Source organism: Rhipicephalus sanguineus, chromosome 7, assembly GCF_013339695.2.
Source record: "Rhipicephalus sanguineus isolate Rsan-2018 chromosome 7, BIME_Rsan_1.4, whole genome shotgun sequence".
Taxonomy (NCBI): Eukaryota; Metazoa; Arthropoda; class Arachnida; order Ixodida; family Ixodidae; genus Rhipicephalus; species Rhipicephalus sanguineus.
Window position 1 is genome coordinate 119,935,955 of NC_051182.1, and position 280,530 is coordinate 120,216,484.

The 280,530-nt window shown below is 45.2% G+C and overlaps 2 protein-coding genes across 7 annotated transcripts; both read right to left on the minus strand.

Moving 5' to 3' along the window:
* Positions 1-70,478: 70,478 nt before the first annotated feature.
* Positions 70,479-85,547, minus strand: LOC119400872 (uncharacterized). Its single transcript, XM_037667772.2, has 5 exons — positions 85,400-85,547; positions 80,011-80,171; positions 77,094-77,173; positions 76,237-76,323; positions 70,479-70,663 (listed from the first exon to the last, which is right to left on the minus strand). Exons 1-5 carry the CDS (start codon positions 85,502-85,504, stop codon positions 70,521-70,523), a joined length of 576 nt encoding a protein of 191 aa, XP_037523700.1. The 5' UTR covers positions 85,505-85,547; the 3' UTR covers positions 70,479-70,520.
* A 25,147-nt stretch (positions 85,548-110,694) lies between these two features.
* LOC119399802 (uncharacterized) lies at positions 110,695-239,699 on the minus strand. Of its 6 annotated transcripts, XM_037666650.2 has the most exons (8): positions 229,477-229,683; positions 229,240-229,417; positions 227,372-227,466; positions 143,063-143,136; positions 137,482-137,645; positions 133,580-133,659; positions 127,765-127,851; positions 110,695-111,027 (listed from the first exon to the last, which is right to left on the minus strand). In XM_037666650.2, the coding sequence occupies exons 1-8, from the start codon at positions 229,550-229,552 to the stop codon at positions 110,837-110,839; spliced, it is 945 nt and encodes a 314-aa protein (XP_037522578.1). In that variant the 5' UTR covers positions 229,553-229,683; the 3' UTR covers positions 110,695-110,836. The 6 variants fall into 6 exon arrangements, with proteins under 6 accessions (XP_037522578.1, XP_037522582.1, XP_049273804.1 ...); XM_049417847.1 differs by lacking the exons at positions 229,240-229,417; positions 229,477-229,683 and adding an exon at positions 239,429-239,699 and having other exon boundaries at positions 110,698-111,027; XM_037666655.2 differs by lacking the exon at positions 229,240-229,417 and having other exon boundaries at positions 110,698-111,027; positions 229,477-229,677.
* Positions 239,700-280,530: the final 40,831 nt, after the last annotated feature.

Consider the following 280,530-nt stretch of genomic DNA (forward strand, 5'->3'; position numbering starts at 1 on the left):
AGTGCAGAAAACTTCGGAGGGGTGTGAGAGAGAATCGATACATCGACTGTGAAGAAAAAGAAAAAGAGTGCTTTCCCTTTCCAGTCGCCTCAGGCGAGCGCCTCAAAGACCCTGTGAGTTTTTAATCAAAAGGTTAAGGGAGGATAAGATGCTTTGGTTCGAGGCCACGTTTAAATGGAATTGCTGCCTGGTAGTTATTGATAATATAGAGTAAGAACACTTTTATCGCAGCTATCAAAAAAAAAGACGGGGAATAAGGCTTTAGCTCCCATTCACAAACCTAAGTGTAAGAAAAAGCAGGATTTCTTGTGTTTCCCATCAAATGAGAAGATGGAAGTGAATGGGGAAGTTCAAAAATTATTTTCTTCCTTAAAACAAAAAATTGTAATAATAAAGGTTGCCATATAAGAATAGGTATTTATTTGCTTTCGATTGAGCTATAAAGCTGATTTTTAATTGGAGCACCAGGTGGTGTAAGCTGCGTCTCAATGTGGACCAAAATGGTGATTTTCTAAAGTTTGTGATTTTTTGTCGTAAAACTTAGAAACACCTGTGGTCTGAAAATATTTTTAACGTTAAACATACCTCATGCAGAGTAAGTATTCCTTACTGCGATATTGATACATAGCGCTACATTATAACGGGAAAAAATGCAAACATGAAAGATTTTGACGAAATATCTGGAGGCGTATATGGGAGAAAAATTGCAGTAATATTACTGAGCTGCAAACACTTTACACAAACGTCATTGCTTAATACATAAACCAAATAGGTTTTGAAAGAAGAAACAGTATTCGCAGAATAATTTTTCTTACAAACCACACTCAGACGATATCGGAAGGACCCACGCAATGACCCACGTGATCGGAAGGACCCACGTGACCAAATTTTTTTTTCTATGAAATATCCTAACAATTGATTGTTTTCAATTAGAATAAGCAGATTTTTTGTCGAGTACATTTGAAATGGTCGCCGAAATGGCTGCGACGTTTGGCGTGGATTGACCCAACAGTGATTGAGTGGTCCCAGTAATCAATCTTAATGGCAATAGGACAACAGCCACTCTACGGCACTCGTTCTGCGTTGTGAAAACGCGGGAAGCGTCTCAACACGCCACCTTGCCACGACAAAACTGCACCAGGAAATCATCAGCGTTGTAAACACGCCAACCGTAAGAACTCGCTTGTATCCCGTGAGAGATTTCTAATAGAGTGCTATTGTTCCAGGCAACACATACGGCTGCGTTGCAGTCCTTCGCACATCATGTTTCGGGCTTCGATGTACGGTGCCCGAAGTGTACTGCGTCCGTATCGGACCTGCGTTCCCATCGACTTTGTTTCTCGCGCTGGGAAACATGGAATATGCGGCACAAACTAGCAAAATGCACAATCGCAGTCAATTATCTGCACCGGAATACACCAATCATCATCGCACAACAGCCCTGCGCCGCGGCAATGCGTTTTCAAAGTGCTTAAAAGCGAATTGTTGGCAGCAGCTACGCATATTATTATTGGGTGGTTGGGTTTTCTTTGATATTGTGGACTACTGAAGATACTCCATCTACGAAGAATTCCTAGAAGCGTAACACGTATCGGTGACGAACAGTTATCCCATCGCCAGTCAGGGCCTATTCGTCGAATTGGTTTATAATTTTAACATTGTTAGCGCATGCACTTCTCTCTGTCAGCCAAATGAACGTTCTTGTGCAATCGTCGACCAACGCTGTTTTGGACTAAAGCGAATGCGTTGTTTTATTTCTCCCTTCAAACCTATGTGCAATTTGCTGCAAGGTGGCTGTATTTCAAAACTCTCACTCGGTGTTTCCATGACAATGCTGGAATCGTCGATCTAAAAATCCCACGCTGAAGGCCTTCGCCACCAAACATTGACTCGCGCTCAACTAAGCGAGTTCTATTCATAGATGCAAGCGTAAAGCTAACGGCAGATGATACTCTTCAAAGATTCAAGCAAACAAACGATACAACGTTTTCATGCGGGTGTCCGCTTGTTTCCAAATAGAGGCACCAAGTTTCGCTGCAATATACCTATGTCCCGTGGTAAAGTTTTCTCAAAAAGCGTAAAAGCGCATTGTTTGCAGCAGCTCCGTACGTTAGCGGGCGGTCGAGATCTGTTTGAAATTGTCGGCGACTGCGGGAACTCTATCAACAAATGAGTAATATAACGATGATAAATATCAGTCCCGAACAGTTATCGCTTTCCAATCTGTTCTTATTCATCGAATTGTGTTAGTACTTTGAACGTAATAGCGCATGCATTTTGTCGATCAACTTAACGAACCCTTTCCTCCGATATAACATTCTCATCTAACCGTCGACCAGTGCTGTTATGGCCTAGAGTAAATGCGTCGTTCGGCGTCCGTTTTCAAACTGTACATGCTTCTCAGGAAGGAGCCTGTATTTAAAAACTACAACTCGATGTTTCCATTAGTGTATCGGGATTGTCGATCTAAAAACAGTAAGTGGAAGGCCCTTGCCAACAAATATTTACTGGGGCTCAACTATTTAAACAGTTATATTCAGAGCTGCAAGCTTAAGGCTAACAACAGATAATTCTTCTGAAAGACTAAAGCAAACAAACACGACAGTGCTTTCATGCGGGTGCCGGCTGTTTTTGAATGGAAAACTCACAAACTCGTTCACGTGAGCGTCTTCAAGAAACTTTTGGAAGATTTTCTGAGAGAACGCACTCGGGAAAGATTGCTTGCAGGTATTACAATACTGCGCCTCCGTGCTGAAGGAACGCCGTTTCATTAAAAAAAAATCACAGCATATCCACGGGGTGAATGATGATGAGTGGGGCGAAGCTACGGAAGGAATCATCTGTAAACCGTGAAACTCTCCCGTGAAATGCGCCCAGTACATAATATAAAGAGTGTGAAACATCGTGTATATATTAAACATCAAATTTTTATTGTACTGTTGGTTTACGTGGTCCCTTCATTATCACTTGTGATCGATGAAATGCAAGGAAGAAGTCCGCTCCCGAGCGAAAGAGCGCCAAGAGCGACCGCATTCCCCGCTCGCCCTGTGCGAATTAAAGGCAAGGCTAGAGGAAGACAGGACGCGCGTTCCACGACGCGAGGTCGGCGAGGTCGGTAGCAGTGGAGTGACATACCCATAGGGCCAATGGGGACGTTTTTCCGCTTCCGGCGACGGTGGCGGTTCCTGGGAGCGGCGGGGATTGACTGGATTTTGGATTTCTGCTGGAGGCGAGCCAATCCGAAAGGAAAAAATCCAATATGGCCGCGCCCGTTCGCGGTCGCTTCCTCGCTCGTGGTGCCGCCGGCCCCGCGGCCGCGACGTCGCTTCGAGCGTTTGCGCACTAATTGCTACTGCACTGTCTTCTCTCTTTATTGCCGATGTACGTACGTAATGTGTGTAGTTGTTTTTCTGCTTCGTTGTAGCCTCTGTGGTAGCATGGCGAATGGTGGCGAGCGGCGCCGTCGCAGCTGCATAGCAGCCGCTTTCGGCGCTCTCTCGAGAAGCAAAAAGCGCATATAACTTACTTCACATGACATTTTATTGAAGGAAACGTAAATTGCTGCACGTTTAGGCAATATTTGGGCTATAATATCGGTAACAATAACAAAAGAAAACGAAAAAGATTCGAAATACTGCTGTGGTAAAACCTGAATACAGGAATGCGTACATCGAGCACGCGTACAATATAAATAGGATACGAAAACGCATAATACAGCATAATACAATCACATAAGCAGGGTAAGCATATAAAGTGCTACATCAGCGTAAATAAGTGTACACATACGAGTTGTACAGATTATGACTAGCAGCATGAAGCGAAACAATCCCGCGCATTGAAATATATCATAACAAAACAAGTTGTTCGAATGGTTGGTGCATACTGTGCAAAAGATAATGACGCAACGCAAGCCGAAGAAAACAAGGGGTATAGGAAAAACACCCTTTCCTGTACTTTTTTTTTTTACTGCCCTGCGTTGTGTCACTCCCTTTTGCACATACACACAAACACATACTTTTGCATATATGTACACAGAAAGTGCACCTAACAGTCATAGCCTTTGGCTCATGTAGACGAACCCATGGAGCATAAGTAGATCAATAGTCATAATATGCTGCAGTGCTACAGCATATTATTTTGTAAAAGCAGTGAGACAAATCTACCGTTTGGCTCAGCTATCCCTGATCATGTTTTCCTCCAGGTAAATGTGTTGCAGGCAAGCTCACGTGATGTGAACAAGACACGCGATGCTTTAATTTTCAAGTAATAAAGGGAGAAAAACGCAACGAAGAATGGTCTAGACTCAGTTGCAGAGGTGACCTTTGAAATTTGTGGAAACATTGTGGTTGTGACTGGTGAACAACAGGAATGATCACAGGTCATTAGTCAAGTTGGAAGTGGTGCGAAATACTCAAGGTAACATGAAATATACACGAAGATAAGCATCTTATCAAAGAAATAAGTAGAGTAAAGTGCAAAGTTGAACGCAGCTTCCCTATTATTTTTCTACCAGGTATCATGTTGGATCCATCACAATGTCAGAAGATTTTCTGAGCAGTACTTAAATTGCAGATGGGGAACGCTGCACAGTTTCATCATAATGTGTCATTAACTAGAACTGCATCGCTTGTCATTCGTTGGTTCAGGAAGTGGAATGTCGGAGTTTGCAGAGTTTAGTTAAACAAGAAACACAGTTGCTCTACACAAACAGTACGTTGTGAATAGTTTCAGTGAGTATGGATGCATGCTTCTATTTCAAACTAACATGCATGTCAACCGAGTCGCAGCTTCTGCACAAACCCCTCTGGAATCCTCACAGAGCTGAGCACTTCATCAATGTATCTTTTATGCCTGTGAATAGCTGACACCATCAGTTCTTTGCAGTGGCACAACAGTCATGACCAGAGGTTTGTAATTGAAAAGTGACAGAGCCCCTGGGTGCTGAAAATCTTTTGGACTTGGCGAGCACCTGAATTCATGCATGCTTCAACCTTCGTGGCCCGTCACAGTGGTCTAGTGGTTACGGTGCTCAACTGCTGGCCCGAACGTAGTGGGATTGAATCCCGGCTGCATATCAATGGATGCAATACGCTTGAGGCCCATCTGCCTAGATTTAGGTGCACGTTAAAAAAACGCCAGGTGCTCAAAATATCTGAAGTGCTCCACTACTGCATGCCTCATATTCGTATCATAGGTTTTTGGACATAAAACCTCCACATTTTTTATTAATCAACCTATTTTTGCAACGTTCATTGTGAATTAATCACACTGTTACTGTTTGTAAAGACTGCTTCAGTGTAAAACGAGTCGTCAGTATTATATAAATTTTGGCATTTTTTGGGAGGCTGGATGTTTGATTGCCTTCCAAACCATGTCAAGCAAACAGAAAGAAAGCAGAACGAGCAGCGTTTTCCAGTGCATTTTGGGAAGTGTTGGCATTTCCCAATACTAAAGCAATCCAGAACCTCTGGTTGTAATACTCATGCTGATAGGGGCACACAAGGCTTCAAAAAAAAAGTTAGTCGGTTAAACTTGTATAATACAAAAGTAACGCAGCAGGAGCAAAAGTAGTCAATGCATTACATACAACCACAGCAGAATTATAAATACACATATATAAATATATACCTACATAAAATATACATATATACATAAAAATACGTACATATACACATAAAAAAAGAAATAGTGCAACACATCTAAAAAATGGATAGGAAATGGGTGCAGAAGGCTGCACTGGAAATCCAATTTACATAATCATGTTCTAGAAAGGCACAGGATAAATTTAGCCTGCTACTTTACGTTATTGCTGGCAGAAGCACTGTGCCTTGACTTTGTTTCTCGTGTGTTTTTGTTTACAAATGTAATGTGCCAATGTAGCCTTGTGCGGCAGAATATTAAGAAATTTCTCAGTGCAGCCAACTGAACAGAAAATAGCTTGCCGGATTGGCATCCTTTCCACCAGATTTTTGCACACATTGGAAAAATGTGCACAATAGTTGATTTCATGTCTGAAGGCCGAATCTAATTCCTTTATGTAATTCAGACATGATTCAGAGGTTACTGCAATGGAACCGAGGAGTTTCTCGGGTACACCACTTTCCTTGAGTAGTGCAGAGAATTGGTGTCGTCCATGGAGAGAGCCTCCATCCACTTCAAGGAGTGTTCTCTCACATATGCACTCACTAGTCCTCAGTTCAAGAAAGCTGTTCACAAGAGTACCAGCGACATGGTACACAACATTTTCATACACCATGTCGGTCGCATCTTGTGAAGATGCCTGCACATCAGATGAATCAGAGGCCTTCTGCGTGCTGTGGCTTGTGGTTGGTGTGCTGCTATAGTTGACAACAATGCAGATGCACTCTCCAAGTTGTTGAGGAAAGCAATTGTTGTCACCTCACAGTTTCCTTGAGAAAGCTTGAAGAGCTTGCCAATCCAAATATGTTTTAGAGCCGCCACGAATTGGTACACATTTGGTGTCTCATTGCAGCCATGTTTTTGACAAATGATTCCAAAAAAGTTTTCTAGGGGATCTTGCTGCAATCAACGTGTGAAAAGATGAGTGAAATCAAAGTCCTCTTTTAAACCAGTCCACAGCAACAACAAGGCTTTGATTCTAATCTGCCAACCTTTAACAGTGCGCGGCTGCTTGTCCCGAGGACTACCAAAGTGCCATTGGGCAATCCAACTGATGCATGACTCAAGGGAAGCACGGTGTTCCGACCCATCAATCATTGCATACCGCAACTTATCATCCTGATTTTTTGGGGTCGAACTGTTCTGGCTGTCAAAAATCTTATCCATTCTTTCTGTGAACAGAGCTGTAAATTTAGCATCAAGAGGAAGCTCTTGAATGGCAATGAGAGTGGGGAGTGCCACAGAGACAGATTCACTGAATACTTGTGTGGCATACTTCACTCTTATGTCAGCCACGGCCGCTGGATGAAAAAGCGCACTTTTTATCCAGCGGCCGTGTGTCAGCAAAGGGCATCTTGTAGATATGTTGCTCTTTGAGCTTCCTTAGCAATCTTTCTTTTTTAGATGTTCAGTTGGTGTGTTAGAGGCGTGATTTGCGAGTATTTTTGTAAAAGGTTTCAATGTACGCCCAGTCAACAACCTCGGAGCCAATCGTGAGCTTGTGTTTTCTCAAATTATTCCGCGTGCATTTTATCAGGTGTGGGATGTCAAACATGAAGTATAGTTTGCAGTTGTTGACAGTAAAACATGGTTCATGAAGAGAATGGATCAGCATTCTTGACAGGCTGACATTGTTTGACCCTTGATCATAGATGACCACTTTTACCAAAAGACCTTTTTTTTTTCAAGCTGCATAATTACATCTAATAGCAGCTTGTGCATTGCAAGAGCTGACGTTGCATTGCGGGACACTGCAAAGGCTACTGGCTGCATCCAAATTCTCGATATGCCAGACACAGCCATTAGAATGGCTGCATTTGCCACACGAGAAGTCCTTGTGTTTCCATCATATGTGTAGCCAATCACTATATCTTTTGATTGATCGTACATCAAATGTCTTTTCAAGGCTATTTAATCGAATAAAAGACAGCATGCTTTGTCTTGCAGAGGCCAAGCTTTAATGATTGATTCTATTGCATCCATGGCACCTGGAATGATACCAGGTGTCATTGGGATGTCTGCCAGCCAGCACCTGGGTGTCCGCACATGTGGCAAGTGAAGCATTTCTCTGAGGAAGCGTGAATTGAGAGTGAATTGTTTCATCCATTTGGACCAATGTTTTTTTTTGGGGGGGGAATGTACCAAGCCTGATTCGTGCTTTAAGCAGTTCAAAAAAGGTCCTTTGACAAATCCGGTTCAAGCTTGTTTAAAACCTCCTGCTGCGTTACTCGCCTCGCCTCGTCCCTTTTTTTCATCTGACCGACTGCCTTGCGGTACCTTTCACTTCGTGAGTGAAGTGTTAGCAGCTTCTTTTTGGTGCGAAGGGTGTGCACAGAGCTGCGTTTTCTTCGCCCACTTTCTTGGCGTTTCTTGCATCTGCTCCGCGCTGCTGCCCTCCTTGGAAAATTGGAGGCCGCTCGGACTAGGCTCAGCTGAAAAAAAAAGACATGGAAGAATGCGAAGGTATAGGCTTTCATCAGTCTTGTAGAGAAAAAAAAATCACGATTAAGCTATCAGGGCGCAATCACAGGGCTACTAATATACGGACCACTATGTGCTGCCATGCCATTTTTCATTGGAAGCAATGTGTATTCTGCGACTGAGACAGGAATCATAATTGATTTATACATTCCAAGCATTTTATCTTCAAAGAATCATCCATGATTAAGGAAATATCACAAAGCATTGCAAAAATGAACATTTCATGAAATGCTGAACAGAGGCAATGACATTTACAAAGTGGAGGATTTTGAATTATTCATCTCATAAATAGCTATCTGGGCTGCATAAGCCACATTTACATGAATGCACACCTTGATTGTGCATCATATTCCGCTGGCCTATCTCGCAGAGCTACGCTCATCACAACAAATCGGACAGCACAATTTTCAGTGTGAACTATGTAGGTCCAACTGCACCCACCTTATATTTGAAATATAAATAATTGCGTGAACTAAATCACGGGTTGCAGGCCCTGAACTATATGTATGGTTTTGTCAACATTATAGGTTGTGACAATATTACACAGGCTTAGGTGTCCATATCTACTAGGAAAACATCAAGACTACTGGTCCATGCTTCCTTATGCAGATGCAGGATGTGTACTTTGCAATAATTCTCTCTCTCACTTTTTGCACTTACCATCACTTGGTGAAACCTGTGACGGTGGTGTGGGCCTTCTTGTGGTTGTGCTTGGCGAAGCGGCTGTTGAAAAAGAAATAAATATGCTATAAAAGGCTGGCAAGCAGGTATTTTAATACCCTCACTTTGCATTGCACGTGTGAATACTGAGCAACAGACTTATGGAGCAATTTTCACATGTGCCTGAGGAAAACTACTCAGTGTTTTCATCTCTATGGAATGAGCTCAACAAAGAAAGCACTGAGTCTATGCACTGATGTAGAAAAAGAAAAGATATCTATACCACGCAACAAAGTTTTCTTGCAGGGAGGTTGGTTTGTTGTGAACTCATACCGAGCTCCACAAACACTAGAGGAGTAAGGACGGAAACAGGACAGAGTACAAACTATTTATACTGTGAGATGCCAAAAGCCATTTTCGCTGCTCTATCTCCCTGTTTCTTCATTTTGCGTTTGTGCAGCATGCTATCAGTTCATCCATACCATGCAAACAGTGCACTCAGACATTCTTACTGGAAAGCATGCAAAATGATACTCTATGAGTGCAAGCAACAACATTTTTTTTCCCCTAGAGTACATTTCCTGCATTTAAGGTTTACGTACAGCAATTGTTCTCATAGCACTGGTAATTGAAAAACAGCTGTGGCATTTCTACCTACTGTTCTAATTTCAGAGAACAATCTGCTCGAGTGTGCAGGTGTAGAATACAAAATAGTACCGCTCTTTGTTTTTATTTTTTGCAAGCTATTCGTGCAGTATTACAGTGGCACCACCAACCAAATATTCTGTACCCTTTCATTCCAAGCAGAAAGGTGAAACAGATCCTTGTTCGGTACACCTACCTTCCACACTAGGGGGGCAGTCTCAGCAGCAGGGACGGCAACTCGCTTGCAGTAAACTGGTTGTCTGCAATTAAAGTACTCGAACTTAGTCACGCTACGGTGAAAAAACAGCTGGTAGAGTAAATACACTTGCAAGCTTTTAAAGGCATGGCACTAAGCTTAATAAATGTGCTTGCTTTTAATCTCCACTAAATTATAATTACAGATAATTACATATATCCCGACAATATTCTCTGAATTAAAACTTGATATATGAAACACAACTCGATCGAGTTCTTGTTTTTCCACTGCTTTTGCGAGTCGAAACGATATTGAAAGCTTATAAGGAATTATGGTGTGTAAACGCTAAGCGCAAACAGCGCATTGAAAAAAAAATACAGAAAAGTGAAAGGGTGGCGGTGGGGATGGGTCCAGATTAGAGAGGGGAAAAAAAAAGTGGCCCCGCGCGATAAGCGCGGCCTGTTTCATGAACATCCAAAACCGAGCTTGGCCATGCCTTCGCCCGTTGGAAGCATCACGAGGGAGTAATGAAGAGATAAGCGAAACTGTTTCCGGTAGCTTCCCGAGAGCGAAAAGGGGCAGGTGGGTATCACGCTTGGTTCAAGGTCCCCCGTCGAGCAGCGCGGCAAGGTACGCCGAAGGGAAGGAATGCGGACAATTTACGGCGACAAAAATCCGAGCAGGCGGTCGGTGTGTAAACAGACACACAGATGAGGAACGCGGTGGTTTTCACTTGTGCAACACCGCAGCACACATTCGAATCTGAGGGCAGTGTCCCGAGTTCGCTACTGGGGCCTCCGCAATAACTTTGCGAGCGATACTTTCGTCGGCTGCGAGCACCACCCATAAACTACACGGACATGATGTATACGCACGCATTAAAGCGCTTAAAAAAACAGCTGCAGCGAGCACAACAACTATCCCACTCCGTTAATGTTACTAGCACGCATAAGTTAAAGTAACACGTAACAAAACACCCTGAAGACACGGTTGCATGACACGGTAATCCGAATTGGTTAGATTTCATGAGATAGTAGAGGTAACGTCAGGCAGTGAGGCACGCACATATATACTAACGTGAGCAACCATAACTAGCGAACAGCTCCGCTTTTGAGAGGTGACGCGCGTCGAGCCACAAACTGCAGCCCGCCCACTAATTTTAACTTATTATCGTAACCATTTCTCAAACAGATAGCTGCAGCAACGAATGGCAGCAAGAAAACTCGCTGTTCATTCAGCAGTTTCAAATCATAACGGTCAACGACAGTCAAATCAAAACTTTGCGAACATCTTGGGAAATATATAATAGTGAAAGTATAAATACCTGTGGTCAGCAGGGATTCTGAAGAAGTGTTCGCCTTCATTCCCCGAGGAATCGCACCACTTCACGCCGCAATAAAGGTGCGACATCGCTGCTCCTCGCTGCGGTGGTAAAGTTTGCGTTTCTATGCGCTCTCGTGCTTGCTTGCGCGACGTCTGCTTGTGCGCTGCGCAGGCGTGATGGCGGCGGTACCTAGCGGAGCCACGCACAGTCATGTTTACAAAACTTCTTTAAAACTTTGCCTTCTAATACTCGTGGCTGGTTATAGTTTAATGCAGAAGCACGTTTTTATTTACTACTGTGTACTACCGTGGCCGCGTTATTTTATTTTAATTAGGCTTACTGAGGCCTTCAATCCCCGCCCGTACCAGGTTCGCTGCAATCGTTTCGACGGTAGCGACGCCCCATGGCTCGGACGCCAAACTGCCATCATGCCTCGGGCCTGTCGGTAGCATGCCCAACGAAAGCCAACGGAACGCGATCGTGCAAGTGCTCCGGCTTCGCATCGCCTCATGGTTCCATTTAGCGTCCCAAAACCAAACATAATGCTCAAGGTGTGCCTTGCGTTTTTCGTAGAAATAATTTCTTTATCATGTACATTAAGACGAAAAGTTGAAAGCTCACTAGAGTGTATCGCCCGCAAAGTATGTCTTTTAGTGTGATTTAACTCTCGTACGGCAGGGTCCTCGCGCCGTTGCCGGTCCACCTCGCCCGTTGACGATCGGGCGAGGTGGCTACATATAACTACTACTACTACACTTTAAGAAAAACATCTGGCGTTCTTTCGTTCTGCTTTTACAAAACATCTGGCGTCTTTCGTTGGTTTATTTCATCAATCAACGGCGTTTTGAACAAAATTTTTATTGTTTAATCACGCACAGGAGAAATCTCACCAGGCACTACCTTGGAGGTAAACAATGGCTGCTAATGGCAATGAGAGACAGAAGAAGTCGGCTTTTAGCTAACACTTACACTTCTACTTCTACTAACGTTTCCTACTGGAACATGCCAATGGCTGCTAATGGGGAATGAGAGACAGAAGAATTCGGCTTTTAGTTAACGCGCACGCTGCGAATTTTTTATTGTTCAACAACGCACAGGAGAAATCTCCCACCGGCACCACCTTGGAGGTCAAAGCGTAAGACCTAAAATATCGAGACGGCGCACAATACTGGTAGGGTTTTTGCGAAGCTACGACACAATTTGTGCATCAAAGGGTTAATTACACTGAAATTCGAATAACACGTAAAAGACATGTTACACGAAGGCAATTCTCCAGAACACACGTGACTTCATAGATGCAGCGTACTTTTAAAATCATTGTTTAAACAGCGCAAAAAGACGAAGACACGAGAATGAGGACCACACAGGACAGGCGCTGGACTAACAACTGTTGGGTTTATTGAGCAGAAAAGAATAAATACACGTAATCCGACTGCGCGCGCATCATCGCATTACAGATAATTGTCACTTCTTTCAAGCAGGCTAAATTCGCAGTCATGCAGACAGATGGATGGGGTGGAAATGCAAACATCATTGTTGTACTTAATGTGAAAGGCTTCTATGATTTCACGAGACCTTTGGTCAACGTGCCTGAAGATGATATGCGTGCGATTAAACAACGGTTTACACCCACAGGAACGACAATGAGCTGATAAATGTGAAGTAGGCGTGAAGTTGACCAAAGGTCTCGTGAAATCATAGAAGCCTTTCACATTAAGTACAACAATGATGTTTGCATTTCCACCCCATCCATCTGTCTGCATGACTGCGAATTTAGCCTGCTTGAAAGAAGTGACAATTATCTGTAATGCGATGATGCGCGCGCAGTCGGATTACGTGTATTTATTCTTTTCTGCTCAATAAACCCAACAGTTGTTAGTCCAGCGCCTGTCCTGTGTGGTCCTCATTCTCGTGTCTTCGTCTTTTTGCGCTGTTTAAACAATGAAGTTAAACCAACTAGCCCAATTTTACACACTGTTGCACTTTTAAAATATTTGGCATTAGAGAATAAAGCACGCAACGTCGTGACAGTGTCACACAGCTCACACTTCTGGAACTGATACATTTGTTATTTTGAATACTGTTCCATTGTGCACGCGGAGTTCAACGACCGGCTGTGTTATCATATCGTTGATTGAGAACACGGCCATGCACTCTAAGAAAAAAGAGAGTCAAAAGAGGGTCATGGAACCGTGACTCTCTTCGGGTGTCCATCTGACCCCTTTTGGAAGGTACAGGCAGAAAAGAAGAGTTCGCATTTGGGAAGGAGTCACTGGACCCTCCTGAAGCGCGTTTCGATTGGTTTCGGTATACGGAAGAGCCGCCGTATACGCCATACATATCGCACGCTCGCCCTATGGCGCCGTTGTGGCGCCTTGCTCGGCGACGCAGACGGGGTTGGCGCCGGGGTGGCGCGCCGCTCTCCTCTCTCAGTCGTCTCAGCGGCCGTCAGCGGTCTCAGTCTCCTGGTCTATTGGAATGCGTTGCGTGGATGAGTTGGTTGCGCGTCTTCGGTGGTATTGACGCCGGCTCCGTGTACGAAGTGACGCTTGGAGGGCGGAATATTCATGGAGTTGCAGACACCGACAACGGGCGCCAGTTAACGGTGAGTGTACTGCTTTCATAAGTACTAATTATACAGCTTTAGCTGGGCGTCTGCAGCAGCTCTGCGGAATCTGCCAGCCATTTCCAACAGTAGCCTGTATCCGCGGGGCTGTTGCGGATGCCCAACTAAAGCTGTCAGTTAACGAGTTGCCACCGTTATGCGCGTTGCTGTACAAGCTCCCATAAAGTGAGCGATGCAAACAATAATCGAGGGTCATTTCTTGCTGATCGCACGTCGTGTCTGCACTACTGAAGGTGCAAGATGTCGTTTTGAGATGCACTTTAGTCTACTTCATAATAACATTTCCATCGACCTTGAGTGTGCGGCGTGCTTCCACGCGTGGGAACGTGAAAAAAAAAGCCTGTGTACAGAACGCTCAGACGCACTATATGTAATGGTTTTTGTTGGCTTAAAGACGGTAGTTTGAGGTGCAGATATAGTACGGTGGCTTCCAGAATGTACGCGGTAGTCATTCAAGTTGGACACGCCTCACCGGTAAAGTGAAAAAGCTCTAGACTTTCGACGACCCGCGTTGTTGCGGCCGCCGGCGTGCACTCTTTTCCCTCGTTTCTGTTTGCTGTTTTCGTGGTTTGCATACACTGCGATGACGTTGGGCGCTATAACAGAATCGAATCAGTGTACGTGATTGTGGGAGTTATGTGCGCTAATTCTAGCATATGTCTGATCTCGACGTAGACGGCGTACGCACGCGCTGGGTGTCGTTCGGGCCCTAGTACTCGCATCTGTTTATCTAAGTATTTAAGGATGGGTTACGTTTGTAAAACGTGCGGTCATTAACCGCTCACGGCATGCCCCTGGCTGCCGGAGGATGTGCTTTGTTGTTTTGTTGTTAGCCTTTAATATGTCTGTGTGAACCACTTATTGTGTAGGTTTTGCAAACCTTTACTGCAATTTCATTTTCTCATCATATATCACGTTCTGCTTTTCAGATACCGTTTTTCATGGTGCTCACGCTGGACAGGAGGGACAACCTAGCAAGCCACAAGTCTGATGCCTCAAGCCGTCACCACTTTTTGATTTATTCTTAATCACAAGGAATAAATATGGAAACATGATGGCGATTTCTGCTGTTCATTTAGCACCATATGACACTGTGCACATCACAGTCACACACTTTAGTTGGCTATACTCATAGAAGCATGTAAATGAGGAATACCCAAACTTCTTAATTGGAAATCACAGACCATCTTTTCGCGCTTTCTATATAACTTTGTTGGAAAATATGTGTTGTTTTGACGAGTTTTATTGAAGTAATGCTAAAACTGAACTATTCTTTTTTACAGTCTCTGGGCAGAACGGCAAGTATTATTGGACTTGCTTAAAATGAATACTCCCCTATTTTCAACAGTAGTCGCGCAAAAGTAGAGCAAGGATCAAATGAGTAGCTTAAAGTACTTGTGGAGTCGCTTGATGCTTCGGTTTGGGTCCCTTGACCCCCCTAGGAGCGTTACCGGCAACAGTCGTCTGACTCCCTATGAGTGGTAACGTGATCCTCCCGATGAGAGTCTTTGCACTCTTCCTAGAGGGTCAGGGGACTCTCCTAGAGCGAGCCGACCCTGACCCACCAAGAGAGTCACCGTGACTATTTAAAGAGAGTCCTATACGTGGCAAGTTAGAACTCTCCGAAAAGAGTCACGCATACTCTTTTTTTTTCTTAGAGTGTGTAATCAGCCCAAACACTAGTTCCACAAGATGCCTTTAGGTAAGTCTAGCTTGTACTCTCCGGACAATTACGAGTAATAGGATTTCCACAAAACATTATGCTGTCCAATGCGAAAGGTCGACTGAACGTAGACTTCAACGTTAAAACGACAGTCGGGGACGCCATCTTCAAGGGACCAGAGAGGACAGCGTTGGTACTGCTTTAATGGAATTGCCCAGCAGTATTAAAACCATAACTGCCGGGAGTGCCACATGTTTTCCGACGTAGAAAACACAGCTGTGCTTTTTCCGAATTCGCTGAAGCCGTACAAAGTTTTATTCACGCTTCTTGTTCATGCGTACTAAACTAGCAACAGAGCTTCCGATGAGCGGCGGGCTTTGCAGCATGACGTCACAAGGGAGGTGCATGAGAGTCTCGAAGCAGTCTGCTGAGTACTTTGCTGGTCACTTTGCTCGGCACTGTTTTATTGCTCCAGCCAACACCTCTTTAACAAATAAGCTGTTAACAACAGCCCCCTCTTTGCCACAGTTCTGGATAGGTCGTAAGGCTTCGCAGGACTTCATCTTATTTGGAGATCAACGTTACACGCATCTCGTGCGGTGTTTTCTCTTGGCTGTTTCGCAGCTGTCTTCTTTGGCGCTTCATTTTGTCTCAGCACTTGAAGAAAGCGTGACTACACCCGGTAGCGCATGCCCGCAGCAAGCTCTACGTCACGGACGGCCGCGACGACTATTCAGTGTTCGTAACATTCAGCCTACCTTTCAAACGTTAAATAAAAAAAAACATAACCTGAGCCGCGGCGCTCACGGAGCGTGATCTTGCCGATAGCAGCGCGCTAGACAACGCATCGTGGCCGGTCAGGTGCATGAGCATTTCATTTCTTACAGGACACGAGCTCGTGGGCACCTTCAAATTTGTGTGCTGCAGGGCACCTCGGTGCTCGCATACAGCCTCAGCGCGCCTCTGCATGGTCCTAAAATTTCGCAGGCAATTTAGTTGTCTCGTTTATGCTAAACCTGAGAGTCAAATTTGTGAAGTACTATGGTGATAACGACCGCACATTTGATTAATAATGAGCGCTTACCGGCTGTCTTTTTGGCTTCTTGCGAAGGCAGAACGTTCAGGCTGCAGAGGTTTGGGATGGCCAAAAATCTAAGACGTCGGATGACGCTTCCTCTGCTGTACTCGCGGTCTTCCACCACCAGCTATGCCAAAGTCCAGCGAGAAACGCACGCTCGACTTGCGTCACTGCTCTTCATAATGCGCCGAGCACGGCCTCGAGTGTTCCTACGAAGACCTGTTGGAGCGAAGAACGGCGGCAAGCCACATCGCCCGTGGAATCTTGTCGCCGGCAAGCTTGTGAAGAGCCCCGTCGGATGAATCCATAACACACTCCAGAACACAATATGGTCTTTCTCGTGATGCAGCGTTAAGCAATAAACCAGCCTGGGCCGCTAAATTCACAACAGAACAAAAGAGTTGCGCTCGCGCAAATCCGTACGAGGCAGCATGGCACTGCCGTCCGGCTCCTCGTCATAGTCACGTGTGATATCACGCTCGCTGTTGTCAGCGCGTTCTCTCGTTTTCGCGGGATTTTCAAACAGCACTGAATTTCATTTTTATTTCAGGATTTATTATGCGTCTGCCTTGTCTCTACGAGCTAACTTACAATATTACCACAAGCTGACTTGCAAGCTGTTTCTGCAAGCTGAGTTCAAGACACACTCTTTCTACTGCGACGATTTATTTTCGTTTGAAAAAAAAAGTCACAGTTTCGCAGCAAGGGCGTAGCAATCAATGTGATAGCAAGAAACTAATGCTATACGAAGTGAGGCTCGCCAATGGATACTCTCAGTTTGAACAGCGCTCCTGTAGCGAAGTAAACTAGAGTGCTTCAAGTGTCGAGCTGTGACACTTGATAGTTCGCGCTCATCTTCTGTTTGTTCGTTTAGCGGCGTCCCTTGAGCTCGAGTGACTTTCGTACGCTCCGTAACATGAGCGCGGAGATCATGGTGAAAGCTTGAAACATCCCTCTTCCCCTCACCACGAGAAAACCGCGCGAGCAGGCAGCGGAAGGGCAAGGTTTTCCCTGCGCAAATATAAGAAGCGAGCGAGCGAGCCTACGACTTTTAAATGCGCCCGTCGCGCTCCTAGCGCCATCTCTCTGGTAATGAAGAAACGCTTATAAGCGCCTGCCGTCTCTGAGTCCGCCCAGCGGTAAAGGGTGTGTATATAACGCTCGCCGTTTGCTACGTGGAGGATCTGCGTTTCGTGGCGTAGTGGTTAGCGCCACTCGCTGCGGAGCAAGAGGTCCCTGGTTCGATTCCGCGCTTCGGAAGCATTTTTCTGAATTATTTTCTTTGGGGTTTTTATATATATATACATGCTTATACATCTACGGTGCATGACGGCGACGGCAACATTCAGCCGAGACTGTCCATATAGTTGATATCGCAAATAAAATTTCCACACAAATAACTGTTGACGACTGTGTGCTTCAGATGTGGGGATTACAGGGCTAGAACTAAGTCACATGAAGAAACGAAGAAGCAAAAATGTTTATTTATTTATTTATTTATTTGTGTATTTATTTATTTCTAATAACTCCAAGGCTCCTGAGGGCAGGGGTTTTACTTGAGCTCTTCTGTGATGTGTTTGATTTGTCAGCGTTTTCCGTAGAGCAAGAGAGCCACCAAATACGGCCGATTCCAATGCAAACCCTCGTTTGCTGGTTGGCTGAGCGTCAACGTGGCACCGAAATTGCACTCACTTTTCGCACTATATAACAATGTGAGGCACTTCCCGATAGACCCCACACTACGAACCCTTAAGACATGGATCAGTTGGATTGTTATTATGGCATGTGGGAGTGCACATGGATAACAAGGACGACACACAAACTAACTAACTAACTAACTAACTAACTAACAACTAACTAACTAACTAACTAACTAACTAACTAACTAACTAACTAACTAACTAACTAACTAACTAACTAACTAACTAACTAACTAACTAAGTGACTGACTGACTGACTGACTAACTAACTAACTAACTAACTAACTAACCAGTACTAATCAATATTCCGGATGTTCATTGGTCTCTCCGTTGCATTATCAGTAGCCGCGGAATCATTATTAGGGTGTCGATAAGTACACGTGGACGCAGAAAACGCGACATGCGTAAAGTTGTTGTCATTGCTCCTTTAAGGGAAGCTAATACCCGTGCCACACGGGCACAGAAAATGGCATTTGCCTCCTGATGCCTTCAGATTTAATGCCATTCGCGCGGTGCCACACGGACGAACGAAATGGCATTCGCCCAAATGCCATTCGTCACCTAATGCCATCGCCAGAACTCATTCAACTGAGAAATGCATACTCCCGACGGCACAGCTGACGAAGTGCGATATACCTAAATTATATAAAACGGCATTCTATACAGCTAAAAATAAAGTTTTCACGTCTTTCATTTACACTAATCACTTACACAAGCGCTTCAAACGCTGTATTTTGGATGCGACGGGCGCCAATTTCTTTTTACGCTGTGGATCGGACTAGTGTTGGCTTAGGTTGCTACGGTCAGCTGCAACGTCGTGAAAGAAAGCAACGAACTCAAGCTTACGGCAGTGTAATATGCTTATTTCTACATTTAATTATTCTCGGAGGTATATGAAGCTTGCAAACGCATGTTTATTTTTTTATAACTACTCAACAATTGCTCACTACAGAAGATGCTGCGATCGACATCATCAAGTCAAATGTCATTCAGTTTGGACGTGTAGCAGCTCCGCCGAAAAAAATGTCATTCGGGAACTGAATGCCTTCACTACTGAATGTCATTTTCTGTGCCCCTGTGGCACGGGTGTAAGCTATGTGACCCAGCCAGGCATCATCTGAAAAACACCGGAGCATTCATCGAAAAACTCTGAAGTCGGCGGCCTCAACACGAATGGTACCAAAAGTCGCGTGTGGCACATACCAACGTTCCCCGGTTGAGAATTAGTGCTTAATAAAGAAGAATCACATGCGTATTACAGTGGATGAAAGTGACCCAAAGAGATCGAAATGTCAGTTAACAGCCGCCCAGAGTTAGAGTGTTAGAGGGAATTCAAGAAAATATAGCTTGAATTCACAGTGAACCAAGGGATAAAGCGAAATCAATTTGAATGAAATTCGATTTAATAGTGGGAAAGGAGAGAGCATATGCTTTCTGATTTGCCCACTTCAGAGTAAGCTAAAGTTCTTGCCATTTTTATAGAGCTGCTTACGGTCGGCAAACCCCCGTGGAGTGTTCGCAAAAACTATCATCATCATGCCGGAGCGCGCTCTCTTCGTCGACTTCTTCACCTTCTGCTTCGCCCTTCGAACACGAGCGCCTGGCGCGCATCCTCCTGCTGCGCCGATTTGTCCGGTGTAGGATATAATAATTCGGATGGGGGAGAGTAGGAGTAGAGAGAGATAAAGAGAGAGAAAGAAAGAGAGACAGAGAGAAAGAAACAGAAGAAGAAAAAAAAAAGTAAAAAGATAGAGAAATAAAGAGATGGAAACCCATACAAATAAGTGATAGCGAAAACAGTGGGCAAGACAAAAAGTAAAAAAGAGAAAGAAAGAAAGCTTAGCTTAGATTCGGCCTCTTTTGCGCGAATACCGCGGTTGGCTCGGCGATGGTATCCCCGTTCCCGCGTCAACCCTCGCTGAGGCTCAGGTCGGGAAGCTTCTTCCTCGGGAGCAGTCATTACGACTCGGGAGCCTCGGTCCTTATGAGAGTGTACACTGACAAATAACCAACGCCCTCCTTTACACTCCACCGAGGCAATCACTGACCTACTTGTCGCAAAACGGCTGGCTTCCTCACTGAGCCTCACTCTCGCCTCTCTTGACGCGCCTCACTGGCGCACTCTTTCCGCGAGGTCTCTACCCTTTCTTTGCGTCTATCTCCTTGGCTCACTTGTCAACCTTCTTCGTCCGGCTCAGCCTTCCACTTCTTACGGAGCCTCACTCTCGCCGCACTGCGAGGCCACGTGATCAGCGCTAAGCTATCGGGCAGGCAAGCCTACACTAAGAACAGATTCGCTGTTAAAGAGAACCTACATTGCGACATGCTATGGTGTCAGCTGTAGCGAGACAGAAATTGCATAGAAGGGGTTTCAAAGCGAGCTTGTTGGTACATGATTACTTTGCTTCGCCAAAACTGCAAGGAAGAGAATAGAGACAGACGCGAACGCAGTTGGTGTCTTACTCCCTTCAACTCGTTCCTAGAACAATTTTCCATGAATGAATGTCTATCCGAGCTTCATTATACAAACTGCCTTTTTCCTAGTCTGTACCTAAACTCAGATGAATACAATGTTCTTAACGATGTTCTTTAACAAGATAAAGGGGCGGGCTGGGTGCAACATGGGAGCCCACACAACAAGCTTTTTGCGGTGTGTTATTTAGGAAAGAAAAGAATAACAATAAAGAACACGCGGGGCGTTTTTTTTTGAAATGTTCTGATTTGTTACTAGGGAATTTTAGTACAGCGGGAAACGCTTACGTTGGCGTTAGCGTGCGCCTCAACGCTAACTCTAAAACGGAACGCGCTGCGTGCCAACTGGTGGTCTTTTAGTACAGCGGAAGGCATTCCCGCTAACGCTAACGCAAACACATACGGCGCCATCTAGACATAAAAACAATAAATGCACTGTAGATTCCACAAAAGCGCCACTAAGTCGATCTGATCCAATGTCACCGTTGTTGCGGCTCCATGCCGCGTTTGCACAAGTGTTCAGTTCTGACGACTAGAAACACATCGGTTTCTGCCGACATGCCGCGTTCGAGAATTCTTCAAGACCGCTATTACGTGATCTTTTTAAGCTGGGACGCATCACGCATCAGATTCGTGCACTGCCGCGTAAAACATGAGGGGAAACGAATCTTGACATGTCTCGGCTTGAGTTGTGGCCGTATCTTGAAAAGAGGCGACTGAAGACAGCGTCGCCATCTCTGCGCGGCTACAGAAAACATGAGCGGACCTTGTAAACAACTTTTGTTAAGCCTTCTGCACCGTAAATACATTTTGTATCTCAAAAACGCAGCTATTTTATTGGCGGTACACCGCTGGCGAAGCCTCATTAGTCAAATCTAAATCAAATGCGAGCATTATTTGGGAATGAATGAGTTTTATAACGCAGGACGACGACTAGAAAGATTCGAAGTGAACGGCTCTCGCTTCAACAGGCACTGCGATCTTGCCCGACGTATGGGATCTCTTGCGTGCGTTCGCGTTGAACGCTATATTCCAGAGATAGCGTTCGCACGTAAGAGCTCGGGCTACGTTTACGTTCTGCTCATGTGCAGTTAGAAGCACGCAATGCTAATGCTAACGCGAAATCCTTGCTTTTTTTGTTTTCCGCTATGCTAAAACTCGCTATATTGAGTGCTATTTATGAGGGGCCAAGCTAAATATAGCAACCAATAACATACGTGATATCCTCTGTCATAAAGGGAAAACCTGTACGGAAGTGGACGCTCTAGAATTCAGGCCGGAACTTAGAGACTCCCGTGGAACGAAGGAGTGATAGCGATGCCTTGCGTTTAAGAAAATGAAATAAACTGAAATAAAATTAGATTTAGAGTGGTTGGAGTGGAGCAGGGGGTATTTTCTTTCACAAGGATTAGAAAAGTTTGTCGGGCATGACAGCCTGTTCGACGTTTTCTTATAGCAGTAGTCACGCTACGATGGCGTGCAGAAGAACAATTGGTTACTCTGTTTAACATTCAAGCAGAAAGCACGAGAATTCTTCACGATGCAAATGCCGGAGCACAATCAAGGAGCGATGTTGGCAGAAAATTTATTTTTATTACAAGAATATCAACTAGGCAACCAAGTCAGGGTGTATTCATGCGTGCTGGGACGCTATTGTTTTACGACTACTGTTCAAAACAGTAAGAGAAGGTGCGTGAGATTATGCGAATTCTTAAATTTTTAATAATTGCATGTTATAACCACGGCGCGTCGTGGGAAGCACTGCAGTGCTACGAAGAAAATACAGAAGAAGCCTTCTCTCCGTATACGCTTAACAACACCTAAAGGAAAACAACCTCCATATATCTAGGGATTATCCCTCGTACGGAATAACAATGGCCGAGAAATCGTGGTAGACTTATTTAGGTACAGTTCTTATCAGAGTACATCTTCTAAGACCTTGTGACCTATATACTCAGTCAAATAACAATCAAGACTTTCGACGCCATGCATATGCCTGGCGCTGTTTGCGTATTATCGGCATCAGTTTCTGGGAATAAATATATTATGAAAGATATTCTTGTTTCTTTTTCTGTATTCACAGCCACGCCTAACTTATAAAAATACGCAGTCTTGCTGCCTGGAAGTGAGAAGGTAGATCCCTGTCCTTTTTCTGTTTTCTGCTATATTTCTGTGGAAATGGCGAGAATATTATTGCAAAATGAACGTCCCACTGGCTTCATTCGCAACACAAAGTCGCGCACAGTGAACAGAGAAGAGGAGTCAACAGCTTTACGGACGGATTTCTATCCAAGCTTCTTCAGGCGCGACTTATATTGAGGTCGTTGACCCAGTTTATCTCGCCCTAAGCACCGATCCCATTTGCAGAAATTGAAAAACGAAACAAGAACGGAGTTGCATGAGTATGGAAGACAAAATTGAGATGCAGCAAAAAAAAAATTGGCCGCGTATCTGCGTGCTTCGCTGCAAATGTCGTGTAAAGACGATAGAAGAGGCGCTGTGTGAGATATGGACGCCATCTGGCAATACGTCGGGAAACATGAGTGCTGTGTTGCGTGCTGGTAGTCCCGGCGCAGCAGCAGGCGAAGACCGGCGGTGACCAACGCGACCGGCGGGGACGCCAGCCAGCCCGAAAACGCGGTTTGGCGCGAAGCGCTGAAGCAGAGAAACGTCCGCACTCAACGTGTACTCTCCACACACTCTTTTATTTACACGTCGCCTGGGTAAAACAGGAACGCCAGAGCGGCGCCCACAACCGGCAGCCTGAAGGCCGCCCACAACGCTGCTTTTTCATTTTTTAAATATTTTTTTTCACCTTCTTGGCCGTCTCAAAACTAAAGTTTTTCAACACCAACCCATGGCATTCGTACAGTGCAATACAGAACCGAAACCGAAACACAACCATGAGCTCGTGCGAAGGGCACGGAGGAAGGCAAATTTCAGCGCAGTCGCATTTTCAGCTTTGTTGAAACAGCGCTCACTAGACGACGACGAAGTAAAAGAAGGCGCAGGACAGGCAGCGCCTGTCCTGTGCCTTCTTTTACTTGTCGTCGTCTAGTGAGCGCTGTTTCAACAAAGATGAACGCATACCAACTCGCTCAAGCTTCCATTCTTATGCATTTTCAGCGCAGCTTAAGAAACTAGGGTCCTTAAAATTACGTATGTATGCATTTTCTATTAAAGGAACACGCCACCTAATACTTACTTAGTGATGTTGCACCTCAGATATGCATGATATTTATTTTTGATCGACAACGTTCACAAGTATGAACAGCCGTACCAGTTCAAGACGGCTGGCCCTTGGGCAAGTGGTTCAACTTTGGCCGAGTGGCTGAATCGAGGGACGTGCCGACAAACAGAAAGACAGACCAAAATTTCTGCGTTTAAGTTCCCCAAGAAAGACTATCGTCTTTAAAAGTGAGCAAGAGTACAGTCGCAAGAACTAATGACTCGGAAAGTTCTGCGCCTTGAATGCAGATGATGTGAAGCAGAATAGCCGACCAAAAAGAAAACAAGTAAAAACCTTGCGGTGACTGCTACTCATTTGGACGTCTGCTGCATTTCGCTCACCAGAACATATCAGAATTACAAAAGGCAAAAAGCAGCAGCACGTCACATATGAATCATCAGTGTGCAAATAGAGTTGAAGAATACAGGCGCTCTCATATTGAACTGGGACGAACCTACTCGGACGTTGGAGAAGAAGAAGCGAACCGGAAACTGACTTGAACGTGTGTGTCCATTCTTCCTTGGTACTCTACCAGGCTGTATAACAATCCATAGACAAAGCTTTCCTTCGAAGGACAGAAAGTTTAGATAATTGGTATGGATTTATTGTAAAAAAGGGTAGTGTGCAGACGCACAGGCCAGAGAAAATATTGCCTTTGTGTTTGTGTTCTTCTGATCAATGTTTGTGTTGTTCCGATCTCTTCTCATGTGTTCATGTGTCTACGCCTACCTTCTTATAACGTGAAGCTTCCCTTCGTTAGGGCAAGGAGTATTTCTGTTAATGTTTTGGAAAAGGCTTGTTGTGAAGATCGGAACGCTGTGGAATTCACTTCGCCTGCTATGCTGGAGCATCGTACGAAGAAGAAGACATCTTCCGTTGTATTTGAGGAATTGTGTTTGTCTGGTAAAGTGTTTGTGTTAGAGATGACGATGGGTGAGGAGATGTTGCCATCGTAAGTGCTAGACAGATGAGCGTCTTCTCTCTCACCTCCTGCTGTCGCGTTTGAACTGAATCATTGAGATGTTGTATAATGTGATCCGCATGCCATAGCTGTCTGCGATGATCGGTGTGGAAGTGTTGTTTATTTTGGCTGATACAGAAGCAACCGGGCGTAGTTGATATACGTTTTTTGTGTGTTTTGTCAGGAATGTATTTATAGGTGGCGCTGCAATCAATATGTAGCCAGTTCGCACTGACTGTAATTTTTTACAAATGATGTTGGGTATAACAATTGCTTCTGCCGGCGTGAGAGTGGGCCATCAGATCAGTTTGGTAGGAAGGAATTTAGACGGATGATGGGAGCAGTTGCTGGGTTTGTGAGAGTGAGCAAAGCATCTTAGCCGCTTCGAAAACGACAGGAATGGAGCGACGTCGTCGCCTGTGAGTGAAAGGGGCTATATGGGATGGACCAGCTTTGCGGTGAGGGAAGCTCAGAGCAAAATAAAGTGCGAAGAGAGGCTAAGGAATATGAGAGAGAGTAGACGGGCAGAGTGGGTGTTCCGGTATTTGTATATTAAGAGCGTTGACTCACAGTGGAGAAAAATGTTCACCGACGATGCCTATACTGAGTAATGCGAATTCTAAGCGCAGATTCTTGTTCGGGCAACGGCAACTCTGTTTGAAGTTTTGGCTTTCAGCAGTTGTAGCAATGTAACATTCCTTACATGTTGACACAGAACTTGCCGGCGCTCGAGTGCTACACGTTCGCTTTTTTTTCTCCTCTGTCGCTCTATCGGTTACGCCGACTCCGCTATACACAGGAACGGGTGCCGGAGAGCTGCGCTCCAGAACGCAAAGCTTGCACGGAACGCGCAGCACAGTCCCATTGAAAGCTGGAAGAGCGGCCTTTCTAGAGCGCGTTCTAAACTCTTTTGGGGCTACGAACACGAGCACATATACAAATATCAACTACGCCATAAATCATATTATTTCTGAAGTAGGACAGCACCCACTACTCCATTATTCGGTTTTTGCAGATAAGCGAGGTAATCGATGCCCATCTGTAAGGTATTATGGACACTTTTCTGATGCTGCATGTGGCTGATGACGATGAAGAAATATGGCTGAGCACTTTGCAGTGGGTGGGAAGCATTAAACCACACACTCGTTGTGCAGTTAGCAACATGTGATGCCTAGTTATTTTGCTCTTCTGCCACGCTATATTACATAGGTTAACGGGGTTCCTTGCCCGATGTGACGCCTTTATAAGTTTTTTTTTGCAAATGAGTTTCAGACACCAGCTTGGCTCTGGGGTAGAATACTCGACGGCTACGCAGAGGGCCTGGGTTCAAATCCTATGGGAATCTGGACATCTCTTTTTTTTTCATTTTATTTCTCCATGTCTATCGGTTACTTCACAGGCGGTGAGGCGGCTCAACACACAAACGGGCGACTAAGAGCTGCGCTATAAAAGAAATAGGAGGCTCACCACCAAATATACGCCTGGCAGTGTAGGGAATAAGGCTATAAAGCGGGTTACTTAAAAATGAGAGCTGCGGAGAGGATTTGGTGGATGGCAGCGATGAAAAAAAAAACGACTCTGAGTATCTACCGAATGGTAGTTACTCAGGGTAGACGCTTAAATCTTTAACTTGTGTGCGCGAGCTGCGATTTATTTATTTGTATCAGCGCCACAATACGGACCCAACTTGTAAAAAGGGTGAGGGTGAGTGGATGCCCCCAATGCGCATGCCCACAAACCCCTTTTTTTGCAACTTAACTCCGTCATATGGCGCTGACGAACACAAGTCGTCGATGAGCACGCTGGGTAAATTGTTTGGCGACTGTACAAGGAACAGTAGTACGTCATGTGCACGCATGAAAGACTCGCTTACCCCCAATTTCTATACGAGGGAAGGCTATTTAACTTTATATCATTCTCTCGCGTTAACCATAGGTGAGTCGTAATGCCCGCTACATCTCTATGGGAGAGCAAGATAAAGCAAATTGGAACTGATGCTATCGATGGAGCCAAACGCAAGTGCAAGTTGGTAAAATCGCCTACCTACTAAGCCACCATTATTGCTCTGGGCGCTGCGGAAGTTTTCTCCACAATATTTAATTAGCGTCATCTGTTCCTGCAACTCGTGGCAAACATATTTAAGAATCGTCATCTTTCCTTTGCATCTTTTAGGAGAATATAAAGGTATACATAATACCGATACGAATAGCAATGGAACAACTTATTTCAGATATACTGCCAATTTAGTCCACCAACCCAGTCTTTTGCGACACCTATTCCATTCCGCGGATGTGTGGCGAGGGCGCAAGCCTTAGATGCCTCATCGAATGTGAAAAGTGACCGACCGAGTGGTGCGAAAGAATCATCCCGTCATGACGTCACATTCGCCAAAGTTTGTGCCGTCATCACGCGGTCATACCTCACGCCGCGTCATTACGTCATCACATATGACATCGTCGTTTGGTCAAAGGTGGGCCTATCCTATCGACACTGTAAAACGATGTGAGGTGAAATAAAGCTTACAATGCCCCTAATCGCAGAGGTAGTGCAGAACCACGTTGGGTGCAGAAAGCTTACGGCGCTGCGGGGGAATCACTACAAACGACTGAGAATAAGAAGGTTGGTGTTGCGTTCGGGTCGCCGTAGCCTAATGCATCAGGTGGCGAGACACTTTTCACTGCAAGGATGCATTTCATCTTGCATATGCTTAGGGACATTCAAGTGAAACACCTTTTCAATTGAGGAATAAACTATTGCTTTAGAGCATTACCGTCGTTTCTTTCGCCGTCATGTGTGTAACAATAGAAGAGAAGATCTTGGCAAAAGTTTAATTTTTCAACTTCGGTGCAAAATCTCTGCCGAGGGTGTCAGCATTACGTGACGGACGTGAAATCTGTTTTTCCCGTTCGGCCCAATGGCGGCTGAATAAGAATTCTTCAGTTTTAGTAAGCGTAGTCTCTACTCCCTCAAAACACAATCTACGCCATTTTTGCTGATTAAGAACTATGCGGCTCACGACAGACTCCGTCAAAATTTATGATGTCAGTGCGAGTTACCACGGGAACGTCATAGCAGCTCCACTGCTGCCTTTTCTTTTTCGCTTTCTTTGTCGCTTGCCAAGTGTCAACTCGCGGCAAGAGTTGTGCTTTTGCTGTTGTGAGACGTTATTTTCGATTACGAGAAAAATTGGTTTTCTCCTTTTGCTCCCCTTTAACAAAAACGCGCCTACTTTGTACAGCGTTCACCAATAATACTATCACGTGAAGCAAAACAAACCCACAATCTCGCATCGGCACCGCTGTCAGTATCAGCCTTCCGAGAGTGGTACCTCCGTTTTAAAGAAAAAAAATTAAATCTCCTTTCTTAATTAAAGTTGGTTGAATGCGAAGGTTTCTGTCATGCAAACTGAATGAAAATCCAAGTCAATAGGTAATGACCACGCAACAAACCAAACAAATGCTTAGGATCCCGATGCGATGCATACGCCATTTGTTTGCTTTGTTTAGGATTGTACTTTATAACAACGAAGATTTATGAAGACAGATGACGTTTACTTGCGTAGCCTTTATTTTAGATCATGTAACCGTTGTTTAAGCAACTTACACTTTCACGGACGACCGTACACTTTCTCCTTGTTGTCTTGTGATTGCCGAGGTAGACGGGTAAATGCTCTGCCTCTGCCATCGTAGCGTGGCTAACAGCCAACGAGGTCTGTGGCAAGATGCCTACCTTCAGGATTAAGGAAGATAAAGCAGCGCAAAAAAGACAAAACCCAAAGAAAGACGCACACACACAGCGCCGACTGTTACTTTAGAACCGCGAAGGGTTTCGTGTGCCCTCCTATGCTCAAAGATCTACCCAAGCTGAACGGCGTGGAGGAGCGACTGGTTGCGCCTCGACTACCGTTCATGTGCATCCAGTGCCTGAGTTACAATAGCAGTCGGTACGGCATCGAGGGGCCGATCATCCATGATTCACACACATGAATACGCATGAACGGCAGCCGAAGGCACCTGAGCTAAGCGAGATATCTTAGACAAAAATGACGTGCTTTTATTTGGTAGCAATCCGAGTATTTATATTGAGAGAGAGAAAATACTTCTGTTTTGAACGAGATCAAACTCTCACGGCTCTCTCAATGATGTGATGGGTAGGCGCAGAGCGGTTTGGTGGGTGAAGCCTTTATTTTACATGCGAAAGTTCTTCTAGGCGGACTGGACGAAATAAAGGTTTGCCCCTGCCTTTGAAATGTACGACGAATCGCTGTAAAGAAAGAAATGTTAAAAATAAAATATTTCTTTTTGGCTGCGATCGGTTTCGGAACTGGGGCTCCTCGTGCGACTGCGAGTATCCTACGCATTCGGCTAAGCAACCTCTATTGTTTTATGGGAATATGAATGAACGATATGAATGCGGTGTACCGGTGCTACAAAACAAATGTAAGAAGGTAACTCTTTCTACGAACTTGTCTTTAAAATCTGTCGAAGTGGTGGAATAAAAATCTGTAGCCAATATTTATTCGTTACTTATCCGTCTGGCAGTTGCACTCGCTTGTCGGCATTCGAGTGCCCTGGTTTACTCTATAGGTTAACGTGGTGTTATGTGCGACACCGAAGCACATATCAGAGGACACGTAAAAAGAAGTGCTTGGCTCAGATTGCCTCCGTCAGGTGCCGCACCGAATTCAGCTGCACACAATCTTTCAAAGAACAGGTTTAATTATTTGTCATAAATTAAATGGACATATAATTGGCAATTACATCAAGTTCCGATATCGGGTGCTTCGATATGATGTCTGTCCAATCCTTAGCAGAGCAGAACGATGGATTTAGAATTTTTAGAAGACTTCTTATGAATATTAGGAAAACCCGACACCGCCGGGTTTTGTTTTACTCAGAAGACCATATATGAGGCTGTCACACTAATGCGAGGTGAGTCAGTGCACTCTGGAGGCCAAAGGGAGTGCTGGGAGGAGCAGTGCCGAAAAACCAGCAGCATGAAGCGAACACTGCTCATGGAGCCAAACTCAAAATCCCCGCGCTAACACTCCAGTTCCGTAGAACCACCGTTATTTCTCCTTGTCGCCTGTGAATTCCATTGGTAGTAGTTAATTAGCGTTGTCGGTTCGCGCAACATCAGGGAAATATTTTTCAGCCGTGTTACTCTTCCCTCACATCCTTTAGGAGTAAGTCACGAAATACTAAGTACTAAATACCAATGGCCGTTCCTTTGCAACTCCTATTCTTATGTCGATGACATGTTATTGCTTCAAGAATACGCTTATTCTTGCTTCTCATAAATGAAACGAATTTACTGGGCTGAACGTTCACCGCCCATAGTGGTATCAAACGAAATAAACAAAGAAAAAATATCACAGGGGAGGAGAAACATCTGGCGTCTTTCGTTAAGCAACTGGCGTCTTTTCGTTTTGCTTTAGAAACATCTGGTGTCTTTTCGTTTTGCTTTTAGAAAACATCTGGCGTCTTTCGTTGGTTTATTTCATCAATCAACGGCGTTTTGAACAAAATTTTTATTATTTAGTCACGCACAGGAGAAATCTCACCAGGCACTACCTTGGAGGTAAACAATGGCTGCTAATGGGAATGAGAGACAGAAGAAGTCGGCTTTTAGCTAACACTTACACTTATACTTCTACTAACGTTTCCTACTGGAACATGCCAATGGCTGCTAATGGGGAATGAGAGACAGAAGAGTTCGGCTTTTAGTTAACGCGCACGCTGCGAATTTTTTATTGTTCAACAACGCACAGGAGAAATCTCCCACCGGCACCACTTTGGAGGTCAAGATCTGGTACTAGCGTTAAGACTGGTTACGCACTACGACGGGGACGAACGGGTGCCGCTTTAAGGAGCTTCGCCCCTAAAAGATGGCTGATCCCTCGGTCATAGGAATCGAAAGTTAAACTTGTCGTAACAGAAGTAGCTGATTATTTATAATGCGTTGGTGTATGAGAGCTTGTACAATGTCTTCTGTTGTTTCGCTGATATAGCACCGCTTGATGCGGACGCACTCACGCTGACTCCTATTTGCACATTTCCGTCCCGACGGCTAACGCCCATGAACATGATTTATACCTTGCGGTAGCTGAACTTAACGTATACGTGGGCACTGCATACGAAAAAGCCCGCACATATATCGCATCACCAAGCACACTGTAAACTCTGATGCTCTATATGCACTCCTTCAAAGCGTCATGAAACGCGAAGAAAAACGCTACGCGAGTCGTGTCTTCCCTCTAACCTGACCTTTAATTCTCACGGGGTTCGGAGAGCTAGCGAGCGTCGGAGAGCTATTCTTCGATATGGACGGATGCTATGAGCGAGGCTTTGGCTAAAGTCACCACGTCGCGGTGTGTTAAAACGTTGACGAAATTACACTTTATTGGAATCGTACCCAATCGGATGGACGTAGCAATGGCGCGTTTTTCATTTTTTTTCGAGCCTGGGGGCACAGATGCCACCGCCATGTTATAAAGGTGACGCTGATAGCATCCATCCATCCATACAGGAGCACTGAGATGAAAGTGTGAAAGATAAAAGGCGCGTTCTTGTAGCGTCCGTTATGTATTTGGCGGCAGCTCAGTGGGCTAAACGCTCGCCAGCCATCGTCGCGGACCGAGTGGTCATTGTTTCGACTCCTAGAAACGGAACTTTTTAGGGACGAAGCTCCTCTTAAGCTAACCTTGTCCTGCGTAAGGCGTCCGGCGTAAGGCGTAAGCGGCAGTATACTACGACCCATCACCGATCCTTTGCAAACTGCCGACTACTTCGTCTTTGCAAACATCCCACTACAATCGATCACCGATCCATCACTTCACCGACCATAAAGCCGTTTTAATGAAGGGGGAGCGGAAGCTACGTCTAGCTACCACTTACGATTAATAAAATTTTTTGTACAAATATATACAGTGCTTGTCACAGTGTTTGTGACGTCTTTGATGATGTACTGGGCTATCGCTTTGATTACTGCTAGGCGAAACCACGGAAGATTGCACGGTGTAATCATGATTACTTCAGGAGCTTCGCCCAATCTCTTCATCATTCACCCGTGGCAGGGCTGGGCAAAGATACTTTGAAATTGTATCGCGATGCGATACAAGATACTCAGGCAATACGTATTTGAGATACAGATACAAGATACCACAACGCCGATTGTATCCGATACGATACATTCCAAGTGTATCTAAAGATACTTCGATACATTCGAAAATCTTTTATCATATATCGGTATTTACGGTAATGCAGCACTAAACGTCCATGAACAAAAATGTTCGCTTCATTGTTTATTAACCGCGACCAATTTTGTTTCATTTGAATGAAATGTCTGTTAGTATCTCCAATGTTTTGTATTTCTTGCTGAAGCTATATTACTTTTGTTTCAAAACAACTTATTCGGTTTGATCTAGCTGCTTACCATGACAGCTCTTTATACACTTCGCTGATAACGGTTTTGCTTGCCGCTTTTGTAATTGAGTGAAGTCGATTCTCTGCTTGCCGACCAGCTAACGGACTGCCATCTTCAATAAGATGGCTCCGCACAATGGTGAAAATGCCGTTGTTAAGTTCTACCATGCCCGTAAACATATCATGGTTTTCGCAATACCCGATCACCAGACAGGTGTGCATCAGCGAGAACGCTGGTAGCGACATTCCTTGCTTGTTTACGCAGAGGACATAAAACTGCAATTACTTTTATATTCTACTTATTTGCTGGCGTAAAGCGTTCGTTAGCGACGTACTCAGTAATGCGCGATCTTCTAAGAATTTTTCTTTGATGAGAGAACATCTGCAGCCCAGAAAATGTGTCAGACGTGTTTCAAAGCTGCATGAAGTGCCGCAGGACACCGTCGCTATTCACACTATATCGCCAATTAAGCTCCGATTACCTGGTGATTATTAAAGTAAAAATATTTAGAGAAGACTAAGAAAGAAAAACAAATATAACTAAGTAAACCAGAAAAGCGGTTCTGTATCAAAATCGGGGAATAAGTATGGGAACACGATACAGGCGGAACTCCCAAGAGCTAATAATTGTTGAGTTTAACGTCGCACAGAACCACAATATGATAATGATATACGCCATAGTGGAGGACTCCGGAAATTTCGACCACGTGGTATTATAAAACTTAAATGTAAGCACACGGGCATCGAGTTACGACTGCCGCAACCTAGGGTGAGCCGTCGGTCGGAGACTCGGAGGACGCGAAAACGAGCTCTCACTGCGCCGTCTCTTACAACGAGCATCTCGGGTGCGCACACGCCTGCTTGGTAGCCCCGCGCTCGTGACCGCTTCAGTGACCAAATAATTTCAACATTAACGTCTTCAGTGCCGACGACACCTTTTTCGGTACTGCTAGCCTTTTAATAAAAAGAAATTCAATCGTGCCTGCATTTTATATACTTGCTGGGCAAGAAGTCGGAATTGCCAATCCTTGCCTAAGTGTCTCATTGGAGGGGCCGTAACTATTAGTGCAACAAAATTATGCAATAAGTTTTCAATGACTGTGAAATCTGATGTGGAGGAGAATAAGTGGACAAAGTTTAAGAAATATAAAAAATTTTTCTTTTAATTGTCAGAACTTTCCTTTGTTCGGTGTTTTCTTGAACTTAGCCCAATCGTATCTCTTTACTGAAAAAGTATATAAATATAAGATTCGGCAGTTTGGTAGATAAGTATGCGAAAAACGTAATGCGGATTTTTTGTCGCTCTGCTACAAGGCTTTTTTGAGATAAAGACCTTCAAAGTAAAGAAAATAACGTTTCCTGGACCAATTTTGAGGTTTTTTATAAAAACATTTACATTACACATAAAAACTAAAAATACCTGAGCAGAAGCAAAATCATGCATCTATTTAGTTAAAGAAATTTCAGCTACTTAACTTTAATATATTTTGAGCAATTCATAACGAAGGTTGGCCAAAACAGCAGAGCGGATAAGCGCTCCACTCCACTTCTTCGTCATTATTGATTTCCTGTGCTTCGAAAAAAAATTTTGGCGGCGAAACAAATTGCGGATCTCTTCTTTCCACTCATCAGGCAATAATATATGAAATTTTGAAATAAATTTAAGAGGTCGACCAGCCATCGTTTGTTCGATCTTACGTGGAATCACCCAGCAGAAATGACGCAGACAGTTAAAACTAGGAATAAAGCAGAGAGCTTACCTTAGCAGCACGTTAAAGGCATATTGCAGTAAGCAGACCGGCCGAAAAAAAATATAGAAACATAGGTAATGTATGGGATGGACAGCTAAGAAAGAACGTCTGCTAACAATCAAATCATGATTTTAAGAACTCTCAATAAAATGAAAACTGACGTACGCCAAGATAACACCTGTTAGGTGAATGCTTATTCTGTTAAATCCAGCATCGGCACTGTTGGTGCTGTAACTGTTAGAATCTTACTTGCCTATAAGTCAATCTCGTCGCATGTAATGCAAACTTACATCCACGAGATCCTTCAAATCGCCGATGTGTGAAAGCCACGAGACGCAAAGCAGCCCGCCATTCTTGCATGCTTCAGACTTCGTAAAAAAGCACCACACAAGAGGAACTTCGATAATGACTCCACAGGGTCATCAGCATGTGTGCGAAAGGCGCCGCACGCATTGTAGTACGCGGTACAGGAGAGTGGCTAAGTGGCAAGTGTCATGGCACTGACAAAACTAAAAAAAAAACAATTGAACAAAAATTCGGCTGGGCGCAGACGTTCGCGCGCTTGTCTGTCGATACGACGCGAGCGCCACCTCGTAACTCTGCTCAACCGGTATATAGGGACGCTCAGAGCTTATCGCCTATCCTCGTTGGAAAACTCTTGCGAGGAGATAAAATAATGTCACTGCCTTTAGTTTTATTTCGGTGACTTAGTGGCAGCAGTATCAGCTCGCGAAGCTCGAGCTGAGCTAACGTTTGTTGCTTCGCACGGTGGGGGGGGCGATCGCAATATCTTGTATCTTAAGATACACGATACAATCTTCGTTGTATCTGAATACAGATACTTGTTTTGCGAGATGTATCGCGATACAGATACAAGATACCCAAAGAGTATCTAAGATAGTATCGAAGATACATGTATCTTCGATACTGCCCAGCACTGACCCGTGGATATGCTTAACTCCTTCATATGGCGCTGAGGAACACACGTCGCCGATGAAGAGTTTGGTGACTGTACAAGGAACAGTAGTACGTCAGGTGCGCACATGGACGCTTACCCCAAATTTCTTTACAAGGGAAGGCTATCTAATTTTATATTAATCTTTCGCCATAATTATAGGTGAGTCATAACGCCCGCTCCATCTGTATGGGAGAACAAGACGCGGCACAGCTAAGCGAGCCTATGCATGGAGCCAAATCCAGGTGCACGTTGCTAAAATCACTTATCTACTGAGCCACCATTACTGCACAGGGCCCTGCAGTAGTTTTCTCCACAGTATTTCATTAGCGTCATCTGTTCATGCGACTCCTGGCAAACAGATTTAAGACACGTTACCCTTCCTTTATATCCTTTAGGAGAATATGAAGAAATACATAAGAAATGCTTGCACGAATAGCATTGAAAAAAGTTATTTCCGAGATGCTGCCAATTTTGTCCGCCAACCCAGTTTTTTGGAACTCTCAATGCGTTCTGTGGATATGTGATGAGGGCTGAAGCCTTAGATGCCTCATCGAATGTGAAAAGCGATCGACGGAGTAGTGCGAACAAGTCATCCCGTCATGACGTCACATTCGTCAACGTTTGTGGCGTCATCATATGGTCACCGTAACTGACGCCGCATGATTACGTCATCACATATGACATCGTCGCTTGTTCAAAGGTGGGCCTATCCCATAGGCACTGTAAAACCATGTTAGGTGAAAAAAAAAACCACAATGGCTCTGATCACGGACGTAGTGCAGAACCACATTGGGTGCAGAAAGCTTACAGGGCTGCGGGGGAATCTATACAACCGAATGAGAAGACGAAGATTGTTTTCGCATTCGCGGCGTCTTAGCCTGATGCATAAGGTGGCGAGACACTTTTCACTGCAGGGATTCATTTCATGTTGCATGTGTTTAGGGACATTCAAGTGAAACATCTTTTCAATTGAGGCATAAACTATTACTTGAGAACTCTATCGTCGTTACTATAGCCGTCATATGTGTAATAACAGAAGTTCTAGGCCAAAGTTTAATTCTTCAACTTCGGTGCAAAATCTCTGCCAAGGTTGTCAGCAGTACGTCACGGACGTCAAAGCTATTTTCGATTCTCGCGTTCGGCCCAATGGCGGCTGGATAAGATTTGCTCAGTTTTGGTAAGCGTAGTCTCAACTCGCTCAAAAGACAGTGTACACCAGTTTTGCTGATTAAGAACTATGCGGGTCACGATAGACTCCGTCAAAATTTTTGATTTCACTGCGATTTAGCAAGGGAACTTCAAGGGGGCTTCGCTGCGTGCCTTTTATTTTTTTGCTTTCTTCGTCGCTTACCGAGCGTCCACTCGCGGCAAGAGCTGTGCTTTTGCTATTGCGAGAAGTTATTTTCGATTACGAGAAGAATTGTTTTTCCCCTTTAGCTTCCCTTTAACATAAAGGCATCTACTTTGTAGAGCGTTCAACACTAATACTATCACGCGAAGCAAAACAATACAAAAATATCGCATCCGCACTGCTGTAAGTATTAGCCTTCCGAGCGCGTTACCTGCGAAAAAGAAAATTAAAGCCCCTTTCTTAAATAAAGTTGGTTTAATGAGAATGTTTGTGTCATGCAAACTGAATGAAAAATCTGTCAATAGCCAACGACCACGCAACGAACCCAAGAAATGGTTAGGAACGCGATGCGATGCATACGCCATTTCATTGTTTTGTTTAGAATTCTACTTTTTAACAACAAAGTTTTATGAAGACAGATTACATTTAGTTGCGTAGCCTTTCTTTTAGATCACGTAGCTGTTGATTATGCATTTACACTTTCACGGAGGACTCTACGCTCGCTCCGTGTTGCCTTGTGATGGCCGTGGTACACAGTCAAAGGGCAAGGAAGGGCGACACACACAGAGGGCTGTGTGCGTCGCACAATGCGCCCTTTCTTGTATTTGTCTTCTCTTGCGCCGTATTCTCACCGATGTCTAACCAACATGCCCAAGCTTCCATACTAAGTTCCTTGGGGCCGTTGCAGGTGCTGACGAACACTTGAAAGAAGGTCAAAGACACCACGAAAATGTCGCCCGCTAAACGTTCCAGAAAATGGCACAGGCGAAAGCGTATTCTGTCATGGGACTCTCATTAAATTACCGCACTCCCATATGAGGCTCTTTGCACACATCATTTGGGGTCAGCCCACATATGATCAGGCAGCGATTGCACGCCACGACGTCGCTATACGAGCTCGTGCATTAAACGTGGGAAATTTTGTTTTTCGTGACGTTTCTTTGCATTATTCGTGTTGGCACCGTATACGCCGTGTTTTAAGGGCGAAGCTCCTTAAAGCGGCACCCGTTTGTCCCTCGTAGTCGTAGTGCGTAACCAGTCGTAACGCTAGTACCAGATCTTGACCTCCAAGGTGGTGCCGGTGGGAGATTTTTCCTGTGCGTTGTTGAACAATAAAAAATTCGCAGCGTGCGCGTTAACTAAAAGCCGAATTCTTCTGTCTCTCATTCCCCATTAGCAGCCATTGGCATGTTCCAGTAGGAAACGTTAGTAGAAGTAGAAGTGTAAGTGTTAGCTAAAAGCCGACTTCTTCGTTCTCTCATTCCCATTAGCAGCCATTGTTTACCTCCAAGGTAGTGCCTGGTGAGATTTCTCCTGTGCGTGATTAAATAAAAATTTTGTTCAAAACGCCGTTGATCGATGAAATAAACCAACGAAAGACGCTAGATGTTTTCTAAAAGCAAAACGAAAGAACGCCAGATGTTTCTAAAGCAAAACGAAAAGACCCCAGCTGCTTAACGAAAGACGCCAGATGTTTTCTAAACCGATGGTTTTCTAAACAATGAAAATTCACAGCGTACATGTAAAATTGAAGTGAGCTGCAAGTCGTCATAACTCTCATCGAACCTTTAGCATAAATGCGCCCGATCTCACGTCGGTGATGATGTGCTGGGCAGAATTCACGGAAGATTCACGGTTTACCGATAAACCTCCGCAGCTTCGCCCACTCATCATCATTCACTCCGTGGATATGCTGTGATTTTTTAGATGCGAAGTATCTTAAGGCCGAGCTCAATCCGGTGGTGGTGGTGTGCGGCGTGACCACCCTTACTGCGCATGCGCATACCCTCTCCACACACCTCCTCTCCCCTTCCCCTCTCCACTTTCCCTCTCCCTTACCCCTCTCCACTTTCCCTCTCGACTACCCCTCTCCCCTTCACGTCTCCACTTTCCCTCTCCACATTTCCTCGCCATTTTCCCTCTTTCCACATTCCCTCTCCCCTCCCCCTTTCCACTCTTCCTCTGAAACGCGGACTAGACTTGCCGAAATTCTCTCCTGCGCAATGCTGCGATGAGCTCGAGCGCATGCGAGTCCCCTCGCCTTCTCTCTCATCTCCTACGCTGCCCCCCTCTCGCCCACCTGTCGACCGCGTTCCCCGCTCGCCCTGTGAGAATTAACGGCCAGGCTAGATGGAAGATACGACGCGCGTAGCGTCCCTCTTCGCGTTCCACGACGCGAGGTCGGTAGCATGCCCAACGAACGCCAACGGAACGCGATCGTGCAAGTGCTCCGGCTTCGCATGGCCTCATGGTCCCCTTTAGCGGGAGATCGTGTATTTAACTCAGAAGAGGCTGTCACACTAATTATATTTGAATTAGCACTACAGTTGTGTTGAACCACTATTGTTTCTCCGTGTCGTCTGTCAATTTATTGGCGGTAGTTAATTAGCGTTGTCGGTTCTCGCAACATCAGTTAAATATTTTTCAGGCATGTTACCGTTCCTCTATACCCTTTACGAGTAAATCACGAAATGTATTATATACCGATGACCATTGCTTTGCAACGCCCAATCCAATCTCGTCAACATGTTATTGCTTCAAGCATACGTTTATTCTTGCTTCTCTTAAATTAAACGCTTCTACTGGGCTGAACGTTCACCGCCCATAGTACCAAACGAAATAAAAAAAGAAAAAGAGAAACAAAAAAATCACAGCATATCCACGGAGTGAATGATGATGAGTGGGCGAAGCTGCGGAGGTTCATCGGTAAACCGTGAATCTTCCGTGAATTCTGCCCGGTACATCATCACCGATGTGAGATCGGGCGCGTTTATACTAAAGGTTCGATGAGTTATGACGACTTGCAGCTCACTTTAATTTTACATGTACGCTGTGAATTTTCATTGTTTAAAAAATCATTGCTTTAGAAAACATATGGCGTCTTTCGTTAAGCAGCTGGCGTCTTTTCGTTTTGCTTTAGAAACATCTGGCGTTCTTCCGTTTTGCTTTTACAAAACATCTGGCGTCTTTCGTTGGTTTATTTCATCAATCAACGGCGTTTTGAACAAAATTTTTATTGCTTAATCACGCACAGGAGAAATCTCACCAGGCTCTACCTTGGAGGTAAAGAATGGCTGCTAATGGGAATGAGAGACAGAAGAAGTCGGCTTTTAGCTACCGCTGCGAATTTTTTATTGTTCAACAACGCACAGGAAAAATCTCCCACCGGCACCACCTTGGAGGTCAAAGCGTAAGACTGGTTACGCACTACGACTACGACTACGAGGGACGAACGGGTGCCGCCTTAAGGAGCTTCGCGCCTAGAAGCTGTCGGAGTGTGAGTTTTCGAGCAATGCTTTTTTTGGTCACAATATAGCTTCCAGCGCTATATAGACAACACCTGACAACAATGCTCCAGGAAGGCTGGAACCCATAGAGTTTCCCTATATAAACATTTAAGCTTAAAAAACTCAGAGATCATATTCTGCACGTAGATTTTGCTTAAGTTGCATAGTAATAAAAGGGGGGCAGTAAGCTGTCCACTGCAAATAAATTATGCAAGCATTCCTAAAAAGATCCGCGTATACAGACCGCGAAAATTAAAAGAAATAATTATTTCATTTTACTTAAGGGCAAACCCATCCTTAAGACTAAGTGAAAAGAACGACAGATCTTGAAAACAGCGAAAGTGGTTGCTTGTTTAGATGTCAAAATATTTGCTTCAGAAACATTGACTTTCTCACACAAATGAAATATTTATTGGCGTCTGCTTAGGCGCGCATGCGTTTAGTCTTTGCGATGGAGCACTTCTGAAGCGTTAACCACGAGAATGTTCACGTTATTCTCCCTTTCATTAGACACTTCTTCAGGATTTAACAGCGTGCGTAAGCACTGCTGAGTTGAGGTATGGAAAGATTTTACGCTCATTTTTATTGCTTTATAAGAAGGAGAATGTTATCAAAAACGAATGGGTACGAAAAGACGTTTCGGCTGTGAAGGGGGCCGAGACGTCTTTCGCGTATTATCTTGTGGCCGGTATTGTTCCTGCATTTTTTTTCCCATGATGCCTCCCATCAAGACGGGCTTCCGTCTGAATCTTGACTTTTTTCAACCGAAGACTGTTAAGAGTTAGAGATTTTGGTGGCGGTGGCGGTCGCGGCGTTGTACGTGAAAATCCCGGCGTCTTTGATAGTGCAGACATGCGGCCCTCGAGGGCGCTCCGGTCACATGCGTATTCGTATGCGCCATTTTCCAATACCTGATGCTGCCTCAAGCGTGGTTATGTCGGCGTTTGTTGCGTCTGACGACTGTGGGCGATGATGTCCTCTGATGTGGCAGTCTGATCTTTTATTGAGGTAACCTGTCATTTCACGTTGCCACATTTCATTGTTGCCAGGGTATGAAAGCATGACCGTCATTGTTGCCTGCAACAACTGAAGTGTTGCGCTGCTAAGCACGTAGATTAAGGTCCAGTTCCCGGCAAGGAGGAAGGAACCAGTTAGGAGGGAGCATTGCGCAATACAATATCATGAAAGAACGGAAGAAAGAAAGAAGTAACGGAAGAGAGAGAGAAGGAAAGAAACACAAAGGATTTTGCGCACCTTGCACTAAGTCTCGCAAGGTTGGGTCACAGCAGACCTGCTGGGCACTTTTCAACTTCCCTTGTTAATCATCTCTTCAGAATGCTTAGGCGGTCATTAAAAGCCTGCCACTTAATGGTGATGATAAAGTTCTATCTACGGCACAGGGCAAACCTCAACTATAACAGCTCTGTGTGAGATCATAGACCCCGATACACATATAGTTATGGGACTGCTGACGTGCTAAACGAAGCATCTCTCGCCCATGGTTGTTATTCCACCGCAGGGTGGACAAGTCGGCGCACGTCTTCTGGGAGCGAAGCAGATGAGGAAGAAGAGGATGAAGTTGAAGAAGATAACGAAGAGAGCGCGTGGTGGTTGATGTAGATGATAGTTTTTCTACGCCGCAAGACAAACTGCACTTGCTATACTGTACCATACGTAGCTATGCTTCCTCGTTTTTTTTCTGCTTATCTTTCTTTCTATGTGTTTGTTTCTCTCTCTTTCTCTCTCTGTGTAGGCGGTCTCTCGCCTTCTATTTCTTTCAATGTTTCTGTGTTGCTTTCAAGCTGTTTAGAAACAGAAACAGGTAAATAAAGAAAGGCAAGAATCAGAGTAAAAGATAGAAGGCGAGAGACCACCTACACAGAGAGACATAGAGAAACTAAGACATAAAAAGAAAGAGGAAGAGAAAAAAGAAACAAAGAAAGAGAAGGAAGAGAAAAAGAAAGTCAGAGAAAGAAACAGACAGAAGAGTTTGAAAACAACACAGGAACAGATAAAAAGATGGAAGGCGAGAAACCGACTGAGAGAGATGGAGAAACGGAGACATAGAAAGAAACACAAAGAAAGAAAACAAAAGAAAGGGAACATAATTGGAAAAACACAGAAAGACACAGAAAGAAAGAGACAGAGATGGAAAGAGAAAGAAAGCAACAGACCCCAAAAAGAAGATAGAAAAAAAGAGAGAAAGCATAGCTATGTATAATACAGTATAGCAAGTACAGAAAAACTATTAGGGCGTAGAAAAACAATCATCTTCGTGAATCGGCACGCACTCTCTTCGCTATCTTGTTCAACGTCGTTCTTTTCTTCCTCTTCTGTTTCGCTGCCAGGAGACGAGCGCCGATGTGTCCACCGTGGGATACAATAACATTGACGGGCGAGCTACGGTACGTTTAACACGTGAACATGAATTCCGGTGTGTCATGAAAGATGATCTGACACACAGCCGTTATGGTCGAGGTGTGCCCTCTGTCGTAGACGGAAAATTATGATTTCTACACGCACTCAATCAGCGCCTAAGCATTCTGTACAAACATTTGATGAGAGAAGCTGAAACGTCCCCAGCAGTCAGTCAGTGAATGAACTTTATTTATAAATTGTCCTGAGAAGCCGATTCTCCACAAGAGTGAGGGTCGGCTGCGGGACGCACACACGTGCGGACAGGAAGAGCGAGATCCTCCACCAAACTGCACGCCCTCTCGACAGCCCGGATTTGGACCTCCCGGTCCGAGCTGGCGATTGCCGTCCTCCAGGCGGCTTCTGTATTGAGAGGCTCGCCATCGCGCAGCGCTGTGCATCGCCAGAGGATGTGGGGTAACGTGCATCGTCTCTCGTCGCAATGAAGGCAGTGCGACTTTATGTTGTCGATAAACTTGCTGTACACTAAAGGCGACGGGTAAGTACCCGTTTGCAGCATTCTTAAAGTGACTGACCGGGCCCTAGAGTGTTGCGGGTGCGGCAGCGAAAGCGACGCCTGGCCAATTGATAGTGTTTGCAAATTTCATTAAAGGTGAGGAGTGAATCAAGCTGCCGTATGCCATCCCTAAAATTAGATGCCGAGTGCCCGTCACGGTGGGACAGTTCGCGTGCGCGGGCATGGGCAAGCTGCTCTGACGTGACCCAGCCTTGCGCGACTAAGTGCAAGCTGCGCTAATTTTTTTAGACATAATGGGGCAGTTTGTCAAAAACGTACACACGAATGAAGAAAGAAAGAAAACACGGCCACGTGCCTAACATTTACTGCGTTCAACAAGGACGTAATTGCGGCAAGTCTACGTCAGCTATATTTGTCATTGAATAAATTTAGTTCACTGATACCACCTTCCATACCATGCTGAATGCTCCGGTTCTCGTCCGACGTGATTAAGCTTACGTTTCCTTCCACTTATCATCGAAAGCATCCATGGGAGGTTTGCCTCGTACGCCGCAGGTGTTCGTAAGCGCTAACTGAAACTAAAGAACTTATACACGTTAAGCAAATAAAAGCATGAAGAAGAAAGCCCACCTCGAAAGGCCAATGACTTGCCGACAAAGAAGTAGCAAAACAAAAGAATAATAAAGAAGCAGCAATAAGAAAAACAATGCGTATTGCCTACACACACGGTCTCATATGGATTGCATGGAATAGCGTAGTGCGCTAACTATAACGACGAGTACTCCAGCGTTGTCAAGTGGGTACTTGGTAACGCTGGAGTTGTCAAGTTACTACTGCTAATACTAAGCTACTATTTTCCTAAAGTAGCTTCACAATTAACCTGAATCTCATAAGCCTGATCTTGATAAAATGTGCCGTGTTCGCGTTTTCAGAAAGTGCTTACGTTTAAAGAAGCCGATCAGCATGCATTGTCGAAGTCACATGATTCACTCAAAAGATGAAGATGAGGCAGATTTAAGCGCTTACTGAATGCAGAGTTAACACTTGATAACGCAGACACGACCGGTTACCGCGGTATCATCAATAACACCTGGATGCGAGGACAAAACATTTCAGACTGAAATTCGACAACTGGGGAACAGGTTGGTAAAGTTGCGTGACTTAGAATGAGTAACACGTCAAAACGTCAATGCCTTTTTTTTTTGGTAGGGCTCTGGGTTTTTATGCGCTGAAATTCAATAGGCAAGTCGTTTGAATAAACTTAATGTGCCTGTAGGTCAGTTAACCGCGTGTTTATGCTTGCCACTGTAGAGCAAAGCAGCAGCGACGCAGCGACACCACCTCTTTATGTTGTAGTGTAAGAAGTCAAACGTTATTGAATCGCCGTCATATTATGTTACCGTCACTGCCAAACTGCTTTGCTGTTCTGCCGTGACACAACGCGAATTCTGTAACCATGCGTCACAATGTGAATAGCGCAACGACTGGGTTGAATACTTCCTACCGATTACAGATATGGCTCTGCCATAATTCGTCATGAGGTGCAGTATCAATAAAGTGCGCATAACGCACTTAGAGGTGTTTAGCGGGTACCACAGTTCTCCGCAGAACGACGAAAAATCGCATAGTGGCTGCTTCTCTACTTCACAAGGCTATGTTAATTTATAGCGTAGTGGGTACCTTGTACCCACTACGCTGCCAAGGAAGTTGCAAAGGAAGCCCATAAGGCCCCCATGATTCATTTCCTCAAAGTCTCAATAAAGGTCTTCCCCTCTATCTCTCGCTTTCTTACCTTAACGTTTGTAATGTAGCGTGGTCGGAGAGTGAAATAAGGTCCGGGCGTCACACCATGCAAATTAACTAACTAGTGGGTCGTTTAAAGCTTCCAAACCATTACAAAGGGCTCAGCAGCCGTCGCATCAACAAAGTGCACATAATACCTTACAAATGTCTAGCTGGTATCTTGCTTCTCCGCAGAATGACGAATAATGGCATAGTGGATTCTTCCCTACTTCACAAAAATTATGAGTTACGGCGTCGTGGGTACCTTGCTAGTGTACTTGTATTAGTAGCCCCCAGAGAGTTTACAACGGCCTGTAGAAGTGCCGCTCTTCCAGATTTCGCTGTGACTGTGCTGCGCTTTCTGCGCAGGCCTGGTGTTTCTTTTTGGAAGTAGTGATCGTTTTCAAACAAATATAAAACAAAAACCCACGTGGAATCCCTTTTTGTAATTGCTGTAATGATGCGTAGGCTTAGCGCTCTATTTTAGGATGCTTTGTGGTTACACCCTTCCCTAGAGCGCTGTTGACGAGTAGATGAGAAAACGAGGGGAAAAACATTATTTATTGCAAAATAGGAGGAGGAGGTTGTCGGGAAAGCATATTAGGTCAGCCGGCGTAGTTCATCGCTACCCTCTTTGTTCAATACAGGCTGTGGTCATTGACCTTGGGCGCCGAGCCCGATCTTGGTACCTTCTCTCTGTGTCTTATTATTAATATCATGAGATTGTCGGATGACATCGGCACGGCGTCCTTTTATTGCGATAACAATTATATCGCCACTCTCGACAGCGTTTTGCCGTCGAGAGTGTCTGAAATGGATGAAATGAATGCATTCGTGATTGAAATGGACGCTCGCGCAACGGTACCGAAAACTTGCCGGTAGAATGCGCCCTTGTACGATAAGTGTGTGTTGGACAGGCAAAACCGTAAAATCGTAAGATCGCGGTGCTCTTGTGGCCGGCATGAACATTTGTGAAAGCATACGGCAATATAAATAAAAGGAGCCATGGTGCGACACGCTGTTTACGCGGCGAATGCGGGCGAGCATTACGAAGTTGTTCGGGTAGAGTAAGAGCCTTCGAGGCCATCATAACTTTCTACCAGCGCCATACTCCTCGTCAGTACCGCCTGGAATGGCAGCATTACTTTTTGTAAAGGGGGACATCACAAAATACTAACATAACATCAAAAAATTATTCAAGTTTACTGATAGCACTTCCTTTAACGTAACAATCGTTTGTGATATCTGCACCAAAGGAGAAACGGTTCTCATCTTTGTGTTTCTTTGACGGTTCGTTGTTGGACTACAAGAGCTCAGGAGGAAGAAAAATGCCCCCACATCCCCGAAGGGAATCGTGAGGAAATGCGAATGCATTTCTTGCACCGCGAGTACACGGCGTAGTAATCGCTTCACTCCATTTATATATACGTGCGAGCGAGCGGACGGGAGAGTGGGGCGCAGGGAGGAGAGAGAGCGAACGGCGAGAGAAGGAGCGGCGAAGCACTGCACCTACCCTCTCCTACACTCTCTCCACACACGCGGGAGCTCCGCCGAGCTCCCGCGATGCGAGCGCCCTCACACGCCAGAGCGCGCTCCTCCTCTCCACTCACTCGAGTGGAGGATAAGCGCGCGCGCCCGCAGCTGTTGCTATGGGAGAGGGAGTGAGAGCGGAGAGATAACACCTGCCGGCGCGCGGACACCAAGAGACGCGTGACATGCCCCGACTAAGATATCCATTTCCGTTTAAAAGACGAAAACTAGGTAACACGCCAAGCATAAGAGGCGCACCGTTTCAACTGAAAGCACCCAAATTTTAGTAGCCGTTAAAATACGATAACCACCGAGGCCGAAAAACAGCTAGCAGACGACACACGAGAACTACGCTGACGTGATGTGCGCGAAGGGAAGCTACCGTCCTCGCGCATGCGCGCTGATACTGTGACGTGTCGCCTAATGGCGCTACTAGTACAGACAGCCGCACGCTCCTCTCAGAAAGATTGCGCCTATAGTTTTGCCAAGATAAATGTAAATGGTAGCGACGCTTGCACAGACCCCAAGACGTTCATAAAATGGCGGCCCATGAGCTGCTCATAGGGCTTAGCGCCATCTTTGTGAGGAGGGAACACTTCCTGTGCAACAAAAAATAAAGCGGATGTGACGCTATATTCAGTAAACAAGTCTCATATTGTTGCCACTAGAGTGAATTTTGATCTAAAAATAGTTTTCGTAGGGTCCCGATCGCGAAGGACTCGCGCTGAGGCGAGCCGGCGAGTCCTTGACGTGTGCGCTTCATGTTGACGCCAGCTATAGTAATATCGGCTCACGAATAGACAGTGGCGTTTAAATGTAGAGCCGTTTAATTCGCTTTGATTTTACTAGGGCACCTATTCTCGGAAGGTTTATTCGGCGTTCGTGGCATCTTCCGCAGATGAATTAAAGCAAGCAGCAGCATACCTCTCATATTTCTAGCATTGCTTATTTGCTTCGCACATACGCAGATTTCTAAAATCGCACATTGCTTGTGTGCTTCAGTTCTAAGAAGAATAAATGACGCCTAGTCACGCCAGAATTATGACATTTATGTTTTAGTCAACGGTCGCACTGCTTATAACACCGCACACAATGAACACCAAGTGTGTTAATAGGCACGAAAAGTTCGTGGACACATACATGCACTATAGTTTGCCTGATGCTAAAATAAAATGACGTTACATGTAACGTATACAGGCATGAGAATTGTAGCGCGATAGATAACTTGTCTATCTGCTCACCGATAACAGGAACAACAGCAGGTACTGCGTGTTCACGAAGGAAACTGGGCCGCAGGAATTCTGATTCACGAAAATCCAGCAAGCACAGTACTCCGAACCGTTGCCCCGGTGTCTTACCTAGAAGACATGGGTCGCCAGGCGTCCGTATAGGTAGCTATCGCATCCTCGCTCAGTAGATCGTTTCCGCAGGTACCGAGGCAAGCGCTCGGCGGGAAATGGAATCCGCATCGTCCCGTTGCCAGTTGGACACTGTACTCAACACGTTCACGAACGATGAAAGGCAGCTGACAACTCGGCGCACAGCAAAAATGAAATTCTCACCACAATAATTCAGAGAACGTATGTAAGTGCGCAACACCAAAACAAGTGAGGGGGCGTGTCGTCGCAGACGAAGTCTACGAACGCGCCTTTCCTTGCACCGCAGGGGGCTGCAACTCCACTGAATAGTAAGCGTGGCCTTCCTTCAGAGGGCACTCGGGAAAAGGCTTTTCGTAATAATTAAACGCTGTCATGAATTCTTTGCACACTCTACCTACATAGTATTGTTCCGGAAATAAATATAACTTGTAAAACATAAAGATTTCTTCGCCCTTGAATAAAATTTGGTTTTTCGCTCTTAGTGCCTGTTCCTTACACACCTAGTCGCGCTTCAATCGCAGAACCCATAACTTCTCTTGCTGATGTCGCTGGCAATAGGTTCTGAGCTGTTTTTGGCACGAAGCTTTGCGACCTATTCGGAACGACATTGGTTTTGTTTCCATCGCCTTGAGTTCGTGTCATAGGCTTTCAAAGCAGCGCCAAGCGGCGCCACTGCTCTTCTCGCAACTGGGCGCATCCACGGCCACACCACTGCCGCCACCTCTTCCGCGCACGCGCAGAGCTCTCGGATTGCATCTGATCTGACTGTGCTGTGCTGTGCTGTGCTGACTATGCTGTGCTGCATCTGTGCTGTGCTGTGTGTGGATTGCAATGCTGACTAGCAGTGCTCTAGGCCGATTGAGCAGTGCACGCACGCGCCTGTCGTTGCCACCGCCGCTGTTGAATCTGCCGACAAACCGCCTTCACGGGCAGAGTCTGCCCCCAGTAAAGCATAGCTCACCCCTCGTGCGTCACGCCCAAACTTGAGCTAGGGTTCCTTAACTCGATTACTTTGACTCGATTGCACGCATCCGAGACAACATTACCCTTAGTAGCCAGATAAGCAGTCACATGACGGGGTTATCTCGAGCAGTTGTTCATACCAACTGCTCGGTGTCAGGTATGCAGGACGTTATCAAGCAAGTCTAGCAGACCTTCTGTCCATACTTTCCCTTTGGACTACAATGACTTCAGTCCAAATGACTAAAATAGACGAATCCATTAATAAAACCATCAGGGAGCAGCCCTTTTTGGAACACGCTTTTCTTTAATAACACAGCGTGCTATAGGATGCTCAATTACTAAAAGCAGGCCCTTGCGCCAACAGAACATTAATGGCACTATGCCCTTTCCTGCTGCCACAAAGTATTCTGTGTGTAGTGCGAATGAATATGAAGTTGCTCCATTGCATCGTAAGCAATGCTGTATTGCATGTAAGCAAAGCTGCATACGGTGAGGTTCTGGCGCATCGCGTCCGTCTTTACGTCGGTAAAATGGACATGGCGTAACAGTAAACACAAAGGTGCATGACTTCGTCGACATGGCGCATTGACGTGAAAAATTTCGCCTTAAGGACAGGATCACTTGCATAACAAATGAACGTGATGTCATTTTTTTTCTTTCGATAAAAAGGTGTTCTCATGTACTACCAGATTTCATTTCGATAGGACCGTTGGCCGCCGTTGATGAGGTAATATTCATGCGTAAGAGAAACACCGGGATCTTGGATTGCATGCCCATTTATTCGTTCAATGGAGTCAAGAATGATAATATAAATATAAATATAGGAATATTCACTATACCAGACCCAACAGCTTCGCCGGCTCCTGTGCTCACCGGAGTGGAACGACTCTGTTTTTTTTTTTTTTGTTCTTTCGCATCTTCACATCAGTCCTTTCAGCCCAGAGAAGACGCAACTGAAATAGATCGAAAACTACCAGTCGCCACCACGTCGCATGACCCAGATATACGAATAGGCGATCTCTTCCAGTAGAAGTTTCCATGGCAACTAACCGGGACTTCCGGTATACGTCCATTTATCGCCGTCTGCCAGGAACGCGGAAAACAATCCATATCCACTCGGCGTCACGGATACGGCTGGATTCTCATTTGCGATAATTCGGGAACGGGGCACCAAACAACCAGGGTGTCGTGTTTTCCAGGATGTTTGACTTATTTATTTCTTTGCTCAACGCCTGCTCACGACTTAACTTTACGGTAACGTTGCTAATCGTACAATATTATGCATTGCTCTGTTTTCGTCTGGTTTACATTGTTCTGACAACACAATTCTTTTTCAAATGTTCGCATGTGCACCGTGATTGTTTTGGACTCCCGCAGCTTAGCATCGGTTCTTTGTTTATCGCGGGAAGGCGTAGCGATGAGTACCTGTGACTCGAAATTGAACAACAAGTAATAGCTGCTCTTGCACTGCTTATGATTGCTTCCTTAAAACGACACATGCACAGTCAAACCGTGCGAGCTACAGGTGAGTGTTTCCAGTCGCTTACTGACAGCTAACACACGACCTTACACTGTACAGTAGAACGCTAGGAAATGTTCCTTGATTTGTTAACCAAATAAAGTTAAATTATTGCCTCAGCCAAACAGATGTTGCTAGATTGACACCGCGAAACACGAAATTGGGTTTAAAGTAGTATTCTTGAAAACCTGAAATTTCGTTTCCTTCCTGAAATTTGTTCTCATTTCTTGTTCCGACAATAGCCGCTCGCTGGCCCGAAACCCCTATCTATGCATTAATAATATTATTTGGCCAATACAGCTTGTTTTTGGGCTCCCTGATGCGCCACGTGTTGTGTACAGTTGTTTACGCACGTACGATCAGCAACAATAAGCTCGAAAAGTTGACCGACGAGCACGCTACAACTACGCAACGAACTCTCGCAGGTAAAGCTCAGATTTCAACTATTTTCAATAAGCTTGATCTTGAACGTTACGTATTTTTTATCTTGGAGCAGTTTCTTCGTAATTATTTTGCACGGACTGCAAGAAGCACACCTAGGGAACGCGTGGTCTTCTATTTTTTCACGGATGGAAATAAATCTAGGCGTTTATTCTCCGTTCGTGAGTGGTTGTTTTTATCGGTTTCCTTGCGAGACGTGCATGTCTGGATTCAGTTTCATTCCCAGCGACAAGTCGTCACTTTTAGAAGTCTCAGATGGGGTTTTAGCAATTACAAGTGCACGTTCCTTTTACAAATTCGTCTCGAAAGCATACTACACCACGTGTACATGGATAGTTTTCATTATTTAATTTGGTAACTACCGAGATCTTTTGAAGAAATAACAAATGTATCGAAAGGAGCGAATGCGCTCAAGGTGACAGCATCGTGTTTTTCGTAGTTCATTTGCCGACCTGATAATGTATGTAGGCTACTGTTAATTTGCATTATATACACGCAAATGTACGCAAGAAATGATTCAGTTTAATTACGCTAACGACTAAGCTTTGTATAGCTGGCCAGTGTCAGCAGCAAAACGTTTTTGTGCCCATGGGTAACAGATACTTTTCAAGACATTGCTGCGCGCGCAGTTTTTTTGTGCAGTTTTTTTGACCAATCAGAAGTATCAGAAAGGTGATAAAGCAGACAAAAATATTTATCGCTTTGGTACTAAAAAAGCGGTAAGCTTGGCTACATGTTTCTTGTACTTGTGCGGCACTTGTTTCTGAAAACATGGCTGGCGCAGTGAAAGTGCGGAAGTTTACAGGCAATTTGCATGAGCCTACCGATTCGCGGTGAGAACATATTTTGCTATGTTTGGGTGAACATTATGCTTGCGCGAATATTTGTGTTTTGAACTTCTAGGTTGAGTGAATATTTGCTTGCATTGAAGCACAGGGACAATGTGCGTGCTCGTTCACCCGTAGGCTATATGTATAGTTTTGTGCTTGTTCCACTACATAAGGACGTCAAATATTATGCAAGAAAATAGGAATAGCCGTCGCCACACATTGGGACCAATGTCTACTTCGAACAGTTCATGGAAACTAGGAGGATACTTGAGGTTCGCCTTCAAGAGTAGAACGCGATAGCATATTTGGGCCCCGTGTGCGTTGCCTTTTCAATTGGTAGCCTGGTTTCGGTTCTCGGTGCATGCCGTAACCGTACCGCAAGAAAATGAACGTCTGTGCGCGTAACATTGGCCGTTTCAAACTATCCCAGAATGCCTACTGCAAGTACAGTTGCGAAGTGCACAGTGGACCTTAAATTCCATTTGCGAATTGCAATAGGCCCACAAAGCGTCCGCAAGGCAACACGCGAACCCACGGAGCTGCTCACTTTGTTGATGCTTTTGCTGATGATGATGACTAATTATGCCTGAGCGCTCTGTAATGGATCGGCCTTTAAAACACCCGCTCATTGCACAATTCACATGCTTTGACACCTGGAGCGATTCTACGCTTTTGCCACGCAATATTACACGCGTCAAGAAGACTCCTGCCACTACACGACTTTCATAAAGTACGTTTTTTTTTTTTTTTCGAAGCAGTTTCAAGCAATGGTGCGGCTCTGTGGTAGGACATCTGCTTGCCACGCATAAGGGCTGGGTGCCATTCTCATTCGAGCCGCAATTTTTTATTATTTATTTTATTCGCATCTCTCTTGAGTTTTCTCCACCGCCATTGCTGATTTTTCTCTCACAAATAGCGACGCCGACACCGAAGCCGACAACGGAATTTTTGCGAAATGAGCTCTTTAGCGCCAATGCGTTAAAAAATGGAAGCGACAAAGAAGCGGGCTGATAGAGAGTTCTGAAGAATTAGAACCATGGTGCCGTTGCAACTCTGCACAGTCGTACGTTTAGGAGAAACCGGGGTCGTTGCCCTGAGCTAAGGTGCAACACTATCGCACGAAAGTTGACTGCTTTCAATACCAAGAACTCTAGCCAATGCCAACTGGCGCCATTCCGGAAGTCGTTAGCGCCACAATGATGATATCGATTAGGGCGCATGGACCGTCCTCGTGATAATCGCGCTAGATATTTAGACTGAAGATTAGTGGACCCACGCAGGAAAATCGTTTCTTTTCGGAACGACCGCGATCAGCGTATAGGGTCATCGGCGAGTCGACGAGGGAGCAACGTACTCTACGTTGGCGGGGTTGTAACGTGCTCTTTTATTAGTCGAAGCTCCTGCAAATCACATATTTCAGTGGTAGAATCGTAGGCGAAAAATGCCAGGCCTGCGCGGAAAGCGCAGCACAGTCACAGCGAAAGCTGGAAAAGTGACACTTTTCTAGAGCCCGTTGTAAACTCTCTTGGGTATACTAATACAAGTACACCAGCAAGGCACCCACTACACCATAAACATAGGAGTGCGCACAGGGGTGGCGGGGGGGGGGGGGAAGTGCCCCCCCCCCCTATTCACCTAAGAGGGTGGCGCAAAGTCAGCCCCACACATTGACATAAGAGGGACGGGGTGCTACGGCTCAAGGGGGGGGGGGGGGCTCAAGCGACAATGCATGTCGCTGACATGTCGCCATGTCAGCGACATGCATTGACATACCTGGGAGGAGGTCGCTGCAACGAAGCTTCGCCCCCCCCCCCCTGAAGGGGAACTCCGCGCACGCCTTTGACCATGTTAAGTTGAGAAGCACCCACTACGCCATTATTCGTCATTCTGCGGGGAAGCGAGGTACTAGCTACACATCTGTAAGTCATTATGCGTACTGGGTAGCAAACTGGACGTTTTCTAGTTAACCGCCCTACCTTTCCTATATTCTAACTCTCTCTCGTTTACGCGATGGCTGACGATGATGAATTATTATGGATGATGCCTTTCTAATGGGATGGAAGCTTTAAACGACCCACTAGTTACGTACTTCGCATTGTGTGACGTCCGGTCATTATTTCACTCCTCCACCACGCTATATAACATACGTTAACGCCAGAGAGAGAGATCGAGAGGGAGGGAAAGATCCTTATTGACACCCTGAGGAAATAGATCATGGGGGTCTTTGGGCTTCCCTGGGAACCAATACAGGTGCACTTGAGAGGACCCACTGCGCTATAAATCTTCATAATTCTTGTAAAGTTGGGAAGCAGCCACCATGTCATTTTTCGTCATTCTGCTGAGAACCGTGGTGCCCGCTAAACACCTGTAAGGCATTATGTGCACTTTGTTGATGCTGTGCCAGATGACAATGACGAATCAGGGCAGAGACCTTTGTAATGGGTTCGAAGAATTGAACAGCCCACTCGTTGTGCAATTCGCATTATGTGACACCTGGTTACAGACTTCGCGTGGCGTGATGCCTGGTTATTGTTTTAGTCTTCTGCCACACTGTAATAGATACGTTAATGTGGTTCCTTCCCGATATGAAGCCTGTATAGGGTCTTCTTTCAAATGAGGTTCAAGCACCGGTATGATTCTGTAGTAGAATACTGACCTCCCACGCAGAGGGGCCAGGTTCAAACACCGTTCCGTCCTGGATATTTCTTTCTTATTTCGTGCGACACCGGTTGCGGACACCGGCGGCGGCCGACAACTACGTCGCCAAAAAAGGCCGTTGTTGTGATCTCATAACAGCTTTTGCTGTAAAACCAGGCGCGGCCGAGGGTGTAGAAATGTGGCCCAGAAAGTTGCGATGGTCATGCGTACTTGTATGCGCCGTTCCCCAACAATTGATGCTCTCTCGTTCGTGGACTTGTCGACGATCAGCCGTTTCTGATCGCTAATATGATCTTTTATGGAGGTCACAAATTTCATCTTGCCGCAGTTCATTGTTGCCTGGATATGACCGCATGATCGTCGTTGTTGCCTGTATCAACTGAAGTGTTGCGCTGCCGAGCACGGGGATGAAGGTCCGCTGCCGAAATCTGTGAGTTACGAAAGCTTGGCTTAAAAGAAAGAAAAATGAATATTCCAAGCGATGTCTACGATGCCTACATACATGCTACATCCATACCTTAGGTCACGTTTATCCTCTCTTCCTCATCCAGAGAAGGCATTGAACTTCCGGGCCACGTCTCAGGGGGACGCGTGGACCGCTTCCACAGAAGCGATACGCTAAGCAACGCTCGTCCGGGTCGCTAAAGAAGGCGGCCATGGCGATGTGATTGCGAGTGTTTTGGCGTTGCTTGTCATTGTTTATTTTTTTTTTTGGCGGCGCAATGACCACGCTTGTTTGTATCGGCTATTAGCGTGCTGCGCTCTTGCGTAATGACGAAGATAGTCGATGTTTCTTCTTCGTTGGTGGCTGACTGCCCTTACTCCACTACCTCGACAATGCCGTCATCGACAGATGCTGCAAAGGGCGCTTTTGCGCTATTACAGCCTCGCGAGCAGCGGTCATATGTAGCGTAACGACTTCCTCATCACGCTTTCCAGCACACGCTGAGAGGAATACAGACGGCACAGCAGGAAGTGCTAAGAAGCACCAGCTTCCAGGTTATTTCATCACTGGTTTCAACGTCTATTTATTTATTTATTTATTTATTTATTTATTTATTTATTTATTTATTTATTTATTTATTTATTTATTTATTTATTTATCGCAGTGACAGTCCAATTAGGCGGTACTAAATTGAGCACTGTTGAACGCCCATGCTCCCTTGAAAGAAACAAGCTAAATAAGGGAATGTCTCGGGGGCTTCTGTGTTGCCGCTTACAAATGTACCGATACGCACTAATATATTTATCTCTCTAACTTCTCGTCCGTTTTGTTCCACTCTCTACTGGTATCGTTTTTTTTTCCTACTGGCACCTCTTCACATCTGCATTTACTGATCATGTCAAGCTTCTCCATTTCCCTAATTTAACTCGTCTCCCGTCCCATATGAGTACTTTCTCCAAACTCCCCATTCACCCCGTCCTGTACTTTCCATAGTTTCGGGGCCGGGTGTGAAAATTGAAACGACACTGTTCGCTGTAGGACGCCATTCGTCTTTGGTTGCTAAGTAGTTTCGACCATTCCCACTCACATTCGTCTTCCGCATTCGGTGCTTAACGGTCCCTTGCTCTCCCTAAAATCCGTCCCTCTCTCTTTCTGACTTTTATGCCCGTCCGGTGAATGTTATAAACTGCAGGCTAGCCGCGCATTTCTCCTTGTCTCTCTTTCTCGGCGTCTCATGCAATAAAACGGATCGTTTAGCAGATTACTCGGCTCCCATCCCTGGCAGCATATGACTTCTGAGCAGCCTACGTTCATTGAGGAAGGTCAGCGGCCTTCCACTTACCGTAATTAAGGCGAAAGCCTTCGATGCCTTATAAAACACGCACAGTGACCATCCGCGTGAACAGGAGTGATGCAAAAAATCATTATTGCGCAGTGACATCACTCTTTTACATCATCATGATGTCACAGGTCGCTAAAATATGTGCCGTAGTAAATCATGTCACTCTGGCATCACATAATGTGACCTCCCATGATGGTGTCATCGCATGACATTGTCGCTTGGTCAAACGTTGGCCGATACCAGAGGCACTGCAGAACCATGCGATGTGAAGAAAGCTTCCAATGCCTCCGATCCCGGAGACAGTGCAAAACCACCTTTGGTTCAGGCGGCTTTCGGGAAGAGGAGTGATCGGTACAATCAACTGAGAAGACAAAGAAGAAGAAGACGACCACGTTTGAGTAGTCTTATGCGTATGCAAAAGGGACAGTCTTATTCTTTTTCCTTCGCCTCCCTCTCTCGCCTTTTGTCATTATAATATAACTTCGTATTGTCTTGTATCGTGTTTCATTACATTTGTCCCCATATCCACAACACGGTGAAGCCTGTCGTTTCTGATGCTTTGCCTCTTTTTACTGTAGTCGTCTCACTCGGGCACAGGTTATTTGTGGTTGACTGCTTGCAGTATCACTTCTTTCTTTCTTCTCACACGCTTCATATGAGTAGAGCTCGCGTCATCTTTTTCTTTATTTTATGCCTTCATTCTGCACTTTGCCCCAGTCGAGTTACGCAACATTTTACTCTAGGCGTCCGGTATTGATTTGTCATCAATTTTAAGCCAGAATAGCATCCGTACAGTTACCTTCGGCATCCCTCTATTGCCTGGAGAGTCAGCAATGATAAAAAAAATACGGGCGAAGTAGAGCTCGGCGACAGACAGGAAAAATCTTGTGGTTATATATTTACCGAGGAAAGCGTTAAGTTATATTTGGCAAATATTGTACAGTGTATAGCGGGAATTCGGAGGAGCCGTTAAACATTTAGAAACCGGAGCGTAGGAACAAGAAAGATGTCAATCGATGATATAAGAATTTGCATCAGAACTTTACAGTACGAGAGATTACGCGTTATATGAAGCTCTACGTTGATCGCAATAGTTATTTGCCCTTTAATGTAACATTCCTTTCTATGTTGTAGAGATGATTATTGTTGAACACGGGGTATCGGTGTAGCCAACATTTCGATAAGTGGTCTTTTCTTGTCTTCTTGACCTGGTCGTGTGCTCGGTCTTGTCCTTGAAGAAAACAGGAGCACTCGCGTTGCAGCGACACAAATTCAGGAGCACCGACTTTGCAGTGGGCCCCGCCACGGTGGTCTAATGGTTATGGCGCTCGACTGCTGACCCGAAGGTCGCGGGATCGAATCCCGGCCGCGGCGGCTGCATTTTCGATGGAGGCGAAAATGTTTGAGGCCCGTGTACTTAGATTTAGGTGCACGTTAAAGAACCCCAGGTGGTCGAAATTTCCGGAGCCCTCCACTACGGCGTCTCTCATAATCATATCGTGGTTTTGGGACGTTAAACCCCAGATATTATTATTACTTTGCAGTGACATTACCAGATGCGTACACAAGATTAGCCAACTGTTCTCCAGACTCTCGATGCACGCAAACGGGGAGCCTACAAAATATTCGAACGATGCAAGTTTGTTCAATATGGACGGAGCCTCTTTCAGATATGACGGACGCAGCAACGTGTATGTAGTCAGCTAGAAGTGGCACGTGTAAAAAGTCAAGGTTCCTAAGGATGTACAGAGAGAGCAACAGACAGCGATCGCCTTCCTCCCGACTGCGAAGTAACGACTTCATCCAGTAATGCAGCCTTCGGTATCGTCTACAGAACGTTATTTTGTGTGCGAAAAAAGCACGCCCCACTTTGCGCGTCAGGCTGTTGCCTTGACAACAAAGAGAGTGGAAACACGCATGCACCAGGATACGTATGCCTAGGAGTATATAAAAGCTTTAGCAAGCAATCTCTTCCGGCTTGGTGACTTGCCAACAACAGAGACGGGGCACCAGCATTTCGGTTCGGTTTGTTTTTTATGTTTGGCTTTGATAGTGTTTGTTACTAATTCAGGAAAATAAAAACAAGTCGTACATTTTATGAATACGTTACATATATTTGTCGTTTTATTCACAAAAATGCCAAGTCTCCTAGAAAAATTCTTCTTCCTTCTGGTGGTGCTTAGACGCGCAGGTTTTCAATCGAAGCTAGGGCGGGTAACCGAACCACGAAGTTGTAAGTCGCTTAGTTCTACCGGGTACACGGCGTTACCTATTTAATTGTGCCTATCGTTCTGAAAAGCGCACACGAGCGCCTTTTTCCTCGTGCTTAGGTTGTCGTTATTTAATCCGTTTCCAGTCATACGCTCTTTCTCGCGCCGTCATATGTGATGACGACATAGATGACGTGCTTAGAAAGTGCAACGTATAATGTTTACCCGGTTCAATAAAAAAATATGTATACAGTGTGTTCCAAGAAATGTGTCCGAAAATCATCAAAAAAAAAAAAAGAAATGAGGTATTTGATCTAAGCCTTCATAACTACTTTTTCTGTTGCGGCAGATAGCATAAGATGGCTAGGGACATCAAATACTGAGCATTGCGTTGGTTCGGGCTAATTGGTAATTCATAATTTGTAGCTTTATAAAGCAGAACCTACGCAACAAATTTACAGCGCTTGTACGCGTGTGTTGTAATTTTGTCTGTTGTGTAAATGATGCCCTATAAATCTAGTAACCTCAATTACGACAATAATTAAATAAATTGATGTAATTAACGTGTTCATTGGTGGACACAGGCGGTCGGGACAAATGGGAGAATGGTGGCCCTTCCAGCGAAGAGACTATTGCCGTTTTGAGATTTCCAAAAGGCTGCGCTGGTAATTTTATCAGAGCGATGAATTCTGAACAAAGAAGCGATGGTAGTTCATCCTAACGCACGTTGCCGTCAAATAAGTGAACGCAATCAAGGTATTTGAATTATTACTTACTGGAACAGTTAGATATATGCTGATTTGTTCTTTGCACTGGGATGTAGCTACAGCCATTTGTTCTCTCATTGATACGGAGAGTGGACTGAAGAAAGCTAACACAAGTGAATATTAGGGTATGCAACCTGCGACCTCTTAGTATAGACGAATGGACACAGAAAGGAAAGCACGCTCGGTAGTGGCAGAGGCGTGCATGTGGTGTTGTGGGTTAACTTGGTTCGGATAGGATAATGTTAGCTGGTGCGAGACGAAAATAGCCAGCCGTAATAAGCTAGAGGCTGTCGTCCCACAATGAACCTTAGTAATGATGATTGGTATGATGCTGACGCTACCAAACCGAAGCTTTGTGGAAGCTAGTAACACATGAAGCAAGCTGTTTTTATTGATTATGACACCATTAATAGACAGGAAATTAAAACAATAAATTTCCTGAGACTGATAAATTACAGCCCGAACACTCTAGTGCCGTTGTTTGACCACAATATGTTTATTATTAGATCGAAAAAATCAATGTCGGAAGTTTCACGTTCAATTATCCCGCCGAAACCTTCGTTTGTGACGTCACGTGTTTCAGAGTGTTAATTCATATTCTGCCCACAGTGCCTCAACCAAATTTCTTGAAACTTCATATGTTAAATCTCTGGCTGCTCCAGAGGGCATTGTGCTTCATTGTTGCTGATTATGAACTACGCAGGCCCTATTAGGCGCCGTCAACATATATTACCTTACGGTGACTGGTGCGAGAGCTTCAAGGTGGCATGGCCACCCGCATTTTCTTTTCGTTCTCTTTCTCTCCTCAAGCGTTGTGTCTTTCGGATCGTGAAACAGTAATTTACTACTACGAAAAAATCACTTCTCTCTATATTTTAGTGTCCCTTTGAGCATGTGTAATATTTTGAATGAGCAGAACAGGTTTTCCACGAAACATGATTTTTTGATATCTTGAATTTCTATCGACTAAATTGCAGGGGACGAGTCCTGTATACGTACTCAGAGGCAATAAGAAAATCGAGAATTAACAGATGCTATGTAGTTAGTGCTTGACCGTTTCTATAGTAGCGAGTAACGGACAAACGATAACTCTGCTTGTTCAATTTCGAAGGAAATAAACTCAGTGAGGAGTAGGAAGTCGTTTAGAACGCTTCGAAAAGCTAGTTGAACCCGACGGCCGTTTAGCGTTTTGCCATAGCGAGTTTCAACTCCTCCTGGCGTGCAGAACTGGCATCAGTTATATCGATCTTGAGGTTCGCCCCGCACGAGGGCACCATAGGCTGTCGATGGCGCTTATTTCTTGACTGCAATGCAAGAGCCAAACGAATCAGATGCTTGGAGGAAAATCTCTTGCTGTACACGATAAAAATAACCAGGTCAAGGTAACACAGAGATAGGAGTGGTGGCGAAAATTGATATTCTGAAAGTAAGATTAAAATAAGGAGACGCAAAGATATGGTGGTAAAGGCATTCGGCTGCTAACATGGAGGTAGCGGGTTTGATCCCGGCAGCGGCGCTCGCCTTTCGGTGGAGGCGGAGTGCTAGAGGCGCGTGTACTGCGCGGTGTCAGTGCGCATTAAAGAACACTAGTTGGAGGACATTTCCGGAGCAACTTACCTCGACGTGGTATCATATCGTGGTATTGAGACGTAATATCGCACATATTATTATTATTATTATTATTATTATTATTATTATTATTATTATTATTATTATTATTATTATTATTATTATTATTATTATTATTATTATTATTATTATTATTAATAATAATAAATGCAAATAAAGAGGCCTGCATGAAAGTCTGAAATGTGCGGAAAGTGTTCTATATTTCTACAGAACTGGAGGCCCTCCGCGCCAGGAATTGCACAGAAATTTTTCCAGGAGCCTGTACATTACCGCCTAGTAATCACAAACAATTATGTGTTCAGGAAATAACTTCGATACTGATTAGGCGACTTCAAAAGTAGGCAGAGATATCAAAATGACCAGCTGTTAGTCTAAGGATCGATGGACCTGTGACCTATGTATTATTTCAGGTAAGAATTTCACCGATTTCAATCGCACACGTTTGCCTTGAACCTTGCGAGCGCACTGCGGATCACTTTGGTAGAACGGCAGATTGTGGCAAATCGACACTGGCTTCACGCGTTCATCTTGTCCCAAGAAGAATCTTACAGTCAAAGTAGGAGATACGCTCAATCATGCTGCACCAAACTGTAAGGACGACTGACTTCATTTTTGCTTTCGGTCATCACGTTGAAACCATGACCAATGAAATTAATGACAGGAGATGTATACTGCACAGTCCACATTTATAATCTGCACGACTGTAAAGCAAGCGTCGAAAAAGGAGACGACGGCTGTATGGCCGAATTCCAATCTCATTTCGCTACGGTTTCGTGGGCCGAAACGTATATTTGAGTCATTGACCCAGTTTCCTTTTGGGGAAGGACGGATCGCTAAGGAATGGAAAGAAAAAAAAAGGTCTACACGAAACTACGCCTCTTGTGTGGCTTCTTTAAGGAAGAAGATGAGGCGCAGGAAAACAAAACGACGGTGTGCAAAATAGGGCAAGATAATGACTAGGAACGTGTCATTTTGCGAAAAAAATGAGACATAAAAGAGTAGCATGAAGAATTTACTCACTTCTGATGTCTTTGGCGACACCCTACGTACATCGTTGATAGATATGGAAATCGTGAAACCAAACTGGAAATTAGATGGCAGAAATCTGTGTGAGCAAATGTAGACAAGTAAAACAAATTTACTCAGCTTGAATCTGAAACCACTGAATTGGTGGCTGGAAACACGGGAATCCTGAGGTCATATTGCCTTTTGTTCTTGTACTTGTCAACATTCCAGGCCATACGATAAGCATGAATAGATGCAGCTTTCTGCCTCAAAGCCATGCAGTCTCTTCGGCGACATTTTGGAGGAAAGCGTGGGTGAGTAGCCCAGTTGTGAACACACTGGCTTTCGGTGGGTGTGGGCACTGGTTCGAATACCGCCCTGCCAAAAAATCATTTGTCTGCCGTTGTGGTGTAGTCTCTTCGGGGCCTGGCTGCTTACACGAAGTTCACGTTTTCGATCCCGGCCGCGGAGGTGACATTGCTAGAAGCCTGTGTAATGTTCATTGTCAGGCCACTTAAAATACCTCCAGATGGTGGAAACTTCCAGAGTCCTCTACTAAGGCATGCCTTCTCATCATATTGCGCGACACCTTGGCCGCATTCAAATACCTCGCCCATCACCCTGCATACAGTACACGCTAGCGTGCCGTATTTTCGTGCCGCGCAAAGGCCATCGTGGAACGAGGACCTGGCCGGATCCGGCTCGCATGCGCCACGCGCTCGGAACTTCTCGCGAAGAGAAAGAAGAAGACAACTGAATGACCTCTTTTGTGTTCGACTGACTCACAGTTTTTACGACCTCAGTCACGTAAAGTGGTGGGCACAGGCTCTCCATTAATAAATACGTTTGTTTGACTGATCTGTGCGCTTTTCAGCATCGCTACACTATCATTGGTGTGGCACGTATCAGATATGTTATTATATGCTTATTTTTCATGAAAGACATCACTTGTAAAACGACAATCAAACTGATATTATTCATGATAATGGTCTGTTGGACCTGTTGGTGCAACATTTTGTAAAAATATGAGTGAAACGACAGCAGGTACAGAAAGGAAATAATAGGAGAGGCGCTCGGAAAGGATATGACAGGAGAGGGCGTCTGTCCTGTTATTTTCTTTTTATTCGTGCTGTCTTTCAGCTTATAGGCTTACAAAATTAATGAGAGACTGAAGGGGTGCCTCAATCCGATTGTCATCTTTCCCCAAATGAACTACACCGCTTGTTCTTCTGATCGCGTCGACGTCTCCATACAATGTAAAGGTAACAACGGACAGCTATTGTGCTGGCTCTGCAGGCTCGCTGGTACGTCCATTCATCAGCACCAAGACGGTTTTCCGGAGCCCAAGTTGCGCACCACGATCCACCATGTACTTCCAGCGAGAAGGGTCAATGTTCTTTTTGCAGTCAGCGGCCATTAGTCCCCAGTGTCATTACGGCAACCGATGCAGTTTTTTCCTTCCACTCGCGTCTTTGTTGATTACCGGCTCATCCTTTATTCCCGACGTGCTGGAACCACGTTGAAATAGCCACAAAGAATACATGCTAGTGCGTTACTCAACTCTTCGCAGTACATGCGATTCCCTTGATGCGCACAAACACATAAAAAGCATTGTTGTGAAGTCTTTATCACAACGTATTACGGCGGGAACAGTTACATGAAAACGTTGAGCGCATTCCGCATTGTCAATTTGATCTCGCAAGCACATCCTTCTGCTCAAAATGCGCGAATAAAGTTGAAACGTTAAGTGACCGTCTGGTACTTTCCACTTTGTTCAACGATTTTTTTCTTGAAGACTTGTACACAGTTAGGGCAACACATTATGCGTATTTCGACTTTGGCGTCACTATCAAAATCCATATGTATTTAAACAAGGACGAGCACTTTCATTCCTCTAGTGGACGTGGTCTCTATGTAGAGTAAGCCCTCCACCGGGGTCGTTTTCTGGGCAGTTTATCCCCACAATATCATCTCCCGACTTCCTACTTTTCTCTAGTCCGTCTCAATGTTTTGTTCAAGGCAAGTCTTGTTCCTGGCACGTACACGGAGGTAAATGTGACTTCCGGGAACGTGAAAACGCCGTTGTTTCCTCTGGTCTTCCGTGTCCAGCCTAACCCGCATCGGGGCCGTTTTTTCTTTATTTCCGTCAGCAAACAGCTCGCACCCTTACACGCAGTTTTCAGTTGTATTTGGCGTAGTCACTGAGAGGCTTTGACGCGCTGCTGCTTCTCATGGGTACCCCTCCCCTCCTACTGCCCACACATACGGTTCATTGTCAATTTGAAAGCGTATCGAAGGGAAAACCCTTGTGGTTCGTATATATAAGTGCATGCATTTTACAGAATGTTTATTGACCAAGCTCTAAACTACTAAAAGGATCACCTTCAATATACGTCTCAGTAGAAAGCTGTCTACTGACACGTATATTGTAGGTCCGTCTGTTAGAGGTAGGAAGCTTGTACAGATGAAACAATCAATCACGCTTTAAATATATGAAGAATTTAAGCAGGCAAGCGAACTTAAAACCAGTCTTAATCGAGAACGAGACTGTTCGCTCTTCCTGTTTCTTTTCGACAGGGAGCGCTTCCATTTCGCAACAAAGTCGCTCTCGTGAACCTGCTACAGTGACTCCTTTTCTGCTGCTCCGCAGTCCGCACTGCGATTTATTCAACTTGATACTCTGTATTCCCGTTTATTTCACTTCTTGCAGAGCTGGTCCTTCTTCCTACGCCTATGGTTACCCTTATTTATTTACTTAGTCTTACCCTGACTGAGCTATGCATAGCCACACGTAGGCCCTTTCATGAAACAGCCATCATCTCTCTAGGTGCGCGCCACGTGCTTAGACGGGCTAACAATACAAATGACGTCCCCTAGAGGCTATGACGTGAGACTTCACTCAGTCGCCCTGTGGGGAACCGTCGGTACCTTTCTGTGTAATGCTAGTAGCGTAGCGATATAGATAACGTAATAAAAGTGCGTTGAAAAATCCGCTTAAATTGATTGACTAAAGACAAAGGCCCGAATTCAAAAACCACTCATTCGCAGGTGCCTTTTTCTGTGGCAAGGGGGCTTCGCTAGTGATGTCCCACATCGTGACTGGCTAAAATAATTTCTTACTAAATGTTTTAGCGCTAGGTACCTTTGTAAGCTGGCCGGAATCCGGATGATTCGGTGGTTTAAGTATATGTACTTATGTTGGTTCGGTTTACCTACATGGCATGGTTTACCGACATAGTGGACAAACGTGCACAACGTTTGTTCATACAGATCATGTTAAACATATTGAAAAAAGAAAGACTCGCTAAAACCTAAAGAGACGGAAACGAGTGCCCGAAATTCCTTAATGTTTTTTTTTTAAATGCGTACCCAATATTACTAGTTAAGGCTGTATTCGAATAAAGCAAATGGTTCATTATTGCTATCCCTTTCATTGCTTCACTCTGACGTCTTTGTTTCCTATATATTAACATTTTTCTTTTCACACAAAGATTATATCAAATCAAACGACACGCTTTCTATAACAAAGACTGGACTATATCTATTGTTTTATAACAGGCTCAGCTGTGTTTGTGCTACGAGGGCTGGCAGAAATAGCTGTGTACCAGCAGAAGCTCAAGGAAGGTTTTGCAGGCACAAGCTTCTGGAAGCACGAAGTAGCCGGAACAGTTCATTTCCGTATCCCTGCTGGGAGCGCGCAATAGCAGTGGTCAGTCGAGGTTGTTAGCGTGTTGAATTGGGCTGGTTTGCAAATGCTCATTTTTCAATGAAGAAAGAGCGCTAGAAGAGGAGGTGTCCTCTTTGTGTCCTTTCGTCTTCGTCATATTCTAGCGCTGTTTCTTCGTTGAAAAAAGAGGTTGTTAGCTTTGAGCGTTACTCTCTCCATCCATGTCGCACCCCACACCCCCCGATTCGTGTCGTCTTTGTTCATCCATCCTTCTTCTTTTCTCCATTTCTTCCCTTCCTCTCAACCTCTGCATCCTCTTGCTTAGTTCCTTCTTTTCGATGCGGATGCATTTTCATCCAGGAGGCAGAGCTTCGGGCCATTGAACTCGCCTTGTTATCTACAAAGCATGTGCAGCGCAAAGAAACGAAGACATAGGGAAACGACATAAACGACATAGAATGCGGCTCACATTCAACTACGTTTGGTTAAAAGAACGAAGCAAGCTTTCATACGTGCTCACATATCAACCACTCGATAAGCACTACTTGTGACCAAACAAAAACTGCATGTCTTCAGTTACGTACAAATTTGGAGCACTTACACAGTTAACACCAGATTTTCAATTATGAACAGGCTCTATTATTTGCCTTTTTGTTTTGTATGGTTGATAAAGGTTACACATGCTGAGCATATGTAAATTCATGTACCAGCTAGCCCACCAGCGGATTCTTTGTTGAACACGGCTTGATGCGCTTCCCACGACCTGTAATCTCAAAAGGCATGACTGAATCAGTCAATGAAAGAATGACCCCCTCCAGCGCCTGCTGCTTCCCTTGGAATGAAATGACGTCAGCTCATGGAGTTCTAGACGTCAGCTCGTAGGGGCATTCGCACATTAGCCCTACCATCAACACGAATGATCGCATATTCAGTGGCGAGAAAAAACAGATTCTTTGTTTCGCTTAATTGTCTCTTTAACTATCCGCGTGCAAACGACCATATCAATTGGCCGGATACGCTGCAGCTTAAATGCCACACAACATCGATGACCGTTATGACTGTGCGCTGACGCAGCTGTTGCTCGAGGCAGCGCAAGCGATAAGTGCTGCCATTACGACACCGACAACAAGAGTATTCTGTCCTACCCTTCATGCATCCTCCCTGTCGCTGTAGCCGCCTTCATATGCCGCGCTTGCCATGCAGGCAAGCAACCAGCATCATGTTCCACTCTCAAGGCCTCCGGTGCCGGCTACCTCAAGCGCTTCCACATCCACAGGCGCGCCATTCAATAATTGGACCACGCCGACTGTTTTTTTTTCCGCTGAATCCCTCTTTCTGTCTGATTCACCCAGTTCGTCACGTTGGCCTGTCCCCCCCCCCTCCAACCAAGACTTTCGCACTTTCCCTTCCTTTCTCCCTTCAGAAGGAGAGGCCTGGCCTGAAGCATATACATAAGAGCGCTAAGGAAATCAGTTGCAACCTTGAAGAAGACAAGTCCGCTTGTCGAAACGTCGGCTAGAGCACCCACCCCCTGTTTACGGATTTTTTCATCCCAAGCTTCCATTTTCCCCTTCGTGCCGTTTTATAATTTAGCAACCTATGTTCGAGCGTTGATCTTCTCCGGAGGAATACGCCAACAAAAATTACGTGTGATATTCACACCATCGCACCGTAGCGTGCACTTCTTTTCGGTAGTATTGACGTATATTCTCTAACGTTACTGCTGACGTTATGTCACATGATAAGTTACCCTTTAAACGCGAGTGTTGTCAATGTTCCTGGTAAGAACACGATGTGCACACAACTACTACACTTACAAAATGAAACATTTTTTTGGCTCAAAGCAAAAAAAAATGCCGCATAGAACTACTCGCTGAGTACTTAGCAGGAAACCGATTGCCCCGAGGCGTGGGATCTGCCGAATTTTTTTTTGTGTATTACTTGCATGACGCACCATTTTGATCCATTGCGTACGTTTAATTTAACTTTCGTATTTTAAGGCTGCATCTATTTTACGCACATCTAGTGCGAAGGATTTTAAGGTCTTATTTACGCTACCCTACGTTGTCATTGATCATACATCAGGTAATGCCCTGGCGCTCTTGGTGCATATCTGGCCTTTGCGCCATAAACCATCATATATCATCACCATCTTACCCTCACACCACTCCTCTTCCCATTACTTCTCTTTCCAAACCCCTTGTTATACTATACTATGCATTATTATGCCATTCTTCACCCTGTCCTCTTCTCCTTTCACTCGTCTTTACTCTCCTTTCTCTTTACCGCCCCCTTGCTATAGAATGCTAGCCAAGGCTATGTTACGTTTTACCCTTCCCCTCCAGCGGGCCCACTGGCCAGCACGCCCGTGAAGCATCCAGCCGGCCTGTGAAGAGGCGGAGAGACAAGTCCTTCACGTCCCAACATGGGAGACCTGAGCCTGGGCCGTTAGTCCGCCGGACACTCAATAAAGTTTTGCCATCCATCCCCACCTCCTTTCCCACAACCTCACCCTAGGGCACTGTTCCTAACCCTCACTGCCCTTCCACCCTTTTCTATACGAAACTATGTATGGCTACATTAAAGTATATAGCAAGTGACATACCCGTCTGCGCCCCTATATTCGCGCCGTATTTGCGCCCCTATATTCGCGCCGCATCCCTCACGACAGGTCGTGACAAACATGAGCCGACGCAGCGGTTGTCGCTTGTGTTGCCGCTAGAAAAAACATGCCCCATCACACAGCCACCACAGTCCTCGCTGTGCTGTCAGGCAGCACGCCCAGTCAAGTGCTATCATCGTTTACACGCGCAAGGTTAGGGAGCACTGCAGAGGCGCGCAAGCGGGCATGTCACGTGCTAATTCTTGCATTTCGGGGGCATCTGTAGTAAGGAGAAAAACACTAATAATCAACAGAAGTATAGTTTTAAACTGCCTAATCGGGCGCTTTGCAAACCGATCTACAATTTTTCTCCATAGAGTTTTGGCTAGCTTCGTTGCTTCAGAAGTTAGTAAATAAACATGCCAAATTAGGCAATTAAGTGAAAAACAAAAAAAGAAAAAAATCACAGCATATCCACGGAGTGATTGATGATGAGTGGGCGAAGCTGCGGAGGTTCATCGGTAAACCGTGAATCTTCCGTGAATTCTGCCCAGTACATCATCACCGACGTGAGATCGGGCGCGTTTATACTAAAGGTTCGATGAGAGTTATGACGACTTGCAGCTCACTTTAATTTTACATGTACGCTGTGAATTTTCATTGTTTAGAAAACCATTGCTTTAGAAAACATCTGGCGTCTTTCGTTAAGCAGCTGGCGTCTTTTCGTTTTGCTTTAGGAACATCTGGCGTTCTTTCGCTTTGCTTTTAGAAAACATCTGGTGTTCTTTAGTTTTGCTTTTAGAAAACATCTGGCGTCTTTCGTTGGTTTATTTCATCAATCAACGGCGTTTTGAACAAAATTTTTATTGTTTAATCACGCACAGGAGAAATCTCACCAGACACTACCTTGGAGGTAAACAATGGCTACTAATGGGAATGAGAGACAGAAGAAGTCGGCTTTTAGCTAACACTTACACTTCTACTAACGTTTCCTACTGGAACATGCCAATGGCTGCTACTGGGGAATGAGAGACAGAAGAATTCGGCTTTTAGTTAACGCGCACGCTGCGAATTTTTTATTGTTCAACAACGCACAGGAAAAATCTCCCACCGGCACCACCTTGGAGGTCAAGATCTGGTACTAGCGTTACGACTGGTTACGCACTACGACTACGAGGGACGAACGGGTGCCGCTTTAAGGAGCTTCGCCCCTAAAAAACACTCGTCTCTGCGAAGGGAATCCTGATGAGTGGTTGAAGGTCTGTGTATTGCGTGCGTGAGTAACCGTACGTTATGCGAGCGTTGCCCCATATAATGTAAATTGAGTGACATAGAGTGGCATAAAGTGAAATAAAGATTCGACGACAAAGCTAGGTCCTAAGGTCCATAATGTCTACGTTGAAGTCGCCTTCTAGCATAAAGGGTTTGTGTTTGCAGGTGTTTTGTAATGTGTTATCACAATTATGATTGATGTTCGCCTATTGTTAAACCTTATGTTTCGATTTTACATGGTGCTGCGTAAGCACGGACACGGACGCCAAATGGATGGACGGACAAGCCTCGGCGTTAAGGTGCCTCGACCCAGAAGGAAAGCTGGGCAAGTTGGTAGTGGTTCAGCACCAACCCTGTTCCCTTTCTAGCCTCCCTTGTCCTTTGCGTTGTTCAACATCGTGAATTATGTATCGCTATGCTATGATTCACAATCTCCCCCTCTTCCTATCCTCCGCGCCGTCGCATCACACCTCCTTGCCCTCACCTCCCTTTTCCTCATATGTGTCATTAAGTCCTTGTTTTTGATGCACGCTGCCACAACCAATCGTGAACCAACTAGTGCACCAGTACGGCTTAAGTAATATATTGCAGAATCAAAACATCTGAACTGTTCTTATTGAATTTGAAAATACAGACCATGTTAATCATCTTTAAATCTGTTCATGCGAGGAATGGTTGAATGATATCACCAAGCTCGCTGCAAATATGTTGTAAAAATCACCTTTACTGTTTATTATTTCAGACGGTAGATGCTGAAGATATGATTATAGAGATGTCAATCACTAAATGGTGTGCTGCAGCGCAAAGATCAATTTCTGGGTTAGGTATTAGGTACACAATATAAACGAATAGTCGCTTTTCCTCATTTCTCATATTTTCACTTCAGATTACCCCTTGCACTTCAAACACATTGCTGAGTTTCTTTTGGAAGTCAGACAAACCTTGTGTCTACGGGGCTTAGCGCCATCAGTGTCAGGAGGGCACACTTAAGTTCTGAACTTGTGTGTTCAGTCGGTTTGAACATTTCGAGTTCAGCTGCTTAATCGCTGTTCCTGCCTGGACTGTGAGCTCGTATGTGGTTTCGAGCGTCACTTCTTTCTCTGCCAGCAGCCGTTGCTGAAACACCCCAAGTGCAATTCCGAAACGCCAGCGTTCGCGAATCACTTCATCAAGCGGGAGCTTGTCCTCCCCAAAACCACAGCTTCTGGCTGACCTGCACAAGGCGGCGACATAGTCATCCACAGTTTCCCGGTTTTTCTGCTCCCGTGTGCGGCAACACGCACCTTGAAGGGAGTACGAATGTCATTGGCTGAACGTGTTTTCCGGCGGAGTTGATGATAGCTGTCAAAGCTGCATTTCGCGGTCGCAGAGGCTTGATGAGCGTCGCTATCACAGAGTACGTTTCCGGTTCGCAACAGCTTATCAGTACTGCCCTCTTGTCTGCTTTCGTGGTCAACTTCTTAACGGCACCCAATAATTGCATGCGCTCGATGTATTTTTCCCATGCCTATTAGCGCTAACATAAAACTGCAATGCGGGCTCTCGACCCCATCTCGTCAAATCCACCGGCGAGCGTGGGCGAGACCGTGCCTCGCGTCGCAGTAGTAACTGGCGCCTTAGAGTAGAAAAAGCACTAAGAAAGAATGGTTTATTTCAAGAGTCATTTATTCATATAAATGAAGCGACGCCCTTATCTATCTTCAAGGTGGCCGACATGATAACGGCGCATGCTTCGCATGCACACCCCCGCACGTCACTTATTGCGATACCACAATTCGAAGCTCCACATCCGGGCTTTCCTCGCAGAAATTCACGCGTGTTCGCAGCAAATACAATTTCGCAGCCGCTGTCGGCTGCCGCTACGTCACAAGTTTGGATTCAGAAGGACCGACGATTTCTTTCCTCGACTTTGCCAAAATCGCGATTCACCAAATGAATTATTTCAAGGTCATCATATTGTAAAATCGAGTTTGAAGTGTTCTGATTTCATTAGAACGCTGGTTTAAACAATTCAAACCTGAATACTTGAGACTTCAACGGAAGATGACGCTTCTGAAGCGAAAAAGAAACAACATACATATATTTCACATCTCACGGAAATTTATTTCCTAATTGCAGTGCTTCTAATTAAGGTACGAAGTTATTTACGAGCATTTTTGCATGTCGCCTTGTATATCGGATTGAAGTCTCCGTCACAGTTGTCTTCTAGAAATGTATTGCAGCATGAATCCTCCTCGTGACCATCTTCGAGCCAAAGGACACATTTCTTTGTTGCCGACGTTTCTGCAACGCATAGAGAATACGACAATGTGAAAATAAACTTATGACGGAAAATGTCAATGGGCAAATTCAATGTACAATTATGCTCGCTTCTGCTAAAAAAGTCACAGTTTCGCCTTAAAGACGAAGCAATGAATGCGGCTGCAATAAACTGGTATGTCCCGCCAAGAACGGAAGGCAACTGGAAATTGCAGCGCCCTGATCAAGCACAAAGGTTACGTAAAGAACACACACAGGACGAGCGCGAACTAACAACTGTCACAGCTCGACACTAGCAGCGCGCGGCTCAAACACAATGAAGGGCGCACGAAAGGAACGACAGGTGTACACAGAACGAGCGCGAACTAACAACTGCCGCAGTTGTTACTTTGTGTTTGAGAAGTATGCACAACCAACTGCCCCTACTTGGGCTGTTCTAGCTAGCAGCTGACTGCTTTCGCAAACGCGGTGGTTCCAGCGAGCGCAGTGACCTTTGTGTGCTCTGTAAGTTCAACACAAAGCTTTTCGGTAAAAGCACAAGACGTACAAACCGCACCCTCACGAGATAAGGGCGCGCGCACTGGCGACCGCGCCCTGTAGGGCAAAGTACAGGAGATACCGGCAGGAGGCGCGCGCGCACCACAGCTCTGGTGAAAATCGAGGTTGGCGACGACCTTTATAGCACGCCCTTCGCTCCATCTCGCTGGTGACAAAGGAAAATCGCACTATCTCCCGCTAAAGGGGACCATGAGGTGAAGCGAAGAAGCGTTTCGGCATGTAGAGCCCGAGTTTCATAGGCGGAGTGGAGAGGGGAGGGGAGAGGGGAAAGGGAAGTGAAGATGGGGAAAGGGGAGGGGAGAGGGGAAGGGGCAGTGGAGAGGGTGAGGGGAAATGGCAGGGGAGAGGGGTGTGAGGAGGGGGAGGGGCGAGGGGAGTGGAGAGGGAGAGGAGTTGTGTGGAGAGGGCTTGCGCATGCGCAGTAAGGGTGGTCACGCCGCACACCACCACCACCACCACCGGATTGAACTCCGCTATAAGATGCTTCACATCTAAAAGAGGAAATGCTGAAGCGCCGTTTGTATGCAGCAGGGCGTAGGCGGCCATGACGGCGACGGCAAAAACCACCCGAATGTGTTCATATAAGTGTTGTCGCAATAATACATCGCTATCAGTTTTCACGGCATTATTATCAAGAAAGCATTTATTCTCATTCAAGGTTGCCGGTCTCTTTCCGAACAATACCGAAGAAAAAGCTTTTCCTCAACATAACCACATTTATCTCCAGCTATTTCTGCATCTAGTATACGTACACTGCAACGTGTCGTTCAATATTCCGTTCTCCACAAGTTGTGATTTCACCTAATTATCCAAATAATTTCCAACTATTGACATTATGCAACACATTATCTCCGAAACCACGCATTTCAAGCTCAAGGTGTGTTCGTGCTGATTCTCCTGGTGTGACTTTTCTTCTCACCGTGTTTTCGTGGAGTAAGATTATTTAATGTCATGCGTGGATCCGAGTACTCTCAAGCATCACACCGTCATCTGGTTCCCTGCCCATCTCGGCCGGGTGCCGGGCGCCCCGTCCAACCTCAGCGAGATCGCCCACGACGCAGCGCGCGCGCTTACCGACCGCGCCGTCACAGGGAAACCTCATCTCGCCGAGTTAGAAGCCAACCGGGACGCACCCATTACGTATAACGACATCACAAAACACTTTTACCTTGGACGCCGCATTTTTCCGCCCCCGCATCCGAAACTTAACAGGCCGCAGGCGCTAACCCTACGCTTACTGCAAACGCACACATATCCAAACCTCGCCAAGCTTCATGTTTTCTATCCCGACGCGTACCCCAGCGACACGTGCCCCTCGTGCGGACACACGGCGACACTCACACACATGCTCTGGGAGTGTAGAAACGCTCATCCCGGCTCTACCTCACACAAGTGGGAGACGTCCCTCAGAAGCTCGCTTCTCGCCGACCAGCAATGGGCTGTCCAGCAGGCCCACGAGGCGGCCGCCAGGTATTCTCTGTCGGTCCCTACGTGGGAGACGCCCGCTACGCGCTGAGCGCGTTCTGCAGGACGTAAATAAAGTTTTTCCAATCCAATGCTGGACTGTCGTTTCAAATATTCGTTCGATGGGTTTTGATGCGATAGGATATTTCTTGCGCGATAACTCAACGTCGTTTTGATAATTTCGTATAGTATTGCATTTATAGATTTTAGATTATAAGCCACAACCATTTTACTGCATAGTCTGCCCTTAGAGGCCGATATTCGCAGCTTCACAGAAATCACTTACTGATTTTTACTTGGACCAAAGCGCCATACATTGCGTTTAGAAAACAGGTCGTCACGTAGCAAAGCATTGAAAGATATATGTTTGTTATGAACATCTTCATTTTGATGCTATAGCGACAGTCAGTTGAGCTAGGTGCTAGGGTTTCGTGCTATCGAGGAATGCTTGCAAACATGGACACAGGAAATGAAAGCAAGACACGACAGCGCCGTCTATAAATTATTTGTCGCTTGTGGAGGCTTGTTCTCTTCATTCTGTCCGCGCTTGCAGGCCTTCCCTTGCGTGCTCCATATTATCAACTTCATTTTGTCTATCCTTAGTGACACATTTGAGTGATCAGCGTCAAAATTCTTTACGCTGAACTTGTTCGCTGCTGGGATCTGGGACCAAGTAACGTTACCCGAAATGAGATGATATAATACATATGAAATAAAGAATACGGCCTCTAGCCGTCTCTAGCACAACGGTACACGGCAATTAGTGCGGATGTCAGAGGAAGCAAAACTTTGTAACCGACAACTAGAAGGGCCATTCCAGGGGCTAGTTGGTTGTGTGTGTACTACCTGTTGTTTTTCGTGTGTTTTCGTGTTCAAGCAGCGCGTCGCAAATGTCAAATTCGTAACCGACAAAAACTTCCTCCTTGTGCGATTTTTCGATACTCGAAATTTTTTTGACAACTAGAAAACATTCCTTTTCTGTAAAATATTTATGAATTTTTTTGTAGCTTTGTGGTAGAAACGTGTGAATTGCAATTTTCTCTTTCATAAGAGTGGCTTCGCATTACATGATTCCGCACAACTACCTGACTTGTCATAATATGCGGATTGACGGTTCCCTTTTCTGTACTGGCGACGACGAAGACAATGACCCATCTGCTTGGGGGTGTGGAAAAGAAGTACAGGAGAAGCGGTTCCTCCAAGCTTCGGTCTCGGATCTGCATTTCGGCTTTGCCGATGTGTTTGTTTGCTTCCAGCCGCAAAGCTTCTGCACTCAGTGAAGCACGTTAATGCAGCATAATCCTCACTGCAGGTTTATTCCTGCTGTTTTGCGCTCACGCTACGCATTTTTTATGTACTGGGCCATTATTGAGCAGTATTCGATTCATCTATATAGTTGATTAGCATTTGTCACGCGCAAATACAGAATATTTTTGAGATATGAAAACAAGCAGACAATCGGGGTGTGCCTGCGCTACGACTTCCCGCACGATAGTATATGATGCATGTCAAAATGGTCCTCACAATACAAAGTGTTCGATACGTGTAAGGACGTTTTTCGAAGTTTTTAATAAATGGCAAGGTGGTTCTGCAATATCACGAAGTGACGTTGCAAGGTAAGCGCATACCGCAAGGTGTGTCTGTGGAAGATCGCTTAACCCAGTTATATAAGGCGTGAAATAAATTTTCCTGGAAAGAGAGAATGACTCATGCGAAAAAGTGCAGGTAAACACAACGCACATCTGTGGAACCCAGAAATAATTCCTCCGTGAAGCGAGTGATGTCATAGAACGGACGTCTTCTGAAAGCTTCTATCGCTCCAATATACGGCCGGCAAAATAGCATGAACGAGACCGCACCGGATCCGCTACTCTCTTCTACCTCCATGTATTTCAAGCCAATCGTAACCGATGAAAGTGATGTTTTCCCTTGTGGCTTTGGTCAGCGTTTATTGTGGAAGCTTCATGATTAGTTGCATACGTGCGACTAATTGAGCACCTCTTTCCATGTCCAAAAATTTTTACAGCATAGATGTTCTGCTCGAGGTTGGCCGCGTATCGTAGAAACAAAATTATAATCATCATGCACCGGCACACGCTGTATTCTTCATTGTCGCATTGCGCTTTCTCTTCTGCTTTGCTCCCAGAACACGTACGCACATTTCTCCGGCATAGTAGCATTTGACCAATATCTGTGACACATACGTTCTTGCCCGCGGACGGCTTCTTCGTTTTTAGTGGACAAGTGGTGAGCAGCGGAGCTCGCTCAATTTCTGTGGCACCCTCGTGCTAGGAGCTTTTACGGCTGAGCTGCTGAGCTCGAGGTTGGACGCGTATTGTCGATAAAAAAATTCGTCATCATGAACCGACACGCGCTCTCTTCGTTGTCGTCTTCTGCTTCCTCTTTTCATTTGCCTTTAGAAGACGTAAGCCCGTTTCTCCGGCGTAGAGGGATTTGCCAATTTCTGCGGCACAGCTGTGTTGCTTGCGGACTGCTTCTTCGTCTTTAGCTGACAAGTCGTTGGTGGCCAGTTTGTTCAAGTTCTGTGGCGCATACGAGCTAGGAGTTCTTACAGCGGGTACGCGCTCTCTTCATTGTCGCCCTCTGCTTCGTTCTCAGAACGCGTGCTCCCGTTTATTCAGCGTAGGATGCAATAACTCTGTTGGGCGAGGGAACGAGTACGTAGATATATATATATATATATATATATATATATATATATATATATATATATATATATATATATATATATATATATATATATATATATATATATATATATATGTAGAAAGAGAGAGAGAGCAGGTGAACAAAACTATACCCAGAGAGAAACTCTTGTCGAAAATAATTCCTTGGCGAGAGAGCGTAGTAATGTATAGTATAGCATACCAAGGGGTGCGAAAGAGAAAGGTGAAACGCTAAAAGCCTAGTCAAGGTAACACCAGCTAGGTGTCCACCAGCTAGGCTGTGACCCAGCTTAGCGCAACTTAGTGCAAGCTGCGCTAATATTTTTAGTCAGAACTCGTCACAGGTAAGGAAAATTTCCTCTCCATCAAAGTGTCTCTAAGCAGTCCCCACGGGAAATTACGAGTGATCACTGGCAGTAGTAATATACCATCTCGAAGCAGTTTTAACGAAAAACACATTCAAGTCAGTTCAATACTTCACATGGTAGAAGAAATTGAACTGTGTGTTATCACGCCTTTAGGGAACATCACTATCTGTAAAATCCAACGCCCTCCTTTTCCCACCTAAGACCCAGCCGTTCTCGTTCAAGAAGCCGAGCTCAAATGCGAACGCTGCTGAGACGCCGATTTCACAATGCGGCAGGCTTTACAGCGGTGTTCAACAGGTTGCTGGTCGATCATGTCGAAAAGGATGAGTGGTAATTAAATTGAGTCCTTTTACTCAGTTGTATGTAGGATTCGTACATGTGTGTACAGGGACACAGCCACATACGTAGTCTAAAGATCACACGTTCCACGACATTTCAGCACTTCCATGCAATAATTCATACAACATTCGTTTAGAACGTCCCGCATCGTACTTGCTGCACTTGAAAGCGTTAGACTTACCGGAACTAAGGCCTTCTATGTTGTCAACGAAAACTACTGCACAGTGCTCTCCAGTGTACCCAAATTGGTATGTTGCCTTCGGCGAACCTGTAAAGACAGTTATAAGATTGACCGCATTTTCTACTTATTCTCAGAGCGCAAAAAGTCACAGCTATGCTAATGTTCAAGTTTTTATGGCTTTTGCGGATCTTCTAGCGAGCAAGGTTGGCTATTTTGGGTACGCTGCGCAATGAGGAAATTTGTAAAGATCAGTTAAACAACAACGCGTAGAGTGCAAGAAATACAACATAAAAATGGGTAATTATTCTAGAATACACTGGATTCCGTTGTTTCAAGCTTTCTGACTGGCATGTAATAGCTTTTTATGTGCGTCCTAAACAGAAAACTCGCGAATTATGGGTAAGAAAGGCAGCATGGCCACATGCGCTTTTTATTTCGCTCTTTCCACATCGCCTGGGTTTGAAAGAACAGAGCGTGCCATCGTTAAAAAGGGACGTCTGCGTATCCATACAGCCAATACTGTGTGTAGGAATGCACTCTACAACAAGAGAACAGCTCTATTTGCACTGTTAATTGAATGAAAATCTCTTTCTAATAATGTGAGCCCTTACTATCAAGGCACTTTTATGTGAGAGACAATCAAACACGGAAGTGACAAGAAGCTACTAGAAAGCTCCATGCACGGTTTTTGTGCATGTACTGCGTTGCGGTGCATCGAATGCGCTTCATCTGCGCAGTTTCGTCCATTGCCTGTTTAAGGTTCGCAGCGTTCTTTTTTAACCAAAGTTTAGAATCTGTCCGTGAAATATTCCCGGTGGCAGGCTTAGCGAGACTGTCAAAAATAAAACAGCACATACTGGAGTCGTCTGTTGTCGTCATGGTGTTGTATTTATCTCCGGAGTCCAGGTAAAACTGGTAGCGTTGTTCGATGGTAAACCTAGAAGATTTAAGAAAGAAAGATGGTTGATCCTTCCGTCATAGGAATCGGTATAACGCGTAAGTCAAACGTGTCGTCAAAGAGGTAGTTGATTGTTTATAGTACATTGATATATGAAAGCTTGTACAATGTATATTGTTGTTTGGCAGATATAGCACCGCTTGATGTGGACGCACACACGTTGACGCCTAGTGGCACATCTCCGTACCGAGGACTAACGCCCATGATCATGATTTTACTCTAGCGGGAGCTGAAGTTGTCAATATATACCTGCACACCGCATATGGTGAATCCCACGCAAAGATGGCATCAACAAGCACATATAAGTAGTAAACTCTAATACTGGATATGCACTCCTTGATTGCTTCGTGAAACACGAAGAGAAACGCAACGAGCGTCGTGTCTTTTCTCCAGCCTGGACATTAATTCTCACATGGCAAGTGGGGAACGCAGTGCGACAGATATGGATGGATACTATGAGCGACGTTTGTGTTAAAGCGTTGACGAAACTAGACTTCTATATTGGAAACGCGCCGAATCTGGCGGTTCTAGCAACGGTGCGTTGCCGGGGCTAATTGCGGAGGCAATGAAGTGTTTCTCTTTTTTTTTTTTCGAGCCTGGTGGCACACATGTCGGGACGCTCATAGCATCCATCCATCCTTCCAAAAGCGCACCGACTGGAAAGTGTGAAATATAAAAAGGCGCGTTCATGTAGGCTCTGTACTGTGCTTGGCGGTAGCTCAGTGGGCAAAACACCCGCCAGCCACCGCCGCGGACCTAGAGGTCATGGGTTCGACTCCTGTGAACGGAATTTTTTCTTTGCCATCTGCTGGCGTTCATTTTAATAGCGTGTTTCCGTGACGGAAATACGTCATGACAGTGTTGGTGGACCCCGGCAGAAAATACTTTCGTGTTCAAAAGTGTTTGGACATAATAAATGTAGAACGCCAAAATTTTAAGATCAGACACCTAGTCATGAATTTGTTAGCAGTATTAAAAAAGGCACTCAAGAGAGCTATTTAGTCGAAGCGAATTGTAAAATAGTCTTCTCAGCCAAATCGCACTTCTTATTTCGCGTCAAGAAAATGACGAAATAAAAGAAAGCGATCTTTATCGCGCCTCATTGCCTATGCGCTGTAACACGAATACATATATGTTCCTATATCCAGAGCTGTGAACTTTACCGCTTTCAGTCGGTATTACCCAAACACCAACGCACGCATGAAAAAAAAATGTACGGATATACTCGGCATTTTATGAACGCGTTCCTATCAAGACAAAGTGCCCGAAACTGCGAAATCATTCCTGAAGGCACTCATGAATCAGAAATGAACTATCTGCGGCTCTGTCTAATTTGCGCGACAGTACAAAACCTGCTATCACGAGACATTACTGCCTGATGGGTGGCGCTACGTTTACCTTTCTGTGACCAGCTTAAAACGTCGCTAAATATTCAGCAGATCCCATGCCTTGAGGGAAACAGTTCATGCGAAGCAGTCAGCGAGTACTTCTATGCTGTATTTTATGGCTGTGAACCAAGGGTTAAGTTCCATTCCTTCGAAGACCTCGAAGGAATGGAAGCCCTAGGCGAACGATGACGTGCCCGTGGATTTACGGAATGTGCGAACGCTCGGTTTCAGTGCCAGTTTCGATCACAGGAGTTCGTACGTCCGTGTCGTGTCTGACACTGTCTGCGGTTTAACTCCAACTTCAGTGCGCAGAGAAGCAACCTAGAAACAATATAACATCACCTAGCTGAAGCCTAGCAACAACCTTGAGAAGCTACCAGATTAGACTTCAGAATCGTCCAGCTTCACCGTTTCAAGACTTGCGCGACTTAGGGCAAGCTTCGCCATTGTTTTTTTTGCTGGGAGTGTCAGTCGCACGTAGGGCGACGAAGCAGTCACCTCAACTCCGTCGCCCAGTTCGCTCCGAACCCACGTCTTTTTGCGGACATAAAGCACCTTTACGATGCCGTGTCCCAGAGAGTCCTGGCTGATACTGTGCAAGGAGGAATGGAAGAGTATGACACAGCTAATTCTAGAATGACATAAACACTAGTGTCATGGCTCACAAAATTGAACAATATTTCTTTTCTCTGCGCTACATTATCGTAAAACAAAATGATCCGACCTTCGTATAAAATAATAGCGTGTGTACAAAAGAAGAGCGAAGATAAATGCGGTGTTGATGTGATCTGCACAGCACCGGGCAAGCTGATGCGGTTGTGCACAGCATTGAATGAGAAAAGGAGGCCAAGGTGCTCAAAGAAACATGCTAGTAGGTTCGTTGCCTTTGTTGAATTTGTTGTTTACAGCATCCCTTTGCCGGCAGGAAGAGTTACGCAGTACGGATGGGGCGATGCTCATATGACCGGCTAAGGTCATATGAGCAAAAATCACTTTACGTCTAGTCCTCGTCTTGTAAGCATTTTTTTTGTCCCTGTTTAAGTACTGCTAGTGAAATGTATTCAGATGCGGAACAGCGTTCCTAACCAACACCTTGTGGCGAGTGTGGTCGTTTAACTACAAAAAACTTGTTTGTGAAATATAACAGCGCACTGTTCACTCTTACGTCCACGACGAATGAACGGGAACATACACCATTTTCACATTATTATATTTTTAACGATACAGCTTTCGAAATCTACTGAAAAAGTGCTGTAATTTGTTATAAGAATCACTCAACTCGAGAAACAAAATTGTACAATGGTCAAATATAAGGTCCATTTGACGAATGGAATAGTACAATATTTAACTCGCTATTCCGAATTTCAGTAGGCTGGAGCCACATATGTGGCTGCAGGAGACAAGTTAGTGAAATGAAAGACGTCTTACCATTCTCCCGAAGCAGCCGCTTGGAACTGTACCTCTGCATCCACACGATGTTCTGTGTCCTTCTTATGCTTAAAAGTACTGGACAGGCATTGGGTATCAACTATCCCTCCAAGCTTGAAGTTCCTTTTTATCATATTGTACTTCGTATTGTCCTTTACGAACTGCAGCAAGAAATGAAAGTTCGCAGAAATTGGCTGAGGATAAGGTATTGAGTTCATCGCGAGATGATAGGCGATTTGAATGCATCATTACAATATGCTTCACGTAACTAGAAGATAATATTTCTGAAGGTGTTAACTGCAACTGAATGAAACCGATGGCTTTCAGTCATGTGGCGCCCACTAAGAATTTTTTTACAGCGAAAGCCGTTATAACAACACAACCGCCGATTTTGGTAGCGTAGCCACCCTCCACCGCCACCGGCCATGTGTGCAACCTCCGTCGCTCACAATAAGAATCAAAAATCGAGGTTGATGCGGGATTTAAACTCAGGCCCTCTGCGGGGCAGTCGAGGAATTCACCACAAAGCCAAACTGCTTTTTTTCTTTCGCGGTATTTTTTTTACAAATGGGCTTATCTATATACATAGCGAACAAAATACTCATGGCTGCCTCTACAAGGTACAAAAAGTGTTACACAGAAAGAAGTTTCAAATAACACAGTGTTATAAAAGCGTATTTGCGCAGTGCACTTTGTGAAAAGTAAATACCAATGCGGCTGACACTGTAGTTCATAAAAGTAGTTTAGCTGTAGAGCCATTTACGTGAGATGGTACCACCACCATAACTATAGTTCTGCATCCATGTCTTACACATGAACTTATCATAAACTGTGCATACAGGTCATGAGAGCATGTCAATAGGCACGCAACTGCTTTAGAGTGGCACGAGATAACGTAGGCTTAAGAATTTAAATTCAGGTGTTTTTGTTAAAGCCATTTCTAGAATGTCTCCAAAAAAGATGGCGCCCTTAGAGCTGATAAAATTATGCCCTATATTTTCTGGAACTTCAAAGAGGCGACAATTATTTGAAGACACACACACGCACTTGCTCCAGGCTTTTACGGGTGGTGTTTCTGTGTGCGTTTTTTTGAGAAATTTCTTGAATATTGGCAAAACAGGCATTTTCTTCACACAAGCACGTCATGTCTAGGCAATCCATTATACAGTGAGCGTTACATTGCTGCAGGAAACACGATATTTATTATATCGTTATATAGATGTTTTCTTGAGCTCTACAATAATTAGTCCTTAGAGAACCTGAATGTTAAGGAACGCACTGATTCGTGCACTTCATGCATGAGCACTTGGAAACAGGGAGACGATGCAAAATTATCAGACATCACTAAATTTGGTAGAACATCGGTAACATTCATTTGTAAGAATTTTAGAAGCAGCGGATCAGGGCAGAGCCGGAAATATCAAAAACGAGACGCCAATTGTCACACAAATAGGTGTACCAACCCAAGACCCACCAAATTGCACAATTTGGTCTAAAACCTGCACAAAGTGGTCTAAAATCATTCTTACGCCTCATTGGCTTATAGCTTGATGACCAAATAAAGGTAGCAAATATTTGGTGATACTTCTCAGTATAAATTCCGGAAAAATAGAGTCATTGAGCAACGCCGGTGATTCAAACTCGATCGCAAAATAGACCCTATAGAGGCGTTATTTCGGGCAAAAAAACCACGTTAACAGAGGCAATATAGCGTGGTAGAAGAGTTCAAGTACAACGAAGCGCCACAGAATGAGAATTTCCTAATGAGTGAGTTGTTTAAAGCTTCCCACCCTTTACAATGGGCTCCGCCATAATTCTTCATTGTCATCAACCAGAACAGCAACCAAGTGCACATAATGCCTTACAGATCTCTAGCAGGTACCTCGCTTCTCTGCAGAATGATGAATGTCATAGTGGGTATTTCTCTACTTCGCAAATTATGATGGTTTATGGCGCAATGGGTACCTTGCAACTGTCCTTGTAGCAGTCGCCACAAGAGAGGGCTCTAGAAAGGCCGCTCGACCAGCTTTCCCTGTGACTGCGCTGCGTGTTCCGCCCAGGCCTCGTGTTTCTATATTGTGTTTATTTAGTTATTAACGAAAAAAGTTACACAATATGTACTGTTCACATTAAGGCAAAGTGCTTTTCGTTATGTTTTTGAGGGCATTCCAAAACGGTCCTTCCTGTTTTTGTGGCAACGTACAGCCGCCCAAATCCTAACTGGCGTGTGCTGGCGACAATTTTTGTGCACTTCAGCACCGTATGACGGACCCGAGTTTCACAAAGCTCCCTCAGCTGACCACAAAGATCACAAAGCTCCCTCAGTTGAACCCGTCCATGATGTTTCTTAATAAAGCACTAGAGAAATGTGGCACTAGTGTCTATGGAAGCTGTTAAGCTGTGAAGCTGTGATATATATATATATATATATATATATATATATATATATATATATATATATATATATATATATATATATATATATATATATATATATATATATATATATATATATAATACGTCATCTAATGGAGCCAAGAAGCGCATAAAGTGATATATTCATAGTATTTTTGCAGGTTATGAACATGTACTGTGAATCAAATGAAGAGAATTGAAGTAATATCGGCGAAGTATAGTCTGTAAATTTCGGCAAATAATCATTGGCAAGGTAGTATGGAGTGGTGATGTTCGTATGATTGATTGTTTAAATTAGCGTACTACTGTACTTAATCAATCATTCCATTGAGGATTTCAAAAATCATAGGTCACGGGAAAATGCTTTAGTTAGCTCTACCAGGCTTCCGAGCCTATTGAAGTTTAGAAAGATGCAGTGGTGACGTGCATAAAATGCGCATATGAACATAAGTAAAACAACACAGTTGTGTGAATGCAATCATCAAAATAACGCCACAAGTGGAAACAATTGAGTCACGCATAAAAACTTACGAAGAGTCCGCCTTTAACGCTTTCACTCCTGTTGACGAGTATACTCGACATCAAACGTGGCGTTTCTTTTCCAAAAATTGCCAAATGCAGAAACCGAAAGTGTGCTAAATTTCTCGGGAGCGTAACGCGCGCCTAAGTATATTTTACTTCGAAAGCAGCTGGAATCAAAATCGGGCTATTCCTGAGTGTAACGTGAACTCAAAAAGGCAGTTTCGAATAAAAAATGAGCCAAATGCTGCATCTATTTCAAACTGAGCCACATTCATTTAACCAGCGCTGCGTCAACAATCGCGACCAAAACAACCAACGTGGCGTCATCTAATCTGTTTCATTTATGTCCTCGTTGCTTTACGATCGTGTTTATGTTCTACAATTAGTGTTTCTAGTACGTGTTGACACTTAGTGAAGGACATGATGTTGAAGGGCAGAACTCGAATATAAAGAGTAAGAGTTCGACTTTCCTACTTCTTTTTGCCTCTTGGTGTTTCTTTTCGCATTTAGCGCTACAGTGTAATGTCCTTCTTTCTCTCCACGACGGTACATTGGAAATAAAAGTTATATGAAATGAAGATATTGAGCAACAATGTATTCCTTGAAGAAGAAGTGATCCGAAACCGCACGGCATAAAACTATCTCAGAAAAAGAAGAGCTGGAGCACATTTCTAGGCCTTCAGTGAATGCCAAGAACAACAAAACGCTGCCAGCAATCCAGAATAGTGCGTCTTTTGCCAGGATAGACCACTCGCTCTTTATGTCTAGGCATCGTCATTATACGCTCATGCGACGGAAGACAGCACCGAAGGAGGTACAAGGATGGTGTTCATTCCATCGTAAATATATTGCCATACCACATATTCCAATCGTTTTAGACTTATTTTACAAGCTAATTCAAGCCCAAATGAAATGTTCCAGTCTATAAGAGTCAAATACAATGTTTACTCTTCAATACCGACGATAGATTCTAGCCGCAATATAGATTTGAGGTAATTAGGGGACAGAAACACACTGGCAAAATATTGTTGCAGCAGGCGCGACAATATTGGCAGTAGCGAAAAAGTGCGTTGTTCTCTGTTTCAGTTAAGGTGAATTCGGCTCTTTTAGAAAAACAAAACGCCACATATTTTGTACCAAGATGACCGATGACGACGATGCTCGCCATCTACAAAAATTGGTCACACATGCAAAAAAAATGGCGAATACACTGGTCATAGTTGCGTTGCTTGACGGTAGATGGCAACACGCAAATGGTTCATGTTGTGCCATTTGTGTGTCGTATTTAATTTTATAGCCATCTTTCATTGTATATCTATGTGGTGAAGCCATCTTTCAGTTATCTTTTTTGCGCAATTAGTGAAATAAAGGAACCAAATTGAATTGAAACAATCATACTAATTTATTGTGAAAACAAAAGTCACTACAAATTTAGCAAAATATTTTTTCCGTACATTTCGTACAATTTTGTTTTCTTTTTACAGTAGCGGAAGTAAAAAAAAGCCCACACTTATTTGATCAAATAAGCAGTTGGTTTATTCTCTCCACCTGCATGTGGAGAGAACTCAGCAATAATCAAGCGTACTACACAATTATCACGCCCCTTTTTATATTGCTGTCAAGTTATTCGCATCTTTCCATCACACTTATATAGTACGGGAGTACAAGCCTCCCATCAAGCCCAAATTTCCTTACGTACACACATACAGCCCGTATTGAGAGACGGTGGAGTAAGAGGCTAAATTCAATGTCGTGTTTTGAGGGCATTGGATGAGGAAATAAATGTATGCGCCCAAAACGAAGGCGATGTAACGGCTAAAGCATGCAATATATGCCTTCCTGATAATTTTCTGCCGTGCCCAATAATTTAGCATCCTGTGTAACAGAGAGAAACCTATACCCCTTCCCGAAGTTTGTGCGGGCTGTTGATACCAGGGATAAGCGACTTGCCAACATTCACCTATCTCTAAAAAGTGGTTGAAGTTGCAGACCGGCTTGTGAGGCAGACGGTACTGATCACTGCATTGACAGGCCTACATTGATTACGTTACGTCAACATGAAGGGGCTCTTTTGCGGGGCCCGTATTGCCATTTATTTTATAACTGAACATATGGCAGGCCACAATAAATGGGTGTTGTTGATGTGGTCCAAAAAAGCAGGTACAGTAATATCTAGAAAATATGTGTTAAGATGTTCAAGGAAACTGTGGCTAAAACAACGGTGCCATTATCAGTCGCGATGTAAAACTTTTACTCCATGCTAATTTTGCCGCTTGACATTTCTTTTTACCCTGCAGCTAACTGAAGCCACAGAGCGTCATTTTCCGTTGGCGACTACACCTCGTGAAAACTCGCTTGTTAACTCTTCGCGATCTTTTATGTGAGTAAACAGCTGTTGCTGGACAGGTAATATTCCACGGTCACTTCGAATAACTGAATGGCGGATACTTACATCCCACCCATTAGGAGTGCCTGGTGCGGAACAGCTCGCAGCAGATGCGTCCTCGGCCATGGCGAGAACGCCAGCAGCGAAAACGACGAAGGTGGCACTAAGCATTGTTGACTCTAAGTGGAACGACTCAACACCCCTTTCCGGTTTAATACGCTCCAAAGCTTTATATATTGTTAAGGCAGCGGCGAAGACGCTGATGGATGGGTGCTCCTCAAAAAGGAATGTGGATATCTGTCAGTACTATATAATAATATTTATGCTAATTTCCTGTTCGCTGTGCGCTGGCTACACGTAATCAGCGATAATTTTACGTGGTTATAATTCTTTTTGGTTTGTTATTTTTATTGAACGCATCTATCACTTAAGCACTATTTAAAGCGTGAAATTGACACGAGGTTTGAGCATAGATGTGCCACAAGCCATTGCAAAAGTAACGCAAAGAAACACAAAATGATTGACTGACATTTCTTGGTACTCGAAGATGGTAAAAAAACGGCATAGCCTATTCGTGTCTGCATGTGGCTTTGGTAAAGTCTTGTCGCAAAAAAGTAGCGAAATTTTGAAAAAAAAGGCGCACTAAATGACTGATTGCTGTGTGCGATGAGGATGATCTGCGTAAATCAGCGCAAGAGTTGGTTTACGATGTGGGCACCGGCTTTCAGACGATGCACCATGAAAAAGAAAAATGTGCTAAGACATTTCAGCGCCCATCCACTATGTGAAAATTCAAGGCCAGATTGTTTTGTTCAATTCCTTTTCAAAAGTTCTTGCTTGACATAGCCTTATCTCTATCAATGTCATTAGTTGACTCGGTATTGTTACGCGGTCTTGACATTGAACAAAGCAGCAGTCGACGTGTTCAAGACGAAACTCTTTATTCGGAGGAACTTGTACCCAAGACATATTCAGTTGAAGTACAAGCAATACACGCTGTGCACTGATAGCGGCAAGAACTGTTGACAGCCGTCGGTAATCTGATAAGCAGTAAAGCGCGTCGGCATTTTATGCCTGTGGCGTCGAAGGTTCCAGCGTTATCGTTGGGGACCGTGTTAATCAAGAACAAAAGCTACTGGTCTCTGTGCGTGCTTAAGCTTATCAGAATATTTAAAAATAATCTGGAAGGTTCCCAGACACTCGGGCGCGGTCTGCGCAAGGAAGTGGCCATACGTTTTATGGACCGGTTACATAAAAATAAAAAAAATTGCAGTGGCTTAGCTCGGCTATGCCAGGATATACCTAGCGTTAGCAAAGGCTTAGCTGATTATTCTTAGCTTTCCAGATTGTCTAGGATTGTTAGCCTTTTTCTGTTCATTCTTCGTACGCTGAACCGCTAATTGCCAGGCAACTACTTCGGGATCCGACGAGATAAGCTTCTCGGCTCTTCTGCGCCGTTGAGCAGCATTTGCGCTCTCCTTCTCCATGGCGTTACCCATACGCAAACGCTAGTCAGAGGCGCTATCAAGCGGCTACAGCGCAGTGTCAGACGGCGACTGCAGAGCGAAGGCGAATAGCTGCGTGCGCGTCGGCGCCAGTGTGTTTGCAATGGCTACGACGTCACTCCTCGCGAATACGCAGACCAGCAGCGGCGAGTCGCGCGCGGAGGTGGCGGAGACTGCGCCCGCGCCGGCACCAGTGTGTCTGCCGAGGCTGCGACGCCACTTCTCCCGAATGCGCAGACCAGCAGCGGCGAGCCGCGCGTGGCGGTGGCGGAGAGCGCGTGAGATGCCCGCTCCGGGGAGCCAGCTGTGTGACATCACTCATCCTTGCGCATGCGCAGCACGGCTCATGGGGATCCACGCGAAATCGGCTCCGGCTAGGTAAGTGTAGCTAACGCTACAAAAGAAGCGCGCTTGGCAATATTATGCTGGTCACTGCCGTGGGTCAAGCAACGTACGCACATGAACGGATGGCGCGGCGATATCAGCCTTTCCTCTATGGTATTTGCTTTTTTGAGGTGTCCGGTGCGGAAGTGGAGGGGAGAATACAGGTGGTGGTAGCGAAACGGGGCTCGACATAAAAAAGCAACAGAGTCGCGACACGTACCGCACATAGACACTAGCTCAGCGAAGCTCGATGACACATACTGTCGAATCGTTGCCACCGCACAGCCGCTCTGCAAATGGCCACTCACTCTGGAGATGTCGGAAAGTTGTCCGGCGAACCGCAGACGGTCACACACGCCGCTCGAGTACACAAACAGATTCCGGACATACACCCGCTGAAATATTGGCGAGGCTCACGGGAAGTGCTCGTCTGGGTTGTAACGAACTCGCCCACGCGCCGCTTCGATTTCCCGATGCTCAGGGTTATGGCGGCCAATGTATCTGCGCTTAGCGTCGTAGGCCCCATCTTCGTCAATCATTTTAGCACAGTGGTATCAATTGGAATCTCGTTTCTGTTGCTGTGGGGGCTCTAAACGCCAGCGCGATGTGGTCACACCACCTCTTGGAGGCGGCGGAAACCTGCGTCGGTAGTGCGGCGAAGACTTCGTCCCGCTGCCGAGAAGTGGCGCGACAAGGCCGAGCGGATGGTGTGTTTTTGTCGACATCTCGAACACACGTTTGTCCAGAATCTATGCATAAACAGCTTCCCCATAAAAGAAATGCGTCTTAATACCCTGTGGGCACAAGGTAGCGCCTAACCTAAATTATGCTAGTGAAAAGTACGACTGAAAAGCTTTTTTTTTTCTGTGCCACTGAAACTGGGAAAGTGTGTGCCAGGCTTCCCCGCGAATTATTGGCCAGGAAAAATTGTTCTCTGTGAACTGTTAAGGATGCATGCATGTTTGTAAAATGTAGAACTGCTGCAATATACTGTTTGCATCTGTCCTGCAGTAAAATGTACAGTGACTATAACATTTGTAGTGACCACTGCAGCGCGTAACTAAGAGCCTGGCGGCTGCTTGCGAAGCTCAAGAGCGCGCACTGCGCACGCGCGTTCTTTTTGCTTCAATATTGTTCGTTCGTTCGCTTCTAGTGCGCGGACACCGGAACGCCAGTGATAGCGAAAGTTGTCACTTCTGCAGTCACTGCGGAAGCACCGAACGATGATGTCGGGACTAAATTCGTAACTTGTATTGGCAGTGCTCGGTGCGCACCGCACCCTATGTCTTGTACCCATACGCGCCGGGGCACGGTAAACACGTTTTGCGTCAGTTTTTCTCAAATCGACATGTGTGCTAAGATTATCCAACACCTTTCATTCGCCGAACTCATGCATACTGGAATGTTTTGTGGCTGTCGGTAAACGCACCCTAAGGCCATTCATATGCGGTCTGAAAGAAGAAACTAGACATCCGCAGGTTTGTAGCACCAGCCTAAAAGAAAATACACATGGATTTTGAAAAAAAATGTATGCAGTTACACTCAACTTCTAGGCTATAGAAATTGCGGTGCAGTGATTCGCCTTCCCTTCGGCGACGCTGGCGTTCATGGGCAAGCAAGCGCTGGTGCTCCAAACGTGCAGCCTGGAGCCTGCTTGGCGCGCGTGGCGGGAAAAGAAATCATTTTTGATGTGGCATCCTCTCTCCTCCTTTCCATCCCGCTCCCCCTCTCTGCGTTTTCCCATTCCTCGTTATACTACACTATACAATACTATGCTATGAATACTCTGCCCCTCCTCCTTTCCCTCCTACTCACCCTCTCTTCACTTTCGCACGCCTTGTTATACAACACATGGATACGCAGCACAATACAACGCTATGATATTCTTTATCCTCTCCCCTCCTCGTTTCTATCATCTGCATTATAGCTTCCCTTTTCCGCCCCATTCCTATGCTGTACTCTACAGGGCTATGCTGTACAAGATTTTGCATGCATAATGCCAAACGTCGCTATGCTATGCTTTACCATCTACTGTGCTCCTTTCCATTCTCTTCAAACTCAGATCACTCCTACTAACTCTTGTTCTATTAGTGTTCGAGCGCTCTTTCCGTAGGTATTTACAGAGGCAATACATAAACACGAAGAGTATTTTTTTTAGCTGCAAGTACGCAGAATATTCACGCACCGAAAGAAAGCACTTTGGGTAGAGTAGAAGCTGGTACACTTGATGTTGCGGATCGAGACTTCGGAGACAGCAGATTCTATAGTTGTTAACCCCTCCTTAGGCAAACGCCTCACTTCAGGCCTTCTCGAAACTCCTGAAGAAATGTAATTGTGAACCATGTATGCCAACGAGACAAATTAAGCAGTAGCATCACGTAAACGTAATTTCGTCGTCTCGGCACAATGCGAGCTGTGATACATTTAGTCTCAGAAACGCGTGTTTAAACGATGGCGAGTGATAACGGGGCCTAAAATGCAAAACGCACTTTCGAGCACGCAGCCATGTCAGTGACGCAAAAGTTAAACTGCGAGTCTAAGGTGCTTTATTTTTCCTGCTTCTTGGAACAGCGATAATAAGTACAACATTGCGCTCTTCACGATTCAGCCATATTTAAAAACAATAACTCTTGCCCAACTCCAATGAAGCTTTCTATGCGTGGCTGCGAGCGCAAACCGCATGCTTACCTTTAGTTTTTCGGAACGCGGAAGTCTTGCGGAACTTCGCCGGTCTTGCAGTATCGTGCGCCATTGCATAATGTACGAATGGTGCGTGCTGTTGAGCATCACGGTGGCAGTGCATAATACGCAAACATCACAAAAACTGAACATGCCGGCCAACGTTCGCTTTATGTAACGGAACATCCCGAAATATAGTAAATTCACAGCGCGAAGAACACGGGACAAGAGCTTACTGCCAACTACATTTATTGCGCATACCCCATGCTTAAATAACATCGCTGCGTACCACGTGAACATGACGCGACGAAAACGTAAAAGCATATTTCAAAAAATACCAAACAAACAGAGACTGTAGTAACTATCATCGTATGCCCAGATACTTCCTATCGAGACCGGCGGCTTTGACAGGCTCCGATGTGGCAGCCGTGAAAACGACTGCTGGCGCCTACGCGAAAAAAAAAAAATGGGGAAGGGGGGTCCTCACACGGCTACCATTGGCTGCTTTCATTATCCCTCGCGATCGACTCTGGCGCCAATGTCGCCTTCAGTTACTGCACTTCTGGCCGGGGGCAGAACTAGACAAGATGGATGGTGGAGATTACGTCATCACTTGGGGCGCCAGAGCGCCAGTGTTTCCAACTCCAATGGAATCCCAATAACAGTTCGCTGTTGAGTGCTAAACTACCTAGTGATTGGAAGAGGGCTCGTGTTGTTCCCGTGTACAAGAAAGGCAACCATTTACTCGTAGAAAACTACCGTCCCATCTCATTAACGTCACCAATATGTAAAATGCTTGAACATGTAATATCTAAGCGCGTTGTGGAATTCCTCGAACAAAACTCTATACTAACTAATTTTCAGCATGGCTTTAGAAAAGGATATTCAACTGTAACTCAGTTAGTCTCAGTGGTTCATTCATTTGCAGAAACTCTGGATAAAAATGGTCAAATGGACGTCATATTCCTTGATTTTAGTAAGGCATTTGATAAAGTTATTCATCACAAACTAATTACAAAACTCAGGGACATCAATCTACCCGACATATTCATTGCCTGGATTCAACACTATTTAACAGAACGTTCACAGTTTGTTTCAGTAGATGGGAACAATTCGAGCTCTCTTCCTGTAACATCAGGCGTGCCACAGGGTAGTGTTCTGGGGCCGCTATTATTTTTAATTTATGTAAACGACATTGTTAACACAGTACTACCAGGAACTCATATAAGACTGTTCGCGGATGATTGCGTCCTCTTTCGTCAAATTACCTGTTCTAATGATCAACAGAACCTGAACTTAAGTCTTAATAACATACTAAACTGGTGTAATGACAATGGTATGGCACTTAACGCACAAAAAACTGTTTATCTTTGTGTAACACGTTCAAAAACACCTCTTCATTTTACTTATAATCTCGGCTCATCATCACTACAACAGGTTAATAACTACAAATATCTAGGCGTAACAATAACTAATGACCTATCTTGGAACTTACACATAGACAACGTATGTTCTGCTGCCTTCCGTAAGCTGTGTTTCCTGAAACATAAACTTAGAAATTCTCCTTCTAACATAGAACTACTTAGCTACTTTACATACATAAGACCAAAACTAGAATACTCTTGTGTTGTATGGGACCCCTTTACTAAATGTAACATTAGAAAACTGGAAGCAGTACAAAGAAAAGCTGTTAGGTTTGCTTATTCTAAGTTTAAAATTACGGACTCACCGACTGAACTCATGACTGCTAACAACATCGAAACACTTGAATTACGGCGAAAAAGAAACCGGCTTAACTTTCTTTATCTTCTTGTTAATCATAAGTTAGCCCTTGACCCGCATGCATATGTATCTCCTCTGTCCACTAGGCATACACGCCATCATCACGCCCATTCTTTAACCCCGTATTTTGCTAAAACTAACGCGTTTCAGTTTTCCTTTTTTCCGCGTACTGTATCAGAATGGAACTGCCTAACTGATCTTAGCCAATTTTCTGTTGCTTAGAGCTAAAACATGCACTGTTAATTTGTGTTATGTATCCATTTAATGTAATACTTTTGCCATATTATATTTTATGCTTTCTGTTAGTAGGTGTTTCGATTCAATTTCTCGTGATATATTCATATGTTATCACATGTGTTTTTGATTATATCCTGCCTCTTGTACCTGTCCTGCTTGGACCAGTTCTTGGTCTGCAGTATTCAATAAATAATAATAATAATAACTACTCACTCAACTGCCAGGCCGAGGGCCCGGGTTCAAATCTGATCCTATCCTTAATATTTTTTATTAATTTTATTGTTTTCTTATTTCGTGCGATAGTGGTTACGCACACCGGCGGTGGCGACGGTGGCGGCGGACAATTATCCCATGCCGCTGCGATCTGATAACAGCTTTCACTGTAAAAGTTGACTCGTGTTTCTTTCAGACATATATAATCACAGACTTGCCTTGGGCACTGGAGCATAGGCGTCTCCCTTTATAAGCAGACCCACTCGGAACTACTACCTTCTTTCTAGAAGACTAATTTTTGCAAGTGCTGACGATTTCGGTGCTATTTCTTTGCGGAAGCAATAGCTGACACGAATAAACGAACTGAAGGATTTCCCCCATGCCCGTGTCCTGTATAACATTTGCGTAAATATTATCACTTCATGTATTCGTTAGAACTCTTACATAGCCAAGTTGATCAATTTTTCTTAATCCTCTACCTAATGAAGACGGAAATTGTGTGAAAAGCGTATTACAAACTTGTTGCATTATGTTATTTTTTGTAAATTATCGTATGTTCATGGTCACCCTGCGTGGACTTCAATGCCGCTGTATTTAAAAAAAAATATTAAGTTAAATAAATAATCGTCTCAGGTCTACATTCAGGAGAAAAAAAATACGCGTGAATGCTCTAACTATTGCACAAGAAATATATCTTGACGTGCTAGCGCCCAATATGAAACAGAGTTAAACATCAGCACGTACGCCACTGGCTTAATTTGTCCATGCATCCCTTCAATCTCATGGCTACGCCAAGTTCCTGCAGTTAGTTTTGTGTTCGGAAGAGTGAAGCAAATTTTAATCGAGCAAAACTTCATTCACTTTGGTTAAAGCTCAGTAAAAAATCTCGACGAGTCTCAAGAACGATATTTGTTCGAACTATGTCCGAAACATGTACATCGTTTGATCCCGGCCGCAGTGGTTGTATTTTCGATGCGAGCAAAAATGCTAGAAATTCGTGTGCTGCATTAGGTGCACATTAAAGAACACCAGGTGGGCAATATTCCTGGACTCCTCAACTTTGGCGTGCCCCATAAGCACATCGTGGTTTTGGGACGTAAAACCCCCCAAAAATATTATTTCATACTTCCCACCCTTCAGGCGGTGGTTGAGGCGTGTGTTCAAACAGCTCCCCATGTACACTAGCGCATGATTTATCTTTGGTGCGTAATAATACATTACGCGATCGCTACGACAGACACCGGTGGCGTCAGTGGATGACATCGCACCAAAATCGACTGTTAAAGTCGGCTCACAAATTCCTACACTGTAAAATCGAGACACCACGAAACGTCACACTATCGGACCAGTGTGATCGTGCTTCCTACGCGCGCATGAAACCCCCCTGCGACCACTATATTGCGGTTCGCAGCATTCAGTATTATGTCGGCCGTTTGTATACCGTTTCCTTCACACTAAAATCGCTTTGATGTATTGCGAAGCCCAGTACAGTCAAAATTCAGAATTCACGGGACCCCGTGAAGGTGCATGAGCAGCAAATCTTTATCACGTAACACATAACTGGACGAGGGAATACGTATTTATTTTCATCATATAGCAATGATAGTGTCGAACGCCTTCTGATTAGTGTCATATACACGGAGAGAATTGCTTACTAATTGATAGCGGTGCTTGTCCAAACTAAAGTCTGTACACAAACATTGCTATCGTAGTCGAACCACTTGTGCTGACATGACAACTTGAATCAAATTCTGCTAGTACGAAATAGAGTGGAGTAGTGGTGCATTCGAGAGCAGCAGACAGATCTACTGATTGTGCAGCATCTGCTCAATTCTAGCGAATAAATGCAGTGACGGTAATCCTAATTGACGGGGACACATTCTTGCACGTTAGAAGGCGCTGTGCTTCTGTGTAGAGGGCATCCCAACTTTCACGCAGCATGATTTAAAAAGAGAAACAGCGTTACGTGAAACAAATCTAGTATATATTGTTCCCAGTATAGTAGAGCATCCAGCAGCAATTTTTAGATGTGAAGCATCTTATAGCGGAGTTTAATCCGGTGGTGGTGGTGTGCGGCGTGACCACCCTTACTGCGCGTGCGCGAGCGCTCTCCACGCCTCATCACCCTCTCCACTTTCCCTCTATCCCATCCCCATCTCCCCTTTCCCCTCCCCTTCTCCACTTCCCCTCTGCCCTTTGGCTCTCTCCCCTCCCCTCTCCACTCCCCTTCTGAAACGCGGGCTGTACATGCCGAAGCGCTGTTTCGCATCGCCTCAGGTCCCTTTTAGCAGGAGATGGTGTGAACTTTCGTTAATGGGGTTTAAATAATTACTAATAATTGTATTGCTAACTCTACAAGTACTCAAGCAATTAAGAAAATGTCAATGAGGCATATTCAGGCATATTCAAAAGACATCTACAATGCGCTATTTCCAACAACGTACTAATTTCGGGCTCATTTTTTGCTGGTGATAAAGAAAGCCCGCGAAATAGGAAATGTGACACGTGACTAGACTATCTATCTATCTATCTATCTATCTATCTATCTATCTATCTATCTATCTATCTATCTATCTATCTATCTATCTATCTATCTATCTATCTATCTATCTATCTATCTATCTATCTATCTATCTATCTATCTATCTATCTATCTATCGTGGTCGCCTCTTGCATTGGTAAACATCAAAACCAGCGTACGATGGCATGAGGGTGTGACATAAGTGTATGATTAACAGGTCATGGCATGAGTAACATGATATGCATGCCGCGTACGTCATGAACCACTCTGCCCCCGTCACGTATACCTCATACCCGTTCGCCGCAGCTCGTGGTATGCGGGTATGCGTGACACGTGGTTTATAGGCTATATTAACTCAGGAAGAGCGAAAATAAACATTGCAAACTTCATGAAACATGTGTGGGTAAACAAAAGAAATACATTTCATTGAAGTTAGTTATTTTATTGTAGCAGCCAAGTGCTGATAAGCGTGCTGCAACAAACCTTAACCAGCAACCGCGAGGTAGCATCGGAAATGAATGTACTACATCAACGGATACATAATATCAGCTGTAGTTGCCGTGTTGGTTACTTGATCTATGGCAATGTAGTATATATTGCGTATATACTCCTATGCATCAGCAATCTATAACACAGTTTTACGCATAGCCCCAGGAATACACTTCGTACATTGCTTCCATATAAATTTTGATATAAGTGACCCCTGTGGCGTAACGTGAGTGTAGTCGACGTGCCTGGTAAGACAAGGATATGTTAATTACTGAATTGACTCAAATACATCAATCTACTTCACCATAGATGGTTCACAGCCATAAAATGTGTCATACACAGCTACTCGCCGACTGCTTCTCATTAAATGGTATGCCATAATGCGTTGTTTGTGCGGGTAGTTTTACATCGAAGCTGTTAGCTCTAGCCTATGCGTAGCCAGGAGGTTATTTTGGCCCGCTCACATTACTACGTACTCAAAATACGTTAAAAATAAAATGTGGAAATCTTGCACTGGTTGTGCAAGGCTGCACTAAGAGCGGATCTTGTGGCCACCTAGCTTCTGTCGGCTTCTACAAGCTCGACTACGCCGTTGCTAGGTTTGCTTATGTGGAGCGTAGAGAACTATATTGCTTGGCTTGACGAACAATATTTCTTGGCGAAGTTTCGTCGTGGCTATGTTAAGTTAGCGATTAATGAGTATGCTCTTAATAAGATCGGTCTTAATGTCTTTTAGGGGCGAAGCTCCTCTTAGTCTAACCTTGTCACGTCTCCGTTGTCCAGCGTAACCACATTTGCAAACTGCCCACTACTTCGTCTTTGCAAACATCCCACTACGATCCATCACCGATCCATTACTTCAGCGACTATAAAGCCGTTATAATAAAGGGGTAACGGAAGCGACCTTTGCAAACTGCCCACTACTTCGTCTTTGCAAACATCCCACTAAAACCATCACCGATCCATCACTTCACCGACCATAAAGTCGTTATAATGAAGGGGGAAGGGAAGCGACATCTAGCTACCACTTACGATTAATTAAATCTCTTGTATAAATATATACAGTGTTTGTCACGTCTTTGATGATGTACTGGGCTATCGCTTTGATTACTCCTGGGCGAAACCACTGAAGATTTCACGGTGTAACCATGATTGCTTCAGGAGCTTCGCCCAAGCTCTTCGTCATTCACCCGTGGATATGCTGTAAATTTTTTTTAGCTAGGTTTTATTTAGCAAGATTATAGTTAGCATGACCTTAATTACTGAGGTATTCTAAAGAATCAACGTCAATTAGGAAGGTTTTAAGTAGCTGAAGAAGAGCACGAAGAGAGAACGCGCAGGCCGAGCAACCTGCTAGAAGGTACAGGCCGATCATGATGATGATAGTTTTGTTCTTTAGTCTGCATCGCCTAACCTAAATAATGAACAGCTACATGGTTAAATCATAAGCAAAAGGGGAGCTGCCAGAGTGCACTCACGCGTCAAAAATATAGACAAAAAATGAAGACGATGTACGTGGCGGAGCGCGCTCACACAAAAAAATGAAGATTTAGAAAACAATAACTGGAGACGGCGCAGCTGGCGGAGGACACTGAAGCACACAAAACGAAGCATATACAATGTGGCCGAGACAATGGGGCGCTTCAATGCCACAGAAAAGAATGCTTAAAAAGCAGAAATGAGTCGACAGCAGCACCATTAGTACAGACCACGAGTCAAAGCAAGAACATGTCATTAAATGACATCTCTTCAATATTAGGCGTCTCGACACGCAGTTATTGAAATGCGGCTGAAACAAAAGAGCACATTCAAAATTGGTGTTATTTATTGCTAGAAATGAAATGCGTAAGGTCATCAGGAGACATGAATTAACAATTAAGATCGCGTCCTATGTGCAGTCTATTCAACATTCAAAATCCCGAGACAGTGATTAAGTTGTAGCTTACATGATGGCGCACATTAAGCACTGCAGCCATTTAGCGCTTAAAATTGAATCCGCTGACTCATCAGTAGCTTTATACTAACGGTTTAGACTTCATTACTTATGCATTCTCTACGATGTCATGATGCCTTATCAGAGTCAGAAGGCCATGATTGAAATGCGGTTTACACGAAGGCATCCGCGAAAATGTGTCGTTATTTTTTGCACGAAGTGGAATCCGGTGAGTGATCAAATTACATATGCAAAGCATTAAGATAATGACGTGCGCAGTCTATCCACCATTTAAGTTACAAGGCGCTGATTGAACTGTGGCTGAAAAAAACAAGGCTTTCGCGAACAAGTGCAGTATTTTATTGCTCGAAACAGAACTCGATGAGTAATAACGCGATATATATTCACCGTTACAAACCTATCATATGTGTAGTCTGTTGAATATTTATAATAACGAAGCACTTATTGAAGTGTGGCTCAAGCTAAGGCTTCCGCGAACAATTGTCGAAATTTATTGCCCCAAATAGAGTTGGGCCAGTAATCACGAGACACATACTGATCGTGAATTTCTGATCATATGTGCAGTCTGTTCAGTATTAAGAACTACGAAGCAGTGATTCACGTGTGGCTAAAACTAAGGCATCCGCGAACAATTGTCGACATTTATTGCTCGAAATAGATTTGGATGAGTAATCACGAAACACATACTGATCGTGACGTACTTATCATACGTTCAGTGTGTTCAATATTTAGAATTACGAAGCAGTCATTGAAGTATGGCTCAAACTAAGGCTTCCGCAAACAATTGTCAAAATTTATTGCTCAAAATAAATTTGGATGAGTAATGACGAGACACATACAGATCGTGAATTTCTGATCATATGTGCAGTCTGTTCAATATTTAGAATTACGAAGCAGTCATTGAAGTGTTGCTCAAACTAAGGCTTCCGCGAACAATTGTCGATATCTATTACTCGAAATAAAGTTGGGTGAGTAATCACGAGACATATACTGATCGTGACGTGCTTATCATACGTGCAGTCTGTTCAATATTTAGAATTACGAAGCAGTGCTTGAAGTGTTGCTCAAACTAAGGCTTCCGCGAACAATTCTCGATATTTATTACTCGAAATAAAGTTGGGTGAGTAATCACGAGACATATACTGATCGTGACGTGCTTATCATATGTGCAGTCTGTTCAATATTTAGAATTAATTAGAATGTGGAACTATATTGCTTAGCGGAGTTTAATCGTGGCAAAGTGAAGATACCATTTTAATGAGTATGTTCTTAATTGCATCGGTCTTCATTAGCAATGCCTTTTTAGCTAGGTTTTATTTAACAAGATCTTAATTAGCATGACCTTAATTGATGATGTATTGGTGAACAACTAACCTGAACTAGGGAGGTCTTAAGTAAACGAAGAAGAGCACGAATTGAGAAAGCGCCGGCTGAGCAACGTGTTAGGAAGTAGATACCCGTCATGATGATGATAGTTTTTTCTTCACTCTGCATCGCCTTACCTCAATAATAAACAACTCGGTGGTTAAAACATCAGCAAAAGCCCAGCTGGCAGAGCCCGTACACGCATCAAACATATAGACAAAATCTATATCTTTGATGACAAAAATTCTGGAATGTCGTCCTGATAGGTCATCGCGGGTGAAGGCGACGAAGGCAGTGCTCAACTGCTTGAAGACCTCAGACCTGCACCGTCGGTTATAGACTAACGTCGTAATGATGACCGTGAAATCTGTGTGACTTTTTGTGCGTGCGTGCTCTCCTCTCTCTCTCTCTCTATCTTTATATCTCCCCCATCCCTTCCTCCAATGTAGGGTAGCATACCGGTCCTTCTAGACTGGTTAACATTCCTGCCTTTCCTTTCTCCCCGTCTCCTTCCTAGACGAAAATTCGGCAGATGCCACGCCTTGTGGGAATCGGTTTCTTTCGAAGCATTCAACGAGTAGTTCTATGCTGCATATTTTTGGCTATGTGAAGCGTTACGAGGTGGAAGAATGTGTTTTTGGAAATGTAGGAGTTGCGTTCAGATTGTGGCCTTGCCAGGCACGTGCACTACACTGGCGTTTAAAGGATAACTTAATAGTAAATGTGCTCTCGTTCAGAGACTCCTCAGTGGCGGAGGCGGAAACCAGGGCCATCGCGCTGGCCATACATACCGCCGAACGTAAAGGACATGACAGCACCATCGTCACGGACTCCCAGGCAGCCTGTCTTCTCTTATTCCGAGGCAGAATTCCCAGTGGATGCCGTGGTTTAATAAAGCGTCGCGTCAATAACGACCATACAATCTTCTGGTGCCCGGCTCACGCAGGGTTGGAGGGAAATGAGAGGCCGCGGCTCGTGCATTAACTTTCCGAGCACAGGCTCTGGCCCCCTCAGCAGATTTCCGAACCCCCGCGCCTTCTGACACCTACAACCCCACAATCGCAAAAGACCTGCTTGCCCATCTGCGTTTTACCCGACAAGTATACGCCCCTCCCGACAAACGCCTAACAGGAGAGGAGGCAACAAATTGGAGAAAAATTCAAACTGGGGTTTATCCCCACTTAAAAAGATTCCACGCCATGTTCCCTACGTGCTATCGAAGTTCCTGCCCCTGGTGCGGAGGAAGCCCTACACTCTATCACGTTACCTGGGGCTGCTCTAAACACTCCCCACACCTGACACACACAGGCACGATACCAACACACAAGTTTGAGCAGTGGGCGGCGCGACTGTCCAGCTCAGACCTGGCCGATCACCAAGCGCTGATCGACCAGGTTGAACGGGCGGCCAAGGCCAGTGGGGCCCTCGACTAGGGCTCCCCCCAAAAGAATTTTTTATTGTAAATAAAGTTTATCTCTCTCTCTTATGGCATCCCTATTGAAAATCGTGGGTTGGTGGATGCTGGAAATCTTGCTGGACATGGTGGAAGCAATAGTGGACAAGGTGGAAAGAATAGTGGATGTGGTGGAAGCTGTGGTGGTCATGATGGCTGATGATGGCGAGAGTGGAAAAAATGGTGGCAGATGGTGGTGGTGGTGGCGAGCTTCGTTTGGTGTTAAGTGGAAAATGCTGGCTGATGGTGGCGAGCAAAACATGTTTTGGTGGATGACTTGGTGAACAAGCTGGATGACGGTGGCAGGATGGAAGCATGATGGATGACGGTGGCATGATGGAAGTGAACGTGACATTATGTGAAATCGCTGTCAGTTCTAATGTTTTCCTCTTGAATGTGCAGAAATATATGCAGTTCAAAGAACCCAACACCGATTATTAAGCTTTCCAGCACTATTTTTTTATTCATGCGGCGCCAATAACCGCCACAAGGTTTCTGGAGCACAGCAGCCGTGAATGTTTACATTTTACGCACGTACTTATCAGGTTTACATCCGCGATCTGCTGCTGCATTTTGATGTTTACAAGTCTAGAAGTGTCGGTGTGAACAGCGACAGTAACTGTGGTACATCGCCGCGCATTTGCCGAGAAGTAAATCAGTCCTTCCAGCGGGGAGACCAGAAAACAGCTTCCGCTTGATACCGCCACGCTTGAAACGCAACTCTGGCAATTCTTGCACACTCACTTACCTCAGCGGCACTTTAAGGTAATAGTGAAAATGCAGGCAAGGCTAAAATGCACAAACTTTTACCTTCGGCCTGCGTCGAGATAAGCCCCACCAAGTATGACTACCACCATCATATTCTACCACCATGATTGCCACCAAAGGTTAGGCATAGCGTAGCGACCGAGTCCGTCTACGTGTTATCGGCGCTTCTGGTTTCAGTATTCACGATTCCGGTGAGTACGAATGACTTTACAGCACACCTGTGGCATCGGCTAACCTAAATGAAGCATTTTTTTCTTGTGTACGGTGTCCGCACAAGGAGCGATGAGCATAGACGCGACGCGGTTCCAGCAAACGCCTCCGGTCACCAACCGCCGCCGGTCGCACTCGCCGGCGCTTCTCTGACACGTATGCGAGAACATAGACTTGTCAATTCGTGCGCCTTACTGAACCAATATGATGGCATATTTTTCCCGCGCACTGCACTTGTTTTAGCCCAGCTGTTATGCAGTTGTAGCTAATGATACAGCGTCAGATCAGTGCGCTGGCACGGCTGCGCAAAAAAGAAAAAACACATCACAAGACTCAATCAATCGTACGCGCGTATTTATCGAATGAGATTAGAGTCGACAGAAAGCCTCTGCACATGTCGCACTTTGGAAAAAGCGAGAAACGGCTATTAAAACTTCCCAGTAACACCCGTTTGACTATACTCGCGCTCCTCGCTCCACTTGACATATTTCTCTGGAGTTACGTTCTGAATTCTAAAAGAAAGTTAGCGCTGTTGCCATTAGCGACGTGCCCTTCGTTACCGGCAGCAGTTTGTTTGCGTTTAATAACTACGCAAATTTTAGTAGGATGTGAAGAGCGCCTCTGTCTCCAGTATGAGACATACAAAGCTGAAGTCAAACAGTTTATTAGTATGTTGACTAGCCATTTTGCAAGTCTCTGAGCAAGTGTCAGCGTGGCGTAGTGGTAAAGTATTCGGCTCGGGATCCGAAGGTTGGAGGTTCGATTCCCGGTGGCGGACGTTCTTTTTTGCATACGATGGTTTTTATTTTTATTTTTTTTTGTACTAGTGCTATCTACATCGCCTTCTATACAATTATTTATATGTGACGGCTAGGCACGATGGTGCCGACGCTGTAGAGCCGTTTTACGCTCCGTCATTCTCCAGCATCCATCATACGCCAGCATCCAGCATACACCACGTGCCACCATCTTCCAGCACCATAATCCACCATAATGGTGGATGGTGGAATCCACCATTCCTCATGGTGGATGAATTTTCAATAGGGATGGCTAATGTCAGACATTAGGATTATCGAAACGAAGGGCACTTTACGATGTGATGGTGTAATGTAATGTTTATTAGGAGGAAGGAAATGAAGGAAAGGCAGGGAGGTTAACCAGACGCGCGTCCGGTTTGCTACCCTACGCTGGGGGGAAGGGATGAAGGGATTAAAAGAAAGAAAGAAGAGGGAAGAAGGCACTGTCAGGGTACATATGCACCTGTCCATTGAATGCCTACAAGCGGTCGGTTAAGCCGGTCGATTTTAAAAACAGCAGTAATGCTCGCGTCGCTTTGCTGGCCTGCGATGCGTAGGGCCACGATCCGAGGATCTTCTCTTCGGAAAACGGTCTCTCGTCTAACTTGTTCAGCGCATCGCGCAGAACGTTTCGTTCGTTCACAAAACGTCCACAGAAACACAGTAGATGTTCTATCGTTTCGTTGCTATTGCACGAGTCACATTTTGAGGTGTCTGCCATTCCTATGCGAAAAGAGTACGCCTTCGTGAAAGCTACTCCTAACCACAGGCGGCACAGTAAAGTTGCATCACGGCGGGAGAGGTGCGATGGAACTTGGAGCTTCCTCGATGGGTCTAGTTCATGCAGGCGACGGTTCATGCAGGCAGTGTCTGGAATGTTTATTAGACTTCTATAAAAGCGTAGGGAAGACTGGAGCCACAATTGACGTTGACCCAGTATGACGCCTCTATCATGGGACTGCATAAGTAATCTTTATTGTTTTGTTATTAAATTAGATAGCCAGCAGCGCAACCACAATTCACGCTGCACCGACATGAGGCCTTTATATGGTCTCTCTTCCAAAGCAGTTTCAAGACGTGGCGTAGCTCTGTGTTACAATACCTGACTACCCCGCAGAATGCTGGATTTTGATTCCTGCTGAAATCTTGAGTTTTCTTCTTTGCATTCGTCGACTCAATGCTGTAGATGTTGGTTTTTCTTAACGATCACGCTTTTAAGTTACCAATCTCGGTCCTGGCCGTTCCTGGGTAGATATAAACTGTCACTCACCTGTGGCGAATACCCGTACACCGCGGCCCGTGGTAAACGGGTATGTGCCACACGTGTCTGCAGAAAAGGGTTGAAGACGTACGCGACAGGGTTTTCACGTTATTCATGTCATGACCAGACAGTCAAATTCGTCAAACCCTCTTACCTCCCATGCCAATTTCGGTGTACACCAAGCTGAGTTGGCGATCACGAGAGCACCCAGACGTAGGTTGATAGATAGATAGATAGATAGATAGATAGATAGATAGATAGATAGATAGATAGATAGATAGATAGATAGATAGATAGATAGATAGATAGATAGATAGATAGATAGATAGATAGATAGATAGATAGATAGATAGATAGATAGATAGATAGATAGATAGATACGCAAATAGAAACGCTCACGGTGCCTTAGATTCGCTAAGAAATGCGTCGCATTTAAAATGAAGACAGCGCAGCTTATGGAGTGCGCTGACAGAGAAAAATGAAGATATAGACAACAATAACTGAGACGGCGCAGCTGGCGGAGAACACTGAAGCACACAAAAATAATCGTACACAATTGGATTCATACGTGTATAATAGATACTCTCAGTTGTACTAGAGCGATGATGAGCTCGTTTCACTTAAGAGGGCCAAAGTTTTCGTTGTCCTGGGCTGTTTGGAAAGCAGGACATTCGCACGCCCTTTGTGTAGTGGTTACTGCACAGCGGTACGCGGCATACGGGTATTTCTGATCTTCAGGATTCGCTACCATCATTTAATAGAGAGTTTTAGTGCTGGGTTCCCGCGAGCTTGGGGGCGCGCGGGCCCTTGCGCTCTTTTGTATTCTCCGTGGATGCGGCTGGGAGTACAAAGGAACGCAAGAGCGTGCGTACGCAGGTGACTTGGGGTCCCCAGTGCTAAAACTCTCTAATGTACTACCGCTACCGTCGGCTCCGTCTTGTCGAGAATGAACTGCGATTACTCGGTGCGGCCGCAAGAACCCGGCAAAGGCACTCCCACAGCAGGGCACCAAATAGAGCGATTTCGCAGCTTCTCTCTCTATCACACAACAATGTGTTATGGCGGGTGGCGGTGCGCTGGTGGCATGTGGTGTATCGAAGACTGACCTCAACCTAAGACGCGTAGGTCATGTAGGCTCTTGGGCATGACACCACCCCACACACAAAAAAAAATACTCGTGCCTCCTCTAACTTTCGTTTTGAGGTGCCCCCTGAAGGGTACTCCCCCCAATGAATGCAAAGCTGACGCGAACGCTAAACGATGATAGGAGAGGGCGGTGAACGGCTGTATGGGGCTCATTTAACTAGCATTGAAACAATAGAGGAGGCACTGGTGCAAAAAGGCTGAGGCCAGACGCTGTGCCAGCGGTGTTCTAATTCAGAGCTACTACAGCGCGTTCTATCATGCTCATTATATGAATGATTGCGCATCCGGCAAGAGGTCGTCTGGAACTTGTAACGCTGGTTGCTCTGCATGACTAATTTCTCAGCAGAAAAGTATCGCTTTATAAGCTATAAGCAAAAAAGCACGACCACAGGCGATTATACTGCCCCGCGCCCTCCTTTCTTTTTATGTGATCAGCTTCCACTCAGAAGTACTGTTAGCATCCCTAGCCGCAGGTCACACCACTATGATTGGGAAACTTCATAATTGTTTGCTTTTGTTCTTGTAAGACTACGCACAGGATGCGACTAGTTAAGTTTTCGGGTGCCTACGTGAGCACATTGATAATTCTGCATATGTTCGATAACACATGTATAAAAGAAGACCTGTTCCACCGATGATCCTTTCTGCTTGCCCCTATCAGTATACAGTGTGCGTTGCTTGGACTTTCAGTCTTCATTTTTTTGGGTAGAGGTTCGCCCATTAAGGGGTTCCGTATTTACGATTATTTCTGCACCCTTCTACACCGTCACAACTGCGTGACAGTACCCTTGACTAAAGCCTTAACACCTGAATTGATAGCAATAATTTGCTTGCGGATAAACAAGATCTCTTTAAAAAATTTTGCGTTCGCACAATCTGTGAAGAATGCATTTAAAGCTTTTTTAAAAATAATACTGTTACTAACAGCGCAAAAAAGGACGAAGGACCAGGAAGAAAAATAGACCAGCGCTTGTCTGTGTTTCTTCCTGGTCCTTCGTCATTTTTTGCGCTGTTAGTAACATTATGGATCACCAACTTGCCCAACGAATAGCTCTCTTAATTTAAATAATACATTACGGGTGTAGGGTCGGAAAAGCTTTGCCCACCTCAATGCTTGCAATGTAGAAATTCTCGCGATATATTTAATTATTCTTACGTGCATTCAGGCTACACTGTACTTTAAGTGCGGATCACTTTAGGGGCCCGGAGTGGCATCCATCCTTACATCTCATGTGGCGTGAGAACACTCAGAGTAAAGCGCTCAGTACAGGCCGTGGCAAGGCTAAGAATGCTCGAAACCGGGTTAAGGTGGTAGGCCACTCAAAAAAAAAAAAAAAAAAAAAAAAACATTTAGGAGCTTCCAGCGTTGAAATCACTTTTTCTTCAAAACAAGCATGTCTTATCTAACTAATCCAGCAATTTATAATACAAAATATTGATTATTTATTATTTGGGAGGTGATATTTTTCAGATTGCCTTAAAAGTGGTTGTCACGGCAGCAGTGATAAGTGAATAATGGGTAGCTTAATTCAGTAAAGCTTTGGTATTTGTGTAACTAAAGATTGGAGCTGAGCAATGAACCAGGAAAAATATTATGCAGCAATTATCAAGGTAGTAATGGCAAAAAAACCAAAAAGACGGGGAGAAAGAGCTAGTTTAGACAGAACCTTTATGCGAAATTGGCTGTGAATTTAAAACTATTCCATCATTTTTTTTATTCTAGTTCATTGCACAGATATTTACGTTGTAAACTATTAAACAAAATTTCAGTTCGAAGTACGCACTGAGAAAAAAGCTATGAATATTGGCGTCACACGACTTGGAGCAAATTCTCATTTTCAGAAAAACGCAAAGAAAGATTTCCGAGCTTGCAAGAGGTGTGCGTCCCCCTGTGGCCGTTTTTAGAGATTTAAAAACAATTAGAAACACAAAGTTATATTTAATGAGATCCTCTTATGTAACAGTCACAATGAAATCTATAAAGTATTTTGAATGTCATTAATATAGACGGAACAGCACTTACATTCGAAAAAAAAAAACACAATGTCATTTCGGTTTCACTATACAAGCACGGGGTACGTAAAACATGGTTTAACTTGCAAACTAATGATGATGGGAGGATAATTTTTGTTGCAACATATTTTTGAACGTTTGGGCGTTCACAAAAAGAAAAAACTAAAAATCGACCTCTTGAAAAAAATGCGACTTTTGAAGGTGGCCAACCACCTTAATATGAACGCAAAATGTTAAAAATAACCAAGAAGTAATCGTAATAGATAACTTAAGATCGCTAAAAGTATTTCGGAATCCTGCGACTGACTCCGGCGATGCACCAGAGAGGGCGCCACCGCCCCGCAGAGCAAGCGAATGTCCCTGCCCTTGCGCTTCGCGGGCGCTGCGTTGCTGAATCTGATAAGGAAAACAACATCACGGAACTCGCTCCAAACGAGGCGTATCTCAACTGCCGTAACAAGCAAGCAGTTGATAAAGCGCAGCAAAAAGTAGCGCGCATGTCGCACGCCGAGTTTGGGAGTCTCCCGAATAATGGTGAGTTCCATTGGCATATTCAGAGTACATCCGGTAGCAGTTTTTCTACTCCATTGAGAGCAAGTCTGTTTCGTTGGCAGATTGAGAGTGCTCCCTGTGTGTTTCATTGGCAGATCCGGAGCAGCACCGCTACCTGCTGCCAGATTCACTCCACTGTAACTCCACGGAGCAGCTCTCTCAACTCCGCGAAAAGCGGCGGATTCGACCGGAAGTCGCATGCTCCCCGCGCCTGCGCAGAGCGCGGCGTACCGCGTGCGCGGTGCAATGCGCTGTCCGACCGCGCCCGTTCTGTCCGCTCGCGCTCGTGAAAGCGAAAACGGCGTGAAACGCGAGGAATGCTAAGCGCTTGCGAAGCAGGTGTGTGCAAGCACCCCCTACTATTTACTCTGGCGAGGGCGCTTGTGTTCCATTGGCAGATTTCCTTGGGTTGCTCTCCGCCGCAGTGGAGTGCTCAGGTGCAGAGTTCGTCGGCCACTCCGGATCCACAAATGGAATTCACCATAATATTCTACACGTGCCGGCAAAGCCCTACATGTTCACCGCAATCATTGGCGTCATCGACGCTTTAGTAAACGGAGCAGTGGGAATTTTACAAGCGGGAAGCACTGGGTACCCATGCTACGGACTTCCTCAAGTTTCACAATAGTGGAGCTACGATACATTTTACGGTGAAAGCTGTTACGAGTTCACAACAGCGGCCGTTTTTGGCGCCGTAGTTGTCCGCCGCCGCCGGTATCCGTAACCACTATTGCGCAAAATAAGACGAAAAAAAAATCCTTGATAGAACGAGGTTCGAACCTGGGCCCTTTGCGTGGGAGCCCAGTATTGCACCACAGAGCCATACCGTTTTTCTTTCTTTATTGCCTTCTTGACGACAGGTCAAGATAGTCTAACGATCACGCATCACACCCGTTCCGGTGCTTCAAACTACTTTGCAAAAAGACCCTATTCATGCTTCATGTTGGGAAGAAACCACATTAACATATGTAATATAGCGTGGTAGAAGAGTAATATAACAACCAGGCGTCACACAACGCGAATTCTGTAACCAGACGTCGCACAATGCGAACTGCACAACGAGTGGAGGGTTGAATGCTTCCAAACCATTACAAAGAGATCTGTTATAATTCTTCATCGTCATCAGGCAGAGCATCAACAAACTGCACATAATGCCTTACATGTGTTTAGCGGCTACCACGGTTCTCCGCAGAATGAAGAAAAATGGCATAGTGGCTACATCCCTAGTTCACAAAAATTATGATTTATAGCGTAATGAGTTCCTCGCAAGTGAACTTCTATTGGTTCGTTCGTGTATAACAGAAGCGCAAAAAGGACAAGGACAAGAAAGTGCACACCCTTGTGCTTGTCCTTTTTGCGCTTCTGTTATACAAGAATGAATCGGTACCAACTTGCTCGCCTTTATTTTGCTTCATTTCGATTGGTTGACCAGGAAGCCCATAAGGTCTCCATGATCCATTTCTTGAGGGCATAATTAAAGTTCTTTCACTCTCTCTCTCTCTTTCCTTCTCGCGTTAACGTATCTTATATCGCGTGGTGGGGTCTCCATTCATGGATGCCGGTTCCGAAATATGTTAGAACTCATGCAAAAGGAGTAATTCTGCTGAGCGGCTTGCTCATCAAATGTCCCATCATTGCGGAACTATCGAGACAATCTTGAATAAGCGCGCAATACTTACTCATGCGATTAAGCGACAGCTAGAGGGCTGTGGTCCTGCATTTATAAGCAAGTCATTTTCTTGGAGCAGAACATAAGTGAAATAGCGTTCAGCACTTTTCTATTCAATATTTACACCATTTTCGTAAAGAATTACGTAAAAGGCAATGAGACTGTAAGTAAGCGTGTTTTTTTTATTGTTCGCTATTGCAAAGTCAATGGCCAGCCATGGAAAAAAAAAGAAATGGATGAAAGAAATAACAAAGTACAAATATTTTGTGAATGACAACTCGGCAGCTCTGTCTGGGACCGCTCAACAACTGGGTTCCAAACACAGTGTAGACCTCAAGCTCAGTGTGCAAGCAGAAATAATGTAGATTTTATTAGTACTGGTGGCAAGAACAACAAACGAACGCGCTTTTGTTAAATGCTTACATTTTAGTTCGTAATTATATTGTATATGACTGTAAATTACTCCCTTTCCTTCTTTAGTTCCAGGAAATCGGATAGATATGTGCCGTAACTTATCTGGGCTGATCTTTATGCTGCCTTGACTTCCCTACATTTCTCTATTTAACCAGATAATGCTTATTTGCTGCTTACACAGAAATCCGTTTTCTCACTAGGAGCCATTAGCAATTAGGAAGCTGTCTGATGTGTAGGCTGTTGAATATTTAGACTCAAAAGGCGGTGACATATTTGTAGCAGACTCAAGGACGCTCATAAACAAACGTAGTTATTTATTGCATAAAATGGAATTATTTAGGTTAAAACGGAACAGTTTAGAACCTGGCTAATGCGCATTTTTTCAATACATGGAGTCAAAAGCCAGTGATTGTATTCTGCCTTAAACGAAGGCGTACATAAGCGATTGCAGTTATCAACAGCCAAGCCGTTTAGCAAATCGTTCTTTGTCCGGCGTATCAAAAACCATCATCACCATAAACGAATATGTGCCACAGAAATTGGGTAAATCTTGATATTCTCCACTTTATCATCATAAACGGGTATGTGACAGAAAAATTGGGTAAATCTCATTATTCGCCACTGGTACAATAAACATTAAGAAGGCAACAGTTAGGCCTACAAATGGCTGCGAAGCGACGGCAACCCCGAAGCGATGGAAGGTCTACACCCACGACGACGTGCCCGTAGTTCTATGAGATGTGCAAACGCTTGGGTTCAGCGCGAGGTTGCGTCTCTGCAGTTTGGATATCCCTGTCGTGTCTGTGACTGTCGGTGGCGCAATTCGAATGTCTTTGAGCTGAGAATCAACGTAGAAACAACGTAGCATCACCTAAATGAACCCTAGCAATGACCTAGAAGCAACCTAGAAACAGCCTGCATCACCTGACTATAACCTACAAACAACATAGAAGCAACCAGATTGCTCTTCAGAATCGTCCAGTCTTTTTGTTTCAACCTTTACGCGGCTTTGTTGCGTTTATTACTGATATGTACATGTATTGTGTAATTGAGGTTCCATGAGTGGTCTTGTGGAAGAGGTCCTTGGTTCCGACAACCGAATGCCTGATTTCTACTAATAGTGGGATTGCGTTTTGAGGCGATGATGACTGTCTACGAGAGGCGTATTGAAAGATTTAGTTTTCGAATTTTGAGGCTGTGGTCGTTGATGTCAAAAGGCCCTTAAGAGCTGGCGAAGTAGAATCGGATATGAAAGACGCCTTAGATATAGCAACACATTGGATAAAAGCGGCCATGTGCGGCTGTACATTAGGCACATTTAAAGTACCATTTTATACAAGAGATACACGCTGCAGAAGCCGACTAAAGCCAGGTAGATAAATATCGAAAATACACTGTAGCTGAAGTTGAGGTCACTCCTAAAAATATATATATTCAAGTTATGTTTTGCTCCTGGGTATCCCGACTAATATGTCATCGTGTTAGTTCCGTTTGGCGTTATAAAATAGCATTTTAAATATTCTTTGCCAATTGGTTATGAGTGCTCGCTCGAATGTGTTAATCATGACGCTATGGTTGCCAGCGTTGTTTCGTTTCTTTTCTGAATGAATGACTTCATAATTATCGCATACACTGCTAAACTTACGTGTAGATTTGCCATAGAGCTGGCTATAGGGTTGATTTGCTAAGAATAGGGTAGCACATTCAATTTTCTGACATGGTGCAAACAGTTTGGGCAGAGGGAATCGCGCGAATGCTAAAACGCTCGAATGTGGCTAAACGTTAAATAACTCAAGGTTATCAAAGGTGTGCTATCAATGTTTGTGCGTTCAATTGTGTATTTTACAGCTTATAAAATATCTTTTTTCGCTGTAGCAAGAAAGGGCGCCAGCGCACACAGATAAACGGAAAATGCGCATAAACAGAGCTGAATGCTTGGAATAATACTTTTATTAGTACGCTGGTTTACTCAATTCAAACCTGCGTATTTAAATACAAAAAGCGGGATGACGTTTCAAACATACAAAAACAACACGTAGATTTATTTAATATTTGAGGAAATTGTAGTTATTAAAATGCAGTGCTACAATGTTAATTATCTTCAGGCGGGCAACTCGTCTTGTTGTATGTGGTATGGAAAGTACCTCCGCACCTATCTTGCAAGACCTTCCTGCACGGTTCAGCTTCGGACTCGTTTGTTCCATGTTCGAGCCACAGGATGCATTGGACTGTCGCAACTTGCGAGCCATCAGTGCGCGCTTCTGGTAGAGCTTCTTGAGAAGCTGAAATTGTGATAACACACATCTGAGCCAAACATCAATGGGCAACCAGGATGTACTGTTTCCGTACGAAAGTATATCGATGTGTGAACTTGCAAAACATACATCTCTATCAGATTTAACATCATTTTACAGCGAAGCTATAAATGACACACATGAAATAATGTAAGTTTGGGTGTCTTGGTATTCCATTTCAGCATCTAGCGCTTGACACAAGACGGGGACAGGGAGAAGACGGAAAAAATTCAAGCACTTGTCTTCGTTCGGTTGTCATACTGTCCTTGTCTTTTGTATTTCACTAGATGTTTCAATGATATACCCATTATTTTTGGCGTCCTTCCACGAACACAAAAACCCACATGTGCTCCTACGAGAGAGCGATGACGTAAGATAGTGACGCATCACGTGACGTCATCAGCCCAACGGAGATCACCAGTCTGTGAGGCAATTAATTGGTACCTTGAATCTGTCAAGTGTGAGCCGATCCTGAAGCCAGTGCAACACCACTTGAGGCGCAGAAAGCTTAATTAGAGCCATATGCCTTTCGTATGTGTTTCCGCATGTCATGGCAATATAGCGCTTAGCAGGCGTGGTCATGTATGGCAGTGCTGGGCAGTATCGAAGATACATGTATATTAGATACTATCTTAGATACTCTATGGGTATCTTGTATCTGTATCGCGATACGTCTCGAAAGACGAGTATCTGTATCTGTAATTCCGATACATTCGATAATGTATCGTGTATCTTAAGATAGAAGAAACTTCTATCACAGCACAACCATGCGAAACAATAATCGCTAGCCAAGCTCCGCTTCTCAAGCTGGTACTGGTGCCACTAAGCCATCTGAATAAGTCTAAGGGCAGTGACGCAATTTTATTTTTCCGCCAGAGTCCCCCAGTGAGGGCAGAAGATGAGGAACACAAGCGCGCGGACGTCTACGCCCAGCCCACGTACCTATTGTTTGCTTCTTTTCTTTTTAGTTGCGTCAATGCCACGACCCTTGCTCTTAGCCACTGCCATGCGCCGCGTATTCCACTGTGTGCAGCGCCTATCGCGCAAATTCTGATGTTGCTACAGTGTCGTTATTGAAGATTCTCTTGCATCTTGCTCAGTAACGAAATGCGATGCGTGCAATAATGGGGTTGTTTGTGTCTCGTGGATTTTACATATCAGCGATATGAAGGATCTCGTGGACATATCCAGCTTTTGTGGACACATCGCAGCCAGCGCCCCTGGCGGCCCCGGCGCGAAGCTAGCGCGTTTTCAATGGAACTGGCGAGTTTTTCCCGAATAATTAAGTGTAGAGGGTGAATGTTGAAAAACGCAGACAACAGAGCGCTTCTGGGAACCTAAACGCACGAGAGGACTGCAGCGATCATGTTGCAGTAAGCTTCAATTTTGTTCCCAGAGCAGTTAAAGATTGTACAATGGGAGTCTATGGAAACGACGGAAAATGTGGCCTGTTTTTCGAGACAAAACGGTCACTGTCGTAAAACTAAGCAAGTTATGTTAATGGTCAGGAAATCACATGTAGTCCTGACACTCAGCTTTCGTTTAAAGCCATTCTCAACTTGCCGCAATTGGCATAACATTGTTCCCTAACGCGTTTTTTGAAGCGCGGTCGCTCAAATGTTTGTGGTAAATTGATAAACCCTTGCTTACCACAGGCGACACGGCGTCCACCGTGGCCGAGCGAGTTGACCGCTCAAGTTCAGAGCGCGGCATAACCGCGCCGTCATCGGTTCGATTCCTGGCGACGGATCAGCATTTTTTTTTCAGCCCGTGACTTAGTTCCACAGCTTCGCACAGGATGTCGCCGCCGAAACAAAAAAGAGCTTTCGTTTCGGTTTCGGTTCTTGACTGTAATCTTGAGCTGCCGTTTCTTTTTCTCTTTATTATACGACTTTTTTAGTGTATGTTTAAACACTCCACGCGTATCACATCGTTCGGATCTACATTTGTAATTCTTACTTTATTCTTTTATAAACGTCCTAAGGAACAGAACGCCTGATCAAGTTATGGTGAACAAAGCTCTTTCGAACTTTTGTACGCGTATTGTGGTGGAAACTTATTTCTCCCTTCTCATGACGTCGTTACGATCTTCTGAGGTACCTACAAATCAGCAACGTAAAGGAAGCGAACTAAGCTTAGACAAGCGAGGCATAGTAATTAAATGACAAAGTTAGACGTTTTTGCAGTTGCTTTTACTTTAGGGCTAACGCAAGTGTCTGTCGTAATCTTAACGAAGGAAGTGGAATTTTTCGAGGGGTTCTTTTTTTTTGTTAGACACTACTAATGAGACCAACAGATAATTAAGCCAATCAAAGAATAGGAAAAAATATTTGTTCTTTTTCAACAGCAGCGCAATGATTTCGCCTTAACTTTAATGAAATCAAAATTGCTGTCTCGACAAGCATCAGCGGACGGCTCATATACCCTTCTACATGCTGCGCTCTCAACTCAGAGACTGTGCGAAATCCCCTTTCCTACCTGGAGTGGCTGTGTTCTCTTACAGCACCATTTTGTAGAGTTACGCGAGACTGGATCTAGAAGAGATAGCTGCCAGCTTTACTTAATTTGTTGCTATCGCACTCATTTCATCGTCCCTGCGGTGAAACTGGGATTTTTATTCATCTCTTATCATATCTATCGCCCTACGTGAACAGAAAAAAAAACCAGCATGCCTTCTCCTTTAACATCACAAGCACTGTGCGCTGCATTGGATACGTCCGTGTGATATGACGTGTGTGGATCAAAGCTTTCGGGAAGTCCAGGGACTGGTGCTCCCAGTTACAAAACGAAAATCCTGTAATTCAGCAGCTTTTCGCACGCACTCGCAGCCCACCTCAACGTACCTCAATAAGATGCCGTTTTAAACATCTGTAAATGAAAATGTGCGCAGCAGGTTGCGCAAGGCTGGAACCGAAAGCGGAGCTAGCGTTCGACCTTGCTTCTTCTAAGGTTTTGCTAGTAATACCAAGCTATTACTAGAGGTGCAAGGTTTTGCTAGTATAGTATTATAGGATATGGCTAGGCTTGGATAATCTATTCTTCTCAGGTTTCGGTCGGTTCCCCAGAGTACGCACTTGTTGCGTGGTTCTGAAGGGGAAATATCGCGTCACTAGTAGTTACGTGATGGGATTTTAGTCACGTGAGAGAGAAAGTACATCTTTATCAGAGTCCAGTGCAGACGCTGAGGTTGCCCCGCGCACCCGGTTGTTCCGAAGTTTTTGGCGCCAACACGTCACGTCAATAGTTACGTGACGTTACGGGATTTTAGTGGCGAGACTAAATACTTGATTTTACGTGATTTTTAGTCACGTGGCTAGTTGTTACGTGATTGTAGTCACATAAGTAGATGTGCGATGTTACGTGATTTTGGTCACGCGACAATTGCAGGCCTGGTGTACAAAAAATTGTAGTCGCAGGAAACAACAACCCATCATCGATATCACATATATTTTACGATCACGAGAAATTCACTTTCGTTGCTCGAAAGAGCAAGCGAAGCTGCAGTCGTGCACTTTTTATCACGTTTCAAAATTGTTTGGGCTTCTACGATATTTTCTGGAATTTTTTGTATGCTTCATTTGCTCTATTCTTTTTCTTTCCTGGTGAAGAGCGCATATATATTGCTGTAAGTTTGAAAATATAGTCAGTTGTAAGTTCAGCGCTGTGTGTGTTTTCCAATGTCGTCCTCGTTCCTTGCGCTGTGAAACATCGAATTATGGTCTACAGCGCATTTTTGCAAACAGAAAGCAGCTGTTTTCACTTTTGCATTCTGTTTCTGCTCTTTGGAAGGTGGGGACACTTGCAAGGAGCGTTGCAAGGATAGTTTGACCATAGTATCTTTATAATAGCTATCGTATCACGGGCTAGCCGCCGCGCGCTGTGGCTGAATGGGTTGATCATCCGTGCCGGCTGTTTGCGCGCAAGCGCTGGGGCCTTGGTTCGAATCCCAATGCGATTTTTTTCTTTTTTTTTGTCTCTCTCAGAATTGCTTATGTTTGCCGCGGTGGTACAGCGGTTACGGTGCTCGGCTGCTTACCCAAAGGGCACAGGTTTGACGGCGGCTCCAGCATTTTTGAACAAGGCGAAAATGCTAGAGGCTCGTGTACTTGGTTTTAGATGCACGTTACGAACCTGAAGTGGTCGAAATTTCCGCAGCCCTCCTCTACGGCACGCCTCATAAACATATTATGGTTTGGGCACGTAGAACTCCAGCAATTATTATTACTAGTACAACGCTGCTGAAGATTTAGTTGCCTGTTTTTTCGCTGGAGCATTGCACCCAAGATATTTGCTGCAGTTTCGGTTTCGCTTTTGGAAATGGAGCAAGTAAACTTTAAATGTTTTATTTTTATTACCACGCAACCCATTACCTAATAACCAAGAAAAAGAACCCACATTTTAGTTAACCTCAACCATAAGAAGGCAATACAAAACGAAACCAACGGAAGCATAAGGGCAGCCATTTGTAATATAATGAAGCGTTTTAAAGAAGTACTCTACTATTAGAGACGACGCAGAAACGTAACCAGTAATAGTAGAACCAACGCAAAGCTTGTATTGTCGAATCGTCGCCTTTTCTTCTACGGGAGCAGCGTTCTCTGCTTCTGCAAGTAGTGCTGCTCTTTTGCATTACATTTACTTCCCCTCCGAAAAGAGCCATCCTGGCTAATTACGGACAGCTGCACAGTGACAGTGAGGCTTTAGCAGGTCCATATGCACAATCTCATGCCTCGACATTGTTTGATTACAATAAGTCTCAAGCGACTTGACGGCGTATATGAAGTGCGAGGCTTGCTAGACCACACGGTACGGGCCGTGGTACTTCGGAAGAAGTTTCGTAGACCGACCGGGGCCACCTAGGAGTCCAGAGGCCATGCCCGTAGCTAGGGGGTATGCCTGTAGGGCCCGCCTCCGCTCCCAAAAGTTTGACGGAGGCGGTGTTTTACCGACAAGAATAATGAGAATAGGTGTTTCTCTCAAACTGTCAAGGCCTTCAGCAAGTGCCCCCTCCCTTTACCCAACCCCCCCCCCCCTTGCTGACTGGCGCAGCCCGGCGGCGGGGACCGGTGTGCACGGAACAGACGGCGAAACGGTAGGCAAGTAGACTCGGAAGCGAGCGCGCCCGCGCGCGCCATTGCCATAGCAACGACGAGAGATCTTCAACCGGCTGCTTTGCTGCTGGCTTGCGTTTCCTTTCTTGAATTCTCGGCACTTGCCACTTTCCTATGAAAAATGCTGTCTCACGCTCATAACGTGCATGCCATCTGTGACCTGGAAGTGCCGGGCGCGCGGCAATAATGCAATCGAGAGGCATGCACGATATCAGGACTGTTTTTGTGAGGCGAAACGACACCCTTTCAACACGTTCTTTAGTGTACGCTGCTTTCCTGAAAAGCATAGGTAATTTCATAGGGAATATTAGCCGATTACACACTGCCCTTCATGCCACAACGCCACTTCACGCCGTTGAAAGAGTAATAAGAGGGAGTAAATAAGAGGGAAGTCCAGGCATGGACACGTGCATGTTGTCTTTACTGATGACTTTCCCTTGAGAGGTACCCATGATAGCAGCAATGTACAACAGAGTGAATGAAAACAGCGAGGAAGAAGACTTCAAAACTAACTAGCGCTTTTCGCTTTACAGTTCTGCTTACCGATTCAATGAGGCAAGTATTCGACGCTCACTAGATTGCCCTCCGCACTGTGTTCCCGAGCCAAGCCTAATTACGGTTCATCAAACTAATGAACAGATCAAGCTCGTCTTGCTTGTTCGCCTCAGGCTTATGACTAACGTGTCGGTAATGCACTATATATATATATATATATATATATATATATATATATATATATATATATATATATATATATATATATATATATATATATATATATATATATATATATATATATATATATATATATATATAATGTGTGTGCGTGTGTGTAGAGAATGCCTTGCGGGTAGCACTCACTAAAAAAAGAAAAGATGCCTTTACTAACGTTTCAGCCGTGACACCGCCTACGTAGGTCAGTGTCTTGCGAAGCCCATGCCACAGCCCCAGCGGTACGGAATGCCTTTTTTCCGGTTTTTGATGTGTGCTACCTGGAAGTTCAATCAATGTAGAAAGCGCCGCGCGCATGCGCCGTTGCTCGACATGCGTTCACTAGTAGTCGCGAAGGCAACGCCACCTCTCAACGTCAACTCCTTTTACTCTTTTATAAGCACAGAATAAATCGAGAATGCCTAATAACGTGCGGATTCATTTTAAACGCATTTTTTTCTTTAGTAAATAGCAGCGGACTGCGTACAGCATTCTGCACATCTCATTCGTGCACTATGAAGGCTTGCCCGTCAGGCAACGCGACATGCCGTTGTGACTTTCAAAGCGCAGTTCAACAATACAAATCCTAATCATATGGTGAATAAAAAAAGCTCGTTTATGTCACTGTAATTCACAGCCAGGGTCTTGTGACACATTTCGGTCGGTTGTCAGACCCTTTAAGAAAGCACATCGCGAATATATATAGTGATAGAGTAAGTATTTACTCTAAAAATGCGTGACCTCACTCATGCTCACCTCATGTTCCACGATCCCAAATATTTGTCCATAAGTAAATATTGAGAAGGTTACTGTGTATACATATTTGAACTTTCTCACTATCAAGGAGGTAATTTCCGCGTCACTACAAAATCTGCCCTAAATGGTGGCTCTGCGCTGTAAAGCACACGAGTGTGCTGTACAGCGCAGAGCCACCATTTAGGGCAGATTTAGGGCCTAATCTAAGAAAAAAAATAACATGTTATCAGATTCACAGGAATTCAATTCTTTGACCTATTTCCATTCAGACAAAGCTGAGAGGGAATACCATGTCTAGAGGGTGTTTTCTAAAACGCGTGCATCTATGATAGCACTGTGCTATCGATGCGCATTAACCAGACTTTCCACCTGTGTGCAGATATCCCTATTATTAAAGTCGAGGCTACATGCCAGTTATCGTGTCTTCTGAAATATTATTAATTTTTCTTAGTCGCTTTCGCGCGTATTTCTATTGAAACTTTTATGTTGCAGTAAAATTTAATATTGAAATATATATTTCTTACTATCTATTTTACTATGATTTCCTTATCTGCAATAGAGACAAAACTACCCGATACAGTGGAAGGTACTTTCAAGGTGGGCCTACACGTTTGAGCCAAAAAAGAATCCCAGCCAGGAATGTCTTCGCAGCTTTGACATTCCTATCAAGCCAGAAGATTCCAGGATTCAATACGCGGCTGATATTTTGCATCATGAAGTACAAAAAAAAGCTCCGGTTTTGAAGACCCTCGAGCGGAGCTGTAATCATTCTATTCGACATGGGTCATTTTCCGTTGGGCTTTCAGAGGAAGAAGACTACTGCTTGAAAAGCAGTAGATATTAAGGGAAAAAGCAGATTTCGCTAGGCTTTATCTGGCTGAAGACTGGTATTTTTCAGTCATTGCTACGAGTGAAGAACTACTAATCAAAATTCCTGTGCGCATAAGCACCATCGTTCTCTTAAGGGAACCTCCTGGAAAGAAAGGCTTAAGATTTCCTTTGGAACGCCTGCACATCTTCGTGGCAACAGAAGGAGCTCCACTCACAATGGAAGAAATTTTCATATGCTGGGTGAACGAAAGAAGGGGGAATTAAAGGGTTCGCTTTTCTCTGGTGTTTCTTGTGACCCGTTGTTGAGCAAGTCAATTGCATTTTGTACTCTACATCACGAGTGATACAGAATAAAGAAGTGGTTTGAGAGATTGTAGGAACAGTTACTATATTATGTTGCATTAACAATCGTTGTTGTCAGCGCAAAAACGCCAAAATTCGCTCTTCAGAAATTCTTTGTGCTGATCGAAGCGGACGATTGAGCCAGTAGGTGATTCATGATCGAATTTGTGCTGGCTGTAGTGCAAAGTTGAAAGAGACTGCGCCTACAGAACATGATAGGAGAGCTTCAGGAGAACTTCCAGCCCATTAGAGTAACCTATTGGTGTATCTGCGCCAACAGGATTCAAGACAATCACCTCGAGCATATGAGTCAGTCGACCGTGAGAAAAAAAAATAAAAAAAAGAAAGAAAAAAGAAGAAATGCAATTAGGATAGATAAGTGCCTTTTTTAGCGGGATAGACAGCAGATCTAGAGATTATTACACAACACGTCAGTCGTATATGTTCTACCATACGTTCATTCCTAACAAAAAAAACTAACCAAGTTCACATTTTCCGGTGTACAAGGTCATCTTTCAACGACTGTGTCATTTTTGCACACCCGCTTAGACGGCGCCAAGCTTGCGATGGCAGTCACATTTCAATAAGAAATAAATGAAAACAAATAAAAACTATCTTTAACTTCCTTTTTTTTACTCTCATTCCTAGCGTTCTCAAACTTATCCAGTTTTAATTTGAGGTAACGCAACGAGCAAACGAGCAGCACCTAAGTGGTACACCAAAGGAAATTCGGTTATTATGCAACCACAATATCCTGTTCGTACCCAAACATAATGCTTCCCGCTAGCTCAAAAAGAAACTCGGAAAGCAGCATGCTGCTCCAAAAGCTCACCGGTACGGCAGCGCAAGAAACTAAGCAAACAAACAAATAAAAAAACGCGATTCTCTTGATACATCGTGGGCGCGTCTATAACGGCCAGACATTTGGCACGGCACGTCTAGAAAAACTGCCAATTCATTGCCAGTCGTCGCCGTCGAGATAACGTCGACAAACAGCGCTCTTTTCTGCGCACCGAGGTGAAGCGACAGTCTCGTGGCCTGTGTACTGTTTCTTTTGATTCTCTTTTATTTAGTGCCGCGTCACTGCATACGTCATGGCGGGACTTTTGAATTCTTTAAGGTCGATACGCCACGTGGTGTCATTCACGCGAACTAGGCCGCTGGTGTCCAGAAAAGCTGCATATGTGTACGTTTGACTTGCATGAAATGAATTAACTTATATGCAAATAGGATTCTAACAACTTTAGCACCACTGGTGCTGATGCTAGATTTAATAGAGCAAGCGTTTACCTAACAGAAAACATCTTCGCGTACCGTATGTTTCACTTGTTGCTACATTTATTCAAGGAATTTATGAAATCATGATGAGAATAAGAAGTTTGTAGGTTTAACGTGGCACCGGAAAGCACAGGACCGGGTTGATTGGAGGAACACGGGAGAGGCCTTTGCCCTGCAGTGGGCGTAGACAGGCTGATGATGATGATGATGAATTTGATTATTAGCACAAGTGCTCTCTTAGCTGTCATGTTGCATCCCATACATTACCTAGGTCTCTGTACTGTGGTTCCGGCCTGGTCACTGCAGTATGTCTTTTGTAACGCGCTACCAAAATAAGATCTCTGCTTCATTCTTCTAACTGCCCTCTTTATATTTCTACTACTGCTTACACATTTACATGTTGCCAAGGCGACTTTGAAAACAAATATATAATTATGTGGGCGTCCCTTGAGTTACATTACAAAACATTCTGCTTACCGCTTAGTAAAGTAGCAAAATTAAGTTTACGTTATAATAATGGCAATCATTAGGAGCCATCTTAAAGATGTTAGGAAGGGGATTCGAGAAACGTTGTTTGACTGAAAGCTCTGTTTCACTGAGGAGTGTCCCAACGAGCCATTTCAGGCAATTTTTCATAGGCACTGAATTTTTTATTTTCTCAGCAGGTAAGTTGACGATACTTCATGCTCATAGCTATTAAGGGCGCCGTCTGTATTGTGTTTCTGTACTCATTCAATGTGAATGTTTGATACAGAACCACCTCTATATTTTACTTATATTTGTTTTCCTGTTTTATGCCTTCTTAAATATTTTTCGTATTACTAATCGCCACCTAATGGGAGCTATAAGTGGCAATAGCGCGAATAGCAGCGGTGTCCTGTGACGCTTTTTTTTTGTGCAACTATACAATACGTCTGAGACGTTGCCGTGTTGCACATGTTTTCTCGTTGAAGAAAAATTGCTAAAAGATTGCACGTTAGTGAGTACATTAACAGAGAATCCTTTACGCAAGCAGGTAAGTATAATATGCAAATTCATTGCAGTTTTACGTTATCTACGTATACACCAGCGGTCTCAAACTCAGCTTATAGCCAGCGGGCCGCTGTCGCGAAATTTAGTTCCAAGGGCCGGGACAGTGAAGATGGTGGGAGAGAGTTTGAACAAAACGACGTTGCAATTCGAAAGGAAGCTTTTCCCATGTCTCATATATAGGTATTTCTGAAGGGGATTTGGAGTCAGGATTCGAGAAACATCGATACCGATGTACACAACGAGTGCATTCTGGACGAGGATTCTGAAATATAGAGTCTTTGTTCCACGGTTATGTTTCAGCACATGGTGACCACATGTTCCTCACTAAAGGACTGCTTGAGACCTGTCATGTCTGCGTAGCTCATGAACATACGTATTTAGAAAATAAAAACAAATGGGACGAAGACGGTCATGTGTGCAGGCCGGGCCGCTAGCGAAAGGTCTGAAATCCCTAGTATACACATGCGTCCCCCGCCCCCCCAGAAAAAAATAAAAAATGTCACTGCCAGCGTTGTTGCTGCTGTACACCTGTCCGGATATACGGTATTGTGCAAACTGTCTTTTACGGACAAGGTAAAAGTCCACACCGGTATTTGCGTCCTCGTGCGAAGACTTCTTATAGAAGCTATTGTGATTATATGGCAACCCGCTAGCTGGTCGGCAAGCATTGCAAGAACCGCTGTCAGCGAAGTGTATAAAGAGTTGTCCTGTGAAGAAGCTAAAACAAACCCCAATAAGTTGTTTTGGAAGGAAACTAATGTCCTTTGAGCAAGAAGGGCAAAACTTTTGAGATAGGAACAGACATTTCATTCAAGTGAAACAAAAAAGGTCACAGTTAAAAAATTTTCAAGAAGACATTTTCGTGCATAGGGCGCGTTTGCTGTTACATTATATGGATTTATAATAGCAAATTTGAGAATGTATCGAAGTATCTTAAGATACAATTGCCAAGTATCGTATCGAATACAATTATTGCGGCAGTATCTTGTATCTGTATCTCCAATACTTTTTGCCTGAGTATCTTGTATCGTATCGCGATACAATTTCAAAGTATCTTTGCCCAGCCCTGATGTATGGCAAGTATGAAAAAACCGCGTATTGTGAGAACGCCCTAGTACCAGCATGCTTATGAAGAACTCCGACGACAGCAATGACGGGAGGACGCCTGGCAGCTCCACTGGTCATGCAGCTTCACAGAGTGTGATTTATCGATGTATATGCAGTAATTATGTCAAGAAAAACAGGCAAATCCCACGCACTGTTGGAATCGATGTAATGCGAAGCTGCTACCAAGGAGCCGCATACATCGCTTTTTTTTATCTGTGGGTTAAATAAGCCCCATGACAAGTAGTTCATTATGACATGTTTGTCATGCGTGCATGCATGTACAGCCGTCATTTTTATAAAAGGGGCCACACGATGGCATGGTAAACAGCGTCGTACCTTACATGTAACGCGGCGCAGCGGCGAAACGTGAAAACAAAAGGAGAGAGCGGTGCCTTTCCGTCCATTGCCGGCAACCCTTCGCGCAGTTTCGTCCTTTTTATCGCTTTATGCTGTTGTGGCAGACGCAGCAGTTATAACAACAATTCCTATCGAAATAAATCATTGTTCTCTGAAATGACCCAACAGCAGATATATATCAAGAAAAAATCGTAAAATAAAGACACATTCGTAAGAAGCAGAGGGGACGGCCCCACTCCCTCCGTTTATTTTCAGATTTCGCCACTGCACCACGCCATATGGGCGGTACGAGGCTATCTGCCACGCGCTCGCGTGTTCCCTTTCATAGAAATGACGGCTGTACAATCTGGTATGTACCATGCTGCTGAAACATATATTCTGGCATGTACAATGCACCACCTGTCGTTTCAAATATTCATACAGTCACGTCGTGCACTACTAATTTTGGTGCTTATGAAGCCAGCGAAATGGTCGCAAGCGCACTATGAGCGTGGCATATAAGTCATGCCGCACATGACAACCATTTAATGATTTTTCTGTACCACCTGTCATATATCTTCATCATACAGTCTCGTCGCGCAATACTAAATTTGGCATATGGCAAGCTAGCGAGATGGCCCCGAGTGCAGCATGAGCGTGGCATATAAATGATGCTGTACATAACATTCATGGTATAATTATCATGTTACTACCTCATGTTTATATTCGCCATACGGTCACATCACGCAATACCAATTTTGGTGTATATCAAGCTAGCGAAATGCCTGTGAGCGCACCATGAGCGGGGTAAGGAACCATGATACATGACATGCGTGTCATGATTTTCATGTTCCCATGTTTCATCTATGTTCTTTACACATAAATGTCTCGCCAAACTAATTTTGGCATATATAAACTTAATTAACTGGCCGCGAGTGCCTCGAGATTATGTCATATAAACCATGCCGCACATGAGATTTTATGTCACGATTTGGACGATCGGACCTGTCCCTTACGTTAGTCATACACTGTTGTCACGGCGTGCCAATTTAGGTATATATCAAGTTGAGGAAACGGCCGTGAGAGCACGAATACCGTGGCATGTAAATTATGCTCTGCATGCAATGCATATCATGATTTTCTTGTTATGACCACTCCATTATGTTCGCCATACAGCCATGTCATGTCATGCCATGCCAATGTTGGTACACATTCCGTCAACGAAACGGCCATGAGAGCACAAAGTAGTAGGCGGCTAGACAGACAGACAGACAGACAGACAGACAGACAGACAGACAGATAGATAGATAGATAGATAGATAGATAGATAGATAGATAGATAGATAGATAGATAGATAGATAGATAGATAGATAGATAGATAGATAGATAGATAGATAGATAGATAGATAGATAGATAGGCAGACAGACAGACAGACAGATAGATAGATAGATAGATAGATAGATAGATAGATAGATAGATAGATAGATAGATAGATAGATAGATAGATAGATAGATAGATAGATAGATAGATAGATAGATAGATAGATAGATAGAAACGCTCAATGTGCCAAGGGTTTGCTAAAAAATGCTTTCCATTAAAAAATAACTTGTGTAGCAATTGTTGTAGTTCTAAGTCCTGCGCTAAATGCAGCTCCACTACCGCGAAACATGAAGGGCTTAGCACGGGCACCCAGCTCTATCCGTTCGTCGAGCTCCCACTGATTGGTTTACTAAACAGTCGATGACGCCAATGTCTGACGTGAATATGTAGGGTTTCTCCGGCACGAGGAGAATCTTGTTACGGAGATTCGCAAACTGTGTGTGTGACATGTGCGCTACATTTTGCTGCGCTTTATCGACCTCGTGCTGGTTAAGGCAGCTGAGATACGTGTCGCCTGCAGTGTGTTCCGTCACATTGTTTCCAACTTTAGATGTAGCCCAGAAGCGCCGGAGAAGTGCCGGTGGCAGGAGCAATTGACCACTTGGTGAGGCCGTGGTACTCTCATTGCGCGGGGAGGGTGTGTCACAAGTTCCCGAATCGTGTTGAACATTTTTAAGTTACTATTGCGATTACCTCTTGATTAATCATGGAAATGATATAATTTTAAACCTTGTTCGTTTATTTTAACCTGTTTTTGTGTATTGCTAGCCTTGTTTTAGGCCTTGGTTGAGCACTTGTTTGTGAGGTGATCACTCCACAGGACTTCCACGGATGACGAGGTGGGCCCCTTGTGTGCTACGCACTTAAAACTAGATGAACACATATAGGTTGTATTTAGCAACATATACGTGTGGTATCACGAGTCTTCACCCAACGCCTGTACGAAACAGCCGGCACAGCACCAGAAGCAATGCAAATGAACAATGTGTTACGCGTACATTGTATAACGTCCACGCAGATACGTTGCCGAAAGTATTTATCAAGCTAGGGAAAAATTAGCAGCTCAGGTCCGGAAAGTTGAGTAGAGGCGTGCGGCCGAGAGAGACGGAACAACTCTCGTCCAGGAAGCCGAGCGCAAGCGTCAACGCTTCGACGAAGCGGATATTGTTTGGCATGATGGTCCGCAGCTTCGCTCTGCAAACGTGTTGGAAACATCAGTGATCGGAGAGGTTCACCTCTGGTGACCCAAAATAGCGCTATAAAAGGTGCAGCTAGAGTCTGATAAATGCAAAAAATAATCTTTATCGCTGCAGCTCCGACCCTTCGTGTCCCAATTGCCCATGCGCGTACGCAAACGCAGAACACATCCTTTTCTCATGCCCAGCAGCCCTAAAATTACCTCACTATCCTAACCCTCCACTTGCCCACTGGCAGGTGTTATTGGCGTGGATCGCCTTCGCCTACCAGGTGGTCAATGTCCTACTGGCAGAGGAATATCTATATATCCTAATCTCACCCCTATCAACTTCGTTTCTCTCTCTCACCATATAAAACGGTAGCAGTGGTTCTAGTGAAAGGGTGTATGCGATAGTTAGGGTAATGAGGGTTAAGTGCAGTGATGAAAATGTTTAGACAGCTCGAAGCATACATAATTCAGCCCTAATTAATACGATCACTAATACCGTCCTGGAAGCACAGAAGCAGAAGCTTATAGGTCCACCGCAAGACAACACAGGAAAGTGACGTAGTTGGCGGGTACGTACTGCCGAAGCGTTGGACGCAGAAGGAATATACCTACAAAATGTGAAACTTAATTAGGATTATTAAGGGTGTTATTAGACTGCAGAACGCCCTAACATGACTGTGAATAGAGCTATGAAGAGGTGTTCTGGATGTAGGCCCAAGAGTAGGCTAAAATGGAGTACTATGCGCTTTTTATCAGGTGAAGGTAAGGGAAAGGCTGACGCAACTTGCAACATCCGCGTGCAGTATGTGTGGCTGTCTCCACTGTCGGGTGGCACTCGCTGGCGTCTGTTGCATCTGCATACGCTCCGGTGCGCTTAGGGCACGCGCACTTCAGTCGTGTAGTGTGCTCTTCTCCCTGGGCTCACATGGCGGCGCTCGCACCGCGCCCTCCTGTCCTTCTTCAGTTTCTCTCCTACCATTCGGTGCTCCCTCGCGCCGACGCGTTCGGACAGTCAGCAGACGCCTGTCTGGATCCCCTAAGAAAAAAATTGGCCGTGTATCTGCGTGCTTCGCTGCAAATGTCGTCTAAAGACGATAGAAGAGGCGCTGCCTGAGATATGGATGCCATCTGGCAATACGTCGGGAAACATGAGTGCTGTGTTGCGGGCTGGTAGTCCCGGCACAGCGGCAGGCGAAGACCGGCGGTGACCAACGCGACCGGTGGGGACGCCGGCCAGCCCAAACAGGCTGTTTGGCGCGATGCGCCGAAGGAGAAGAAACGTCCGCACTCAACGAGTACTCTCCACAGACTCTCTTACTTACACGTCGCCTGGGTAAAACAGGAATGCCAGAGCGGCGCCCCCTGTCATTCGTACAATGCAATACTGAACCGAAACCGAAACACAACATGAGCTTGTGCAGAGGGCCACGGAGGAAGACAAGTTTCAGCGCAGTCGTATTTTCAGCGCACCTTAAGAAACTAGGGTTGTAACATTGTAGGGCGAGTAGGGCCAGAAGGACCGTCACGACGAAAACCTGCCTCCTCAGTCGTATTCGCCTGGAACGTTGGTGTGGCTTCGCGTTCCCTCCTCCGCTCCTGGCCTTTCCACAAAGCTACTGCCTAAGTACGAAGGCCCCTACCGCGTCGTACGTCAAGCATCCCCAATTAACTATATGATTGAGCCTGTTCAATCATCTACGGACCGCCGTCGTCGCGGCCGCGAGACTGTTCACGTCAATCGACTGAAGCCGCATTATGACCCACCAGTTGTACCTGTTCCTTAGGTCGCCAGGATGGCTCCTTTTCCGCGGGGGAGTGATTTGTAACATGGTAGGGCGCAGACAAAAACGCCTGCGAAAGAAGAAGACGAAGACGGTTGTTGTTGGCGCTCGCGCTTGCTCGGCTTGGACCGCTGATCGCTTCAGCGTTACTGTCTCAACGTTAAACGCATACCATCAAGGTCTTTAAAATTGCGTATCTATGTATTTTCTATTAAACGAACACACCACCTAATACTTACCTAATGATGTTACGCCTCAGATATGCGTAATATTTACTTTTTGATCGACAACGTTCACTAGTATGAACAGCCATACCAGTTCAAGATGGGTGGGCGGTAAGCAAGTGGTTCAACTTTGGGCGGGTGGCTGAATCGAGGGACGTGCCGACAAACAGAAAGACAGACAGACAGAAAGACAGACCAAAATTTAGGCGTTTAGGTTCCCCAAGAAAGACTATCGTCTTTAAAAAACGCTTGCGCTTCCTCTAGTTGCAATGGTGATGAATGAAGTTCTACAACCAGGTTCTAGCAGGTTGTGTGCGTTCACACAGCCCATATGTTTACATAAAGAGTCCTCCAAATTCACAAAAACAGCGCACAGAGTTGCCATTATAGTAATTTAATTTGGCTAGCACCATTACGCTCGGTTATCGCATATACGAACACTTATGTTCTCTACTTCGTATTAGGATATAAAATCCGTACTTGCTCTCTCAGAAACACAGCAAGCTTGTGAGGGTTTTAATCTCCGGCTTCCCATATTGAACCATATTTTGTGCACTTTTAATAGAAATTTTCTGGGAAAATGCTATAGATGCTCAAGACCACTTTTCCCTGACGCATTGGCTGCCCCATTAAAATGTCACTCTTACCTTGTCTTTTTTGGCTACCGTATACGACGGTAACTCCAGCGCAGGACGTCCCATTGACTATAAAATGTTGTGATCCATGCGGACCCTCTGCAAAGAAAAATATTATTATTACTGACTAGATACACTGCTTTTTCTTTTGATGCGAAAACCACCTGTTTTTATCTAATTTCTTAAGGTGTCATTTTTTTGCTTTTTGCAAATACACGTTCAACTTATCGAACTACCTACCGCAGTGCGCGCATTCGAGTGCTATTAGAGATACAAATTTAAAATGTTTGGAATTTTCATGTAGAGGGTCACCTACGTGGCGAAAATTGAAATGAATGTCTCAGAAAGTGTTTTGGAATTCGCCGATGACGTTATATGCTCCTTAATGACGCAAGAGCCACTAATGGCCAAAGACCGCAAAAACGATGTGCGTGTGAAAGCAGAGTTGTTATCATATATAGGCGCCAGTCGGCATGTAGATGGTAGCAGTGTAGGGGCTGGAAATTAGTCGCACCCAAATCGCTTCAAGCATACATAGTTTTTCACATTCTTCAAATGGCGTTAAATTAGGGCCATAGACATAAACAATTGTACCCACAGATAGCTGTGTGCAAAAAGCCTGAATTGATACTAGACACTACTCCATCCTAGGACCCCTTGCCAGTAAAGACATGGAGACGCTAGCCTTAACTAAAATGTGTTTTCATATTAGTATTGTATTCGAAAAATTTCTACTAGGAATCCTATGTGAGAATAACATTCGGTGTACCGATTTCATTAGAAAATTAAAACGGATTTGCAATGAAAAACGGGTCGGTTCCTAATAACGTCGCCGGATGAAGACGAATAGGCTCTCTCTTTGCTTTCGAAGGTGTTTTTCTGCTTTATATTGTGATTGTTGACAACGTAGTGGGACGCAAACCAAAGTTACTGCCTGCTCACATATACTGAAGCCCGAAAGTTTATTAATATTCAGAAGGTAATCGTGTGGGCTATGGTAGTGTCGACTGCTCTACTCGACAGTCTAAACGTGAATCAGAGTTAGTCAATACCTAAGTTTCGACAACCTATAATTTGCAATAGTTCGTCAAACTTCAATTTGTCAAGCTATTACAATGAATAGGTTATTAAAAATCACTTTCTTAAATGAGTTTCACCAACTGAATCATATCCGCTGTGCGTGTCAGCATTGCAGATTACTTGCCGGTGCATTTTTTCTTTGTTACACAAGGATGACCTTGGTTTTCTAGAACAGACGGCTGTGTGTGAATGTTTATATTTTGTATGAATGCGGATGTTTTGATAGTTTTCTTAGGCACGTTGTCTTCATTGTCTCCCTATCCAGGCAATCAGGATATTGCAAGGAGCCAGCTAGATGTATGAACGGTGTAAAATAGAACTTCGAATTTATTAACCTCTGGTTGCAGACGCGCCGGCGTCTGCGGCTAAAACTTCACCCCAAAGGCACAACCATATTGACCGAGTCTAGCTTATCGATGATCGTTCCTAAATACTTTGTGTTTATCTGCATAATTAGCGTTTGCAGAACGTGGACGTATAGGAGGATAAACTAAGAATGGCTGGTAGTGCTGCGGACCTTGGCGGAGCAGATGTCCACCACTCCGAGCACTTCGAGTGCGTTGCTCTACAGCACGCTGGCGCGCTGCCAGCGTTGACAGATTGCAGATGACACAGAGAGAGTAGCGCAGCGCAACCCGTTCAGGGCTCTGCCGTAGCAAGTGACAACGGCGTCATTCACATGTTAGGAAAGCAAGGCAGTGTTGTGAAGAAGGGTAACATATCATGGCCCGCAGCTGCCTTGATACTAGGTGCGTCACTTAATTTATAGTGCAAATGACTTTATGACGTTGTAGTCTAAACGCCGACAAAATTTAAAAAACTGTTTCAGGGCCTCTTTGACGTTGTTTGACGTTACGCATACCATTTTTCGTTTCGTTGCCACTGCGTGATTTTCAGTTTTTCTCCATCTTCTTTGTCTTTCTCTAAGTTTCAGCAGCACATGTTACTACTGCCAAAATATGCTGGCTGTATAGTCCGTGTTTCCGGTCATGGTTCGGGAATGCCTACCCTATACGGACCTATCTTTCCTTTGTCTATGAGGAATTTTATTTTCATGAGTAGGCCACCCTGGTAGAAAGTGACCTACATATAGTCATCCACAGATTCTATGGTCTGGCTGTCAACTGAGAATACTCATTTTCGGCGGGTCATCTAATTGTTACGTTGCTGTAACCATAACACATCCTTTACTGCACTCAATGAATGGGTAAGGACTTGTGCATTCCTACTGTAACTGTAACCTTGTGATGTGTTTGATTGCCGAGAATAGCGCATAATATTCTGCCGCGATGATGTTGATTTTCGGCTGTAGGATACCTGATTCCGTAAGCGATGGACCATTAGCAGTAGAAGCCACACGAGTATTCGATTATGATGCGTCAGCGTAAATCTATCGGGAAGTATTAGGTTGTGTTATACAGAAGTTATACTCCGGAGCATGATTACTTACTTTACACATGAGTTGTCACTGTCTACGACGTGTGACGTCTAGATAAGCGCATTCATGAAGAGGGACATCAATTTAATCATTGAAACTTCTCACAACCCATCCTTGTACCTCGGTACGTAGGGTGATTTACTGCTAAGCTCTAAGGCCCGGGTTTGACTCACAACCACTGGTAACGCATTTCGATGTGCGCGAAATGCATACAAAGCCGCGTGCCTAGGTCACGTTAGGTACACGTTAAATACCCCCCCCCCCCCTGTGTGGTAGAAGTTAACCCTCAGCCATTCACTGTGTTGTTCCTCATAATAACACTGTGGTATTGGCCCGTAAAACGCCACTATTATGAGGCTTCTCGCAAGCAGTGAAAGTCCTCTATTTACGGCATGTTGGTTATGAATCAGTAGCGAACGAAGGTTTTCGTTAAGTTGCTATGGCTATTCATTTTTGAATGAATTACTTAGTAGCCGAGAGCACAAAGTTTCAAGTTTGAAGTTTCAGTTTCAGCACAAACTGCCGTAAGGTCTTAAATTTTGTGTGCGTATTGTCTATTTCATGAAAATAAGGTAGTTTGTCCTCTAATGGAGCCAGTGATTTGTCGTACCAAGATTCGGCACGCCGTGTTGAGCCCACGTGACCAGTGTACAAAAGCAATACACATTTATCAGAGTGTGACGTTGAGCAAGTTGGTGCATAGCCTAATAAAATACTTGTGGTGCGACTGAGGCAGGCAAGAAAACAAGAAGAGAGAGTATAGGAACTTTCAACTAGTTCGCTTTCATCACATCACCCAAATATATATGCTTCCAGTTATGCGCACAAAGAAGGGCCGCCGCACAAGCGACAATCACATAGCACAATCAGAAGAAAAGAAACCTATCGCACAGCGCTATCTAAAAATAGGCATTCATTCTTGTATAGAGATATCGAAGGGACACTGATGCATTTAAAAAAAATGGGAACAGACGGTGACATTTACTTAAAAAAGCTTGATTATATTTCTCAACGCACAGACCATGAACACAAAATAAGGTCCATGCTGCGCCAGGACGAACCTGCGTGCAAATTCATTTTTTTGGCAAAACTATTAACGAATAAAATTGTTTGACATCTGAGCAAGTGTCCAGTGTCAATGAAAATGTATTTTTTTCAACTCTGTAATCCCCTCTGTGGTAGCCTCGAGGAGGAAGAGCGGCGATATGTAAGAATAAAGAATAAAGAATTCATCCCCCTAGTTTTGTATGTGATATGTCTCAAGTACATCACGTGCTAACGCTTCCCTGCTTCGTCCTATTACACGAGTTTCTCCGAACAGTGGTGCGCAGCCGCACGAAGCACAATGGAACGGCAGGTGTAAGCCCAGACCATTCTGAATTGATAATATATGCTCCTTAAGGCGGTGATTAACACAGTGGCCTGTTTGGCTTGTGTATGACTTGCCACAGCTCAACGGCATTTCGCAACGATGCCCACCATGCAACGCAGAACTGGCCGGGCGTGCTTTTTTTCGCATGAGAGCTTGTTGTTTTCGCCATGTCTACAAAGCGCGTGTTCTTTGGGACATGTACAATGATATTCGCAACTTTGTCTACTTAATATTTCCGGCAGCAGTGCTTCACAATGTGAAGCGAGTGAACGTGTTGTTTCAAAGCCAGACAGTGGACCCCTTGATGCTTTTTCAAGAACTGGAAAATCTTTACCTAGATGTTCTTAAGCGCATCTTGAAGCCGGCCGTGTCACGGAACAACTGCAGAGGTGACCTGCTCTCTTTGTATTTAAAAAAACATGGAGAACATCTACCTACAGTCTGAACAAGCTGGACCTTTCGGAGTCCATCCTACGAATAAAATTTGGTATTTGTCAGCAAAAAAAGACGTCAGCTAAGACGTCCTTTCGGAGGAAGTTCTTCGCCAAATGGCAGCAAACTATTTTGAGGCTTCCAGCATTTGCTGATCTCCCTTCTATGAAACCGGGGAAGTGCATTGGGGTCACGTACCTATGAATATTTACGGCCGAGAAGTGCTTATGCGGCTTGTGTGCAATAAAAAATTATTTATTCAGGCATTTCCCGCTGTTCTCGGTGAGCGTGTGGAGCAAAACAAATGCTATATGTTTTTTACAATACCTAGCTCTTGAACTTCAATTGATGGCGCAAATGTTAAGACAGGAACGTAGAAGACATGTAAGACACGGACAAGCGCACACTCGCAACTAAATTTTATTCTTCCGAAAGCATAGCTTAAGAACCCTCAAGCATGCAGAAAGCTGGCGATCTGTGTGTCAGTGTTCCTTCTATAACTCTTTATCAAAATGAGTATAGTTTTTTGGTGGATAGGTTTTGATCAAGCGGGGGTATCAGAGATTGATTTTGCTTTTGTGGTGTTGTGCGCATGCTTGAGGGTTCTTAAGCTAAGCTTTCGGAAGAATAAAATTTAGTTGCGAGTGTGCGCTTGTCCGTGTCTTACGTGTCTTCTACGTTCCTGTCTTAACATTTGCGCCATCAATTGAAGTTCAGCTATGCACCAACTAGCCCGACAGCAAACGCTATTAACCTAGCTGTTCATTTATTTTATGCCTCTGACGCATCTGTTTGACACGTGTAGATATGAGTGAGTATAAAAAAGTACACTGGGGTCCGGTAATATTAGTTCACACTGAAAATCATTAAGACTCGCTAGTCATTCGTATCTGTAAGTCTTCTATCGCGTTATGTTCAATAAACTTTTAATTAATATATGGGTCATAAAGCTATGTTCAAACAACGCTTTCACGCTCTTCAGACGTTTACCTTTAAAACGAGCCGACCTCAATGGAAGGATATCATGAACGTTTCATTTATAACGGGTGGTAACTCTGGCGCTTTCCAAGCCCTTCTCGCGGATAGTCAGAGAATTAGGCGTACCAAGCACTCTCATGGTGAAGCAAGTAATGGGACTGGCCTTGAAACACTCCAGAATAATTAAGGGGCTTAGATGGTGGTGTACTCTACGGAGCTCTAAATAATCGGAAATTTCTATAAGTAGGTACGCCGCACACATCTAGAGTGGCGACTTTATTGGCGAAATTTGGAAAAAAATGGGGACTATTGGCGACTTTTGGCTCGTTGTTTTGTGACATTGACTCGAAAGTGAGCGGCAACGCTGATCAGCGTACTTGTCAGGGAGCCACAAGAAAGCACAATGGTCTCCTGCTTGCAGAAAAGAGCTTACTGCATTATTTAGGTACATGCTATAAACAGTGGTATAAGTTAGCGTCCGTGAGCAACCTCAGCCAACAAGGGAAAAAGAAGGGAGCAACACATACGGGAGTCTTCTGTTGCATTCATAACGTTGTAGTTGGTTGTATTATCCTGGGAGAACTGGTACGTTTGGTTCACGGTAACCCTAGAAGACAGGCCGCAAACATTTCACACTCAGTAATGTAAAGCATCAAAACTCAGCGTCGTAAGTCGTACGGCTGAGTTTCCCACCATTATTTAAAATTATAACTGAAAGAAATATTCGTCAACATGAATCATCAAAGTACTATTGCCTAAATCACGTACTGGCTGTCTTGTTCCACTGCAATGCTTAATTAAAACAAAATAAGGTAGCTCCGCACTAGTGCGAAGCCTGAGGTAGCAGCGGAGCTAGTGGCATTCCCCTCCTCTTCACCCTCACCTCCAAATTTTCTTTCTCTCTCTATTTCTTTCTCTGTCTCGGTCTTTCTATCTTTCTTTCTCTATATTTTATTTCTTTCCCTCTATCTCTGTATTCCTCGCTACCTTTTTCTAGCTGTTTCTCTCGCTCTCTATATCTTTCCGCCTCTTTCTTTGATTCTCTCTCTTTCTATTCGTCCTTTTCTTTGTGCTTTTCGTCCTCTCTGCTTCTCTTTGTCTTTCTTTCTATGGTAAGTTTTTCTCTCTCCACTTCTCCTTTCTCTACTTCTCACCCTCACATCTGTCCTCCTTTCTCTCACTTTCGCTTCCCACCCCCTTGCTATTAGTGCTCTGCCAGACGCTCGCCTTCGGATGGTGTGCACGCGGGTTCCAGTATGGCAAAATTACAGAAATGTTCCCCTATAATTTCACTCTTTCCCTATCTTCATTTATTTTCCTCTTTTTCTCTTTCTCTGTACTTGTCGTCTCACCGATCATAGTTATTGCACTCCGCACATCAGAAATAGGCACTTTTGTTTTGGTAGTGAAGGAGAAGATGAACACTACGACGACGAGGAAGACGACGAAGAGAGCGCGTGTCCGTTCATGATGATGTTTTTCTGGCGTCACGGCAGAAATGAATGCTGGCCACAACAATTTCGCTGCCAAAAATTATTTTTCATTTGCTTGCATGGCTCAGGAATGATTTCACGATTGCATTTTTCTGCCGCTTTCTAGGATGACGATTTCCTTCAACACAGCGCAGCTTCAAGATTTAGGCTAGGGCTCTATGGCACGCATGGACGCTTCAAAGTTTCACCAAAGGTAGGTAGATTAGACGTGCCAATTACACATTCATCATTGTTAGAAATGTTCTCGATTACGTTGTTTTGGCGAGTAACAAACTACAGATAAAACAATAATAAATATTTTATTTATATTTATTTTGGCACAGCTGTTCAGTTAAGTGGATTTGGAAGAAAATAATAATATGGTTAGAACAGCCCACGAAGCAGTTCAATTTACCAATTGCGCCAGTTACCATAACGTAGTTCCGCGCAAAAAACAGGCAAGAGACGAGTGAGTGTCCTTGTCCTCTCACTCGTCTCTTGCCTGTTTTTTGCGCGGAACTACGTTATGACTGACTCGTTCCAACTCGCCCAACAAGCAACGTTGCTAAGTTACATTGCCAGTTACCAATAGAATATCTTTAAGTACCTAACAAATATCCTGCAGATTTCTCACGTTCTGGTAGTAACAGCGCCGGGTGTACCCCAAAATATAAAGCGCATTATGGAGTATGCTTTACTAGAGCAGTAATGTAGCGTTATGTTAGTCCAAACACTTTTATCACTCATTGATGCACTCAGGAGTTCGCGATGACATATAATTACATAAAGCTCTCAAAGACATTCTTGTTTTGGCAAATATATCTCTCTACACTTTCGATACTATAGATAAGAAATGTGTGCCATCTGCGGAGACATGGACTACAGAAAGCGCCCTTAAGATATGATGGTCGTAGCGGATGCTTTTACGTATGATTTTATTGAGACCTTATGGTATGTTCTTGAAACAGTATACGTAACGCTAAAACAAGGAACTGGTTTTGCATCTATGGTTAATTTGGTTTCTCACGAAGATTTCGTTGCTAGTGATTACCCTTCAGTCATTTGACTGGGGATTTTGAGGCGGCAGAGGGCATTGTGAGCCGTGTAAACCTTGTATTTTTGCTTGAATTTCATTCCTGATAACGAAGGGTAGACGAAGCGAAGCTTTAGAAACCTATTGTAAAAGTTAAGCTAGTTACGCACCGTTAAATGTATCGTATAGCGAAGCTAACTTTACCTCGTAAGTTTCTGCATATTTTTCACTAAATACTTTTATACCACCAAGGTGGCTCGTGATAAGCGTATCTCCTCGTAACGTCGTGTTGGCATTGGCTCAACGACCGCCAGCATCATCGCCGTCATCTCGGTGCTAGCGCTTGGCGTCTAAGGCGGACCGCGACTACTCAAAGAGCATGACAACGTCGGAGGGTGAATGAGCGCCACAAACGAGCACGTGATTATAGTGTACTATACACGTGATTCGTTGCGAGAGGGTAGAGGCTCGTGGCCAACGCGGCCGCTCCATTTCCCCTCTCGGAGGCCAATCACGTGACCTCTTTCCCTTTCCCGCTGCCACGAGGCTCCTTGTTTCTCTTTTGGCTATGCGACCTGCTTTCGTGAACGCGAACGACGACCCCGCACAGGGTCCGCAAAGACCGATACGCAGTAATATATTGGATACTCGATCTAATGGATGGATTGCTACGCTAGAATTATTTCGTTCAATCGGGAAGTTCGTAAACTCGAGAAGGGGGTTTTCGGGCTCTTCTAAATTTTTAAATTGTAAAGTTGGTACAACTAAAAGCTACCAGTTCATTGTTCTTGCCACCAATCTACTGCTGCGCATCTGAAAAATTGGCTAGGGCCGCCAGAAGAAGGCCATAGCATGGAGACTGCTATGTAGCCAGGAAATAGGCGGCACCATGTCCGGGCGATGCGGCCCAGAAATACGATTACGTGAATCAATGACGGCCGAGCGATACGCGGAGAAGCAGAGAACGAATGGCGTGATTGTGGCAACAGGTGGAGTAAGATAGTTGCAAGAATACAATTAGTGCCACGAAATCACGGAATCAACCACCGCCACCCCTTGCACCAAACGGTGCGTAAGAGTGCTACCGGCTGCAGAGTTCATTGCTCCATGCGGGGGCGCGGCATGCAGCCTCGCCCTAGAGTCACTGTATATGCTACCTTTAGGTAGCAGAGTAGCGCATAGGTCCGGCTAGCAACCACGGCTATGCGGTGAAATCGCACTTCGTTTTTGCAGGCGACATGCCTACCGTGTCACCGATTAACCTGTCTGGCGTGTCGAAGACCGGCGATAAGCAATGGCTGTCGATGGCTAGTGTTAATTCAGGTCGCTGCAGCGGCGGCGTGGAGAAATAAAAAAAAAATGGCCCAAGCGGCAGCTTCTCCACAATACATGGTTGCTAGCGGCGTTGGAAGACAGATGCGCAACTCTGCTACCTAAAGGTAGCATATACAGTAGCTCTACCTCGCCCAACTTAAGCTAGGGCCGTGAGTAAGGCGCCTAGACGTTTTAATGCGATAGCGTTAGAGCGCACGCTCGAAGAAAAACCATTCTCTGAAAAAAATTGAAGGAAATCCCCGCTTTCTGTCGTCAGGTATTTGTAAAAATTTTTTAAAAATAGGGTTTGACGGTGAAGCTAGTTCTTTAACTCGGGTTGATGATAACACTGTGCCCTCTAGGTATTTTTTGTACAATCAAAATTTCTTCGTTAGATCGGAACTTTCTAAAATCGGGTTTCGTTAGATTGAGTGTCAGCTGTATATCAGCATTTAATAAAATAGCGGTCTCATTCAATGGGACACATTCGAATGCAAATATATGGAACTCGATAATTAAAGTTTCAGAACAGTCGCATTAAATCTCAATCATTTTGTTATTTCTAGTCCCTAAATGCAGGAATGAAATAGGCGAAAAGGTGATGACTTACCATGTTTTCGTGCTAATGTTTTGATATTTTATGAAACCGTCCAAGCGATGGCTACTTTCATTCTTGTTCGTAAGCAAACTACTCAAGCATTCAACTGACTCGTTGAATCCATTGGGATAAAAGTTCCTCTCCAGCATGTCATACCTAGTACCGTTTTTTACGAACTGCAGACAGAAAAGAAATATTTTGAGAGCGATAAGCCTCACTCCAAATTTGACACGCGAGCATGCACTAATGGCAAATTTTCGTAACGTGAATTGGTTGCTCAAAAAAAAAAACATATTGTGTTATTATTCTGACTAGCGAATGCAATTATTTTTCAATTTCTCTAAACGCTATCGCTGCAAGTACAGTTAGTCTATTAATGATTCGGAGAGTGCCGCTGCAGAGTTCAATAAAACCAATAGTAATGTCTGAAAACAGTAGCCAGTTTTACACATTAACATTATGATGCATATATGCATCTTGTAAATGCTCCCTAGTCATCTGCACACGATCACGGCGTACAAAAATCCATCCCGCTCTCAAGAACCGATGCTGCAATGAAATTTCGAGAGATTTGTAACGATGACAGAAAATTTGTGTGGAGCGCACCAAGTTTACAGCACACACGACTGCATAGTCTGGACCCGTCTCGTCGACTTCGGCCTCCGTCCGGACTCTGTCGGCTCGAGACAACGGCGTTTTGCAGAGTGTGGCTTGGTGTCCATTTCACCAAATCGTTTGCCTTCCGAATCGGCATAGAAGACGGTGCTGCTTGCAGCCACTGCGGCAGTGGAGAAACGATAGACCACGTTCTTTGTCGATGCCCTCGCTACAGCGCGCATACACTGCCACTAGCTGTTGTGCTGACCAGGCTTGACGATAGACCCCTGTCGGAACAGTCAGTGCTAGAATGCCGACCCGAACTGGCATCACGCGGGAAATCAATTAAGGCCTTTAAAAATGTTTTGCGTGCCAGCGACCTACTGAATAGGCGATAGTACTCCCGCTTTACACCTTCCTTATATTTATTTGTTTTTTACGCTTTCCATTCCATCTTTCTTTCCATTTCCCCCTCCCATTACTATAGGGTAGCAAACCGTACGCTACAATTCTGGTTAACCTCCCTGTTTTTTTTTTATTTTAGTATATATATATATCTCTCTCTGTGAGTCTTGTTAAACTTGCGCAGTATTCACTTATGTGCTGAGAACAGTAGCAACTATGTTGTGAACACGATAATTGGACGAGGCTTTGCTGAGCACACGCGGCCAGTTTTTGTAAATTCCTGGAAGCAAGCTAAGAAGCCTCATAATTATTTTCTCACAGTATAAGTGCCAAATTTATATTCTTTATTTAACAGCTTAACATTACAGATTAAAATTTCGCACTAATCGGACTATGTGCCTACAGCACAAATTACGCCAGGATATGAAAAACGGTCCATGTAAAACTTGACATTTATTACTGGAGAAATAAAAAAAAACAAATGAACTTTTACGTATGTGATTTGTTTACTACGGGAGCGAAGTTTAGTTCTGTAAAGTGGGAGCGAATCTTCTTCCGTATATTACACATAATATCAGTTTCTACATTAGCAGCGGGAGCTCAATACCTGCTAAGTAGAATGGCGCTTTCATTAGAATATTTTCTAGAAATTGATGCACTTGCGGATTCTTAAATGCTTGGATTTAAAAAAATACTAATTTTTATCACAAATAACCGCCTCCATATATGAACTTACGTAATAAACACTGAACGTAATAAACATTACGTGTATAGCTCAGCTGCTTCTTTACTCATCATCTCTTCACAATAGTTTTTTCTGTGGGGACTTTTTGTGTACTGCTAACACTTTTGTCGCCAAGTTTTGTTTATTGCACTTCAGAGTGACACTGTATGTGTGTTCTAGCACGAAACCTCAGTTTCATTGCTCGCAAAATTACCTAAAGTATTAGGGTAGGGTAGTGTAAAGGGCCGATTTGATGTTTACCTTGAAATAGATGGGGGAGCTGTGTTGTCTGTGCAACTACGATATCAACGTGTCAGCAGACAAATTTAGTAGCCCGTCCCTTATCGGCAAAATGTGGGCAAGCGGAGCTTGGCGTGTGCGTGTTTAACATGCTACTTTTATTTATTTATTTCAATAACGAAAGTGTTTTATGCCAGTGTCCACCAAAATTTCAGTGACGTATTTCCGTCACGGAAATGACGTGAAAAAAATGGACACGATGAAATCACAAAGAACAAATGTTCCGTCACCGCGAGTCAAACCCACGACCTCCCAGTCCACGATAACAGAAGCCGGACACGCTATCCACTGCGCCACGGTCACAAACTCTGAATGATTTACAAACGCGCCTTTTATATCTGACACTTTCACCTCTTGGCTCTTGGTCTGCGGGTGGTGTCGGCGTCTGGGAGCGGTAAAGTGAAATAATGCATCATGGCTGTGGCCTCCACAATTAACTCCTGCAACGCGTCGTGGCTACGCGTCTCCCATTAGCACGTCTTCAATATGAGAAGTGTAATTTTGTGGGCGCCCTAACACACCGCGATGTGGCTACCATACGCTCGGCCTCGCTCATAGCATCCATCCATATTAAAAATAGCTCTGCGACGCGCGCCTGCCTTGCCCTGCTTCGTCTGGCTGTAACACCGCGTTCACCGCTTACGCTCACCCCGACAGAAATCGCAGCTGGGCTAGAGCGGAGACACGACGCGCGTTGCGATTCGCTCTAGTGTGGTCGTAATGTTCTGTTTACTCTTTAACATGCCGCGGCATGGCGGCCTTAGCCGGCGCTCTTCTGGCGGTCACACCGCATTCTCTTATTACATTCTCAACGTTAACAACTACAGCTACCACAAATGTTTCTCTAATCTTTGATTATGAACTTAGTCGTTGGGATGGAGATGTGCCCCAAGCGTCGACTTGTGTGCATCCACGTTAAAGGGTGTTATGGCTATCAAACACCAATAGACATTCGGTAAGCTTTCTTACATCAATGTACAGTAAGCGTTAAACTACTTCTGTAAGGAGACGTTTTACTTTCGTGTTAAAGCGATTCCTATGACGGAGGGATCAACCATCTTTTCTTTTATCCATCGCGTTGCGCAATGCTTCCTCCTAACAGTGTGCTTCCTCCGTGACGTAATTAGACATTCATATTCCTACTAATCAGCGTAGCATTTCAGTTTTTGCTGGCAACGACGGTCAAGCGTCCATATCCAGGCAACAATAGATTATGCCAACGTGAAGTGACAAGTTACCTCGACAAAAGATCTCATTGTCATGTCAAACGGCTGATCGTCGAGAGCCCCACGTTCGAGATAGCATCATCTGTTGCATAAGGGCGAATACAAATTGGCATGTGACCATTGTGCCTTCGAGGGCCGCAGATCTGTAAGCTCGCCGGCACCGGATTTTTTATATCCGACACCGCCATCGAAATTGCAAGCGTCATTTGAAAGAGCGGGACATTTCGAAGCAACAGTCTAGAATACACTTTCCTAAGTGAACTACGGCGTTAGCGCAAACTTTGCCTATAGTGTAAATAGACGATAATATTCACTTGCAAAGGCTGAGGTCCTGGTTCCATTTATTTTCTCTGTCTTCGCTAAAGGTTCCTAAAAGCTTAAGTAGTAGGTAACTCGTGAAGCGAAAGTTCACAAACGTCTTCCTCCTCCGCTTCCTTCTAGCGCCATTTTTTCAGGCTGGAGACGCGCGGAATCAAAAACTTGAGGCAACATTCGCCCGTGCCTTAGCATTCATTTAAAAAAAATTAAAAGGCTGTTCCACCCGCCATGGAAGTTTTACGAACTGCGGAGCATTGATGTGCCTGGGTTTCATTTGTGCTGGTCTTGTATTCATCTGATGATTTCTGTTCTTCAGTGTTCTTTTCTTGTGTTTATCTGTTATTTTCCTGTGATTATGACATATGGTATATTCTTTTCTTTTGATTACCTGGTTTGTTTAGCGATTATCTATTTTCTATTCTATCATTTCCTTTCCACGGTTGTTTGCTGGCCCGAGCAGGGTGCGGCCAACTTACGACGCTGACATTTCGTCTGCTCTCCTTTCTTCCATAGATATGTATCTAACTGCCGGTGCTGGCATTTCGCTGCGGCTTCTCTGGCTGGGACAGACGAATTAGTCCTTCGGCGACGATGGCGTTCTCGGGCAAGCAAAGCTGACGTGTCAAGCGCACAGCCTGCTCAGCTTAAATGTACAAAACGTGGGGCCTGCGTGACGCCAACGCGAGCCATGAGACGACGCCAGAGCGGTCCCTTAAACTGCTTTGCAGTTAAAGTAGTACAGCGGGGATGGAAAAAACGCGAACAGTGCGGCATCTGCATTCTCTGCTCTTTCTCATTTCTTCTCAAGCAGTTGTAGCCAGGATGGCAATAAAAAACCACTTGAGTCGTCCACGATACAATCACGAACCATTCTAGCATCCTTTCATTGACATCAAGGTGAGATCTGCGCTGATCACGTTTTTTTCCATCCCTCCTGCACCTGTGATTTATTGCGGCAGACCAGCTTACAAGTCGGCTGCTGTGAAGCGCTATGTTGCTGGGCGTCTATTGATTACGTTACGGGTACATAAAGCCACCCTTCTGAAGAGGATGAAATATTTTTATGTTTTCACTTGACGACACGGCCGGACGTATTTATTTACAGCTATTATGTGTGCCTAAAATAAATCTGAGGCAGAGATAATCATATCTACGACAGTGCATATGTCGCTCTCCAACCCGCTAAATAGCTGGGCAACACGAAACCATGATTTCATTAGGACGCGCGTCACACTTGTTGACTCTGGCTTAATTTTCCCACTTGGGGGTTTTAAAACTTGCCCTGTCTCTGAGTGCATGGACGACATTACGTCTTGCCCTCACCGAAATGCAGCAGCACTTGCTAGCATTTCGCATCTAAACTTTCACCACTAACTAAGCGAGCGGCGATGCCAGCTGGTGCAGTTTACGCTTGTGCTGAAGTTGGAAAAATATCACCGCCCAATAAATTCGTATGCATCTGGATAACCAGCGAAGCTGAAATACACTCTCCCGTTCTTTATCACTGGTTCAATCCCAACATTTCATTAAAGTATTTCTGCAGTATTCCTTACGTCTGTTGAGTAATCTCAAATCTGGTTGTTTGCCGCCCGTGCGCTTCTTTCTTAATTTTTTTTCTTGGACCACTGGTGATTGGGAGAAATTCGGCAATTTCCGCGGCGTATAAGCGCTAGAAGGGTTTGCGTTCTTAGGAGGGACAATCTTTGGTTCCGCCTAAACATTCAAAGCTTCGTTGTAAAAACAACGCCATAACAAAAAAAAAAAAAGAAATGAAAGAGCTCCTATCCTCGCCTTAGCCTATCATCGTCCGTTTCCTTTGTCCGTATGAGCACTGTGTCTTTGTCAACTTCAGGCAGCACGAACTCGGTAACACAACGTCATTGCCTCTCTGGTGCCCAGCTGTGGGCAAATGAGCTTCCAACTTACGTCAATCACTCTAATACAAACTTTAATGTGTGTTGACATTTGCAGAAGACCTACAAGTACAGCTAGTTCACGTGAAAAATGTTTGACAAATACTTACATTCCACCCATCAGGACTGTTCGAATCAGAATCGGTAGTAGCAGGCGTCTCCGCAGGCGTGTCCTCAACCGCTGCTGAAAGGGCAGAAGCAGCAAGAATAAAGAAAGTCAGACCAAACATCATACCGATTAGTGGAATGTCTTCGCACTGGGTTCAATTGTGTGATCCCTACCACTTTATATATCTTAATGACAATGCTGGCTCGCATGATCAGTTGGTGACGATCATCACAAGAGTATTAAGCAATACTCTTTTGAGTATTGGTTAATAACCAACAAATAAAAATTCCATTAGGGCATTGCACCTTGCAAAATTTTCGCTTGCTTCCATACGTAGCAAGGCATCTATGGGCGTGTAATTTTTTTCTTGGTTTGTTCGTTTCTTTCTTTGAATGTAAACAGTTCTTGGATGTTGTTTATTGTCAGCAGAAGAATTCCGAGTATTAAATTGATATGAGTTTCAGGCGTAAGATTTTCACCAGTCAAACTCTGCATGTTGGCTCTGCATTCAAGTGGTTGAAAAGGCAGCTTCCCACCGACAGGGACCGAACCTGCAACCTTTCCACTCGCCCGCCCATATACTCGCCGTCATAATCGAACCTCAACACTTGCCGCCATGGCTGCAAGCGACCCTGACTAACACTCCCAGATTAAATGCACATATATACCCGACAAAATGTACTGAAGGAGCACTATCGCCGTAGCTCAATCGGTAGAGCATCGGACGTGTTATTCGAAGGTTGCATGTTCGTTCCCAGCCGTGAAGGCCTAGTGAGAACTAATAAGGTCAATTCAGACCCAGCATGACCTAGCAAGACCTAGCAAGGCCAAGTAACACCTAGCAAAACCACGTCCAAATTCAAATAGTCCAGCCTCGTTGTGTTATGCCATGCGCGACTTACCGCAAGCTACGCCATTCTTTTTAATTATTTTTTCTTGTATGCATATTTCACCCATCTACAACGCCGCTGACGCCGGTACCACATTTTCGGTGACACGGGGTCTTTCACGCTGTACCGTTAAGATTTCCGAAGTCTTGGTCCCACATACCTGTATACTTCGGGAAGCGACATGCGGGTATGTGCCACACATGAATGGCGAAAAGGATCATCAAGACATGCGCCGCAGGAAATTCGCCTTATTCGTGTCATGGCCTGCGAATTGTGTTCTTCATATACTCAGGTCCCCTAAGTCACTTTTTTTACGCACCAAGGAAAGGAGACAACCAGGAGAGCCCGCAAAATGTAGGCGCATAGATAGATAGATAGATAGATAGATAGATAGATAGATAGATAGATAGATAGATAGATAGATAGATAGATAGATAGATAGATAGATAGATAGATAGATAGATAGATAGATAGATAGATAGATAGATAGATAGATAGATAGATAGATAGATAGATAGATAGATAGATAGATAGATAGATAGATAGATAGATAGATAGATAGATAGATAGATAGATAGAAACGGTCAAAGTTCCTTTCGTTTGGTAAGAGGTTACGTTTCGTGCCGTGTTATTCGCGCCGCTTTTTCATCTCGCTAAGAAATAACTCGTATTAAATCTCCAGGCCGGCATCGCAGTCACAGCGCATCGCAGTCACAGTGCAAGCTGGCAGTGCGGCATTTCTAGAGCCCGTTGTATAAAAACTTGGGAAAGTACTAAAAGTACACTGCCAGGGTACCCACTACACCACATCAAAATTTTTGCGAAGTAGGGACGCACTTACTAAACCATTATTCATTATTTTGCGCAGAAGCGAGGATACAGCTACGGATCCCGGATTGCATTTTGCGCAAAAAATACGAACACGAAGGGAAGAACCACGAGACGAGCGCAGTCTCCACGAGACGAGCGCAGTCTCGTGGTTCTTCCCTTCATGTTCGTGTTTTTGGGGCAAAATGCAATCCGGAATGCAATTCCAACTCGCCCAACGCTCAGTTCTTCTAAGTTACGCATCGCTGAGATATTATGTGCACTTTGTTCATGCTGTGGCTGATGAAGAAGGAGGAAGATGACTGAGCCCTTTGTAATGAATTGGGAGCTTTAAGCTATATTCTCATAACGCATTTCACTTTGTGTGACGCCTGGTTGTTATTGAATTGAATTGAATAATAATTGAAGTTTATTTGCCCTACATTCTTACAGGATCGGGAGCAGAGGCTAAAGGCTATACAGCCTGACGTGGGGCCTCTGCTCCTGTATAGAGTTTGGCACGCAGGACGCTGAGCATCTCAACCCCTCGCAGATGTTTTCAGAAATGAAAGAATAAAACAACAAAAATTACCATGGTCTTGTTGCACAATTTCAGAGAAAACATAAGAAAAAATCTTCATCACAAAAGCTTCATCTCAAAAGAAACTTCATCAATACACAATGTGAAATAAAGCATAAGAAACTACAACACATAACTAGTCTTCTACCACGCTACATTACATGTGTTCACGCTATTCCTTGCGGTTGTATTCCCGACATGACGACTGTGTGGGGTGTTTTTCCAGAGGAGTTTCAAGCACCGGCGTGGCTCTGCGGTAGAACAGTCGACGGCCACGCAGAGGGCCCGGGTTTAAATTCCAAGCGATTGTGGATACCTTTTCCCATTTTGTGCGATACCGGTTGCGGATACCTGTAGCGGAGAATAACTACACCACAAAAATCAGCTGTTGTTGTGCTCTCACAATAGCTTTCACGGTAAATCGAAACACACGGGCCGAAAACGCGGCTGCCAAGAGGGTTTGTGCTCGTAAAACCGAGCGCATGTGGCAAGCAAGAATAGACGACCCGTGTCGCGAAACGCAGGAGGCGGAAACAAGACGCTCGTACCACGCTTGTCAAATGCATACGCTGAATTGAAAAGAAACTTTCGGGACGGACATTTCGCATTTATTTGCAGGGTCCCTGGTTGGCTAAGTCTCCTAAATTCTGTCGCACCGCGTTGCCACGTGGTAAACAATTCCGCTGGTTATCCACCTTCACGGCGTGGAATGAATCTACTCTTTTTTTTTTCGTTAGAATTTCGTTAGAGAAAATACGTACCAAGAGAAGCTAAGTTTCCTAGTAGCAATAAGATTTGCTTTTCTTTTCAAGAACCCGCGCAGGAAGCCTTTTTTACAAAATGGCAATAGCGTGAGCGCGAGCTTCCAAGTTGAAGTTCAGTGAGATCTACTGATGTCGCAAAGCTGACAAATGTTCCTTTGGATAAACTTACTACGATTTGTCAATATATGTTCTCTAAATCGAAGCTGTATCTTAGGAAAGTAAAAAAAAAACGTAATGAAATCGCGGTACCGGGTCTGACGTACCTTGCAAAGATGTAACAGCATCAACCCGGTTTTCTCGATATTTGTTTCTTCACTGACGTTAAAGCTTTTTTACGAAAGAAGAATAGACCCTGGCACTGAAACAAATAATTTTAGTACTGTGACGTCGTGTGCGTTCTTATCAATCTTCTGTCAACGCCAGAAATGACCTGTTCTGAGAACGTCATGATAAACATAGGCGTGCGCAGGGTTCCCCGTCAGGGGGGAGCGGGGGGGGGGGGGTGAAGGTTCATCGCCGCCTTCCCAGAGAAAGTGCGTCCCTGACGCTCTTTCTCTGGCCTTCTTTGTTCTTCTTGCGGTGTTTTAGGCGTCTAGAAATTCCCTCATTATGATGAATCAACTAGCCGAGTGACAAGTACTTCTAAGTGCACGGGCCTCAGGGGTATTATTCTCTGTCGAAAATGCGGCGGCCACGGCAGGGATTCGATGCCGTGAGCTGTGACATCTGATTCATTGTTTATTTGATTATCGTCAGGTACCACTCTGTCGGTAAACAACTCGCTGTATGGTTTTCATAGTGAAGAACGCTCCTAAGCATTTTACAATTAGGTTCCATCTGTATCTGGTGATACGGTGATAATCACGCTAGCTTCTAAGTATAGCGTTGAAGATTCACGGGCGCTGACTCAGCTCTGTTAGCGGTGTCTTGACCACTGGCGCAAACCTTTTGACAAACCTAAATGGAATGAGCAGAGGATGGTTCGGGTTCTCTGGGTTGCTCCTTTTGTTCAGCAATAATGACGTTGCCGCAATGGCCAGTAATCTGAACCAATGGCGGGGAGCGAAACGGTAAACATTATTTTTCGACTTTCTTCGTTCTTGCGCAGACCGTAGGAGCCTAAGGTTCGCTTTTGAGAGTTATATTTAATAATAATGGTAGGGGTTTTACGTCTCAAAATAAAAATATCATATTGAGGGACGCCGTAGTGGAGTATTCCCGAAATTTTAACCATTCGGTCTTCGATAACGTGCACTAAAATCTGAGTACACGGACCGGTAGCATTTCACCCCCATCGAAATGGTGCCGCCGCCTTCAAGAGCTGAACGCCATAGCGATATTCGGCTCCTTTCGAATCGCGCTTTCTTTCACTTGCCATAACCTTGAGAAACATAACCACGTGACCCTCATGACACAACACTTCTTTCATAGTGCGAAGTAGGATTTACATATTACTGTTGTTACGTTTCACGTTTAGAATGTGCATTATAACAGTGCTATGTGCAGACTACCACGCGATACACAATGGTATTTAGCGCAAACACAACACAGCAGACGAAGGAGAGGAAGTTATTGCAGCGCATTCTTCCGACTAAAATTTATTTGAAAGGAGCACACATACATATACTGAACAAACGACCAAAGAAAAAAAGAGAAAAAAAAAGCAAAAGAAAAAAAACTAAGAGTAAAAGGAAAAGTATATGCAACGAAAAACGTGCCCGCTTGAAAAAGAAGTCTCTGAGGAAATAAGTGTGCCGGCGTTGCGGCACACTATATTGAATATGTGGTTGATGATGGCGATAAGAATTGATGTGTTTGTCTTTCATCGATGGCCAGCTTTCAACTACTCACTCGTTACACATATCACATGCGGTGACGCCCGATAGACACCCACGCTTCTGCCACACAGTATTACAGCGATAAGGTAACTCTAACCAACATAACGTCTGCATTGCGGAAACTTGAAAGTGCTCCGGTCTTCTTCCAAGGAACTTTTAGGCAATGGTGTACATCCTTATTAGAACACATGACTGTCACGAGAGGGCCTGGGTTTCAATAGGGTTCGAATTCAGAATTATTATTTGCACCCATCGTGATTCTTCAGTGACAATAAGCGACGCCGACACCGTCGCCAGCATTTCTGCGTGACGGGCGCTTTATGGGTACCGCAATGTAAAAATTACATTCTACAAAAAATGCTCCGCTATGGCATGTTCTTGTTTCGGGGTTTTCAACCTTGTGCCTGCGACTATCTCAGCTTTCTGTGAGAGCTATGTTCTACCTTGACGTATGTACACGGCTGATTCTGCCTACTACATTTCTTCATAAAGCGTGATGGTCGATGAACCTTCGCACGCGAGGCATCGAAAAATTGTTCAGAACGCCTTGACGGCAAAACTCACTGAATCACAAGATTTGGATTTTACAGCAGCACTATTATAGCCGAGGTGCGCCTTGTGTCGTAGATGGAAAGTTGATATCATCATGATGAACCGGCACATGCTCACTGACCACCCAAACGCTATGTACCAAGCGAATCCTTAATGCAGTGGAATTCGCCCAATTTCTTTTGGCATATATGCGCATTAGGAATTTTAGAGCAGATCTGCTTTGTTCGTGGTTAGCCATGTGTTGTAGATAGAAGGTATTAATCATCATGAACCAGCACTCGCTCAATGACCGTCCAAGAATTCTGTAAGACGGATAAGAAGACAGGTTGAAATGTGCCTACCAGCTCAAATTTCACAAAGCCTTGCGCGACCTATTGCAAGCTGTGCTCATTATATACAGCAGAGCTGTTATGGTCGACGGTTGCCGTGTGTCGTAGATAGCGAGTTATTGTCATAACAAACCAGCGCGTGTTCAATCACTACCGAAGCATTCTGTACAGGTGCTTAAGAGGCGAGCTGAAGCGTGCCCACCAGTTCTGCTGTGACCCAGCGTTGCCAGGCCTCCGTACAAACCACTCTAATTTATTTCTCGTTTTGGTACTGTCGCGTTCGCTATGAAGCCGCAGACACATCGTTATTTTTCCAAGAGCACTCAGGAAATACCTTAAAAAATCACCCGCACCACATGATTGCATTTCCGCCCATTGCATGCCTTTACGAAAATTCCTGTTCATTTTCCTCTAAGGCAATATTGTCGAAATGTTGGGTCTTTGATCAATTGTATCGCAATACTCATCTACTTGCCTCAATATTTCATGAACAATGTTTCTGTGGAGTAACTTACAATAAAAATTTCAAAGGCATGATTGCGTCGTTATATCGTTGTCGAACAATTTCGTCAACAGTATATCTGTTGCGTTGTTCGCAGCAGGAATGCCATCGATATTGTTATGTCAAAATAACATTGAGGAATATTTCAGCGACCATATTTCTGCTGAGTTTACAACAAAAATGTCACTTACATACTTCTGTCGAAATCATCAAGAACTTTTTTGACAGCAATAATTCAGTTGGGCATTGCGCAATAAAAGTATGTATGAAGTTGTTATTTAGAAGTGCCAGTGACGAAGTGTTGACGCTTGATGTTACGATCTTGGGAAACAAAGTAGTCCACCTGCCACGAACCCCGGCTAAGCTTCATTTGTTTCACTTAGTGTCATTGTAGCGCGCTAGTACATGCCACGAGAATCTGAACAAGAGAAGACGGCGACGACGACACGACAAGCACGAGATGGCTGCGCCTTTTCCTGTTCGCGTCTGGCAAAATGGCTTCAGAAAATGTTTTGTTGGTGGACTCTCAGCTTCGACGTCCGTCTGTCTGTGTCGACAAATTGGTGACCTGGACTTAGCCTGATCGCTCTGGCTTCCTCAATTACGCGTCCCTCAGCAGCTTCGCTTGGCGTATACAACTGCCAGGAACTGATCGTGCCAGGATTGATCAAAGGAGCGAATTGCGGAGGGAGAGAGGGAGACGGTGCCTTGCCATCTCCCCGCAAATGTTTTCACGGGAAGTTAATGATAAAAATATCACGTGCGAGTCATCGCTTTCAATAAAAAAGCTCTTGATTTAATTGGAAACTCTGATAACCCGTATTTGGAGAACGAGATCATAAGCTGTATATATGCCAAGCACCGATTAAGCGGGATATTGATGTTCAAGAGCATTGACACTATGGCAGAAAAAGCTAATTTGAGGGTAACAGACTCATGAATCGACTCACTCAGACTCACTCAGACTCAGATCGAGCCGTGAGTCTGAGTGAGTCCGAGGGAAATATATTTTGATGAGTCTGGGTCCGAGTGAATGCGGTTGAGAAAAATTACAGTGAGCCTGAGTCCGACTGAGCCCTAAGGCATGATATGTTTCATCAGTGAGCCTCAGTGAGCTCCACATTTTTTGCCGCGCTACGGTTGAGAGAGTCTGCGATCACGTGTGGCGCATATCCGCATACCAAGGGCCACGGTAAGAGGGTATGCGCCAGACGTGACTGATGTGAATTGTTTCATGACGTACGTGACACCCACGTGACGTTCTTCATGTCAAGACCTGTTAATCGTGTCTGTAATACATTCGTGTCCTCCTATGTCCATTTGTGTAAACACAGCGGTAAGAAGACGAACACAAGAGCGTTCAAATGTGGGCTAGATAAAGGCGGGGGGGATAGATAGATAGATAGATCGATAGATAGATAGATAGATAGATAGATAGATAGATAGATAGATAGATAGATAGATAGATAGATAGATAGATAGATAGATAGATAGATAGATAGATAGATAGATAGATAGATAGATAGATAGATAGATAGATAGATAGATAGATAGATAGATAGATAGATAGATAGATAGAAGTAATGCAAGTGCCTTTGGTTCACAAAGAAATGGTTCTCATTGAATAAACATTTGCTGCCGCCTGTGAATAGGAGGTGTTGAGGAACAGCGTCGGTTATTGACTCAACATAGTAGACAGTTCTGCTTACGAGTACTGCCAAAGCGAGAAAACCATTGCACACATCCGGTGTCGTTGAACTTGCTACAGGTCCCCGAGACATTCCATCTCACAAATGTTAGGACGCCTCGATCACCAGCCGTTTCTCGAGCCATCAATTTTAGGAAGCAGCAACATTCGGACTTCTAAATGGCAAGTCATTAGGGCGCTGCTGAAGTTTTTGCTATGATGCGGCCCTGTAGGAAGACTATGGGACTCCCGCGTTTGTGCTATTTTTATTTTCCTTGTTCTTGCTTATCAGCTATTCTTTCATTCTTTTGTTACTACTGCCCGATTGCTGGATAGCAAATTGAATATTAATCTTCCGGCTATAATCACTGAATTTCGCTTAACATCTATGTCTCTCTCTCTCAAACAAAGGTTGCCGATTTTTTTTAATTTTTTTTCCAAAGAAAGTGTCGAACAGCGTGCGGTGCGTTAACTCAACAAAATATATTTTGTTGAGTCTGGGTCCGACTGAGTGTGGCTGAGAAAAAATACATTGAGTTTGAGTCCGACTGAGCCCTAAAAGCAAGCTATGTTTCATCAGCGAGTCTCAGTGAGCTCCACATTTTTTTGCCGACGTATGGTTGACAGAGTCTGCGATCACGTGTAGTGCGTATCCGCATACCAACGGCCACGGTAAGAGGGTATCCGCCAGACGTGACTGATGTAAATTGTTTCACGACGTACGCGACACCCACGTGACGTTCTTCATGTCAAGACCTGTTAATCGTCTCTTTGATACATTTGTGCCCTCCTATGTCCATTTGTGTAAACACAATGGTAAGAAGACGAACACAAGAGCGTTCAAATGTGGGCTAGATAAATAGATGGATGGATGGATGGATGGATGGATGGATGGATGGATGGATGGATGGATGGATGGATGGATGGACGGATGGATGGATGGATGGAAGGAAAATTGTCCGCAAGTATACCGCGCGAGCAGACAGCGGAAGGGGAAGCTTCTCCCTGCGCAAATATTAGAAGGGAGCGAGCTGGCCAACGACTTTTGAATGCGCCCGTTTAGAGAGCCTTTATGTGCGCGCCTCCGTGCCTCTGAAGGCTCTCTACGGCCGTTGCGCTCCTCGCGCCACCTCGCTGGTATTGAAGAAATGCTTATAAGCGCCTGCTGTCTCTGAGTCCTGCCAGCGGTAAAGGATGCGTATATAACACTCGCCGTTAGCTACCTGAAGGATGTGCTCTTTGTGGCGTAATGGCTATATATATATATATATATATATATATATATATATATATATATATATATATATATATATATATATATATATATATATATATATATATATATACATATATACGGTGCATGACGGCGCCGACGGGGACGGCAAAAACCAGCCGAGGGTGTCCATGTCATTGCTATCGCAATAAAATCTCAATGGCATAATTGCGTTTTTATATCATTGTCGAACAATTTTGTCAACCATATTTCTGGATAGAGATATATCAAAATAGCATTGAGTTCTCAAATAAAACTCAGGATGGACGAATGGATGCAATGCAAGTGCCTTTGGTTCGCGAAGAAATGCCTCTCATTGAATAAAAATTTGCTGCCGCCTGTACATAGGTGGTATTGAGGAACAGCTTCGCTTATCGAATCAATATGGTAGGCAGTTCAGCTTACAACTACTGCGGCAGCGAGAAAACCATTGCACACATCCGGTGTCACTGCACTCGCTACAGCTCCCCGAGACATTTCATCTCACAAACGTTAGGAAGCCTCGAAGACCAGCCGCTTTTCGAGCTATCAATTTTAAGATGCAGCAACATTCAGACTTCTAAGTGGCAACCAAATATGACACTGCTGAAGTTTTTGCTATGAAGTTGCCCTGTAGAAAGACTATGGGATTCCCGCATTTGTGTGGCTTTTCTTTTCCTACTTCTTGCTTTTTAGCTTTTCTTTGATTCGTTCCTTACTACTTCCCCATTGCGGGATAGAAAATTGAATAATAATATTAGAGTTATAATCCCTGCCTCTCGCTTTATCTTCATCTCTCTATTTCTCTCCCTCTCTCTCTCTCTCTCATACAAAGGTAGCCTATTTTGTTTCGAAAGAAAGTGTCGATAAACAACGTGCCGTGCGTTTACTCTGTTTGCGGCGTGCGTGAACTGGCGCCGGCATTTTCCACGTGCGCAAAGCGTGTAAAGAGAGAGAGAGAGCGAGAAACTTATTAGAAATAAGATGCGTGGCCTTCCTCGTAGGCTGCAGCTTTTACTTCGGGGCTCTATTCAAATGTGACACGGGTTTTCTGGGTTCATTATCGTCGAAACGTGTGCCAGTGTGTGACGGATCATGTTTACGTGTTGAGCAGCGCAAAGAAGAAATAAATACAAAGGATCGTTTTGCTGTTGTGTTCTCTTTCTGTGCGCTGCTTCACGCGATAAAACTCTCTAGGATTTCACTTGCTGTGCATCGCTCAGAAGATGCCATTGCGAGAGCTGTTGATCACAAGTGGCACCGAACGGAAGAGCACATTAAAACGGCGACATTCAGCGAGCTTTGATAAAACATAAGAGAAACTTCAAAGCATTTCTACTATGAGAAGATGGAAAAACAACGAAGCGGTTTCCTCTGTTTAACTATACTTAAATTCTTTGGTCTTCAAACCCCGTTCCTGTCTTGATTGTAATATTGTTCCGAAGAGCTTGTTGCTTTGATTTCTCAAAACTATGCATTTACTGAGGCCGCTTTAAAAATTTGTGATGTAAGCCCCGACGACTGTTTAGGTCGAACAAAACAAATTTCTTTGACTCGCTCGTTTTTAAGTTGGTCCACTCGCATAAAGAGCAAGAGATTTTGTAACGTTTACACATTCACACGTGACGTGCACAATACTTGTAGGATAGAAAATATTTTGCAGCGAGAAAAAAAGTTTCATACAGCTGCGTGACAAACAGGCGAAGTTAATGTCACCCCACATTCGCGTTTGCCCATGAAAACGTTCTCTTTCTGTTTTCGATTACTCATTTCTGTCATGTTGGTATCGCAGTGGGAGGCCCACATATTTTTGAGCTGCAGAAATCTACTGATTGTTTTGCGAAATTTCTGGGCTGGTTTCCCGGCTTCAACGCCAGATTGCAAACCATTCAATATTGGCTATATGCGTAAGCTTACAGAATCACAGATATTTGAGCCCTGCGAATGCTTTGTACCTGCGATACAGAGGAAATCCTAAGGGAGGCTACTTTCATTGTCGGCTTCGTTGACTATCGAGGTAGTGGAATATTAGGCCTCTATGGGAAAACATTAAAGCCGACATGGAGCATTGTGGGCATGAACAAGGCTTTGAAGTGGTGAAAAATTGACACCAAGTTCGCGTTCTCGTGCGCATAAGGGTGCCCCGTCTGAGGGAGCCGCTCCAGACGCCGAAGAAAGCTTGAATGAAGAAATACGCCATTCCAATGCCACACGGAAGCAGCGCTCTGGAAATGGTTGACAGCCAAATTAATATCCCATGCTTGCGCATCACTTAGGCAACACCTAAAGAACACCTTGCGTGGACTTTTTGCCGCCAGCTGCTTGTCACTACACCGCCACCTGTACTTCCTTTTTCAATTTTCATGCAACTGACTCGTTACACGCGTAAATACTGCCTTGCGTGCACCACACCGGCGCGCAGAACCTCCTAATTACTTTATCACGGTTGTGTTAAAAAGCTTGTTTCGCACAAATTCTGGCGTCGGTGCCAGGGTTGTTGGTTCCGAGGGAAAACATAGAAAGATGCAAATAAGATAAAGAAAAAAAATATTTGTTTCAAGAGAAAATAGAACCCAGGACTTCTGCGTGGCAAGCAGGTGTTCTACCACAGCGCCACACCATTGCTTGAAACTGCGTTGAAGAAAAACATTACATGATTGTCGTGCAATGGGAGGTGTCTCCTTAGCACACGGAATATTTCGTGGCAGAAGTGTAGAAATGCACCAGGCCTTAAAACAAGCGCATTGCGCAAACAGTCGTTGTTTTAAAGGCCCACCCATTACAAAGCGCTGAGACGTATTTAATCATCAGCAGCAAAAGCATCAACAAAGTGATCAGCTGCATAGGTTCGTGTGTTCCCTTACGGACGCGTCGTGCGGCCTTAGCTGATTCGCCAAAAGGTGAGTTATGGTTTAGTGGGCACTTCACAACTGTTCTTGCAGTAGGCGGTCTTGGATAGTTGGAAACGACCAATGTTGCGGACACAGACGTTCATTTCGTTGCGGCTTCGATGAGGCTGCCACCAAGACCTGAAACCAGGCTTGCAGTTGACGCAGGGGGCCCGATTACGCTATCGCGTTCTGCTCTTGAAGGCGAAGCTCAAGCGTCCTTGAAGTCTTGGCCTCTTGTGAAAAGCGTGAGCTCTTTATTGGTTTATTCTGTAACTAACGCAACCACCAACAATAAGGCGAGCATCTTCGACACACCGCATGTATAAATGCCTTCGCGCCTTACCGCAGATCAGATTACCGACGGCCGCCCACTGATCGCCGCTATCAGTGTATAGCGTGTATTTCTAGTTCGGCTACCGGGCAGAAGTTCGCCCGATAAAGAATTTCATTATTAACAGCCCGACTGCCGCCTCCTTCACCGTGACGACCACGTAACAATATTTAATCTTCATGCCGAGACGTTAAGCCCAATCTGGCTTTACATGAGCAGATAGTAGAAAGTGCAATGTGACTAGTCCCTTGTGGCCTTTGAGCAATGAACATTAATCTAGAGAACTTGCTGTTTTAACTACTGTTGCGTGCCATAGATTTCTCGTTGTCGGCAAGGTAAGCATTACTAGAGCTGCGGCGTGGAACTGTTCAACCACTACAACAATTCAATCCTGTATTTCTTGAAGGCAGCTCCTGCGATTTCTGGACCAAGTCAATGTCAGGAAAAATATATGCTCTTCCCATCGCGGGGCTTCCTCAGAAAGAAATACTCAGACGTTGACCCTGGTTGCCCCCACTGCAGTGAAACCCTTTCTTTTATGGCTCACATGCTCTGGTGGTGTCCCACGTTGCCCAACAATATTATTGCCAGCGAAGCCGACTGGGAGGAATCTATCAGAAGCGCGGTACTCCGAAAGCAAGCCCAGGGTATGAAGAGGGCCCAAAAAAGGGCGGAGCGTCACGGCGTTCTGTCCTCTACGTGGGCGCGGCCAGCGCTTACAGCTAGCCCCCGTCGGGGGGGGGGGGGGGTCCTGTAATTAACTATTCAGGATTAATTGCAGTTCGTTGTCTGCCTGTCTGTCTTGTGATGAACCTGTAGCGCATATGCCAGCGACCGCTGGACGAATTGTTTAAGAAGCTTTCTATATAGAAAAGCGGCATGTGTACCCTTGCAAATTCTTTCGACGAGAAACTGGTTGGCCACTGGACTCTTTTTTCTTAACAGTCCCGTAAGATCTCGTCATGCGAAGAGCTGATTCGCTGGGCTCAATTTGCGTGTTCGGTAACATAAACATACGTCCACATTTCCGGAGCGCTCCACTAAGGTCTCTCTCATAGTCGTGTCGTAGTTGTAGGACGTAAAACTACAAGACTTATACTAGTTAATAATACATTTCATCCCGTTAATTATGAATGTTGCGGCCTTTTGTAACCACAACAATATCGCTGTTGATAGTGCACCACGTCGCTGGTTCTTCTTGCTGCTGTCGTCTTTGTTGTACTTTATGAAATGGAAGTCCTGTGACATATGTATGGTACAGGCAAGAGGCCGTTAAATTGCTTACCAGAGATATAAGCTTGTAGCCTGCAGAAACGCTGCATTTTGTGATTTCACGACGTTTTATAGGGTTTGGAGACGATTGGAGCTGGTTGAATTTTTGATGAAATATATGGGCTTCTAGCCTTCAGAAATTATTTATTCTGCGATTTCAAGACGTTTTATAGTGTTTGGAGACAATTCTAGCCCATCTCACTAAATGTCAGATGAGTATTGACTGTCTTCAAATGCGCATGCTCAAAACTAAAGTATGAAAGCGTCTTTATTACAAACGGTTTGCGCAAGGAGAGCTTCACCGGCAACGGGTGCACAATCTGGGCGGCTCTACCATACCTCGCTATTAATGAGCGCTTTCTACGCTGTCCAAAACTGGCTCTGTCGAAAGCTAATGCTAAGGTGCGAGCAGCCGTCAATGCGACTTTACCGTCAAGACACTCACTCGTCGACACGGCATGCATACCCTGGGTCAGAGTGTCGGAACGGATCGAAAACCGAAAACGAAAAACGAAAAAAACGATGTGAAAACGTAACCGGAACGTCATTTATTATTTCGTTCCGGAGTAAAAACGAAATATTTTTTATCGTTTTTCGGCTCACGGAAAAACTTGGCGAAACGGAAAAAACCGAGGTCATGCAACGTGAGCACCAAGGCATAACTCAGGGTACAGAATCAGTGCGCATCTCGGGCAGATATCCCAAAGTAAAGATATTGAAATATTGTGGAAAGCTAAAAAAGTCGCAACCAGAGCTGTTTGTATTATTACAAGTGGACTTTCGTGTGCCTCTCACACATGCCGTCGTGGAGAGGGCATTGTCGGCGCTGCAGTTTGCTTGATCAGAACAGCGGTCGCACATATCAGATGACGGGCTCCTTCTGAGATCATGCTCACACCCTTGACACAAAGCATTGAGCCTGCTCTGCAAATTTCTAACTCGCTCTTGAGAAAATTAACCATTATAACTTAGTAAAGCACTGGTTTGCGTTATTTGATTACGAATTCATGGTACAGTTACCCGCGCTTCTCTTAAGAACGCGGGAAGAATTTGTTTTTCGCCTGTCCCGGGTTTTAAAAGGGGAAAATTAATGTCCGCCGCGGTGGATCAGTGGCTACGGTGCTCGGCTGCTGACCCGAAGGTTGCTGACCCGACACCCGGCCCCTGACACACAAGGCAGTCTTCGCAGAAAAGCAGATCTCGCATATGCTTTCAAATGTCTGCAAGTCAACAATGCAGTTCTTTTCTTTGAGTCATCTAAGAGCAATTAATTATTCATAGCTTTACTCCACAATGTGAAGCTTCGCTCTTCGCATCACTCGCTTTTTCAAAGAGAGGCATTGGTACGTCTCATGGTACTGTAAACGTGGTAGCGTTTACTGAAGGCGTGTTAAAAAAGATGGACAAATGAAAACACGGTACTTGTCCTGCAACTGTTGTAAACAAAGCGCGATTGCATACCTTCTGCATCGAACAGCGGCAATCCATCGCCGCCGTCACTTTTGATCGTGAAGCAGCACCTAAAGCTTGTAGAAGTGTATTCCTGGTGAGTTTTCAGCCGTGTTTGAGCATCCAAATACGCAGCAGTTGTTTGTCGACGCCGCTGATGGCTCTCAAAATTGTAAAATTGCGATAGAAAAATGCAGGTATCACAGAAACTACAGCGGTCGCCTAGACGCTCACGGGAACACTGCTCGCGCGAATGCGCTTACGCTTCTGAGCCGCAGCGACAGGTGGCGTCGGCGGCGCTTTGCGCAGCGCCTATTATTTCGTTTTCTGCTGGTGCAACGCTTCCTCACCGAGTTTTTCAGCTAGTTCAGATGGGACGCGACAGAACAAACCGCGCTCGACGGCATTTCAAGTATGACAGCGTCTCAGACAAATCGACATGTCAGGTTGAGAACTGGCAGCACGTTGTGTCGGGCGACCATGGTGGAAACCTGGAGCGTCATTTGCAGCAGCGCCACAAGGAAGTGTACGACAACATTCTGGCCGAAAAAACCCAGCTCTACAAGGCGTGTTGTGTCGGACGAGGCGGAAGGCTGTCCTGCGGCAAAGCTCAGGCAAGTGAATATACAGAGCATGTTTCAACCCACATCGTCGAAGTGTGTTTCGCTGGAAATAACAGAGGACAGCAGTATGAATAGTTGCGTTGAGCTAGTCACGAGAAATGGCCGGCCATTTCGGCTAATTGATGACTTCGGCTTTCGCGAAATAATTGATCCTGTCCTAAAAGCGCTCAGTGCTAAGCGAGCCATCACAGCCGAGACTGTTAAGGACAGGGTCCAGGAACAAGCCAAAAGCAAGAGAGAAGAAATTTCGCAGACGCTGAGAAAACAGATGTTTTCTTTGAAAACTGACTGCGCGTCGCGACTTGACAGGGCTCTGCTTGGCATCAACGTACAGTATGCCGAAAAGGGAAAGCTAATTCTTCAACCACTGGTCATGAAGGGGCTTTTCGCTAGACACACTGCTGAGCATCTGACATCACATGTGAAAAGCACTCTGTCACGCTACGACTTCAGTGTCACCCAAGTGTACAGTGTCACAACTAACAATGGTGCAAACATGCTAAAGGCTGCTCGTCTTCTCGGTGAAACAGACCATGAAACCGGCGCTTCTAGTTGAGAAGAGGAGGTTGATAGTGGCTACCCGGAATTTGGACATTGCGGCTCTCTACTGAACGATTCAGAGGATGTGGAGCGCCTTGGGCTTGATGGGGCAGATTTCAAGTTCGGCAAAGGTGTGCTGCGCACACTCTGCAACTGGCTGTCAGCGACGCTGTAAAGGACTCGGGTGCCAACACCCTCATTACACAATGTCGTGCACTTCTGAAGAAACTCCGCGCACAAAGTGCAATAGGTTTGATAAGGAAGCTAGGGCTGAGGAAGCATATTATTGAGTGCCCGACACGTTGGATGTCAACGTTGGTCATGTTGACCAGGTTGGTTGAATTGAAGGACTTTGCTAAAGACTTTCTCCCCCACGATGAGACCGCCAGTTGGACTGAAAGCTTGTGGGCAAAAGTAGAAATGATCATAGAATCCATTCACCCGGCACAAGAAGCCACGAAAAAGCTTCAGGCAGAACAACTGACAATCGGAGATTTCTGCGGTGCATGGTTGACATGTTCCATGAAGACAGCAGCAATATCATCGCCACTGGCACAGGCCCTCGTTCGGTCAATGAAGAAACGAGAGGGAAATCTTTGCAGTACCGATATATTTTGTGCTGCACTGTACATCGACCACCGCTATCGCCTTCTTCTGACACCTGATCAAAAATATCGAGCGAGAAATCACCTGTGCAAAACCTGGAAGCGCATTACAGGCCTTCAGCAGAATCAGTGTAGCAGCTGCATTCCAGAGAGCACCGCTGCGCCAACTTCAGAGGAACCAGAAGATGTCCTCGAGGCGTTTTCGAAAACGAAGGAAGCTGTAGTTGGCGCTCAATTGCATTTGACAAGTGAGCCAGGATCAGCGGACATCTCACGCTTACTGGAAATGCTGGACAAGGAGCCGCGCATTCGAAGAAGCACGAATGTGTTGACATTTCGGGACGAGCGCAAAGAGCGGCAACCGGAGCTATACATGTCAGCACAAGTGGCCCTTGGTGTGCCAGCCACACAAGTCGGCGTGGAGAGGGTATTTTCGGCATTGAAGTTTGTTTTGTCAGAGCAGCGGTCTCGCTTATCGGCGAGTACACTCGACGGCCTGCTGCTTCTAAAATCGTGTGCACCCCCTTGACGAAAATTTGGGATTCAAACTTGAGGAAAAATAAATATCAAGTTTTTTTGTAGCCTTGCTTCGAAATTTTTTGCGGCTTCCGTCATAATCATATCGTGGCTTTCTGACGTAAAACCACAACACTTATTAATACATTTTTGTTTGTTAGTTTATTTCTTATTTTTGAGTAAGTACTTTTAATATGAAGTATTTTGTTAGTTTTTATTATTAAGAAACCGTTACGAACCACTACGGAACGTTTTTTTTCGTTCCGGAACAGAAACGAAACGAAACTTTTGTCTGTGGAACGAAACAAAAACCGCAACGAGAAACATTTCGTTCCCACACCCTGCCCTGGGGACAGGAGCGCATAGCGACGAAACGTAGCTCGTAAACGTAGAGACGAGCACGTCGTCATTTTTTGTTCGCCCCTGTATATTCCGCGTATTCTCCTTGTGCGTCACCATATTAAACAATGGAGCGAAAATATACCTGGACAACTGAAGATTCTCTTAATGATAAATTCGACGTGTGCAACGAACGGTGGGATTAAATTTCATGCGAAGTAGTTAGCCAGCAACCTATGGTAGCTCCTTTGCTTTTATCCAAGCTTAGGAGATGGATCGATGTATTCTTGTGAATGAGTTGGTATGCGCACATGCTGCGGTTTCCGGGAACGTCGAGTACACTGGCGTGTATACGGTAGTTCATGGTCTGAGGTCATGTTGGCACTGACGTTAGAGCAGATACGTCACTTTTATCTCCAAGAAGTGCACATTCGGTGCGATGATGTGCAGATCTTCAGTAGCGGTAGCAGGCGTATTCGCACAAAGCTTAACTATAGGACGCGCCTTCTTTCTCAGGAAGGTTGCCCCTTCCTAGCACCACTACAGTCGTTTCGGCCGAGAGCTGCAGGTCATTTACTTGGCTGTGAAGCACAGTAGTTTCTCCTCAGCAACGACGAACATCGCGTCGTGTGTATGTCATCCATGACCAACCAAATGCACGCACGTTTTTGTGCGACACTATGTTGTGCAGCCTCCCTTACAGGCTCCGTATGATGGCTTGTTTAAGGTCCTCATCTGCACACCTACATTCTTCCTCCTGATCATTAACCGCCCGGAAGACACAATTTCTGTGGACCATCGCATACCTGCGTACTTAGCCATCGAAGCTTCAGCAGCTTCTGATCTTACAATCACTCCAGACTACCATACTGGCTGCGTGCAGTTCGCAGCTCATGAAGGAAGGTAGGAAAATTTAAGCCACCCACTATTTAAACACTTCGCATGGTGGACGCCTGGTGTTCGGTTACTCTTCTCCCAAGCTATATTGTATCATCGCGTAAATGTATTAACAAGACAGCTGTATTTCTGTGCGACCTCGAAAAAGTTTCGTATTTCTGCGATAACTGGCATTTCAACCTAAATGTGGGACAGTGTTTTCATGTTAGTTTTACGATAAGAAAAACCCTATAGACATTTCGTATGCCCTGAGTTAAAATTTAATTATAACCACTGATTGATGTCCAATATCTTGGCACCACATTCACTTCCTCATTCCACTGCACTTAACAGAATGATAAAATTGGTGCCAGGGCTGCTAAGTTACAGAAGCTGGCTGTTAAAGGTGCATCACGGGATGGGTGTCAAGGAGCGCACTGCTTATGCTGCGAACTACATACAACAAGTATGGTAGTCTGGAGTGATTGTAAGAGCAGATGCTGTTGAAGCTTTGAAGTCTCGGTAGGCAGGTTTGAGGCGATAGACAGAAACCGTATCTTCCCGGCTGTGGACGATCAGGAGGATGTCGTTAGCAGCAACATGTGTGATATCGGTCCACGCTCAGTGAAAAGCTGGTATGAGTTTTTATAGCAGAGCTGCAAATGGCGAACCTCATTTATTTTGCGGCGTCCATCCACGAATAAAAATCCCACGTGAACTTCTATGAGCGAGTGACGAAGTAACATGTCGCCGATATTTCTGAAGTCATCCTTATACGAGACAGAATTCTCAAAGTATGTAGCACTAAAATAAAACGCCACCTCTAGAACTACCACACGATATTCTGGTGGCCGGTGCCCCAGATGTTGAAGGGAAATGAGAGAGCAGACACCATGGCTCGCGGACTACCTCTCCCACCAAGAAAAGTGGCCACCTCAGGAGACTTTATAACAACACCTGGGGAGAATTATAACCCTACAATCGTTAGGGACCTGCATGCCCGTTAACTTTTACCTGGCAAATAACCCCCCCCCCCTCCCCTTCCCATAAACATCAAAGAAAAGAAGAGGCCATCAATAGGAGAAAAATTCAAACTGCGGTTGGAGATTACACGCCATGTTAATGACGTGCTATAGAGCTTCCGGTCTCATACGCGGATGAACTTCTGCGTTATATCATATTACCGGGGCTCCTCAAAGCACCCCCCACACCTGACGGGTACGCCAATGGCCCAAACACTCAAGTTCGAGCAATGGGAGACTCCGCTGTTTAGGTCTGACTTGTCCACCCCCAAACGCTAATCGACCGGTTTGAATGGGCTGCTAAGGCCATTGGGACCCTCGACTATGACTGCCGCCATGAGAATGACTTGCATTTCATTGATTGTTGCTGCTCCATTCTGTTTCTGTACACTTAATTATGTTTCAGGGTCACTTCGCGTGCTACAAAGTTTCGCTGATTATCCAACTTCACAGGTGCGAATGGGTCCGCGATAAATATGTGATAAACGCCGGGGCCATCCCTTTCTGCTTCACTGTCAACTATATGCACAGGGTGTAAGGACGGTGAATTTTCTAATTTAATTTGATGTATCTCATAAGAAATAAAAACCAAAGTCTGAGTTAACAGCATGAAAAGTTAACAGGCATGAAAAAAAATGAAATGACAAAGAAATACCTAGGATGGAATGTCATCTGAATTCAGGCCCTTCGTGTGGCAATCGAGTATTCGACTGCAGAGACAAGCTGGTGCTTCAAACTCATTTATAATTGGACCCTATACAATCGTCATGTCGGGCAAGGACTCGCGTTAACCTGTGTAGTATAGCGTGGCAGAAGAGTAAAATAATAACAAATCATCGCGCGATGCTAACTGCGCAATGAGTGTGTGGTTTAATGTTTCCTACCGACTGCACAGCCATAATTCAGCCAAGCGTTCAGCCATATTTCTTCATCGTCATTAGCCACATGCATGGTCAGCAAAGTGCACGTAATACCTTGCAGATATGTAGAGGGCACCTCACTAACCATTATTCGTCACAAAGACGAAGATTGGCGTAGTAGGTGCTATCCTACTTCACAAAAAATATGATTTATGACGTAGTCGATACCCTGCGGATAGCGCCAACTTCAAACACAGTCCACTTTGACCCAGCGCGAAGCTGCTCTCAGAATTCGCATTAGGCAGTATCGCAATCGTCAGTGAATTTCTTTAATTCCGATTTTGTAGCAACTACTGTGCTCTCGATGTTTACTTTGCTCCTTTGAAGACACTCGCGAATCTGCGTCTGTTTGCAGTTACCACAACAACATTGTGGAAGTGCTTGATCAGTGAACGAAAGTAGGTTCGCGCTCAGGCAGGGAGCTACGGGTGGCCCTTTGTCATCGAGCCTGCCAGCGCTTCACAAGGAGAATTCCAAGCGTAGCCACCTCCCACGCCTAGCTGCTAGTGGAAATCGCCATCGGCTTAATCATGAAGGCTGCATTACGTTATGCTTAGGCAGCGTCCATGATATTTTGTCCTCACTTCGAATAACCTTGCTTCTAGTGTATTCGTATCTGTTAACATTTTATCTCGCATACTCTCCCGTGACTCACGTGCTCTTCACCCCCTCTTGGCGGTTGAGAACCTTAAGTCAACCACTGAAGTATCAACACAAAACAAGAGGAAAAACAAACACCACTAAGGTAAACAAGAGAGTCGATTGACGCAAACACGATGTGCGCATTGGTTGAATTGATGGGAATAGAGGCCTCACACGGGTTTTGCCACATCCCAATAGCGCGAGCTGTCTTCGTCAAAGGAGACTGTTCGTCCGCGGCTTGTTTGTTTTGAGCGCATTGACTGTTGACGTCATCTTCCCGTGACCCTTGTGAATGACCTGACGAAGCAAAACACGGAAACAAGATGAGCATGGAACCTTTTTCACCTTTGAACTTATTCACAAAGATTAAGAATCGCGAGACCAGTCTGTGACACCTATTCTCACATGTGGCTAGCCTGTAGTACCTATCTAGTGCGCCTAATGTTGTTCATTAAAAGATAACCATTTGAATGAAATATTTTGGTGCGAGTACTCAGGCAACTGAATGATAAGCGCTCTAACATCAGGCGGTGTAATTTCATTTCTCTGTTGTTGAAAGGTTATGGGGGAATTCTACATGTGCCAGTGAAGTTGGGTCCAGGTTGCCGTTAGGGTATGCATGGCAATGCCGTTCGCGAGCAAGGAGGTTGTAATAAAACTTCTAGGATTGACGAGGCGAGCAGTCAGCGAAGCCAGCGCAGCCATTTTGCAAGGGGCAAAAATATGCATGTGCAGCGGTCATTTTGTGCGTAAGCACTACTGCGCGCGTCTTCGTGACCAATGGCGAGGTCATGCATTGGACATGGGTGCACCCATCGTATAAAGCAGAAGCCGCGAGCACTTTTCAGCTTTAGGTATACTTTTTTTTGCCCTCGAATGCCTTTAAACGCGTGTAACTTCTGAATATAAAATCTAGTAAGTCTTATCGTACTCGCGTGGGAAACGTGCATTGGGTCTCGTCTATGCTGTCACCATACGGGGAAGTGTACTCACTGGCAGAAGTTTGAGCACGCAACATGCTTGTCCATAAATCATTAGATCGGTTCTTTTGTAATATCCTCTACGACTTAACGAAACGCCCTTACCCGTAAAGTTAATAATAGAAATCGTGCATAATAGATCTCAGTTAACTAATTAGGTGCAATTTAAAAGTAACCTAGCGAACGTCACATGACGGCAAACCAAACGTCGTAGGCTGAATTCATATGCGGTTGACCCCTTTTTTAATCCTTGGTTTTGTTACGTGAAATACACCATACGTTGTCTGCGCAATACCAATGGCATGGTACGAGAGCCAGTGTTTTGGTACACATCTCATGTAGTCGCGGTGCTTTCGTGAACGCACGAACAGTCAAATAAAGGCGACCTGACACCGATTCGGGGAAGTTATCCACATACGTGACACAGACGCCAAAAACAACAACACTAATGATAATTTTAGGGGTTTTACCTCCCATAAATATGAAAGGCTTATGAGGGGCGCCGTAGTGCAGGGCACCGGAAATTTAAAACACCAGGGGTTCTTTAACGGGCACCGAAACCTGGTAAACTGGCCTCCAGCATTTCGCGTCTATCAAAATGCGGCCGCCGCCGCAGAGGTGATTCGATCCCCAGACCTTCAGGTCTGAGGATCGTTGTCTTGCAACAAAAACGGCGTCCGTTGGCAACAATCAAAGCGACATTCTGATTAACTGCGGCAAAGCCGATACCTTCGGTGCGCAGACAAAAGCCAGTCTCCGGGCTATTCGGCTCGCCGCCTCGCTTGCCGCACGCTTCAGCAGCCTGGTGAGGAAATAACCTCTACTTTCCCGCTTCCGCGCTTTGGCCGCTCAGCCTTCGATGTGGCCGAGCCTTTAGAGTACAGAAAAAGCCAGGAGCGTCACCCAATCGATGCGAACGCATATAGAACCAGAAACGTTAGTCTGTGAACATGAACGGAATCAATGCCGGCTCACACTTGATACTTCACGAGGGAGTGTTTTATGCAGTGCGATTCGGTGGCCGAAAAATGTACTGTTTCGCTCTGGGCCTCTGTCCGCTGTACTCGTTCACCGGCTTATCGTATGGTGAATAATTTGCACAGCGTAGTTGGCATAAAAACTGTACTGCCTGTGATAACTCATAGTTGTTGTCCATGAGCAAGTCTTCGTCCGCGGTGTTACCCTTTCCAAATGGCCCTACACAAAGAATGAAAGTTAGTAAAACAACAGGAAAAAAATTCAGGCAGCTTCACCTTGGTGGTGTCAAGCCGGAAGAAAGTCCGGAGCTGGCGGCCTTCTTTGTTTCTCATTTTTCTCTTTCTTTCTTCATCTCTTCCATTCTTTTTCGCTTTTATCTCTACTTTTTCATGTCTCTTCTTTGTCTTTGCTTACCTCTATCTATTCCTTTCGTTCTCTATAAATTTGTTTCTCTTTCTTGTCTTTATTTCTTTATCCCTCTCTCTTTTTATCGCTTACGCTTTCTTTGTATCTCTTTCTATTTCTGTCTTTGTTCCTTTTCGTTCTCTCTACTTTTCCGATTTTTTGTGTAATGTGCTCTTCTCTCTTGACTCCTTTTCCTCTCCTCCTCACCATCACTTTTTCTTCCCACCCTCCTTTCAACACTATACCAATGTATATGACGCTATGTTATGCTCTGCTGCGTGCCTTGATACTCGAGTGGTTATGATGCTCGCCTTTCGATTGTGGTTACCCAGGTTCGAATCCCGCGTCATGAAGAAGTTTTTTTCCGCCAAGAATTTCTCTTTACACCCATCTCCTTCTTTCTTTCTCCCTCTACGTTCTCATTCTCACTACAATAAAATCATTACATCCAATGCCGGGCAAATCGGCATACGCGTTCTGGGAGCGATGTAGAAGAAGAAGATGAAGATAGCGCTTTCTGGTTCAATTTCTGTCGATGCGAGGCGGCACAACGAAAAGTCTAATAGCTCCACAGCAAAAGAACTCCGGCGCATTACACAATGCAACATACGCACACTGCCCCTACTAACACCAATGGGTTCTTTTCCGTGACTAAGCACACCAATCTATCTTTCGCTCAGGACGGTTCATTGCGTATTCTAGCGTCAAGAAAACCCACTTCAACAACACGCATATTAGCCCCAACCATGAAAATCTCTGAGCAACAAACATTTGAAATTCCTACGCATGATGTCATACTGCTTGCAGCTGCGTTGCCAGAGTACTCAGACCATGTATCTAATTTAATGGAACCTCGTTGAACCAACAAGAACAGGTCTTCAGATAAGCGCCACATGCTAGCCCCAGGCAAGAATAGGTACCACAGGCTGGCCTCCAGGATTCTTGAGCTCGGTAGGGAACACCAAATGCGGGAGATGTCGGCGCTCGTCTCCATTCCAGGTTTTCCTTCACCAGGTGACAAGTACCGGCATCATCACCACGGGACATGACGTCGACAACTAATCTGCTCGAAACAAATACTTCAAGGATGATAAGCCTCTTTTGACGCAGAAAGCTCCCGCTATCTTGACGTCGCCGAGCCTCTATGAGGCATTTATTCCCGTTCATTCAACTTATCCGCACATTGCATTTACATCATGGGCACTCAGCTTTACTTCAGCGCTGGGTACTATGTTAGAAATTCTTTTGAGTATCTGTGTTTCTGCTTCGAGATATACTTAACAAGTTTATTTTATCTCATTAGCGAACAATTTTGACGATGTATTGATTACATCGTTATAATGTTTATGACACAGTCATCGCGTTCCAAGAGTTTGCCGGAAATGAGTGCAGGTGGTTCTACGGTGAAAGAAAGGTTTTTTGCTGCTAAGCCAAGTAAAGGCGTGCGCCGGTCTCCGAAGAGATACGTACAGAACGACCCACGTTGTAAAGCGCCCGACGCCGCTTGCGTTAGGATAACGCAGACAACTTTGTCGGCCTGTGCCGAAGGAAATCACCGCGTCTCAAGGCTCGTGGGGAATTGCTCTTTTTTTTGGGAGGGGGGAGGATGGGGGGCACCAGTTTGGGAGTTTGCGAGTCTCCAGTTCGGCCCGAACCGATGCTGGCAAGAAGACACCCGGGTCGAAAAGCTGCTGTTCCTTTAAGCGTAAGTAATGCAACAGCATTCCAGCGAAACAGATCTTGTGTGTAAAAGAAATGTAAAGTTTCTCCTAATTAAATGGTGCTCGTTAGTGATTGTAGCGACATGCTTGACTTCCAGGTTTTAATGTGCTGCAACATTACTAAGAATATTATAGGGTACTTATCGATGTTTGTGCTGAGCATCATCATCCCCGAAACACAGAATTATTACGGTGTCTCTGTTCTTGTATCTGTAATCCTGCGTCTGCATTCCGGGATACATTTTTTGCCTTCTTGCGAATCTACCTGCGAAATATACCGTTAGGTCAAAGAATAATGTATCTCAGTATTTGTGTTTTAGGCATCTACCGCTAATATTTCGATATCTGTATTCCGGACTACTTTTCTGGGTATCTGTCCAGCCCTGCTTGACTTTTGTGGTGTCTGTCGTTTCCTCTTATTTTGTGTTGATATTTTCTTTGTTGATTTAACGGGACACTAAACGCAAATATTAAGACGACGTGAACTGTTGAAGTTGCGTTCAAGGCACCTTGTACTTTTTGTTACGCACCCAACAAAAGCATAGTTTGAAATAAAATCACATTTTTGTGTTCCGCAATCTATTAGCGCAATTTAAAGCTCCAGCCTCCGAGAACGGCCTTCTGACGTTGCATTCTCAGTGCCCGCGCTGCGCGAGAGCTGGTGCTGCGTAGGAAGGCTCCTTAGCGGAAGGCAGACCGGCGAAAATGGAACTTCCGTAGATCTAAATGGTAAAGTCAGGTCCTTTCCTGCACGAATCAGACTGGAGTGCAAAAATTCATTTTATTCTGTCATTTAATGCAGATAAATTATGTTTTTTGTCATGCGTAGCTTGAACACTTGTGAATAATTCTGCTGAGGCCCTACTGCGTCAAAGGTCTTTTATCAGAGTTTCCCACTGGGTGCGGGGATCGTGTTCTAGATTTACTAATTTCTCGATTACTGAAGCACTGCTGTGTATAATAATGACGCTTCATTCATTCTGATGCATTCACCTTTCACTAAGAAATAACATGTTGTTTGCCTTTAGTGTCCCTTTAGGGATGTCAGCCGCGAAGTGCGGATGAAGAGAACCTGACACATGGGGAAGTGTGCGCCAAAAAATGTTGGGAGGTACAAAGACACCGGAAGCGAGAGCATTCAAATTGCGAACAAAAGAGGAGGGGCGCTGCCTGAGCATGATATATTGCCACCGCAGACAGGCGCGGCAGGTGGCCGCACATGGACTCCTCCCCCGCAAGCGCTGGCCGCGTCGATGGCGACGAATCTAAAGGAGATTGCTGTGATCGCGATAATCGACATTGGTACACTTTTGAAGCAGTGCTGTAATGTTCTCTCTGTCTCTGCAAAGAAAGGCCGATTTGCGAGGGACTTCAAAGCAGCACAGAGAAGGTGTGCAGCGCACTACTTCCTGAAAAACCAGAAGTACTAAAAAAAACCAAAGGGAGCACAGATGAGCAACCGAGTTGAAAATCACAACAGAATATTACGATAGAAATTCTGTTGTCTTTCGTATCTTGGGACGCTCTATCTATTATCTGTCCTGTAGTCTATTGTCTGTCCCTTAGTCAATTGTCTGTCCTGTAGTGTATTGTCTGTCCTGCAGTCAATTGTCTATCATGTAATCAATCGTCTGTACTGAAGTGTCTAGCCTGTAGTCAATTGTCTGTATGTAGTCAATTGTCTGTCCTGTAGTGTATTTTCTGTCCTATAGTCAATTGTCTGTCCTGTAGTCTATTGTCTGTGCTGTGGTATTTCGTGCAGTTCAGTTGTCTGTCACGTGGTCCACTAATCTGTAGTGCTGGCCAGTTGCCTGTCACAATATCCAGTTCGGTGTCATGTCATCCAGTTGTCTGTTGCATGGTCCAGACGCAACGTGTATTAAAAATTTGAGCCTTTCTTGTGAGGTGGCGTGGATGAAATGAAAAGACCATTGGCTCAGCTTTAATTTCAGAGGAAGCCTTGCTCTTAGCATCGGCTTAGTTCGTTATTTCACATGAGTGATATGAATAATAGGCACAGGTGGGAAAACACAAGTGCATACTAAAACGGGTGAGGTACACAAGGGTGAAAGAGTGGCAAAATAGCTACAGATGTGATCGGTAGGCGATATACACGCGATATCTATGCGAACGCTCGGCACTATGTATCTTTATTCCAAGAATTTTAAATGTTTGGTTAAGCTACCACTTTCATTATTATCAATCGAAAAAAATACTAAAGATCAGGGGCAAGAAGAAAGGTTAAAGATCAAACAATATAAAAACCAACATACATCCCAAACACAGCTGCTGAAAAAAGTCATACATTTTGGATAAATAGTGAATGCGTTGTCCTCATATGGGAAGGAAAGTTCCATTGTTTGTGACAAATATTCTTTTTGACAAAACGGCTGGCGGCTTCTGTGCCTACGCACGTTGTGGTCGTCTTTTGAATTTTAGTGACTTCGTGGGTTGAACATGTACAATTGGCTTTTTGCATTGAGTGGTGGCGCCACCTAAGCGAGTGCCGCGAGAAACAAAAAGTGAAGCATCGGTGGGTGCTGAATCGCAAGTGCTTAGGTGTCTTTTATTTAACGGAACCTCTGAAGTGCGAGCTTCCTTAATTGTGTGGCCTCGTCGGCGTCCATCCACGAATTGAAAGCAAAGGGACCTTCTCCGAGGCTGCGATGACCTATGAGATCACAGAAATTCGTGATGTTCTTGTGGCGTCATCGTTACGTCAGTGCCTGAAGTGGAGATGAGCATTAGAATGGCTGCAAATCGCGGTGACAAGAGAGAAGGGAATGAACGCGTCAGCTCTGATGGTCATCCGCCTTCACATTGTGTAATGCACCGGAGTTCTTTTACAGTGCAGCTATTAGGCTTTTCGTTGTGCCGCTTCGCATCGATAGAAAATGAACCGGAAAGCGCTATCTTCATCCTCTTCCTCGTCTTCATCTTCGCTCCCAGAACTCGTGTGCCGGTTTGCCCTGCATGGGATGTAATAATTTGTTCGTAGTGAGAATGAGAACATAGAGCGAGAAAGAAAGAAAGAGATGGGTGTAAAGAGAAATTCTTGGCAAAAAAGAAGTTCTTGATGACGTGGGATTCGAACCTGGGTAACCACAATCGGAAGGTGAGTATCGTAACCACTCGACTATCAAGGCACGCAACAGAGCACAACATAGCCTCGTATACATTGGTATAGTGTTGAAAAGAGGGTGGGATAATAATAATAATATCTGGGGTTTAACGTCCCAAAACCAAGATATGATTATGAGAGACGCCGTAGTCGAGGGCTCCGCGAATTTCGACCACCTGGGGATCTTTAACGTGCACCTAAATCTAAGTACACGGGCCTCAAACATTTTCGCCTCCATCGAAAATGCAGCCGCCGCCGCCGAGAATCGATCCCGCGATCTGCGGGTCAGCAGTCAAGCGCCATAACCACTAGACCACCGTGGCGGGGCTGAAAGAGGGTGGCATTAAAAAGTGACGGTGAGGAGGAGGGAAAATAGAGTAAAGAGAGAAGAGCACAATATACAAAAAGCGGAGAAGTAGAAAGAGATACAAAGAAAGCGTAAGCGATAAAAAAAGAGAGAGAGAATTAAAGGCAAGAAAGAGAAAGAAATCTATAGAGAACGACAATAATAGATAGAGGTAAGCAAAGAAAAAGAAGAGACATATAAAAACTAGACATAAAAGCGAAAAAGAATAGAAGATATGAAGGAAGAAAGAGAAAAATGACAAATAAAGAAGGCCGCCCAGCTCCGGACTTCCTTGAGGCTTGGCACCATCACAGTGAAGCTGCCTGAATTTTTTTTAGATGCGAAGCATCTCTTGCTCGGGGGTATGTCCCGCGGCCTGGTAGTCCGCACTCACACTACGCATGAGCAGCTCTCCTTCTTCCCTGTCTCCAACAGCTGCGCGTTACTCTCTCCACTTCTCTACCAGCACCTGTTTGCGCTTCTCCTGCGTTCTCGCTTCTGCTCTCACGGCGCATGAGCTACTCTCCTCCTCTAGTCTGATCTCCTTCAAGTGGTAGAGCGCTGCGCGTGTTCAGTCCAGCGCTTGCTTCGGTTGACTCCTCTGAAATGCGCGTTCGATATGCCGAAATTCTCTCCTGCGCAGCACCGCAATGAGCGCCAGGACGTGCGCGTCCCCTCCCCTTCCCTCTCCTCTCCTACGCTGCCTCCATCTCGCGCGCCGGTCGACCGCGTTCCCCGCTCGCCTTGTGAGAATTAACGGTCAGGCTAGAGGGAAGACACGACGCGCGTAGTGTTCCTCTTCGCGTTTCACGGCGCGACGTTGGTACCATGCCCGAGGTCGGTAGCATGCCCAACGAACGCCAACGGAACGCGATCGTGCAAGTGCTCCGGCTTCGCATCGCCTCATGGTCCCCTTTAGCGGGAGATGGTCCAATTGTTTTTCTGTTGTTTCACTAACTTTCATTCTTTCTAGTTCCATATGCGTACGAATCGATTGGGTGACGCTGCTGGTTTTTTCTCTACTCTAAAGACTCGGTCATATCGAAGGCTGAGCGGCCAAAGCGGTGGAGCGGGTAAGTAGAGGTAATTTCCTCACCAGGCTGCTGAAGCGGGCGGAAAGCGAGGCAGCGAGCGTATTCACCCGGACTAATTTTTCTCCGCCTACCGAAGGTGTCGGTTTTTAATGCCGTCAATCAGAACGCCGCTTTGATTGTTGCCAACGGACGCCGCTGTTGTTGCAAGGCGGAGTGAACCCAACAGCGACTTTGGTGGCGTGACTTTGCACGAGGTTTCAGCTGTTTTTATGTCCCACTAAAGAACACACCGTTCGGAAGTCTAGTATATCGTGTTATGATTAGTACTGTGCAGCGCTCACAAAAAGGACAAAGGACGGAAGAAGTGCACACGACATAACATCCGTCGTTTGTCTACTTTGTGAGCGCTGCACAGTCCTAAGCATGAACCCATATCAAATACCTCAGGTTTCCATTCTACATAAGTATGTCGTATTCTTCGTCCGAGCTGATCACTACGCGAAACATCCGAGAGCTGCATTTGGTGCGAGATGTGCGCATGCGGCTCGGGTACAGTGGCGCTTGGACGGCATGTCGACAAAGGCGCGAGATGACAGCCTGCGTGGCCGCGCTGGCAGGAAGGCGAGCCGTGCAGCCTCGTCTGATACGCGCTTTCGCCGCCTCGCCGCGTTGAATATCTGCTTCAGCGTTTTGGCCATTACGCAATGATGGTGAACCAGCCTTAAAGAGCATAGTAACGAAACATCCGATCGCCGTGAAATGCGGGTAAATCACGTGACCAGCGCAGAATCTGCAAGGTCAAATTATATCGGTCGCGAAACATGCAAGCGAAAGTGGTCGAAAACCTATTGCCGCAGACATCAACGCACGCTGTACGAATGAAGCGCGACTAGGTGAGGACGGGACAATGAACAAAAAACAAAAACTCAATAGAATTTTTTTAGAATACTCCTAATGTGATATATGCCACAATGAACTAGAAATTTACTTTATCTTTTATCTGACACTTGGCGAAATAGGTCGACTTCATTTTTTGGTCGAGCGCCATAAATGGCGGGCGTTTGCAGGCAGTCTGTTATGTGGGCGTGTGTTTAGTTCGGCTGCTTCGGCGCATTGTCGGGTCAACGAGGCATCGCTCAGTTTTGTGCGGTCGTTTCGAGCGTAGCTTCCGTAGGTTATTTCTTTGCTCATGTGTTGTTCACTGGCGTGACACTTCTGAGAGGCTGAACTAGCTCACGGAATGTGTAGATAACGATTCCTGCGAATGCAGACTGCTTTCGATGGCCCACGACCGGCCGTCCCCTTTCGTGACGGCGTATGCGGTACGCGAAGCGTAGAAACGCTGTACTTAAGGTCGGCAAAGGGATTCTTTCAAGGCCGCTGACTCGCTCCAGTTGTCTTCCTCGATTGGGCAAGGTGAGTTTTTGAACTATTCTATTATTGTACTCGTAAGGCGTTGTATCATTACTTTTTCATCTGCAAAGTAGTTTGCTGTATATTGCAAGTACACTATTTGGCTAATAAGACAAGCTTTCTTTTCCAATCTTTCTTGTTGATCGTTCTCTTGCACACGCAATTTGTGAGGCACATAGAGCAATGAAATCGCGCAGTTATCAAAGCCATGTATAATGCCAGCAATTAAAAAAATTATTTCGCCTAATGTAGTGTAAGTGCGCGACATCACTGCCACTTCCGGCAGTGCCTTCAAAGTTAATCATTATTATTATTATTATTATTATTATTATTATTATTATTATTATTATTATTATTATTATTATTATTATTATTATTGCGATATCAATTATATGGACGACCCTTTCGCTTGGTTTTTGCCGTAGCCCCGTCGCCACCGTCATGCACAGTATGTATGTGTATATATATATATATATATATATATATATATATATATATATATATATATATATATATATATCTGACGAAGGCTGGCCCACCAGCCGAAACGTTAATAAAACTAGATTTCGTACGCGAGTCCTACTTTTCACCCATCTATCGTACCGGACCTATCGATCTTCATACCCAAAGTACTATATATATATATACGTATATATATATATATATATACGTATATATATATATATATATATATATATATATATATATATATATATATATATATATATATATATATATATATATATATATATATATATATATATATATATATATATATATATATATATATATATATATAAAGGAATCTAACGGGCGACCTCTTGCCAGCGTGCGGCGTTAGACGGCTACGCCACGAAGAGTACCGTCTTTCAGCCTGTTAACGGCGAGCTACTTAAAAACATCATTTACTTCAGTATGCGTTCTTGGTCACCAGCGAGATGGCGCGAAGTGCGCGTGGGGCGCGCTTTAAAGGTTGTCGCCTCGCTCCTTCGAACGCCGTTGCTTTTCGCCCTACAGGGCGTGGTCGCGTTCGCGCGCTTTTCTAGAGGAAAGAAGGGGGCGGACGGGGCATGAACAGCGCGGCATGCGATGTTTGCGGCACCGAAGAAAACATCGAACACTTGCTGTGCCACTGCCCTCGTTTTGCCTCGGAAAGACAAGTACTGTCCAACGCACTGCGGCGACTGGATGATCGGCCAATTTTCGTGCAGGTGCTAGTACAGAACCGTCCACATCTCTCGACGGCCCACGAGGCAGTGGAAGCACTCATGTGTTTTTTGAGAACGACGAGTTTGTGCGAACGCCTATGACTTGTGGCGCAATCCCGCACGCTGCATTGAATTCACTGCATTTCTTCTCTCTCTTTCCTCCTCTCTAATTCTCGTCTCTATTTCCCTTCCCCGATGCCCCAGTGTAGGGTAGCCAACCGGAAGTGTTTCTGGTTAACCTCCATGCCTTCTCCTTTTTCTCTTTTCTTTCTTTCATTCCTTCGTGACGTATGAACCATAATTCCAATAGTTTTCTTTCCTTCCACCTTCGTTCTTGAGCCAGCATTATGGCATTGTTTACGTCGAATCTATAACCTGTCGTCTAGCAGTGTTTAACCAGCTGTGTTAAAATGCGCTGCGTGGGGGACTTCCGCAACACCCCCTCTTTGTGTTCTTCGTGTTCTTTGAAAGTCTTTGGCCTTTCCCTGCCTGTTTTGCCGATATAAGTGGTGTCGTGATCCCCGCATCGTACTCTGTAGATGACCCTGCTCTCACTATCCGCAGGTGTCTGCTCTCTGGGCTTTGTGAACACATGTCCCAAGGTATACCAAAAAACCGCCGAAGATTAGAGCGGGGTGATCTACAAAGTACAACGTGGGGGTTGCGACGCGAATTGCGTAGGCGAAAAGGGTGGAAGAAGGTCATCGAAACTTAATTGTTGTGTTAAGTGAGCATTTTACAATCAAGCTACACAGCCCGAGCTGGTAGATGTGGGCGTAGTACAGCATGTGTATATGCACTGTACTGAGTGAGCTTGCAGATGAGTGAACCATACCTGCAGCTTCATGTCAAATAAACAATGAAGTACACTACTACATGCTTCTTTAAATGGCACTTGGGCGATGTATTCAGGAACATAATTGTCAAAGGTGTTGCAAGCCCGCTTATGAAACTGTTTGCACGGCCCATGGACAGCTCCTCTTCGCTCCTGTCTGTACGTATGAAAAGGAGGTGAAACAATACACCTGGAGCAAGAGCAATGTTCAGAATTTGTACCCATTTAAACATTACCGTGGTGCATGTGTACATGGCGTCAATTAGCATCACTGCTTCAAAAATCAAAAAAAGCAGAGACGATACTTTGCAAATATTTCTGGACCCTTGATCATATCCAGAACAAGCAGCACGATTTCACGAAGACTTATTGTTATAGTACACATGAATTCAGGGTTAAACACAATACATTCTAACTGCAAGAGAATTTATGTACTTGCATAACGAATTCTATTTAAATACTGGCGTGATGTCGCATCAAGTCTTCACAGGTACATTTTTTGTACGACTTAATGCTACCGAGAAGGCCGAGAGTTACACGGGTGAAGAAATGAAGAAGTGCGCGTATATAAATTGGAATCACCTCGCACAAGACGAGGCAAATTGTGGACAACTGCGAAGGGCTACTGCTGCAGTGGACATCTAATAAGGCTGAAGACGACAAAGATTAAAGCATCAACGTAAAATGTGAGCATTAAATTCAGAAGCAAGGTTTGCTGTCAATAGCTCTTTTATTCTATCAGAACACAACATGACAGTTGTATACGCTGTACATCTTAACGCGACCGAAGTTGAGCTGAAGATGGCGGCTTGAATGAATGTCAAACCATTGAACAAAGAGTGTTGTTGGAGCCGTTGTTTCAACAAAATTATGGCCTAAGTTGTGGCGGCAACAATGATACGATTCGCTGCCCCTCTAAAGACGAGTCCTCATGTGGAATCGGTAGCTCCAAAAACATTCGTTGTTCAATAATTTTTTCATGAGCTGTAAATCTCGTTACATTCATTACAAACCTCAATTTTACCAAATGCTTCTATGGCAATGATAGTGGGTGCAATACTTAAACTGCAGTGTCAAAGCAGGTGACCGGCTATTCAACCCTTTTAAAATACGAGATCTATAAAGACTAGAAACCTTGAGGCAAGCACAACAAAAAGTACAAGCATAAGGAAATTGAAAGAGATTAACTTTAATAAACAAGGTTCGTAATCAATAAACGCGTGCTCTGTGGTTTATGAAACATAGTCTGAATGGATTTTTTCTCTGGCTCTTTTATGCCCTAACACTGACGTCACAGTGGATCAAGTTAGTAATGTTTCTGTCAGACTTAAGAGAAGCTGATTTGGAAAGTACAATTTTTAAAAGGTGTCATAACACTGTACGTTGCCAATAAGTACTTCTACATTAAGCTGGTACGCGACTTGAAGGGATCATGAACCACCGCTCGCACTTGACGGGAAAAACACCCTGGAATGAGCCGGACCCTTCCCAGGAATATATAGCCGAAAGAATTTTTCGAAGAGCTCAAGTAGGACCGGAGATATAGCGATTCGTATAATTGCCCGCTCAAATCCATCTCAACTCCTTTCATTCCGGAGGAGAAGGCAGTGCCGTGCGAGGTGCCCCGCCCTGTGCATTACGTCACCTCGCTTCAATGTTGTGTGGTTTCCTTTCCGCGTAACTTGGCGGTGTTGACGGCTGCTGCTGGCAACGAATAGTTTCGGTCGGCTGCTTATCGGTGCGCGGCGCGGTCCATCGCGTCTGGGTTGTAAGCGCTGACGCGATCTATTTGCATTGATACTATCGTTACTTCGCTTATGTTGCATTGACACTGATACTTCGCAGTGGCACTGTCGGTACTTCCCTTCGTGACTCCGCTTATGTCGTTTTTCCATCATATCAAAATTAAACTAAAAGGAAAAGCCGGCTAGCCCTCGATGTGGCCGATTGGCACGGCATGTACGCTCAGTATAGGGTGATTCCACGCCAACATGCCAGTCTGGGCGCTCGACAAAAATCAATTTCTCTTAAAAAATCTGAGAAATTTACGCAGATATAGATATTATTTCTACAGTATTTTTCCCAAAATATTTTGAGCGGCAAAAGCTTTTCGGGCACGTGAGCGCCATTTGAACTTCTCGATATGGTGGACAACCAGGTACGAAAGAAAAATTCGCTATAAATGAACCGTTTGACGCATTCATTCGACACATGCTTTTTTTTGTGTTCCCAGAGCATCGCGCTTTTATTACAGGACAGTTGCATCATATCAAAAGCGGCAGTGAGTACAGTGACTCATTGTGCCATACCATAGTCACGCATCATCACACCGCCCTCTTTCTTTCCTTCTTCCCCTTACCACCGTGAGGAGTAGCAGGCTAGAAACCCGCTTTCCAGGCCGACCTCTGCTCCTTCTTGTCATTAAACATCTCCTTCTTCTTCTTACACAGCGGCAGGTTCACTTGAGTCGCCGGGACACGCCATATCCCACCCACAGTAAGGCATATTGCACTGTCGTCACACCACGCATTTCACGTCCAGCGGCGACAGCAGGTGCAAAACGCGCACACATAGGCGACACAGCTAGGCAGTTCAGAAGCGGCGTTCACAAGGCCAATGTAATCCTATGTCGGCTTTGCTTGGGCATCCCGCACGGTACTGGGGCCAGCCTAAAACGATTCTCTTCTCGCGTTTCATTCTTTTTTGCTTTTGTTTCGTTCGCGCGCGTACACGTCGCGACGCTTTCTCAAATCTCGCTTGTAACGATGAAGAACTTTGAGTTGCAGATGGCATTAGCTGGCACGGACATATTGTACACATAGATGTACTAATTGTTGAAAATAGAAGTATTGGTGCATTGTAGTCATGTGATAACGCCACTAAGTTCCCAAGCATAAATCCTGAAATTTACGTTAGTTTTCAGATGTCTGTGAGCAAATATGTGCAGCAATATATGAAGGCAGCGTTGTCATTTTGTGGGCATTGCTGAATGCTTTTATAAATCGTGGTAAGTGGACCGGCAATCAATTTTATACTTTTCTGCAGGCGATTCAACTGTATGATCATGTGAAACATGTTTAATGCCATAGTGCAAACTAATGCAATAGCAAATCTGGACCATGCCTATCTGCATGGCTGCATATTTCTCAAAAGTAAAGCTAGCCTTATTGTACTAATTTAGTTGCCTTCATATATCGGCTGACACCATGTTCCTTGTGCATCCCATTTTTTTGGATTGGCACTGTGCAGTGCACATATAGGCATTATGAGGAGGTTTTACACACTATTTTCATGTTGCTTTACTGCTGTGAATTACATATACTGCTTGGGGTGTACTGTATATGTTGTTCCATGTCTTCAGTATTGGGTGCAGATTCTGTGCACAGTAATGGAAATATACATATGCTTACCCTGACAAAAGAACTGCTACTGTTTTGATTCCAGTAAAATAGTGCAAAAACTTCTTTTATCAACTGAGGTATGACTGTTTGTCGTGCATGCAAATGGAAGAAATGAACTTCTTCATGCAATACGAATCGACGAAACACTGCTCGCTCAATATAACGGCCTGTCTTTTATTACCAAATAAGTAGAAGAGATCACTTACACATTAGAACGCATTGTAGAAGACAGGCAGTTAGGCGACAAGTCATCATTGTGTTCTAACGTAGGTTGGGTGATATTTCATCAATCTTAGCATAATTGAAGGTGCGTGTTGTATAAGTGAACTTTAACATAATGTGCAGGTGAACGAGGGAGTGCCCATATGACCGAGTTTTTCTAGTTTTGTACATCATTGTTATAGTCCTCGTGTTTCTGTGTTATGTATATGAAATTCTGAATTGCGAACAAGCCAACCTGTGTTCTGCTGTGATTATAGTATACTAGCAATTCAAACAAACCATTATTTTCTGAAGAACAGCCCGTTTATTGAGGAGGACTGTAATACGTATTTTTCTCAAATTTGTGCTGCGTCATATGTGCAAAGGGAGTGCCAAGTACACATGGACGTTCCCAAGGGAGAAGTACATGTGGATTATTTTTTTTTTATTTGTGGGAGACGTGTCACTGGTAAATTTGTGGATGTTGTGCTTGACCAACTTTACTAGATTAGCTTCACATCGGAGCATGCTTTTGGCATTCGCTTTAACGCGGCGGTGTGTTGCTTAACAATAACGGTTAATTAGCAGGTAGTCTCTGATTATGAAAGCAACTAAATACAAAATGTCAGCAGTAGAGAACCACTGTATGCCACAGTAGCGCGAATTCCAAATAAGTGCTAACTGTGAAAATAGATTATCGTTCACTGAGATAACTGATATTTATTCTCCAACCAAAGTTACGAAGACACGTAAAAACCCGATGTTTCGGAACCAGCTCGGTTCCTTCCTCAGGGGGGACTGCGGCGGCTTGGCAGCGGCCTCTTTAAGGCACTCTCGCGGCGGTTAACGACCCCACGCATTACCGAGGAGCGTAGCCCATGCGCATACACCGGGGGGAGAGTTCCGAGTGAACGGTTGATATTTTGAGTGGTCCTCTGTATATGCCACGACTCCAGTAGTAACCTCCTCCTCCACTTGGTTTCACTTTCGAGGATGGCGGTTCCGTTGAAGTCTATTCTGTGGTCAAACGTCTCTGCGTGCTCGGCGACGGCGCTGCGTTCTTTGTTGAGTTTACGGACGTCGTTGACGTGTTGCCTAATCCGTTCGGGGAAGGCAACACGTCAACGACGTCCGTAAACTCAACAAAGAACGCAGCGCCGTCGCCGAGCACGCAGAGACGTTTGACCACAGAATAGACTTCAACGGAACCGCCATCCTCGAAAGTGAAACCAAGTGGAGGAGGAGGTTACTACTGGAGTCGTGGCATATACAGAGGACCACTCAAAATATCAACCGTTCACTCGGAACTCTCCCCCCGGTGTATGCGCATGGGCTACGCTCCTCGGTAATGCGTGGGGTCGTTAACCGCCGCGAGAGTGCCTTAAAGAGGCCGCTGCCAAGCCGCCGCAGTCCCCCCTGAGGAAGGAACCGAGCTGGTTCCGAAACATCGGGTTTTTACGTGTCTTCGTAACTTTGGTTGGAGAATAAATATCAGTTATCTCAGTTTACTTACCCAACCAGACAGACTTCTGTCTAATGTTTACCTTCAGATTATCGTTCAACTGCTCAGAAGGTGCTGCTGCCCCTGCGCGCAGCTCGCGACAGTAGGCGCGCTTTAAATGCACCTAATGTAGGTGCGTTGCAATTTCCTTGTAACTGTGGCGTCTGCGTGTGTAACTTTTATATGCTATGGGAGCGGCAGCAGTGAGGGCGCCGACGGTAGAAAAGAACGATGAGCACGGGCACGCTCGGGGCTCGCGCTCACTGCCCTTGACAGTGAGTCGCGGACTAGTCTTTGAATGATAAAGACGTGCTTCTCAGTGTCTCGTCGTCGTCTCTGAGGGGTTCTGCGCAGCGCCTGGCCCAGACCCTTAAAATGCCAACACAGGCGGTCTTAGAACTGCTCAGAACACGCTGCTGCCTCTGGACGCGTGCGGTTCACGGCAGAAAGTACTAAAATTGCCCCACAGGATACACCCATGGAATGCACATACATTCGGCCAACTGAACATACCTTTGCCACGCTGGTATCCACGAAGTTCTGGCGAGCGAAGCATTGTCGATATATGGAGAAGCACTCAATAAGGCACACGTTCATCATTTTTTATAATGGCACGACACGACGAACCGAAGAATTCGGAGCCAAAAGTGTTCACTGCGGCCTGCATGACCCCCCACAAATTATATAGTGGCCCTACGTAAGCCTAAACACAGACCGATGATTGGTCTTTGAAGACGACTGGAAGCAAGCGTACTCTCAGTGAAACCCGTGGTGTTAGAACTCAATGCCACACACAAGTTTTGCAAAATTTGAGGCCGGATATGACATTCAAAACTAGTGGAAACACGTGATTTCGAAACAAGAGGCTGCGATAGCGAAAAGGCAGTGCGGCTAAATTTAGGTTACGCTCGAACGTGCACGGGCGCGCTGAGTTCAGCAGACGTAGACGGCAGTTGGCCTCTACCGGAAGTTAGTCATCTCTTTGAAAACTCGCAACAAAGTTTTTCCATATTTCAGTCTGTTTATTTAACTACAACAACTATTATACACAGTGTCAACGGGAACAAGCGCATCTGATTCAAACACCGCTCTTGATTTATGTCGGATATTGGCCGATAAGCATGCTATGTCTCTTGCGACGTGGAAAAACAGATCCGTGGCGTCAACCTACAGACGTCCTGCCCACCGACGAGAGTGAGAACCGGTCTCTGTTTGAAAAGAGGGCGCCTGAAAGAACGGGAACTTCGCGCTCCGCTTGTGGTTTTTATGCAGTGCGCACGACTGCAATATTTGGCTGAGCAGTTCATAGCCGTGTCAGCTTTCCGCAGGACGTGTTGTCTCAACAAGCCCAAGGGGTGCTTCATGACCCCTTTAATAGGTGATTCGCATTTTGAGTGTCTGGTTTGAGCATATTTTGATTTAAATGTGATGAGCATATCCGCGAAGTTCCTCGCACGGCGTTCCCTTGTGACATTTCTAACATGCGATAGTATGATTGTTTGCAGTGTTCATGAAGAGGCGCGAATATTTTTCAAGCAGGCAAAACAAAGGGGAACGTTGGGTTCTGCAGGTTCAGTAAGGCCGGAAGTGCAGCGACTTCATGACAGGTGGTCTTAACATGTGAAGCAGTGAAGAAAAACATGGCAGTGGACTCCTTTCGAATCAGATCACAATGAAGCAACTCAGCAAATGAAAAAGAAACGCCTCTTTCGATCGGCGAAACCGTCCAATAATGCATGCGCCACAGATACTACGCCACAGAAAAAGAATTGTAAAGAGTGGCTAACATAGAAAACAATCTTTTTTTTTTACAGACATTGCCCGCTATGTTAAGAAATAACCCAAGAAAATGCTGGCACACAATTAACCACAATAACTCTCAACCACTAGCACTGTACGACAATCAAAACAATCAAATTCCCGATCGCGAGACCGCCCAGCAACTTAACAACTCTTTCTCTTCAGTGCTTACCGCTGAGCCTGTCGACATCTTACTTCTACTTCCTAATATCGACCATTCCGTGATGCCTGACATCACATTTGCCGAAACGGCATTGCAAAGCTAATGGATGCATTAAAACTCACATCTTCATGTGGCATCAGTAGTATCAACGCGAAAATGCTCAAGTAGGTGCAATGAGTTGCCAGTACAATAATTTACCATATTTTTCAGCGAACTATCATCAAGAGTGCTGCCCAAAGATTGCACAGTGGGCAAAACTTCTCCAGTCCCTAAAAAGGACATTAACCTCTGTGCAGAAATTTTCGCCCCATTTCAGTTACTAGTGTTTGTTTTGGAACATGTGATCTACTCTAACATTGTCGAGTCCTTAGTCAGCAATAACTTTTTTATTCCGTTCAGCACGTCTTTCAGTCGGGACTGTCATGTGACACACAACCATAGGTCGGCAAACTCACTCATGAGTCGACTCAGACTCAGATCGAGCTGTGAGTCTAAGTCTGGGTGAGTCCGGGAGAGTAATATTTCGGTGAGTTTGAGTCCGAGTGAGTCCGGTTGAGAAATTTTGGAGGGAAACAGCGCGAACGACGAAAGACCAGGCAGAGAAGGACACAAACAACAGTGCTGATTCCATTCCTAGATTTGAGTACCATTGATCGTGAGCATGTTTGTTGGGCGTATGCTCCACGGGGTAGTAAGCTTTTACTGCCGTTTGAGTCGGCCCCCTCTAAAGTTGTGAAAAGGGCAATAGTGAAGGCCTGCTTCGCGCACGCTTTGCGGAAGTCATGCTACCACAATATCCAGGCTAGTTTTAATACACAGGTTGAATGCCTCACCAGTGCTGGATTCCCGTACCACGTTATGACCGCAGTGGCTGAGTGTCTGCTCAAGGAACAAAAAGAAATGAGCCGAGGGATGCTCGCTCAAACGCGTGAAAATAGACCAGAAAAAAGGAAGTGTGCACTCATTCCGTACATCCACGGCGTCGCCCATAACCTGAAGAGGATAGCCGGCAGGTGTGAGGTCGATGTTGTTTTTTTCTGCCCCTGAGAAGCTGGCTAGCCTGTGCAGGGCTGTCAACCCTGGAGCCAGAGAAACCCGCACCTGCACGACTATGCAACGGAAAAAGTTTGTTCCCTGCGTTCAAGGCGTGGTGTATTTCCTGCCATTGTGCTGTGGTAAACGATACATAGGCCAAACTGGCAGGTGCCTTAATGAGCGTCTCAAGGAACACGCTTACAGCATTTCCTCGGCAGTGTCTGGCCACCTGGGCATGCATTGCCGAGATTGTGGGTGCGTTCCTGAGTTTCATCTATGTGCGGTTGTGAAGCGTCACAGGGACCAGCTTACACGTGAAATATTGGAGGCCTTGAAATAGCTAAGCTGGGTGACGCATGCGTGAGCAGAACTTCAGTTGCATTATCAGGAAAGGAGGTTGTTTTTCTGTCAGAATACCTGCATGCGCAATGAGCTTGCTTTCGGTGATGCTTCTGTTAGTTTTTTGTATCTTCGACTTGTCATGTTCTGTTTCTTCTTTTCGTTTTCAACCGCGCAGGTATATAATGCGTGTTTTGACGAATAAAATTTTGTTGTAAGTCAGCGCTGTTGTTTGTGTCCTTCTCTACCTGGTCTTTCGCCGTTTGCGCTGGTTCCCTCCAATATGGTCTACCAACTCGCCCAAGCAACCACTTTAGCGGTGGAGAAAAAAATTGGGGAGTCTGAGTCCAGATGAGCCCTGAACGCAAAATATATTTCTTTAGTGAGTCTGAGTCTTTTGCCGAGCTATGGTTATATCTGCAGAACTTCAGCATTGCTATCAGCCTTATGTCACCTTACGTTTGTTCTCCCGTTGACTCACACATACTTCAAAGCACTAGCGTTGATATGCCAGCTCAATATTTAGTGATAAGAGGCGTGAGCTACAAAGGTGGGGCCGTGACCTCCCCCCGCAAACTTTTTCATATGATATTCTTGATAAAAATATCTCATGTGAGTCATCACTTTCAATAAAACTTCCTTACTAGATGGCAACCACTGATAACTCATATTTCAAGTTACGAGTTCAAGTCCCCAATTAGAGCACTGTTTATGCGAGATATTGGTGCTAAAGACCATTGACACCATGGTCTAAAATGCCAATTATACGCTGAAGGAGTCATGAGTCGACTCACTCAGACTAAAATAGGGCTATGAGTCTGACTCTGAGTGAGTCTGAGTGCGTAATAATGTGGTGAGCTTGAGCTCCAGTGAGTCAGTCTGAGAAAATCTCCCGTCATACTGAGTCCGAGTGAGTCCGGTTGAGGAAAATTTTGGTGAGTATGAGTCCGAGCGATCTCTAAGGGCAAAATATATTTTATGAGTGATTCTGAGTGAGTTCCAGATATTTTGCCGACCTATGCACACAAATCGCTTTATTTTATCACGACATCACTTCCAGCCTTGACCTAAACATGCCAGTTGAAGCTCTCTTCTTAGATTTTCAAAAAACATTCGTCAAAGTTGCAGATCAACGGCTACTCCTAAAACTTTCTCGATTAACATTACCACAAACGTATTTATTGGATTCGCAGTCTTCTCACTATTGGCATAGAATACCATAGATCTGAGCTAGTTGGTAAGTATTCATTCTAAAAAGACAGGGCTCCCCCTCATCTCCCCCTCATCTTGTCGTTCCTCCGTAATCTCTGGTGTGCCGCAAGGTACAGTGCTCGGGCACCTATGTTTTCTTATTTATATTAATGACCAAGCAGCTAATATGTCCTCTAACATTCGTTCTCTGCAGATGACTGCGTCGTATAACGTCTTATATTAAACAGCGCAGGTAATAATGTTGTTCAAAAGGGCCTCGAACCTATAAATCCTGGTCAGATGAGTGGTTAATGTCTTTAAACATTAAAAACACTTCATTAGTATCTTTTTGTTGCAGGCCTCATCCCCAGCAAGCAGAATATACCATTTCCGGCTATGCAGTTTCATCCGCTGAATTTTACAAATATCATGGCGTAACATTTTCAAGCAATATTTTCCCGTCAGCCCACGTGAATAACATTGCACTTTAGGTTTTCTACGTAGGCGCTTAAGACTTGCGCCCCCGTCACATAAACTAATATCCTATATTAGATTTGTTCGTCATAAATTAGCAGAAGGTAAAAGCCTGCCCACAATGTCGTGGGACTGATCATCGCCAGAACGTCTGCACCGCCAGTGAAACACTCTGTCCCAAGTGTGGAATCAGGGGGTCACCCGTGGGCCACAAGTGCGACACCGTCTGTGCTGTGTGCAATGAGTACCATCGAACAGGCTCACCGCTGTGCAAGCAAACATTCAATCCGCGCCCTGTGCGTTCCAGGCACAGGCAAGATCATTCACCCATCAGCCGATCTCGTAGTCATGACCGAACTGACCGCTCAAGCCAACGAAGACAGACTTCACAGCCATAGCAATGAACGCGGGTGTCACTCAGCAACCCAAGACGACGCCTGACCTGCCCTGTGACCGAGCCCTGCTCTCGCCAACTCCTAGAGCAACTCACGCCAGGCAAACAAGGGCCAAGTCAGCCGCTTCTAGCTGCTCCTCAAATCGCACAACAATGAACTCATACTCCTTAATGAAAATGCAACACTAAGAGTCTAAATTCAAAGACTTGAATGAAATAACGTCCACTCTTATCATATATCCGCTATGAACACTGAAATCAAATCACATCTCTCCACCGCAACCCCTCAAACTCCTGCCTCTAATTTCTCCTCTTCAGTGAATCTTCCGTCAGCCTCACCTGAAACATATTCACATCATGCTATAGGCACTAGCCCCTCTGCTAATCGGGAAACGCTTCTTTCTTTCCCTAGCAAATGTAAAACTCCGAACACTCCGCGATTAAGGGAGTCCCTGAACGTACCACCTTTAAAACATCGCCATATTAACCGCTTTGGATACAAAATTCCATATTACACTTACCGCGGCTGACAAAGCCAAGAATGATAACATAGCCAAGAATGAAAAGTTCGACAAATTTATTGATATTTTGCAAGCACATATTGAACAAACTACAAATTCGATAGCTCGAGCCACCGCCAATAATCCTAGCTTAGCAGCAACGGCTGTGTCCGCATCAGCAACAGCTCCGCTTAATTGTGTCAAATAGGCCACCTCGCTACGAGTTTGAAGTTTGGCAGTGGAACTGGGGGTGGTTCCGAAAAATGAACAACATGCCCCGAATACACCTCACTGCCAAGTGTGCGGTTCCATACCGACACTATCCCACACATACTGGCTTTGCCGTAGAGCCAATACGGCACAACGCCGTTCACTCCGCTCTCACATACTTACATGGGAGGCCTGGGTTGCGAATCAGGACGAAACCACCTTCTCGTGGGCAACTCTCTTCAACCATATACTAACCATCTTAGGGGAGGTAAGTAAAGCCTCAACCTAGAGCTCAGACCTAGACTTGGGTTTCAAAAGATTTTTCTCTCTCTCCCTGCAACAGTTCCTTGCCTCCCATTCTAATCTCCCAGTAGTGATTCCCCTTCAAGTAACTCATGGGCCAATCAGATTTCCAGGATATCTTGTCGACCAAACCTAAAAGGTGTCCCGGCTCGGTAGGGCAATTCTTACTCAAAAACACCTGACAATCAATCACACCCACTTTGTCAGCGTCGATATAGAGCGCAAATTCTTAGAAATTGCTTCTCGCATAAATTACGCCTCTGCTCTCTACATTCTCAATGTCTACAGCCGCCCTCAAGATAAACATCATCGCTTTCACTCCCTTTTTGCGCAAGCCATTGCCGCTGCCACCCACCATTGTCTCTAAGTCCTTGGCAATATCAACGCACCAAATTTGTTGCGGGATCACACAGTTTCCACTCCTAAGGGAAGAGCCCTGTGGATACACATACATTACCACAGATTAACCCTGCATGACGACATCGATGTACCAACCAGGCTAGGAAATAGCTTAGCCAAAGGCACATGCCCCGATCTTACCTTTAGACTCCGATTTACTCACGTCACATGGTGCAAATTACAAATTAACCTCGGTAGCGACCACTGCACCATCACCACTACAGTACATGTCCGGCAATATTTCGAGAGACCCGCCAAATATCAGCCTCCACATGCATACAAGACATCTCAGAATGGGTGAGCCAAATTCACTCAAGCGCTGAGACGCAAACTACCACTGTACCCGCCGAAACCTCCCCCACAGCGGTTGGTGCCAAGATTCTACATATGTGGGAAACCAAGCGGTGACTTCTGAAATGATCTATGAGGCAATGCCACAACCGAAGGCCCAGACTGAAAATTCCCAAATTAGACCTGCAAATCCAGGAGTACGCCACACAACTGGCGGTCCTGCGGATTGGTAAAGTGCGTGAAACTATGCATGGAATGGAAAAAGCGCATGGAAACTATTGTGCCACATATTAGACCCTACCACATCGCGCACACATCTCAACCACAGCATGAACAAACTTCTACATGCGCACAAAGAGTATGTGAACGGAACCTGCCTTCCGCTCACAATTATGACACACCGAAATAGACCGCAAAAACCCAAGGATTTATTAAGCAGCGCTATCACGGAAGCGCAGGTTGGGCAAGCAAATGCCACTGTGAGCACACCCTGCACCGGACCTCAACTTTATTATCAAGAAATTACTCCGCAGTCTAGACGTCAACTCTGTCACGGCCAACACGAATTATTTCAATCACAGCTTTGACACTGGCACCATTCCTAGTTCGTGCAAAGATGTCAGGGTAATTTTCATCCCAAGGTCTAATAAACCTTAGAACACTAGTAGTCTGAGGCCTATATCACTAATGTGTTGTCTCATTAAAACATTTTAACACGTTATCCTCAACCATCTCAGTAAATACATGGAAGACAACAATCTTTATCGATGAGAACTAGTGGGTTTTCGAAAATCTGTTATGCCAAGATGGCGTGCTTCGACAGAAGCATGGAATCATTACTCCCTACAGCAGCCTAGATACGCAAGCAATTATGTCTGGGCATACAGGGAGCTTCCAATAACGTTTCTCATTCTGTCATCCTCCGAGAGCTTAATCTCATCGGGGTTGGCGGAAAGACATATGACTACGTAGCTACCATTTTAGCCAACCATACCGCAACCATACACATAAGCGCAGAGCAATCACCCTTGTATGCTTTGGGAAAGAACAGCATGCACCAAGGATCAGTGGTCTCGCCTTTTAAATATCTGTATGAAGCCGTCGACAGGAGCATTGAGGTCTATCCCTGATAACAAATTTCTGCGCTACGCCGACGACATCGCCCTTTAGACGACTCGCAACTCCGATGGAGATTTCAAGACACTCTGCACGCTACGGCCAATACTCTCGTGCCACTTGCAGAAGCTATGAATCTTGCATGATCCCCTCAGAAATCTGAGCTACTTCTCCTGCCGTCTCACCAAGGGCTTGGTTTACAAATGTGACTTGCTCTGTCATGACTCACTTTTGCTAAGTGTACAAGGGATGGTACACGTCTTAACAAGGTGTGGGTTCGAGCTAGTTGGTACTCCATGATCACTACTTCTTGCACAAAATTTTCTAAGACGACGGACGAAACAGACACGGACGGGCGCAAACTTCCAACTGAATTATTAACATGTGCCCTAAATATATACAAATATGACTATGACAAAACAAAAAAACCAATGCCACAGGTGTGCAGTGTGTCAGCGCGCATCAGCTACTCACTCCCCCAAAATGTAGTGACCCTTCCAAGAAAGCCATTTTCTTCTGTGTCAATGACACTGACGTCATGCTCACGCAGTTGCTGCCCTCCCTTTGCATTTTGGCTGCCTCCACAATCTCTCGCGTGCGCTGATCCGCGTCATGACAAACAGCAGTACACAGTTTATACAACGGTTTGCATCCACACTCGTGGCAATGAATGGCCAAATTTCCATCCCTGTCCCCGTCCACCCTGTTCGCGTGCTCACGCAGGCGGTGGTTTAGACACCGACCTGTTTGCCCAATGTAAGGTCGTCCACACGAGAGTGGTAACTTGTACACGACTTCCTTCGTGCAGTCAACATACTTGTTTCGGTGTTTTACGCCGCATTTTTCCTTTTTGGGTATAAATGGGCTTGTGGCAATGCGAAGTTTAGACAGTTTTTCAGGCGCAGATATGACCACCTGTACGCCGACCTTTGCACCAATCTTTTTAAGATTGTGCGAGATGCCGTGCAAGTAAGGAATCACCACCATCTTTTTAGGCCGCATGGTCTCCTGATTGTCACCCTGATTGTCTTCATGCGAAGCAGCCGCAGCTTTCTTCTGCGTCCTCCTGATAGCATCAGCCACAGCCACTATCATCTCCTGCGGGTAACCGCCTGACGTCAGGCGAGACACCTGCGCGTTGAAGCTTCGGTTCATAGCGTGCTTGCACGTCTTACTGAGCGCATTGTTAAGACAGGAGCTGATAATGGCTCTCTTCACCAATTTGGTGTGGGCGGACCTCAAGGGCAGCAAGGGTTTCTGACTACGCGGTTCATACATCCAACACACGTGAGCTCTTGAAAACGTGAGGCAGAGGTCTAAAAACCTGAGATGGCTCTGATGGGGCAACTCGTGCGTGGCCACTAGGGGTGTTAAGGATTCCTCGAATATTGCCAACGTCTGAGCCACATCACAGGAAAAAATATCATCAGCACCCTTTAGCAAAACCAAAAAATCGTCAATATAACGAAACACCTTCTCCACGCTTGTGCCTCTTAACTTGTCGACGAGAACTCTGTCCAAATGTGCCATGACAATGTTGCTTAGTACAGGCGCGACGCAGGAACCTATACATATTCCTGTCTTCTGTATGTACAGACTACCGTTCCATTGACCGTGGGTTGAATTAAGGTAGAGCGCCAATAGATCCAGAAAATGCTGAACAGATATTCCACATTCATTTTGAAACCAAACTGCACCAAAAAGCGAAATTGATTCTTCGACACATGTTAACACTAGATTATGCGGGAGCGAATAATATGTCTTTAATATAAGTCTTTAAAAACTGTCTAAACTCTGCATTGCCACAAGCCCATTTATACCCAAAAAGGAAAAATGCGGCGTAAAACACCGAAACAAGTATGTTGACTGCACGAAGGAAGTCGTGTACAAGTTGCCACTCTCGTGTGGACGACCTTACATTGGGCAAACAGGTCGGTGTCTAGACCACCGCCTGCGTGAGCACGCGAACAGGGTGGACGGGGGCAGGGATGGAAATTTGGCCATTCATTGCCACGAGTGTGGATGCAAACCGTTGTATAAACAGTGTACTGCTGTTTGTCATGACGCGGATCAGCGCACGCGAGAGATTGTGGAGACAACCAAAATGCAAAGGGAGGGCAGCAACTGCGTGAGCATGACGTCAGTGTCATTGACACAGAAGGAAATGGCTTTCTTGGAAGGGTCACTACATTTTGGGGGAGTGAGTAGCTGATGCGCGCTGACACACTGCACACCTGTGGCATTGGTGTTTTTTGTTTTGTCATAGTCATATTTGTATATATTTAGGGCACTTGTTAATACTAAATTCAGTTGGAAGTTTGCGCCCGTCCGTGTCTGTTTCGTCCGTCGTCTTAGAAAATTTTGCGCAAGAAGTAGTGATCATGGTACACGTCGTGTTGTTGACTCAATATCGCAATCATATTTTTCCGATCGGCAGGAGCCCGGAAATATTGGGCGCGAGGCCCACCACTGGAGAAGCGGCCGCTCTGATCGCTGTGACGTCCAGGGTTGGATCACGTGACCTCGCCTCGCTCTGGCGATGGGAAGCGGACGGTTGAATGCGTTGTTTTTAACCGCGATTTCGCTTTTGAACAGCGTTGTTTTGCTCTCACTTCTTGTGTGTGGACCCCTAGAGGCTACACAATCCGGAAAAGTGCAGTAAAAGTTATTGGTGGCATGGTACTTTTCTACTCCGTGTCACAGTACGCTACGTACGCGGAGGGGCCAGGCGTGAGCTTTCACTTTTACCGCCACCGTGCTTTTCACGAGCATGATGCCGCTGTCACCTGTCATTCGTTTTTGTTATTTACAGCCCCATGGTGTTAAAATGGATACCGATCACGAATATTCATGGGAGCCTTGTTCACGGTGAAAAATGAATGCGGAAACAGGCCGGTTATGTATGGTTTAAAATATGACGTAGGCAACGTGCGGACATGTGTGGAAAGTTGCCGCTATGACGGTTATGCGTGTGCGCCGTTGTCTAGATTGTCAGAGATTCAAGATAAAGCCAAGAAGTCCAGTTATTTTCTCCTTCCGTTATCTTTTCCTTATCCCAGCCTATTTCGTGGTCAGTTGCTTCTGCGTGTTTGGCAGACGCGTTCGATGAAACCTTTCTTATCTCATACATGTGCTGCTTGAGTCTTTGCTGGAAGGTACAGTCAGGCGCGATATGAAGGTTATCGCGCGAGCGTCGACCGGCCTAGCGTCCAAGGGGCCAGGCGGCAAGTTTCGAAACACTGAAAATCAAGATTACGCATTCTTCTAGCCATGGTTGGCTGTTCCATGCTGCAACAATCGCCCCTACGACGAACTCTACACCCTTTCTCTCTATTTTAAGTTTTCCATTCATTGCGACAAAGTTTATTCTTCGTTGGCGCTTATCTCCGCGGGCGATAGCAAACTTGCTCAATAAGGTCTGGCCAAGCTGGTGCTTAGCACTGCTTCGTTTAAACGGCTTGTTAAGTTGAAGAATATAGATCGTGTTTTGATAAAAAAATGAATACGTGTCTCCCTCGGACGGGACTCATCGCTGTTTAAGGAACAGCAAAGAGAGTGAGTGAAGCTTGCCTGATACTTCCCTCTCCTCTAAAGGGTATTCTGGGACGTGGCGCTGTTGTAGTTTTTGGTCGAAGCTCGCGCGATCACCTTCAAATCGCGCTAGACTGTACCTGTCTCGCAGACGTAACTTCCACCACAGTTTGCCTCCCCCCTCCCTCCCCGCCCTCGTGTTTATTTGAATGACCACTGGCCATGGTCAAGGGACCACTTAGCATGGTCATTCAAGTGCCGGCTGGCACACGGTGGCCGGCTGGCACACGGTGCATTTGCTATCGCAATCGAAACCGATTGGGACCGTATTTTTCGATCGCGATTGGCCCCTTTGTGCAAGCTGGATAACGGAGTCAATCCTCGAAAATTTCCATCCCGATGTGGCTCGGTGTCGATCGAAAATGCACCGTGCGACAACCTTAGAACATTCGCGCAACGAGAAGCAACAGAAAGATATTAAAATCGTGCCGCAGACAAACTCATGTGAAATGTTATCTAGCTACAACCACGGTATATCTTGCACCGTGGCTACAACAATGAATGAGGCGCGCGCGTACATATGGCTCTCGTGCGTTTGTCTGCAATCATATGAGAACGATTGCGGCTGCATGAATCTCTAAGCATACTGGACTGCTTCCCACAAAGCGGAGTAACCGCTTTCGTCGTGCTTCATAGGGCTATGTGTACTAAACAGAAATGTAAATTTGCCCATGGTTGTCATGTCAACCGCGGCCCGTTCGCAAGCACGCGCTAAAGACCATTCGACGCAAAATGATACTTTTTACAAAAGCAGCGTGCGCGGCCCCCGTGCTTTCCATATCGGTGGTGCTTTCCATATCTGTTTAAGGCATTATGGCGACGTAACATTTTTTATGAGCAGTTATTTAGCATTCCGTACAGTCCGTGATGAAGCCGCAGCAGTAGTTTACTGATTTCGTTGAAGGGAAGTACAACAATAATATTAAAAAAGCAGACGCGAAAGCGGCTGCGGGCTGCGCGGGAGAGGACTGGCGGAGCAATCCAATCTTGCACGTCACAGAGATGCCTCCGCATGGCGGCGCCACGGTATGTCCTCGCGCCCAATAAGAGTTATACGTCATCCGTTCGAGCACTGAGTGACACACCCCAAAGCAGCATTGGGCCCCTTTGTATGTAAAGTATATGTCAAAGAGTTGCCTCTTGCTGACGTGTGTGCAAATGCTTTTCACGCAGAAGACACTAGCCTCTTTGCTTCCTTGGATGAGGAATCATACTTGTTTTTACACACCATTTCCGGTTTAAAGCGTTCGCGTAGTGTTTTTGTATCATTTTGTAAACCAATGTAACATTATCAAAAGCTGCTGTGATCGCTGCAAAAAGCATATATGTGTCCCGGTGGAATAGTATATCGATTCCCATTCGCTTCATTCAATCCAGGAAAAAAAATCGCAGTTTCACCGCAAGGGCGAAGCAATGAGTACGATAACAACAAATTGGAATGTCACACGAAGAACGAGAAGCAGCGTCATACTTGCAGCGCGCCGCTGAAGCACAAGTAAGGGCTCCCGAAAAGAACGCACAGTTGCACAGGGCAAGCTTGAACTAATAACTGTCGCAGTTACGTCTTTGTGCTTGAGGAACGCACTGCAAGTGTGGACAATGGAGAATCAGAGGCTCTTAGATATATCTTCTTCTTTGAAACTGCGGCGCGTGGAGTGACACCCTAAGTTGCCTGCGTCTGATTCAAGGTGTGCCCGGTGTTCTTTGCTTTTTTTTTCCCTTCCACCTTACGAGTGGGTACCATCTATCTATCTATCTATCTATCTATCTATCTATCTATCTATCTATCTATCTATCTATCTATCTATCTATCTATCTATCTATCTATCTATCTATCTATCTATCTATCTATCTATCTATCTATCTATCTATCTATCTATCTATCTAATCTGGCCACGTCTGGGTGCTCTCGTGAGCAAAAATTAGTAGGAGATGGCAAGAGCAAGAGGTCTTGATCCGCCTCGCAACTAAGGCAGCCCTGAACCTTCCTCGCAGCATCAAGCACAGCCAAACTCCTTGAACTGGGCATGCATAATACCCTTTCTGAGCTAGTTGAAGCACATCTTCAGGCGCAGTATTTAAGACTTTCCGTGAGCGCCACTGGCCGCCGTATTCTCGCTTCCATTCGCATAAACATACCCGCTAATCAGCCAACCTTTATACCCATTCCTCGACACATTCATGCCTCTATAATAGTTAAACCCCTGCCCCGCAATATGCATCCTCAGCATCACATCGCTCGCCGCGTAGCTCGCGCAAATGCCCTTCACCAGAGTTATGGACAAGCTCAGGGTGCCATTTGGGTAGACGCTGCTTGTACAGCACAAGAAGCTGTAGCAGTTGCGTACAACCCTACTCTGCCTCATCCTCTGATTCACCGCCTTCCTTCAGGCTCTACAGCTGAGGAGGCAGAGGAGGCTGCCATCGCCCTAGCCCTTGCCCAATCAGACGCACAGTACATCTTCACTGACTCAAAAACTGCTCTGTACAACTACGCCAGGGGCAGGATACACCCGCCCGCCTGGCAGTTGCTGAACACCCCCCACGCAAAATTTACCACGCATGGTAGAACTCCAGTGGGTGGCGGCTCATTCAGGGAACCCCGGAAACGAGGCTGCCGATAAATTGGCCCGAGGATTAATACGCCGGGCTCAGGACAGCCTCGATTCGGGCTTCTCGAAGGAGCGGGCGCACACTTTTGCCGAGCTCACGCAAATACCCCGTTTGAACCGTCGGACATACCCTCCCCCAAATCCCTCCCTTACCCACTCCCAACAAATCCTATGGAGACGTCTCCAGACCCGCACTCTTCCTTCCCCTCAACTGTTGTCCCACTACTGTGGCACTTCCCCTGAATGTTCCCTGTGTGGCGAACCTCACGCCACCCTTTCCCATATTCTTTTCGGCTGCCCTGCTGATCCTCCCCCGCAGGGACAGCCTGCCATCTCCAGCTGGGAGGACTGGGAGGTCCTGCTCTCGTCTGGGGACCCGGCGTTGCAACTTGCTGCGGTGACTCGGGCTGCCGATGTCATCGCGGTGAGAGGCATGACCGTGTAGACGTGGCGTAGGACCGCGCAGTGGTCCAGGGACCCGGGGGGTCCAAACACACTTGCAAATAAAGTTTTTCTCTCTCTCTCTCTCCAATGTGTCGACAGCGAACTGTACACCACCATCGCTCATATTACGGTGGGCTCTATGATGCTGTATGTCGAAAAAAGGAGGAAGCTCGAGACTTGAAGAGCCATGGTCGTTTGCATATCTGGGGTTTCAGCATAATACGTCAGATTATTGGGGCAGACAATAACCGAATGGTTCTGTATTGGTGAGCGTGGGAGCTGGCGCAGAAGACACACACCAATCGTTTCGTAAATCCGGAGCCGCTGTGGAAGAAGTCGGGGAGAAGCTTCCATGACCAAACCAGTCAACCCCTGAGGAAGGGACCGAATCGGTCCCGAAACGTCGGGCTCTCTTAAACTTGGCTGGAGCCATATCAACCTCCTAAATATTCCACCCAGCCAGATTTCTGTCGAAATGTTTACATTTAAGCGACCAGAAAGGTGCCACAGGGTGAAGCAGGCAGACCGCTAGTGAATTAGGGCGATTGATTTGCTGGCACTCGTCACAACTGGCCTGATACTTTGCTATCCATCGCTTATAGGCCAATAGAGTTTACCCTAATTCGGCGGTATGCTATGGTGAAAAGCCCATTGATAGCGTCGTCATGCGTAACTTGGAGCACGAGTATGGTATGGTATGAATAACGTTATTGATGTCATGAGGATTCAGTCCTGGAATGATGCGGGCCGCTCTCACGTCGGGACAGAGAGGCCAAGGCCTTCTGCCGCCACACGGGCCCTCTGGACAGCCCTGAGTTGGTCCGCCAGCGCGTGACTGTGCAACATTCGCTGCCACCACTGTTCGCCTTGAGAATCATCAACAGCCAACGCCGAGCAGCGCCAAAGCATGTGATCTAAATCGAGCAAACCCCCACACTTACTACTACAGTGGACTGAAAGTGGTCCAAATTCTGGGAGCACAGAGGTAAAGCTTGTTACTCATAGGAGTGCTTATGTAAGCGTTTCTGTGCTAAATTGCTATATACAACAGAGCGTATGTCTTTCTCTTGTCTAATATACACAAAGTGTCCGATGAAGTTCCCAATCTTTAATATCGGTGTCCTCTGTGAATATTGTCACGGGGTCGTGACGTCGACGAAGGCAGCAGTCGGCGTGGCGAAGATGAAGCTGCTTATTTGTCCTACCTTGTGGCCGTGAAACGGAAAGCCAAACTTCAGCAAAACACACTGTACACTGGGACCGGCGAAGAGAGCGTCGGCCGCCGATAAATATGCACATGGCTGGGACGCGCCGTCTTTCATACATCACGCATCGAACTTTCCAATCTTATCACTCGTGGTCGCGCAAGCTCTGGAATAATCTAGACTATTCGCGTTCTGCACGCAACCTTGACAAAGCGATATACTACAATCGCGAAGCTTCTTGAACTGGAGAAGTGGCGAAAAGCGGTCTAGTTGGTGCACAACTCGAACACTGCTGCGCGGTCAGTGTCGAGCGTTGCTAATAGTCCTTGCTGGTCAAACCCGATTACATCAAAATAAAACAAGCGGGCGTAGCAATATTCTGTGAATAACCTGTGGCGTGCACCATGACCCGTGTTGCGCGCATATGAGTCACTTTTGACTCGCACACAATGGCCCATGCCATGCGCGTATGCGCCACATATGGATGTGGTAAAGGGCTTCAGGACGGACACGACAGGGGTGTTACGTTATTCGTGCCCTGACGTGCGAACCATGCTCGCCATATATTCAGGTCCTCCTATGCCAATTTTGGTATGTACAAAGCTAAGGAGACGACCACGAGCTCCACGACGGAGGCGGTTAAATAGATAGATAGATAGATAGATAGATAGATAGATAGATAGATAGATAGATAGATAGATAGATAGATAGATAGATAGATAGATAGATAGATAGATAGATAGTACCCACTCGTAATGTGGAAGGAACAAAACAAAACTCCGGGCACACCTTGAATCGGATGCCCCCGTGTGACGAGAAACGCAGGGTGTCACTCCACGCGCCACAGTTTCAAAGAAAAAGAAATATCTAAGAGCATCTGATTCTCAATTGTCCACACTTACTGCGCGTTCCTCAAGCATAAAGAATTAACTGCGACAGTTAATAGTTCACGCTTGCCCTGTGCATGCATGTGTGTTCTTTTTGGGCACCCTTCAATGTGCTTCAGCGGCGCGCTGCAAGTATCAAGCTGCTTCTCGTTGATCGTGTGACATTCCAATTTGTTGTTATCGTATTCATTGCTTCGCCCTTGCGGGGAAACTGTCACTATTTTTCCTGTAATAAGTGAAGCGAATGGGAAGCGATATCTAGTTCCACCGAGACACAAATTTGCTTTTTCCAGTGATCACAGCAGCTTTTGATTATGTTTCATTGGTTTGCAAAATGTTACATAAACATTACGCGAACACTTTGAACCACAAATTTCTGGCGTGTAAAAAGAGGTATGATTTCTTAGCTGAGGAATAAAAGAGGCTACTGTCTTCTGCGTAAAAAATAGCTGTACACACATCAGCCAGAGCCAAGTCTTTGGCATATACCTAACATACAATGGGGCGCAATGCTCCCTTGGGGTGCGTCACTCGGTGCTCGAACGGATGGCGTATAACATCTTATATTTCCACGCTCCTGCCGATCGGAGAGATATGATTGCGATATTGAGTCAACGACACCACGTGTACCACCCCTTGCATATTTAGTAAAAGTGAGTCATGATAGAGCAAGTCAAATCTGTAAACCAAGCCCTTGGTGAGACGGCAGGAGAAGTAGCTCAGATTTCTGAGGAGATCATGTAAGATTCATAGCTCCTGCAAGTGTCACGACAGTATTGGCCATGTCCTGCGGAGTGTCTTCAAATCTTCATCAGAGCCTCGAGTCGTCCAAAGGGCGACGTCGTTGGCTTAGCGCAGACATTTGAGATCAGGGATAGACCTCAATACTCGCGTCGACGGCATCATACAGATATTGAAAATAAAAGGCGAGATCACTGATCCTTGGTGCATGTTGTTCCTTCCCAAAGCATACAAGGGTGATTGCTCTGCGCTTATGTGTATGGTTGCGGTATGGTTGGCTAAAATGGTAGCTACGTAGTCATATGTCTTTCCGCCAACCCGGATGAGATTAAGCTCTCGGAGGATGACAGAATGAGAAACGTTATTGGAAGCTCCGTGTATGCCCTGACATAACTGCTTGCGTATCTGGGCTGCTGGAGGGAGTAATGATGCCATGGTTCTTGCGAAGCATGCCATCTTGGCATAACAGAGATTATTGAAAACTACCCATTTTCGGTAGATAAAGATTGTTGTCTTCCTTGCAGTTACTAACATGGCTGAGGATAACGTGTTAAAATGTTTTATTGAGACAACACGTTACTCATAGAGGCCTCAGATTAAAAGTGTTCTAAGGTTTATTGACTTTGGGATGAAAATAACCCTGACATCTTTGCACGGACTAGCCAGGGTGCCAGAGTCAAAAGTGCGATTGAAGTATTTCGTGTTGGCCGTTACAGAGTTGTCGTCTAGACTGCGGAGTAATTTTTTGTTAATAAAGTTGTTGCTTTGTACTGATGCGCGCAGGGTGGCATTGGCATGCCGAACCTGTGCTTCTGTGATAGCGCCGCTTAATAAATTCTTGCGTTTTTCAAGTGTACTTCGGTGTGTCATAACTGTGAGCGGAAGGCAGGTTTGGTTGAGATACTCTATGTGCGCATGTAGAGGTTTGTTAATGCTGTGGTTGCAATGTGGTAGGGTCTAATATGTGGCACAATAGTTGCCATCCACACATCCATTCCATGCATAGTTTCACAAACTTGGCCAAACTGATGGCACGCCAGCTGTGTGGCGTACTCCTGGACCTGCAGGTCTAATTTGAGAATTCTGAGTCTGAGCCTTCGATGTGCCATCGCATCATACATCATTCAAGACGTGACCGCTTGGCTTCCCACATATGTAGAAGCTTGGCTCCAACCGTTGTGGGGGTAGTGTCGGGGACACAGTGGCAGTTTGCGTTTCAGTGTCTGAGTGAAGTTGACTCACGCAGTCTGAGATGTTTTAGATGTTTGTGAGAGCTGATAAATGGCGGGCCTCTTGAAATTTCTTCTAACTAGTAAGGCTGAGTGGTTTGGGTGCAAAGGGTTTGTGCCGGACATCTACTGTAGTGGTGATGCTGCAGTGGTCACTACCCAGGGTAATTTTTAATTTGCGCCATGTGACGTGAGTAAATCGGCGTCTAAGAGTAAGATCGTGACATGTGTCTTTGGCTACGCTGTTTCCTAGCCTATTTGGTGCATTGATGTAGAGTGAGGTTTTGGTATTTTATGTGTATCCACAGGGTTCTTCTCTTAGGAGTGGAAGCTGTGTGGCCCCACAACAAGATGCATGCGTTGAAATCGCCAAGGATTAAGAGAGAATGGTGGTTGGCAGCGGCAATGGCTTGCGCAAAAAGGGAGTGAAAGCGATGATGTTTATCTTCAGGGCGGCTGTAACAATGAGAATGTAAAGAGCAGAGGTGTAATTTATGCGAGAAGCAATTTCGAAGAATTCGCCCTCTATATCGACGCTGATAAAGTGGGTGTGATTGATGGTCAGGTGTTTTTGAGTAAGAATTGCCCTATCGGGCCGGGACACCTTTCTGTTTTGGTCGACATTATATCCTGGGAAGCTGATTGGCCCGTGAGTTTCTGGAAGCGAATGACTACTGGGAGATTAGAATGGGAAGCAAGGAACTGTTGGAGGGAGAGAGAGAAAAAGGCTTTTTATTTTCGAAACCCAAGTCCGGGTCTGAGCTCTAGGGTGAGGCTTTACTTACCTCCCCTAAGATTGTATGTATATGGTTAAGGAGAGTTGCCCAGGAGAAGGTGGTTTCGTCCTGATTCGCAACCCAGGCCTCCCATGTAAGTATGTTAGACCGGAGTGAATGGCGTTGTGGTGTGTTGGCTCTGGGGCAGTGCCAGTATGTGTGGGATAGTGTCGGTATGGAACCGCACACTTGGCAATGAGGTGTATTCGGGGCATGTTCATTTTTCGGAACCACCCCAGTTCCACTGCCAAACTTTAGACTCGGAGCGAAGCGACACTGTTAAGCGGAGCTGTTGCTGATACGGACACAGCCGGTGCTGCTATGCTGGGATTATTGGCGCTGGCTCCAGCTATCGAATTTGTAGTTTGTTGAATATGTGCTGGCACAAAGTTAATAAATTTGACGAACATGTCATTCTCGGCTGTGTAAACTGCATTCACTTTGTCAGCCGCGGTGAGCGTATTATGGAATTATGTTTGCAAAGGGGTTATTATGGCGATGTAATTTAACGGTGATACGTTCATGGACTCCCCTGATCGCGGAGTGCTCGTAGTTTTACGTTTGCTAGGGGGGAGAAAGAAGCGTTTCCCGATGAGCGGAGTGACTATTGTCCATAGCATGATTTGAATGGGTTTCAGGTGAAGCTGATGGATGATGCATTGAAGAGGAGAAATTAGAGGCAGGAGTTTGAGTGTTTGCGGTGGAGGGGTGCGATTGGATTTCAGCGTTCGTAGCGGATGCGTGACAAGATTGGACGTAATTTAATTTATGTTTTTGAATTTTGACACTTAGGGTTGCATTTTGTTTACGGAGGATGGCTTCGTTGTTGTGTGATTTGAGGAGCAGCTAGAAGAGGCTGACTTGGCCCAGGCTGACGTGAGCCCAGACAGAGCAGGGCTCGGTCATACGGCTGGTCAGGCGTCGTCTTGGGTTGCTGAGCGACACTCGCATTCCTTGCTATTGCAGTGATGTCGTCGCTGGCCTGAGCCGTCAGTTCGGTCACGACTAGTAGATCGGCTGGTGGGTGAAGGGTCTTGCCTGTGCCTGGAACGCGCTGGGCGCGGTTGAATATTAATTTGCACAGCGAAGAGCCTGTTTGATGGTATTCATTGCGCACAACAGAGACGGCGCCGCAGTTGTGGCGCACGGGTGACCCCCTAACTCTACACTTGTGACAGCGTGTTTCACTGGCATTGGTTCAGACGTTCTGGCGATGAGCAGTCTCACGACATTGTGCGCAGGCATCGTGTGCAGGCCTGAGGGACGCCATCGGCGGGCACAGCCGTCGTAGTTGACGCGGTAAGGAACAAATTTGCCTTGGAATATGACCAGGATAGCTCCACTATTGTCCTGTCGCCGTGCACCCCGGATAGTGGGTTTCGGGTTGCACATGTGCAGGGTCGAGGTGATTTTGTCTTCCTAGTAATCTAAGGGCAAGCGAACGGTTCCTCTGTAGGTATCGACGGGATCGGCCAAGTGGATTGTGACTTTATGAGGGGTAACATTGAAATGCAAGTTTCATGCTGTGGTAAAGATCGGCGTGACCCAAGTCAGGTGTGCTGATCAGAACGGTATGGTTGACGGTGTGACATGTATAGGGACCTAACTTGTGCGGTTGGAGATTAGAGCGCTGCAACCTTGAAGATAATTTGTCTGAGGACGCATGCATGGATTACAGTACAGGTGAGGCCTCCGCGGCCTCGGCGCAGCGATTTTAACACGATCTTATAATCGCCGCGCGGTAGCGGCGCGGGCTTCGCTTCTATGCTCTATGGTCTCTTCTCAGCCGTGGCATGGTTTGCTGATGAAAGATCTTGCCATTGTCTTCAGAATCTATCGTGGATCTCGCTCCAGGAGCGCATGCCACCGACGCCGGTTGCGTCGATCTCTGTTCTAGCGCTCATGCTAGGCAGAGTTGGGCCTAGCAGTCATCCTGCACTAAAGGGCTGCGGCTCGCGTAAAAAACCTCGTAGTTGCCAAAAGCTGTGAAGAAGCGTCAAAAACATTCAGATAGGCCAATTCAGGTATTCAGGGTGTTGTCATCAGACAACTAGAAAAAGAAAAAAATCACAGCATATCCACGAGGTGAATGATGATGAGTGGGGCGAAGCTACGGAGGGAATCATCTGTAAACCGTGAAACTCTTCCGTGAAATGCGCCCAGTACATAATATAAAGAGTGTGAAACATCGTGTATATATTAAACATCAAACTTTTATTGTACTGTTGGTTTACGTGATCCCTTCGTTATCACTTGTGATCGGTGAAATGCAAGGAAGAAGTCCGCTCCCGAGCGAAAGAGCGCCAAGAGCGACCGCATTCCCCGCTCGCCCTGCGCGAATTAAAGGCAAGGCTAGAGGGAAGACAGGACGCGTGTTCCACGACGCGAGGTCGGTAGCATGCCCAACGAAAGCCAACGGAACGCGATCGTGCAAGTGCTCCGGCTTCGCATCGCCTCATGGTTCCATTTAGCGTCCCAAAACCAAATATATTGCTCAAGGTGTGCCTTGCGTTTTTCGTAGAAATAATTTCTTTATCATGTACATTAAGACGAAAAGTTGAAAGCTCACTAGAGTGTATCGCCCGCAAAGTATGTCTTTTAGTGTGATTTAACTCTCGTACGGCAGGGTCCTCGCGCCGTTGCCGGTCCACCTCGCCCGTTGACGATCGGGCGAGGTGGCTACATACAACTACTACTACTACACTTTAAGAAAAACATCTGGCGTTCTTTCGTTCTGCTTTTACAAAACATCTGGCGTCTTTCGTTGGTTTATTTCATCAATCAACGGCGTTTTGAACAAAATTTTTATTGTTTAATCACCCACAGGAGAAATCTCACCAGGCACTACCTTGGAGGTAAACAATGGCTGCTAATGGGAATGAGAGACAGAAGAAGTCGGCTTTTAGCTAACACTTACACTTCTACTTCTACTAACGTTTCCTACTGGAACATGCCAATGGCTGCTAATGGGGAATGAAAGACAGAAGAATTCGGCTTTTAGTTAACGCGCACGCTGCGAATTTTTTATTGTTCAACAACGCACAGGAGAAATCTCCCACCGGCACCACCTTGGAGGTCAAAGCGTAAGACTTGTTACGGACTACTACGACGACTACGAGGGACGAACGGGTGCCGCCTTAAGGAGCTTCGCCCCTAAAAAGCAGGAGCCAAGATAACATGCGACCGCTCACATCGAGACGCTGGCGTCTCTCCACCGCTCAGAAATCCGCTCGCGTCAACCGAATGTCGCATTCCAGGTGGTCTCGCCTTCTTTCACAGCACACGCACAATATCAACGCTCGGCGCGTTTCGTATCGAGTCGTGCGTCCGCGCTGGTGCATCTTGCCAGTGTCGTCATTCGACTACCAGGCGGAGCAGTCTCTGTATACGTGAACCAATGGCTGAATGCGCGTAGACATAAGCCTTAAATGCCATCTGCAGTACAAGTGTTTTTAAGCGACCTTTAGAGCTGTCGGCGACAAATGCCCCTGACACACGGGAACCTCAAGTCTTTTTGCAAAGGGATATCTTCCGGAAAGGCGTTCCGCCCAGTGACACGCAACGAAGCAGTACATTTCTTACGCAAATGTTGCAAGTTTGTGTTTCGTCTGTGTTAACAGATCCGCAAACAACGTAATCTTAGGCTTGTAAAACTTAGCAAAACGTAGGATAACCTCGGAAAACTTAGCAAAGCTTAGAAAAACATCCAAATTCGAAGACCACATAGGTGCCGATCAGCTCCGCTGTGTGTCTAGCCTCCCGCCGCTTGTGGAAGCTGCGCACAGTTTTTACAATGTCTATGTGCTTGTTCCACATCACGTGATTTGAAAATTGAACACCCAAATTTTATTGCGATAGCAAATATATGGACACTTCGAATTGTCGCCGTGGCCGTCGCCGTCATGTCCCGGATGTGTATATGTATCTATATATATATATATATATATATTAAAGGCACAAAGAAAAATAAAGGAGAAGACAAAAATTCCGAAGCACCCGACCGGGTATTCGAACCATCGACCCCTCGCTCCCCAGCCCACTGCATTAGACAAGCCAACCATGCCCCATGCTTCCGCCGGGGAAGTAACAGCGAGCTATTTATGTACACCATTCACCGCTGGTAGTAAGCACATCTTGGAGGACCTAGAGCGTGTTTTCTATCACGCTAAATCGGGCACACCTTACATCAGACGCCCCCGTGTAGCAGTAAACGTAGGGGGTAACTCCACGCGACACATAAAAAAACGAAATATCTACAAGCATCTGCGGCGCGATTTTGTACGCGTTCTTAAAACGGACTTAGGCTGTCCGTTCTTTGCAGCCGCCCGCGAATGGTCAATGTGAACCATGAAAGACGTCACGGCCCTACCTTGACCAATTGTGTGCGGCTGTAAAGAACGGACCACCTCCGTCCATTTTAAGAACGCATATAAAATCGCACCCCTGTTTCTCCATTGTCCACACTTGCCGCGCGTTGCACAAACACAAAGCCTGCGACACTTGTTAGTTCACGCTTGCCCTGTGCATGCCTCTGCGTTTTTTAGATGCGAAGTATCTTAAGGCCGAGCTCAATCCGGTGGTGTGCGGCGTGACCACCCTTACTGCGCATGCGCATACCCTCTCCACACACCTCTCACCCTCTCCACTTTCCCTCTCCCCTTCCCCTCTCAACTTTCTCCGTCCCCTTTCCCTCTCCCCTACCACTTTCTTTCTCCCCCTCTCCCATACTCCTCTCCCTTCCTCCTTTCCACTCTTCCTCTGAAACGCGGACTAGACATGCCGAAATTCGTTCCTGCGCAACGCCGCGATGAGCTCGAGCGCATGCGCGTCCCCTCCCCTTCTCTCTCCTCTCCTACGCTGCCCCCCTCTCGCCCGCCTGTCGACCACGTTCCCCGCTCGCCCTGTGAGAATTAACGGCCAGGCTAGTAGGAAGATACGACGCGCGTAGCGTCCCTCTTCGCGTTCCACGACGCGAGGTCAGTAGCATGCCCAACGAACGCCATCGGAACGCGATCGTGCAAGTGCTCCGGCTTCGCATCGCCTCATGGTCCCCTTTAGCGGGAGATGGTGTAATTTTTCTGGCGCCCTTCCTTGTGCTTTACCGGTGCGCTGCAAATATTGAGCTTATTAGAGTTCTTCGTGGGACATTCCAATTTCTTGCTATCGCGTTCATTGCTTCGCCCTTGCGGCGAAACTGCGACTTTTTTGTTTTCCTGTATTAAGGGAAGTGAATGGGAACCGATATATATTTCCACCACGACAAAAATTGTTTTTTTTGCTGCGATAGCAGCAGCTTTTGATTATGTTACATTGGTTTGCAAACTGTTACTTAAAGACTACGGGAACACTTTGAACCGCATATTTCTGGCGTAAAAAAACAAGTATGATTCCTTCTCACAGGAAACAAAGCTGCTAGCGTCCTCTGCGTAGAAAATATCTGTACACACGTCAGCAAAATGCACGTCTTTGACATATACTTTATATACAATGGTGCCCAATACTCTCTTGGGGTGCGCCACTCAGTGCTCGAACGAATGACGTCAAACATCTTATATTTCCGCACTCCTGCCGATTGGAGAAATGCCATTGCGATATTGAGTCAACGACACCACGTAAGCCACCCGTTGTATATTTAGTAAAAGTGAGTCATGATAGAGCGAGTCGAAGAGTTTGCTGTGATGAAAGAACATTCCGAGAGATCTTTCCCGTATCAACATTCTTGAAATTCTGGTATTTTTTACAGCAGAGCTGTTAAGGTCGAGGTTGCCATGTGTCGTAGATATAAAGTTATCATCGTCCTGAACTGGTATGCGGCGTCACCTTCGCCCTCTTCATCATCGCCTTCCTCTTCTTTCTCTTCTGCTTTACTTGCAGAACACATGCACCGATTCGTCCGGCGTGGGATGCAATAAATCTGATGGCCGAGAGGACGAGCAGAGAGAGAGCGAAAGAATAGAATAGACAGAAAGAAAGAAACAAACAAAGAGAGAAAGGGGGAAAGAAATAAAGAAATAAAGCTTTTTTTTCGAAAAAATTGCAGAGACGAGATTCGAACGCGCACACCGCGATCCGTGTGCGAGCGTCTTACCACAACGCTTGATGAAATGTCCTATGATATATTTTCCGTCATGGCTATGCACAAGCTTTGCAGAAACACGTATGTATGAATGTAACCAAAAGTCCATAATTTCTTCAAGCTCACACTTCATTCGAATGGCTATTCACCTAATGGACCTATGTGACGGACTAGACATTACGACGGACTGGTACGCCACTGCGGTGAAGTGCTCGTACTGACACCGTTTCTTTGATAGGAACTCTCGCTTTTCAGCTGCACTTCGTTATAGCCGTTGAGTGTTTCCTTAGTAGCGCTGGAGCAGTTATTGCCCCTATGTGGTTGTACGTTGATTTCATTCTATCTGTGCCCTCTTAATGTGCATTCTAATATTTTATTTATTAAATACCATGAAATAAAATAGGCTATCCAGGCACGCTGGCAGATTAAATCTTAGTCTTGTATATTGTAATACAGTAAGCTGGCGGAAAAGGAAGGTGGTGTTGAGATGGAGAGATGTGAAGGTGAGGAGGAAGGAAAGAAGTACGGGAGAACGAGTATATATAGAGAGAGGGAGAGAAACGAATAGAAACAGAGCAATAGAATGAAAGTGAAGAAACAGAGAAACGTAATATGAGAAACCCGACTACAGAGAAAAAAAAGAGTGAGAAATGAGAAAGGAAAGAAACTGAAAAAATATAGAAGGCGAGAGACGGACTACACAGAAAGAGAGAAACAAGGGCGTAAAAAATGAAAAAAGGGGAAAAAACGAAGGAAGGCGGAAAGACAGAAAGCGAAATAAACAAAGAAAGGAATAGTTGGAATGCATGAGATCAATAGAAAAAAAAAGATAATAGTCGAGAGCCCAACTACAGAGAGATAGAGAGAGAAAGAAGTAACAAATGGAAGAAACAGAGAATAAGATACAAGGCGAGAGACCAACTACACAGAGATGAATTTTTTGTTTCTGTTTAAACTGTTTTGGAAAAAGTCCGTATGAAGGAATAATGTCGGTGCAACGAGAGTTGTGATTGCAGTGCCGGCTATCTAATTTTATATAAAAGCAATCGACATCCTACGCCAAGGCGTCATGTCGGGTTAACGTCAATTGCAGTTCCACTATTACCTCCGATTATATAGCAGTGTAATGAGCATTACATTTGTATTCCTATGATTCAGGAAGGCTAAAGTCAGGTGTTGCCCGTCCCCTGAGAAATATGCTTACCAAATTTACGTTGGATATGGGCATCATCGGAACGTGAAATGCACTTTGTTTTGAAAATACGAACGTGTATTCTCTAACGTGAGCGCTGAGTAACGTCAGACGATAAGTTACCCTTTACCGCCAATATATTCGGTGTGCCTTATATCCTGACCACGAAAGTGCCTTTTCGTGCCCTCAGAAATGCATCGTATTTGAAAATTTTGAAGCATTAACATTCTGCGATGATCCATAGCACTCAATTTCCGATCATGTGCTAGTCAAGCAGAATTGCTACTTTCCCTCTTCTGTGTTTCCTACTGAACATATCAAGAATTGACGCTGCTTTCAATATTTCGATGACGGCATGATGGCCACCGTCAGATTTTGTCCAAGTGGCGCGGGAAAACAAAATCCTTTCATAAAACATATCGTCATGTAGTGTCGAAAATATCCACGAAAATATGCTAGAAGAAACGCTTTTAAAATTGCGCATGTAAATATGGGGCAACGTGAAGACACTGAATGAGCGCTGTACATCAATTGAACTTTACTACGCAAGAAAACACAGGCGCAGCAGAAGGTGCGCAAATAGAAATAAAAAAACTAAACCTAATTCACACCTAATCTTTCAGGCTTATGCCTCAGTTGTCGTGGGCAGCGACGCCGTGTACATACACAAACTGTACGCAGTGGTGTCTAAATTCTACTTTCTCTTTGAACGTGTCATGCACATATGTATACCTAGGTGTTTGTGACAAAGAGAATGCGTGTGAAGCTTTAAACATCAGTTGTACATGTTCTTGTACGTCGAGCTAAGTATTTTGTACCCCTCACTTGCTACTGTACAGCCCGGGCTGCGAAATAGATGTTAGAGACATCGATATAACAGATGATAACAAACATCCACTTTTCTTGCCCAATGGCGGAGAAATCAACTTGGTAGGTAGAGGCTATTTTTTAATCAACCGGACTGACGCAGTTTCTTTAGTGAAATCCTCACCCACCTCATTATTTCGCAATGATTCGTAGAATTCTCGCTCTCGCTACAGCTTAAAACTTCCAAGAATACAATTGCAGAGACCGCTGCGGAGCACGAACGGCTTTTACAATCGTCAGCGTTCATTGGCGCTTGTGTTCTGAGAAGTTCTAATGCGTAGCAAGGAGGTGATTGTTCGACGCTTCTCGAATTATAAGGAAGCTGAAGCTTCCATTATCACTGCGTCAGTCATATTGTCTATCTACAAAATTAGCTATCTACAAATTTCTATCTACAAAATTAGCTTCCCAGTTACTAGGCATCATGAGTGTAAAGCAGTGTATCTCCATGCACAAAAACATTCAGGTGCATTTGTGAAGACACGCTTCGTTTTCCTATTACACCACTTGCTTTGGCCATGGCATCAACCGTATTTTTCGACATACAAGAGTTTTATGCCGGGGTCCACCAAGACTACAGTGACGTATATCCGTCACGGATATATGCCAGGCTGTTACACCGCTTTCCGCGCTTCCGCTCGACCTGAGAAAAATTGCGACAGAGAGAGGAGACACGAGGCACATTGTGTTTCTTCTAGTCCGGACGACCGGTAGTGTAGGCTCCATACATTTCTTTTACAGCGAAAGCTGTTATGAGATCATTTCACCGGCCGTTTTTGGCGCCGTAGCTGTTTGCCGCCGCCGCCGCCAATGTCCGTAACCAGTATCGCTCAAAATAGGAAAACAAACGAAATAAGAAAAAAATTCCAGGATGGAACGAGGTTCGAACCTGGGCCCTCAGCGTGGGAGCCCAGTATTCAACCGCTGAGATAGGCCGGTGCTTAAAACAGCTTTGCAAAAAGGTCCTATACAGGCTGCATGTCGGGAAGGAACCACATTAGCATATGCAATATAGCGTGTAGAAGAGTAAAATAAGCACCAAGCGTCCACAACGCGAATTCTGTAACCAGGCGTCACACAATGCGAATTGCGCAACGAGTAGGCTGTTGAATGCTTCCAACCCATTGCAAAGGGCTCTGCCATAATTCTTCGTCGTCATCAGGCACACCATCAACAAAGTGCGCATAATGCCTTACATGCGTTTAGCAGGTACCAGGCTCTCTGTAGAATGAAGAAAAATGGCACAGTGCCTGCTGCCCTACTTCTCAAAAATTACAATTATTTTTAGCGTAGTGGGTTCCTCGAAAGTGCACTTGTATTGATTGCCAAGGAAGCCCATAAGCGCATGATCCATTTCCTCGGGGTCTCAGTAAAGTTCTTCGCCCCCCCCCCCCCCGTCTCTCTCCCACGTCAACGTATGTTATACAGCATGACGGGAGAGGGAAATAGCGACCGGGCGTCACCCAATGGTAATTACATAACTGGTGGGCCTTTTAAAGCTTCCAACCCATTACAAAAGGCTGAGCCATAATTCTTCATCGTCATCAGTCGTCGCGTCAACAAACTGCACAAAATGCCTTAGAGACGTGTAAGTGGTGCCTCGCTCCTCAACAGAATGAAGAATAATGGCTTAGTACGTGCTTCCCAACTTCACAAAAATTGTGATTTATGGCGTAGTGGGTACCTTTCTAGCGTACTTGTATTGTAGCCCCAAGAAAGCTTACAACGGGCTTTAGAAACGCCGCTCTTCCAGCTTTCGCTGTGACTGTGCTGCGGTTTCAGCGCAGGCCTGGCGTTTTTTCTAATCAGCTACGCTGTTCTGGCTGCCACACCGATTTTCCTGATTACGCTCTCACCGTTAACTACTACAGCAACCACAAATGTATGTGTAATCATTGATTATGGTGTTAGTCGTCGGGATGGGAATGCACGACTAAGCGTCAACGTGGGAAACGTTAAACCTGGGTGCATCCAGGCTAAAGGGTGATATAGCTGCCAAACACCAATAGGTATTCTGTAAGCTCTCTTATATCAGTGTACAGTGAATGTTCGACTGCTTTTGTAAGGACACGCCTTACTTTCGTGTTATACGGAATCCTATGTTGGAGGCATAAACCATACCGACTCTATCCCACACATACTGGCACTGCCCCAGACCCAATACGACATAACGCCATTCATTCGGCCCTTACATACATACATGGGAGGCCTGGGTTGCGAAGCAGGGCGAAACCACCTTCTCGTGGGAAACTCTCCTTAACCATACACCAACCATCTCATGGGAGGTCAGAAAAGCCTCACCCTAGAGCTCAGACCCGGACTTGGGTTTCGAAAATAAAAGTTTTTTTTAGGGGCGAAGCTCCTTAAGGCGGCACCCGTTCGTCCCTCGTAGTCGTCGTCATCGTAGTAGTCCGTAACAAGTCTTACGCTTTGACCTCCAAGGTGGTGCCGGTGGGAGATTTCTCCTGTGCGTTGTTGAACAATAAAAAATTCGCAGCGTGCGCGTTAACTAAAAGCCGAATTCTTCTGTCTCTCATTCCCCATTAGCAGCCATTGGCATGTTCCAGTAGGAAAAGTTAGTAGAAGTAGAAGTGTAAGTGTTAGCTAAAAGCCGACTTCTTCTGTCTCTCATTCCCATTAGCAGCCATTGTTTACCTCCAAGGTAGTGCCTGGTGAGATTTCTGCTGTGCGCGATTAAACAATAAAAATTTTGTTCAAAACGCCGTTGATTGATGAAATAAACCAACGAAAGACGCCAGATGTTTTGTAAAAGCAGAACGAAAGAACGCCAGATGTTTTTCTTAAAGTGTAGTAGTAGTAGTTGTATGTAGCCACCCCACCCGATCGTCAACGGGCGAGGTGGACCGGCAACGGCGCGAGGACCCTGCCGTACGAGAGTTAAATCACACTAAAAGACATACTTTGCGGGCGATACACTCTAATGAGCTTTCAACTTTTCGTCTTAATGTACATGATAAAGAAATTATTTCTACGAAAAACGCAAGGCACACCTTGAGCAATATATTTGGTTTTGGGACGCTAAATGGAACCATGAGGCGATGCGGAGTCGGAGCACTTGCACGATCGCGTTCCGTTGGCTTTCGTTGGGCATGCTACCGACCTCGCGTCGTGGAACGCGCGTCCTGTCTTCCCTCTAGCCTTGCCTTTAATTCGCACAGGGCGAGCGGGGAATGCGGTCGCTCTTGGCGCTCTTTCGCTCGGGAGCGGACTTCTTCCTTGCATTTCACCGATCACAAGTGATAATGAAGGGACCACGTAAACCAACAGTACAATAAAAGTTTGATGTTTAATATACCCACGATGTTTCACACTCTTTATATTATGTACTGGGCGCATTTCACGGAAGAGTTTCACGGTTTACAGATGATTCCCTCCGTAGCTTCGCCCCACTCATCATCATTCACCCCGTGGATATGCTGTGATTTTTCTCTCTCGCTCTCTCCAACAGTTGCTTGCATCCCATTCTAATCTCCCAGTAGTCATTGTTGCTTCAAGTAACTCAGGGGCCCATCAGCTTCCCAGGACATATTGTCGACCAAACCAAAAAGGTGTCCCCGCCCGATAGGGCAATTCTTACTCAAAAACACCTGACTATCAATCACACTCACTTTGTCAGCGTCGATATAGAACGCGAATTCTGAGAAATTGCTTCTCGCAAAAATTACACCTCTGCTCTTTACATTCTCATTGTCTACAGCCGCCCTCAATATAAATATCATCGCTGTCACTCTCTTTTTTGTGCAAGCCATTGCCGCTGCCACCCACCTTTTCTCTTAATTATTGCCGCTTTCAACGCAGCCAACATGTTGTGGGGTGACACAGTTTCCACTCCCAAGTTTCCATTCCACATGACTCATATTACAAATTAACCTCAATAGCGACCACTGCAGCATCACCCCTACAGTGCATGTCCAGCACAAAGCTTTTGCACCCAAACCACTCAGCCTTACCAGTTGGGAGAAACTTCGAGAGGCCCGCCTTATATAAGCTTCCACAAACATCCAAGACATCTCGGAATGGGTGAGCCAACTTCACTCAGATGCTGAGACGCAAACAACCACTCTGGCCCCCGAAACCACCCCCACAACGGTTGGTTCCAAGATTCTAGATATGTCGGAAGCCAAGCACTCACTTCTGCAATGATGTACAAGGCGATGGCACAACCGAAGGTTCAGAATTCCTCGGAATTCTGAGCCTTCGAATTCCCAAATTGTCAGAATTCCCAGACTCAGAATTCCCAAATTAGGCCGGCAGATCCAGGAGTAGGCCACACAACTGGCGTGCCAGCAGTTTGGCCAAGTGTGTGAAAGTATGCATGGAATGGAAGTGCACATAGCAAAATTGTGCCACATTTTAGACCCTACGACATCGGGCACACATCGCAACAAACTTCTACATGCGCACAAAGAGGATCTCAACGGAACCTGCATTCCGCTCCCAATTATGACACACCGAAGTATACCGGAAAAACACAACGATTTATTAAGCGCTGGTATCGCAGATGCAGAAGGTCGGCATGCCAATGCCAGCCTGCGCACATCAGCACCGGGATCCAACTTAATTACAAAAAAGTACTCCACCGTCTAGACGACAACTCTATGACGGCCATCACAAATTATTTCAATCACACTTTTGACACTGGCACCCTTCTTTGTTCGTGCAAAGGTGTGAGGGTAATTTTAATCCCAAAGTCTAATAGACTTTAGAACACTTCTAATGGCAGGCCTCTATCACTAACGTGTTGTCTCATCAAAACATTTCAACAAGTTATCCTCAACCATCTCGGTAAATACATGGAAGACAGCAATTTTATCTATCAGAAATAGTGGGGTTTCGAAAATCTCTGTTATGCCAAGATGACATGCTTCGGCAGAAGCATGGCATCATTACTCCGTACAGCAGCCTTCATACGCAAGCAATTATGTATAACGTTTCTCATTCTGCCATCCTCCGAGAGCTTAATCTCAAAGGGGTTGGCTGAAAGGGATGCAACTACATAGCTACCCTTGTAGGCAACCGTACCGCAACCATACACATAGGCTCTGAGCAATCACTCTTGTACGCTTTGGGAAGGAACATCATGCACCAAGGTTCAGTGATCTCGCCTTTCATTTTCAATATTTGTATGGTGCTGTCGACGCGACCATTTAGGTCTATCCTTGATCTCAAATTTCTGCGCTATGCTGATGACATCGCCCTTTGGACGACTCGCGTTCCGATGGAGATTTCAAGGCACCCTGCAGGCAACGGCCAATACTGTCGTGCCACTTGCAGAAGCTATCAATCTTACATGATTCCCTCAGAAATCTGAGCTACTTCTCCTGCCGTCTCACCAAGAGCTTGGTTTACAGATTTGACTTGCTCTATCATGACTCACTTTTACTAAATATACAGGGGATGGTACACGTGGTGTCGTTGACTCAATATCGCAATCGCATCTCTACGATCGGCAGGAGCGTGGAAATATAAGATGCTTTACGTCAGCCGTTCGAGCACTGAGTGACGCATCCCAAGGGAGCATTGGGCCCCATTGTATGTAAAGTATATGTCAGACTTGCCTATTGCTGACGTGTGTACAGATGCTTTTTACGCAGAAGGCACTAGCCTCTTTGCTTCCTCTGGTTAGGAATCATAGGTGTTTTCAGACGCCAGAAATTTGCGGTTCGAAGTGTTCGCGTAGTGTTTATGTAACAGTTTGCAAACCAATCTAATATAATCAATGTAACATAAACATATCGTATTCGAGTTATGTACCAACTAGCCCGAATTTCGCCACTTCTTCAGGTCGAGAAGCTTCGCGATTGTAGTATATCGCTTTGTTAGGATTACGTGCAGGACGCGAGTAGTCTAGATTATTCCAGAGCTTGCGTGACCAGGAGTAATAAGATTGGAAAGTTCGATGCGTGATGTATAAAAGACGGCGCGTCACAGCCATGAGCATTTTTATCGGCGGCCGATGCTCGTTCGCCGCTGTCAGTGTACGGTGTGTATTGCTGTAGTTTCACTTTCCGTTTCCTGGCCACATGTTCGGCCAAATAAGCAGCTTCATCTTCGACACACCGACTGCTGCTTTCGTCGACATCGCGACCCCGTGACAATATTCACAGAGAACAGCGATGATAAACATTGGGAACTTCATCAGACACTCTGTGTATATTAAACAAGAGAAAGACATACTGTTTGTTATACATCGCCTTAGTGCTAGGAAGTTGGATCACTTGCACTCCAAGCTACGCATAGGGGATGCTATCCTTGGATGTTTCACCAAAACATGCCGCCGAATGGGGGTAACCTCTATTGGCCTATAAGCGGCGGATGATAGGAAAGTATCAGTTCATGGTTTCCTTGTGCTGCAGATGACGAGACGAGGACGGTAGGTCGATACAGGGACACAGGACAGGTGGTGCGCAAACTTACAACTGGTTTATTCACATCTTGCGAAGTGTCAAATATAGGTTAACAATCAGGTTAACCACGAACGACCACCAACTGAACCATGAACGACCACCAACCATGAACGACCATAGGTTAACCATGAACGACCACCAACTAGCCCAATTCATCGCTCTTCTAAAGGAAAGTATCAGGCCAGTTGTGTCAAGTGCAGCGATCCAAACGCCCTGCTTCTCTTGTGGTCTTCCTTCTTCACCTTGTGCCCCCTTTCTGGTCCCTTCAGGAAACGATTGGTGTGGGTCTTTCGCGCCAGCTCCCACGCTCACCAATAAAGGACCATTAGGTTATTGTCTGCCTCGATAATCTGAGGTATTATGCTGAAACCCCAGATTTGCAAACGGCCATGGCTCTTGAAGTCTCCAGCTTCCTCCTCTTTTCCGACATACTGCATCATAGAGCCCACCATAATATTATGAGCGATGGTGGCCTCCAGTTCGCTGTCAACACATTCGAAGAGCTCTTGCGTGTCTGTGGTTGTCAGTTTTGCCACGCGACACGGTATTACCCGCAGAAAAGGTATCCCGTCGAGCACCCCATAACTATTTCGACTGAAGTTCTTTCCATGTACATTCGAGTGAAAATATTCCAAAGACGACCGAAGCACGCATCCGATAGCATGTATAGCCTCCGATGTATATTGTGACCATAATATTTCATTTGGTGAAGAGAAGTTTGTCCTTCATGACGCCATCGCTTGGCGTTTCCACATCAACTGCAAAAGTGGCACCTAACCCTTTGTCCCACGTTAAGGCGTGTTATCGGTTGTAGAAGGTAAACAGTTGATTGGAAGGTAGAAAATGGTCCGCGCGCTATTCACGCTGTCGATCTTATCATTGAAGGCGTTAGAAGGCGCAGCGATTCTGTCTTGCACCCGTACCCGTGGTCTCAAGAATGTCGTACACGGGCACGTATATTCTCTTAAAAAACGATGAGCCTCTTTATACACATTCACTCGCGAATAGCTTGCAGAATAAAGCTGTGCACATTTTTATTGTTTTGTCTGTCCTTTTTTTCAAAGCCACCATGCGCTGCCATTCCGATAAAACACAATAGGTTTTTCTTAAATGCAAAGTATACAGAACCGTATTCTATATCTGCACCTATTGTAACCTGATTCTTTTGGAAGCAAAGGCCGATTTACCATTTATACCGACCAATTCAGCCGGGTAGTCCTGGTTGTTCTCGCAGTCGCCTCGTCAACTTCATATGAACCGAATGTCAATAATACATGCGTTTGACCAACACGACTGACAGGTCACGACATGAAAAACAGGACATCTCTGTAGTGTACGCCAGGAAATGACGTGTACGCCAGGAATAGTGGTACCAATATTCATGGCAATAATAGCGTGCCAATATTCATGGCAATAATACTTGAAAAGGGGTAGAGAAAGCCGCAATAGAAAGGCGAAAAAAGAAACATGATGATGGACTGCTAGCAACTGACGTTTTTTATTCAGAACGCACACAAAGCTGATGCCAGTGATTCCCCGTCATCACGACCTATAAAAACTCTTGCCTAAAAGCAGCACGCGAACAACTTGCACGTGTAGCTATAGGAATCCTATCTGTCTTTCATGTAAGCTGCTAGAGGGGTGGTCTATGCATCTAGAATCTTCCCGGCCGATATCAGAGGCTTCGGTAATGTCTCGCTGAGTTTTCGCTTGAGGCCTGTATACCAATGTAGTCCTTTTGAGCAGGGACCTGCATCAGCTCTCCTTACTGTCTGTGCAGCGCATGACAAAGTGTTGAAAGGACTACCAATGAACAGGCTGTGGTGCTCCCGTAAGTGTGAATATTCAGGCACCTTCCGGTCTCCCCAACGTACTCAATCCCGCATGATAGCGGCAGTGTGCACACGATGCCTAATGCGCAAGGCACCAAATGCTTAGTGTGTTTCACGTCACATGCCTTGTCATTTCGTTCTGGTACTTTACCACGCCTGCCGACAGCAGAGCAATAGTGCCCCGCTTTTGTTTGTGGCTGTCCTTCCGCGCCTCGTGTCACCACCTGAGAACCGTGCTTGCCATATATTCAGGTCCTCCTATGCCAATTTTTGTATGTACAAAGCTAAGGAGACGACCACTAGAGCTCCAACACGTAGGCGCCTAGACAGACAGACAGACAGACAGACAGACAGACAGACAGATAGATAGATAGATAGATAGATAGATAGATAGATAGATAGATAGATAGATAGATAGATAGATAGATAGATAGATAGATAGATAGATAGATAGATAGATAGATAGATAGATAGATAGATAGATAGATAGATAGATAGATAGATAGATAGATAGATAGATAGATAGATAGATAGATAGATAGATAGATAGATAGATAGATAGATAGATAGATAGATGCCCCGTTGTCCACACTTGCAGCGCGTTGCGACAGTTGTTCACGCTTGCCCTGTGGATGCCTGTGCGTTCTTTTCGGCCGGCCTTCTGTGTGCTTCAGCGGCGCGCTGCAAGTATCAAACTGCTTCTCGTTCATCGTGTAACATTCCAATTTGTTGTTATCCTACTCATTGATTTGCCCTTGCGGCGAAACTGTGACTTTTTGTTCTCCTGTATTAAATGAAGCGAATGGGAACCGATATATATTTCCAAAGGGACACAATTTTGTTTTTTTGCAGCGATAACAGCTGCTTTTGGTTATGTTACAATTGGTTTGCGAGTTGTTGCATAAAGACTATGCGAACACTTTGAACCGCAAATTTCTGGCCTGCAAAAACAAGTATGATTCCTTATCAGAGGAAAACAAGAGGCTAGTGTCCTCTGCGTAAAAAAAACATCTCTACACACGTCAGCAAGAGGCAAGTCTTTGATATATACTTTACATACAATGGGGCCCAATGATACCTTGGGGTGCGTCACGCAGTGCTCGAACGAATGACGTACAGCATCTTATATTTCCGCACTCCTGCCGATCAGAGAGATGTGATTGCGATATTGAGTCAACGACACCACGTGTACCATCCCTTGTAGATTTAGCGAAAGTGAGTCATGATAGAGCGAATCAACTTGGTAAATCAAGCACTCGCTGAGGCGGCTGGAGAAGCAGCTCAGATTTCTGAGGGGATAATGTAGGATTCATAGCCTCTGTAAGTGCAACGACCGTATTGGCCGTAGCATGCAGCGTGTCTTGATTCTTTCTATCGGAGCCGCGAGTTGTCCAAAGGTTGATGTCGTCGGCGTAGCGCGAATATTTGAGATCAGAGATATACAGCAATGCTCACACCGATGGCATCTTAGAGAGATTGAAAATAAAAGGCGAGAGCACTGATCCTTGGAGCATGCTGTTCTTTCCCAAAGCATACGAGGGTGATTGCTCTGCGCTTACGTGTATGATTGCGGTATGGTTGACAAAAGTGGAAGCTATATAGTCGTATGTCTTTCCCCCAACCCCGATGAGATTAAGCTCTCTGAGGATGGCAGAATGCGAAACGTTATTGAAAACAACGTGAACGTCCAGACTCATAATTGCTTGCTTAGCTAGGCTGCTGTAGGGATTAATGATGCCACGCTTCGGTCGAAGCATGACACCTCGACATAACAGGGATTTTCGGAAACCTACCATTTCTGAATGATGAAGATTGTTGTTTTCCATGCAATCACTGAGATGGTTGAGGACAACGTGTTAAAATGTGTTAATGAGAAAAGGCGTTAGTGATAAAGGCGTGAAATAAGAGTGCCCTATGGTTTTTCAGGCTTTGGGATGAAAATTGCCCTTGCATATTTCCACGAACTAGGATGGGTGCCAGTGTCAAAGCTGTGATTGAAATATTTCATCATGGCCGTGACGGAGTTGTCGTCTAGATTGCGGAGTAGTTTGTTGTTAATGAATCGGGGCCTGGTGTTGATGCGCGCATGGCGGCATCCGCATGCCGAATGTCTGCTTCAATGATACCGGCTCCTAACAAATCGTTGGGTTTGTGCAGTGTATTTCGGTGTGTCATAATTCTAAGCGGCCCGCAGCTTCCCTTGAAATCCTCTTTGTGTGCATGTAGAGGTTTTAGAGGTTTGCTTATGCTGTGGTTGCGATGAGCGGGCGATGTAGTAGGGTGTAAAATGTGGCACAATAGTTGCAATGTGCGCTTGCTTTCCATGCATACACACACCCGGACCCACTGCTTGTACGCCTGTTGTGTGGCGTACTCCTGGATCTGCGGGTCTAATTTGGGAATTCTGTGTCTCAGCCTTCGGATGTGCGAACGCCTCATACGTCGTTTGAGAAGAGATCGCTTGGCTTCCCGCATAAGTACGAGCTTGACACCAAGTGGGGATGGTTTAGGGGGGCAGGGTGGTATTATGCGCCTCAGCGTCTCAGTAAATTCTTTTCACCCATTCTGAGATGTCTTGTATGTTTGTGGGAGCTGATATCTCGCGGGCCTCTCGAAATTTCTCCCAACTTAAAAGGTTGAGTTGTTTGGGTGCACAGGGTTCGTGCTGGACAAGTACTGTAGTGGTAATGCTGTAGTGGTCTAGGTTTATTTGTAATTTGCGCCATGTGACGTGCATAAATCTGCGCCTAAGAGTAAGATCTCGGCATGTGTCTTTGGCTACGCTGTTTCCTAGCCTGGTTGGTACATCGCTGTCATTATGTAGAGTGAGTCTATGGTATTGTATATGTATCGACAGGGCTCTTCTTTTAGGAGTAGAAACTCTGTGACTCCACAACTAGATGGGTGCGTTGAAATCACCAAGAATTAAGAGAGAATGGTGGGTGGTTGCGGCAAAGGCTTGCGCTAAAAGGGAGTGAAATCGATTATGCTTATCTTCAGGGCGGCTGTAGACATCGAGGATGTAAGGAGCAGAGGCGTTATTTGCGAGCAGTTATTTCTAAAAAATTATGCTCTATATCGACGCTGTCAAAGTGGGAATGACTGCCGGTAAGGTGTTTTTGAATAAGAATCGCAGTATCGGGCCCAGACACCTGTTTAGTTTGGTCGATATTATATACTGGGAAGCTGATTGGCCCGTCAGTTACTTGAAGCGCACTGACTACTGTGAGATTAGAATGGGAGGCAAGGAACTGTTGGAGGTGTTCTTTCTTTTTTCGGAAACCCCCACAGTTCCATTGCCAACCTTCAAACTCGCATCCAGACGGGCTTCTGGACACTGTTAAGCGTAGGTGTTGCTGAGGCGCATGCACCCGGTGGTGCTTTTCTAGGGTTATTCGCGGTGGCTCCAGCTATTGAGGGGGGGGGGGGGAAGTGGTTTTTGATGATTGCAATTAGAGCTGTGCACGGGCCGTATTTCCGAGCCCGAGCCCGGCCCGGGCCCGCTGACTTTGTCGAAGGCCCGCCCGAGCCCGACGGCAAAGGGCTGCGAGCCCGCCCGGCCCGGCCCGACGTACGAAAACACAATCCCGGGCCCGGCCCGGCCCGGCCCGGCCTGGCTTTTTGAAGCATCGCTGCGAAAACAAAACATCGTTTTCCGGTAATTTGGCGTTTTATTGAGCATAGCAACTGTGATCAAACGACACACGACGAGCAGTCTCTATTACACAGATTACAAATTGTCGTGCAAAAACAGCAAGCAAGTAGACGGCCTCATGCCAGCAACAATAGAGTTCGCTCGCCAAAGCCGTCACGTGTATGGGGTATGCCCATGCAAGCGTAAGCTTGCACGAAGGCGATCTACGTCGGGTCGCTCGCGCTGTCGCGTACATTTTCACTCATATGGGATTTCGCCTTTAATCTAACGCAAACAGTCGCGTGGCGCCGTCACTAGCTCAGGTGGTGTTACTTCTCTGTTTGTCGGAGTGAAACAGATACAGTGCTTTACCTGCTCCCCTTTTGTTTAAAGTAGCGAATGGAAAGGACAAGCGGTAAAGAGCGGTCGCGAAAAAGGCGCTGTATCCGTGCTGGAAAACGATACCCGCTCATTCTCTATATTTCGGGCTTGAGTCGTGCTTTGCGCAGGGCTCGAGCCCGGCCCGATAAAACTCCAAGTAGCCCGAGCCCGGCCCGGGCCCGAGGTGAAAATACGTCGGCCCGCCCGAGCCCGGCTCGCGGGCCGGGTCGGGCTCGGGCTTTCGGGCTACCCGGAGCCCGTGCACACCTCTAATTGCAATGAAGAGAAAAGTGCACCCCGCAATTGTCTCTCACAGGGGAGGTCACCTCAGCAGCAGTGCACGGGGGAGGGGAATGGGGGGGTAAAGAACTATTGAATTTGTAGTTTGTTCAATATGTGCGTGCACAAAGTCAACAAATTTGCCGAAGTTTTCATTCTTGTTTGTGTAATCTGCATTCAGTTCTTTTATTTTGCAGTTTATTTTTAGCATTTTAAAAATGGTATATCCAGGGACTCCACTGATTGCGGAGTGCTAGGAGTTTTACGTTTGCTAGGGTGAGGAAGAAGCGTATCTCGATGAGTAGTGGGGCTAGCGTCCATAGCATGATGTGAATAGAGTCCAGGTTAGGGTCATTAATGATGTATTGAAGAGGGGAATTAAAAGCAGGGGTTTGAGTGGTTGCGGTGCAGTGGTGCCGAGATTGGATTTCAGTATTCTTAGCGGATAGGTGACGAGATTGGGTTTGTAATTTAAATCTTTCAATTTCGACTCTCAAGGTTGCGTTTTCTTTAAGGAGGATGGATTCCTTGTTAGTCTTGCGATCTGAGGTGCGTCGACAAGAGGCCGACTTGGCCCAGTCTAACATGTGTGAGTTGCCCGAGGAGTTGGCAAGAGCAGGACTCGGTCATAGGCCTTGCCAGGCGTCATCTCGAGTAGCTGCGCGAAACGCGCGTAACTTGCTATGCTGCGATTTCTTCGCTGGCTTGAGCAGTCAGTTCGCTCACAACTAGGAGACCGACTTGTGGGTGAACGTTCTTGTCTGCGCCTCGAATGCGCAGGGAGTCCCTCGAATCTTCTTTTGCACAGTGATTAGCCTGTTTCAGGGCTGGACAGTATCGCGATACAAGAGTATCGCAATAGTATTTCAGAGATACTTTTCAGTATCTGTATTTCTGTATCGAGATACATATGAAAAATGTATTTGTATCTCAGTAGTGAAATACATTTACGATGTATCGCCTGTATCGCGATACTATGCAGGACACGGGTATTTCGTTACACTGTTTCTTGTGTCGGAAATGAGTTGAGGCGTGTTTCCAATGGGGGAAGGGCGTTTTTTTTTGTGCCAAGGCAAGCAAAGGCGCACCGCCGGTCGCCGACAGATAGGGCGGCGATGGTTTCCCCTCAAGCACAGAATGGTCCATGTGGTAAAGCGTGCGACGCCGCAGACGGCAGAATCGCGGGGGCAATGTTGTCGGCATCTGCCGACGAAAGTCGCTGTCTCTCAAGGTCAGTGCAGCACGCCTAATTTTTTTCGGGTGGCAAGCCATTACTTTGCGACCCCCCGCGCGGACACCGCCTTGGAACAGGCTTTGCAGTGCTTCGCGTGCGTTCAGTTCTCAAAGCGCCGGCACTTCCAAAAGCAGTTCCCGTAGTCGCGGCGGAAGTGACTAGAAAATGGCTATCTTTGACGCGCTTTCAGCCACCTCTCCAATGTCAGGGTGCGTTCCTAATGGATTACATGCGTGAAACGGTCTTTTGTGGTAGCAGGGTCCCCCACCTCCGGAGCCGACGTCGCCTGTTGCGGCTTTCTGAAATAGGTGCTGGTAGCGTCGGTGGTGGTGAAAGCTTCATTGAAGCCGACAGGGTCAGACGGCCGAGGATCCCGAAAATGGGGACAGACTTCAGATTCTGAACAGTCAGAACAACCCAAGTGAGGGCGGAAGTGTTTCGGTATCTAGATGACCCGAGAAGAGATATCGCCACGCTGCAGGGCAATACGGCTATGAAGGCGGTATTTATTCACTATAACACGAATTTGTGCTCGCCTTCGGCGGTAGACAGACTTTTTTTCTTTCGTGAGTCTTGTGCTGAGGCTGAACCGACGCTGTTAGAAGACCGCCTATTTGAGAAGCTTACACAGCAAACTTCTCAGCAAAGCAGATCTTCAAAATAAATGTGTGCTTTTTCTCAATTCACTGGTGTTCATTAGGGATTCGACTGATTTGCTTAAAGTGTGCTATGTCTAGCATAGCTTAGTTTGTTCGCCAAGTATGTCGATTTCGGTGTCCAATCCTTGTTACTGTTGCTGTGAAATAGTGTACTTTTATTGCAATTGATACTTGTAATTATGTCATTATTACTAATTATGTACTTTGTCCACCCCCCTCCCCTGCAATGTCTTAATGGCGCTGAGGGTACTGTAATAAATAAGTGAACTGAACGTTTCGATGCGCTGTAACTTTAATTACAACATTATGCTGCACTAATAAGTGTCTTCGCGTAGTATGAGCATCCTTGAAATAAAAAAAAAGTATTCCAGTATCTGTATCGCTGTAACTGTATTCCGGAATACTTTTTTCTTCTTATTGCGAAAGTATCTCCGGAATATCGCGTTACGTTAAAGGCAAATGTATCTCAGCATCTGTACTTTAGGCTTCTAGTTCATGTATTTCGATATCTGTATTCCGGAATACTCTTCTGAGTATCTCTGCCCAGCCCTGGCCTGTTTGACGCTTTCCATTGCACACAACACAGACGGGGTCGCACTTTTGACCCATTCATAGCCCTCTGATTCCACACTTCCGACAGAGTGTGTCGCGGGGGTTGGTGCAGAAGTTCTGGCGATGGCCAGTCTCACGGCACCGTGTTCAGGCTTCTACAATTTGCCTGAAGGGACGGCAACCTTGAGGAGAGCACCGGAACCTTGAGGATAATTTGTCTTAGGACGCATGGATGGATCACAGTGCAGGTCAGGCCTACGCGCACTCAAAAGGCGATTTTAAAATCGCTCTGCTGCAGCAGCTTCGCTTCTACTCTAGATGGTCTCTTCTCAGCCGCTGCACGGTTTGGTGATAACGAAAGATCTTGCCGTTGTGTTCAGAAGTTATGGTGGATCTCGCGCCAGGAGTGCATGCCATCGACGCCGGTTGCATCCCTCTCTGTTCCAGCGCTCTTGCTAGGCAGAGTTGGGCCTAGCAGCGAACCTGCTAGCCGACAGCTCTAAAAGGGCTGCGGCTCACCTAAAAAACGTCAGAGTTGCCAGAAAAGTATCAAGAATTGTCGATAACACTCCTATAGGTCCAGTCAGGCAGTCAGTGTGTTTCGAGTGATTGGAGAGCCCACAAAAAAAAGGTGCAGGTGCCAAGGTAACATGCGACCACTCACGCCGAGACGCTCGGGTCTCTCCGCTGCTCCCAAATTCGTTCCCTTCTACCGATTGTTCCCTTCTACCGATTGTCGCAATACAGGCGGGCTCGCCTTCTTTCACAACACAAACAGGATATGAACGCTTGGCGCGTTTCGTGCCGAGCCGGGCGCCCGAGCTGGTGCGTGTTGCCAGTGCCACCATACGACTACCAGGAGGAGCAGTCTCTGGGTAGGTGAATCAAAGGCCGAATGCGCGTAGACATATGCTTTGAATTGCACCTGCAGTCTAAGTGTTTTAAATGACCTTTAGAGCTGTCGGCGACGAATGTCCCTCACACAAGGGCACCTAAAGTTTTTTGGCGTATGCTGTAACTTGCATCTACAGTCTAAGTGTTTTAAACGACCTTTAAAGCTGTCGGCGACAAACGCCCCTGACACACGGGCAACTAAATTTCTTTGGCAGATGATTATCTTCCGGAAAGGCGTTCATGCCCAGTGACACTCAACAAAGCAGTATATTCCTTAGGGAAAAGTTGCAATATTTTATTTATTCTGTGTTAACAGATCCTGAAAACAACGTCATCGTAACCTTAAAAAATTAGCAAAACATAGCACAACGTCGGAAAATATACCAAAACTTAGAAAAACAAAGAAAGTCCAGGACCATATAGGTGCCGATCAGCTCCTCTTTGAATCTAGCATTGCGCCACTTGTGCACGCTGCGCACAGTTTCACAAGTTCTATGTGCGAGTTCCAGATCAAGTGATTTGAAAATTCAACAGCCAAACGTTTGTCTTCTTGTATTAAATGACGCGAATGGGAATCCACATATATTTCCACCAAGACATTTTTTGCAGCGATAGCAACAGCGTTTGATTATGTTACATCGGTTTCTAAAATGTTACATAAAGAATATGCGAACGCTTTGAACCGCACATTTCTGGCATGTAAAATAAGTATGATTCGTTATCAGAAGAAATCACGCAGCTAGTGTCCTCTGCGTAGGAAACATCTCTAGACACGTCAGCAAAAGACAAATATGTGACATATACTTTCATACAATGGTGCCCGATGCCCCCTTGGGGTGCGTCACTCAGCACTCGAACGGATGACGTATAAAATTTTATATTTCCGCACTCCTGCCGATCGGAGAGATGCGATTGCGATATTGAGTCAACGACACCACATGTACCATTTGTTGTAGATTTCGCAAAAGTGAGTCATGGTAGAGCGAGTCAAATCGTTTGCTGTGATGAAGATTCCGAGAGAACTTTCCTAGTTTAACATTTTTTGAGAATGAGTTATCTTTTACAGCAAAGCTGTAAGGCCGAGGTTTGGCTGTGTGTCGTAGATATAGAATTATCATCATGATCAACTGCCACATGTCATATTCACCCCCTTCATCATCGCCTTCCTTTTCTTTCCATTCTGCTTCACTTGGCGAACACATGCCCCGAATAATTCAACGTGGGATGCGACAACTCTGACTGCGTATCTCACAGGCTAAAGAAAGTAGGAAGTAGATAAGGCGTTATTGTTGTTTTCACGGCTGCCAATAAGCTAGGTAAGATTTGTGCCGCTGTGCAGATGAATAATGAGCGAGCAAAAGACAAGAAGCGGACCGATATTTGTTTCGTAAAACACACCAACAAATTCACTGATTGCCGTACGAGTGTGCTGTATAAGGTCCCTTTCAGCTAACGGCCGCTTCTACGTTGGACAGACGGGCCGATGCATTAACCAGAGTTTGTTGGAACATAAGAGATTGCTAACAGGGGGCTCAACTTCTAATCTATTTTTACATTGTCGAGATTGCAAGTGCACGCCGAAATTCGATGAATGCGCAGTGTTGTACCGGCACAGAAATGAAGAAACGCGCCTGATGATTGAAGCATGGCATATCGATAATAGTGGTAGCGCATGCGTGAGCCAACAGTCGATTAATTTGCATAAAGATGAAATGAAATGCCTTAACAGTTATCTTCTACGTACACCGCCACGCGTGCCGAATTGATAGGCTCGCCTGTTGCATGGGCATGCGCAGATAAGTTTTCGTGCCTTCTTTCTTTTCCGCCGTTGTGCGTCTCTTCAGTTCTTAGTCGGCGTTTGTGGTGTCCCGACCTCTTTCTTGTGTCCGTGTTTGCACGCCCTGTCCTTTTAGAATACATATACTGTTCGAGTACTCGAACGGTTGACGTATAACATCTTATTTTCAGCACTGCTGCCGATCGGAGAGATGCGATTGCGATATTGAGTCAGCGGCACCACGTGTACCATATGCTCTCGATTTGACAATAGTGTCATGATAAAGCGAGTCAAATGATTTCCTGTGATGAATCAAGATTCCGAAATAACTTTCCCGGTACAACGTTTTCTGTAAAGCTTCTTTTTTTACAACAGAGCTCTAAAGGTTGGGGTTGGCCGTGTGACGTAGATAGATAATTACCATATTCACGAACCATTGCGCACCATCACTGTACTCTTCTTTCTCGCTCTCCTATTCTTTGTTTTCGGCTTCGCTTGCAGAATACATGCACCGATCTGTCCAAGTACACTGAAAGAGAGAGAATTAAAGCAGTAGAAACAAAGAAACAAGGCAAGAAAGAAATGTTGTGGCGGAAATAAATTTGCCGAGGCGTGATTCCAACTCGCGCACCCACAATCCGTGCGCGAGCGTCCTAACCGCTCCTCTTGATGAAGTGCCGTATCATCTGTTTCTTTTTTTTCTCATGCGTATTCACAACGTATGCAAGAACGTAGCGCAGAACCCACCATTTCTTCAAGCCCAAATTTCTTCGGAAGGCTATTCAGCTTATGAACATTTATGACGAACTAGATATTACGCAGCGCTGGTGCGCCATCTTGGTTGGGTGCTCGGCCTCACCACCTTTACTGTGGTATGAAGAACTCTCACTTTTCTACAGTAGTTTTTCTTGGCCATCGAGTGCTTCCTTAGCAATGCTTGAGAGCTCACTGCCGCTACGTGATTGTACCTTTGTTTCATTGTATTTGTCCCATTTTAATGTGCATTTTAATACTAATTTAATAATATCTCAAAAGGAAGAAAAAGGCAATCACGGCACGCTGGCAGAGTAGTCTTGTATAGCCTTTCATAGTATAAAACAGTAAGTTGATGGGAAAGGAAAGTGGTAGTGAGGAGGAGGGATGTGAGTGTTAGGCGGATAAAAAGGAGGGAGGGAGAACGTGTACAGAGAAAGAGAGAGAGAGAAGAAATAGATTATTATACACAAATAGAAACATAGAGATTGATAGGTAGAAATGTAAGAAACAGAGTAAAAGATAGGAGGGAAGAGACCGACAACAAGGAGACAAAGTCCGTGAAAGAAAGAAAGAAGAAAGGGAAGAAACAGCAAAAGTATAGCAGGTGACAGACCGACTACACAGAAAGAAATCAAGAGGAACAAAGAGAAAACAAGAATTAAGAAAAAACAGAGAGAGAAACTGAACAAAGAGAGAAAAGGAGGGAAAGGTGACAACGAAATAGACAAAGAGAAAAAGAGTTCGAAAGCAAGAGACAAACATAGAATGAGATAGTAGCTGAGAGGCCAACTACAGTGAGATAGAGAGAGGAAGAAATTACAAATGAACGAAACAGATAAAAAGATAGAAGGCGAGGGACTTACTACATTTCACTGGGAAGGTATTTCTCCTTTTTAAATTAGGACACTGGAAATCTGCTTCTAGTTCTCGTGTTTTGATTTACTCCCCATCCGTTGCATCGCAATGAAAACAACTTTTTATCAATTCCCAAAAAACTCGCCATCTTATCTTGGTTAAAGCGGAAGAGCGAGAAACCTCGCAATTCTGGGTTTGCTTGAGCCTATGATTTGACTTGGGCTTCTTACGAAGTGATAGCTGACCTATTATTACTGTTTTCTCAAACATTTACCTACATTTGGTAATATACATGTTCATCAACGGGTTCTTGTCATTCCATGAATGGAAATTTGACTGCCTATTGGAATACTTGAATTATCGGGATCACTACGTCTTTTACGCATTCGGAAGGCGGTTGTCGAAGCTACATGGAAGCTGTCGCATACGCAACACGTGCTGTAATGAATTTTAACACTACAGCACTGCGTAAGAGCACCCTTTATTTGCATATGACTTACCTGAATCGTAAATAATTTCGAAGGATGTCTTCAAAGCAAACTCTAGCTCGATGAAGCGGAGAAAATCGAGCAAATCACATTGCTATAGCAAAAGGGTGGCTGAGGCAGAAAGGTCACGATACGACACTGACGTCAGCCGTCCTTCGATAAAATGTATTTTGAAACCACGAAACAATTTCATTTACACTTACCTAAATACCGTTGCCAACAAAGTGAACGTACACGATGACTCTCCCGTGCTCATGTACAAATAATAGACTGGCTTGCAAAATGGAGAATGCAGAAATAGCAGACTGGCTTGGAAAATACAGGGACACATTTTGCCCCTTCGATTGTGCTCTTCGCCTGAATGTGCATGCCTGCAATGCACTACGCACCTTATACTTAGTATAGTTCATGATCATATATTGGATAAACATTATACTCACGTGAATATTGACGGGGGCGAATATTGACATGGGTGTTACCCAAATTTGGAGCTTGCCGAATTCGGAGCATCGTCATGCCGGATGTCCTCAGAAGTGTTACTTCAATTTATATGGCTTCTTTTTTTCTGTCGCTGACTTCGAAGAAGCAATATGCGTCTTCTGCGAGCGCGCGGCTCTTAGGCGCCGACAGAGGGAAACAAAAATTTATAGCTGTGAAAATATGTACAGAAAAATGCATGCATTGATGCTTGGATAAACTTTATTTTGGTCCATCGGAACGCGCATAGGTTAAAAACTACAGAGAAACAGCCAGTCACTCGTTGTTGCAGGTGAATTTTTAGGGTTAACGAGAAAAAATCTTTGTTATTTGTACAAGTCGACGGATTACAAATACCAAATCTTCATTGAGCACTGCCACAACGCGCTTTAATGATACAAGAGTCTTGCCGAATTTGGACGCCCACAACACCAACCTGTATACTCCAACACGATAAACCTATAGTGGCTCATGGCACCTATATATACGTTCAGAACTCTGAAAAGGTTATTCAGGGTCCTTTAAATGCTGAAGCCCCGGAAATATTCGGGCACACCATCCTTGTCATTTGTGTAAACTTACATAAGCGTCCGTCCTAAAATATATGCTCTGCATAAACTAACCGACTCAACAGTAAATTAATACCTATAATTATAGTGAAACGACGCTTAACCGCTCACATGATACTTCTAGATTTCATAAATTTGCCCGGATTTTGATATTTCACTGCGCAGCGGTATTAACCACAAGCGGTGCCACACTAATAGGAAGGCAGAAAAGCCTTTGATGCATCAAAAGGACATCGTCACCTTTGAATTTTTTATTCTCCCAAGCTAACTAATGTTGTTACTGCACTACTTGCCGTCACACCCTTTCATGTACCCAAACATCACGAAGATGTGACTCCATAACTTAATCATGCTGTTTTCAACATCTATTTTGACCTTTCCTGGGATAATATAGGCTATGAAGTTTGACCTTCAATCACATGTGACGCACACCACGCCCGTCGTGTGCGCGTAGCGCCACACTTGGTCGAAGGAAATTCACAACGTACATGATTAGTATATACCGTTATTTAAATGATTTTTAGCAAACCCAATGCACATAGCCGATAGATCTATCTATCTATCTATCTATCTATCTATCTATCTATCTATCTATCTATCTATCTATCTATCTATCTATCTATCTATCTATCTATCTATCTATCTATCTATCTATCTATCTATCTATCTATGAGAACTAACAGACAATAACGCCAAGGAAAGTATAGGGGATGTTGTTTGTACGTAGTATTTAGGATATAAATGTGAAGAAAATAAAGTGGACGAAAAGATAACTTGCCGCCGGCAGGGACCAAACCTGAGACCTTCGAATAACGCGTCCGATGCTCGAATAACGCGTCCGGCGGCGGTCATCCTTCCGTCCACTTTATGGGGTATATATGTGCATTTAAACCTAGTAGTGTTAGTCAGCGCCGATCGGAGCCATGACGGCGACTGTGCGGAACGCTGTTCATAGGTGAGGACGTGAATAACGTCAATTCCTTGTTTGCGTACGTCATGAAAACCTTTCTAGCAGTCACGTGTCGCACATACCCACACTCAGCGGTCCGTTGGATGCGGTTATGTGCCACAGGTGATTCCTAGTATTTATAAACTCATGCTCTAGAAATCGATCGCTAAAGCGTGAGGGATTTCGTGTAGCGGGAACTGTGGTGCCCGCGGCGTTCTCGATCGATGAAATATCCGCTAGCAAGCAAAGATAAAAATCACGCCTCTAGCCAAACTCGAACACAAGAATTCTGCTTGACTCAAGTATTCTACCACAGAGCACAACAGTTCTTCTATCTGTTTTGGAAAAAGGTCCTGTAGAAGCGTTATGTAATGATGACGCCCCTAGGGCATATTCATGATTCTTGGTGTTCCGGCAACACAGGGTGCGTACACCAATTTTTGTTGGGAGCAGTCGCGGAATCGTATGCTAGTGTCTGCATGAGGAGGGGCCACGGAGAGGCTGAGCCGCAGTCGTTTACGGAGATTTCAGATCAAGAAAATATGGCGGTTTTCTTCGCCATCCTTCGCCGAACTTTCAAGGGATCTCACAGTGCTTCCAGAAAACGACGAGATTTGAGCCATAATGAAGCAAGTCGCCGAAATTATCCACAGCTTCACCATCATGCCATCCAGGAGTCTTGGGGTGTTGCCAGCGGTCTTACTGAAAAAAAGGATCGGACTTTGCGGTTCTGCGTCGATTACAGTCATTTGAACAATGTCACGGAGAAAGGCGCGTACCCTCTCCCTTGCACACAAGGCACTGGATGGCCTCTGCAACTCGAGGTAATTCTCGACGATGTTATTAAAGAAGGGCTACTGGCAAATTGAAGTCCTCGAAGGGGCTTGAGAGCAGATAGCATTCCTCACGCCACTTGGACGCTTTGCGTTTAGTTATACCGCATGACTTTCCTCGAGGGTGGCGATGCGGGCTTGTTGGTTGGTTATTAGAGCAGCTACAGGGGCTAGTTGGTGTTGCATCTTGGAAATTCGCGCTTTTTTTATCGTACGAGGACGGACTGAGTACACACACAAACACAGAGCGCAGACTAACAACTGTTTTATTTCAAGGCATTTTCCTCACATATATACCCAAGTGAAAGCATCACAAAAACCCGAAGCAAGATAAAATATTCAAATGGGCATGCGCATGACATGAGTTAGTTTGTTCCTATGAAGTGGATTTCTTTTGAAGAAAGATTAATGGATGGTGCGCTGATACATTCGTCGGCATGTGCCTGTGTCATCATGTAAGATTCGGTTATAACTCGTTCCATTTTATCGTGTACCTGCGACAAGATTGTGGTTTTCTCGAAAAGCGGCTCACATTTACACTGCGTAACATGTGTTGCTAGATTTCCCGGATGCGTGATTAGTTGACAGTTAGTTCGATGTTCTCTTAATCTTGTATTTAAACACCTTTCCGTCTGTCCGACGTATCTCCTACCGCATGTCAAAGGAATGTTGTAAACTACTTCCTTATTGCATTCCACAAACTTTCTAACGTGGTTTATACCGCAATTGTTACTCTGGCTTCTTCCCTTGCATCCATTAACCCTTCGACACATTCCTATTAGTTTTTCCGGAGCCGAGAAAACCAGTTCGACATTCTGTGCATTTGCAATCTTTTTTAGCTTGTGTGAGACTGTGTGTATGTATGGCAGAACTATTGGTCTTGCTTTTTCGGTAGCTGATCCCTCACTTTTACCATTCATTTTTCCGTTAATTGTTTTTAACAGCTTTTCAGCCACCGACGCAATCACACAATCAGGAAATTCACTGCACTTCAGCCTTTCCACCTGTATGTTGACGCTCTGCGCTATTTTATGAGGACAGGATTTCTGCACACTTTGCTTTAGACTAGAAAATGCTACGCCCCTTTTTGATTAACTTTGAATGCGCAGAACTGTATCTCATGATGGCCTTAGTTCCTTTTGTTAAGTACATCCAACATGTATGATCACAATTAAGAAAAATCTGAAGGTCTAGAAACTTTAAAGAAGACTCAGTTGGCATTTCAAACGTGAATTCTAGCCCCGGAAACACTTCTGTGAACTTCTGCAAGATTTTTTCCACGTTAACTGAATCCGATCTTTTGTATGGTAGGCAAAGCAGGAAATCATCTACGTATCTAAAGCAAGCTTTCACGTGCATCTCATTAAAAAACGGTATTAAAAGTCGGTCTCCCTTTGCCATAAAAAGATTGCACAGCAAAGGAGCTAAGCATGAGCCGATACAGATTCCTTTTCGCTGCGCGTACACACCACCTTCGTATTCAACAAACAGTGATTTCAGATAGAGTTTTAGAAGTTCAATAAAACCGTGCGCACTGGTTCCACATTGTTTTTCGAAAGCTGTTTCACCAAACGACTCTATGCACTCTTCAACGGCTTGGATTGCTGCCGGTTGTGGTATATTGTAAAACATATCTTTAACATCAATAGAAAAACACATAATTGGCTCACTTTCCTTGATGAATGCGATCACTTCCTCGGATCCACGTAGCATGCATGGGTCTTCTATTGGCAGAACAGACAGATGCGTTTTTAGGTACATAGCCACACATCGTTGCCATGTTCCTTTGTCCTCGACGATCATTCGAAAGGGGCGGTTTTCTTTATGCATCTTAATGTTGAAAAACGGGTTTAGGGTGAGTTCACTACTTCCTTTTACTTTCGTTCGTAGCTTGTTGAGGCCAAGTCTTTCACACGTTTTTACAGCCAGATTTTGTACCTGCTTTAGATTTCTTTCGTCGTAGTCAGAAGCTTCAAAATTCTTCATAATTGCTTCTGTCGCCTTTTGTTCATATTCATCTTTCTTCATCACCACGAACCTTGCGGTCTTGTCCATTAGCAGCAGCTTCAAGTTTAATGAGATGCACGTGAAAGCTTGCTTTAGATACGTGGATGATTTCCTGCTTTGCCTACCATACAAAAGATCGGATTCAGTTAACGTGGAAAAAATCTTGCAGAAGTTCACAGAAGTGTTTCCGGGGCTAGAATTCACGTTTGAAATGCCAACTGAGTCTTCTTTAAAGTTTCTAGACCTTCAGATTTTTCTTAATTGTGATCATACATGTTGGATGTACTTAACAAAAGGAACTAAGGCCATCATGAGATATAGTTCTGCGCATTCAAAGTTAATCAAAAGGGGCGTAGCATTTTCTAGTCTAAAGCAAAGTGTGCAGAAATCCTGCCCTCATAAAATAGCGCAGAGCGTCAACATACAGGTGGAAAGGCTGAAGTGCAGTGAATTTCCTGATTGTGTGATTGCGTCGGTGGCTGAAAAGCTGTTAAAAACAATTAACGGAAAAATGAATGGTAAAAGTGAGGGATCAGCTACCGAAAAAGCAAGACCAATAGTTCTGCCATACATACACACAGTCTCACACAAGCTAAAAAAGATTGCAAATGCACAGAATGTCGAACTGGTTTTCTCGGCTCCGGAAAAACTAATAGGAATGTGTCGAAGGGTTAATGGATGCAAGGGAAGAAGCCAGAGTAACAATTGCGGTATAAACCACGTTAGAAAGTTTGTGGAATGCAATAAGGAAGTAGTTTACAACATTCCTTTGACATGCGGTTGGAGATACGTCGGACAGACGGAAAGGTGTTTAAATACAAGATTAAGAGAACATCGAAATAACTGTGAACTAATCACGCATCCGGGAAATCTAGCAACACATGTTACGCAGTGTAAATGTGAGCCGCTTTTCGAGAAAACCACAATCTTGTCGCAGGTACACGATAAAATGGAACGAGTTACAACCGAATCTTACATGATGACACAGGCACATGCCGACGAATGTATCAGCGCACCATCCATTAATCTTTCCTCAAAAGAAATCCACTTCATAGGAACAAACTAACTCATGTCATGCGCATGCCCATTTGAATATTTTATCTTGCTTCGGGTTTTTGTGATGCTTTCACTTGGGTATATATGTGAGGAAAATGCCTTGAAATAAAACAGTTGTTAGTCTGCGCTCTGTGTTTGTATGTGTACTCAGTCCGTCCTCGTACGATAAAAAAAGCGCGAATTTCCAAGTTGGTTGGTCATACTTAAATGAGTTGAGCGCATACGCTGACACGGACAGAAGGAAGAGACGTACACACACTGGCGGTACTAACAACAATAGTTTATTTCATTCTCCTGCCGATTCATATACCAGTTTTGCGCACGACAGTCACGTGAACACTCTTCCATAAAAAACAACCATTTTATAACAAACAAGGAAATTCACCTCACGAGATCGATAAACAGGGTGCACCGGCAATGACAAGCACATTTAATGATTCATGCGCAGAAAGTGTAATTCTTTAGCACTCAGGGACATTGAGGGAATGCTAACACAAGCGTCTCCAAGATGATCGATTTGTTCGGCTTCAATGTTCGGCTCCAGTGTGTGTACGTCTCTTCCTTCTGTCCGTGTCCTCGTATGCGCTCAACTCATTCAAGTATGACTTTCCTCAGCACCGACTACGTTTCGGTGCGTTATGGACACGATTTGGGGAAGACTGAAGTTCGTATATGGATATGGATAAATCGTATATATGGATGATATTATCGTACTGGCCGCAAGCTTTTGTGAACATCTGTGACCACTTGAATCCGTACTTGAAGCAATCCAGTCGTCGGAACTCACCAACGAGCCTGAAAAGTGCCGCTTCGTGTACGAAGAAGTCATGTTCCTGGTCTTACTTCATCTGAACGCAGCGCACACACACGAACACAGAAGAATAAGGAAACAGCGACAAGAGCGCTGACTATCAACTGAAATCCACCTCACTCATGTTACTGGGCCACGAAGTCAGCAAGTATGATGTTAATGCAGGTCCGCAAAAGGCAGTTACTGTTAACAAGTTACCGGAGCCAGCGGACAACAAGGCAGTGCGCTAATTTCTCTCTTTGCGTCTATTGCAGGTGCTTTCAGAAGTATTTTCCCGCCTCGGCGAGCCACTAACTTCTCTCATCAAATCAGACGTGGAATTCAAATGTGAAGTGCCCGAGGTGGAATTATTCCAACAGCAGGAACGACCCTTGCAGTCGACGCCGTCTCTTACGCATTTCGACGAGCAAGCAGAAACTGAGATTCACACTATGGCGATCAGTGTAGGCCTTGGAGCCATGCTTATACAGAAAAGAGACTGTGTAGAAAAGTCGTTCCTTATGCTAGCCGGTCGCTATCAAAAGCCGCAGCCAACTATTCTACGACGGAAAAGGAATGCCTTTGCGTTATTTGGGCCACGTCAAATTTCACCGTTATGAATGCGACAGGCATTTCAACGTAGTGAACACCCATTTCGCCTTGCGTTGGCTCGCAAACCACAAGAGGCCCTCAGGCCGCCTCGCATGGTGGAGTCTCCAACTCTTCAAATTGACTTCACCATGGTATGCAAGTCCAGATGGAATCACTCAGATACCTACTACTAGTTCATCTCCCCTGTTGACGAGCCACCGCACGACCAGCAAGATGAAGGCACATTCCCGGGAGCTTTAGGTGCAAACTAATTCGTCACGGAACAGCGGAGATGGAGCACTTGGAAGGTAAAGCCTACTGTATCCCATGAAGGTTCAGGCGCACATTAACTTCATTTCGCATACAAGACGGCGTGCTTCTCAAGAGGAACTCCTCGACAGTTCACGCTAGCTACCTTCTCCTTGTGTACTCAGAAAGGCGTCCAAAGGCTCAGTAAGCCCTGCATGACGGATTGACTGCTGGCCACCTCAGCTTCGCGCGTACGCTGGCGAGAGATGAGGGGCAGTATTACTGGCCGCACTTAAAATCGACATTGCCCGACATTGCCCATTACGTCAGGACATGGCGGGACTGTCAACGACGCAAGGCACCGCTGACAAGGCCAGCTGGACAATGCCAGATGTGGAAGGAGCACCTGACGGATCGTTCTATCAGATCGGCATAGAGTTCATCGCGCCCATTCCGGCGTGCACATCCGGTAATAAATGGATTCTCGTGGCAACAGTCTACTTCACCCGCCGCCACGTTCTTTCTAGAAAATCCCGTGAAGCGACTTGGTACCACAGAAGTTCTCAGCACTGACAAAAGTACCCCATTGCGGCGGACCTATCTCAAGCAATTATTAAGTACAGGTTAAGTCACCACCTGACAAAGGCCTACCAGCACAGACGAATGGCCTAACCGACTGTCTGAATAAAACTCTCGCCGACGGGGTGACTATGTACGCCGACGTAGAACATACCAAGTGGAATGTCATTCTTCCCTGTCTGACCTTCGCTTACAGCACGGCCGTGCAAAAATCAACCCGCTTGGTGGCGTTCGAGTTAATCTACCTAAAGAATTCGACCACACCGCTTGACGACATGCTGTCGACGTTCACTCGTCAAGAAAATGTGGACGCCACCGAATACCGAGTGCCGGAGATGCCAGACAAACCGGCCGTGTGCGCGTCAGGAACCAGCAGAAGACCGGCAGCCGCGGTTAAAACCGTCGACAACACTGTCTAATGCCAGATTGGCCACCGCGTTTGGGTCTCGCACCTAGAGGCGGTTCCTTAATTGCAGGCCCGAACCGCAAAGGGCCAGGGTCCAACCCCCTTTTGATCCAGCACCCCTTGATGCTGGACAAGAGGGGGTTTGACGCAGGCCCTCTGCCTGGCTTTCGAGTATTCTACCACACAGCCACGCCAGTTCTTGAATCTCCTTCAATAAAAAAGACCCTATAAAGCCATCACTTTGGTCGGGGAATGATGTTAACAAATGTCTTATACCGCAGCAGGAGAGTAAAACAGCAACCAGGTTTGGCATAATGCGAATGGTGGACCTGATAGCTGGCTTAAACCTTCCGACCGTATGTAAAAGTTCAGCCATTATTCTTTATCGCCTTCAGCCACAGCATATACTGCAATAAGGTCTTACAGGTGTAGCAGGTACCTCGCTTTTCAGCATAATGATGTGTAATGATATCATGGGTACTTCCCTACTTCACAATATTATGATTAATCGTATCGTGGGTACCTTGCAGCGCTTGCTGCATGCAGTCGCCCCAGTAGAGTTTACAGGGGGATCTAGAAAGGCGGATTCTTTAAGTTTAGCTGTGAATGTCCTCAGCATTCACGCAGGCCTGTGTTTCGGATACGCAGTCTTCCCACTAATGTACAAGAGTCCTCATAATCTAACGCCCAGTAATTTTTTTTTTTCGAAAGTCTGCCCTTAGGCATAATATTTATTCAGAAATACACATATAAATTTGCTTCGTGTATGAAGTCCAGTAACGAGCGGTGGTGAGGTCCACTAATCCAGCGGTCAAGGTCTAGAGCAACGGTTAGATTACTGGGCGTTGGCACAGGCCTGGCCGACCAACGCCCAGTAATCTAACCGTTGCTCTAGAATATTGCTATCCCTCACGGTAGAGTCCGCAGGGCCAAAGCTTTTCCATATTGATATCAATGAGCTGCCCGAACGACATCTCGGAATAGCAATGGCCTACTTATATCTACGACTCGCTGCACTATAACCCAATAATTCTGCGGGGCATTTTAGCATACTGCAGCACAGAGCGACACAACAACTTGAATGTGCTGTACATACACTGTGTACAGACGCTGTAAAATACGCTCTACAAACGTCATGTCCGAACAGCGTCATTTGTAATTGCAGTGTTGGGCATGTGTTTTAATATCGCTACGACACTGTCACATCGAAAACAGGTTGGCGAAATGCTCCCGTGCGGAGCTACGTGCAAGCACTGAGGGTACCCGAGCAGCCTATGACCCATCCTTACGCTCCATACTCTGAAGAACCGCTGCGACAGTTCCAGTGACCACCGGCATACAAACTCCGTACGAATCCATGAACCCCCGAATCAATACGGCAACGACAAGCGTCTGGCGCACATCTGACAATCAGCCGCTCCGTTTTCACTGTGGTGAAGCGGGTCACTTGTATCGCGCCTTCTACTACCGACAAATGGGACTCCAGAGATTCCCAACCAATGCTTGTTTCTAATTGAGCGAGAACGGCCGCGAGAAATGCAGCAATACCTCACCAGACAAGATTCATTGCTGTAGGCCCAATTCCCGCCTTTCGAACAGCCCCAGCCGATTGCCACATGTCCTCTTCCACAAAGGGCCAGTACCGGTCACCACCTCCTTGACGATCTGCGTCACCTAGCCGCTACCCTACGTTCTTTAACGTGGGCAACTGGCGCACGAGTCCAAGTATGGGAAACTAAGAGCACTGGCCTCCGGTGTTAGGGCCACTGTCCATAGCAATTCGAAACATCATCAGCTGTGACAACCTAACAAGGACGAAGACGACGACAACGACAACGAAAGTAATGACTACAACGGCGACGATAACAAAGATAACGACTGCTCACCTTCAAAGCTTTTCTTCGAGAATGGTGACACTGTTTCAGCCGACGTACACGTTTCAGTAGACAACGGCCTGCTCACTGCTGTCGTTGATACGTGTGCCGACTATTCGGTTATGAGGGGACAAATGGCCACTGAACTCCACAAGGTGATGACACCATGGTCAGGGCTAAAGCTTCGAACAGCGGGCAGTCATCTTCTCAGCCACTCAGAAAATGCACTGCGAGAGTGCAAATTCGTGAAGGCACGTTCGTCATACAGGGCGGGGAGTTCCTGCGTGAGTACGGGGCAATTATAAACCTTCACAATTTGATTGTGACTTTTTTCAGCAAACTAGCAACTAGTTCCGAAGACCACCGTGCAGAGTCTACGTACGTAAGTGTTTGGGGTAATTCCACTACCTTACCACCACAAAGCACCATTTTTATCAACCTGGAAACCAACCATGACACTCCCGTTCTCGGCGTCACAGAGGCAAAATTGACAGTCTTGTTGGCTCGACAGGTTTACGTAGCGCGAGGTATCCTGCAGCGTTCGTCCTGTACCGCACATATTTTCGTGACCAATCTAAGACGTAAATGCCAACACCCTGCCTCACAAACTGCAATCGCCCATTTTGCGCCAATCTGTGAGAGAGTTGTTTATCTCAGTGTTGGACAAATTCGCAGATACTCTAACGCTGAAGTAATGACCCATGTACAAGCTGACGCGAATTCGAAACTATTGAGTGTACAAGTACATTAGAACGTTCAACTGGGCAAGCTGGTGTGATACAATCTTGAATAAACAAAACGCGCCAAAGAACGAGGACGAACAGAAGGAACGACACACCACGGCGTTGTGGTCTGTCGGCGAGTGTACAACAAGCCAGTGTCGATACCTATTAGATTCTTTTGCGGACTGATTTGCCTCGACATCAAAGATGAACGAAACACCCGTCACAAAACACAGGATCATTACAAACCCTAATGAAAGACCTGTGCGCCAAGGCGCATACCGCGTCTCTCGCAGGTAAGAAGACACCATCCGAGAACAAGTGAAAGAAATCCTTAGAAATCAGCCAAGTATGAAAGAAATCATACAACCTTCAACCAGCCCATGGGCATCGCTCGTGAAAAAGAAAGATGACACGATGGTGCGAAGAAACATGGGTTTTGTCCATGGCAATAATAAAGTACTAAATATTACATAAGTACTCGTATGACTCATTAAGTTATTGTCAACCGTAGCTTGTGCGGAGGAGCACGCCGATAACGCCAACTTATCATATGAGGGTCACCGCTCAGCACAGGGGCCTTCGTCTCTACGATACGGACTTCTCTGTTGTAAGTTATTGCTGAAATTACGCGGGCTCTAAACTGCCCTTTAAGTGCCAGTACATTCGATGTGCCCGGGAAGCCCACAATTTTCGCACTCCCTTTCAAAGTGCGCAAAGACGCAAATCCATCTTGCAACATACGAACCGAAGCAAACAATGCGAGGCATAAGCTGCTGCTCCCTGACTGCTTAGCAACACATCGACTTCGCAATCGGTTCGATCTTCAGAAATACTTCCTTATTGCCATGCTCTCAGCTGCGAAATCTGGAATGACGTGGTACTCTTATCAGGACGTCAGTGGAAATTTCCAAAAAAATGACATGAATAAAAAACGTACTGTATTGAACCGCGAGAGCAATGATTGGTGTCTTGAACAAGAAAAAAAAGAGAGAAAAAAAGAAACAACGTTCACTTTTTGTGCGTATGCTCAGCCCTCAAACTATTATAAAAGGGCTCATCGTTATTGGGAAGTACATACAGCGCCCTGTGAGTTGCGCTAAACATGGAAAGCATTCGAAGCTTCTGCTTCTTGCTAACATTGACGGCATTTTTCATCCTGGTTCTGATACAAGAATACAGTGGCCCTCTTGTCCTTGCAGGTAAACCATAATCTACTCGTAGTTTGAAACTTTCTGGGTATGCGTGGTGAACGCTGCTATGCATGCAAGCGTATTAGTTGTCCTCTGTTTCCTGCTTCCTTTCTGTATTTCCCCCCCCCCTTTCCTCTCCCCCTTGTAGGTAGCAAACCAGGTGCAACCTCATTGACCTCTCTGCCTTTTCTGTCTTTCTCTCTCTCTCTCCTTCTGGTAAAATTTACCGTTACGAATGCTCACCACCTTGAGCATTAGCTAATCAAACTACTTCATACTGCCCTGCGCGCATCGTTTGGTTCCTTAATGTAACTGGTCCGTTACACATATAACCACTCGCTTGCGCAAATCGCGCTCGAATGTATGGCAACCTTCCAGATAATTTTGGAATGTTCTGTTAGGCTTGAGCGCGCAAATACGAACAGTTGACTTTATTCTGGAACTCACACGGCCACCAGCGATAAGACTCGAATGTTCGATGGCGCATGCATAAATGCCGACGGGACTTGCCGCAGATCAGATTACTCGATGGCCGATGTTTCTTCACGCCGCTATGGGTTCACATGTGAATGGCTCGCACGTTGTCTCCTCATTTGCCGGGCATAGGTTCACCCAAATAAAAAGTTTATTCTTGAACACGCCGAATACAGACTTCGTCAACGTCAAGATCACGGGACAGTGTGTTCCTATATTGGTCCATATTGTACATATATTCAACGGTCTCGCTTGAGCGTTAGGGACCGGTGAACTTGTTCAAGTACGTAGAACCGAAAACGAATCCTAAGTGACCTTTCTGTAATATGAACCTTATTTCTTTTGAACTAGCCCAACTTATTTTTTCAATATTATATTATGCACGTTGAACAGCACATACTTTCCTATAGAGACAGTCCTCAAGAGTCGCAGTTTTACTGCAGTTAGTGTATACAATACAGAAATTACTATATAACGCAAAAATTGTAATGAATGGTGTACTCTCTTGACATTTATTTCGTGTTACTACGTACGTATACCACTAGCTCACGTAATCTTCGACAAATAATGGCAGTGCGCGCCGGGACGCCCTGGTGCACCGTTTCACCCAATTATTCTAGCGCCCGGAAGAGTAGGCAGCGCTTGTGCCCCTCTGGGTGGCAGTTACAACCCACTCAGCCCCTGCTTCCTGCCTGTCTTTGTGTAATTGTGTATACAATCAAATATTGCTGCGCGCTTGCTTCGACAAAGACGACAACGCATATACTATATGCAGAAGGTACAAACGACAAAGAAAGAAGAAGCCTCTGGCCCGTGGTATTAAACTAACCGACCTGCCTGCTGTTCTCTCAATTTGTTCGTTACGGCCTCTGTTTTGACGTCGCGACACTGGTGGAGGTGCTTGATCCTGGAACGTGATGCACCAAAGCCTTAATAGATCCCGCGCACCCAGTCCGGAAACTAAAGCTCTCATCACGACCCTAGTACACCGATTCAGCCGGCGCCCCGATGTTCTCGACTATACCTCAAGTTATCACCATGACAACTCCCACGACATCAGCGGATATCCTTCCTTCACGGACGGCTCTTCCTGGCCAGGTGAATCTTCATCATCCTCGTGTTCCCTAAATCTTCCTCGGAGAAGAACGCCTAGGACTGGCTTCAAGATTTCGAACGGGTCACCGGTGAGATGCTCGAGCACACATTAAAAACTTACTCTGCTTATTTGGCTCCGCAAAACAACTTTAGCACATGGTACCAGAAGAGTAAGACTAGTTTCGAAACTTGGAAATATTTTTGTCACATACTCCTTGAAGCAATCTCGAGCTAGGACCGGCGGAACCGTGCACAACACCTCATTGACACCCGCGTGCTAACACGAAACAAAGCCGTCGCCATGCTCGCAGTGCATATTGCGACGTGTGTTTAGAAAAAGAAGCAAGCTTGATCTAAACGCTTTCTTTATCCGCATTTTGTATGCGTTGGAGTGTATCCGCAAGCCAGCTTGATGCCCGGATGTGCTGGAACATAACGGACTGATAAGGGATCGTCACACCCACCGGCGGGCATTCTGTCAGCCGCCGTTCGGGCACGCTGGCCTCTTTCTTTTCGCTGTCGCCGAGCTGTGTGTTTTAGCTTGCTTTCGGGCGCAAGTCAGCCCCATTGAGTTAGTTTTAATGCCGTCGGGGTCTGCCTTTCTGCTCGTCTGTGCACCGGCCGGCTCAGCGTCACCTACGTGAAAATATGACCTCTCTGTATGACCTATGTGACTCTGACATGTCAGATGCAAGCAAAGCGCGCCATCTGTTGCGGGAAGGTAAGAAACCGCTGTTTGCGGGCCTTTTTCGAAATCCCACAACGTCATATCATTTTATATGACGCGACTCTCATTGAGCAGACACTGCAGCAACAACGCCGCCACTTTGACTTTCTGACCAACCGCAAGCCAATTAGTGCCGAAGCTCAGAACGCTGCTGTTTGCAAACGCTTGTCACGGCAAATTAGCAGAGAAATACTGCGTACGGAACTGAGGCCCCTTGGCTGTCTTTCTACCTAGCCGCCAGTGGACTCTGCCCAAATCGTGCGCCGGGAGTTCCGTCAAGGCTTTACATCACCTCCATCATATCCAGAGTCATGTTTCCTTAGCTATATTGATGTAATATCTCATCCTCCACCGTAAACGGAGGTAGCACCGTTCAAGCCACGGCCCGTTACCCCTGCCTCCGTGGTAATGAAAGTCTGTGAGAGAACCACACATTCGCCAAAGCTACTGCGCCGCACGGCCGACCATCCACCCCTTTGCTTCCTCTAAGGGGAACCAGGCCACATTTACCGCTGTTGCCATCATCGAGATGCTCGGTTCCGAACATTCCGCTTCTCGTTTCGTTTTGAACACCATCGCGCCCACGACAGCGATCGCTTGTCACCAAGCCGAGCACCTTTACCACGTCTTCACTGGAGACCTCTACCACGTGTTCCCCGAACTGCCAGAGTAACGCTGAAGTCGTCAGAAGCGGTTTTCTTAGTCTGGGCTGAAAAAACTAACAGCAGCGACATTCGAAGGGAAGGCTTTTAATCGTAGAACCTCCGAAAAGACCCCATAATCGCCGCATGAAGACGATATGACGATGGTTACGACGAACACAAATGTCGACGAAGTTGTACGTGCCAATATAGCCTTCTCGTACACGCACTGCCATCATATTTACGAAAGGGACCACGCGAACGCATGACAAATAGTCTCGTGGCGAAATGTAATAATAATTTATTATCTGGGGATTAACGACGCACAACTAGGACATGATTATGAGGGACGCCGTAGTGGACGGCTTGGGAAATTTTGACCATCTGGGGTTCTTTACCGTGCACCTATATCTAAGCACACGGGCCTCAATCACTTTCGCCTCCATCGGCCTCCGCGGCCGGGATTCATGCCCGTGACATTCGGGTCAGCAGTCCAGCGCCAAAACCACTAGACTACCGTGGCGTGGCAGTGCGAAATGTGAAATAAAAAGAGAAGCCAGTGTCGTTCCTTCTGCTGCCTGCATCCTTTCTTGAGGTTTCCCATTTGTTTCTGTTCAACTACATTGAAGTTGACGTGCACGAGAAGACGTTGAGGGACGCACTTAATCCTTTTAAATGCGAAGCATTTCTTCGCGAACTTCTGCGACTTTGAGCGTATCTATCTATCTATCTATCTATCTATCTATCTATCTATCTATCTATCTATCTATCTATCTATCTATCTATCTATCTATCTATCTATCTATCTATCTATCTATCTATCTATCTATCTATCTATCTATCTAGCCGCCTACGACTTTGTGCTCTCCTGGTCGCTTGGTTAATCGAATGTACACCAAAATTGGTATGGCGTAACATGACCGTATGACGAACATAAATGATAAGTCATACCATGAAAATCATAACACGCATGTCATGTACAGCATGATTTACATGCCACGCTCATGGTGCGCTGGCGGCCGTTTCGCTAGCTTGATATACACCAAAATTGGTATCTTGCAACGTCACTGTGTGACGAACATAAATAACACGAGTTAACATGAAAGTCATGAGGCACATGTCATGTACAGCATGACTTACGTGCCACGCTCATGGTGCACTGGCGGCCGTTTCGCTAGCTTGATCTACCCCGAAATTGGTATTGCGCGACGTGACTGTGTGACGAACATAAAAACACGAGTTAACATAAAAGTCATGAGGGGCATGTCATGTACAGCATGACTTACGTGCCGCGCTCATGGGGCGCTCGCGACCGTTTCACTAGCTTCATCTATCCTGAAATTTGTATTGCGCGACGTGACTGTGTGACGAACATAAATACCACACGAGTTAACATGAAAATCATGACACGCATGTCATGTACAGCATGACTTTTACGTGCCACACTCATGGTGCGGTGGCGGCCGTTCGCTAGCTTTATATACACCAAAATTGGTATTGCGAAGTGACTGTGTAGCGAACATAAATAACACGAGTTAACATGAAAATCATGACAGGCGTGTCATGTACAGCATGACTTATGTGCCACGCTCATGGGGCGCTGGTGGCCGTTTCACTAGCTTGATCTATCCTGAAATTGGCATTGCGCGACGTGACTGTATGACGAACATAAATGACAAGTCATAACATGAAAATCATGACACGCATGTCAAGTGCAGCATGACTTACGTGCCACGCTCATGGTGCGCTGGCGGCCGTTTCGCTAGCTTGATCTACCCCGGAAATGGTATTGCGCGACCTGCCTGTTTGACGAACATAAAAACACTTGTTAACATGAAAATCATGACACGCATGTCATGTACAGCATGACTTACGTGCCACGCTTATGGCGCGCTGCCGGCCGTTTCGCTAGCTTGATATACATCAAAATTGGTATCTTGTGACGTCATTTGTGACGAACATAAAAACACGAGTTATCATAAAATTCATGACACGCATGTCATGTACAGCATGACTTACGTGCCACGCTCATGGTGCGCTGGCGGCTGTTTCGCTAGCTTGATATACACCAAGATTGCTATCTTGCGACGTGACTGTGTGACGAACATAAATAACACGAGATAACATGAAAATCGTGACACGCATGTCATGTACAGCATGACTTACGTGCCACGCTCATAGTGCGCTGGCGGCCGTTTCGCTAGCTTGATCTATCCTGAAGTTGGTATTGCGCGACGTTACTGGGTATATGACGAACATAAATAATAGGAGTTAACATGAAAATCATGAGAGGCATGTCATGTACAGCATGACTTACGTGCCACGCTCATGGGCCGCTGGCGGCCGTTTCGCTAACTTGATCTATCCTGAAATTGGTATTGCGCGACGTGACTGTGTGACGAACATAAATAACAGACGAGTTAACATGAAAATCATGACACGCATGTCATGTACAGCATGACTTACGTGCCACGCTCATGGTGCGCTGGCGGCTGTTTCGCTACCTTGATATACACCAAAATTGGTATCATGCGACGTGACTGTGTGACGAACATAAATAACACGAGTTAACATGAAAATCGTGACACGCATGTCATGTACAGCATGACTTACGTGCCACGCTCATGGTTTGCGCTGGCGGCCGTTTCGCTAGCTTGATCTGTCCCGAAGTTGGTATTGCGCGACGTTACTGTGTGACGAACATAAATAATAGGAGTTAACATGAAAACCATGACACGCATTTTCCTCAATGGCATACAAGGCGATGTATGCAGGTCTTTGCTGGCTGCTTCGCGTTACATCGATTCCCACAATGCGTGGGATCTGCCAGCTTTTTATTTTCAAATCCACATAATAGCGCTGGGTAATCATTACAGCCAAGGCACACACCCTTATTTGCTTTCTTAGGCAAAGTAGTGCGTTTAGCAGTGTTTATATATATATAGCCTTTATCTCCGCTGTTCTTTCAGGCTTGACACCACTATTGCGAAGCTGCATCAATTTTCCTTCGTATGAGATTGCAATTGATTCATGTCACATGTATTGCTTCGGATTTATGTGAAACTGATATTTTTTTTCTTTCTGCTGATTGTGCGCAATGATATGATATAACGACAATGCTCTTGTCTTCTGGCAATATAGGAGTAGTATGTGCGCCTGCAGGAGGAGGAGGAGGACCAGGACAAGGACCTCATTGTCCAAACCGAACGGTGGCAATCCGGCGATAGACACTGGAGGCGGTCATACGGACATGGGTCGATGAGCCAAATCACAAGACACGTATTTACAGTTTGCCACCGGCTTTAAAAATAAACGTGCAATAAATATTTACAGGCTTGTTCATGAAACGCCTAGTTTTTTCTAGTGTCAACTACACGGACAGCTGCCGTTAGCTTCACAGAGACAAACATCTCGTCTTTGTACTTGAATGAACTTAAACGGTCAAAGCTGGGCCACGAGATAGCACTGTCCAATATTTCAGAGGAAAATTAGCTCATTAGAATGTGTTCGCAGTACAACTGAGGCAGATAGGCAGAGGAAGAGAGTATACCAGATTTTCATATGAAGCTTGAACGGGTGACCTGTGTAGCTGGTGGTGTTAAAGAGGCCCTCCTCACACACAGCTGGCGCGCGCACTCCAAAAAAAATCAATAAAAGAAAATTGGTTTCTCATTTCGGGGCCGGGGTTTCATTCCGGGTCACCACGGTCTGAAGGCGAGTGCCTTGAACACTAGGTCGTGTGCCCATGCCAAATGAGAAGTGAACTGAAGCGTGTGAATGCCTTCTACAGATGATGCGAAAAACGATTAGAAGAAGCACGCTGGCTGGGGATACCTCATTCCTATATTTCGTGATGGCGTACTAAAATCGATTTTCTTAAGAGGGTGCAATGTCGATGCCAGGAATTGCAGAATATACTTCGAGGAAATTTGATTCCTGAATCGCGTTTCTGTGATCGCGTGATGGCCGATTTGCTGGGCCGTTCTGCGGGCTGACGAACGCTGGAAAGAACATAAAAGACGTCATGTCGATTCCGCCCGAAAACAGCGTTCCGGAGACGGCCGCTACCTATAAAGTGCAACAAGCGTGTTTTCCCGCAGATACTTGTCATTACACTTGGCAAAACCATGGGTTAAGTGAGCTGGCTAAGGCAAAACACGTGCGAGCACGAACCACATCACCGCCAGCGCCTTCCTTCACGCTTGCACAGAGCTGGCAGGGATGCGCTCCGGCATGGCTTTAGCCGTGATTCGTAAATTTCATGCACTCGGCAGTGGTGGTCCGTATGTCGGTCGATCGGCTCAATGACATAGTGGACGGAAGATGTTTGTTGCATCACACGGTATGGGCCGTGGTATTTCGATAAAAGCGTTGTGGAAAGTCCGGGAGTGGTGGACGGGACTCAGAGCCAAAGCAGCATTCTCGAGGAATTGTGTGCACTAGATGCATATTTAGCTTGGCGAGTTTTTTTTTCCGCCACTGGTCTTGCGCGGTATGGGAACGAGGAAGCTGACGACATGCTTCGGCATAAGCAGTTGCTTCGGAAACATGCGTCGCTTCAAACACATCTGGTCGTTAGATGAGAATGGTTGCCATAGACCGCGAGTGTTCCCGCCAGTATAGAAGGGAGAAAGGAGAGAAGCCTTTGGTAGTTTGTGGCGCAGAGTTGGCGTACGTGACGGAGTGGAGACATTCTTGAGAGCACATCTCTAATGATCCAATAAAGCTTTCCTTCATATCATTTGTTTGAGGATTGTACGCCGAGGTTGTGCGGCGGATAATGAGACATTCCTTTAGCAGTCGTTTGGTTACTCTCGAGAGAAACATGCAGCCACAGTTCCTCAGTAACTCACGTGGAGGCCCGCGTCTGAAAATGAATTTCTGAATACGGACGCGAGCAACGTATTTCGCGGTGGTAGCTGGCAGCGCAGACGTTCCAGAATATCGTGTGAGATGATCTATGGCGACAATAATCGACCACTTTACTTGAGGAGTGTCTTAGAGATGACCGTAAATATCAATGCCGGCGTGGTCGACTGGTCTTGGCGGACAGGGAAAGGGTTCCACAGGACCATCAGAAAGGCCAGTTAATCAACGGTTGACTTGCGCATGCGTCCGTCAAAGTCTTCTTTCCCGCTGACAAGGAGCTAGTACCGGTGTGCTCTGCTGCAAAAGAAAGAAACAGACAGCGAAAAAAAGTAAAGAAAAAAAAGAAAGAAAGGAAGAAAGAAAGAAAGAAAGAAAGAAAGAAATAAATAAATAAAGAAAGAAAGTAAAGTGAGTGAGTGAGTGAGTGATCAGTAAGTCAGTAAGTAAAGTAAGTAAAGTAAGTAAGTAAAGTAAGTAAAGTAAGTAAAGTAAGTAAACTAAAGTAAAGTAAGTAAGTGAGTGAGTGAGTGAGTGAGTGAGTGAGTGAGTGAGTGAGTGAGTGAGTGAGTGAGTGAGTGAGTGAGTGAGTGAGTGAGTGAGTGAGTGAGTGAGAGAGTGAGTGAGTGAGTGAGTGAGTGAGCGGGTGAGTGAGTGAGTGAGTGAGTGAGTGAGTGAGTGAGTGAGTGAGTGAGTGAGTGAGTGAGTGAGTGAGTGAGTGAGTGAGTGAGTGAGTGAGTAAAGTAAGTAAAGTAGGTAAAGTAAAGTAAAAGACAATAGTACATTATGAGTGCGCATGAGCTTCGCTTGCCCCATTTCCGCGATTAGGGAAAGGCTCCTGAATTTTTGCTCCTGTAACTAGATGAATACATCAATTTGATGTGCTGAAAAAAAGCATTGACAGCAAAGTTGTTCTTCCCGACCTTGATGCTTTAATTAGCTGCTTTGTGTCTGATAATCTTGAAATTGTATACTAAACGTGTATAGTGCAAAAAACGACGAACACCGAAATTGAGTCGTAGATACTCTAACTTATTCGATAATTATTGCTAGTTCATGAAATGCATCCACTTAAGGCGTCTTTCGAAATACCCACTATAATCATAGGCAGCTAGCACATGACCGCGGTATGGTACCATAAGGTCACGCGCGCTCTAGCTTTAGCCACGTTAACAGCGCGCATTTTAAACGGGGCCCCGCGTACGGGAGTGAATCAAAGGACATGGGTGCTGTGGTACCAATTACAGTGTGACGCAGTTAGAGTGACCCGCCTGCGAGACACCCATTTTAATTGCAAGAGCCTCCCCCTTCCGATTCCGACGTAGGAATCCGCATAACGCGAAAGTTAGACGTGCCTTCTCATAAGTAGTTGTACACACATAGATGTATGAGAGCTTGCACAATGAGTATTCGTGTTTCGCATCTATAGTACCGTTTAACGTGGAAGCACCGACGTCAACGCCTGGTGGCGCATTTCCATCACGACTTCTAACGTCCATGATCATGACTAAACATTTGTGGTAACAGAAATAGTTCACATGCTTCAGGATGCAGCATATGGCGAATCCAGCGCGAAGGTGGAATCAACAAGCACATAATAAACGCTAGTACTCGATATGCACTGATACAAAGCGTCGTCATTTGAGGGGAGAAAAGGTAAGGTGTACGCCCGCCAGTAATTCTCCTCAAGATTGTGGAAAGGCGGCGCCCACTTACATGTGACGTCAGAGTACTCGGATGCTGCTCTTCGCGCGCGCGCTCGCTACGTTTAGGTTGCTCGACGCTGCGGCCAGTCTGTCCTGCTCCAGTTATTGAAACATTAGTGGTATAAGGGGGTTTATTTCAAAACTAATGGCCTGGTTTCAGCGGTGTCAAACACTGTCACGGGAGCTCTCGGCTCTTCGTCTTCTTCCACTCCTATTGGATGTTGTCTCGCTGTCTCTCTTTCCCACTACACTTGCCCCGATCTCGAACAAAAGCTATCCTGGTGACTCAAGGCGAAGCAAGCACAAGGGGATCATAACAGGGCTTTAAGCGGCTGACGTGGACATCTTCATGACCACGGCATCGTCTGTCGGCGGGAGGTGTCACTGGTTCGACAAAGTAGTAGTCCGGTGACGAGCACTGAACGATGCGATACGGACCATTGTACTTGGGTGCAAACTTTCGGGAGAAGCCGGGAGACTGGAACGGTAGAGACAGCCACACGAACGAGCCAACGAAGAAGGTGTGGGCAGGCTTGTCCTGGTCAAGACGTTCTTTTTGAGTACCTTGTGCAATGAATGTAAATGAACGTGCTAATTGGCGGTACTTTTATTCACATTGAACGAATTCGGAGGCCGGGCGGTACTCGGAAGCATCCGGGCGGTATGCAAGCATTGTGTCAAGCATCGAAGAGCGCTCACGTCCGTATCGTAGAAAGAAAGGTGAAAACCCAGTAGTGGCTTGTGTGACCGTGTTATACGCATACATCGCGAACCGAAGCACCAAGTCCCAGTTAGAATGATCGGATGGCGTAGCAAAACCGACGAGCACAGAGATGCAAGAACTCTTCGAATACGTCGGCCACAAACTGGCTGACCCCATTTGTTCAGAGTAATACGAGCGGGTACATGACGCATAATAGCGAAAAGCAAAAGAAGCTCCAAACTTTTATTATCATGACCGTTAGAAACTCTCTGATGTGAGAATAGCACGTCAGCTGGTCTACGCAGACTGTTACCCAACGGTTGTTAATTGGTGATCTTGGGAACTCGTGCAGACAACCCACAGCAGTCATTTGCGATGAGAATGGGATTATTACCCGAACGGTAGGATCGTGTTATGGGCGTATGCGCCAAATGTGACTGCGGAAAATGGTTTCATAACATTCTGTGTCATGAGTCATGACTTGTCGGAAAAGTTGTTCATACGCTCTACCCCCTTAGCCTTTACATGAAATTAACGAAGCGGCCACGAGACCACAGATACGCAGGCGGCTAGATCAATAGAAGCAGTCAAAATTCTTTTGACTCACAAATATATGCTTGGCGTTTAAAACTGAGTATATTTGTGCACAGTCACCGTATGGGGCTTGAACAAAATTACAAAACGCCTGCACAGCTTTATCATGCGTACTTTTTGCGCTCCCATTTGTATAAAAGGGCATTTCGCTCATTGACAGACAGAAGGTAGAGCACGCTGCGAGTTGTGCTAGAAATGGGAATGTTTTTAAGCTTATGCTTCGTGCTCTTATTGACCGCATTTCTAATTCTGGTCCTGATAGAAAAAGATAGTTGCACTCTTGCGCTTGCAGGCAAACTTTAATCTGCTCTTACTTCCACTACAAATTCTCTTGAATGTGAAAGCGACAATGACGAAGGCCCTCTACCACCAGCATTCGCAGCAGTAGTTGATAGAACTGTTTCGCATGTATAAATTTAAGTACCTAGATGAAGTGCTTAGGAATGTGTAAACGCGTGAAGTGTGTGCAACAAAACTGAATCACAAACGACGTTTGTCCAATAAGAATTTCATTTCCACGAGATTTTGTAGAAATATTATTTATTTTTCCTGTATCAAGCACATCGCGCAGTGAGTACTTTTCCCAAGAGGCAATTTAAGGGTCGCACATTGTTCTCCAATCATCGCATGTTCCTTAATTACTAATGCCCTACGCGTGAAGAGTGCGGTGCACTTAGAGATGTTTTAGTCTCTCTAATTAAGTCTGCCTCAGCCTTCGTAATATGTTTGCTTTTCTATTTTCAGTACTCTTCGTGTCCCCTTATTTTTCCCTTCCTCTCTATCAGGGGTCTTAAACACGCAGACCGCAGACCTTTCTCCTGCAGTCCGGCCCACAAATGACTTTGTTAGACCCAAACTTGTTTTTCTGTATAAGTACACGGCCACTCAATGAAAAAAAGGTGCGGCCTGTTTTGTCACGCTGAAACACACGGGTACAAGCGGGAACGCTGTGTTGACAGTTCCGTCCGCGTTGGCGCTAGTAGACGCACAGCCACCGGCATTTAGAACAAAAAAAGAGACAAAACAAGGGGTTGTGTGTGTGCGACATGTTGTAACCCGCCATATATTGGCATGCCGAGGAGACGCCGCGTTTCATGGTTTCTTTGAACAGAAATAAAGGGTGTCAAATTCGGGTACCACGAATTTCCGTTTGACACTTATTGGGGTCAAAAGTCTTTATGATAAAATAAGCTATTGTTGTTTTCGAAGAAAATAGTGCACCCAGCGGAGTGTTGATGACGTGATTCCAAATAAAATTTGCCAGGAGTTCGAGGCTGTTCGAGAAACGCCGCGATACAAAGACACTCCTGCATTCCTTAAACCACCTTGGTGGCGACACTTCTTGTGGCGCCACAGCGCCAATAATTCACAACTAGGCGGCTCCCGCTGCTTTCTGGGCACGCAACGGGCCACACCTTTTTTTTTTCCTCGAGCTGCCGCGACAACTATGTTATTGAGCGTCACAGCCATGACTGGTCTCAAGCATGCTTTTCGTGAGGCAACCCATGCGGCGACTATGTGTTGAAATATAACCACGAAACAAAAACTTTATATTTAAGCATCGGCGCCGAGATTTTAGTGACTCCAGAGATCGGTATTCATATCTTGTGTGAATCCTAACGTCAAATATTTTTGAAGAATGACCAACCCATGAGATATGGGAAAGGCCGCCTTGCAAATGGCAACGTGTGCTGACCATTTGTGCAAACTACACCCACCATCCCCGCTCTTACTCTTACCTCATTCATTGTCCCAGCCCTTGCAGGATTAAATTTCATCACTGCGGCCCTCTAGGTAAAGTTCATTTGATATCCCTGCTCTTATTTATTCCCACCTCAAGAAACAGCAGGGCGGCATTGCGCGCCGTTTCAGTTGTGGTGGCGCTGGCGTGCGTGAAGACGATCAGTAGCTTGAGGACAGGCACACACGGTGGAACGGCGGCGTTCAGTCGAGTGCGGACTCGAGGCAGTAAAGGTGTATTTTGTCTTTCTGCTTCCGCGTACTCTCTAAGGGCTTCAACCGATCCTTGGCCCTGCGCCGACATTCGGTTCCCACCATGGGGCCGCCTGGTAGTTCTCGGAAATCGGCATGCCTAGCTTTTTCTTCGCGAGTCTCTTTCCTTTTTTTGTTAGCGGTTGTAGTGTATTTCAAGGTTTTGTTCGCGGCCTCGACGGTTGTTGGAGCCTGAGGTGGCTGCTGTTTCCGCGGCCCGGCATATTTCCGTGATTCGGCATTTTGGACAAAGGGTCCGGGTCTCCTCGTCCGCGTAAGGTTGTGGTGGAACAATTGGGTGCCGGTCCGACAGAAGGAGTCCGTGGAACGGCTTCGGAGCGCCGAGAGATGGGTCGCCATGTAGAGGTCGAGGCTGTAGTTCCCAAGGTAGGCGCGAAGTCCGGGCCACTATGCGGTCGGCAGAGTCAAGTACAGTCGAGGTGGCGACCGTGCGCACCGTGCGGGCACGTTTACAGTACCGTTCACGACATCTCGCAGCTCGATGTGCTCGAGCAGGTTCTGCCCGCTGCCCTGACAGGTGCCGCGGACGATGGCGACGTCTCCAGTCTCCTTTCCAGTCCTAGAACCAGTTTATCGCGGCATTCCGAGCAGAGTTCCTGCCGGTAGACTACGACTACCGTATCCGGCCTGAGCTGGACGCCCGAATGCAACATCCAGACGAGAGTCTGCCAGAATATCCAGGCCATGCAGGAGCTGCTCCGTCAGGCTGACCCCAGCGTTCCTGAGACCGCTAAGGTCTCGCACGTTCTTCGGTGCTGCCATCCCCGATTTAATCCATACTCTTTTGGCCGTTCGTTTTCTCCCTTGAGGAACTTGCGGGCTTCGCTCGTACGACCACGGAGACGCTCTTCTTTAGCAGCACTATGCGCCCCACCACCTGGCGACGTTGCCCGCGAACCAGCCTGTGCCTGGAGGGAGGCAAACACTGGGACAGTGCAGTCCCACTCTCCCCAACCACGAGCTATCGTGGCGAGCCCGGACAGAGACATGAGCTCTCTTGGCCCTAATGGCTGATACTCTGCACGGTGACAGGCGTCCTCCACTTCCACAGTTCCCCGACCGACGATGCTCTGCCACCAAAGCGGTCCGCTCCCTCAGACCGGCAACAAAATCCTCTGAACCCCGGAGGTCCCTCTCGTGCAGCCTATAGGCCACAGGCACCGAGAGGGTATCAGGAAGACATGAACCAGGCTGGCTCATGCTACAGATGGGGTGAGCGTGGACACTACGGGAACACATGTCCTATGCCGCCATCGACCCAGCGCGTTTCCAACCAGAGAAACGGCCACAGCCCGCGGTGGTAATGAGCTCCTCTATATCGCCCAAGGCCGCACCTACCGAGGGTGAGCAAACCGATATTTTATCCGTTTGCCGTGTCGAACGCGCTGGCTCTGGTAGCTCTTGTCAACTACCCAACATCAGGGAACACGCTTTGCGCATGGACATACGCTTTTGGACACCTGATGGCAGCGTCTCTCTCATTGGGGATGATATTTTTCGGCTGTGCCAGATGCGGAACGTAAAACTTGCCCAAAGCAACACGCACTTGAGAGCTGCTAACGGAGCATCAATAACTGCGCGAGCTGCAGTGAGTATCTAGCTCTCCTTTGCGTGCAAGACCTGTAGACATATTTTTATTTATTACCCGGGATTGGCAGTAGCTATGCTACTGGGTCGGGACTTTATCGCGCGTGAAAACGTCCTTCTGGACTTAGCAAGCGGCGGCTTCCGAATTACTTGCACAGGCAATTTGCATCAATTCGTCCCAGCGTCATTATCCCTTCAACACGTGCATAACTCGATCGCGTTCCTCAGGAACACTGCATTGCCGTCTAAGATAATTCAAGCCGTCAAAAAGGTCGATTTCAGGTTATGCAGAAACGACAGCTCGTGCGCGCACTGGAGCTATTTGCAGCCATGTTCACGGAGAAAACTGCACGCGCTCCTGTCTTGCGTCACCGAATCAACAGAGGCGACGCGCGCCCTTGGAGCTGCAACCCAATGCTGCTGAGCGTCCACGACAGAGCACTAGTGGATGTCGCCCTACAGGAGTTGATTGACACCGGTGTAGTGAGGCCGTCACAAAGCCCTAGAGCGTCTCCTATCGTTCTAGCGCCGAAAAACGCCTCAGCCTTCGTAAACTTTAATCTGCTCCTACTTCCACTACAACTGAGGTTTGCAGTTTTTATTGCGATAGCAATTTTATGGACAGTCTCGGCTGGATTTTGCCGTCGCGCACCGTATATGTATAAGCATATATATATATATATATATATATATATATATATATATATATATATATATATATATATATATATATATATATATATATATATATATAATATAAAAGCCCCAAAGAAAAATAATTCAGAAAAAATGCTTCCGAAGCGTGTAATCGAACCAGGGACCTCTTGCTCGGCAGCGAGTGGCGCTAGCCACTACGCCACAAAGCGCAGATCCTCCACGTAGCTAACGGCTAGCGTTATATACACACCCTTTACCGCTGGACGGACTCAGAGACGGCAGGCGCTTATAAGCGTTCCTTCATTACCAGGGAGATTCAATTCAATTCAATTTTTATTCAACATCTGACAGATGTTTGGTGCACGGACAAAAAATCCTGAAAAGGCTTGACTAGATCCGTGCACCACACTATGGCATACAGTGGTGAGAAATTACAACAATAGAGGTAGAAAGCAACGCGTAAAGGAAAAAAAAGCACAAAGGAAATACGTAAAGGCATCAATAAAGGAAAAACCATACATACACATCAGAGCTACAAGAACATTTCTATATTACAATTCTTAGTAATTGATATATTTAATCGGTACATATAAAAACTACTGGAAATTCTCTAAATTTCAAATCAAGGTAACAAACCTATGTAGTACATTTTACAAAAAGAAACAATCACAGTTGTACATGCATATTGCGTAACTCATTCAAAGTCATTAAAGCTACAATAATGCATGTTGCTGGGCGAGTCGGTCGTACATCATGAAACAAGGTGCTGCGCGAAGTAAACACGGACAAGGAAGTGAACGAAGACGGGCGCAGACTCGCGACTGAATTTTATTGAACAACAAAACGCACATTTATACGACACAAACCGCAAAATCATCTATGCGCATGCGAGGAACCTGCTTTCATTATCGTACAATGTTATAGAGGTATCACTGACGCAAATGTCTCTTTTTTCCTTGATGAAGAAAGCATCGGCAAGCTCACCTGCCAACTGGTTCTGACTACGCCTCAAAATTTTTGTCATTGCCAGCAAAGGCTGGCACGGTTTGCCACAGGCAGCCGACGGGCATGCGCTGCAGTGAATAGGCAAATTAGAACCTTGTCCGTTCTTTATCGAAAGCTGGTGTTCCCTTAGTCGTTCATTTATACACCGGCCCGTTTGGCCGATGTATACTTTCCCGCACGTCAGAGGGATTTCATATACCACCCCCGTCGAGCACTCGACGAACTGAGTGGCGTGGCTTTTAGTGCAAGCTTGCACGCTCCTATTTCCAGAGGCGATGCGGGGGCATAGTGACGCCAGTTTGCATGGGGCAGAAACACCACCGGCACACCATAACGATTGGCAACATTCTTCAGGTTATGCGACACCCTATGGATATAGGGGACAACTGCCGGTCGCATTTTTTCACGACTTTGACACCCCTGAATCGCACTAGCCTTGTACCTCTGGAGGAGCTTCTCCGCCACAGCAACCACGACTGCCGTAGGGTAACCAGCATTCATCAACCTGGCAATCTGAATGTTCAGGCTGTCATGTACCAGGTGAACACATGACTTTTCCAAGGCTCCCTTCAAACAAAACATGCCAATGGCCCGTTTAACTGTCTTGGAATGCGCAGAATCGTACAATAACAAGTCTTTTCTGGCTCGCGGTGAGTACATCCAGCACGCGTGATCTGGTGTCAAAGAAAGGTTAATAACTAAAAACTGAATTCTATTCTCGTCCGGTAGTTCGAGGGTGAAGGTTAAACCTCTCCCGTGTCGTTCAAAGATCGCTAAAAGATCTTGCACTGAATTACTGTGAGTCAAACCAGGTTGTTCTTTAAAAAGTATCAGGTAGTCATCTACATATCTAAAAACTTTTAGCACTATATCCTGGTCCAAAGAGCACACCAAATCACGATCAAGACTGGCCAAGAAAATATCAGCTAGTACAGGCGCTACGCATGACCCAGTCTGCGCCCGTCTTCGTTCACTTTCTTGTCCGTGTTTACTTCGCGCAGCACCTTCTTTCATGATTTCATCATCATTAAAGCTACGTCCGTACCATCTCTGGCAAGTTCATTTAGTAATCTAGGCAATGTGTACCTGAGCATTTGCTTTCCATAAATCGTGCGGCATTTTCGAATTTTTCATATTTCAGGATGGCGTGTGTGGTATGCAGGGTCATTTTCTGTCAATTTCGCCAATGTCTTTAGAAGGGAAATTTTCTTTTTTGTTTCCAACTTGTGTTGCCGAAGTAATCTAAAATTCTAAATGTTTTGTACGCTTACAATTTTAAGCTTTTCCAACATGCCGTGTGTGTGACTTAGGTAAGAAGCTTTAAAAACTATGCGTATTGCACGCTTTTGAAGTAAGAGAAGTTTTTTTTATATTTTCTATTGTTGTCGATAAGAGATGGCGATAGGAGCACAACGGGCGCATTTAAAAGTCGTCGGCGAGCTCGCTCGCTTCTTCTTCTATTTGCGCAGGGAGAACCTTGAGCTTCCGCAGTCTGCTCGCGCGGTTTTCTCGTGGTGAGGGGAAGAGGGATCTTTCAAGCTTTCACCGTGATGTCCGCGCTCATGTTACGGAACGTACGAAAGTCACTCGAGCTCAAGGGACGCCGCTAACGAACAAGCAGAAGATGAGCGCGAACTCTCAAGTTCCACAGCTCGACAATTGAAGCACGCTAGTTTCCTTCGCTGCTTCGGTCGCCTTTTCAACAGGAGCGTTGTTTCAACTGAGAGCATCCATTGGCGAGACTCACTCCGTATAGCATTATTTTCTTGCTGTCGCATTCATTGCTTCGCCCTTGCGGAGAAACTGTGCCTTTTTTTTCTTTCTGTCTCTGTTTCTCACTTATTCTCTCTGTCGTGCATACTTTTCTTGCGTCTGTTTATTTGTGTTTCTCTCCCTCTATCTGTTCCTGTCTCTTTCTGGGTCTTTCTATCTTTATTTGTCTTTCTTACACTTCTTTCTCTATACATGCATTCTTCGTTTTCTCGCTTTCTTTCTATCTCTTTCTCTCGCTCTCTAGTGCTTTCTCTTTTTTCTTCTTTTATTCTGTTCATTTCTATCCTTCTTTCTCCTTCTGAACTTCGTTCTTCCAATTTCTCTCTTTTACATTCTTTCTGTGCTATTCCTTACTCTCTCCCCTCTTCGTCACCCTCCCATCCGTCCTCCTCAACCTCACTTCCCTTTCCCACATCTTATATATATTATAGAAGGCCATTCTATGCTCTGCAGGCGTGCCAAGATAATCGAGTGGTTAAGAAGCTCGTCTTCGGATCGTGGGTACGCGAGTTCGATAATCACCTGGCGAAGAAATTTTATTCCTAGCATTTCTCTTTTTCACTATTTTTATTTCGCTTAATCTCTTTCTTTTTTTCTCTCTCTTTGTACTGGTTTTCTCGCCCATAAGTGTTGTTTCATGCTGCGACGGAGAAATCTGCGCACGTGTTCTGGGAGCCAAGCAGATGATGGCGGCGACTACGGCGATCAAGAAGAGGACCAAGAGAGCGCGTGGTGGTACATGATGGTAATCATTTTCTGTTCGGGACTCACGGGCAAAGTGCGCCTTCAACAGTGGCGCTATTAAGAAAAACCAGTCCCACATCCAAAGAAAACTTTGCATCGTGTACCGCTTGCGTCAGTCAAAACACGATTTCGATATCATTTATACTCATTTGCTTTGCTTACCAAATATAACGGCCCATAGCGACCACTTGTGAGTGTTCTCGCTTCAGTGCTTATAATAAGCTTGCATTGGGCGTAATTCTAGTTTTAATTTCTTTGCTGCTGCAGACCGTCGCCGTGGTGGCTTACTTTCAACAAAAATATGTTCTGAGATTTTATTCCTATGTAAAGTGTCTGGGGCGGGGGGGGGGGGCTGTTGCGCCACTACCACCATCTAAAGGTCTGATGCGTGCACAGTTGGCCGGCTGCATTCAGCTTCAACGATTACTCGTATGACACGCGTTTTGGTAATCTTTATGACATACGTTTTTTTCCCGGATCAGGCTAACAATCCTGATAGTTGATAGAGCGGGCAGATAGGAAACATTCGAAGTGTTTTCTTTAACGCGCATTTTTCACATTAGCGCGCTCTCTGAACCAATCGTTGACACCTCTCGCAGTTTGACCCGCACACAAAGAAATTTCGTACACTACCCCTTCTGCTAGTGATGCAGAACTATCGACGGTACTATCGATACTAGCGATAGCTGAGTCACTATCGAACTATCCATAGTGAAAAATACTATCGATAGCGCTATCGACAGTAAAAAATTCGATGGTGCTATTGATAGTATAAAATCAACAGCGCGGACTCCCTGCAGAATAAACTTGGTTCCCCGGGCGTGTGGTACATGTAGTGGAACCGGAGGAGCAAGCTAAAGAGCAAGAAAGTTGACATGATTGTGTTCTTCACCAGAGTGCTTTGCTGACAAATGATCATAAAGTCAAACTCTCCGGCTGTAGCGGAAAGGAAGATTCTACATGTAGTAGGACTGCGCGGCTTCAAAGTGATATTGCGTTTTTTGATTTCGAAATAAAAAAATTCAAAAAAGTTGCAACTGGTTGCTTTTGGATACGAATTTATTGATAGACATATTCCGCCATTTTGACTGCGGAAATAATTGATTTCTCTGCCAAAAATTACTCATAAATTAAGCGAAGTTGGTAGTAGGCTATCACAAATATTTTGGCAATATGGCCGGCCAGCAACCGCATCATTATTCACACCACTATCGATAGTATTGTCAAGTGGTTGTGACGGTGAAGAATGCTGCAGCAAGACTGGGAAATGCGGAGCTCTTTATTTGGGCGAACTTGTGTCCAGAAAATCAAAACTCAAAACACAAGCGATAAATGCTGCGCACTGATAGCGGTGACAGCAGTCGTCAGCCGTTGAGTAATCTGATCATCGGTGGAACCAATCGTCCTTTATACATCAGTCATCAAACCTTCTAGCGTTATCGCTGGTGCTCGCGTAAGCTCTCAAATAAACTTGACTATTCGCGTCCGGCCCGTAATCTTAACAGAATGATCTACAACAATTGTGAAGCTTCTCACACATTACCGCGGTCTGAGTCAAACGTTGCTAACAGTTTTTGTGGGTGAAACCCGAATACGTCAAAACAAAGCAATGAAAACGCGTGGCAGTAATATACTAATATCCCTATAGTAATATTAACGATTGTACTACCAATTGCACTATCGACAGTTTGTCGATAGTACACTGCAAACGCAAACTAGCCGAATTGGGCGTTTTAAGGGCTACAGTCCTCCTTAATACTACTTTCATCATCATCATCATTTATTTACCCTTAAGGGCCCCTTATGGGGCATAACATAAGGGGGGGGTAACAATAGGTAACCACGGGTCACAAGGTTACATGACATAAATACTGTTGAAAAAACAAGAAAAAATACAGTAAGGGGGAAAAAAGTAGGTAAAATACTACCTTCATCTGGACAGTACTCCCTTAGGGTGGAATGAGGTGGGTGTAATAAAGCTCTGCGTCCTCAATGTCACTTCGTTAAGAAATTATGTGGAAGAAAGGAGGTAAATTCACTATCTGACGCCATTCGTCCAATGGAGTTCAAGAACAAAAAAAAAACTCCCATCTCATTTCCTCTGGCAGGTTTTCTCTATTTCTTCCGAAGCTTTCCATAATGCCTTCAGTGCTGGGGGGCATGTATGCAGCTGTGCGGGGGAAAGAGGTAAAATATAGAGGCGGCAAGCTTCAGCGCACTAAAAATCCCTTGCACAGATAGCCCAGAGAAAGATATACACGCGACCCTCCGAACGGCTGGTGAGGAAGCGACGAAGCCCTTTGGCCTTGGCGGCTGCAGCCTGCTGCGGCCCGCCCCCGCCAGGTCAAAAGCAAGCCAGACGAGGCGCTACCGAAGTGAAATGGGACAAAGCTTCGCGCCGTATGCGCGCGCGAAGAAAAAAAAACATCGAAAAAAAGAAATAAACGCGAGGAGGGAGTCGTTCCCGCGGCGGCGCGATCGTCGTAGCTAGGCCGGTTAAGCCTTGTGAACGCCACTTCTCAAGTGGTCAGCTGTGTCGGTCATGTGTGCGCGTTTTTGCCTGCAGCCTCACTGTGTTCTCGCCGCTGGATGTGATATGCGTGGTTTGACGACAGTGCGACATGCTGCGCTGCGAGTGCGATAATCGCGACGGCCTGTCGACTCAAGCGAGCGTGCCGCTGTGCATTACCAAGCAGATGATGGGCACCCTGCGTGCTCGGCACAGTCAGGAACAAAAATGGTATGTAATACTGATGTTCTCTCTCTTTGCGAGCATTTATCGTCGCTTACGCACCTGTAGATGACCTTCTGCACATTGCGTCGCTTGAAAAGTGCAATGAAAAGCAGAAAAAAAGAAGAGAATATCGGCATGTCAAGCTTGCGAAATGCCCGCCAGCGCACCATGAGCGTGGCATGTAACCCATGCCGTACATTACACGCATGTCATTCATTGTTTCCATGTTACCAGCTGCCATTTATATACGTCATACAGCCACGTCACGCTATACCAATCTTGGTATGATATCAAGTTAGAGAACCGGACGCGAGTGCACCAGGCTCCATGCCGTAAATGACATACATGTCGTTATTTTCATGTTACTATATGTCATTTATGTTCGTCGCACAATCACGTCACGCTATATCATTTTAGGTGTATGTCAGGCTAGCGAACCGGCCGCGAGCGCACCATGAGCGTGGCGTGTGTACATGACATATGTCATTATTTTCATGTTGCCAGCTCTCATTTATGTTGGACGTACAGTCACACTGCACAATACCAATTTTGGTGTATATGAAGCAGGCGAAACGGCCACTAGCGCCCCCGAGACCATGTTGTCAAAATAACGCCATACATGACAAGCGTGTCATGATTTGCACGTTAGAAACTGTCGTTTATGTGCGCCATACACTCTTGTGACGCCATACCTATTTTGGTAAATATCAAGGTAACTGAACTGTCGCAAGAGAACCAAGTGAGTGACGTGTAAATCATGTCGTTAATGAAATGCATATCATGATTTTCAAGTTAAGACCCATCATTCATGTTCTTCATGCAGTCGTGTCATGCCACACGAATTTTGGCATACATCCCATTAACGAAACACCCACACGAGCTGAGTCGTAGGCGGCTAGATAGATAGGTAGATAAATCCGTTCAAAGTCGTAGAAGTGTTTAACAAATGCTTCACATTTAAGTCGTTAAATTCAGATAGCAATGATGCGTGATGCATGTTTTGGAACTTCTGTGAATATCACTCATGCTTCATACGACCAGTCAATCGACCCAGGAGTGCGCCCTGATAAAGTTGTTTGCACGATATAATTTTCTTGCCTGCGATAAAGCATGAATGAGGCATGATGCTTTCAGGGAATATACATTAGAGCAAACGGCCACGGTTATCACATTGTCACATGATGGAATGTGCATACAGGACAACTTTGTTTTCGATTTATTCTTTTATCCAACTTCATTTGTTTGTTTTAATCCTTCGTCATCGTGTTAATTTGCGCATATTGACATGTTACAAGACCGTGCGCACTCATTTTGCAGCATCTACCTTGGATGCAGTCAACTACCCTGGACATCTTTCTCCCGCCATGCTACTGTGAGATCCCACCGAAGCACAGATTGTCAGGAAGCGAAAAGACTTTTCGGCAACAATCTTGCATTGCGCACTCTGCCCGTCTCCTGAAATAGCATATTAAGGTACATAAGCACTGTACCTTCGTACATATGCTTCAAGGAACAGTAGAAATAGCACATTAAGGTACATTAACATTTAGCTAGAACGAATAAATCATGTTAAAGCTATACAATGACGGCCATATCATGTGACAGACATCTGCTAAGTGCAGTGTGTATTGTGAAACACATGCGTTTTATGGTATTGAATGAATAGATAAATGTTTATTCCAGCAAAATACAGGAAATGGGCCTCAAGTTAAAGGCGACAATGGTAGCTTGAGAAGTGCACAAGGCCCAGTAGAGCAAAAAGAGAGACAGAGCAGCAGAAACGTGTGCACATTCAAAGGCAAAACATATACGCATACAAAAAGAAACAGGAAAGACAAAGCAGAAGAAACGTGCACATTCAAAGGCAAAACACCTACGCCATCTGCAAAGGGACAAAATCAAAAAGGGTGAACATTTACGCTAGTGAAAACAATGAAAATCAGAAAACAGTGAAAACAGAAAAGAAGGCACGGCCATTCAACGGCATGGAAAGAATGCAACTTCATTGGTCACGTATCAACAGTAGAATTTGCCAAGGTTACATGTGCATATTCTTAGCCATTAGGAGATCATCATCATCATCATCATCATCATCATCAGCCTGTCTACGCCCACTGCAGGGCAAAGGCCTCTCCCATGTTCCGCCAATCAACTCGGTCCTGTGCTTTTTGCTGCCACGTTATACCTGCAAACTTCTTAATCTCATCTACCCACCTAATTTTTTGTCTCCCCCTCACGCGTTTGCCATCTCTTGGAATCCAGTCAGTTACCCTTAATGACCACCGGTTATCCTGCCGACGTGCTACGTGGCCGGCCCATATCCATTTCTTCTTCTTAATTTCAACTATGATATCCTTAACCCCCGTTTGTTCCCTGACCCACTCTGCTCTCTTCCTGTCTCTGTGCAAGGCTAATTTAATCGCATTGATATAAGTCAGCTGTTGAGTCTGTTGAACCAGATTGTTGAATCATCTTGTTTATTCCCACTCGTTAATTTGCTGTTTTGCATTATGTTGCCATGGTTTTCAAGGTCAATACATAGTATCATGGTTGTTGACACAATTTCCCAAGGTGAAAGCACTCTTACTGTGCCCAGGCCTTAGTTTATCCTCATTAGAAGTGCGCTGTTTATTTTTGCCATGGTTCAGTGCCAAGTTGCCTAATCTTCACTCCTAAACAGAGTAGGTGCAGTTAATCAAGACCTTGCTAACATTCACAACCCTTTTAAAGTGTACTTATAATGATAACTTTACTCACATCAAAAACTACCCACATAATGGTAAGCATGGCAAGAGTACACTTCTGGTTGTGTTTCGCATTTTTTTTTACATCCGTTTGTTTTTCGCACTGTAACCACGAAGTGAAACGTTCACAAGGAAATACTTAGCAGCATTTCAATTTTGTATTTATTTCGTGTTTTGACAAAATGTCTGCAATAAAAATAGTCAAGTGTGAATGTTCGGTATGACATTCATTTTTATGTATATAGAAATCTTAGTGGACTTCTTTTTTGTGTAATTTTCAGGAATACATTTCTGGCAAACCAGCAAGTGTTGCTTGCCCACCAGCCTGTGTTCAAGAGAAGTGTATTGTGGGCATGAGTGTCGGCAGGTTTTTGTCTTGGGGGTGCAAGGCGGCGTAACGTGTCGGCCTGGTGAGCGGGAGAGCATTGGTGTAGCTTGGGTGGGGTCAAGTGCTGGTGTGTCTTGATGGCGGCAGGTGCCCTTTGTGCAAACCCCTGCCGACACCCATGATTGTAGGAACACCCTGATGTGCCTCACTTTACACTATGTCGAACAGCTCGTAGATCTTACCACATTTAGGCCAATACTGGTATTGATGCAGAGTGTTATGCGCATACTGCATGCAACCTTTCTGATATCGCGTGCATTTGAAAATTTCTCATTGTTTAAAAAGACGCTGAGTGGACCCAGTGTTACTCAGCAAACATAAGTCTTAACAGGGGCAGTTGGGCGAGTTGGTGTATGTTCATAGTTAAAGAGGGTGCAAAAAAGATCACAGCACAGAGAAATGAAGGGGCCAGGATGACGCGCTACTAGCAGCTGAAGTTTAATCGAAACCACGGAAAGATGTCAACACGCAGTACGAAAAAATTACAAGAATAAACAAATATATATGTGTGATCAATTTTTATTCATCCTCATGGCATATCAAGGCCTAGGATCCAATGTGCAAAACGACCACTCACTATTTACAGGATTTTTTCTTATTTAGTGCCTGTGATTGCCTAATTGCAAGTTGACGTTGCAGCCATGATACTTGGATTGTTTTTAATGTGGTAATTATGCGTAAGCCACCAAGTGAGGGATTAAGGAAGAACTTTTCAGTTACAGATGGCACCAGCTGGCATAAAAGCATTGAAGCATGGTTGTTCTTGTTATGCATATTAGAAGTATTGGTACATTGCAATCATGTCATTATGCCCACAAGTTCCCAAGCACACTTCCAGAAATTTACGATGGCTTCCAGGTATCTGTGAGTAAATATGTACAGCAACATATGAAGGCAACCTTGTAATTTTGTGGGCATTGCTGAATGCTTTTATGCACCTTGGTAGGTGGACCTACAGTCAACACCACAGGTCTATTTTCGTCTTTTTTGTAGGAAACTGAACTCCAAAATCATGTGCGACATGTTTCGATGCCATAGGGCAAACTAATGCACTAAAAAACTGTACAACCGCCTGTCTACACGGTTTCATATTTCCCAAAAGTGATGCTTGCCTTATTGTACTAATTAGTTGCCTTCGTGTGTAGGCTGACACCAAGTTCCTTGGGTAGCTTATTTTTTGGATTGTACTTACATTCTGGCACGGTGAAGTGCACACATTAGTGCGCATCATGATGAGATATTACACCCTACTTTCGTATTGCTTTACTGCTGTGAATTATGTATAGTGTTTAGGCTGTACTGTATATGTTGTTCCACGTGTTCAGTTTTGGGAGCAGGTTCTGTGCACGACGATGGAAATATATACCTATATCCTTACATTGACACGAGAACTGCTGCTGTTTTGATTCCAATAAAATGTTGCAACCACTGGTTCTTGTATCATTTGAAGTATGACTACTTGCCGTGCATGCAAATTGAAGAAATGAATTTGTGCTTGCAAAACAAATTGCTGAAACACTGCCTGCTCAATGTAACTGCTTGTGTTTTATTACCAAACACATTGAACAGATGATTCACAGATTATGACACATTGTAGAAGACAGGCAACAGAAAGTTGACACAAAGTCATCACTGTGTTCTAACGTAGATTAGGTGATCTTTTATCAATAGTAGCATAATTGAAGGTTGCTGTTGTATAAATAAAGTTTAACGTAGTGTGCAGGTGGACGAGGGAGTGCACATACGATAGTTTTTCCAGTTTTCTGCATATTTGCTACAGCCCTCGTGTTTCTGTGTTACGATTGTGAAATTCTGAATTGAAAACAAGCCAACCTCTCTGCTGCTGTGGTGAAGTAATGCAACAGAACCATATTTACTCAAGAACAGCTGTTCCATTGAGGAAGAGGGTAATGCTTTTTTTTTAATGGGTACTGCACCATCTGTCAGAGGGTAGGGCCAAGTACACATGGACGTTCACAAGAGAGAAGTGCAAGTACATTAACTTTTTTGTTTTGTGGGAGACCTGTCACTGGTAAACTGGGGAGGTTGTCCTTGACCTTGGCGCATGCGTTAGGCATTCGCGTTAACGCGGTGGCGTGATGCTTACCAATAAAAGCTAATTAGTAAGAAATGTAGGTAGTATCTGAGTATGAAAGCAAATAAATACTGAATATGCGTTATAGTCACTGAATGCCGTGCTAAAGCGTACATTGCGAATAAGCGCTAATTGCGCGAATAGATTAGCGTTCAGCTGCTCAGAAGGCGCTGCTGCCCCTAGCTGCGTGCAGCTCGCGGCTGTACGCGCGCATTCAACGCACTTTATGTAGGCGCGTTTCTATGTCCTTGTATCTCTGGAATTTTCTGCTTGTGTAATTTTCATATGCGAACGCAGGCTGTCCGCGCTAAAGAGTGCATTGCGAATAAGCGCTAATTGCGGAAACAGATTTTTGTTCAGCTGCTCAGAGCGCGCTGCTGCCCCTGCGTGCAGCTCGCCGCAGTACTCGCGCATTAAATGCACTTAATGTAGGCGCGTTACAATGTTCTTCTAAGTCGGGCCTCTACGTGTGTAACTTTCATGTGAGAACGTAGGCGGTCTTCGAACCGCTCACAAAACGCTGCCGCATCTGGACGCGCGCAGTTCGCGGCTGCAGAAATAACGAAAATTGCTCCACAGCATACGCTCATGTAATGCACATACGTTCGCTCATCTGAAGATACCTTTGTCACGCTGGTATTCACGAATTTAGCGCGAGCGAAGAGGGCACACGTTTATAATTTTTCTAGCGGCACGACACGGTGAACCGGAGAATTCGAAGCCGAGGGTGTTTACGTCGATCGGCTCGGCCTGCATGACGCCCCACAAATTATGTAGTGACCTTCCGCAAGAGCAAACACACGCCGATGGTACAAGAACAGAAGTTCGAAGTTGTGCCGACGGGTTACCAGCCGCTTTGTACATACATTGGTACACATATAAGCCCATGAAAAATACACGCGAGCAAGCGGTGGCGCTGTGGTGTAATGGTTATGGTGTTTGCTTGCAGTGCGTGTGGTCGCGAGTTCGATTCTTGTGTTGTGCATACTTGTGTGTAAATGACGTAACTGTACATAAATACTTTGATGTCAATTTTCTATTCTGTCCTGGAGATGAATAGTAGCGGAAATTGGCACGTAAACGTGATATAGTGCCTAAAATATACTTTTTTTTTTCATTGCGCGACCGCTCTAGGGCCTCGTATAAAAGGAGGCTTTAACAGCTCTCAAATAAGGCAGAAAAACTCTCAATGCGCTCTGTTCAAGCCCCCAAAATGGGTTACATAAAAACACCAACTTTACCTCCAAAAGGAGGCTTTAAAAGGTCTCAAAAGAACCAGAAAAGCTTCCAATGCGCTCCGTTCAAGCCCCCAAAATGAGTTCAATAAAAACATAAATTTACCTCCTTAGTTCCGTCTAATCACTCTCTTAAAGGATGTAAATAAAACCTCCTTTTGAACCTCTTTTTGAAGGGGGTTTTGCGTAGTACCTTTTGGATGCACGTTATGCGTCGAGCCCGAAACTCCCTAAAAGGCTCAAACCCGTTTGCAGTGTAGCCCTATCGATAGTTTGTTTACACTATCGATAGTTTCAAAGAAACTATCGATACTATCGATAGTCAATTTACCGATAGTTCTGCATCACTACCTTCTGCACATTCAACAAAGGCCGCCCTTGCTTTGTATCGCAGACTCGTTGCTTGGTTGTTTCCTGTTCGGTCACTCTACTGTGCTTTTACAGTCTGTAGGGCACAGCGAACACGAAATTCACGTCGTACCTTTGGGCCGCCTTCTTCAAATTTTGTGAAAGCTTGTGAAAATAGGAAATTACAGCCACTTTCAGCATGCCCCGTGCGCTGGCTTCGTATGTACAAGGCCCTGTTTTTCATAGAAGGCGAAGGGGCTCGGCTGGAATCCTGATCCATGGTCAAGAATTTGATCTCGGCTACCACTGTCACATTAGTGGTAGAGGCCATAACGCTAGAGGCCGGTGTGTTTTTTTAGAATCACGTGCATCTTAAAGAAACATAGGTGGTTGGAAATTCCTAAACCCTCCGCTGCGGCGCGCGTCGTAGCCATATTGTCGTTTATGCGCGTAATACGCCTGCAGTTATCATTACCGGCGAAGCTGTTCTTTGTCGAGCCTTTCTTGTCCGGGATCCATGGTAATGCTTGTGGGCATCTTAAAGGCGTAAGTGCCTCAGCTAAATCCCAACACAAACAAGTTCCTCTAAAAAGGAGGGCAACAGTTAGCCTAACAAATGGCGTGCACGTCACCACAGTCACACCACTGTCACGTGATACCTTGGGGTTATGATAGGTGATGGCTGTACTACCACCTCAAAGCAGTAACCAAGAGTGTTTAATAAACAGCAGTGATACAACATATCGCAGCATCTTATGCGAACGATGATATGGTCAAGATGAAATAAAATTATGCTACCTTCACAAAGAATATTAAACAGTGTTTAATAAAAAAACAGTGATACAACATACCTGAAACGCTTACAAAGCATAGTCAGAGTTAGTCTGACGAAGGCAACGCCAACATATTCGATGCTTCATCGGTGTCCGTGAAGCGGAGCTCGTTGAATTTTATTATATTTAGTTCTGTGATTAGGAGAACACTGACACACATCTTCAGATTTTTTGTATAGTTCCTCTAAATAAAAGTAGAGGTGCCGGGAACCCTAAAACGAACATTGTGGTGCGTCGAAACTCAATGAATATATTTTCAACGCCGATAACTCAAAACCACTTTCTATTTCGATATCAAGAAGGCGGTCTGACAGCGACATGGCAACTGGTGTGATGTTGGTGTATGTAACGTTGGGACCTAATCCTGGCGTACTAGCAAAATCACCTTGCGCCAGTTGGACGCGGGGAACATAAATAAAGACAAGTGAATTTCTCTTCGAGTGATTTCAGCGATATTTGTTGATTCCGCGCATCAGCCGCCGCAGGTTCAAATAAAAGCAAAATTTTTAAGGTATTCGGCATGTGGACGTGGATCTTGTTCACGATTACATAGAACTGCTTTGTACTTTCTACGCGTTGTCATGGGCTGCTGGCATCGGAGATACAGAGAACAGTGCGCATATATTTGTTAACAGTGGACACGATAGTCTGAACTGTCATACAATCGAAATAAAAAGCTGGAGACAGTTTCTTTTTCAGTGGTGATGATGCAGGTGTGCTGCTAATGGCTCGTTTGCGGAGTTCGTTGAAATCCGCATTCCGATTATTTGCGATCATATTTTTTTTTATTTACTGCAATATTTGGCTGCTGCGACTCCACATGATGGGCTCGACTGCCTTCGACATAGCGAAATCTTGGGCCACGACAAGTTAAACCTAGAGCTCTTTGCTTTCAGTGATCCTGCAGTATGTGTGCTTCGAAATGAGATTGTTTTTAGTGTGTGATTTGATGGTCGGTAAGCTTCTCGTTCTCGGTAAGCTTGCCTTCACGATGGAAATCCGACGACACAACTCACCAAATGGTTACGCTAGCTCTCTACTGTAACCGCCTACCGCATGATGTCGCAGCTCTCAGTTCCAAGCATGTAGCGCACATGTAAACATGCCTAGAATAAAGATCCTGCCGCCAAGTGTAAAGGGCGTGCTGTAATTCGAATCCTGCATGCTGATGAGCACGGCGCACCTGAAATTTATGGACGAAGAGCAGTGCGTGTATCACAACATTCATGACTGATAGCAAGGTTCAGCAGTGGTGTTCGGAACTTGAGGCAGGGCGCAGAGATTTTCAAAATCCACGTGGACACTGAATAGTGTCGACCGATGGTCTTCTTCAGCGAGCTGATAAGGGGAGTCCACAAATTGTCGGCTCAGAATTTCTGTGCTGAGTGATAATGTACTGAGTGATGAGCAAGTAACTCATTCTGATTACCATCCGTTTACTCACATGAAACGTTGGCAAGGAGGACAGGAGTTTGAGCCGCACAGCGAGCTGCTGACCTGCGTACACAACTCGTCCAAAGCATAAGCTGCTGCCTTCTACGAGGATTGTATTGAAAAGTGGGTGATACGCAACGATGAATGTCTCAGTAAAAGCGGCGAATATTTAGTGAAGTAGCTGGCATGCGTGCTTAAACGTTCCAAATAAGGCAGTTTTAATTCTCACTCTGGGTTTTATTTCACGACCGGTCGGACCTTGAAAATTGTGCTTTGAAGCTCAAATAACTGGTCGCTTAGTCAAAGCCGCTGAGGAAAACCCTTTGATTTTTTTAAAGCATTCAGATAGTTTACGAGTTCTCGGTGACCAATTCAGCCAACACACGCATTCGTTGCTTTTATAGATCTAGCAATTAGCTAAACACCGTTTTGAGGATATAATCAAAGATGGAGATACAACAAAAAGTTTGACGTGTTCGCAAGAAGGATGAGCCTGTGTGTGAGGGCATGACACTTCAAATTTTTTTATCCATGTTGATTTTTATTTTTATCGAGGATTTTCCACAATTCGCTGTTCTACATGCCGATGAATATAGCCTGTTTTTCCTGAATTCTTCTTTCTTTTGTCTACTAGGTTTACAAAATGAATTTTACTTGAGTCAGCACGTGTTCTTGCTTGTTGTTGTCTTTTCTGTCGAACTCGTGAACGCTGCACGAAATTCTTAATTAGCACCAACCATCTATCTTAGCTTACCATCTCAATTTAGCGAGAAAGCAATTCCCTAATATATTTTCCAGAAGCAAACATCAGGCTAAAAACACTAAGAGAGAAACAGCGCCCGACAACTGTGGTTGTTCTTAGCGCGAATGATGTCTATTGTTATACATTAACAGAATGATTTCTTCTTCTTGCAAATACAGGGGGAATACATGGAGGACCAGGACGGCGAAGCCTAGGAAGGCCCAGACGAGAGCCCCTGTCTACCATAAACACTCATCCTGAAATACCTTCAAGCTGGTTCGTCAAGGGCATAGTGTATACAGGCCACGACACGAACAGATCCACAGCTTTGACTGAAAGAAGCACTTGCTCTTTCTTTTTGAATGAAAATAATGGAAACATTTATGTTGCTACACGTTACTCTTGAATATTTCTTACATAAATTAGTACGTTTGAATATGTATTCGCAGTCTAACTGCAAAATTGAGGCAACGAGCATCACAGATAATATATTCCGTGTTCATTGAGCTCAATATTTCGTCTCCATATGATTAAACAATAAGTAATAAAGACATGAGAGCAAGCAAACAACGTGCCTATCTCGTTGCCAGTCAGAACATGAAATGCACCAAGACATATGTCCTGTTTCTTCTAGTGGTAGTGTCAGAACAGTGCTTTCGTTGAAACCTACCCTTTCTTATTAGTATTGTGGTAATAGTCATGTTGAAATCGTAACAAAGCCAGCTCCAGCTTGGATGGTGCCGCTGTGTGGCGTTTTCTGAAACTATGACGTCATGCTGTAGGACTTTGCTGACGTGTCATTATTCTTAGCTACGAAGCTTCCCCGCTATGTTGAGGTGCTGTAGCTAACTTATGGGAACAAACCTGAGGTGGCGCCTTCGAATGAAGGTTCGTCGGTATTTTGAAGAACAGCCGTTGAAATAATAGTTTCTGCTTCAATTATCTGAATAAGCAGTAAAGGGTGAGCTATGGTGCTAGCTCACGTACAAATTTCACAGTGGAAGACGACACTGGCAAGTGTTTAATGCCACCAAGCATAGATGCAAGATGGTTAGAGCTACTTGTGCACACGTGTGTTAGAACATAAATTTAAGGCGGAGTTCAAGAAAATAAAACGGGTATTTCAATTGTATGATTATTGCAGTTGCATTTCATGCTTTTTCAATGATCAATTGCTCCAACATCTAGATCATCCGTGCAAGACATGCGCTTGTTTAGGATCACGCTCTGGGTCGTTCATTTAAGCTACCCATATTTTGAAACGCTCACCTGATTCTTATTATTGAGAAACAACAAGCTATATTGCCAAGGAAAGTATAGGGGATTTTATTTGTCATAATTATGCTACAATTATGTAGAAATTAAAGTAGATGAAAAAGCTTGCCGCGGGCAGGGACCGAACCTGCAACCTTCGAATGACACGTGCGACGCTCTACAAATTGAGCTACGCCGGCGGTCATCGCCCCGTCTATTTCGTTTGGTATAACTGAGGATTTAAACCTGGAACTCTAAGCGCAGCTTCGCTTGAGCTGCCAACTATGGCAGCTCAAGCGAGTGAACAAGGCGTCGGCTATTTTAAGTTGCGCTAATGCCTTGTTCACACTAGGGAAGCAGCAAGAAACTGACAACGCGTAAACGGGTGAAGAATATTGGCCGCGCTTGTCAAGATGTTCTCGTTTCTACTCTTGCAGTCGCCGCAGCCTTCGACAGTTTTACCCCGCTCGTAATAAGTTCACGTGCTACGTGACGCCAACAGGCAAAAGAAGAGTGTACCACACTCGCCGTCATGGATACTGGCAGCGCTGACTGACGCTCCCACGTTTAAATGCACATATATACCCCCCAAAGTGGACGGGGGGATGGCCGCCGCGGTAGCTCAGTTGGTAGAGCATCGGACGCGTTATTCGGAGGTCGGAGGTTCGGTCCCTGCCCGCGGCAAGTTATCTTTTCGTTCACTTTTCTTTCTTCACATTTACATTGCGTTTACAACTAATAACATCCCCTATACTTTCCTTGGCACTATTGTCTGCTAGTGCTCATTAATATTAGCAGTAAGCTAGAAAGATATGGAAGTTGAAATCGACGAATCGTCGAAAAACACAGCGCGAAGACGAACGGGGAACACTCAGAAAACGAAAGACGCAGTGCTTGCCTTGTGTATTTTTTGCGTGCGTTCTCCATCGTGTTGGCTCTGGTTTTTTTAATTATGCCATTCTTACGCTCAAACTTCCTGGCCACATTTACGTTTTAACAGCGAAGCTATTTAAGGTAGCCGTAATTTGTGCGGCCTTCTGGTTTGTGCAGGACAACCTACGCGAAAACTCTCATAAGCGGGTATGTGCTAGAGAAGTTGGGTAAATCCCACTACTCGCCACTGGTCCACTAAAAATGAAGACAGCTCTCGCCATCAAACGGGTATATGCCGCTGTGCGGCCTATCAGAAAACTATTATCGTCATAAACGGGTATGTGCCACAGAAATTGGGTAAATCCCACTAGTCACCGCTGGTATACTAAAAATAAACAAGGGAAAAGTTGGCCCAACAAATGGCTGCGAAGCGGCAACAGCGAGCCGAACCCCCCCCCCCCCCCTAGTACGTGCAAAGAGAGAACACTAAAGAACGGGAAAGGCAACGGTGGCTGCCAGAAGACTTCTAAGCGATGGAAGTTTTACCCCAACGACGACGTGCCCGTACTTCTATGAGAGGTGCGAACGCTTGGCTTCACCGCGAGATTCTGTCTCTGGAGTTTGGACATCCGTGTCCTGTCAGTGACTGACTTTGTTTAAACTCGAACCTCTCGGCGCTGAGGATCGACGTAGAAACAACCTAGCATCACCTAGCTAAAGCCTAGCAACTACCTAGAAGCAACCTGGAAACAACATGCATCACCTACCAAAGCCCTAGAAGCAACCTGTAACCAACCAACCAAATTATTTTTTCAGGATCGTCCTTGCGCGGCTAAGTACAAGGTTGGCCAATTTTGTTTTATTTTGCTCTCCCTCAACAAACGTTGAGCCACAGAGAACGGCACTGACTGGGGAAGCCGAGTGTCGAGCAAAGTATTTCCTTACTGGTGAGTACTTAAGATGACCATCTTGCCATCCCGCTGGGAGACGGCAAACGACGTAAAAATCAAGCTGGTAAAGATGAAACATTTGTTTCTTGGTTGAGCTTGCACCCACGAAAGGAATACTGAAAGCACAAGCAAGACTAGCTGTGCACTTATAACGGTGATCACAGTCGTCGGTCGTCGGTAATCTGCTCACACGCAAAGCGCGTCGTCTTTGATACTCAACTGATCAAAAATTCCAGCCTTATCGCTAGCGCTCGTGTTCGCTCTAGAATGAACTCGACTACTCGCGTCATGCGCGTAATATTATCAAAATAGTCTAAAATAATCTAGAAGTTTCGCGTGCTTCTAAGGAATCAAGACTATCCCTTATTACTAGCAGAAGATCGTTAATCTAAACATCTGAATGAATAAAAGGGGAAATATCAAAAAGAACAAAATTATCCACATAGTTAAAAGATTTAAGTACCTTTGTACCCAGTAGTACTTCCGAGAGCTTCACACGAACGTGGGCTAAACAAAGGTCACTGAGCTGAGAAGCTAGGCAAGGCACAATGCAAATACCGTTTCCTTGCAGCTGTGCACTATCCTCCTATAAAATAAAGGTACGCTTTTCGTAGTAGCGCATCGAAGGTTTAGGAAATGTCCGCATGAAAGGTCATCTCCGCTCTAGAAGGTAGCTGCGCCATACTCACCAACGGCATTTTTTAAACAAAATAAGAGTTTGTCATAAGGCACTGAACGAATCATTGACGTCAGTAGGCAAGGTCTGGAAGTAGCCTTCATGTTTACGTTTTATGAAATCAACAACGTGTTGATTTCACAACAAGGAATGGGTCACAGAGCAGTGAAATATCATGCTTTGCTTGCAGAAACAACGCTACTGGTTTTCTAACGGGTCTTACCTCTGGGAGTATATCAATCTGAAAGGCACACCTACTTTATGTGTCGTTGCTTCTAACTTTTTTTCTAGCTTAAAATGATTGCCATGCTTCTTCGAATCAGTTCTTATTTTCGGAAGGTACACATTTCTGTGGCTGTTAAACACCGCTGAGATCATTCCCACAGCCTTAGCTCGTTACTGGATGAAGGGAAAGATGGCAAAGCCGCCTTCTTTGTCTGCTGGAAAGGCACACACGAATAGCAGCCAAAATAATTCATAGAAAGTTTGGAAACGGGCGGCATACAGCGACATGCGACGTCAGCAAGTTCTGAGACAACACGGAGCGTTTCCTCTTCTGGCACAGCCTCCTAGACCTTTCGAAGCAGATAATCTCGAAATCGCCGCTTTTTTTGTCTACAACGCGGCAAAGAATCCGGTCAACTCGCCCGCCAGCGTATCAAGAACCTGCAGAGGGCCTACAGCCGTCACTGCAATCTTCAGTGACACCACATGGATTATCAGCATCCCGCAACCATGTGTGGGTATTGACGCCGATACGCCGGCACAGATTAGCGAGAATCTAAATATGTCTGATATTTCGGCGCATTTGACTGCGAGTCTATCCCCAATGGCATTACGAACTCCCAGTGGCGTCATGCACTACGTCAAATCACCCACGTCAAATCATCCCTAAAGTCTTACTGCGTGCGCTGCCGAACTGTGGAAATTTATTGAGAGCTTATTGGTTAATTTCCTTTGCATGTATTTTTACCTGACTTCTATTTTCAGCATCGGGGTGATGTTCCTTCATAGGTGGCATTAATGTAGCGTTTATTTATTTATTTTTGTGCGATAGGGTTTCACGCACATGAGCTCTTGGCACCCCTTGGCGCGGGCTCCGAACCGTGTTTCTGGGGCTACTCCATTAATTTAATTCTGGGCTGGTTGTTCATGCCAAACACTGCGCCTTTATGCCGCGTTTTCAGTTCTGCTACTCGAATCAGTGTTATCCATGAACCGGCTAACTCAGTGAAATGCTATTTTGGCGTTTCTTCGTAGTTCTCGGAGCATTTGTACATGCGACGTTCACCAACTTGATTACAGCGGCATTATTTTCTACCATCCCCTTTGCCCTTTGTTTTGAGTTCCGCTGCTCAAAGAACTGTTAGCTGTGAGCCAAATAGCTTCGTTGAATGCCGTTTTATCAAATAATAGTTCCATCTGCAGCGTTGCTACTTGTTTCACACCTTTTCTACAGATATCATCAAATCAAGAGAACCGAGCTTCTTTATGTGCATCCGATACAAGTATCATACACATCACCACACATCCGATACAAATCCTATACGCATCAGTAAATTTTTCCTATCGGTAATTTTTTAATTCTTATTTCTTCCATACTTGTCCACCACCAATTTCACAAGTTTTGGACAGTTGCTGCGGACCCGTGTCGCATTACACATATCAAAAACTCCTTTATTTCAGTTCATCAGTAATTGTTGTAACATTTTATTTTCGTTGCTGTCTGGTTCCTAGTGCTTCTTCTATTACAAGTTTTTGACATATCGAGGTCAGTGTATTTTTCTGTACATTAACGCTTCTTAAAATACTGTTCCAATTATGTTCTTAAGAGTTAATGCAGGAATAAGTCTTTTTATAATCTTTCCTTCCGGAGCCGGTCTATACATTTTAGCTGACCGCGCACTTCACCATATTTGGAAGGAATAGCTGGAAATCATACGTCAATAAACGACCAAATCTAGCAACTCTTTGACGAGTGTGCATCTTGCAACTACCTGTATTTTTCACGATGTTACGCCATTTTATTTACCGGTGCTTTATTATCATGTTTTGTGGCCGTAGCTTTGAAATGCGTCTATTTATTCACTGCTGCCTTTAAACTACCTGACCCTTCTCTTACATTGGGTCACTTAATAAACACTTCAGGCTTCCCTCATTTGCCAGCAATTATCTAATTGATTTATATGGTAGTGGTGAATATTATTTTCTTGCAATCTTTCGTGGCACTTGCAGTCAATGTTTTGTTTATACATAACTCTCATGCAACAGTTATGTTATCTATTCATTGCACATATCATGCAGTCTTTCACACTATCGAGAAAGCAGTATATGCGAAAGAATGACTTAGTAAAGGGCTTTATTGACATAACCCGATGCTGTCAAAGAAGCCCTGGTGGTCAGAATTAGTCCAGTAACCTTCGCCCAACTGCCCCTCGTGTCCCAGCTGGAATTTTTAATCTTTGTTCCCAATCAGTTAATCTTTCATTCGCGTCGCATCGGCATAACATGTGCTCGGAAAGCGACGGCAGAACCCGCATCATCTTTAGTGGCAAGAATATTTGTCACATGATATGGTCATTGTGAGCAACCGTGCATGCCAATTGTTATACTTCAAGTTCCACTGCCACAGCTACTTTCACAGGCACTGTGCAAAGTAGCAGAAAAGCAACCTATCGTATGCCTCCTCACCATGGTTTAGCGGTTCTGCCGTTGCACCGCGATAAAGTCAGATCACTGGTTCGATTTATCCAGTGGCGGCCACATGAAGGTGTTGTGCTAAAGCACTTATCTACCATGCATTGCATACAAATTAAATAGCTCCTGGGGATGAAAATTGTTTCACACTCCCTCGCTTCGACGGTCCTCGCCATCAGACTTTGCATTTGGCATGAAATAGCAAAAGAAAATAATTATTGTGCTGCGCGGCTAAATCCTAGTGTCGTGATCCGAAATGCATCTCACAGAGTGTCGAAAGTCTGTCGCCCGGTGGTTTAGAGTTGACTGACCTACTACCTTAGGGACATATGAAATAGTTTATCTGCTAGCTCTCTAGTGACATTTCGATCATCTTCCAGTCGATATTTGCCTGAATGTCGTCGGCCTATAAAGGGTCATATGGATCTTTTTTTATCCAGCACAACTGCGGGACAGCTCTTTGTATCGGAACTCTAAGGTTCGAAGCGACAACCCCTTTCTTTATCAATATTTTTTTCCAACTTGACCTTTCAACCAGTCATCAAGGCGATTTGTCATAGGCGGCATTCGTGTCCAATATCTCTTTCGTGTAGGTTGTCACAACTAGCGTTATGTCCAGAACTAGGTTCTTGCCTTCTGCGAATTTGTGGACCATAAGTACCATGTATGTGATCAATTTCATCATTTCTGCGTGTGAATAACACTACCTTTCCAACAAAATGTATCATCTGTACATGCACTCTGAAATCTACCATAACACACGCGGACAGAATAAAGGCCTAAAGAGAGACACACAGCGCTTCGGCCAGCTGTAAATTGCAAAGACCTCAATGGCAAACCATTGCTTGACAAGTGCGCAGTAATTGCAAAAACCCCAGACCTGCGCGGGACCCACAGCGCAGTCACAGCAAAAGCTGGAAGAGCGGCCTTTCTAGAGCATGTTGTGAACTCTCTTGGGGCAGCTAATACAAGTACACTATCCGATACGCCATAAATAATCATAGTTCTTGTGAAATAGGTAAGCACTCACTATGCCATTATTGCTCAATCTGCGGAGAAGCGAGGTACCCGCTACAAATCTGTAAGGCATTCTCTGTAGTGGGTGGGAAGCTTTAAACGCACACTCGTTGCGCAATTCGCATTGTGTTACGCCCCCCTGTCAGTTTTCTCTTCTACCACGCTATATTACCTATGTTAACGCTATTCTTTGCCAGAATGACGCCTGTATAGGGGCTTTTCGCAAACAAGTTTCAAGCACCAGCGCGTCTCGGTCGCTGAATACTCGATTGACACGCCGAGGTCTCGGGTTTAAATCCTATCCGATACTGAATATATTTCTCTCATTTTGCGTGATAGCGGTTGCGGACAGAAGAGGAGGTGGTGGCGGCTGCGGACAACTACGGCAGGAAAAACGGCTGTTGTTGTGATCTCATAACACCTTTCCTTGTATAACAAACAAGACATGGCGTGTTTGATTATAGCAGACGCAACATTTCAAACATACCAGGCAAGTGCACCCCTGTGGGATTGACGGCACTGCCAGCAAAATATGTAGCAATCTTTAGTGGCTGTGCAAGTGTGCAATTATTTCCTTAGAGAGCCTGCAAGGAC

Excerpts from the sequence above, each read along its gene's own strand:
- LOC119399802 (XM_037666650.2), bottom strand. The coding sequence starts at position 229,552 with ATGACGATGCTCCGAATTCGGCAAGCTCCAAATTTGGGTAACACCCAT. Across the intron at positions 143,137-227,371 it reads TACAGTGATGGTGCGCAATG|CAGCGGTTGAGGACACGCCT; the intron begins GTTCGTGAATAT and ends CTGCCCTTTCAG. Across the intron at positions 137,646-143,062 it reads ACAGTCCTGATGGGTGGAAT|TTCGTAAAAAACGGTACTAG; the intron begins GTAAGTATTTGT and ends TTCTGTCTGCAG.
- LOC119400872 (XM_037667772.2), bottom strand. The coding sequence starts at position 85,504 with ATGCTTAGTGCCACCTTCGTCGTTTTCGCTGCTGGCGTTCTCGCCATG. Across the intron at positions 77,174-80,010 it reads GCGGCTGCTTCGGGAGAATG|GTTTACCATCGAACAACGCT; the intron begins GTAAGACGTCTT and ends TAAATCTTCTAG. Across the intron at positions 76,324-77,093 it reads GACGACAACAGACGACTCCA|GTTCGCCGAAGGCAACATAC; the intron begins GTATGTGCTGTT and ends CTGTCTTTACAG.